Raw genomic sequence first — 288,358 nt, forward strand, 5'->3', positions numbered from 1 at the left:
TGAAGGGATAGAATATGACTGTAAAAATGAAAATTAAAACAGATTTTTAAAAAGGTTATTAATAAGATGTTGGTTAAAATAAGAAAGAGGAAAAATTCAAAAAAAATAGAAAAATAAAAAAGTAAAGAAAATTTAAAAAATATAACTTTGGAAGACTAAGGAATCATGGGGAAAAAGCCATGAAGTCTATGTGCTGTATTCCCCTAGCGCTGGAGTTTTTGCAGTTCTCACTGATGGGTAAACTTGGTCTTGGGTGGCTGTTCTTGCTGATCTGGGGGAGGGGCCTGTTGCAGTGATTCTCAAATGTCTTCGCCTGAGGCAGAATTGCACTGCCCTGCCAGGGGTCAGGCTGTGTAATCTGTTTGGGTTTGCTCTTGTTAGCTTTTATTCCCTGAGAGCTTTCCATACATCTTTGGAGGATGAGAATGAAAATGGCAGTCTCCCAATCTCCAACCCCAGAGGAGCCAAGATCTTGGTGGCTCCCCTCTTCAGTGAAAAGCAGCCCTCAGAGAAAAGCAGTCAATTACTCCTGTCTCCCTGGTCTCCAGCCATACTCTGTGCTCACCCAGTCTATGACTGAGCATTTTTATCTCTGGCACATGGCTCTGCTTGGGGTCTCCAAACCCAGCAGATTCCTGCACTGTGCTCCTATACTGCTCTTCCTGGTGGTCTCCCTGGGTCTGCCACTTGTGGGGACCCTGTTTGAAGAGTAGTGGCCCGACTGTGCCTGGGATTGTGGTTTATGACAACCATGAACTGAGAGTCCACTCCTTAGCTCCGTCTTTGCAGCCGGCTTCCCTGCTCTGCTACCTGGGAGCTCTGCTGCACTCAAGCACCCCTGGTCTTTCTGTGACCCCGAGAGCTTGGGACCACACTTGGAGACCCAGCAAGGATTCTACCCTTCACTTTAGCCACTGGAGTGATGTCCCTCAATGGAGAAGACTTCTAAAAGTTCTGATTTTGTGTTCCGCTGCTCTATCACTTGCCAATATATGGCTGACAGAGGCTCCCTCCCCTCTCGGTCTTTCTTCCTGTATATTGCCTTGGATTCACTTCTCCACACATACTACCTTCCAGAAAGTGGTTGCTTTTCTCTTCATAGAATTGCTGCTATTCTTTTCTTCTGTTTCCTGTTGAGTATGTAGGTGGTCAGAATGGTTTGATATCTAGCTAAATTCCTGGGACCAGATGAAATTTAGGTCTCCCACTCCTCTGCCATCTTGCTCCTTCCATGCTTTACACTTATCAAAAATGTGGACAAATCAGGATACAAATTGTTATTTTTTTTCAGCACTTTAACTTATTCACATTTAACCTAATGCACTTTCAAATGGAAAGATTTTTCACTCATGGTCTTTTCCCAGATTATTTCCATGGCACAAAATACAACCAATTCAGCACCTGAGAAAATGAGTTCCATTAATTACTCTCTTTTGATAGAAAATCAGTAGCTGGGAATAAAATGGGAATTCAAAACCATGTAGTTTTACTCAGTTAACAACAGTGAGCAAATCCTGGGTGAAAGACCACATTTAAGAAACTTAAACAGTTGACAAATAGAGCATGATCTGTTAAGGTATAAACTGCCCAGTTAGAGAGAAGTTTTGCCAGAGCTCTTTAGCCTGTGGTTATGTTTGAGCCATGCACAAAACGGGTAGTATTTCCGTGTTATATGAGTTGTTGTCATTATCAAGATGGAATTCAAACTTTCTGTTTAAACTATCCTTAAATCCAACTTCCTTCAGTGACAGGGTTTTGCCATCTTTTTGCTAATTAAAAAAATCCCATTACAAATTCCATTTAGTGAGAAAATAAGAATATGTCTGCTGAAAACTAATGTAAAAATATTTTAGTTATTGTGGTACCAAAAATTACCCTATTGCTAATAGCTATGGAATCAAGGGAAAATCTGTTTTGCCTTGATGCACTAGAGTAAACAATGATTATATATGTGTGTATATTTTTATATATAAAATATTATATATTTGTGTAAGTCTCTTTTATTAGAAGAGAAACTCCATAAAGCTGGGCACTTTGCCTATTTTGTTTACTTCTGAATCTTCTGAGTATAAAACTGTACCTGAAATACTGGGTGAATAAATGAATGGATGGCATTATGCACTTATATCCCTTTTTTTAGCTGACAAACAAAAATGTTGCTACATCAAGCCACAGGGGTATTATAAAAATTAAATAAGGATTTTTGCTAAAAAATTGTATATTCAGACTTCAAAAAGAGTAAAAGTGAAGATATGTGAAAGGTAAGCAACTCAATAATACTTTAGTTGACCCCAAATCTAAAGAGGGGTTTGAGAAGAGGATTTCCTTAAACCATTCTCAAATTCAAGCCCAAGTATTTTACAGGTGAAATTGTTCTTTCCCTACTCTTATGAATGGGGTATTTTCTTAGGAATGGAGGTGGTCATCTTGCCAGCAGCTAATAGATGATGCTGTTCCCATCAGATGGTAGTGTTGAGATTGCCAAAACTGTCTTCTAATCTGAAACATTTTCCCTGCAAGTCCAAAAAATCTTCACCTGGGGCACAGAAAGGATGGCTGAGGAAGGGAATCACCATTTATTGAGGACCAACCACATGTTCAGCTTTACTAAGGGTCTCATTTGTTTCCTATCTTAGCTTTATAATAATAGTTTATATTCATTGAGTACTTACTCTGTGTTAGGTACTTTACTTGGATTAACTCAGTAATTCCTTACACCAACTCAAGGAGGTAAGTATTTTGTCACCTCCAGTTGACAGTAGAGGACATTCAGGCACAGAGAAGTTATATACGCTTAGTCACACAATTTGTAAGTGGTGGAGCCAGTATTCAAATCCAGGTGGTGTGGAATCCAGTGTCCATTTTTAAAAACTGCCTCCCTAGAGGAAAATTATTACCTTTATTATTACAGAGGAGCTACAGCTTTATAAATGAAGTGAGTTCCCAAGGTCATATTAACAGAGCTGTCTGACTCCAAAGCTGAGGGCACTTTACTTTTCCTTGTATTGTTTTTGCTTCAATCTCACCTCAGTAAAAATAATAAGTCTAGCATCTCACATTTATTGAATACTTACTGTATGGCAGGCACTATCTTCAGTGTTTCACATGGACTATCTCATTGAATCTTCATAATAACACTTTAGATGGTGCTTTTATTAGCCCCCTTTTACAGCAAAAGTTGAGAGGGTCAAGTAATTTATAAAGGTGACATAGTAAGTTGATGGAATCAGGATTTAAAACCTGGTTTATTTGCCTGAAGAGATGAAGTTTTTAACCACTCTGCCTGCATAGAAAGATTGTTTCTCTCTTCCAATAGGGCCTATCCATCTTATTCTTGCTAAAGTCATGAGACAGAGCTAAGACTACTCTTGCTCTTTGTCTTGCTTGGTCTGCCAGGCCTGAAAGGGAAGGATATGATGAAAAATTCCCTCCCAAAATTCAAATGGTGTGAATATTGTACCCTTTGGGCTCAGGCATGAACTACATGCTTACCATCAATTCAGACTTTGTCAAGAAGAATGAGACTGAAAAATAAGCAAAAGTTATTTTTAACACCTTTATTGAGAAATCATATATCATACAGCTCACCCATTTAAAGTATACAGTTCAGTGGTTTATGGTGCAATTACAGAGTTGGGCAACCATGATTACAATCTAATTTTAGAATATGTTTATCACTCCAAAATGAAACCCCATGTCCATTAGCAACCACTGCTCATTCTCCCCAACTCTCAAGCCCTTGGCAAGCATTAATCTGCTTTCTGTTTTTATAGATTTGCTTATTCTAAGCTTTACCTATCAATGGAATCAACAATATGTGGTCTTTTGTGATTTATTTCACTCAGCATAATGTTTTCAGGATTCATCCATGTTGCAGCATGTATCAGTACTTCATCCCTTTTTATGACTTAATAATAATCTGTTGTATGGCTAAGTTTATCCATTCTTCATTGATGGACATTTAGGTTGTTTTCACTTTTCGGCTATTATAAGTAATGACTCTTTGAACATTTGTGTACATGTGGGTTTTTTTTCATGCTATGCTTTATCTTTTTTAAGTTTTTATTATAATTCCAGTTAGTTAACATACAGTGTTATATTAGTCTCCGGTGTACAATACAGTGATTCAACACTTCAGTACAATATCCAGTGCTCATCCCAGCAAGCACATTCCTTAATTCCCATCACCTATTTTACCCAACACCCACCCACTTCCCCTCTCGTAATCCTTGTTTGTTCTCTATAGTTAAGAGTCTGTTTTTTGGTTTCCCCTCCCTCTCTCTTCTCCCACCATTTGCTCATTTGTTTTGTTTCTGAAATTCCACATATGAATGAAATCACATGGCATTTGTCTTTCTCTGACATATTCACTTAGCATTATACTCTCTGGTTCTAGCTATGTCATTGCAAATGGCAAAATTTCATTCTTTTTATGGAAGAGTAATATTCCATTGTATATAGTAAGCACCACTTTACCCATTCATCAATCAAGGGACACCTGGGACATTTCCATATCTTGACTATTGTAAATAATACTGCTATAAACATCAGGGGGCATGTATACCTTTGAATTAATGTTTTTGTATTCTTTGGGTAAATACCTAGTAGTGTAATTGCCAGATGGTAGGGTAGTTCTATTTTTAACTTTTTGAGGAACCGCCATATGATTTTCCACAGTGGCTGCACCAGTTTTTCTTCCCACCAACAGTGCAAGAGGGTTCCCCTTTCTCCACATCCTTGCCAGCACCTGTTGTTTCTTGCGTTGTTGATTTTAGCCATTCTGACAGGGGTGAGGTGATGTCTCATTGTAGCTTTGATTTGTATTTCCCTGATGATCAGTGACATAGAACATCTTTTCATGTGTCTGTTGGCCATCAGTATGTCTTCTTTGGAGAAATGTCTATTCATGCCTTCTGTCCATTTTTTAATTGGATTATTTGTTTTTTGGGTGTTGAGTTCTATCAAGTCCTTATACATTTTGGATATTAACCCTTTATCAGATATGTCATGTGCAAATATCTTCTCTCATTCCGTAGGTTGCCTTTTAGTTTTTTTATTGTTTCCTTTGCTGTGCAGAAGCTTTTCATTTTGACGTAGTCCCAATAGTTTACTTTTGCTTTTGTTTCCCTTGTTTGAGGAGATATATCTAAAAAAAAGTTGCTATGGCTGGTATCAAAGAGGTTACTGCCTGTGTTGAATGCCTGTTTTTCAACGTGACCACACCATTTTACATTTCACTAGCAATGTATGAGTGTTTCAATTTCTCTGTATTCTCACCAACACTTTTTATTATCTTTTTGATCATTACCCATCATAATGTATGAAGTGGTATCTCACTGTTGTTTTTTATTTCTTTAATGTTGAGCATCTTCGCCTGTGCTTATTGTCCATTGCATATATTCTTTGGAGAAATGTCTATTCTGATCCTTTGCCTATTTTTTACTTATTTTTATTTTTGAGTTGTACCAGTTCTTTATATATTATGGATAAAAGACTAATATTAAATATGTGATATGTGAATAGTCTTCTGATTATGAAGATTATTTTTTCACTTTCTTGGTGATATTGTTTGCAGCACAGAAATTTTTAACTTTGATAGACTCTAATTTATTCATATTTTCTTTTGGCACTTGTGCTTTTGGAGTTCTGAATAATCTTGCTTAACACAATTTCAAGATGATTTACTCCTATGCTTTCTTTTAAGCATTTTGTAAGCTTTTTTGTAAATGTAATTCTTACATTTAGGTTTATAGTCCTTTTTTAGCTAATTTTTGTGTGTGGTGTAGGGAAGGAGTTCAACTTCATTTTTTTCTGTGTAGATACCCATTTGTCCCCACATTATTAGTTGAAAAACTATTCTTTCTTTATTTTTTATTGTCTTAGCACCTTTCCTGAAAATGAACAGATCCTAAATATGAGGGCCTCTTTCTTTTTTTCTTCCCAATATTTTATTTATTTATTTGACAGAGAGAGAAAGAGCACAAGCAGGGGGAACAGCAGGTAGAGGGTGATGCAGGCTCCCTGCCAAGCAAGGAGCCTGATATGGGACTCAGTCCTGGGACCCTGGGATCACGACCTGAGCTAAAGACAGACACTTAAACACCTGAGACACCCAGGTGCCCCTGAGGTCTTATTTCTGTACTTTAAATAGTAATCTGTTTATTTACATGTCTGTCTGTATGTGTACCACACTGTCTTGATTACTGTAGCTTTGTAATAAGTTTCAAAATTGAGAAGTGTGAACTGTCCATCTTTTTTCTTTTTAAAGACTGTTATGACTATTTTGAGTTCCTTGCAATATCATATGAATTTTAAGTTTAACTTTTCAATTTCTGCAGAAAAGACAGCCAGTATTCTTATAAAGATTGGGTTGAATGTGTAGATCAATTTGGGGAATACTGTCATCTAACTACTAGATTTAGATTTTAGTCTAAATAATCTTTTAGATTTTATTTAATTTCCTTCAACTTTTTGTAGTTTCAGTATAAAATTCTTAAATTTCTTTTGTTAAATGTATTCCTAAGTGTTCTGTTCTTATTGATGCTATTGTAAATGGAATTGTTTTCTTAATTTTGTTTCCAGATAGTTGATTATTAGTATGTAGAGATACAAATGATTTTATGTATCAACCTTATATCAGGCAGTCTTGTTGAACTCATTCAGGCAGGTAGTTGTGAGCAATATGAGAAGATCAGTAATATGCCTGGGATTACAAAAGAAAGAATTAGATAAATCAGGACTAGAATAATAGGTTACTATGTACTGAGCATGTTTATGATAGGTTAATGCTTCTCAAACTTTAATATGCATATAAATTTTCTGGGAATCTAGTTAAAATGCAGACTGTTGTTAGTGGGTTTGGGGTAGAGCCAGGATCCTGCCTTTCTAACAACTTCTCAGTAGATAGCTGGTAGCTTTCATTTATTAAGCCACAACTGTGCAAGATATATATTACTATTCCCATTTTATACACAAGAAAATAAACTCTAAAATTGAGCATATAATCTAGGTTCACAGAGTAAGTGGCAAAACCAGGACTTGCAAAGTCTTCATGTTAATGCCAAAGCTGGACACTTTCTCCTCTATCACACTGGCTATCTGGAATAGGAAGAGATCATTTGGGATAAAAATGATGTATATACTGAGGGAAAGAGTTCAGGGTCAGAGGTGCTGCCTGGAGTGCATCTGGGTCTAAACCTTGAGGTTATCTTGGAGAGTGGATCAAGTGAGAACCGTGCTCTTTGGGTTGCTGAGAGGCAAAGTGTGAGACTGGACTATAAGGTAGAGGATGATGCTAATAGAACACATAGCTGTGTTCTAGCAAGTGCCCCACTTCTCTGTTGAGGCTAGACTCTAGAACTGGACTCTGTACTGCTGAGGTCTACCTTAAGATTATACCTATTGTTGACTCTTCCTGAATTCTAAATTATTTTACTGGGGTTAATGAATACTATAGCATCAGTGCTATCCCTCAGGGACCAGGGTAACAGTAGGGATGTGGGTAAGGCTCTGGTCAGATGGTTACATATGAAGGATTATAGATAGGTAACCAAATTCCTTTCCAATATTTTTCAGTAGAATATTAGAGAATTACCATGACTTCAGTCAAAACACTTGAGATAATCTTATTTTTTTTTTTTGTCCTTAGCACCCTTTATTGAAGTATAACCCTTGATGACAATCTGGCAGGCATATCAATGTCAGCCAAGAAAGAAGTGGTGGAGGACACAATCGCAGAAACAATTAGATTCAGAAAAATAATAGCTTCACATGGCATAGATGACCCCCAACAGCTGTACAACAAACACTGGTTCTTTATCTATAGAAATTACCCCCTGACCCACCCCCCTCTAAAGATCTACTAATCTCCAAAGACTATAATACACAGTTACAGAACTGTTATTGGCATAGACAACTCCTTTGGCAAAGACAGTGGGAGTCACCAAGCTCCAGACATGAGGAAGTGGCCATAAATGTGCTCAGCTTCCTCCATCTGGGACTTGCTGCTGTGGGCAGAGCAGCACCTTCAGGGAGACTGGGGTTCAGGTTGTGGTTCTAGTGCCCCCAGGGAAGCTTTATGACACAGGAGGTTAAATGGAAAACAGAGCCTGAACCTGGACTTGAAAAAGACTTTTTCATCTTTCATTCTCTTAGCTCCTCTGCATCCAGTCTCTTCCTTTCTGGGGTTTTGTTTTTAGTGTGTCTGTCTCTCTTGGGTTCCCCTTGAGCATTTACCACTAAGCCCTGGCTGAGCCTGTAGCTGGTGGGACTCAAGAAGACTCCACTACCCAGAGCCCGGGGTTGGGGTAGGGGAGTAAGAAGGGACAAGTGATAGTAACCTTTGCACGGATTCCTCTCTATCACCCTATTACCCACTGGGGCCTGTATGAGTATTTGAAGAGAGAGGACAGAAGTCAGGACCAATAACTCTCTTTGGGGAAATCTTCTCGCCCACCTTCCACACTGCTATCCGCCTCAGACCTTGCCAGAGGGCTGAGCCCAGGAAATGAGAACGGGGGAGAGACACTGCATCTCAAATAATACTGGCAGCTCTGAAGCACCATCATTCACATCTGTAGCTTGGGGCATTAGTTCCTGTTTTGTAGCTGACTTTTGTCTGCCAAGCTTCACTGCTCAGTATAGTTTTGGGGTTATTTTATTAAGTGCTTTAGAAACTGTCCTTCTGGTGAAAATGAGCATCCTTTTGTTCTGATTCCAACTCTAATCTCAGGTGGGAGGAGGGACAAAAATAATAGTCAATAGTACTTCCAGAGTGATAAATTTAATATACAAGCAATCTAATGCTGACTAGGAAAACCCAGAATGTGGTCTTTGTGTCCAGGTACTCTTTTCCCTAGGCCTGTGTTCCCAAGAAGTTGTTTTAGGCCCCCCCAAAATCTTAGAATGATGGATTATGTTGGCCTCACCCCCCACCCCCATACAGGACATCTCAATTTACTCCTTATTTATCCTAGAGCCTATTTAAGGGAAAAAGAAGATGACAACAGCAGCCTCTATTCATAGCACTCCCCCACCTTCCTCAGCCTTGGCTTGGGTAAGCCTAGCCCTTTACAAGCCATCAGCCTTCCTGAATAGAGTAGCCTCCTCCACTTGAGGGGAGAATGGCAGGTTGACATTTTAACAGTGGTTCTGATAGCAGCAGTTCACTAAAAGCAAACCCAAGGACCCCCTCAGGACACACAGCTGGCCAAGATTCTTCCATTGTTTCCAAATACAATGAAGAGGAAACGGAAGCTAGAGAGCAGTATTTGTAGCAGCAGCAAAGTTCTTTGGCAAATTCTTTGGCTGAATGAGGCATCCCTGCTGCTACAGTTCACTTCCAAGGACCCCAGGGAACTCAGCAGTAACTAGAAGAGATGTCAGGGCTTACTGGGCAGGGCTGTGCAATATGAACCAGGGGCTCCAGTGAGCGAGGAACAGAGAATGGAGCTGGATCATAGGCTAGAGTTTGGTCAGAGCTCCTTTCCTGCTGTCGCCCACCTGAGGGATTTTCCAATTTTCTAGGACAGGGCCTTGGCAACAATAGCAGCGTTCATTGTTTGTGTGCCTAAGATCCTGGCTGGGTTGTAAGTGCTCTGGGTAGCGGCGGAGGGGTGGGGTTGTGGGTTGGGGGGTGTTGGTGAAGGGGTGGCCCTGACAGGAGCTTCTAGCTACCATGAATTTCAGTTCCCTGGGTCAGGCCATAGGCTGGAAAAAGCAAATGTGAGATGGAAGATCTCTTCCTGAGCTCTCTGCTACCCAATTTCTTAGATGGGAGGTGGTAGAGAAATGGGTAAACCTTTAAAACTTAAACCTGTTGGGGAATGCTAAGCTTATGATTATCCTGATGTCAAGGAAAGTATAGGGCCAGGCCAGAGTAAGCTGAGTTCAAGGTGAAAACTCCTTTCATAGACCCTTGTAAACTTCAGGGGAAGAATTCAAGACTTTGGCTCTCACGGGGTTGGCAGGGGCGAAGAATTTGAGGCTTTGGCTTTTGCTCATCTAACCTTGGTGAAATTCAGGCTGATCTACAGAAAACACCTTCTTTCTGGGACTACTTTTCCCTCTCCAATTCCCCTCTTCTCACCTTCTTAGTTAAAAACAAAAAAAGAAAAAATCAAAACATAAAAATAAATAAAATCGAAAGGTCATTTAAAATACAACAAAGAACCCCTTACCCCAATAATGAAATGTGTATCCAGAAGTCAGCTTTAGTGGAACTCTTAATGGTCCATAGTGTGAAGACCTAGGGTAGGCACCTATAACCCCCAGCAATGAAAGGCAGGAAGGGACAGCATGTGGTAGGCCAAAAATCTCAGGACAGGAGGAAGGCCACACTAGCCAGGGCTGAGAGTAGGCCTCCTTCCCCCTCAATCAGCTGCTGGGAAAGGTGGGGATGGAGCTAATTCGTGTAAGCCTAGCTTCTGCAGGGGCACCTAGGGATTCCCAGTCTTTGCTTACATTCTGTTTCGTGTAATTTCTTCTTCTGTGCTTCCCACTGTAAAGCTTACATGAGGCCCTTAAATTGCTAGTGAGTGATACCTTCAAGACATTCATATCTTTGTGGGAAATGGCTGGGCAACGAACCTTGGGCAGGATGGAGCTACACAGGAAGATTCTCTCTGAGCCTCGAGAGGCCGATTGTGGTGTGGATGGGTGGTGAGCGCATGATGTCTTTGGAGCCCTGGTACCAAGAAGAATGAAGACATTTTTTGGTTCTGTGTACAGTGAGTGCTTGTCTATGCAAACCGTGGGAAGGAGAGTGTGGTTGTATAATCACACCTTGCTGCAGGCACCTCCTGCTTCTTGCTTCTCCCTAGGGCAGACGTTTGGGGCCTCCTCAGGGACTCCTAGCTGGTTGGGGGCATTGCTAGGTGAGGGGCAGTGACAGATGTCCAAGGTAGTGGCTAGAGAACAAACTGCTAACTGCTATCTACTTGCTAACAAACTGCTAACAAAGGTTGAAAGCACTTCCCATTGTGCCTGGGCAGGGACGGCATGTCAGTCTGCTGGTGGATTAGAAATTGTTGGGCCCCAGGAGTAGGCTCTCCCTGAGACATTTGAGCTGCTCTTCCCCAAGCTTGATCTTCTCCTCCAGCTCTCGCTGTTCAATGATGAGAGCAGATTTCATCTTCACAAAGTGCTGGTAGTCTTGGAGCTGGTCCTGAGGCAGGTAGCGGGAGACCATGCCAAACACCAGCTTCTCCCGGCGGTCCACATGCTCCTTCAGCTCCTTGGCATCTGCCAACTGCCCTGTCAGCTGCTGCTTCTTCTCTATCAGCACCAACTGAGGAATCAGATAGACCAGTTAAGAGCCATCCCAGTTCCCAGCCGGCTGCCTAACCCATGGCTCCACCAGGAACGCTGCTGCCAACAGCTCCCCACTCTGTGCTAACTGTTCATCCCTAGACTTCCTGCCATGAAGTCCACCTTCATGCAAAAGCCCTTCTTTCCTAGAGCAGGGGGGAGGATGAACACAACAGTGATTCTGGACAGGGCGATGTGCATTCACCCCTTTCCATCCCTAAACGGTCTTTCATCCATGGACCACCACCGGGGTTTGGGTGGGGGAAGGCTCTGACAAAGCCAGCTCACGTCCCTTCCATCTGGAGAACAAAGATCACTGTGATGGTGCTTTCAAAATGGTGTGTGTCTCTGTGCTGGTGTACAGGTGTGAGTGTACATATCTGTGTGTGTACGCATGTGTATATGTGCCTCTTACTGTGGATTCCAATTTGTATCCCAAACCACTTCTGTGTGGAAAGGTAATGCATTTTTGGGTCAGGGATATATGCAGAGTGGCCCAACGTGTGAAACTGATAGACTCCCAATCTCAGCTACTTGGTGAGACCTTGTCCTCCAACTCAGAGAGAAAATGAGGTGAACTTGCTGCTGCTGCTGCTACTACTACTATTACCACCACCAATACCACCACAACTATTCCTACTACTACTCTTACTACTACCATCAGTACCAATACTACTATTACTACTGTTATTACCACTAACGCCAATACCACCACCACTACCACCACCACTATTACTACCACTATCAATATCGATACCACTACTACTACTACTATTACTACTACTACTATTACTGGCAGGTAGCACTCATTCAGCTTTTACCCTGTTCCAGGTCCTGTTTTAAGTAATAATATGGATTATGTTATTTATTTATTTAAGATTTTATTTATTTGAGAGAGGGAGATCACTGAGGGAGAGTGAGAGGGAGAAGCAGACTCCCCACAGAGCAGGGAGCCCAATGCAGGACTCAATCCCAGGACCCTGGGATCATGACCTGAGTCGAAGGCAGACTCTTAAATGATTGAGCCACCCACATACTCTGGATTATCTAATTTAATTTTTAGAACCCCATGAGGTATAGGTAGTGTGTTTTTGAAGAGACTGAGACAAAATACAGTTAAGTTGCCCACAGTCACACAGTTAATTGTTGGTAGAGCCAGAATTTCCAGGCACTTAAAAGCCAGTACCCATACTATGCTTTATTGTCTCCCAGATAAACCAAACTTGAAAGATGGACCCCCGAGAAGGAACAGATAGCATTTCCCCCATCTAACCCCCCAGAGACCCCAACTCTACCTTCTCCTGGTTGGCCTCTGAATCGATGCTGTTGAGAGCATTCTCCACCCGGGCCAGTCGTCCAGAGAGGGACAGTAACAGGTTGACCACTTTGTCCAGGTCCCCGATAAACAAACGGTATTTTTCAAACTCATTGGATTTACAGACCACTTTTAGGTTGGCTTCCACCTCCTCCCCAAGGGCAGAATTGGCACCGATGTCCTCTAGCAGTCCTCGCTGGGCCTCCCGCAGGACAGAAAGCTTTCTGCTGATGCTCTCAATAAGCTGTATCTAGGAGAAATCAATAGGAGAAGGCAAAGGATGAGAATGGGGACTCACAGAAACTGATCTGTGCCTGTAACCTCTGTTTTGGGATCCCTGAAAGAGATGGTAGACTCTACGCGTCCTCAGAAACAAAGGAAACCCAAGCAAGTCATGAGCAATTCCATTTTTCTGGACAGGCGTCCTCTATCCCACCTATTTCTTCAGATCTCATAGGCATCAGTCACCACCAAATTTCTTGGCATCAGATAAGTGGTACCCATGGGCTAATTCTCATTTGCCAGATGCAACTTAAAAAATACTTGCTGAGACCACTTAATAAATAGGATTTGGAATGCTTGTGAGAGCACCGGTTGGAAAAGCATTTGTCATCAAGGGTTTTTCCTTTGGCTTCATTGATTCTCCCTCAATCCACTCAAGTACCTCTTCTGTGCATGGCACTGTGCTGGCTCTTCATCCCCTCTCCGTTTGGCTTTTGAGGCCTTTTGGATAAGATTGTGGGTTCTGAAGTCCCCATAAGTAGGTCTGACTTCTAGTTCTGCCCCCTTCCTGGCTGTGGGACCTTTGGCAAATTTCTTCATGGACTTTTGCACTCTTGATTGGCAGAATGGGCAAAATTGCAGTACCCACCTCATTGAATGAGATAATAGTACAACAGGCTTAGCAGGGACTAAGGGTTTAATACAGGCTCGCTGCTATTGCTATCATTCAGCCTGGCCCCACCCTACCATTCCAATCTCAAGATTCAAGCTTTCAGGATTTACCCCTCATTCCATCTGCATTTATAACACTCATCCACGCATTCCTGATTTGCTTTATGCAGTTCTACCTGCTCTCCATCTCTTCCTTCACTTTAGCTAATCCCCATCTTTCTTCAGAGCCCAGCTTTGCTCCCACCCTCCCTGCAGGAAGCTTTTGCTTCCATAGCCCTTCCTTTCAATGATCTCTTTTTCTGAACTCTTCTGTCTTTTAGAAATAGAACATTAGAGTATAATTTGAAGTTGTTCATTCCCTGTTTCACGTGGGTGCATCTGATCCCTCTCCTACTGATGATAAGTTTCTTTTTTTTTAAAAGATTTTATTTATTCATTTGAGAGAGAGGAAGAGCATGCATGCGTGCACGACAGCACAAGCACGGGTAGCAGCAGGCAGAGGGAGAGAGAGAAGCTGGGCTTGATCCCATGACCCTGGGATCATGACCCGAGCCGAAGGCAGACCCTTAAACCGACTGAGCCACCCAGGCGCCCTGATGATAAGTTTCTTAAGAGAAGCACTTCCTGTGTCTTCTGATCTGTCTTGCCTCTGGATGTAACCAGTTCTGGAACTCCACTCACAGGAAGGTAGTGTAGTAGAGCAGCCATTTGGAGTCAGAGACGCCTGGATTCCAATTCCACCCCCTCAAAAGTGTGTGACCTTGGGCCAGATACCCAATCTTCTGGAGTCCTCTGTTTCCTCAGCTGTAAACTGGAGAAGCTTCTCCTCTCCTCCCCCTCCCCACCACCATTGAGGGTTAAGTGAGATCATAGATGCTTCGTATTTTGCCTGGCACCGTAAGTGCTCAATACCTGTTTAGTATTGCTGCTGCTGCTGCTGCTGTTGTTGTTATTATTATTATTATTATTAATCACGCACTCTGAGCTAGTAGATGCTTGTCTAGTGCACAGTCCTAACAAGAACTGAGCTGCCCGAGGTTGCTCAAAGTCTCTGCTCAGCATTGCACTATGGTTAAGGGCATGGATGCTAGAGCCAAACTACTTGGGTTTGAACCCCAGTTGTGCCACAAAGCACCAGTGTAAACTTGAGCAAATCACTCAACCTTTCTGTGCTTCAATTTCCCCATCTAAAAAATAGGATAACAATAGTACTTCCCTCATAGTACTGTTCTGAGAATGAAACGAGTTAATACAGGTTACACACTTAGAACAGTATTTTGTATCTTGAGCTCATGACTTGAGCTGAAATCAACAGCTAAATGCTTGACTGACTGAGCCACCCACACACCCTGCTTCAGGGTTTATTTTATTATTACTCACACCCAGGCACTGTGGGACCACAGGCTTGTTGTTTTCTAGCATGTGTTCCTTTCTAGTAGTTTATTTAGAAATGTCCAAGGAGAAATGTCCAGGAAATGTCCCAAGACAGTCTGCTCTGGGTCCAGGGCCTGGTATCTATTTCAGAACCGGCCAGAAGTCAGGAGATCACCATAATCTTAAGACTGAAGCGTCATAGGTTTACATGTAAGGAAAATTCTAAAACCCACTGGGAATTAGGAATCAATGCTACAAATGACACGGCACCATTAATTAGATGCCAAGAGGGTCCCAGTTATATATCTCCCCTTTGCTTTCCCAAACAAAACTCAATGCCAGGGACAAGGGAGGGGTGGGGGCCAAACGATTAACTTGGAAAATCACCTACCCACCGTAGCTCTTGGGTTCCATCGTTCCATAGATCTGGAAGGATGCAAACGAAGACAACCCTTTGTTCTTGGCACCTACCTTTGCAACCTGAACTTCACTCCTGGGGAAAGTGTACTGGATAGAGCTGAGGAGTCATCACAGATCTAACTAGAGCAGGAGTTGCTTTTCTTCTTCACCTGTCTTCCTCAGACAAAAGCTGTCCTAGCTTCCCCACAATCACTTCAAATCACTACCTGCTATTCCGTGCTTTGCCATTTCTGGTCATTTTTCTCTTTTCCTGGTCAGACTCTTATTAGCTTTGCTCCTAATAAAAAGGTCCCGAGTAAGCTGGGAGCAGCCTTGCCACGCTCAGGGAACATAGAAGCCAAGGAGGCAGGCATCTGGATCAATACAACTCTGATACCACCATGCTTCCAATTCTTTCCCTGACATTTTGCTTCAGATTTGAAAGTGGTGGGGGGTCTCCTGCAAATGGCCTTGAGCTTTCCTACAGGTCATGTCCTGAATGAGAAGCATGGGCAGAGGAGCAATTTACACTGAGTTCAGATGTTCACAAACTGGTAAATTAGGCCTTTGGGGTTACCATGGAAACCCTATTTGCTTACGAAATAGAATGGGTAAGTGCAGGGAGGACAAAGTGATTCCAGGAATTTGATTAGAAAACTAGCCTAGTGATGCTTACAGGAAGAACAGGGAGGCTTTGGAGCAAAAACATCATTTCTATCACTTGTTCTACTATTTTTGAGAGATTATGGATCATTCTTGCAAATAAATACTAACATTTTCCAGCCTCTATTTTCTTTTCTTTCTTTCTTTCTTTTTTTTTTTTTTGGCTTAGTCAGTCTATTCCCTCTCCCAGAAAGTGATACAGAGAATACAATCAATGCCTGCTATTGGTTTGAGCTTGCTGGCAAAAACTGATGTGCCATGGGCAGCAAGTTACTTACAAGGCTGGCTAATCTCAGAGGGACTGCGCGGTAAAGTAGAAAGTGTGACAGTCTTGACTTCAAGTCCTGGATCTACCAGTCTATAACCCTGGGCAACCTAATCTTCTTAACTGGAAAAAAAGAGGATCACTGTCTAGTTGTTTTAGGGATTTGAGAGACACAGTGGACGATGATGATGATGATGATGACTTCTATTGTTATCATTACTCTTATTGGCTGGATCAAAAAGAGACTGGAGGTGCATTTGTGAGGAACCCAAAGAGGCTAATTTGATGTCCATACTAAATGGGGACAACTTGGTACGGGGATGTACCAAGTTGTTCTGGAGAGTGTAGAGGGCAGGTCAACCTCCAATCACACAAATTAAATGCTAAAAATCTAAGACATATTAGAAAACTTCACCTTTTTTTGAGCCAGTTCATGGTCAACTTCTTCCTCTCCCAGGCCAATCTCTGCCATTTCGGGTTGGTCTTTCAACTTGTTCAACAGTTCTGCCTTGGCCACAGAAATATTGTAATAGGCTGAGTAAGAGGTAGGCATCCCTGGGGCCCCCAGAGGTGGTGAGAATTGCTGAAATTCTTGCCTGTGGAAACAAAGAATGACCATATGAACACCTCTGTTGAGAGTCTCCTAAACTTTCTGCTTCTTAATTTCCCCATTTGTGAAAACAGGACCCTGCTTCACCAAGGAGCTATGGAATAAGGAAATGATGGACCAGGAATCACTGTTGAAAGGTCAGTGGGCCACATGAAGATTACCCAAAAGCCAAGGCAAGGCCAACTTTGAGAACTTAGAAGGCTATTTCTATGCCCCTGACTTCAACAGGTAGGGGAAATTCTTTAGGGATGATTTGGTTTGGTCAGCGCCCCACTAAGATCCAGAAAGACCAGGAGGCTCCAAAGTTCTGAGCTTCTGATTTTCCATGATTCCCTTCAGTTCATGGTCCCAGCATATAAATCCCCCAGGGAGGGAGGAGGTGGCAGGGATATATCTGAGACCTTAGCTATTCATCCTCCAAGACTGTTGGCTTCCCTCCTGCCCAGCCTGCATTGCTGCTCACTCCAGCTCTATATAGTCTACTTGCTTACAAAGGCACCCCATGGCTTTCCTGGACACTCTCATAATTTATTCTTTCCTGGTGGTGCCACCCCTGATTGACGTGGCCCCTCCGCTGCAGATCACCCACAGCAAAGAGGTCACCCGTGACTTCAGCAGTGGTCACCATGCTGGAGGCCGGGGTTAACACCCCTGCCAGGGACTGGTCACAGCCTACCACATGTCTCATGAACTCTTCTGAGACTGCCTGTGAGGCAGGCCTTCAGCCTGGGAAGGGATAGCATCTCTCCACTTCGGGCATATCCCCAATGGCCCCAGCCTCCTCCATGGTTGCAGAATGAAATGGGGAAAAATTGTAACCCGTGGCACCCAGGGGCTTGACAAGTGTAGCGGCAGACCCTGTCGTCTTGGGTTCACTGAAGCCTGTGGGGCTGAGGTGCTGCTTCTCAGAGCCCCAGCCCGTGAAAGAGAACTGCTCCTCAGGGAAGAAGTAGCTCTGGCTCCACGCTGGCTTGGGTTTGGACTCTTCTGCCATCGAGGCTCCTGGTCTGGTGTGAGGAAGGAAATAAAGAGAAATGCTTTAATGTCAGGTTTTAGTGACAGAAGGGCAAATAATTCTACCCATGGCTTATGCAACAGGGAGGCCCACCCCCACTATATTCTTGGAGCCTACCAGCCACCCCAACCCTCCACCTGTCTGTCTCACTGACCCTTTGCTAACCTCTAGCTATTTGAAAGGAAAAATAGGAGACACTCATTAGTCATTTTTGCAGCTACTTGCAGCTCTTAGATAAAGGTCAAAAATAATGGTTAAAAGGCTCCACAGCTATTTACTGATTCATGCTATGCTGCCTCCTAATTCATCACACAAAAGAAACTTGGGCATGCCAATATTCCTCATCCAAGGTATTCATTTTACCTGTGGGTTTTTAAGATAATAACACTAATAAGCGAACAACACTAGCTAATATTCAGACATGGCTTACTATGTCTTAGAAGCTGTCCTATGATGTGTTTTTCTGTATGTGAGGTGTGTGTGTGTGTACATAGAGATTAAAAATGTAATGCTCATGACAACCATTTTACAGATAAGGAACATGAGGCACTGAGAAAGTGGAAGAGGAAAAGTGACTTCCTCAAGTCACCAAATAGTAAATGACAGACCCAAGATTTAGACCGAGGCGACCTAACTCCACTATGTCACTATGCTATCCTGCCAAAGTGACAACTTGACATCATATAACACCTTGCATGTAAGGAATTTTCTGGCTGGATTAGATCTTTGTTAGCAGACAAGAGAGAACATTTTGGAAGAAATATGAATATATGAACTTAGGGAATTCTTATCTATAAGAAAAAATATTTAGGGCATGTGTGAGAGAGTTCAGAGTCAGAAAATGCTGAGAGAAAGTACAGAATTAACGGGAGAAAAGGGATGTGGCTGCATGTCACTTATATTTCAATAAAACTGGAAATATTTTTTAAGGGATATGCTAATTATAGACTCAGATCTCAGCAGACACAGCCCTGTACCATGTCACAGTGTATCATATTAGGCATTATGTCTTAGTGCTCCTGTCCTCATAATCTCCACGGATAAGGCAGGAGTTACAGGAAATCTAAGAAACATAATCTGCATTTGATAAGGAACACTGAAGCAAAAATCAGATTCCTTCTGCAGAGCACTGAGAGGAAATGCATAGAGCTTAGAAAGTAAACTACACCTGTACTCAAACCAGAGTTAGGAGACTTAACACTTGAAAATTCCACTAACCTGCTTTCATATGTATCCCAGCATTTTGTAACTGAATAGTATGTGGGTTATGGAGATGCTCTGGTTTGACTTGGCTGAAATTAGCATGTCTTTTTTTTTTTTTTTGCATTTTAGATTAAAAATTTGATACATCTACCTATCCCTAAGACTTACCCCTTAAAAAATCTTAAGGCAACTTCCTTCTGGTTAGAACCCTATGCTCTCCCAGGGTCTGGAATATGATCTGGAGGAGCCCAGAGATCCTGGAAGGATGTAATGGGCACAGTGAGCCACACGACCTGGGTTCTGACACCCTGTGATCTTTAGTTCCCCTGTGCCACACTTTTCTCACCTACAAGATGTAGGACACTAATGGTATCTATTTCATAGGCTGGTTGTGAAGATTAAGTCCATCAACACACAAAAGTGCTTAGAACAATGCTTGGCACATAGGAAGTAGGCAAAAAAAAAATATTATAACAAGACAGGAAACAACGTGTGTTGGAGAGGATGTGGAGAAAGGGGAACCCTCTTCCCACTGTTGGTGGGAATGCAAGTTGGTGCAGCCACTTTGGAGAACAGTGTGGGGATTCCTCAAGAAATTAAAAATAGAGCTTCCCTATGACCCTGCAATTGCACTGCTGGGTATTTACCCCAAAGATACAGATGTAGTGAAAAGAAGAGCCATCTGTACCCCAATGTTTATAGCAGCAATGGCCACAGTCGCCAAACTGTGGAAAGAACAAAGATGCCCTTCACCGGACGAATGGATAAGGAAGATGTGGTCCATATACACGATGGAGTATTATGCCTCCATCAGAAAGGATGAATACCCAACTTTTGTAGCAACATGGACGGGACTGGAAGAGATTATGCTGAGCGAAATAAGTCAAGCAGAGAGAGTCAATTATCATATGGTTTTGCTTATTCGTGGAGCATAAGAAATAACATGGAGGACATGGGGAGATGGAGAGGAGAAGGGAGTTGAGGGAAATTGGAGGGGGAGATGAACCATGACAGACTATGGACTCTGAAAAACAACCTGAGAGTTCTGAAGGGGTGGGGGAGTGGGAAGTTGGGCCAGCCTGGTGGTGGGTATTATGGAGGGCACGTATTGCATGGAGCACTGGGTGTGGTGCATAAACAATGAATTCTAGTACACTGAAAAGTAATTTAAAAAATAAAAAATTTAAAAAAATATTAGCTTTGTTGGGAATAATGCTGTTCCTTAAATCCACACCATTCAAAGAGGCATCTATAATTGACTCTCTGCAACCACAGCTAGCTAGGGCTGTGTGCAAACAGATGTTTCCCCTTGCATCCTACAGTCATTAAACAAAATAAATCTCTGGAACGGATTACAAGATCTCTAGTAATAGCAGTTTCCTTCTCTCTGGCCAAGGCACCAAGGTGAATGGAGGTACATAAAAGGAGGAAGGAGTAGGAGGCTGAAAGGGGCAAGTCTGGGGCCTGTAACTATGACCGCTGGGACCCTCTGCCCTACAGGGGCCCAAAGGGCCTTGTAAAGGCCTGGCTGGTTGGAAGAACAGGATCTTTCTGAGAGAGGCTGTCTAGGAGGGCAAACGAAGCATAGGTTTTAGAGCGCGCAGGTCTAGCTTTGGGATCGGAGTCTTTAAGTCCCTTATTTTCCTCAGCTGTAATTTCTTCATCTGTCAAATGGGAATCATCTGTCAAACGGCCCACAAGGCTATTGGGGGTTAAAGGAAATCATGGGTATAAAACGACTAGCGGTGTGTGGCCCACAGCAAATGCTTAATACCCATTCAGCTATTTGTTTATCTGTTCTGTCTTCTTAAATGTTAAGTGTCTACTCTCTGCTAGGTCACCTTCCCTTCTCCCTGCCGGGACAGAAAGTGACCACAGTCACTTTCCACAAAGCATGTTCTCATCACAGTAAGAACATTCTCCAGCTAGACGAACAACTCGAGAAGCAGCCATGAGGGCTCCAATGAGAGATTCTCATGGTGTCTAGGAGCTAGCTGGGCCCTGTTGCGCTGTGCTTATTGACCTGGTGCTGGAAAACTCAACTAGGTCCAGATTGCCCAGTAAAGGAGCTGTGGGTGGGTAAAAGACATGAAAACAAGGTACTTCAAATAGCAACAGTGTCTCAGGCTGCTTCCATCTGTAAGGGGATTTAAAGAAAGCACTTATAGTATAGATGCCTGCCCCCAGCCACTCCCCCAGCAGAGTGTGGGCTGAGCTCTCCGCAGGACACCCGGCAATGCTGAAGCCAGAGCTCTTCTGCTTTGGAGCTAAGAGGACAACCACCAGGCACTGTATGCCATGCTGATGAGCACAGGCACGGGGAAGCAAAGAGACACCAGCATCCCCGTGGCCAGACTACCCTCCTGCTTTGGCCTCCCTGCCCACCCCATCAACTGCTGCCTATGGCCCATCGAAGCAAATGCAAAGAGGCAGGGTAACAGGGCTGGGGGCATTGGAGAAAGTGGAAGAGGCAGCAAAGAGTGACCTTAACTATTGTAAGGAATGGACAGGGCATAAAGCACCCAGCCCCAGGAACAACTGGGGGAGGAGTTTCAAAGCCCAGACAGGTCCTGGAGCAGAGGCTGGTCAGGCTGTGAGCAGGCCTCTCCTTCTAAAGAGTGAGCAAAAGAAAAGGTAGGAAAGAGCCTGACCCAGGCTTTGGGGAAATGCCAGGAGGCAACAACGGTTTAATGTGTTCTGGCTCAGGGGCCTGACACTGATGCATATCTTAAAGGCAAACTGAGAAATAAGATAGTATTTGGACAGTGATACTTAAGAACCTCAACAACTACCATTTACCAAGCACCTACTATGAGCTACACACAGGGTTCTCTACTTTACAGAGCTTGTCTTCATCTTAATAACAGCCATGTGGAATGGGTATCATCATGCCTGTTTTCCTGGTGAGAAAAATGTGAGGCTGGGAACAGTTTAATTACTCGGTTAAGCCAATGTCACACAGGTGGTAAACGGTGCAGGTGAAGTTCAAACTCACGCTGCAGCCGTGTTGGGGACCTGTCTTTCATAAGCACTTACTTGAGGGAGTTGGCGATTTCCTTCTCTGATGTCCTCCAAACCCCACCCGTACTGTAACAGCAAGGGGGCTGAGCCTTCTCAGGTTGAGATCCCAAGTGGCCCTTCACTGGAGGCAGGAGATCGCTGGGGTGGAGACCAGAGGACTCTTGCTCTGCTGGGTGGCTCTCTGAGCTCTGCCTCGAAGCCTCCGAGTGGCCAAAGCCCAGGGGTTGGGGCTGCTCCAGGACCTCTTCAGGATGGAGGGCACCGCTACCAGTGGTTTCTGAACTGAAATACTGGGGGGGCAGCTCCTCCTCCTCCCCTTCCTCCTCTCCCCCTTCCTCCTCTTCCTCCTCTTCTCCCTCTTCTTCCTCCTCTTCCTCCTCCTCTTGTTGCTGCTTCTGCTGCTGCTGCTGCTGCTGCTGCTGGGTTGCCCGGAAAAGCCTGTATTTCTCCCAGTTGGGAGGAGGAGGGCGAGGAGGAGGAAAGGCCTTCTTTCGGGCTCCCAGAGGATCCCGCTTGGTCTCATCAACTTTGGTAAAGAGCTCCCTCCTATGCTGCCCCCAGGCCGCAGAGCTCTGCTGCTCCAAGCTGATGTGACTCTCTGAGAAGGCACGACTCCGCAGCGGGCGGGGCATGGAGGCCATGGAGCTCCCCTCCTCATAAGCAGAAGTTTCCTCTGTTTCTTTCGAGGAGTGCTTGAAGTCTCCGAGAAGGTCAAGGGAGGAGATCGCTCTGTAGCTTGACAAGTCCAGTGCTGGGTTCCCAAGGCAAGGATGGAACGGTGTTGCCCAAGACAAGCTAGCCTTGGAATGAGCCATTTCCCTGCAAAACAGTAAGATGGAAGGTGTGTAAAACAAGCAAGGTGCAGACGGCCCCATGCTGTGTATAACATCATTTCTGCAAACTTCAAGATGGCCATAAAACAATGCAAATATACATAGTAAATGCAATCATAAGAGTAGTAATACTAGCACTCAGTATTAATAGCTAACACTTAATCAAGTATGTACTAAATGCCAGGCACTATTTTAAGTGCTTTCTGTGTCCTAGTTAATATTCACAAATGACCCCAGGAGCTAGCTATTATTAGCATCTCAATTTTATAGCCAGGAAAACTGAGGCATGGACAGGTTAAGTAACTTGCTCCGGGTCATAAAACTGGTAAGTGGTAGAGCTAGGATTTGAACCTGGACAGTCTAGCTCTAAAGACTGGATACACACAGTACCCCATGCTGTAGCACTCCAATTGAATGTGCTGTGTACTGGAACTTACAAGTCTGGTTATCCTGTTATATTGTTTTTGTTTGCTTTGGTTTTAATCATGAAAAAATGTTAAATATTTAGAAACATACAGAGATTGCTATAATAAATATTCATGTTCCCACCTACTGCCCAGGATTAGCACATTTTAATACTCTGCCATCTATACTTAATGATTTTTTTAAAAACAAATACATAATACCCTTTGTTTTCACTCCCCACTTCTATTCACCTGCTGCCTCTCCAGATGCACGCTGTATCGTGAATTTTACATGCTTTCTGTCCATGTTTTTATACTTGTACCAAAAAATATCAAGTAGGCAATTCACAAATATCTACAATTTGGGGTTTAAAATAGCTCCTTCTAATGCAATTCTAGTCAGAATTCTCAACAGGAATTTTTAACTATAGCTTTTTTTTTTATTAACTTGAAACTTAAAGTAAGATATAATATTGAGAAGTATTTTGCTACAGAAGAAATGGGAGTAAGGGATTAGGCATATTATAAAGCAATTATAATTAAAACAGTGTGTTACTGATTAATAGAACAGAACGAAAACTCCAGAAACACATCGATCTATAAAAACATCGTATTTAATTCACCTTCTATAAGAAGGAGATAAAGAATGATTCTTTAAGAAAATTTTTTTGGAGGGGTGCTTGTGTGGCTCAGTCGGTTGAGCATCTACCTTCTAGTCAGGTCATGATCTCAGAGTCTGAGGATCGAACCCTGTGTCGAACTCCCTGCTCAGTGGAGAGCCTGCTTCTCCCTCTGCCTGCTGTTCCCCCTGCTTGTGCTCTCTCTCTCACTCTTGCTCTATCTTAAATAAATAAATAAAATCTCTAAAAGAAATACTGTCTTAAAAATTTTTTTTTGAGGTAACTGCGGAACAGCAATATTTGGAGCTGCACCCTCTATTATGTACCAAAATAAATTCCAGATTCAGGAGTTAAGGGTGTGTGTGTGTGTGTGTGTGTGTATTTTAATGTATGTGTTATATGTGTATATATGTACATATATTCTATGTATATAAGAAAGTATAAACAGATTAAAAAGACTGTCACTTGTGAGGCAAAATAAGATTCTCATCTTATAAGCAATTGAAAAAAATGTCCAAAGAAAGAAGTCCAGGCTGATTTAAATAAGTATAAAATATGCATAAAAAGTCAAGCTTCTGTATAATAAAGAGTGACCAAAGTCAAAGGACAGCTCTTTAGTCTCAGAGTATAAAGAGTTAAGCCTCTAAACCAGAAGATCTGGTTTCCTGCTGTAGTCTGTGAGCAATCAGCATCATGCTAAGTACTGCGTAGTGACAGGAAATTCCAGAAGTTCAATCAAATCATCAGACAGAATACCCATTCAATAGTCATATTGAAGACTGAGAATATTCCCTTAAAAAATAATCATAACATAATGGTAGCCAAGCTCAGAGAGAATGAAGAACCAAATCTCCTTCAGTGAACTCATCTCCAGTCCCCATTGTGGCTAGCTCATCACTCACATGGATCAGAAATTCACCTTCACACGTCCATCCACTATCCCTTCTTATTTGGGATTTTGCCCACCTATAGTTCCTTAAGAGTTTAAGTTCCTCCTTGTGTGCAAAGTGTTCCACCTGGCATTTTCTCCGGCAGGAAACAAACAAACAAGATGGTGAGTAGAGAGTAAAAGGTTGACAAATGCTATCAGGCAGAGGACTTTTCTGACCTCCTTCTCTAAAATAGAGATGGCTTATCCTTCTTTCTTTTGTGTTCTATCCTTTTTCCTTTGTGTTCTTTCTCAGAACACACATCCCCACTTAACATTATATCGCATACCTACTTTTACCTGTTTATTTTGTGCTCCACTCTCTAACTAAAAGGTAAGCCCCATGAAGGCAGGGATCTTATGTGTCTCATTTATTTAGTACCTAGTGCCTGGCACACAGTAGGCATTTAATAAATTTTGTTTAATAAATGAATTAATGAATAGAAATATCATATGATCCATAAATTCCATTGGGTACTTACCCAAAGAAAACAAAGACACTACTTTGAAAACATATCTGCACCTCCATGTTCACTGCAGCTTTATTTAAAATAGCCAAGATATGGAAGCAACCCAAGTGTTGTCAACAGATGAATGGATAAAGAAGATGAATGGATAAAAAAAAGGTATACACACACACACACACACACACACACACACACACGGATATTACTCATCGATAAAAGAGGATGAGATCTTGTCATTTGCAACAATACAGATGGACCTAGAGGGTATTATGCTAAGTGAAATAAGTCAGATAGAGAAAGATAAATACCATATAATCTCACTCATATGTGGAATCTAAAAAACAAAATGAACAAATAAATAAAAAGCAGGAACGGACTCATAACTGCAGAAAACAGTCTGATGGTAGCCAGACAGGTACACGTTGGGGGAGAGGGGATGGGTGAAATGGGTGAAGGGGAGTGGGAGATACAGGGCTCCAGTTACACTTGTGAGCACAGCATAATGTATAGACTTCTCAAATCACTATGCTGTATACCTGAAGCTGATGTAACTTTGTGTATCAAGTGTACTTCCATAAAATAAATGGATTCATCCCAAAAATGAAAAAAACCCCAACAACCATGATATTCATATCATAACAGAGTAGAATTATTTTTTTTAAGATTTTATTTGTCGAAGAGAGAGAGCACAGGTGGGGTGGAGGGAGAGGATCCCCACTGAGCAAGAAGCTGGATGTGGGATTTGATCCCAGGACCCCAAGATTGTGACCTGAGCTGAAGGCAGACACTTAACCCACTGAGCCACCTACAAAGTAGAATTAAAGGCAAAAATCAAATAATAAGATAAAGAGGGGCACTATAAATTAGTGGTTAGAACACATGATTAAGACCTAGCTACCCGGGGCGCCTGGGTGGCTCAGTGGATTAAGCCGCTGCCTTTGGCTCAGGTCATGATCTCAGGGTCCTGGGATCGAGCCCCACATCGGGCTCTCTGCTCCGCAGGGAGCCTGCTTCCTCCTCTCTCTCTGCCTGCCTCTCTGCCTACTTGTGATCTCTCTCTCTGTCAAATAAATAAATAAAATCTTAAAAAAAAAAAAAAAGATTTAAAAAAAGACCTAGCTACCCTAAATCTTTATGTGTCAAACAACAGCATCAAAATTCATAAAGCAAAGCCATAGGAAATGCAAAGGTAGAAAAAGGGAGCAATGAACTATGAGGCTGTTTCAGCTGATGACAGATCTGACAGTCAAAACTAAGATAATGGAGGGCACCTGGGTGGCTCAGTGGGTTAAAGCCTCTGCCTTCAGCTCAGGTCATGATCCCAGGGTCCTGGGATTGAGCCCCGCATGGGCTTTCTGCTCTGCGGAAAGCCTGCTTCCCCCCTCTCTCTGCCTGCCTGTGATCTCTGACTGTCAAATAAATAAATAAAATCTTTAAAAAAAAACCTAAGATAATGGGAACACTTAAATTTCTCTATTCTCAAGGGTCCATTGAACTGTTTGTTCTTAAACTGACTCTGTATTAAGCCAAAAATGAAAGAAATACAAATAATGGTACCTAATAACGACATAACAACACAAGAAATTCATAACAAAAATGAAAGACAAAAGCTTCTAGCACATAGAAAAAAAAAGGGAAGAAAATAGCCCCCAATATCGTCAAAGAAGGGATCTGGTCTGAAACTGAAGAATACCTAAAAAATGACACTGGGTGTGGTGCATAAACAATGAATTCTGTTATGCTGAAAAGAAATTAAAAAAAAAATAACAATGAGATATCAGAAGCTAGAAAATTTGACTGAATAAAAGGAGTGGTCACAGGAAAATCTATAGCCTTCAATGCTTACATTAATACATAAGAACAAATTAAGATCAATGAATTAAGCATTGAACAAAAGATGTCAAGTAAAGAGCCACAAAAATAGACCTAAGCAAAGCAGAAAGAAAACTAATGGCAGAAATTAATACACTGGAAAACAAATGATAGAATTAATAATTAAAGCCAAAAGCTACTACTTCAAAAGAAAATATAAACAATAAAAAAGATAAACCACTTGCTAATCTAATTAAAAACCCAAATGCACAAGATTAGAAATAGAGAAATAACCACAGTTGCAGAGTAAATGAAAAGAGTAAAAGAATACTTTGCTCTACTCTATTCTATGAAAACAAGTTAGAAAGCTTAGGATATTTTTCTAGGAAAATAAAAGTTACCAAAACCGATTACAGAGGAATGGAAATATTTAAATGCACCTGTTATCATAGGAAACAATGTTGATAAATTTGACAAAAAAAGATAGCACACTCACATGATCTTGTGTTAATTCTACCAACCATCAAGGAACAGACAACCTCAATGCTATTTACACTTCCTAGGCTCTGGAATCTATTGAGGGAAAAGAAAAGAATCCTGCATAATGTCGATACCAAAACCCAACAACTAGAATATACATAAAGACAAACGAGAAACCAGTCTCATCTAAGAATACTATTGCAAAAATGTCACCATTTTTTGTATTTAAAACTATAAATATTAGGAAATTAGTACATATAAGGGATTTATTAATAAACTACCAACATATACTGAAAGTGCATGCTCTAAATTCTTTCTGAAGATGGTACATGATCCAAAAAAGTTGGAAAACACTGGTCTGGGACAGTTGTTTCTAATCAAAATGGCTCTTGAGTGAAATTACCCAGAGTGGTTGTTGAAAATGCAAATTGGTGAGCACACCCCCCCCCCAGAAATTGGGATTTAGTACCTCTGTGGTGATGTCTGGGAATCTGCATTTTTAACAACTGCCCCCAAGGGATTCTAATACAAGTGGTTCTGGGACCATACTATGGAAACAAGGGTCCAGGGTGAAAATGATGGGAGGACTATGGTTTGGGATGGAGTTTGGGGGACAGAGTTCTTTGTTCCAGTTAGGTTTGCTTCCCATCTATATAGCCTGTTTTCCACCCATCACCACACAGCTTCCCACCTTCTTTCCCTGCCTCTCTCCCCCTTCTCTGCCTTCATCTCCAGTCTAGCTGCATTATGAAATGCAGGTGGTGACAGCAAGGTCTCCAAAAGGCCCCCACTAGGCTGATGTCCTGCAACTGGGGTGACAAGAGTACTCAAATTTACCACCCGATCCTCTTCCCTCGCCAGAGCACAGGAAAGGCAAGGCAAGATAGTAGAGTGGAAAGAACCCAGGGTCAGAAAGACTTGGGTCTGCATTCAAGTAAAAATGTAAAATTGGGCTCCATAACCCAAAAGCTGCATGACCTTGCAGGCAGCATTTAATTTATCTCAGTTTCAGGAAAATATTTATCTTACAACACCGTTGTGAGTATTACCTGTATAAAAAGGACCTAGCAGCAATGCTAGGTACATGGAAAGATGATTAATAATGTCAGATGACAGGGGCACCTGGGTGGCTCAGTGGATTAAAGCCTCTGCCTTCAGCTCAGGTCATGATCCCAGGGTTCTGGGATGGAGCCCCGCATCGGGCTCTCTGCTCAGCGGGGAGCCTGCTTCCTCCTTTCTGTCTCTGCCTGCCTCTCTGCCTGCTCGTGATCTCTGTCTGTCAAATAAATAAATAAAAATCTTAAAAAAAAAATGTCAGATGACAGAACTATGTTTCTTGTTAGAACAGAGTCCCTTACTCAGAGCCACTGTATATGGTTGTGCCAGCTGTGCAGTGTACAACATTCACTGCTGTATGCTTCGGCCTTGCTCCTTGTTCTCACCAAAGGAGTTGGACTGTACTGTACCCTAGTTAATATTCAGCTCTGCTCAACACCCAAGAAACCAGGAGATCTCGGGTCTCAGCTCAGCCACATGGGTACCTAACTAGGAGGCCCAAGCTCACCAAGGATTTTAACTCTGGGCTCATTTACTCACTCTGCTCATCTCTTAAAAAGGGACAGATAATTAAAAACAAAAACAAAAACCATGTTGAAGTTTCAGAGCAGTGTGAAAATCAAAAGGATTCGATATTCTAAGTTGTCTTGTTCAGGTATTAACCACTTATGTCAGCCTTACAGGATTTATCTATATAGGTGGACAACTCCAGAATCAGTTGGAAGAAACAAACATGCCCTTCTAGATATTTGATGTCCTAATTCATGGCACTGTAATCTTACCTGGGGGCATTGGGCTCTGACAAGGCAACCTGGAAATTGCTATTCTCTGCAACACTCCTAATTTTATTTTAGTTTTTATGATTTTTAAAAAAATATTTTTTATTTATTTATCTGACAGATAGAACACAAGTAGGCAGAGAGGCAGGAAGAGAGAGAGAAAGAAGCAGGCTCCCCACTGAGCAGAGAGCCCCATGCGAGGCTCGATCCCAGGACCCTGGGATCACGACCCGAGCCGAAGGCAGAGGCTTTAACCCACTGAGCCACCCAGGCGCCCAGTTTTTATGATTTTTTTAAGAGACATTCTTTTTTTTTTTTTTAGATTTTATTTATTTGACAGAGAGAAAGAGCATGAGCAGGGGGAGAGGCAGTCAGAGGGAGAAGAAGCTGGCTCCCTGCTGAGCAAGGAGTTTGATGTGGAGTTCGATCCCAGGACCCTGGGATCATGACCTGAGCCCAAGGCAGACTGAGCCCCCTATCAATCCCAATTTTAAAGTACTACCCCTCCCCACTTACATGGCCTGTGTAGGGCCAGCCTGAGCCTTGCAGAATCACTTGTATCAGGGGAGAAGTGGGCATGAATCCGCAAAGAGAAAGGAGAACCTTCAATGGGATTAGCTGGGTCAGTGTGTGTACAAGTCCTTCCACGCAGCAATTAAATATTCTACTGTGTAAGGTGGTCAGATCAAAGGGGGAGCAAAACTGACATAGTCCCTTCCTTGAAGTACTACAGCTGAAGGAACCTGAGGAATGGAAGGCTTCCACTGAAGTGTGTCAGGCTCAAACGAAGGTTACTGGCTTCCTAACAGTCCTATTTTCCAAGGGCTCAAGCTGTCTATATGCACAGAAATCTACAACTCTACTTTGGGACCAAGTGGAGTGGGTGGAGTAAAGGATAAGGAGTTTCATGAAGGGAAATGAGCTATGGTTTCTTACTCCCTAGTGTGTATTAGGCACTGCTTTATGCACTTTCATGTATGTATTTCTATTAATCTTCACATCAACCAATCAAAGTTGGTGCCATCATTGCCAGTGGACATGTAAGAATCCTGAAACTTAAAAGGGGTAATTCAGGGGTGCCTGGGTGGCTCAGTCGCTAAAGTGTCTGCTTTCAGTTCAGGTCATGACTCTGGAGTCCTGGGAATCCAGCCCCATGTCATTGGGCTCCCTGCTGAGCGGGAAGTCTGCTTCTCTCTCCCTCTGCTCCTCCCCACCGCTTGCACTCTCTCTCTCTCTCTCAAATAAATAAATAACATCTTTTAGAAAGGCGGGTGTGGTAAATCATTTTCCCAGCTAGTAAGAAGCCCTTGTATCTAGGCTGGAACTTGCCTTATCTGACCCCAATGGGCAATCCCACTAGAGCAAGGCTCCTAGGGTGGGGCAAAAGGTACTCACACTGCAGTCGTCCCCAGGTGTCCATGGAGACATTAACTCTTTGCATGGAAGCATGAAAGCTAAGTGTAAGAAAGGGCTTTGTTGACACCAGTAAGAAGACTACATCTCAAAAACAAAAGCAAATTGCCTGCCAAGTTCTGGGCTGTTCTTCTCTTTTCCTCTTGGCACAGGTTACATTTTCTTCTGATGAATAGATTTTCCCCTTTTGTTAAAATATATATATATTTTTGGCCTAATAGTGATTGAAAATGAAAACTAATATTTGCAGAGAATGAAAAAAAAAATCTTCTCCTGCCTCTTCCTCCACTCTTCTGAAGTTTTCTTGTTTAGAAATTTTACTTTTAAACTCACCACAATAGCTTAGTATTCCAGGATCTCAGCAGCAAGGGTGCACATGCCCAGCCCCTCTCCCCTTTCCCTTTTCTCGGCAGCCAAAAGATAAGACTGCTCCAAGAGAAACAGCCACTCCCAGGTTATTGCTGAAGGAAATATTTGCAAGATCCAGGAAGTGAGACACAAGGAGGCTTACACTGGGAGGGGACAAGGGCCCAGAAGGATTGTTGTTGCCACCCTTCCCTGCCTCTGGGTCTATAGAACTTCAAGTAAGGAACAATTAGTCTGGCAATGAAAAATTCAAGTGGCAAGATTTTCCCCAGCAGGCTGGTGCCAAGTATCCTTTGAAGAGATCAGAGAAATCCTTGCTTTATTGGGGCTGTCCTGGGTAAAGCCTTGCTTCCCCTCTCCAATGGCCCCAACTTGGAATTTCCAAGAAGCTCTTCCCATTACTCCTCTGGATTTTACATAGTGTCATGGACATGGCAGTAAGGGATGGTATCAATCAGTCTTATGTTTACTGAGAGTCCATCAGGCACAGGGCTGGACATTTGACAGACCTGCTTTGATTTGACTCTTGAGACAATCTTCTGGAGTGGGTATTCTCTCAGCCATATTAGAAATGAGGCTCAGGGAGGTTAAACAACTGGAGAACACAAAGGGAATAGTGGCAGAAGTCCAGCTAAGGTCCATCTGACTCCAACGCCCACACTTTTGCCCGCATAACATGCTGCCTCTTCAGTGTTTGAATACCCTTCTCAAGAGACTTAATACAAGACATTTTAGGAGTAAATAACACACTGTCGGGGGACCTGGAGGGTCTGACACAGGAATAATTCAGCTGAGGATTGGGCTGGCCAAGCTTATTAAGGCTCTACTTGCTGCTATTCAGAGGTAATGAAACCTGGGCATGCATCAGAACCATATGGAGGGCTTATTAAAACATAGGTTGCTGAGTCCTGTCCTCAGAATTTCTGATTTAGTAGGTCTGGGACAGGGTTGAGAATTTTTATTTCTAACAATTTCCCAGATGATGATGGTACTGCTCGTCCAGGATCACACTTTGGGCTCTACTGCTCTAATCAGTCGTTACCTACCAGGTTCCCAACTCATCGGGGTATCTTAAGAGGTATAAAGCCATTGAAAAAATTCTCAAAACAAAAGTCATTTAATTAACTATATACATACCATCCATGTGACAACTGGGATGAAGATTTACAAAATAAAATTATGGGAATACTGGAGTTCCAAAAAGTTCTGGGAATCCTGAGGTTATTCAAGGAATTTTGGTGCCCCACCATGGTTAAGCAATGGGCGGGTCAGAGAAAGAGAGAACGTGTTGTCTTTTTGAGTCTTCATGTATACCAGATATTAATGTACTGACTTTCAAAGACCTAGCATACAATGGGAAAGACTTAATACCAAAGTTATAAAGAACATGATTCTGTCTCAGATGGTTTAAATGACATTCTTGTTGCTCAATTATCGTTGTAGAGTAGTTCTCCTGGCCGCATGTATTTAACATTTAAGCTTTTAAACCTTTGAGAGTAACCCTAAAGATCCACGAAGTGTAGTAACTGGTCGTTTTGCAAGGGGTATGTATTTGACTTCCAAAGCATCACAATACTGGTTGATAGGACAAGGCGCCCAGCAAAGGAGGAAGCCTCGTCAACTGCTTGGCACTGCCTGCCATCTCTCAACATGGTTTGACGGGTCTCTAGTTGCTGACAAGGTACACAGATGCAGTCACCATGGCAGAGAGAAAATATGCTTCTTTATGAATAATGGCACCAAAGCACCAACTATCCACAAGCTAGTGTTGGTGATCGAAGTGATGGAACCGTCTTAAGAAAGTGATGATTCGGGGCGCCTGGGTGGCTCAGTGGGTTAAAGCCTCTGCCTTCGGCTCAGGTCATGATCCCAGGGTCCTGGGATCGAGCCCCACATCTGGCTCTCTGCTCCTCGGAGAGCCTGCTTCCTCCTCTCTCTGTCTGCCTCCCTGCCTACCTGTGATTTGTCTCTCTCTCTGTCAAATAAATAAATAAAATCTTAAAAAAAAAAAGAAAGTGATGATTCTGAACTAGATAATACAGTGTTTATTGGTGGGGGTGGGGAGGTGCTATGTTGCAGTGGTAGCGACAGATTTGGAAATCTGAAAAGGTCTAGTGCTGTACACCCCTAGGAATGTCAAAGTTCTCACAGACTTAAATATGTAGATGTGCTGGTTGATTGAGAGTTCTAGCAAATAAATTCTAGTTAACAGTGAAATTAAGCATGCCTGGTAAGTAACACTGCCTTACCAGTATGTAAATTTTTCCAAAGCCCTTGATCTCTAACTTCCTGGGCCTAAATAAAACCAATCAATCCTCTTCCCTAGATTTTCCTTTTTTTTATTATCAATTCCAGCAACTTGACATGTGCCTCCAAACACCTTGTGTATTCAACTCCAGCTATTTACAGCTTACTAGCTGCCTTTCTGAGTTTTCTTTGTATATGGCTACTATCAGCTTCAACATTCAACATGTGATTTAGGATTTAGCCTTTCTGGGGTTAATATTATTACAAATACTCGTTTCTGTGCAAGACCCAATATTTTAATACCTGTCATTGTTAATAGCTGTATTCGTTTCCATCATGATGATCTATCTATTTGATGGGTAAATCTTTTCCATGCTCATAAATAGCACTACTAAGAACATCTTTAAACAAATCACTTTTTTTCCTTTTTTAGGTTATTTCCTTCGGGGTCTTCTGGGTCAAAGGGTGTGAACAGTTTTATAACTCCTGTCACATATTTCTAGGTTGTCCTCCAAGAAAACTGAGCCAATTTTATGCTGCACCCAGGAATGGTTTCCTCACAGCCTTGTCAAGATAGGGTTTTATAATTTGTTGATCATTTCCATTAATTGTCGATAGTTTAAAAAGCAGGTCATGATACGTGGGAGTTGTTTCTGCTTACATTTCTTTAATTGCCAGTGAGACTGTACTTTTCCATGCAGTGATTTTACCACCTTGAGTTTCTCACCTGTAAATTGCCTGCTCAGTTTCCTTGCCTTTTTTGAAGCCAAATCTGAAAGCTGACCTTCTATATCTATATCCATTCTTTATATTTTTTGGACAGTCTACTGTTATCAGTGATGCTGACCCCAGACATTTGCCTCATTCTGTTGTTCAGCTTTTTATTATATTTTGTTGTGCAAAGGTTTTCCTCCCAACTTTTATATATTTAAAACCATCCATCTTGTCTCTGATGATATATTCCATTTAACAGACACAAATTTATCTTCTATTTGTAGCTGGAACAAATCTGCTATTCCACTGTCTGCTTTCTGGAATTTACTACAGAGTATTCAATGTGCTATGCATTTAAGTTAATTATTCTCCATATTGATACCTAAGATTCCAACATTTATTAAAGAAAGAATGATTGTTTTCCCCAGTTCAGGGATGTTTCCAGGGTACTCCATATTCTTAGAATAGCTTAAATCTATTCCTAGAATCTCTCTCTTTTTTTTAAAATCACTGTTTGCCTTTTTTCAACCCCCTATCATATGGTTTTGATAATTGTCACTTATGACAGGATTTAAATCTGATAGGGTAAGTCTACCACCATTGCCTTTTTAAACAAATGTATTATTTGGTATTCTTGCCCACTTATTCTTCCAGATAAATTTCACTAGGATTTTTACAAGTTCTATAAAGCATCCCACCATGGCTCTAATCGGTAGTACATCACATCTATACATTAACTTAGGGAGTACTGTAATCATTGCTATATTTAGTCTCTCCAAATTGAAGCAGAGTAGAGCTATGCATTTATTCAGGTCTTTATTTCTCCCATTAGAGTTTTATAATTTTCCTGGAATAAGTTTTGTGAGCCCAGGATTACATTAATACCTAAGTATTTAAATTCACTTTGTCACACTTTTGAAAAATCCTTCCATGCCTCAGAAGACTGCATTCTTCTTGGGTGGCAAAGCCTTCCTGAAAAGTGTACTCTTCCTAATACAATGAAATTCAATTCTGAATTATCCATTTTCTTTCACTCAATCAGCAAATAAGAAATGTGTAGTGGATATTCCACACTCTGCTCATGGTGTGTTTGATAAAAGGAAACAAGAAAGCCCCAGGCAGAGAACTGAAAAACCTGGGTAGTAGTCTAGTTTTGTCACATACTTGCTTTATAATCCCAGAAGCAAAGGGCTCTGGAATCCAGCGCCTCTTGGACCTTGGGCAAATGACTTTCATCTATCTGTAAGTTCCCTCTTTTATAAAATTGGGTCAATAAATGGTTAACTGTTTTGTGAGGTCATGATAAATCATAAATAATTCATCTGAAATGCTTATAGCAGTGCCTGACACATAATAAACACTTCATAAATGTTAGGTATTATACCTTTCGTTGTTGTTGTTAATAATAGTACAGCACTGCCTCTCCTGAGTCTCATCTTCCTTATCAGTGAAATGGGAAAAATAAAGCTCAATTGCATAGGGTTGTTGTGAGGATTAACTGTAGCCATGTATATAAAAGTGCTCTATGCATTCTAAAGCTCTGTGCCAAGTAGAGAAATGGATGGGATCACAGGAAGCAATCAGAGGTACAGAAAACCAAAAGAGATAATCTAGAAAATACTTCCTTTCGGCTTTTAAATACATCACTTATGCATATAGATTTTCCTCCTGGCAGATCTACTCACCACTTTTTTCCCCTCCTGCTAATATTATAATGCATTTGCATTCTCTGCACACAAACCAAATAACAGTGGAGGAGACAACCAAGAGTGTAACTACCTGGAATTAACATTCATTGCAGGCTTCCAGGCAAAAAGGGTGGCTCAAGAATATACATTTGATTCTCCCACCTACACCCATCATTCCAACTGTGACAGAAATGACATAAGAAATGTTAAAAATGTGGGGGAGGATTGGAGGGGAAGGTGAGCAGAAACTCGTCAAGATTTCTCCTCTTAGGGACACCTGGGTGGCTCGGGGGGGTTAAGCCTCAGCCTTCAGCTCAGGTCATGATCTCAGTGTCCTGGGATTGAGTCCCACATCGGGCGCTGTACTCAGTGGGTGGCCTGCTTCCCCCTCTCTGCCTCTCTGTTCACTTCTGATCTCTCTCTCTCTCTCCATCAAATAAATAAAACCTTAAAAAAAAGATTTCTCCTCTTAAGTGTAATCTCTGCCCTTGACCTTTTCATCTTCCCTGAGGTCAAAAAACTGTCATCCATCTTAAGCATCAATGCTCTTTCTTTCCATTGACCTCTCTTTTTTGTTTTTAAGTTTAAACTGGTTTCCCGAATCCTGACCAAACCTGCACTTAAACCCGTGGTTCTCAAAATTAGCTTGCGTCAGAACCACTTGGAGGGCTTGTTGAAAACACAGATTGCAAGCCCCATCCCAGGTTTCTGATTCAGTAGGTCTGAGTGGGGCCTGAGGATTTGCATCCCTAGCAAGTTCAGAGGTGATACTGAGGTTGCAGGTCCTGGGACCACATTTGGAGAACCATCAACTTAAACATTACTGCTCCCTCTAAATACCACTCCATTTCTCTCCCTCTCGCCAGCCAATTTCTTCTTTTAAGATATTTTTAAATGTTCAACTATGTTTTTAAACTTCTTCTTTTAAAATATTTTTCTAATGACACAGTAACACTAACACATAATCATTGTATTAAAATTAATGAAAGGAGGAATCCCTGGGTGGCTCAGTTGGTTAAGTGTCTGCCTTCGGCTCAGGTCATGAACCCAGGATCCTCAATCCAAGCCCCACATTGGGTTCCCCGCTCAGTGGGGAGCCTGCTTCTCCCTCTCCTTCTGCTGCTTCCCCTGCTTGTGCTCTCTCCCTCCCCCAACTCTCTCTCTCTCAAATAAATAAATAAATCTTAAAAAATAAAATTAAAGAAAGGAAACTGAAACCTTCCTATGTTGCTTGTGGAAATGTGAAATTGTACAGCCACTTGGAGAAACAGGCTGTTCCTCAGAAAGCTAATGGAATTTCCGTATGTCCCCCAAATTCCACCTTTTAAGTATATACCCGAGAGAACTGAAAACATGTCCACACAGAAACTGTACACAAATGGTCAAAAAAACATTATTCACAATAGTTAAAAAGTGAACACAACCCAAATGTCTGCCAATAGATGGATGGATAAATAGAAAGTGGTATATCCATACAGTAGAATATTATTTGGCAAAGAAAAGACATGAAGTACTGATACACGCTACAACACAATGGACCACTAAAGCATGAGAAGTGAAAGAGGCCAGACACAGAAGCCTTCATATTGTCTCATTCCACTTGTAGGAAATGTACCGAATAGGCAAATCCACAGGAACCAAAATATGGTTGGGTTGCTTGAGGTTGTGGGTGGGAATGGGGAGTGACTGCAAACGGGCACAAGGGATCTTTTTAGGGAGATGGATAGGTCTTAAAATTGGATTATGGTGATGATTGCACAGCGCTGTAAATTTACCAAAACTCATTGAATTCCACACTTAAAACAGGTGGATTCATGATGTGTAAAGCTCTGTATATTTCTTTTCTAGGAATCCCCCTTACGGACCATCATGCTATCTACTTTCCAGGCCCACCACTTTACTACACTTGTTTTCCTGAGGGTCACTTGCAATTCTAAATTGTCAAAGCCAATAGCGGCGGTCTTCTCCTTATCCTCTGTCGTGGTGTACTGGCCACATTGGCTGCTTGCCCCTTCATTTTCCTTTGCTAGGTTTTCTTCCTCATCCTACCCCCTGACTGGATGATTGACAAATCTCCTCCAAAGAATCCACTTGTCTTCCTCACTAACTTCAAATTCAGCATGTCCCAACTCAAATTTATCATCTGAACCAAGCTAGCTCCTCTTTCTCACCTGCCCAAGCTCTATCAATAACTTTCTCTGTGTCATCTGGAGCTCAGAATTATTTTTGACTTATTTCCTTTCTGTCCCAAATTCCAGTCACCAGTTCTCTGTACCTTTCCCTCAGAAGGTGTCACTTACTTGTAAGCAAATCATTTGAACAGAGAATTCACGTGAGAAGCAATGCAAATATTAAATAAACACATGAAAACATTTCAAACTAGAATAATCAAAGGAAGCCAGTGAAAATTATCCTAGGTGCCATTTATACCTATTGCATTAGAAATATTTTCCACAGATGGAAAGATTTTGGGGAAACTAGTATCCTTATATATTGTTAACGTCAGTGTAAAATGGCTCCTGGGAAAACAGTGTGGTGAAATCTATCACGAACAAGAAGAATGCTCATATTGTTTCAACTAGTAATCCTAACTCTGGATAATTGTTTTTAATGAGATAATTCAAAATGAGAAAAAGATTATAACTTCTCAAAATTTTTCTGCGGCATTACTTTATAATAGCAAGAAATTGGAAACAACCTAATTATCCAACAATTTGAGAATGATTAAGTAAATTACAGCACATTAAGCTGGTGAAATATGCAGCCATTAAAACTTATAACTATTGAACAAGACTGTATATCAACATGAAAAATTGTTTACCAAGTGATGCTTAGTGGTTGGAAAAAAAAGAAGCAGGACACACAATCACATCTACATAGTTATTATAACGCTGCCAGAAAAAGTCTCTATACCTATAGATAAAAGCTGGTTAGGGAAATGAAAACAATCAGGGTATTAGGATGGTAGGACTAAGGCTACTTTTTCTTCTGTCTTTAATTTCCTGTAATATAGTTCTCATAATAAACATTTTCTCCCCAAAATATCACACGTATTTATCTAGCTCTTCTGCTTTGTTCCTGTTGTACCTCTACCTTCCCAAGCCAGAGCCATACTCATTCATGCCTGGATCACTGACCCTAGCTGTTCTTCTTCAACCTACCTAGGCTGCAAAGGTAGCCCAGCTGCCTCAAGTGCCACATTTATCACATCACTTACCTGATAATAACCTTCAATAGCTTCTGTATTTGTGATACTATATAGCTTTTGAGGCCTATGTATCCTTGTCCAAACATCACTATTCACTCCTTTTCTCTGCTGTTGCTCCTGCTGCTGCTCCCCCTTCTTCATCTGTATTGTCACAACTACAATTTACTGAAGGTTTACTGCACTGGGTTTTATTCCAAATGCTTTATGCATATTTGTCATTTAATTCTAGCACAATCAGAGGAGGTAGGTACTTTAACCCCATTTTACAAATAAGGAAACTGGGGTGCCTAGGTTGCTCAGTCAGTTAAGCATCTGTCTTCAGCTCAGGTCATGATCCCGGGGTCCTGGGATTGAGTCCCGTATCAGGCCCCTTGCTCGGTGGAGAGCCTTCTTCTCCCTCTCCCTCTGCCTGCCACTCCCCTGCTTGTGCTCTCTCTCTTGTTATCTCTCTATATCAAATAAATAAATAAAAATTAAAAAAAAATAAGGAAGCTGATGGGGCAGAGACAGAGCACATATGTGTGAGAGACAGGGAGAGGAAAGCCACTTGCCAGGTTCGTACAGCTAGAGAAAATATAAGAATCTGGATTTGAACCCAGGCAGACTAATTCCAAGGCGAGAACTCTTAAGTTTATTTCTTCAACATACTCTGCTTAGCCCCTCTGGGTCTTTCCTCCTGTAGGTCCCAGTCTTCAGTTTTCTTACCCTCCAAAAAACTTAGAGAACCATTTATCATATATTGGCCCCATACCACGTGCTGGATGCTTCTTGTTTGAACCATGTATTTGACATTTTTCGTCTTATGGCAACTCATCTGAGTTAAGCAAGAGCTGGGTTTCAATCCTGGTTTGTCCCTTTAGTAGCTGTGAGACCTTCACTAAATTACTATAACTTCTCTGAACCTCATGTCCTTTATCTGAGTCAGTGGTTCTCAGGGTGTGACCCCAGGACCAGCAGCGTCAGCATCACCTGGTGAGCTTGTTAGAAATGTAATTTTTTTTTGGCTCCTTTCACAGTTTGGCCATGTGGACACTGCTGCTATGAACATTGGGGTGCATGTGCCCCCTTTTTTTCACTACAACAACAGTATTACTCAGCCATCAGAAAGGATGAATACCCACCATTTACATCAACATGGATGGAACTGGAGGGACTATGCTAAGTGAAATAAGTCAAGCAGAGAAAGGCAGTTATCATATGGTTTCATTCATATGTGGAACATAAGGAATAGCATGGAGGACATTAGGAGATGGAAGTGAAAAATGAAAGGGGCGATATCAGAAGGGGAGAGGAACCATGAGAGACTATGGACTCCAGGAATCAAACTGAGGGTTTTAGAGGGGAGGGGGTTGGGGGGATGGGTGAGCCTGGTGGTGAGTATTAAGGAGGGCATGTACTGCATGGAGCACTGGGTGTTATATGCAAACAATGAATCATGGAGCAGTACCTCCAAAACTAATGATGTACTGTATGGTGACTAAGATAACATAGTAAAATTAAAAAATGAAAATGAAAATGAAAAATGAAAAAAAAAAAGCAAATTTTGAGCTTCACTCCATACCTACTGGCAGGGGTTGGGGGGGGGGTTAGGGGTGGAATCTACCTGTCTGTGTTTTAACAAGCCCTCCAGGTGTTTGCAAAGCACATTCAAGTTTGAAAACCACTGCTGTAGTTAGAATAATACCAACCTGACAGAGTTTGGGGGGCATATAAAACATAACATAATATGTATAACTTAGCTGGCAACACATAAGTCGTTTTGTAAGTGGTAATTTATTATTACTGCTACTTAACTTTGTGTGGGTTAGTCTTCCTTTGCTCAAGCTGTGGGTGGACAGGCATTGTGCTTCCTGATGCTCTTTCTCTAACATTCTCCCTGCTTGCCTAGAAAAAGGCAGTACATACACTAGATTTGGAATAAAGTCCTCTTCCTTCACTGGCTGATTGGTAAGAGAACCAGTCTGGAGAGACACTGTAGGTTAGTCTAGTGTCTCTATAAGTGGACTACCTGGGTCTAGTCAACTCACCAGACCTGTGGAACTTCAAGCAAATGAGTTTAACTGTGTATGCTTCAGTCTCTTCTCTCCGTCAAACAGAGAGTCTAATAATAACTATTCCTTAGGGTTATGATGATAAATACAGTTGACTTTTGAACAACGGGGGGCGGGGCAGGGACACCACCCCTCCTCTCCCATGCAGTTGAAAATCCTTGTGTAAATTTTGACTTGGCAAAAACTTAACCTTTAATAGCCTACTTTGGATTGGAAGCCTTACTGATAACATGGTTAATTAGCCCATATTTTGTATGCTCTAGGTATTATATGCTATATTCTTATGATAACGTAAGCTAGGGAAAAGAAGATGTTATTAAGAAAATCATAACAAAAATATATTCATAGTACTGTATTGTATTTGTTGAAAAAAAAAAACCCACGATAAAGGGCTTCATGCGATTCAAACCTGTGTCATTCAAGGGTCAGCTATAAATATTTGTGAATTGCTTTGAGTGGTGCCTAGAATACAGTACTGTGCTCAAGAAATGCTAGTTAGCATTATTATTTTTGTGTCATTTCACCCATTCAATGGTGGAGGAAGCTCTTTCTTCAGTTGGTAAGCCAATGACAAATACCTCTTGAGCAAAGTCTCTGGGTCAGGCACTATGTTAGGCACAGAGGAGAAGTCTGGGGAGAAGTCTACAGCCAAGACCAGGTCTCCTCTCTCGAAGGTTTTTCAGTCTAATATGGGAAACTCAGCAGACGTACCAGACTGAAATGATCTCTCCAAGGACATGTTACAAGTCCGATCAGATCAGGGGATCTGATCAGTCATAGAGTCTCATAATATCCCCGCACAGGCCTCAGACTTCTGAGACATGATGCTGAGGGATCCCTTTGAAAAGTTTCCTTAGGGATCCTACTTGATGTAGTTTTAAGGGGAAAAGCATAAACTTTGGGGCCAGACAAACCTGGGTCCCAATCCTGGCTCCATTGCTAACTAGATGTGGGACCTCAGCTAAGTTACATAATCTCTCTGGACCTCATCTATGAAATAGGTAATAAAATGAACTGTTGTGGAGAATTAATGAGACTGTGAGTTAAAAAGGGTCCAGCCCAGTGACTGACACATTATTTGTAAAAGTTGGGTTCTTCCCCTTTTTTTATTGCCAACCAGAAAACTGATAGGTTTCTCAGTCTTTGGAGTCAACAGAGAGCCCAAATTATTCCTGAATATCCCACCAAATCACAGGGGATAATGTAGACCCCCTCAGAAAGAACCCTGGGCTCTTCAGGGGTCAAGAGACCCACATACTAGTCCTCTCCCTTAGTGCCCCCACATAGGCATGGCTAAGGGCCTTCTTCCCTATTCCCCCTTCATTTCTAGAGTTTCACTTAAAGAATCAATATTATTTAGGGGTGTCTTGAATAATTTGGCCTGGAGAAGAACTGGCTAAAAGAATATATTAAGGAGTTTCACAAAAAAGAGGGTCCTGCCAGGCTGATGGAGAGCAGCCCAGAGAAAGTAACTGTCCACTCCTTATAGCCATCTATGGCAGGCAGGCTCATCTCTGGGGAACATGAGTTTCAGGTGCCAGGTTCCCCACATTACAGGAGCAGACTCTACTCTGGGCATTTTTTTTTCTCTTAAAGGCCTTGCCCAAGAAACCCTTTTCCTTCTAGTCTAAGCCATATGTGCCATTTGCAAAAATGTCCCTACCTTCTTCCAGGAATTTTAATCTATTGTTAGCACTATCTGACCCTGGACTTTCAGGAGCAGATTTTAATTAAGTTCCCAGAAAGTACTAGAAAAAGATGATAGCTGAGCCCAAGAAACAATTGCCTTCCACAACTGAGGCAAAGGCACAGTGGTAGCAGGATAGTCTTACCTCCTCTCTGTTCTCTCCAATTGCTTAATGGCTGCTGGGAAGGTGGGCATCATTTACACCTTCTTATCTATATTTCAGCATGATCTACTCCCACACATCCTTGTGTCTGGGCAGGCCTGCCGCAGGCCTCTGAGCTGGTGGGCCCAGTGTCCTACAATAATGCCTGACTCCTCCATGTTCCAAAGTGTCCTACTGGTCTGTAGCCCAGCTGCCTGGGGAGCAGGCTAGATTACATCTATGGTACCAAGTTCTTGGTATGGACACCAGGCTAGGTTCCTCAAAGGAAAATAAGCAAACACAAGATCTTAGCAATTTCTATAGACGCCTCGGAGACACCAATTCGCCCCAACTCCCTGAGTGATCACTTACCTCCCTAACTGGCTGATCTTCCTGTTTCCTGTTATTGGTTTCCATTTGTCCCCAGGAAATTCCTGCAAGGCAAAATTCTGATAAGTGAGGGAGCTCTGGGCAGACAGGTATCCAGATGGCCTCAAAATATGAAGAGGGCAGGAGCCCGTCCCTGGCCATGCCCCACCCCCCACTGGTTTCTTCTACTCTGGCACAGGGGCTAGAGAAACATGTACCTGGGGGGCTGCCTTTCTTGTAAGGAGGCCTGGTGAAGTGCTGGGGGCATGCAGAGACTAAAGAGAGCACTCGGGGACCTGGACCGTGTGCTCTAGAAACTCTGCGTTTCCCTCTCTTTCTCCACTCCCCTCCCAAACCACCTTATAAACCAGTTTAGCACGTTTTCTGTTTGTTCTGGCCCTTGTGAAGGAGGTCTTTTTGTTTGTTCTGCCGGGTGAACCTGCTCACTCCTCTTGCGTCTTCTAACATAGAAAGCATTTTCTTGGAAGCCCTGGCCCTTGAGGGAGGCTTTGAGGCCCAAGGCTCCTGCTGCAACCTTCTCCCAGGGTGAGGCAGATGGAGAGGACACGCGTACCCCTGTATTGCATGGGCCCTTCCTCCCCCTCCTCCTCCTGCCAGCACCGCTGGCAGGGGCCTAGGCGGGTTCATCTCTAGGGAGCATAATCGTCATGTGCCACATTCTCCACATTATGGGGGTACACGCTCTACCCTGGGCATTCTATCCTTAAGGGCTTTGCCAAAGCAATCCTTTACCCTGTAGCCAAGCTACAGGTGCCATTTGTAAAAAAAAAAAAAAAAAAAAAAAAGTCCTTTCCTTCCTACTCTAGCTCCAAACCTGATGCAAATTTGCCTCTGACATTCTCCCCAATTTTGCATTCAGCATCCCTCTATCTAGCAACTCAGAGCTTAGCTCATCAGGAATGCACAATTCTTCCTAAACCTCACTGATCTTCCAAATTCCCTCTTTTTCCAATGCTATTACTGGTCCAGTTCGAGGTTGTATTACCTTTGCCCCAGTAAAACAATAACAAAAATGAAAATTTACTCCCTTTTTGGGGTAAGATATTTGGTGTCAGTCGTACTGGCTGAGACGCTTATTAGCTGTGTTATATGAGGGAAGTTATGTCACTTCTCTGAACCTCAGCTTCCTATCTGGCAAAGACTATGCTATCAAGCTTTGCCAGCTTCCCAGGAGTGAGAACAAAGTGGGATGTGCACAGAGGATGCCTAACAGCACTCAGCATGTAGGAGGCTGTAGATGTTAGAAGCCATGGAAAAGATGAGGTTTACAGCTTTCCCAAGACCAGAGTGGTCCCTGCCTGTACCTGTCATGTTAGAGCAGCTCTGACAACTTGTTAGACTTCAGGCTCTGCCTCGATGCCCTTCTGAGATGTCCCTGCCCTCAAAGATACTATTACTCATTCAGTCACAGTGGGAGCCAGGATTTCCTGTCCATGCCCTGTGGAAAATGCTCAGTAAATAGCAGTGGCCAAACCAAACAAAGTCCTGTCCCAATTCACAGCCTCCTTCTCAGCTCCTCAACATATCACCTTCCTTTTTTTCCCTTGAGCCACTTAGGTTGCCATAAATTGCCTGCCCTCTTTGAACCAACAAGTGAGTTATCCCCATGGCTTGTTGCAGATGGGGATGGCCTGCCACCCCCTTAGGAAGCCGTATGGCCTGAAGGCATCCCGCCATGCTGGAGAAGGCCTGGGCTTTTTCCATCAGCTTATGGAGAGGCAGTATAGCCCAACGAGGAGCTTGGTTTCTGAAGCTAGAGGACATGGATTCAAATCCCACACCTGCCCTTCACTAGCTGGGTGGCGTTAGGCCAAGTACCCAGCTGCTCTTTAGCAGACTTCCCCCAGCTATTTCACAGACAGATCATCATAATAACAGGACCTATTTCCTGACTGCTTTGAGGACTAACTTAGTACCTGGTGCACTGTGGCTACTCAAATGTTAGTTACTCTGATGCTGTCCAAGTTTGGGCTTTGCCACTTGCTAGATGGGTGACCTTTCTGAGCCTCAGCTTCCCTGGCTATAAAGTGGGGATTCTATTATACCTTATCTCATACAACTGGTCATTTGAACTGGGGTGTCCTATCCCATACTGTCAGTTTTCCCTCTCTCTGGTGTTTGTATGTATGTGTGGTCAGGTGGCAGGGGTAGAAATGGGCAGGAAGTGGCTCCATGCATCTGAAAGCCTAGTGTCTAAGCAGACCTGCTGAGCTGGTCCAACAGGCACTGGGAGCCCAACGTGTCCCCCCTCCTTCAGAGTACAAAATGAGAGGCATGGTATGGGCACACCTGCTGCTGCCAACCACTGTAACCTGCAGATTTCACCTCCTTCCCTTATGGAGTTACTAGCTCTGGGCTGCCACTCCCGCAAGCCATCATCTCCTCTCTTCCAGCTTCAGCCCCCTTTCTCCACTGTCTACCTGCAGGACCTTATTTCAGCAAGCATTTCAAACTAAGCGAAAAGCTCCCTTGGTTTTAGGAGAAAATAGCTCACACTTCAAAGATGTGTGACTACTATCCAGTAGTCACTGTTCTAAGGGTTTTACACGTTTCATCATTTAATCCTCATAACCAACTTATGAAGTAGGTATTGTTAGCTCTGTGCGTGTGTGTGTGGTTTTTTTTTTTTTCCAGATGGCAAGCTGGGGGATTTGAACACAGGCAGTCTGATTCCCGCATCAGTGCCCTTTAGCCATTATTTTATATTTCCTCTCCTCTTTGCTTCAACATTTCATTATAAATGTTTTTAGGCATACAAAAAAGTTGAACAAATTTATACAATTACCCATAAATCTACCACTTAGATTTAACAATTAATACTAAACTAAACTAAACTAAATTAAACTTAACTTAAACTTAAACTAAACTAAATTAATACTAAACTAAACTAAAACTGCCTCATCCCACCCCTATTCACTCCTCTATGCATCCACCAATCCATCTTACCTTCTTGATGTATTTTAAAGAAACTGACAACTTTATCTCTGAAAATATGAAAACATGAAGGAATAGAAAGATTTCTTGACGAATTAGCAATGCTCACTCAAGAAGAGACAGGTGACCGAAATGAACTCTATCTAGTAAAGAAATGGAATTTGTAGTTTAAAATCTTTCCACAAAGAAAACTCCAGGTCCTGATGGCTTTGATGATACATCCTATTAAACACTTAAGGGAGAAATAATACCAATTGTATGCAAACTCTTCTTGAAGATGGAAGAGGAGGGGCCACCTCCCAACGTATTTGGTAAGGCTGGCATATTGACATGAAAACCAGACTAGGACAATATAAGAAAACTCCAGACTAAAATCTCTGATTAACATAAACACAAAAATCCTTAACAAAATATTTGCAAATCAAATCTAGTAACATATAAAAAGGATACTATGTCATGACCAAGTAGGATTTAATCTGGCAAGGCTATCTGGTTCTTATTTCAAAAATCAATCAATTATCAGTCACCATATCAGTTGAGTAAAACAGAAAACTATAGGACCATTTTAGTAGATATAGACAAAGTTTTTTTTTAAAGATTTTATTTATTTATTTGACAGAGAGAGAGAGAGATCACAAGTAGGCAGAGAGGCAGGCAGAGAGAGAGAGGGAAGCAGGCTCCCTGCTGAGCAGAGAGCCCGATGCAGGGCTCAATCCCAGGACCTGAGCCGAAGGCAGAGGCTTTAACCCACTGAGCCACCCAGGCACCCTAGACGAAGTGTTTTAAAAAAAAATGCAGGATCTACTCCTGATAAAGGTTCTCAGCAAACTAGATATGAAAAGGAACTTCCTCAACCTGCCAAAGGGCATCTACGAAAAATGTATAGCTCACATCAAACTTAATAGAGCAAGATTAGGAACAAAGCAACACTAGCCACACTTACCACTTCTATGAAACAGTGTATTGGATGTCCTAGATGTTGCAGTAAGGCCCCCCTCCCCTAGAAAAGGCATACACAATGGAAATGAAGGTAAAAACCAGTTTCATTTGCAGGTGACATGATTGTCTATGTAGAAAATCTTTTAAAACCTACCACAAAGCTACCAGAACTAATAAGTGAGTTTGCAAGGTTGCAGGGTACAAGGCCAACATACAGAATTAAATTGTATTTCCATATAGTATTAACAGTGAATTTGAACTTGCTTTTAAGAAAACAATACTATTTACAATAGCATCAAAAATATGAAATCCTAAGGATAAATAACAAAATATGTGCAACATTTGTATGCTGAACACTGTAAGTTGTGTACATCAATATAGCTCAAAAATGTCAGCATACGTGTCATTAAGTAAAGTTTGCTATTTGTTTATAATGTTTTTAGGCAAAATTTACCTACAGTGAAATGCACAAGAATGCATACACCTGTGTAACTCAAATGCTTACCAAAATACAGAACGTAATCACCATGTGACAAAGTTCCCTCAGGCCTTTTCCCACTCAGTCTCTGTGGCACCTTCCGTAGGCAGCCACTGTTTTGAACTTGTTTCCCACCGAAGAGTTGTTCTAGAATGTTACATAAAAGGAATAGTATATGCTCTTTTGGTAAGGCTTCTTTCACCCCTAAGGTTCCTTTTTTCAAAGAACTTGTCTATAGAAATTTCATACACTGAGTCATTCGTAAGTGTCTGCCTATGCAATAGCAGTTCGACACAGGGAAGCCACAGGGCAGGAATATGGTAGGGAGTCAGCAAGGACGTAGGGGATCCTCTCAGAAATACCCTGGGGGATGGTGGTGGCCTGTGTTGGGGTGGTAGGCTGTAACCAGGGTATAGCAACAACTAGTCTAGCCCTGGGTCTCTGACAAAGATAGGCTGGAGAAGGGTATAAGATTTATTCTTTAGGAAACCAGACCGATCAAATCTCTAAAAGCAGAACCCGGGGGACATGTGCAAAGTTTGCAGCTCCAAGGAGTTTGTAAGCAGGAAATGGAAGGGACTAAGTGCTATTTTCTATCAGGCACTGGGCCTGTTTTGATCCTTACAACTGATCTATGAGGCAGCCATTATGTCTCCCCTCTTTAGAGAAGAGGTAATAAGACTTTTCTCAGGATTGGCCATTTTGTGAGGCAAAAATTCCCCTTTATGCCCTTTCAAAATCATGCGATTGCAAGTTTGGGTGGTTGCACAACTTGCTCAAGGTCATTCAGATACCCATTTTTACAGTCTGGATATAAATCCCGGTTCTGTCCATTTTGTAAAGAAAAAAAAATTATTTTCACCTAACTCTCAAGATGGGTTCACTGCAGCTGTGGTGGCTGAGTGGCTCACCCAGGGTTATGAAGCCACCCTCTGGCAAAGCCAGGGTCTGTACGGTTTCCAGGGATGGTAAGTGTGGTATTTTCCAAAGCTCTCCCTCGCTTTCTCCTCACCAAGAGAGTAAGGAAGTAAACCCATCCAAGAACCAAGGCCTCACCTGCACTGTGGGCTTCCTGGGTTTCCAGGTGGTGCCAGGCACCAGGCTGCTGTCCTCAGGGCCACCGTGCTGGGGGTTATGATAGCACGCTGCGCACCGGATGCACTGGTGGTGGTGGCATCGACAGCTGTAGCAGTTGGGCATCATGTTTCTCTTCCTCAGAGCGGGACAGAGCTCTCCAGGACAATAAATGCAAGGGTCATGGACTACGGCTCCCTGGATGCCGCAGGAGTAAGAGCAGGTCCTGCGGTACTCAAAATCACTGCAGTGCAGTGGCTTGCAGCACATGGATTGTTCTAGACCTTTGCTTGCAAAACATTCGGAGTAGGTGGGAGTTTCTGACTGAAGGGGTGACAGGGAATGATACGATTGGTCTGGAGCACGATATGGTTGGTCTGCGGAATGGTAGGACTGGTCCATCGGATGGCGCCTCAGTTCCCTGTAGCTGGAGCTCGTTGGCTGGAAGTTTTGGTCTATGGGTTTTGGTCTCTGGGTGAAAGTCTTACTGCTGTGAGTGGTTAAACCTGGCAAATGAGATGCAGAGAAGGATTTGCTGCTCTCTTCAAAGAACTTTCTTCTGTCTGCAAAGGGCAAGAGGATGGCTTCCTCCCCAGCTTGGGTAGCAGAAGCCTTCAATTCCTTGCTGTCACCTGGGTTAGGAGGGCCTTCCATGGCTACTGCCACATGTGGCTGCAGGTTGTGCTCGGGGGACCACCGCCAGTGACCTCCACGGACTCTGCGGTGAACACTTGTTTTCTCAGAGTCTGACAAGGAGGGCTCAGATGCTTTCCACCAGGTGTTCAGGCCCACAGAGGGCTGGCCAGGCCTCTGGGCAGGACTTATTTGTCCCTCCAAGCCTGTTGATTCATGGCTCTCCGGGGCTTGGCTGAGGCACTCTGAAGATTGAGCCCTGAGGATCATGCTCTTGTTGAAGAGCTTATCTCTGGGGCTAGGTGGTTTTTTACATGAGGACAGAAGAGATGAGTTAGAGGCAGGAAGTGGAATACTTTCTAGCGGCTCTTCGGTCTCCTCTACAGGCTCCTTAGTGTCACACAACTGCGACAGGGGGTTCTTGCTTTTCTGGAGCTGGGCCTTCCTCCTCTGGATTTCATTACGCAGATTGGTAGCAAAACGCTCACTCTTCCGCCGGTTTTGGATCGAGCGGCCCCGGGGTCCTCCATTCCGTCTACCACCCACCCGGCCACACTCCCTGGGTACACTGTCCCCTTCTTCAGTGGCCTCTGTGCTACCAGCTCCTTTAGTGGTTGAAGAACAGTCCCTGGCTTGTTGAACAAGGGAGCCAGAGGCAGAGGGCTGCTGGCTGGCTAGGTCAATGCCTGTTCGGCACGCTCTGTTTGGGTCCTGGAAACCTTTCTCTGGAGGGTGTCCATCAGCCTCTCTGTGTGGCGAACTGCTTGGGCTCTGTTGCCCTGAACCCAAGGGCCTATCATCCAGTTGCCTAGCCTTTCTTTCTTTGCTGGGCTGGTCCTGGGCTCCTCCTGGAGGGGGACATGGACTTATCTTCCCTGTGTGGCTGCTATGCAAAGGTGACAGAGTCCACTCATGGCCATCTTGCCCAGCTGGGAGCTCTGTGCCCTTGCTGCCCCTGGCATCAAGGTGCACATGCTGTAAGTGGGATGCCAGCAGCTGTTCTGGGGCACTGTGGCGATGCCCGGTGAGTCCTGTGAGGTGTGGAAGGCTGCCAAAAGAAGTCTTAGCTAGCTCTGCCGAAGCTTTGTTGAGCGGACTGGAATCTATGCTGGAAGCTTTATCATACACTTTTGGGAATCCGACAGCTTTGGCTGAGGCCTCCGTCAGTAGATGCTCAGAGTCCTGCTGGCTGGATTCAGGAACTTGGCTGAGCTCACAGTTCTGCTGGCCCTCATTTGCCACTTGGTCTTGTCCACTGAGGCAGCAGAACCTACTCGGGTTCCTTAGGGATAGCACGGTGTCTAAGCTCACTTTCTCCTTCTGCTGCGAGGAGTCCCCAGGCTCAGATGCCCTGCGCTGCTCTCCATTAAGGAGCTGGGCTCTGGAGGCCTGTAGACTATCTTGCCTCACTGGAGGCTGTGGCGGGCCTCTGGAAGCCTTGGCAGGCCCTGAGTGGTGGGTCTCCTGCGGGTAGGATGACAGCTGGGAGCTGGGAGTCAGGGGGCCCCCGGTGGTACGCCGGCTACCTCCTGAGGTCTCGGCCATGCTGGGCCGGCCATTAGGGGCTTTTGTTGGCCCCGGGCCTTGCGTGAGGCAATCTGCAGAGCCCGGCTCCTCTGGCCTGAGGGAAAGGGCGCAGTCAGAGGCATTCGAGCTGGCCGAGAAGGAGCTATAAGCTGAGTCGCGCTGGTTGGGGTACATGTTCTGATCTATGGGCAAGAGGTGGCCCTCGTAGGTAGCTTGGCCTGGTTGCTCCAGGCTCTCCATGCTGCCGATGGAGCTACTTTTCTCAGTGCTGCAGTGGCGGGAGAGTGGGCACCACTGCACACACACGTCACTGCAAGACACAGGGCACACTAGTTAGTCAGGCAAATGACCAGATCCCCTTCCCACCTTGGCCAGCCCTGCCAGGGGAAAAGGCAGAACAACCCAGAGGCACCAGGCCACAAATAAGAAGATCAGGCCACAAAGGAAGGAAGGGAAACAGCGAAAGATATGGACACGGGAGCACCACAGAGATGTGGTAAAAATGGGAGACAAGACAACATAAGGGAGCAAGAGAGGGCAAGATCCCGAAGACTGAAAGTGTAAGAACTCCACTGGGGCTTATGTTCCGTTTCCCTGCCGCCAGTGAGTCTAGAATTGCTTTTGGCCTGTCACTCTCCTTAGGGAGTCAGCATGTGGCTCTCTGCCAGGACAGACAATCATAGAATATTAGTATCAGAGGGTGGGCTCTAAAGGGTTGATTCAATTTCAGCCAGCCCATTTTGTAAATCAGTGGCTGCTGAGTTTGTGTGCATGTCAGGAAGCACAGGGAGGGCTTGTCCAAACACAGGTTCCTAGGCCCCATCCCCCACAGTGCTACAACTGGGTGCATCCTGTGAATTTGTCCTTCTAACAAGTTCCCAGGTGAGGCTGGTACTCTTTGCTGGTCCAGAGACCATACTACTGAGAACCGCTGGAGTGAAGCAAGCCCTTGCAAAAGGAAGTGATTCCGAGGAGGTGAGTTTTCTCATGACCACCTAGCTGTGGCTCATGACCCAGACAGGGCCAGAATTTCGGCAACCGCCTGTTCTCTGCTCGATACTAATAAGTCTGACCATTTACCAAGGGCCTACATTGTGTCAGGCACTTTACAATGTCTCATATCAAAATGAAGGGGAGACATTATTATCCCCACCTTACAGTCAAGAAAATAAGCTTAGCGAGGTAAACTGACTGGCTCATAAAAGTGCTAAAGAGGCAGAGCTGGAATTTGAACCCAAGCCTCTGTGAGTCCAGTGTCTTAGCTCTTCTGCTATACCATTTGTTAAATGGGACGGATAAGGGGCGCCTGGGTGGCTCAGTCAGTTTAGCGTGTGCCTTTGGCCCAGGTCATGATCGCAGGGTCCTTAGATCAAGCCCTGTGTTGGGTTCCCTGCTCAGTGGGGAGTCTGCTTCTCCCTCTGCCCTTTTCCCTGCTCGTGATCTCTCTCTTTCTCTCTCTCTCAAATAAATAAAGTATTAAAAAATGGGACTAATAATAATGTCTGTATCAGAAGATTGCTTTGTGGGTGAAATCAGTTAATAAATGTAAAGCTCTTGTCACAGCCCGGGCACCTAGAAAAGGTTCAGTACATGGTAGCTGCTGTTCTTTTGCCTTTTGTTTTAACTGCTACTGTTATCAGTGCCCTCTGTGCCACTGGTGTTGACATGAGATTTCCCACCTACCCATCCCTTCCTCATCCCCACAGCAAAGCCAAACCAGGGAGACCAAGGAAGGGACTGGGAGCAGACACAATCTTGAATTTTAAGTACCATTTCCCATAAACAAAGCCAAAGTGAGCCAAGTCATGCCAGTAACTCCCCATGACTAGAACCCCAGAGGTCACAGACTGTTCTCAGAAAGGCCACAGTTCAGAAAGCCAGAACTGAGCAGTGGCAGGGGCCCACAAGACCCTCAGATCAGCCTTCCTTAATCCTTGCTCCCTGCTCACCCCTAGCCACTCTGCTCACTTGACCTCTGGGCTAAGAATCCATCGATTCCTTGTTGGCAAGGGAACCTGCCACCCACCCTACCGCCTTTCCTGCTACAAATAACCACACCCCTACTCGAACAGGAGTCAAGCTCAGAATATGCTTCAGTGTATTCTTCCAGAACAAAACTGCCTCCACCTCTGCGTGGAGCCCTTGTCTTCTGATGCCAAATAAAGTCATTGACTGGGGGCAAACTCAGTGCATGGCTTCTCTGAGCCTCAACACCAGAAATTCCTCCTGAGAGGGAAGATCTTGCTGTGGAAGGGAAAGGTCAGCTTTGCTCACTCTGAGTTTTTGCAGAGAGTTCTCTGTCTCTTCTGGGCCGTTGTTTTCACAACAGGCAATACCAGGCCACTAAATTGAGAGATCCTCATGGCAAGTAGACCCTGTCATTCAGGGAGGTGCCCAGTCTGAAGGCTTTGGCTCTGTGACAGAGCTGATGAACTCTGGATGAGATCACCAGTGAGTCACTGTAGCTAGAGAAGAGGACCAGAACTGAGTGCCGGTTCCCTCCTGCATTAAGAGACTGGGGTGGGGGTGTGGGGGGGTGTGGAAGAATCAAGGGAAAATACAACAAAGGAGCAGCCACTGAAGTAGGATGAGAAGCAGGAGAGTGTGGTGTTTTCCAAGCCACATGAAGTAAGTATTTCAAGGAAATATTTTCTAGAAGGAAAGGGACCGTCCCAAAGTCAAAGAGATTTAGCAATAATGAGCCAAGGCCTAGAACCCAAGGACTACAGAATCCCACTCCATTTTCCATTATAGCGCTCTGGATTCTGCAACATCCAACAGGCACTAGAGCAGAAAAGGGGGCATGGCCAGGTTGTCTACCCTCCACCCCATCTTGAGGGGGAGGGTTCTAAACTCACCTCGTGTTGCAGCCGGAATGCCAGGACAAGCTGAAGGCTTCAGAAGGGAAATGCATGGTGGTGGCCGCTTCAGGGCATCCCTCCAGCAGCTTGGCCACATGCCATGAGTGCGGCCTACTGACAGGGGCGTTTCTCCTACAGCAAGAAAGGGACAGGAAGTCAGCTTAGGGAACCAGAGCTGAAATCACTTCCCATGCAGCTTCCGCCTCCACCCCCTCTTTCCCTTAAATGAAGTAGAACATCTTGCAAGGAACTGATATAGGAATCTTAGTGGCCCTCCTCAGCTCCCAGCATTCAAATTCCCTTCATCCTCAGGGCGAGGTGTAGCTATACAGAATGTTGGCTTCCCTGGGCTGTTTTGCTTGTGGGTGTATCCCAAGCACAAACAACGGGTGCCAGACACCACAGTAGATGCTCAGTAAGTGTCTGTGGAAGAAATGAGTATTGCTGCCCAGTAAACACTGAGCTACCCCAAGTCTTCTTGGGGACAAAATCAGTCTGTTCAGTCTTCCCATTTTTCTCTAAGAAAAGAAGAGGCAAGTGATTAGGAAGTTCAAACAAGTCAACAAGAGGCTGCAAATCCCCCCAGTTTTCACTTGTTCATTTGATAAGCATCTGTTGTATGTACCAACTGTGCACAGCTCTGGGGATACCAAGATGAATGAAACATGGTCTCTGCCCTTGAGAGCTTACAGATGAGTGAGAGTGAGAGAGCTAATACAAATAAAACCTGACGAAGGCCCTGAAAGAGAAGGATAAGATGGGGACAGAGGTGAAATGCCTGCATTTGTAGGCAAAGGGGGGGCAAGGAGCCCCAACTCCTGCCAGAGAATATAGCACAGAATGGTGAAGGTGGAGGGTGAGGGTGACAGAGGAGACTGGCCGCTCAGCCTGGCAAGGGTACCTAAAGGGAAACAGGTTTGAGGCCAAGGCCCTGGATGTAATCACAGGGTCTGTCTGGTGCTGGAGGCTGCTGCCATACTCTTGCACTGACCAGCTTAGACAAGACCCATTCCTCTCCTCTGGTATATTCCCCATGAAGAGATGTCACCTCTGCAAGTGGGGGCAGAATGACATGGGGGAAGAGCAGAGCACATGAGGGACATGGGTCATGCCAGAAGATTAGGAGAAGACTGATGAGGTGGAGGAGGGAGGGACAGAAAGCAAGGAAGCAAGCAAGAAAGAGAGATGTCAGAAGGACCAGGTGGATGATAGAGATAAGAGTGAGAGAGGATTGGGGCGCCTGGGTGTCTCACTTGGTTAAGAGTCTGCCTTTGGCTCAGGTCAAGATTCTAGGGTCCTGAGATCGAGTGCCACATTGGGCTCCCTGCTCAGCAGTGAATCTGTCTCTCCCTCTTCATCTGCCCTTCTGCCTGCTTGGGCTCTCTCTCTCGAATAAATAAATAAAAATCTCAAAAAAAAAAAAAAAGACTGAGCGAGGATACCAAGAAAAACAGATGACAGAAAGGAAGAAAACTGAGATTATAGAGAAATCTGAGATTATAGAGAAATACATAGTAAAGGGAAATGGGTGATAGAGAGAGAGATGAATGACAGAGTAAGAGAAAAGAATGACAAATAAGGAGATGAGAGAGGAGGAGAGAGAGCGGATAGCTTCTTTACTAATTTATGCAGCCATTTACTGTGGCTCCATACTAGACACCGAGGGTACAGAGTTGACTAGGATAAGGGGTCCTGCTTTGAACAATCTTGTTATCTAGTGAGATAAATCAGCTTTCTACCTCCCAGGAGTAATAGTGGATAGACATAAACTAGATTCCATCCTAGCTGGGAATGCCCCTCACCCCAGTGGAAACACAGAAAATCCCAGCAGTGCAAGGCTCTAGAGGCCCAAGGCCTAAAAAAGTAGTCCAGAGGAGAATGGCCTTGCTGGGGAAAACATGGGTTGAGTGGTAACAGGCCAGACACAGACAAGGAGGTGTGAGAGGAAGGGCAAGGGAAGCTGCTTGTCAAAGGTCAGGAACCAGAGCCACAGGTCAGCAGCACTGGCTAAGATTTATGGGCAGGAAAGCCAAGCGAGGTCCCCACTATTAACTATAGTGTTCTATTATGGGTTTCAGAGTACTCAGCATGGAGGCTAGAAGCACAAGACGACCTTGGCGGCGGAGGAGGTGGGGTGCCTGTTCCAGAGTCTCATGCACAAAGCCATGACACTAGAAATCTTTCTAGCTACTATTACCTGGTAGTCACTTATTAACAACTGTGTATAAAGCAGATCATGGAAGTACTATGAGCCATGTGTGTGTGGGTACTATGTACTATGCTTCTAGGCATCGAGGGAGGATACAGTAGAGAACAGGGTATCTTTCTTATTTGGGGCCCTTCTTCTACAACCAGGATTTCTGAAGTTTTTCTGAGTCCAGGGTTTAACATTTGGGTGGTTAGACTTGATACCACCTTCTCCCCAACCATCTAATCCCTCCCTGAGTTCTATTGAGTTTTCTTTTATATCTTTCTGGCTTCTCTCTCTCTCTCTCTCTCTCATTTTCACTGAGACTATTTCATATAATCACACTTCTCCTCCACAGAACCTGCCACCAACAACTTCTGGTCTAGTCCGGGCCCTTAACACTTTATATCCATAATAGTGTGTCAGTCTGCCAGCCAGTCTCCCCTTTTTCTACCTCCAGTCATTGCTTTTACTTTTTTAAGATTTTATTTATTTATTTGAGAGGGAGAAAGAGAGAAAGCATGAGTGAGGGTGGGGGGCAGAGGGAAGGGCGGCAGACTCCCAGCTGAGCAGGGAGCCCAATGTGGATCTCAATCTCAGGACCCCGGGATCATGACCTGAGCTGAAGGCAGACACTTAACCAACTGAGCCACCCAAGTGTCCCTCCAGTCATTGCTTTTAAGATTAAACTGTGTCAAACACCAATTGAACTGTGGCATTCACCTATTCAAGAATCTTTACTGGCTCCCTATTTCTTACCCTGTTCTACAACAAATAGAAACCGGATCTGACTTTCAAGGTCGTCTATAAGATAGCTTTACCCATCCAGCCCACTCTCCCATGGCTGTGCTCCAATCAAGGCCTGCAACCAATTTTGTGTCTTTGCTGTTGGTTTCCCAACAGAATCTAGCACAGGCTCTGGAGATGGAGCACCTTGGTTTGAATTCCAGCTCCGCCACTTAGGAGCTCTGTTGGTTACATAGGTGACTTCACTTCTCAAGAGCTCTAGTTTCTACTGCAGTTAAATGGGGATAAAATACCTAATTTGTGCAGTTGTATAGAATAAATGAGACAATGCATGCCAGTTGCTTAGAACACAGTCTGTTAAGCCCTCAACCAATTGTAGATGTTACTCTGTCTCCTTTTCCTAGGATCCCCCTCTCATTTTGTCAATCTGAGTCCCACCTGTTCTTCAAGGTGCTGCTCAAGTACTGTGTCCTCCTGGGTGCTTGTCCTTAGTAATTGAGGCCTCACAATTTAGCCAATAATAATATGATGCTTTTATATTGCTTATCATCATTTCATCCCACCAACTGTATTAGGTCAGTAAGCAAGAAGACAGACACAAGTAGAAAGATCTTTGTTCATATCCTAACTCTATCACTTCGGATGCATGATTCTACACAAGTCACTTAAGCCATTTGAGCTTCGATTTTCTTATCTGAGAGAAAGGGAAAAATAGTCCTTACCTGGCTAGGTTATTGTGAGGATTAAGGATAATATTCTCAAAGCCTCTGAGACACAGCCTGATGCATAACAAGCAGTCAACAAATAATACATAGTCTCTAACAAGGGTTATCAGCTCAGACTTGTCCTTCTCGATGGTTTAAGAGTACTCCCACTGGGTTTGTCTACCCAGTGTCAAGGTTCTGCTACACCACTCCCTTGCCACACTTTGAAACATAGCTTGCAAAGGTCCCTACTCTCTAGAGTTTCTCCAAGAGTAGGAAACAATCCAAAAGGAGACAGAAGCAAGGCAATAGGGACTTTGGGACCATGGGAAGAAAACCCCAAACAGAGGGAAGAAAAATCCTAGCAGAGGAACTACAGCTAGAGCTGGGGCCTTTTAGCGCTAGTTTGGGAAAGGAGAGGAAACTATCTACAGGGTCTGATACTTGGTGTAGTATTATTCCTAACATCCCTATACTTAGAGACAGTCCATTCTTACACTCCACTCCTAGCTGTGTGACCTTGGGCAAGTCACTTCCCTGAGTTGTAGATTCTTTATCTGTAAAATGAGGAAGATAACTATTCTTTACTCACGAGTTGTAGCCTGGATTAAATGTGATCACATGTGTGAAATCACTTGGCAGAGTGCTTGACATACCATGAACTTAAAAAAAAAAAAAAAAAAGAACAGGTACCATTTATTGAATACTTAAGCTATGTCAGGCACTAAGCACTTTATATCCATTAGTTGATTCTGTCCTCACTCCAACCTTATCAGTAAGAGCTACAATTATCCCCACTTTGCAGATGAAGAAACAGAGACACAGAAAGCTGAACTGCTTTGCCAGCTTCAGAAAACTGAAATTGCTTTGCCAGGAGGATGAGGCTTAGAACCTCCAGTCCTTTCTAGGATACCGCATGACACCTTCTCCCCAAAGAGGTCCTGTCTCAATGAGCTGGTATATCTGAGGCTCCTCTTGGCTCTTTCCACAAGAAGCAGTCAGAAAAGGAAAGTCCCAGTGGTCCCAGAGTTTAAACCATACCCCCTTTAGGCAGTGGGGAAGACGGATGAAGAGAAATAAGCAGAGAGGCAAGCAAATGCCAACCCCCAACCATGCAGCTCCAGGCCTAGGCATGGAAGGAATGACACCAGTGGCCTGCCCTTTCTCCCAAGCCTGGCTCAGACACTGTCATTAGTACATACCAGACCATTCATTGTCCCAAAGTTCCTTTCTTAGGAAACAAAGAAAGGGATATTGAAGAAAGAAAGCTGAAGAGGGAAGAGGGGCAGCAGCCATGACTACCCACAGTACCTACCATGGAAGTTGCCCCTTGTGGGGAGATGGATTAGGACAAAGCTGGGTATCCAATCAGCTCAGGTGCCCAAGGACCCCTCCAGCCGGACCCCAGGGCTCCTTCCTGCAGGCTGGATCTTCCCTTAGCTGGGACCCATCTGCCTTCCTTTTAAGACCTCCTGAGATGATGGGCCATCAGCCCCAGCTCCTGAGTGTGATCCAAGGGCCTTAGGCACAGTCAGGTCTCAGTTCCAAGAACAGAGAGGAGTAGCACTGAAGGCAAGGTATGGTCACCAACCGTTGGACCTAGATGTGGCCACAGCTGTAGGGACCGAAAGCCAGTGTCAGAAAGCGGGACTGAAGGAGTGAAGACGCTGCTCCAGAAACCAGCCAGCACCCTGGTGGCAAAGGGAAGGATGAAAGGCAGTTCCAGCAGCAGAAACAGCCCCCCTGTTCCCTACTCCAGCCTCCTCTGGGCCCTGGCCCACCCCCTTCCACAGCTCAGGGGGCCAATAAGGAAGCTGGGCCCCCAGCCACTGCTAGAACTCAGGAAAGGAGCAAGGAAATGATGTTTGGGAAAGATAAAGCGAGTGTCTAAAAAGAATTTTTAAAAATACACGTAAGTGAGAGAGAAAAATACCCCAGACACATACACTTAAAAGAATTCCTGTGCTTCCTGAACCAAGCTGACCCCACCCAGCCATCTCCGTAGGTCCGCTGGGCCCCAGAAAAGGGAAGCCCAGATCAGCCAGGGCTAGCAGCCTCCAGGTCCAGAAGAGCAAGTAGGAAGGACTACCGCTTATTTTACACAGCTGGGAGCAAGTGACCTAGAGATTTTCTAAGGGGAAGGTCCTGTTGAGATAGAAAGACGTACAAACCAGTCTGGGTCATATTTTACAGGGTCTGCACTTCCTATGGGCACCTGAGCCAATCCAGGGAAAACCTCATTTTTCGGCAGAGACTCCAACTCCAGAATAGTTGTGCTTGGAGTCAGCATCTCTGGCTCTGCTGTGAATTTGCTCTGACTTCTGGACAACTTACTCCTCCTCTCTGAGCTTCTGTTTCCTCTCTGCAAAATAAAATGTTGACTCCATTGAAGCAAACGACCCTTCCAGCTAAACAAGCTCTGATGTAATAGTCCTGGGCCCCAGGCTGGGGCTTCAGATGACGTCCTCACTGACACATGTGATAGCCAGAAACCAGAGCAGCTCCACGTGAGTTTCTTGTATATCTCAAGCCCCAAATCAGGCATCAGAGTTTAATTTCTCTCAGGGATTTAGAGTTGTGGGTTTCCCTTTGTAATATTCCTGATCCCCATTCCAGTTACCCTTGGCCTCTGGTCCGAAGTCCAGCAATTTCTGGCCCAAGAGGGCTTATATGGGTCCCCTCAGGACAAGAAGCATGCCCAGGCTATTCCTCTCTGGGGAAATCATTCCTGGAGGCCTCTTCCCCTCTCTTCCGTCTGTACCACCTGGGGAAGTCTGGGTTGACTTTTGTCTACTCCCCAAAAGGCTGGTGCCATCCAAGGAAGCCCATAGGCCACCCTTTGGTAGTTTGCACTGTATAGGGAAAGGCTGGGGATTTTATGGGCATATCAATCTGGCTTGGAGTCTCAGCTTCACCACTCACTCCTGGCTTGGCCTTGGGCATGTCACAGGGCTTCCATTTTCTTACCCACTGGCATTCAATAATTGGCACCTGCTGTTAAAGTTATCTTCTACCCCAAATGATAATGGGCTAAAGTACTGTCAATAGCAAGAAAAATAACTTTTTCAATCCAAACGAAGATGAAAGAGAAAGGACTAGTTAAAAGAAGGTCCAAAAATAATGGTTACCAGAGTGGAGATGGGTGAAATAGGAGGTCGGGATTCAGGAGTGCACTTGTTGGGATGAGCACCAGGAGTTATATGGAAGCATTGAATGGCTATGTAGTACACCTGCAACTGATTTAACACTGTATCTACACTGGAATTGAATTCAAAACTTAATAAAAAATTTTGAAAAAAGAAGGTTCAAAAGCCAAACCTAGTACTTGGGTACTCAGAATTTCTCAAACTTTAGTGGGCATACGAATAGCCTGGCCATCTTGTTAAAATGCAGATTCTGAGTCAGTAGGTCTAGAGTAGGCTCCAGATTTGATTTTCTCACAAGCTCTACGGTAATGCTGCTGCCAGTGGTGTGATCACCATTCTTCGACCATGCACAATACGGTACCATTAACGGTACACTACAGGATAACCCCTGGTCTGAAAAAGCAGCAGGATAAACAGTCTCTTCTCCTGTCATTACTCAGGCCTCAGTGCCAGGCCTCCCCAATCTTCTGGTCATCAAGTGCCTTCCTCCTTCCACTCAGCAACCCAGTACAAAACAGTGATTCCCTGATGAGGCCTGCTGATCCTCACTTCCTAATGAAATAAAGAAGAAGGAGCTTGATGGCAGTCTGGCCTTTTCAGTACCCAGGTGAGGTTGAGGAAATTATAACGAGAGGTGCAATCATGTTTGTGGGACTTCCTGAGGTAGGGGAGGTGGGGTGGGTGGATGAGCTAGGAGTGACCAGATGAGGTGAGAGGATGGGCAGGTAGGCACAGATAGCTTATACTTGAGGAATCCATAGGCAAAGGAAGATAAAAGAGGAACACAAGCCATTTGGCCAATTTGGGATTTGAGAAAGAAGTTGGGGGAGGGATTGGGGGTGAAAGGGGGATCCTCTCCTTTAGCAGGGCTGAGTTCCAGATTACATGACCAAGTATAACCTCCTACGTTTGGGGGAAGGTAAAGATGACTGCTTCCTTTTTTTTTTTTTTAAGACTTCATTTATTTCTGTGTCAGAGAGAGAGGGAGAGAGAGGGAGAAACAGAGAGAGGCAGAGGAAGAAGCAGACTCCCTGATGAGCAAGGAACCTGATGTGGGACTTGATCCCAGGACTCTGGGATCATGACCTGAGCTGAAGGCAGATGCTTAACCAATTGAGCCACCCAGGCATCCCAAGATGACTGCTTCTTTTCCATGCACTCAGAAAATAAGAACTTGGCATGGCTGCAAGAGGAGGATGGGCACATTCAGGTGAAAGTGGCAGATAAGCCAGAAGCTAGCTCCCAGAAGAGCCCTCTGATAAAAACTTCTGAGAGATGAGGAGATGGAGGCAGAAAAATTCTGGAATGAGTGCCCTAGTGGACTGTCACCCCAGTATCTTCTGACAACACTACCTGTCTCGGAGCCTGGCTCCCAGCAGACCTGTCAAGCAATATGTAGAGGCAAACAAAGAAAGAGAACAATGGCTCTGCCCAACCCAGGGCAAGAAGGAAAATATGGTCTGTGTTGCTAGGGATTGTGCTTAATCCAAGGTCTGGGCCATAACCTGTTGCAGGCTCTTTCCTCTTTTGAAAGTATTTAGATAAGGAGAAGTACAGAAGAGAGTCCTTGATTAGCTCTGTTTACTTTCTGTGGTTCTTCCAGCTTCCCCCTGAATATCACATTCCACCTGCCCCACACGAAGGAGGCCAAACCCATTCTGGCCAGCTCAGCAGGAAGGGAAGCCTGCACATGGACCGGCGGACAGAACAATGCACAGCTTGTTTATCTGACAAAATAGGGGAAAAGCTGCTTGATCGTCATGGAGGGATACAGAGCTATGAAGGCCCACTCACACCCCACTGTTAGTGGTGGGGGGTGGGGGCTTGCAGCCTGGTGATCCAGAGACCCTTTCTTATTACAGACCAAACCAACAGGAAACATGTATACGTGTGTGTGTATAATTTTAATGACAATTTTGACAACAGTGGCTTGTCAGTCTGGGGAAGTTATAATTTGGATCACCTGAAATGTGTGTATTTTATGTAGAAGGGGCTTTGGTTTTGTTCTGCCTCCCCACCTTCCCCCACCTCCTCCAACTTCCCCTCACTTCTCTGAATATTCAGGTCAAGTTCTTTCATATAAATCCACTGGATCCCCCTCTCCACCCTCCATGCTGGGATCCATCCATAGGTAAAAGGAAACCCAGGGTAGTGAATAAGAAAGGGGATGCTGTGGTGGAGAGACTCCCTCAAATGCTGTGGTGTGTGTCAGGGGGTGCCTTTTGGCTCTTCATGTAGACAGTGATACTTCATCCGATTTGACCTTCTGTTTTCATGTATCCATTTTTCACATTGAAATCTTTAAAACATGGGGACACCTCTTTTTCTAAAGGCTGGAAAGGGGCAAACTGTGAATGATACAGGACAGCCTTCCAAATAATGAGGGGCGAAAGAATGCTTAGTACTTTAGAAACATAGTACTTAAAATTCTCTTTCAGAGTGGGCTGGAGAGCATATTTTAGTTTTTCTATGTATAGTCTAATAAGACATACCCATCATAGACTGCTTATTGTCAGTGATCCTAAAGGCAAGGAGGTTAACAGTGCATATTACACAGCTTCTAAAAGCAAGGGAAGCAAGTCAAGAATCTGAATAATGAAAGTGAGTTTTTCTCACTTTCCTGTTACAAAAGCTAAGAGTGCCCCACCAGAGGCCTGAAGGAGACTTCTGGAGAGCACACAAAGAAAATGACAACAGGTTCATAGAGCACCATCTTCTGAGTCAGCTTCTGCTGTGATGCCCAATTTCCTAAACCGACACCCATAGTGATAAAGCAGGTAGAGGGTGTTTGTCCTTCAGCTCTGGTTTCTATTAGTAGTATTTATAGTATCCCGTGGGAAGGAGGTTATGGGAATAATACAATAGTTCCCTTATTCTCCCTTTAAGCCAAATATCTTCTTCCACTCAAACTCAGTATTAGAGATACCACTTTTCAGGGAGATGATGGAACCCACAGAGGTTTCCCCCAAAGTCAAGTCTCAAAGCCCTCAGAATTACTTCTGGCCACTCTTCAACTCACCCCCACTAGTAAGGACATGAAGTCTTAGGACGATAGCCAACAATAGTGCATACCCCAGTAGAACAAAGAACATCCACTTACTCTGCTTTGAGAAAACATGACAATGAGGAAGGGTCAATGTGCAGTGGACCTGGACCACAGTGAGCTAGGTGGACAGTAGTGGAAGATGAGGTTGCAAAAGTGCCAAGGCCAGGTCATTTTCAAAGGCCAAGTTAAGAAGCATACATTTAAATCTCAGCGAAGTGGGAACTGAGTGGACATTGTTAATGTCCAAATGATCAAAGTTTTATAAAGATCTCACCTGGCTGATGCACTTAGGTAGGACAAGAGTAGAAGACAGGGAACCAGTTAAAAAGGCTGTTGTAGGTAAGAGATCATGGTGGTTTTTTCTAGGGAGGAAGCAGTAGGGTAGAGAAAAGAAGCTTGATTAGAGATGTCTCAAAGAGGTAGAGCTGGCAGGATTTGTTGATGGATTGTGGAGAGTGAGGGAAAAGGAAGCCATGGCATTCAGGTCATCTGGCATCTGTACCTTCTTAGCACAGAATTCATTCCCGAAACTAAGTCATTAGTAGTGCTAAAAAAAAAAAAAAAAGTTGGCAGTCTTCATCATTCTTTATTCAAACATTGATGGAGCTTCCATCTACATTTAAGGTGCATGGAAGGGTACTGTGGGACATGCCAAAATGAAGACTCAGTTTAAACTGGAGGAGACTGGAGAAGTCGTGCCAAGTTTTGCATAAAGAAGAAGGGAGAGAGCAGGAATATGCTGAATGAAGAACTTACAGTTTCTATAAGGCACATGGGAAGTAAAATTAAAATGATGGTGAGAATATGGCAGCCCATAAGTGTTAGGGTAAAGCATTTACTTTATATAACCCAAGAGGCAAGAGAGAGGCTTTGGAGGCTCCAGGATAGGACAGCAACATGGTAAAAATCAGTGTGTGGGGAGGGTTATTCTGGTAGCCACGTGTAGGACAAATTATGGGGATAAATAGTGAAAGCATAGAGAAGTAAGCAAGCTGGCACCACACATACGATAAAAGGTAGAACTAGAGCAGGACAGTGGTTAAGGTGGGGCAGCGGAAGGGAAGGCTGGGAGGGAGGACATGAGAATCAGAATCAATAAGGTTGGACTACTAATTAAATATGAAGGAGAGAACGGGGTTAATGTGACCACGAAACACGTGGGAGAGCAGTGGTATCACTCATCTAAATACGGAAGTTGGAGCAGGAGCTGGCTTTGGGAGAAATGTTTGATTTTTTTTTTCTTAAAGATTTTTATTTATTCGACAGACAGAGATCACTAGTAGGCAGAGAGGCAGGCAGAGAGAGAAGAAGGGAAGCAGGCTCCCTGCTGAGCAGAGAGCCCGATGCAGGGCTCGATCCCAGGACCCTGAGATCATTACCTGAGCCAAAGGCAGAGGCTTTAAACCACTGAGCCACCCAGCTGCCCTGAAATGTTTGATTTTTGACAGGAGTTTGTTTCATAGGCTGTCAAATTATGTAGATAGGCATGCCCAGCAAGCAGCTTAATGTCTGGGCTGCAGTGCTAGAAAGAGATTAGGGCAGGCTATGGACATGCGGTCATTACCCCGAGAGGAGGCAGCTGATGCTGCTGCATTGGATGTAACTGCCCATGGTAAATGTGTGCAAAGAGGGTAGGTGACAGGTCTCTACAGAACAGCTAGAGTTCAGGTGAGAGAAGAGGAAAAGCTGATCAAAGAGACCCAACAATAAAATGTCATTTTCAATGATACTGGCAATATGTAGTTTTAAACTAAGTGTCTGTCAAGTGGCAGGACACAGGCATTCTTACGCATTGCTAGGTAGGAAGGGATATGGGTACACACTTGCTGGAGGGAAATGTAGTGTAGCAAGAGACATCAAAATGTTCCCACTGTGCTTGCTTCAGCCAACATACACAAAAATTGGAATGATATAGAGATTAGCATGGCCTCTGCAAAGGATGACATGCAAATTTATGAAGTACTCCATTTTTCTCCCCTGGAATTAGAGAACATTGCTGGTTGCATAACTTTGTGAATACACTGACAATCACTGAATGACACACTTGAAACTAATGAATTTTATGGTATGTGAATTACATCTGTTTTAAAAAATGTTCCTACCCTTTGATCCAGTCTTTCCACTCCTGGGATTCTATCCTAAGAGAACAATTAGAGACGCACACATTGATTTATGTACATGAAGTGTCATCTACTGCAGGGATATTTATGATGCTAAAAACAGGAATATTCTAAGTGTCTGACATTTAGGAAGAGTTAAGTGAAGTATCATACATCTACATGAAGGAAAAATAATCTGCCATTAAAAAACATGTTTCTCCAGACTACTTAATGATCCTGGAAAAGGCTCACAATATAATGGTAAGCCAAAGAAAAAGTATATAAACCTGTATGTAGTACCAGCCCAATTCAAAAAATATATATGCATGTACCTATATATTCATGTACAATCATACACATATTAAAAGACTGAAAACAAATACACTAATATATTCCCAGTAGACATTTATCTCTATGTGGTGGAATTAAGGGTCATTCTTAATATTTCTTACACCTTCACAAAATTGCAAAGTTGTCTCCACACATGCATTATAGCTGAATGAGAAAAGGTTTTCAAAGAAAAAAGACACCATTCTACATGGAGATATCATTTACCCTGACAGTTGTCAGATATAACTGTCTGATACATTTAAGTTAGGAATCTGCAATTATACCTGTCATTTCACTTAACGATTTCAAACATCTAGATTTCGCCCTCAGGTAAATCAGCCTAGAGCCCACCAGCTAGCAAAATGCTTCCCCAACAAATGCTTTGCTGCTTGGTAGTGTATTCCTCTGTTTATTCTACTACTAAAACAAAAACAAAAACAAAACCCAACCCTCCCCCAAAACCAAACCCCCCCAAACTAAAAAAATCCCCAAACCCCTGCATTTGACAGGTTTTTACCCCGATATTAACACTGGGAACTGTTCTTTGCTGTGAGAGGTGGCCAGGGCTGGAAGAATAAGGAACAAGTTGAAGGGAGACCAGGCAAAGGAAAGGGGTCAAGTCAAGGTCAGCATCATGGCTGTGCCCAGTGGGTTGAAAAATATTATTACTCAAGGTCTTCTTTTTTTTTAAAAAAAAAAGATTTTATTTATTTTTTCACGAGCGATGGAGAGAAAGAGCGAGGGAGGCAGAGGCAGAGGGAGAAGCAGGCTCCCTGTGAAGCAGGGAGCCCAATGTGGACTTGATCCCAGAACCCTGGGATCATGACCTGAACTAAAGGCAGATGCTTAACTGACTGAGCCACCCAGGAGGCCACTCAAGGCCTCCTTGGCTATAGTTTCTTCCCAGGTGCCTGATGAACTTGGTGGGACAAAATTTCATGGAGAGGGAACAAGGCACAGGAAAATCTGGTGTGGGGTGTGGCAGCAAGTACCATTTGTGAAGACAGCAAGTACCATTTGTGAAGACATCTAATTTCTAATATTTGTATACAGTTCACAAGGACCTTTCATACACACCATTCCATTTAATCCTTACAACCACCTTATAAACTCTACTGCAGGAAAGATGAAACTCAGGCTCAGAGGTGAAATAAATCACACAAGGCTTGAACCCGAGTTCTTCACTTTCAAATTCCTTTGCCTTTTCCCTAAACAGTGGTTCTCAAAGTTCTTCTATAGATCAGCATCAGCATCACTGAGAACTTATTTAGAAATGAAATTCTGGGGTCCGACTCCAGAACTTCTGGATCAGAAACTCTGGGAATAGGGCCCAGAAATCTGAATTTTAACAACCACTCCAAGTGATTCTACTGCACACCCACATTTGAGAGCCATCACTCCAAAGAATGCTACTATGCATTTTAAAACAGATTTTCTAAGGAGGGCATGTATTGCATGGAGCACTGGATGTTATACGTAAACAACGAATCTTAGAACACTACCTGAGGGCGAAATCTAGATGTTTGAAGTCGTTAAGTGAAATGACAGGTATAATTGCAGATTCCTAACTTAAATGTATCAGACAGTTATATCTGACAACTGTCAGGGTAAATGATAAAAACTAATGATGTATTGTATGGTGACTAACACAATTTAAAAAAAAAAAAACAGATTTCAAGCAGCTTCTTTTTATATACTGGCTGCTGGGAACCTGGGTGGCTCAGTCATTTAAGCATCTGCCGTCAGCTCAGGTCATGATTCCAGGGTCTGGGGACTGAGTTCCATATTGGGCTCCCAGCTCAGCAGGGAGTCTGCTTCTCCCTCTATCCTTCCCCACTCCTTGTGATCTCTCTTTCTCTCACTCAAATAAATAAATAAAATCTTTAAAAATAAATAAATAAATAAATAAAATACTGGCTGCTGGTGCTTTGACTTATGTGGGGTCTTGTCTTCCAAGGCAGCCTGGGAACCTTTCTTCAACTGTCAGTGGCTGTGTATATAGTCGAGGGGGCTGCCTGAATAGAATTTGGGCTCCAGGGGCAGGTGGGAACACATTACTTCATGGTGAGGAAGTTCTCAGAACCAAGAGGGCAATTCCCTGCTCACATCTTCTCTGTTTGGAGATATGAGCTGGTGAGCCACTGCTATATATCTACCTCCCTTTCTGAAATTTCTCTCCGTGAAGGCTTTCATATAGTTCCACAATGTCCTGCATGAGCCCCTGGGAAATTTCCTGATCTGATGTATTTACATTTATAAACCTCTAGTTGCTCAAGATTTTCATTTCTTTGGTTTTCATTTTTTTAATAGAGGCTTTTCCAAACAGCAATTTAGAAAAAATGCAAGAACTGAAATAAAATTATTTTCCTTCTGGGGAATATGAATTCCCCTACTCATGCCTCTCAACTTACTCCCTACCCAGTTTCCTCACTGCAGGTAATGGCTTGCTCTCTCTCTCTCATGCATGCATGCACTCCTGCACTCAATCATACACATTCCTTCCTCTTGGGATGGAGAATAAACAAATCAGTTATTTTTTTTTAAATTGGACTTGATTTAAATTGGATTTTGAATTTTGTCAAGGTAATGTTTGTAAAATTGAGACAAAACTCATACATAAATATAGATTTAATTCAAAAATACTAAAGCTAAAGACAGAATCACAGGATGAAAATTTTAAAGTATTCAAAATTCTAGCAGTGAACAGAATTTGTTCTTTGTCCCCAGCATCTTGAATAGTGCTTGCTTGGCTCTCAATAATTGAATGAGTGAATGAATGAATGAATAAATTCGATGCTAGTACCAATGTAAACAGGAAATATGAAAATACAAAAAAAATACATTTCCCTTCCTACCTAGGCACTAACATTGAAAAATGTTGGGAGTCCACAAGGATTATGAGTGCAGAGCATTCAGGCAAGAGGGCTTTGACACTGGAGATAGATCCTGTGGAACACTGAGAGACAACAGAACTTTAGGGCATCTTGACCTGCCTAGTACAGAATACATAATGTCTACTAACCTGCAGGCAAAAAATCTACATAAAAGAGGTCATGCTTGAGGTCTAACCTTGAAAGAAGGGTAGGGATTGACTGAGATGAAATGTACTCCTATAGAAGGAATAGCCTGTGAAAATCATGGAAATGGGAGTTAAAAATGGTGTCCTGAGAGTAGGATGTGAGAAGAGGGGTGGTGAGAGGTAAGGCTAGAGAAGCAGGCTGGGCCAGAACATGGAAGAACTAAGTCACCATGTTAATGAGTTTGGACGTTCCCACAGGCACTGGGTAGTAAGTGCAATATTTTAAGTATGACAGTGGCAGAACCAGATTTGCATTTTGGAAAGATGTTTCAGTTGACATTTTGTAGGGAGAAAAGAGGCAGGTGGACCACTTGGAAATAAAAGTTACATTCCAAGTGATCTCTGATTCAGGGACAGAGTGGAGAGGTATATTTGAAAATTATCTTGTCTGGGAGGTAGGACCAATAAATCTTGGTGTCTGATTGGACAGATGTGAGGAGTAAAGAAGAGGAGGGAGTCCAGAATATCTGCCAGATTTCTCACTTCAGCAAATGATTCAGCCTGTCACCAATACAAGCAGAAGAATAGGGAGGAAATCAATCCAATTTGGGACAAGTTGATTTTTAAGTATTTTTAATTTCTTTTCAGCGTAACAGTATTCATTGTTTTTGCACCACACCCAGTGCTCCATGCAATACGTGCCCTTTCTATTACCCACCACCTGTTCCCCCAACCTCCCACCCCCCGCCCCTTCAAAACCCTCAGGTTGTTTTTCAGAGTCCATAGTCTCTCATGGTTCATTTTTTAAAAGCAACACTTGCAGAAGGCAAACCATTCAAAGAGTACAAACAATACCAAAAAATGAGTCCCCCACACTCCTAGGGAAACCACTGTTAACATTTTCTTATTTATCCCCCAGTAGCAGTATGGTATAGCATTAAAAGCATAAGCTCTAGAACCAGACTGGATCTGAATTCATCACTACTAGCTGTATGGCCTCGAGCTAGTTATTTAACATCTCTGCCTCACTTACATCATCTGTAAAATGGAAATATAAAAATAGAACACCAAAAAAGCATACAAGAATACTGTTCAAAAACTTGATGTTTGTACTTAAACAGATAATTTCATATCTGTGTGTACTTTTTCACAATTTTTAAAGAATTGGATAGTATTACACCATGCAAATTTTTTCAGTTTATTTAATAACCTTTATCCAGTTAATGAATACTGAGGTTGTGTCTATTTTTTTTGTTATTACAAATAATGCTGCAGTGAATATCTCTGTAATCTTTACACACAGATGATTATATCTATTAGATAAAATGGAATTGTCGTTCACAGAATATGTGAATGTTTGTAATAAAGTCTCCTGAAATCCAAAGTGGTTATGGTAATTTGCACTTCCACCAACAATGTATTACAGCAATGCTTTTCAAACTTCAATGTGTAAACAAATCACCTGGGGATCTCATTAAAATGCAGGTTCTGATTTAGTAGTTCTGGGTTGGAACTGCATTTCTGACAATCTCTGGGTTGATACAGATACTGCTGGCCCAAGTATCACATTTTGAGTGCAAGGTATATAGCAAGGTGTAAGAGTGTGTTTCTCTGCATGCTTGACAAAAAATAACGAATACTGAATGCTCTGATTTTTGCCATTCTCCTAGGTTTATTCATAAGTTGTATCTTAAGGTATGAGTTGTTGCTTAAATAAATCTGTATTTCTTTAATTATGAGTTTTGGTGAGCATCTTTTCATTTGTTTTTATAGACCAACTTTTTTTTTCCTTAGTTGCCTGTTTAGGTAGGTCCTTTTTTCTCTTTTACAGTGATTTGTTGGTATTTTCCTTAGTAATTCTCAGTCTCAAGAGCTCTTTATATATAAAGGGAACAAACTACCATATCAGATGCAAAATCTCCTTCCCAGGCTTCTGTCTTTAGATTTTGTTTATACACTTATATTCTGCTGTACATTTTAACTTTGGTGTAGTTGAACTTAACAGTTTTCTCCTTGATGGCTTCCTTTGTGTCTTGTTTAGAAAGACCTTTAATATTTCATGATAAAATCATATATTAAAGATCATATACTAAACTATGTCTTTGGATCAATTTCTAGACCTAATTATGGTCCATTGATCTGGCACATGAATATGTGCCAGTTTCAATTAAGCTGTTTTATTTATTGTAGTTTTATAATGTGTTAGAAAGGGACTGGTCCCTTTATCCCTTATTACTCTTCTTTTTCAGACATTTCCTGACTAATATTACAGATTTATATTTCTATATGTACTTTAGAATCACCTTGGGCATGCTAATGTAATGTATGGTTGAATCCAGAATCTTGGAGTGTGGTCTTCCCTGGATACAAGGCATCTGGGAGTTATCAGCAGTACCTGAAGCCTCTCAAGAAAAGTTCATAGAATGAGAAAGAGGGTCTGAGACCAAACTTTAGATTAGTAGTTCTCAAAGTTCAATACTTAGACCAGCAGCACCAGCACTACCTGAGAACTCCTTGGCCACTGATTAGATCAGAAACTGTGGGGAGGAGGGAGCCAATATGTTCCGTAACAAATCCTCCAGAGAATTCTAGTGCACACTCAAGTTTGAGGACCACTGTTTTAGAGTATACCAGTAGTTAGGAGACAAATTAAGGAAAAAGAACTGAGAATAAACAGTAGGAAGAAAACTAGGAGAAAGAGATGTTTAATAATCAAAGAGAAGAAATTTCCAGAAAGAAGTATTCAACAGGGCTAGTATTTATTAAGCAACAACTACTTCTAAAGGGCTTTATACATATCATCTCACTTACTCATGTGACTCCATAAGGTTATAGAAATATTTGTACAGATCAGGAAATTGTGATTAAGTAACTTGCTAAAGGTTGGCCAGTTGGTAAATGGTTTGACACCAGTGTTATTATATGTCAGTGGCTACCTTCCTTCCTTTGTAGTATACTGCTGAAAAACTCTATGAAAATTGCTCATTGGAAAAGGAGAAGGAAGATGCTCCTTCCCTGTTTTTTCAACCTGGAGGACACTAATGAACCTTGGAACTATACAGAGAAGAGTATTGTGACAATGGAAGAAGCCAGACTGCCCGGGAAATGGGAAGGAAGAGAGGGAGACAAGGAACATAAGAATACTTTTCAAGAGCCTAAGGAGCTGGGCTGTGAAGGGAAAGAGAATCATTGTTAGAGGGGGATGAAGGTCAAGGGCAGATGATGTTTTTAGGAGAAAGTGACTACCTAAAGATACTTATGTGTAATTGAGACTAGTTTATTTTTTAAAAGATTTTATTTATTTATTTGACACAGAGAGAAAGAGAGCACAAGCGAGGGAAGTGGCAGGCAAAGGGAGAAGCAGACTCCCCACTAAGCAAGGAGTCCAAGGTGGGACTCCATCCCAGGACCCCAGGATCATGACCTAAACCAAAGACAAGACACTTAACTGACTGAGCCACCCAGGCATCCCTTGAGACTAGTTTAGATTAGGAATAGCATTCTATGGGTCTAGAGCAATCTTTGGTACTCATCCCCCCTAAGCACCACACCAGTTCTACCTATGCCCTCCAACTGCAGTTGAATCTCTACGTATCTTATCAGTCAACTCAAACTGAAGAGAAAACCAAAGAAAAGTCAAACAAACATTAATATCAAGCCTAACTCTTCCTACTTTAGCTTTTAAAAAACCTTATTTGTTTGCTTTACATCTTTAAAAGTTTGACTGGCTCAAACTTTGTAACTACCATTTACTTCTCCTTTCCTTTAGCCTCTGTACTGAATCAGTCACAAAGTTCTGGCTTTGATATATCTCTTCCATTAACTCTTCCAGTCTACTCTACATAAACAATCACACCACATGGCTACCTTACATTCAGTCCAACCCACACCAATTTCCCACGAACACCAATTTTATTCTTATTCACCTACTCACAATCCTGCAGCAGCTCCCCACTGCCTACTGGATAAAGTTTGCTTTTTCAGGACTTTCCATAGATTATTCAAATTTTCCTCTTACTGATTAAGTTGGATGGGCTTCCTTAATAGTCTCCAAACCTATGTTTCTCTCCATCTACTTTTTATGCCTTCCCGCATATCATTCAGGAATTCAGCCAACCCCCTCCTCTTTTTATTTCTTATTTTATTAAATTTTGTTTTATTTTTTTTTGCAGTGTTCCAAAATTCATTGTTTATGCACCACACCCAGTGCTCCGTGCAATACGTGCCCTCCTTAACACCCACCACCAGGCTCATCTAACCCCCACCCCCTCCCCTCCAAAACCCTCAGTTTGTTTCTCAGAGTCCACAGTCACTCCTGGTTTGTCTCCTCCTCTGATTTCCCCCTACTCACTTCTCCTCTCCATCTCCCAATGTCTTCCATGTTATTCCTTATGCTCTACAAATAAGTGAAACCGTATGATAATTGACTCTGCTTGACTTATTTCACTCAGCATAATCTCCTCCAGTCCCCTCCATCTTGATACAAAAGAAGGGCCATCTGTACCCCAATGTTCATAGAAGTAGTGGCCACAGTTGCCAAAATGTGGAAAGAACCAAGATGCCTTTCAATGGATGAATGGATAAAGAAGATATGGTCTATATATACAATGGAGTATTATGCCTCCATCAGAAAGGATGAATACCCTCCCTTTATTTTTAAATTTTTTTGCAAGATTTTGTGTTATTCTTCCAATTTTCAGAATCACTTGCTGCTGGTGTCACTCATTTTGACAATCATATATTTCCTTGCTCAACCATTTTACCTATGTATGTCTCATCTCCCTTCACTAGAGTTCAGATCTAGAGCATACTTCTGCTATGACTGCCCCCACATTGTTTAACATATTGCTATGTACATACTAAGCACTCACACTCAAAAATATTTATTAAATCAATGACATTGTATTACAGGAACTTGCTATTTAGAGATATTTGGTGAATTAATGTTTAGAAAATGCCAATTACTTTTTAATTTTCAAATGCCATATTAAAAACTGTACATTCAACTGGTGATATACCTAGTATCTCGTATTGTTCTAGGCATGTTCTCATGAGGTACCTATTTAATCTTTACCAGATCCCTGTCAGGTGCAAAGTACAGCCCTGAATCACCCGAAAGAACAAGACTATGAGATGGTTAGAGGCTTACCTAGTATTTCTACGATTTCCACTGACTACTGAGTTTATACTTAAAACCCCCAAAACCATTGCTCTATTCTTCATAACAGATTCCTTTCTTTCCATTTTTATTTTTAAAACAGGGTCCCACTTTTTTTTTACTTTTAATTAATTAATTATTTTTATATCACTATTATAATTTATTTATTTTTTTCAGCGAAACAGTATTCATTGTTTTTGCACAACACCCAGCGCTCCATGCAAAACGTGCCCTCCCTATTACCCACCACCTGTTCCCCCAACCTCCCACCCCTGACCCTTCAAAACCCTCAGGTTGTTTTTCAGAGTCCATAGTCTCTTACGGTTAGCCTCCCCTTCCAATTTTTTTTTTATAAACATATAATGTATTTTTATCCCCAGGGGTACAGGTCTGTGAATCGCCAGGTTTACACACTTCACAGCACTCACGATAGCACATACCCTCCCCAATGTCCATAACCCCCTCCCCCCCTCCCAACCCCACCTCCCCCCAGCAACCCCCAGTTTGTTTTGTGAGATTAAGAGTCATTTATGGTTTGTCTCCCTCCCAATCCTATCTTTTTTTTTTAATATTTTATTTATTTGACAGAGAGAAATCACAACTAGGCAGAGAGGCAGGCAGAGAGAGAGGAGGAAGCAGGCTCCCCACGGAGCAGAGAGCCCGATGTGGGGCTCGATCCCAGAACCCTGACACCATGACCCAAGCCGAAGGCAGAGGCTTTAACCCTCTGAGCCACCCAGGCACCCCTCCCAATCCCATCTTGTTTCATTTATTCTTCTCCTATCCCCCTAAGCCCCCACGTTGCTTCTCCATGTCCTCATATCAGGGAGATCATATGATAGTTGTCTTTCTCCGATTGACTTATTTCACTAAGCATGATAGCCTCTAGTTCCATCCACGTCATCGCAAATGGCAAGATTTCATTTCTTTTGATGGCTGCATAGTATTCCATTGTGTATATAACTAATTCCTATTCTCCTGAAACTGTTCCAAAAAATAGAAATGGAAGGAAAACTTCCAAACTCATTTTATGAGGCCAGCATCACCTTGATCCCAAAACCAGACAAGGATCCCACCAAAAAAGAGAACTACAGACCAATATCCTTGATGAACACAGATGCAAAAATTCTCGCCAAAATACTAGCCAATAGGATTCAACAGTACATTAAAAGGATTATTCACCACGATCAAGTGGGATTTATTCCAGGGCTGCAGGGTTGGTTCAACATCCGCAAATCAATCAATGTGATAGAACACATTAATAAAAGAAAGAACAAGAACCATATGATACTCTCAATAGATGCTGAAAAAGCATTTGACAAAGTACAGCATCCCTTCCTGATCAAAACTCTTCAAAGTGTAAGGATAGAAGGCACATACCTCAATATTATCAAAGCCATCTATGAAAAACCCACCGCAAATATCATTCTCAATGGAGAAAAACTGAAAGCTTTTCCGTTAAGGTCAGGAACACGGCAGGGATGTCCATTATCGCCACTGCTATTCAACATAGTACTAGAAGTCCTAGCCTCAGCAATCAGACAACAAAAGGAAATTAAAGGCATCCAAATCGGCAAAGAAGAAGTCAAACTATCACTCTTCGCAGATGATATGATACTATATGTGGAAAACCCAAAAGACTCCACTCCAAAACTGCTCCAGAACTTGTACAGGAATTCAGTAAAGTGTCAGGATATAAAATCAATGCACAGAAATCAGTTGCATTTCTGTACACCAACAACAAGACAGAAGAAAGAGAAATTAAGGAGTCAATCCCATTTACAATTGCACCCAAAACTATAAGATACCTAGGAATAAACCTAACCAAAGAGGCTAAGAATCTATACGCAGAAAATTATAAAGTACTCAAGAAAGAAATTGAGGAAGACACAAAGAAATGGAAAAATGTTCCATGCTCCTGGATTGGAAGAATAAATATTGTGAAAATGTCTATGCTACCTAAAGCAATCTACACATTTAATGCAATCCCTATCAAAATACCATCCATTTTTTTCAAAGAAATGGAACAAATAATCCTCAAATTTATATGGAACCAGAAAAGACCTCGAATTCCAAAGGAATATTGAAAAAGAAAGCTAAAGTTGGTGGCATCAACATCCTGGACTTCAAGCTCTATTATAAAGTTGTCATCATCAAGACAGTATGGTACTGGCACAAAAACAGACACATAGATTAATGGAACAGAATAGAAAACCCAGAAATGGATCCTCAACTATATGGTCAGCTAATCTTTGACAAAGCAGGAAAGAATGTCCAATGGAAAAAAGACAGCCTCTTCAACAAATGGTGTTGGGAAAATTGGACAGCCACATGCAGAAAAATGAAATTGGACCACTTCCTTACACCACACACGAAAATAGACTCAAAATGAACCCATGGTTCTTAATTATAAACATTATTCTTCTAGAGTCTTGGTGTAAGAAAAATTCTAATTAAGAAAATAGGTAAATAATGAGTATATTTATATCTTATATTTATATCTCAAGTTCAGTGTCTAATTACAGTTACTATGAATAATAAGAGAAAGTACCATTGTGTCTCTAAAGTAAATCTGTGCCATAATGCAAAGGGGGATGAGAAGCAGCAGGGTGCTCTATTAACATTCATAATTATGCATCTTATGTACCAAAAATGAATTGTTGTTTGACAGCAAGGGAAAATGACAATCATAAGAATTATGACAAAAACACATAAGGTTAATCAACACATAATTGACTCACAAATATGCACATTTTAGATGTTTTCTTTTATTGGTGTTTATGATTTATTATTTAGAAACACTGCAAACTAATCTACCAGAATATATTTCTCTATTTAAGATGCCTGAAAATGAAAACATGCACACATAAAGTGAATTAATTTTTTATGACACACAGTAGCTATATCACTTAAGGGAGATTTTGTTCCACAAACGCAATAACCTACACATAATGAGGTGTTGACTTCTTCAGTGATATTTAGTCTAAAACACACATATACACATACAAACACACATTTTGGGGGCAACTTAAACCTACTGGGAGAAAAACACTAGATTAAAAACTCTTTTCTCAGTATCTCCTAATGCATGCTTTATTAAACATAGCACATCCCAAAGAAACAGGAGGAATGCAGAACACAAATGACAATATTTTCCCAGTGACTGAGACTGACCCAGCTTCAGGTCAGAAAAGAAGATACCTTCACTCACCAGATAGCTATTGGATGACTTAATGTAAGAAGCCAACAATCATCAGTTCAGTTGCACAGACCCACACCTAGAAACTTAACTCTCACCCTAAGAGCTGATTAACTCACTTTATTCTTCCATTGAGACTAGCAAGCATCCCAGGTCAAGGCAAAGCTAAAAGCCCAGGTGACTAAGACTCAATTATCCTCTTAGACCAATTTACACTTGATTTTTCTCTGGGCTCTACTGGAATGCAAGGTTACAACTGAGGATACTACAGGATGAGAAAAGGGAGAAAGCATGCATGGCCTAAAGGTTTTTCAAGTAATACAAGGATATCTTGAAGATCTCATTTGAAATACTCAATTTAAAGCCTCTGAAGATATTACTGAGACAGAAGCAAAGAAAGTAGGTAGGCAGGAACCAACTGAGGTGTTTAGAGAGCAAACAATATGCAGTCAGACAGAACTCGTTATAAGATGGTAGATGTGCCAGTTTACCTCATTTCTTTGTATTTCAATCTCTTCATCTGGAATATGGGGATATATTCATGCCAATACCTTATAAGAGAGCTGTCATGATTAGATAAAATGATGTACTTGAGAGCTGCTAGCACTGCATCTGACCCATTGTAAGTGCTGAGATAGAGGGGCAGAACTGACAATTACAGATTGTCTATTACATCTGAAAGGAATCACAGTTCTGACTGAACCTCTTCAAATTTAGGTGCAAAGGTACTTTGGTGGAGCCTTTTCACCCGACTCCAAATTCCTAAGGAGAACTCAGTTCATTCCTTACTAGTATTAATATTTTCAAACCAACTATTGTGTAGAGGACTGATATAGCACTATCTCAGTAAACTATTGAACCATGGAAGTCCCAGTGAGTGGAATTCACCAAAACTCAGCAATGATGATACCGGGATAATAGGTGGGTTCTGGAGTCACACACAGAGACAGGATTTGAGTTTCAGCTCTGATGTTTATTAGCTATTTGGCTTTAGACAACTGGCACGTTCATTCTAAGCCTTGGTTTCTTCACATGATACGTACTTTGTAGAAATGTGGTGAGAATGTAAGATGTTTTCCCTATTATATTCTCATGATCACACAAGGTCTCAGGCCAAGGAAGCTATTCAGATCCTGGGATATAATACACAAGCAACACAGAGCAAATTTCCCTGTCCAGCTGTGGCAAACCAATGGCCACTGCAAGTGATTACCTTGATAAGAAATTGGGAGGGGAGAAGAAATTCTTTTCACTATGTCCTGAAAAGGACTTTCTAGCAATTCTTCCTCTTTTGGGGTGTTTATCATAATAGTGACCCTGAATCACATATAAGAGATCAGCCATACTCTCCACTCATCTTTAAACTTTCCTTTATTAAACACCTTGCTTCTCTGAAGAAGTACAGAGTAGGAAAGAATCACACACACACACACACACACACACACACACACACACAGAGGGAGAGAGAGAGGAGGAAGGATACCATAAGAGAAACGTTTCCTAATCTCATGTAAAACTCATGCACCAAAACTAGTTTTTAATTTTTATTCAAAATGTTCCATTCTGTTGGAAGGGCCACTTTAAGAAATCAATTCCTGAAGTGCAAAGAGGGACAACTTCAGGTAAGTAACGTCAACTGTGAGTAAATTTAAGTCAAACAAACTTTATGACTGGGAAAAGGAGAATGACAGGTGATGTTCTTCTCTTTCCCTTAGAGAGAAAACCAGCACCGTATAACTTCTCAAAGACTATTCAAAGGCATACATTAACTTTATACTTAACAAAATTGAAGGATATTCTGCACCCTCATTACAGGGGAAAAAAAAGGAAGAATATATCTTTGCATGAGCCAAAGACATAATCATTTTTAGCTGAACAAGGATGCTAGAATGGCCAACCAATGCTTTCCCTTTGATTAGTTGGAAAGCAATCAATGCACTCTTGCTAGATTGGAACTTTCACTCAAAATAGAAACTGGCCTGAAGTCCAGAAAGCTGGCAGTTCAGAGACAAATCCCCAGAAGGGATCCTGACACTTGCACTAAGATCCAGGTTTGGCATACTCATCAGGACCTAAGTTTAAGACTAGATCTTGAAGAAGCTGTTAAGAAATAAGAACTGGTAAAACATACTGACCATCTTTAGGATTCATATGTTTCTTTCATCAGCTAAAAGAAACACCTTTAGTGCTTAAGGTTTACTTAGTTTAGCTGTTTTTAATAAAGACAATAGATTTTTAAGAAGAATATTCTGGCAAGGCACAGTTTTAGGTTTACAGTAAAATTAGGAGGAAATTACAGAGATTTTCACATATATCCCCTGACCCCACACATACATAACCCCCCCATTATCTACATCCCCCACCAGAGTAGTACATTATTTACAATTGATGAACTTACATACATATACCATAATCAACTAAAGCCCACAGTTTACATTAGAGTTTGCTCTTGGTCTTGTACTTCCTATGGGTTTGGACAAATGTGTAATGCCATGTATCCACCATCAGAATATCATACAGAATAGCTTCTCTTCCCTAAAAATCCTCCGTGCTCTTCCTTTTCATCCCTCCCTCCCTACCCCCTAATGCCTGGCAACCATTGCTCTTTTCATTATCTCTATAGTTTTGCCTTTTCCAGAAAGTCATATAGTTGAAATCATTGAGTATGTAGACTTTTAAGATCAGCTTCTTTCATTTAGTAATATGCATTTACGGTTCATGGCTTGATAGCTCATTTCTATTTAATGCTGAATAATATTCCATTATCAGGATGCACTATGGTTTATTTACTCATTTACTTACTGAAGAACATCTTGGTTGCTTCCAAGTTTGGGAAAATACAAATAAAGCTGCTATAAACATCTCTGTGCATGTTTTTGTATGGAAACAAGTTTTCACCTCCTTTAGGTAAATACCAAGGAGTGCAATTGCTGGATCACATAGCAAGAGTATATTTAGTTATATAAGAAACCACCAAACTGTCTTGCAAAATGGCTGTACCGTTTTGAATTCCCACCAGCAATGTATGAGTTCCTGTTGCTCCACATCTTTGCCAGCATTTGGTATTGTCAGTGTTCCAGATTTTGGCTGTTTTAATAAGTGTGTAGTTATATCTCATTGTTTTAATTTGCATTTCCCTGATGACATGAAGTATCTTTTTTATTTTTAGTTTCTAGATCTTTTCTTTTAAAGATTTTATTTATTGATTCAACAGACAGAGATCACAAGTGGGCAGAAAGGCAGGCAGAGAGAGAGGGGGAAGCAGACTCCCTGCTGAGCAGAGAGCCTGATGCGGGGCTCGATCCCAGGACCGTGAGATCATGACCTGAGCCAAAGGCAGAGGCTTAACCCACTGAGCCACCCAGGCGCCCCTGAAGTATCTTTTCATATGCTTATTTGTCAACTGTATATTTTCTTTGGTGAGTTGTCTGTTCAGGTCTTTGGCTCATTTTTGTAATCCATTTTTTTATTGTTGTGCTTTAAGAATTCTTTGTTTATACAGTTTTAAATTCTTTATTTAAATTCAATTTAGTTAACATATACTATATTATTAGTTTCAGGGGCAGAATTGGTTACATATAACACCCAGTATATTTTGAATCACAGTCCTTTATCAGACATATCTTTCAGAAATATTTTCTTCTAGTCTATGTCTTGTCTTTTCATTGTTTTGACAATGTCTTTTACAGAGCAGAAATTTTTCATTTAAATTAAGTCTAGTTTATCAATAATTTCTTTCGTGGATCATGACTTTAGTCCTGTATCTAAAAAGTTACCACCATACCCAAGGTCATCTATGTTTACTCCTATGTTATCTTTTAGGAGTTATATAGTTTTACATTTTACATTTAGGTCTGCAATCCATTCTGAGTTAATTTTTATAAAAGTGTAAGTTTTGTGTTTAGATTCATTTTTTGCAAGACATTTGATTTTTAGTAAAGATATTGGGAGAGGGGGAGGGGGCTATGGACATTGGGGAGGGTATGTGCTATCATGAGTGCTGTGAAGTGTGTAAACCTGGCAATTCACAGACCTGTACCCCTGGGGATAAAAATACATTATATGTTTATTAAAAAAAAAAATTTGGAAGGGGAGGCGAACCATAAGAGACTATGGACTCTGAAAAACAACCTGAGGGTTTTGAAGGGTCAGGGGTGGGAGGTTGGGGGAACAGGTGGTGGGTAATGGGGAGGGCACGTTTTGCATGGAGCCCTGGGTGTTGTGCAAAAACAATGAATACTGTTACGCTGAAAAAAATAAATAAAATGGAAAAAAAAGATATTTGTTTAAGTTAAGCATTTAATTTTGAATTTATTAAATATATAAAGAGGTAAGGCTTATGAAACTCAAGATGAGGGATTATAACATAATTGAGACTTATGCTTCTGTGGAAATGAAGTAGATAAAACTTTTCCTTATTCCTCTCACTAAGTACAACTAAAAACCTTGGATATTACATGTAAAACAAACATAAGAAGACTCTCATATGGTTGCCTTTAATACCACTCATTAGGAGAAAATATCTGCAAAACACATGTATGACAAAGGACTAATATCTAGAATATAAAGAAGATTTAAAACTCAAGAGTGAAAAATGAACAATCCAATTAGAAGAGTCTTAATGTAGTAAGGAAGATTTCTATTACATTAAGAAGGTAGAATTGCTAAGGATACAGTGATAAGGTCCTCCCCTATTTTTTTTTTTTTTTTTTTTTTGCTTACATAGCACAGGTTTGGAGTTGAGAAGCAACAACCTTCAAACGCTAACGTACACAGACAAAATAAGTCCCAACGGAAGCTTGCTCTCTCTATCCTGAGAACCAGGAAAGGGGTGACCTAGCAAGACAGAAAAATTTTAGGCAATAACTGCTTCACTCCAGCCAAACACCATAGAAGAACTATGAACCCATCTCCATTCATGTCAACAAAGGCTGAGGGGAGAGCCTAGACTTCTACCCTGGCCAGGCTATAGTGAGGTCTTTTCTGACATCACCATGGCCAAGATGATGGCAAAATGGCTGAATATGGAGACAAGACTTTCATCCATGATGGGAGGTAACAAGACCTCCCCTATTAACAATGTCTATAGAGGCCATGTGGGGAGCATGGTCAAGTACCCCCACCTTGTGTTACAAAGAACCACTCCCTCTCCATACTGAGGTGTTGTCAGAGGAAGCCTATGGAGAGTCAGAACTTTCACCACTGCCCAGAAATAGAGGCACAGAGCATACAGCAAGGAGGCATCCTACCTCTCCCAGCAAGGGAAGTATAGGTGGTGACTGACAGGACAAAGGAGTCTACCTCCTCAGATACATGCCAAATAGGGAACCTGGACTTCTACCTCCATGTGGTGGTACTGAGGCAGTAACCCCTTTCTCCTGACAGAGTGGTGTTGGAGGAAGGTGGAAAATAGAAATTTTAAATATGATTCCAAGTTTCATAACATAATACTCAAAATTTCTATATTTCAATTGAAAATGATTTGTCATATTAAGAACAAGGAAGATCTCAAACTATAAGAAAAATAGATAATCAATGGAGACCAATATCAAGATGATAGAAATGTTAGATGACAAATGAGTCATCATAAAAAAACGTTTCAATGAGTAACAGCAGACATATATGAAAATGAAAAAATACAAATTCTAAGAAAAGAAATAGCAAGACTTGACAAAGAAATAGAAAATATAAAGAAGAATAAAATGGAATTTCAGAGCTTAAAAATGCAATATAAAAAACTTAAATGAATAATCTAAACAGAAAAATGGAAGGGACATAAGAATCAGTGAACTTAAAGGTAGAACAATAAAAATACCTATAGTTACCACTAAAACATCAATATGAAGAGATATACCTAAAAACTATAGATAAATAAAAATTGAACTCTAATCAATATTTAACTCACAGTAAGGCACACAAAAAAGAAAACAGAGAAATGAAACAAAAAAGTACACAGAGAAAACAAAATAAAATGTTAGATTTAAGTCCTACCATATCTATAATTACATTAAATATAAATGGTCTAGATACATCAATTGAAAGAGACTGGCAAAATGCATATAAAAACATATGACCCAACTATATACTGTGGAAAGAAATTCACCTCAAATAAAACAATAAAGGCAAGTTGAAAGTAAAAGGATGGGAAAACATACTATGTAAATACTAATCAAAACAAGGAAGGAATTGATATTTAATATCAGATAATGCTGGTTCCAGAATGAGGAAAATTACTGGAGAAAGAGAGCAACACTGCAAAAATGACAAAAGGGTCAATCCACCAAGATGACATAACAATCCTAAATTTTTAAGTATCAAGCAACAGAATTGCAAAATACATGAACAAAAACTGATAGAACTGGAAGAAGAAATACACAAGTCCACAATTATACTTGGAGACTTCAGCACTCCTCTCTTAACAGTTAATAGAATAACTAGACAGAAAACAAACACAGATATAGAAGAATTCAACATTACCATCAACCACAAGATCTAATCTACAATTACAGAATATCTTCCCAACTACAGTAAGATACATATTATTTTCAAGTTCTCATGGAACATATACCACGATAGACTGTATCCTGGTCCATAAAACAAACCTGAACAGATTTTAAAAGAAGTGAAATCATGCAAAGTATATTCTCTGAACAAAATGAAATCAAACCAGAATAATAGAAAACAAATGGAAACTAAACAACATAGTTCTAATTAATCTATGGATCAAAGAGGCACTCTAGAGAAATTACAAAATACATTAATTAAATGAAAATGAAAACACAACATATCAAAATCTGTGAGACAGAGCTAAAATGGTGCTGAGGAAAATTTATAGCACTAAGGGCTTCTATTTGAAAAGACGAAAAGGCTCAAATCAATAATCTAATTTCCTATGGCAAAAAGCAAGAAAAAAAAAGTATGAAAGAAACCCAAAGCAAGGGGCGCCTGGGTGGCTCAGTGGATTAAGCCGCTGCCTTCAGCTCAGGTCATGATCTCAGGGTCCTGGGATCGAGCCCCGCGTCGGGCTCTCTGCTCCGCAGGGAGCCTGCTTCCCTTCCTCTCTCTCTGCCTGCCTCTCTGCCTACTTGTGATCTCTCTCTCTGTCAAATGAATAAATAAAATCTTTAAAAAAAAAAAAAAAGAAAGAAACCCAAAGCAAGAAGGTAGCAGGATATGGTAAAAATAAAAGCAAAAATCATAAAATTGAAAAAAAAAAATAGAAAAAAAAAACAATGGGAAAAAAGCTGATTCTTAGAAAAAGCTAATAAAATTGAAAAACCTCTAGCAAGACAGACAAAGGAAAAAAGAGAGAAGGTATAAATTACCAATACCAGGAATGAAACAGGGGCTATCACTATAGAATTTTTGGATATTAAAAAGACAATAAAGGAATCTTCTGAATAATTTTATATACATAAATTTGACAATTTAGATGATTTGGACCTACTCCTTGAAAACTACAAACTACCACAGCTTACTCAATATAAAATAGATCATTTGAATACTCCTGAAATTATTAGGGAAATTTAATTCATAAATTGAAAATTATCACAAAAGAACCCCCAAGGCCAGGTGGTTTTGCTGGAGAAATCTACCAAATACTTAAAGAATTAGCACCCATTCTACACAATATCCTCCAGAAAATAAAAAAAGGAAGGAACACTTCTCAACTAATTGTATGAAGTTAGTGTTACTTTGATGTAGAAACCAGACAAAGAGAGTATAAACTACAGACCTCATGAATAATGATACTTTTAGTTTAAAAATCCTTAACAAAATATCAGAAAATAGAATTTGGCAATATATAAAAAGGGTTATATAATGTGGCCAAGTGGGGTTTACTCCTGTGATGTAAAGCTGGTTCTTTAAAAAATTAGTCAATGTAATATCATATCAATAGGCTAAAGAAGAAAACTCATACAATCATACAGTGATACAGAAAAAGAATTTAGTAAAATCCAATATCTGTCATGATAACAACTCTCAGCATACATGGAATAAAGGGGAATTCCATCAACTTGATAAAGAGCATCTACAAAAATCCTACTACTAACATCATACTTAATGAAAAACTGAATGTTTTTCCCCTAAGATCAGAAACAAGTAAATGGTATCTCCTCTCATGCTCTTATTCAACACAGCACTGGAATTTATAGCCAGCATTATAAATAAGTAAAAGCAATAAAAACCATTCAGATTGGAAAGGAAGATATAAAATTGTCCCTATTTGCAGATGACATATGTAGAAAATCCCAAGGAATCTAAAAACAAAAATAAACAAAAGAAACTCCAGGAGCTCATAAATTCAGCAAACTTGAAGCATACAAGATCAAGACACAAAAAGCAATCACATTTCTATACACTAACAATGAACATATGGAAACACATTTTTAAAAATAACATTTACAACTGTTACAAAGTAGATTAAGTACTTAGGTGTAAAACTTACAGAACATGTATTGGATGTGTATGCGGAAAACTACAAAACTGATGAAATAAATCAAAGATCTAAATAGAGAGACACACAGTGTTCACGGATTGGAAAACTCAACACAATAAAGATGTTATTTCTCCCCAAATTCATATTCAGATTTAATGCAATTCCTATTAAAATCTCATCAAGATTTTTTTGCATGTATTGACACAATTATTCTAGAAAGGTGGAGGAGGAGCTAGGAACAAAATAGAAAGTCCATAAATATCTGACCCAAACAGATATGCCCAATTTACTTCTGATAAAGTTGCAAAACCAATTCAATGGAGGAAAGATATCCTTTTCAACAAATGGTGCTGTAACAATTGGATAACTACTGGCCTAAAATTGAACCTCAATGAAGGTTTCATACACAAAAAAACTCAAAATGGATCATAGATCTATGTAAACATAAAACTACACATGTCTTAGAAAAAAAAATAGGAGAAAATCTTTAGATTCTAAGATTAGGCAATGAACTCTTAAGCTTGACTCCAGAACATGATCCATTAAAAGAAAGATTGAGGGGTGCCTGGGTGGCTCAGTGGTTAAAGCCGCTGCCTTCGGCTCAGGTCATGATCTCAGGGTCCTGGGATCGAGTCCCGCATCGGGCTCTCTGCTCAGCAGCAAGCCTGCTTCCCTCTCTCTCTGCCTGCCTCTCTGCCTACTTGTGATCTCTCTCTGTCAAATAAGTAAATAAAAAATCTTTTAAAAAAAAAAAAAGAAAGATTGATAAATTGGATTTAGGGTGTATCATTCATTCTTTATTAACTGTTACCACAGACTATTACATACTAGGTGCTGTAACTTTTAAGATGATTACAATGCTCTCCCACCCTTCAAAAAGTTCAAAGTTTAGCAGGAAAAAAAAAAGATACCTAAACTGATAGTTATGAAGAGATATGGTAAGTTCACAGAGGAGAGACCCATGAGCTATCATAGGGGAATGAAGAGTTGCTTGTAATATATAGTAAGACTCTATCATTGAGTAGGGGCTTACCAGGTAAAGGAGGAGAGGGAAACAATTCAAACGAACAAGCATAGAGATCAGTGGGTGTAAGGCAAAGAATTGTGAAAGGATACTCTGTGTTCAGGAAATGGTTAAGATGTTCAAGGAGGCTAAAAGTTCAAGGAGGCTAAAAGAAGACATATAGTGAAGTAGATTCAAAAGGATTTGCTAACTGCTTAGATAAAAATGAAATGGGTAGCTAAGATAAAGGAGGGATCAGGTGCTTCTACTTTAGGGAACTAGGACTACTCAATGAGATTGGGAACAAGAAAGAAAGGGGATTCTTATTTTTGGAATGGGGGTACATATCAAGACATGCTGAGGTTGAGAAGTTGTGTTTCTAGACAAAGATGTCCTTCGAACAACTGGAAATATGAGGTTGGTATTCAGAAAATAGTTCTGGGCTAGAGATTAATTGTGAGAGGCATCAGTATTCAGGTAGTTGAAGCCATGGCAATAAATTATATTGCATATTGAAAGGACAGACGGAGAAGCTGGGTGTGTGAGTACATGTAAAGGACAAAAAGAAATTGATGGAGCAAAGTCCAATGTTCTTTTTTTGACTGCTTGCCATTCAGCCTTCAGAAAAGTAGTTTAGATTCCCCTCAATGCATTAACATTTAGAGAACTCTGGCTTGAATAAAATAAAGGGATGAAAAGTTTGTAGGTTCATCCATTTCTCAACGATTGCTGCCAACACACTTCTCCTCTTCAGTCTCAGCATGGCACCTCTGAGGAGGTAAGGATCTGCTGAGGTCAGTAAAGAAAATTTCATAGCTTTCTTTGGTAAATTATCACTGACTACAAAAAGTGATTTGGAGGTCTCTAGAAGACCTCGCTAAAATACCCCCTGCTACAAATGATGGCATTTCTTTTTGTGCTGTTCTTAATGGGGGGGGGGCGGAGAAACAACAGACATCCTGAATGTGTTTAATACCACAGAATGTGTTTTTTGGTATGGACAACATGGGAAAGTAGATTTTTCAAAAAAATTAAAAATGAAGTGGTTGATAGGGAAGTCTTAGGGTTGACAGTGAAAAAGGGATGGATAGGGATGACCATGGGACTCAATTATGATACTGTAGAAAAGCAAATCTTTTTTTTTTTTTTTTTAGTATTTTATTTATTTGACAGAGAGAAATCACAACTAGGCAGAGAGAGAGGAGGAAGCAGGCTCCCTGCAGAGCAGAGAGCCCGATGCGGGGCTTGATCCCAGGACCCTGAGATCATGACCTGAGCCGAAGGCAGAGGCTTTAACCCACTGAGCCACCCAAGCGCCCCAGCAAATCTTTTTTTATAGAGAATTATTTCAGTACTTAAAAGCAGTTATTAAGTCATTATTTCCTGTCTTATAAAACAAATATATAAAGAATTCAACACACAGCTTATTTACTTTGCAAGACAAAAATCCTCCATGAACATTATATTTGTTGTGAAATAAATTAAGTTGGCATTTTTGTTTTTATTTTTTAAACTATCCAAGGCAAGTGGCTATTTCTAAGGGGCTGAAAACTTTCTTCTCTGATTGAATAATCTTGATTCTTTGGCAAAACCTTCACTTGGATGAATTTTCTATCCATTAATCATTTTATAACACTTCCTGGATTGCTCAGCAAACTCTCTGCACCCATCTTTAGCCGTTATGATAAGATCACTTCAACTCTCTGATCAAAAACTGTGTTTAAATATTGTTCAAAAAAGCCCTTGAAGAAAACATTTCAGAGAAAAATGTGTCAGACAGTGTTGCTAAAGGAGGTAAATTACCTTGGGATATTAATTAAGTCCAGTTATTGTGTTCAAATTAAACTGGTGTCTCCTAACTAGAGTTTAAAAAGCAGCAAAGCGAAAGGAAAAAAAGAAATACAAAAAGAGAAAAATAGAAACTATCTCCTGCTTAAAGAAAGAGAGAAATGAGATTTTTACTTCTTTAATGAATCTAATCTTTTCCCTGTAAATCCTGTCTGGTGTGGAAGGACAAAAAAAATGATAGAAGGACATCTGGAAGCAAGGATGTTGAAAAAGTAAATTTGGAGTTTCTCACTGGTTAGCTCCAATGGCTGAGGCTGGGGAAACAGCTTATCTGTAGCCAACATAGTGTGAATTACAGTTAATCTCTGAGAGAGGCAGACTGGGTGTTTTGGAAACTGAGTGAATCCCCAGGATGAGAACATGTTGCCAAAGAGCTTTTTTATTTTGTTTGCATTAAGATTTGGGGTGAGTTGATAAAAAGCCAAGTGAAAGTGTATCATACCTGGTAACGTCTTAGCTGTTCGTTGTTTTTTAAAAATTGCTCTAAAATTGGCCTGCGGTGTTAGTTACTGTTAACCTCAGCTGTTTTTAACATTAATAGGTATTGTTATTTTAAGAGAAAAGGCATAATTTTTCTCTTCTCCCAATGTTGTTAAACATAAACAGAAAGTCTGACTCGTCTGTAGAGATTAAGTCTAGAAAAATAAAAGGGAAAGACAGGTAAGTTGTTAAATTTCAAGTATCCTATCTATATTCTCTCATTTTATCCCCGAAGAACCTATGGAAAAGGTGAGAAAACTGACTCAGAGGTATTAAGGAACATGTTTAATCTGTCAGTCCACTGCTTGGATTTTATTGGTATTCTAAGTTTTCTTCCCAAGGTGTCATTCATTCATTAATCAGCTGTTTGTTCATCAAGTACTATATTCCAGGCTCTTGAGTCATGTCCTGAAATCAGTGGTGAACCACCCAAGGTCCTATCTTTAGGGAGCTTTACCTGTTTCTGAACAATCCTTCAACTTTCAGGTTAGTTTGAGTCTTCTCCAATCTGTTGGATTCCCAGTCCACATTCTGCCATCTGCCTAATCAATGGGCATTCTGAAATTTATATCCTTGTGGTCAATGTAAGTATGATTCACCCAACAGGAGGAAAACAAAATGCTCAACCAGACTTTTCTCTGAGACAATCAACCAAATTAGTGTAGGAAAAAGCTATTAGGTCATATCCAGTCCAACCCTTTGGGAACTGAGCAAAACTGCCCCTTGTGTAATGCCACATTATTTCTCAAACTACATTGTCCTGCCTAATTGTAAATAATTATAAATGACTCAGTGTCAGGGTTTCCACTATTTCCTCTCAAAGTTTAGCCCACACTTCAGTAATTTTCAGTGTCAGGATGGTTTCTCTGATAGTCAGCCTAAAAAGCCCTTTTCTTGATTTCATCTAATTATGTTCTCATCTACCCTAATTCCCAGTGTATGAAATCTTCATTTGTTGTTGTATTTATACCCTTCAAATATAGCTACATGGGTATCATACCCAATTCCCTCCCATCTCTAAGAGTCAGTTTGGGTGACTCAAGATAAATTTGGCAGAGGAAACTCTGCCGCCCCACTACAACATGAAGTCACCTCAGTATTTCCTTCTCTATGCAGAGAATGCCATCTACAGATTGTTCCCAACTTACAATAGTTCAACTTATGATTTTTTTGAATTTATGATGGTGTGAACACAATACATACTCTGTATACTTTGAATTTTGAGTTTTCATCTTTTCCTGGTTTAGCAGTATACAGTACAATACTCTTCATGATGCTGGGCAGTGACAGTGAACAGCAGTTCCCAGTCAGCCATGAAATTATGATGGTATTAAACCAATACACTTGCAACCATTCTGTACCCATACAACTATTTTGTTTTTTCCACTTTTAGTACAGTATTCAATAAATTGTAAGCTATTCAATACTTTATTGTAAAATGGGCTTTGTGTTAGAAAATTTTGCCCACCTGTAGGCTAATGCAAGTGTTCTGAGCATGTTTAAGGTAGGCTGGGCTAAACTTATGATGTCTGGTAGGTTAGGTTTATTAAATGCATTTTCAACTTAGAATATTTTCAACTGATGATGGGTTTATCAAGACATAGCTCCATCATAAGCTGAGGAAGGTCAGTAATTTCTTACAGTTCTGGGGTCAGATCATCCAGGTTTCTACCTATGCACTGGGCAGTGGTGTGAGTGTCCAGAGACCATAGATTACATTTGAACTCCCTTCTCTGTCATTTTCATTCTTTTATTCCTCTAGGGTACAGAAGAACCTCTTCAGCTATTTTTTTCTCCAACTATATGTTTTGAGTATAGAACAGATCCAATTTCTCAAAAGAACATCTTGTTGACTCTGAGTGCAGAATTCATTTATTTACTCATATACCCAACTTTTATTGAAAACTAGCAGTGTCATATCCTGGACAAGTCACTAGGTAAACCATGTGAATCTGACATATTCTTTCTCAAGGAATTTGCGTCTAATAAAGGAGACAAATAAATCCTTCTCTTCAACTTATACCCCACCTCCTTTACTAAAGATTATTGTGTTCATATGCAGTTCCTTACCTCCGATTTAACTTTCACTGAAAGTGTTTTAATGAAGCCTCTCTGCCAACATCAACCAACAACCTAATTAGCAAACTGAATAGCCTCTTTTCAATATTCATACAACTTGAATGCAGGAACATTTAACAGTATTGATCAATGTCCTGCTCCTTCTTGACATCTTGCCCCTGCCCTTGGTTTTCATGACACCACTCTCTCATATGGCCCCTCCTACATCTCTTACTGCCTTTTTTCCCCTCTTTTATACCCTCTTTTTCCTCTCACTCTCAGCTGATGGCTTCCCTTACATTTGGTTAAAAAAGATAAGCACTGAGAACACCCTCATCTTTCCATTGTACATCATAAACATACTTTGTCTTACCTCTTCTTAATATATATAAAATATCCTTTTTTAAAAAAAATCAAAGTTCAATCTCCCACATTTGCTTTAACCTCCCCAAGGAAAGTGCTGGTAAAATTATCCCTTCTTTTCTAAACCGTCAATTTCTCCTTCACTACTGGGTTATCCTATTAGAAGTCATATAATTAATATACATTATTTAAAAGAAAATATCCCTTTCTTGATCCCAATTACCTTCCAGCTAATACTCCACTTTTCTTTATCCATTCACAGCTAAATGCCTAAAAAGACTTACTATCTTCACTTCTTCACTTCCCATCCTTTCATGAAACAATCCATTCAGGCTTTTGTCTCCAACATTTTATTGTCAAGGTTACCAATGACCTCTATGTTGCTAAAATCAATAGTCAATTCTCAGAATTACTGTCTCATCAACATTTGACACTGTTGAATACCTTTTTCTTGAATCACTTGGGCTGTGGGACACCACTCTCTTTTCATTTTCCTCCTGCCACACTGGTTACTTCTCAGTTTATTTTTCTGGCTGCTCTTTATTTGCACCATCTCTAAATCCTGAGCTCAGTCCAAGAATTTCTCCTCTTAGCCATCTACATTAAACTCATTAGACATTTCATCTAGTCTCAAAGTTTTAATTCACAGAGGGTGACTCCAAAATTTATATACTTAATATTGAATTATTTTCTGAACTTTAGACTTAGATATAATTTGTTTTTTTATTTTTTATTACTATTTTTTTTGTAAGAGAGAGAGGCAGAGAGAGAGAGAGAGGTGGGGGGGGGCGGAGGGAGAGGGAGAAGGAGAATCTTAAGCAGGCTCCTTGCTGAGCACAGAGTCTGACATGGGGCTTGATGTCACAGCCCTGAGATCTGAGATCATGATCAGAGTCAAAATCGAGTCAAATGCTTAACTGACTGAGCCACTCAGCCTCCCCTCAGCTGTAATTTCTTACTAAACATTAGTGTGTAGCTGCCCAATGAATGTCTCAAACTTTACATGTACAAAAGCAAGCTATGTATTTCTTACTTCTTCCCAACACTCATTAAACTTGTTCCTCCTCCAGTCTTTCTCACCTCAGTAACTGGCCCCATCCAGTTATTCAGGCTGAAATCAAGGAACTTTTTATTCCTTGCCTACCCACTCCATACCATAACTCTTCCCAACTCACACCAAATCCATTAACAAGTCCTTCAAAACAAATCCCATATCCAAGTACTTTTCACTACCTCCACTACTAAAACCGAAGACCTAACCTATAACCACCTCTTGCTTGAATAATTGCAATTAGCTGTCTAACAAATTTCCCTACTTTTATCTATGCCCCCTATAGTCTATTTCCCATACAGCAACCAGGATGTTCATCTCAAAATCCAAAACGAATCATACCATTGTGCTGCTTAGAATACCTTCCCTCTGCAATTAGAATAAATTTGAACTTCTTACCAGAGCTTATAAGGTCCTATATGACTGTGTTCTTGACTACCTCTTCATATGCTTTTATGTTTCTTTTTGCTTACTACAGTCTAGTTTCAGGAGCTTTCTTTTTTTTTAAGATTTTATTTATTTATTTGACAGACGGAGATCACAATTAGGCAGAGAGGCAGGCAGAGAGAGAGAGGGAAGTAGGCTCCCTGCTGAGCAGAGAGCGTGATGTGGGGCTCGATCCCAGACCTTGGGATCATGACCTGAGCTGAAGGCAGAGGCTTTAACCCACTGAGCCACCCAGGCACCCAGTAGCTTTCTTTCTGATCCTTGAATATATCAGGTATTTTCCCATTTAATGGCCTTTATACTTTATTGTCTTCTGTCTGAAATGCTCTTCCTCTCAGATATTTATATGGCTACCTTTCTCTCATCATTTAATTCTTACTTCAAATATCCTCAGAGGGACCTTTAGCCAGTTCAGGGAAGGCCCCTCTGAAGGTCCCCACCATACCCATATTCAGCCATTTTATATACTCTTATACTGCTTTGTTTTTCTTCATAGCACCTATCACTAACTAATATTATATGTTTCCTTGTTTGTGATTATGTTCAACTTCCTCTATCTCCATTAGAATATCAGCTCCATGAGGCAAAGGACTGTTTTGTTCACTGCTATATCCTCAGTTCCTACAAAAGTAGCTAGCACTGACTATGGCCCTAGTAAATATTTGTAGAAGGAAGGAAGGGAGGGAGGAAGGAAGGAAGGAAGGAAGGTTTCTTCTCCCTGTGCTTAGCTTTTTTTTTTAATTTTTTTTTATTAGCTCTTAAATATATGCTCCCCAGGATCTTGTTTCTGTCCTCTTTCCTTCCTTCTATACTAACCTTTTTGGAAGATCCTCCCCAAACTCTGCTCCATGGTTGCAATTACCATCTATCCAAATAACTCCCAGTCTAATTATTTAGTTCTTGTTTCTTCCCTGTACCCAAGAATTACAGTTATAATTGCCTGTGGACATTTCTATTCAGAGGTCTTACAGACACTTAAAACTCTACATGTCTAAAATGAAACTCATTATTTTCCTTCCTTCTGATATAATATATATAAAATACTGAGTCAAATGCTCAGTACCTAGTAGGCACTCAGTAAGTGCTAGTCCATCTAGTCTATTAAGCAAAAAATTTTAGACTCATCTTTGACTCATACTTATTTCCTTTATTGAACCCAATACCCCCGGTATTCTCAGCTTTTAATCCTCACTACAGTAACACTGATTGCCCTTGCCTGGCACACATTCATTCAATTCAATTAGCTATTCAATGAGTTTTGAGCTTGTAACCCTGTTAGGCACAATGATGGCTATGCAAGAGATATAAGGATAAATAACACATGGACACTGACCAAAATTTGCAGGGGGAAACAGACGGATAACAGGCTGTTACAATAGCATAGTCAGGTCTAGATAGAAGAAATTGGATGATGTTGTTTAAGAGAGGAAAATTTAATGCAGTCCAAGTATGAAAGAGCTAAAGAAAAGTCTTTGAAGTGGTAAATTCTTGGTCAACTCTTGAGTGTTGAGTAAGAGCTAAATAAAGAAGAGGGAGCAATGGTCATTCCAGGAATAAGGAGTGGAATGTGAAAATACACAGATATATGAAAGATGATGTTACTGTTAGTGGGAAAGCAAGCTGGTGTAGCCGTTCTAGAAAACAGTATGGAGGTTTCTCAAAAAGTTAAAAATAGAACTACCCTATGGCCCAGCAATTGTGCTACTAGGTATTTATCCAAAAGATACAAAAATAACTATTTGAAGGGGCATACACATCCCAATGTTCAATACAGCAAGGTTCACAATAGCCAAAATAAGGAAAGAGCCCAGATTTCCATGAATGGATAAAGAAGATGTGATATGTATATGTGTATGTATATACATATATATATACATACACATACATACATATAATTATATATAATATTCCTATGTATACATAAGAATATTATTCAGCCATCAAAAAGAATGAAATCTTGCCATTTGAATGTGGATGGACCTAGAGGATATTAGGCTAAACGAAATAAGTCAGAGGAAAACAAATAGCATATGATTTCACTCATATTTGGAATTTAAGAAACAAATAGATGAACATAAGGGAAGGGCAGGAAAAACAAAATAAGATAAAAACAGAGGGCGGCAAACCATAAGAGACTCTATAGTCATATGGTTTCACTTATTTGTGGAGCATAACAAAGAACATGGAAGACATGGGGAGATGGAGAGGAGAAGGGAGTTGAGGGAAATTGGAGGGGGAAATGAACCATGAGAGACTATAGACTCTGAAAAACAACCTGAGGGTTTTGAAGGGGTGGGGGGGTGGGAGGTTGGGGCAACCAGGTGGTGGGTATTGGGGAGGGCACGTATTGCATGGAGCAGTGGGTGTGGTACAAAAACAATGAATACTGTTATGCTGAAAAGAAATAAAAAAATAATAAAAAAATTTAAAAAAAATAGATCAATTAAAAAAAAGAGAAGAAACTGAGGGTTGCTGGAGGTGGATGGGAGAATGGGGAAATTGGGTGAGGCAACTGATGAATCACTAAATTCTACCTCTGATAATACAGTGTTTGTTACCTAAATTGAATTTAAATTTTAAAAAAATTAAAAAAAACAAACAAACATGATGTTATAGTTAGGAAAGTACATGGAGTTGAATATGGCTATAGTGTACAGTGGGAGCTTGTGTGGTGATAAATAAGAATTATATTCTAAAGGGCCTTTTGTTCAACCAAATTAAAGAGTTTGGATTTTTACCCTGAACACAATAGGGAAACTTGAAGGTTTTGGTGAGTAAGGGTTTCATGACCAGATTTACATTTAAAAAAAGGATTCCAGGGGTGCTTGGGTGGCTCAGTGGGTTAAGCCTCTGCCTTCGGCTTAGGTCATGGTCTCAGGGTACTGGGATTGAGCCCCGCATCAGGCTCTCTGCTCAGTGGGGAGCCTGCTTTCCCCTCTTTCTCTCTCTGCCTGCCTCTATGCCTACTTGTGATCTCTGTCTGTCAAATAAATAAATCTTTAAAAAAATTCTTAAAAGCCTCTGCCTTTAGCTCAGGTCATGATCCCAGGGTCCTAGGATCGAGCCCCGCATCAGGCTCTCTGCTCAGCAGGGAGACTGCTTCCCCCTCTATCTCTACCTGCCTCTCTGCCTGCTTGTGATCTCTGCCTGTCAAATAAATAAACAAAATCTTTTAAAAAAATAAAAAAAATTTAAAAAGGATTCTGTTTGCAGAGTGGAGAAAAAATTCAAGAAGCAGGGAACATGGTAAGATTGGAGGTAGATAAACTAGTTGGGAGGCTACTCTAGTGAACAAACAAGAGAGAAGAAATTTGAGAAATGCTCAGTAGGTAAAATTTGCTAAGACTTGATGAATAGAAATAGAAGTGAGTAGTTTAAAAATCTGAGTTCATTGTGAACTATTTAATTATACAGAGGTACCCAGGAGAAGAATAAGGTGTTGGAGGTAGAGGTTAATGAATTTAATATGTATGTGTGGAGATCGTGAGATAACTATAGGGGCATTTAAATGGGGGAAGTTCAGACAGAAGTGGGATATATGGGGAAATAGTGTGGGATGACATGAGATTTAGAAATCTTACTTGCTAAATAAAATCATGATAATAAAATTACTCAGACTGTGTAGTGTGAAAAGAGTAGAGAACATTCTGCTGAACTTTGGGTACATCTAATCAAGAGATAAACTCTTTTAATAGATAACACCTCGGGTTTCAAAAAGATAAGGATAAAAATAAGTCATTTAGACCCATCTATACAGGGTCTTCAATGTTGGAATGAAGTTTTTGGACTTAATTCTAGAAGCAATTGGGGACTTTTTTTTTAAATAAAGGGAATAATATGACCCAGACTAAGTATAATCAAGATCTCGTGAAGTTTACCCAGAGCACAATTACTGCTGATTGAAATGAATACAGAGATGTGCTTTAAGGAGATTCATTTCGCAGAATTGCAGAGAATGGAGTGGAGGTCATCCAGACAAGAGGTAATGAGTCCCTGGCAGTAGCAGGAAGAAGGCAAAGGAGACAGATGAGATGGATAATAGAAACACTGCAGAAGGAGCTCAGAATTGTTTTGAAGACTGGGACAAAAGAGGAAATTGAAGAGGATTCTACATTTGTGAGCTTGACTTATAGGGATGGGAAATATACCATGGGAAGAAACAGAGATATCAGGGAGGGAGTTTGGTTGAGGGGTAATGCACAGTTTGGAATGAAAGTTTGCTGCTTAGGAAGATAAAGCTAGACAGAGCGATCTCGCATTCTCCTGTATAGAGGAGAGGTGAAACCCTTGGAAGTAGATCAAGTCATAAAGGAAGAGTTGGCAGAAGAAAAAAAATAAGGTAAAGGATAGAATCATGAATGTACTTTGGGGTATAAGAAGAAGAAATTTCCCTCAAATGCAGGAAGGCTTCCTAGAGGAGGTAGCAAATGTGAGACACCCCAGAAACAGAGGAAAGAATCCTTGACTGGTAAACAGAAGCTGCTGGTCTAGTCCTACCTCTATCACTTCCAAGCTGTGTGGGCTTAGAAAAGTCCATTTTTGTCCTGGCCCTTCCACCTATAAAGTGGGGTCTCTGAGTACAACGATTATAGAGACCCCTTAGTTCTGACATTAAATTTTCTTTTGCAACTTGACTTCAATGTATGGCCAGTCTTTGGTTTGGCAGAGAGTGATGGAAAACTTTCCAAATCAAGGAAAACATAGAAAAGGCAAAGAGGCACATTTAAGAAATGAGAAGTAAACTAATTTGGAACTAGTTGTTTTTCACACCTTGAGATATTCGACCTAACAATTATTCTGACTGCAATTACTAAGGTGCTAGATGATTGATAATAATACCTAATCTATGTTGTTGAAAGTGCTAGCCATTAAAAGGAAATTTGTGTAATTAAGTTTTAGCCAGAATTGTACTCCCTGCTAAAATGAGTACTGAAGAGTAAGTATTACCTTTTATTTATTCAGGAAAATGAAAAGAAAAGTTACCAAATGCCTACTTTTAATTTTGGGTACTTTTATATATTGGACTAAAAAGCAATTTCCATGAGGGCAAGATCTTCTTTTTTTAAATCTATTGTATTAACTGCTGTATCACCAATACCTGGAATAATGCTTAACACATAGTTGGAACTCAAATATTCTTTTTATGACTTAAAAAAATATATAAAATCTTACTTAATTCTTACAACAAACTTACAAAAGAGGCATTAGTATTCTCATTATAAAGTTGGGAAATTCTGCCTAGATGGAAAAGAATGTCTAAAGGAGGTTCTATAAACTCAAAGTCTCATAGCTAGTAGGGTAGTACTAGGTCAAATAAAATACACTATAAGCTTTATATGGGCAGGGAATAGGTCAGTCTTATTCTCCATGGTATTCCCAGCAGCCAGTTAATTCAGTTATATACTTTACAGTAGCACTCAACAAATATCTTTTAATGGGAAGAAGCAAGTAAGCAAGCAAGCAAGCACATACTGATGTGAACACAACTATCACTCATTTTGCCTATACAAACCACACTGTCACCTGAGTTCAAAAGAAAAGTACAGCATAGGGAATATAGTCAATAATATTGTAATAACATTGTATGGTGGCAGGTGGTAACTACATTTATTGTAATGATAAGCACATTCTATACGTGATAATGTACAGAAGTGTTAATTCACTGTGTTGTACACACCAAACTACCACTGTATGTCAACTACATTTCAATAAAGAAAACAATACTACAATCTCAAAAATTCACCAGTCTTCCTTGTGTGTTTGTTGGTTTAAACATTCTGTGATTTTTTATTCTTTCTCACTTATAGATTGTGATGGTTTTCTTTCAGTCTTTTTAGCCTTTATATACAGTCTCAAGGTCTTCTTTTTGGAGGATGTTTATACCAGGAGCCGCAAACTTTTTCTGTAAAGGGCCAGATAGTAAATATTTTAATGTTTGAGGGCCATATTGTCTGTGTTGCAACAACTCAACCTTGTTACAGTGGTATAAAAGCAGAAACAGACAACATGTAGAAGGATGAGCATGCCTGTGTTTCCATAAAACTTTATTTACAAAAACAGATAGAAGGCTGGATCTTGCTTTAGAATATTACTTTGATTCCTCCATCTCTTGCTTTTCCAGGACTTCTCTAAAACTTCAACTAAATCACACACACACACACACACACACACACACACACTAAGGACTATGTCTCTCTCACGATGAACACAGAAATTAATTTTTATAGAACATAAAACTATGTCAACTATGAAACTCCTCCTATCCCTGAAATATACATATATTTTTAAATTTTTAATTCAATTTTTTATTTCAGTATTATTTTTAATTTTAATATGATTTTGAATTTATAATAATTTCCCTTGTACCACACATTTTTATTTGTACACACTGAGAAGTGATCATCACAATAACTCTAGTTACCATTTATCACCATACAAATTTACAAAAGTTTTTTCTTCTTGTGATGAGAACATTTAAGATTTATTATCTTAGCAACTTTCAAATGTGCAACACAATATTATTGACTGTGGTCACCATGCAAAGCATTATATCCTCATGACTTAGTGATTTTATAACTAGAATATTGTACCTCTTGACCCTCTTTCCTTATTTTGCCCAACCCCCAGGCACCACAATTTTGTACTCTGTGCCTATGAGTTGTTGTTTATTCATTTATTTTGTTTTTTAGATTCCACATATAAGTAAAATCATAGGGTATTTGTCTTTCTCTGTCTAACGTATTTAACTTGCAAAATACCCTCAGGGTCTCTCCATGTTGTTGCAGATGGCAAGATTTCATTATTTTTTATGGATGAGTAGTATTCTATTATATATACATGTTATATATGTATATAAGCATGCTATATATATAAAACATCTTCTTTTCCATTCATTCATTGATGGACACTTAAGTTGTTTCTGTATGTTGACTATTATAAATAATGCTGCAATAAGCAAAGGGGTGAATGTATATTTTCAAATTAGTGGTTTTGTTTTCCTTAGGTAAGTACCCAGAAGTGGAGTTCCTGAAACATACGGTATTAAAATTTATATTTTAAATTTTTGGAGAAACCTCTATGCTGTTTTCCATAGTGGCTATACCAATTTACATTTGCATGGAGCACTGGGTGTTGTGCAAAAAGAATGAATACTGTTACGCTGAAAAAATTAATAAAAAGGGAAAAAAAAAAAGTGAACTAGAGTTCCTTTTCTCCACATCCTCACCAACACTTGTTATTTCTTGCCTCTTGATAATAGTCATTCTAACAGGTGTGAGGTGATATCTGTTTGTGACTTTCATTTGTATTTTCCTTTGACAGAGAGAGAGATCACAAGTAGGCAGAGAGGCAGGCAGAGAGAGAGGAGGAAGCAGTCTCCCTGCAGAGCAGAGAGCCCGATGCGGGGCTCGATCCCAGGACCCTGAGATCATGACCTGAGCCGAAGGCAGCGGCTTAATCCACTGAGCCACCCAGGCGCCCCCATTTGTATTTTCCTAATGATTAGTGACGTTGAGCAAATTTTCATGTGCCTTTCAGCCATCTGTATGTCTTCTTTGGAATAATGTCTATTCAGATCCTCAGTCCATTTTTTAAAAATCAGAATCTTTTTTTGCTATTTAGTTATATGAGTTATTTGTATGTGTTAGATATAAATCCCTTATCAGATATATAACTGGCAAACATTTTCTCCCACTCGGTAAGTTACCTTTTCATTTTGTTGGTGGTTTCCTTTGCTGTGCAAAATATTTTTAGTTTGATGTTATCCCACTTATTTATATTTGCTTTTGTTGCCTTTGCTTTTGGATTTAGACATAAAAGATCAAGGCAAAGACTGATGTCAAAGAGATTACCCCCTATATTTTCTTCTAGGACTTTTATGGTTTACATTTGAGTCTTTAATCCATTTTGAGTTAATTTTTGCATATGGTGCAAGATAGTAGTCTAGTTTCATTCTTTTGCGTGTGGATGTCCAATTTTCCCAGCATCATTTATTAAAGAGACTGTCTTTTCCCCATTGTATATTCTTGGCTCCTTCGTCAAAAGTTGATTTACCATTTTTATGTGGGTTTATTTCTGGGCTCTCTGTTCTGTTCTATTGATCCATGTCTCTGTTTCTATGGTAGGACCATACTGTTTTGATTACTATAGCTTTGTAATATATATATTTTTAATTTTTTTTATTTGTTTATTTTCAGCATAACAGTGTTCATTGTTTTTGCACCACACTCAGTGCTCCATGCAGTACGTGCCCTCCCTATTACCCACCACCTGGTTCCTCAACCTCCCACCCCCCCGCCCCTTCAAAACCCTCTGGTTGTTTTTCTGTAATATATTTTTAAATTGAGGCCTGTGATGCCTTCAGCTATGTTCTTGTTTCTCACTATTGTTTTGGCTATTCAGGGTCTTTTGTTTTTCCATGAACTTTTAGAATTGTTTTTTTTTTCTATTTATGGGAAAAATCATTGGGATTTTGATAGGATTATACTGCATTTATATATTTCCTTGGGTAAATGGACATCTTAACAATGTTAATTATTCCAATCTACAAGCATGGAATTTCTTTCCATTCATTTGGGTCTTCTTAGATTTCGTTCATCAATGTATTATCATTTTTAGTGTATAGTTCTTTCACCTCCTAGGTAAACTTTATTCCTAGGTATTTTTTTCTTCCTGGTGCAATTGTAAATGAGATGTTTTCTTTCTTCTTCTGATAGTTCAATGTCAGTGTATAGAAATGCAACCACTTTTTTAAAAAGATTTTTATTTATTTATTTGACAGACAGAGATCACAAGTAGACAGAGAAGCAGGCAGACAGAAAGGGGGAAGCAGGCTCCCTGCTGAGCAAAGAGCCCAATGTGGGGCTTGATCCCAGGACCCTGGGATCATGACCTGAGCTGAAGGCAGAGGCTTTAACTCACTGAGTCACCCAGCAACCAATTTTTTATATGTTGGTTTTGTACCCTATAACTTTACTGAATTCATTTATTAGTTACAACAGTTTTTTGGTGATGTCTTTAGGGCTTTCTATACATTATTTTATGTTTTCCATAAATAGTGGCAGTTTCACTTTTTCCTTCCCAATTTAGATGCCTTTTATTTCCTTTTCTTGCCATATTGTTCTAGTTAAGACTTCCAAAACAGGCATGTCTCATTTTGTCATCCTTTGCTTTATTATGCTCCATGGATATTGTTTTTTTTTTTGTTTTTTTTTTTTTACAAATTGAAGGTTTATGGTAACTCTGTGTTAAGCTGGATTATTGGTGTCATTTTTCCAATAATACTTGCTCACTTCATGTTTCTGGGTCACAATTTTGTAATTCTTACAATATTTCAAACATTTTCATTATTATTATATTTATTATAGTAATTGTGATCAATGATCTTTAATGTTACTATTATAATTGTTTTGAGATACCATGAACTGTGCCCATATAAGAGGCAAACTTAATCAGTAAATGTGTGTTCTGATTGCTTCATCAACCAGCTATTCCCCACTCTTCTTCTCGTTGGAACTCCCTATTCCTTGACACACAACTATATTGAAATTAGGTCAATTAATAACCATACAATGACTTCTAAGTGTTCAAATGAAAGGAAGAATCATATGTCTCTCACTTTAAATCAAAAGCTAGAAATAGTTAAGCTTAATGAGAAAGCCATATCAAAAGCTGAGATAGGTCAAAATTTAGACCAAGTTTTGAATGCCAAGGAAGTTCTTATAGGAAGTTAAAAATGTTATTCCAGTGAACACACAAATGATAAGAAAGCAAAAGTCTTATTGTTAATATGGAGAAAGTTTTAGTGGTCTAGATAGAAGACCAAACCAGCCACAACATGCTCTCAAGACAAAGTCTAATCTAGAACAAGACCCTGACTCTCTTCAGTTCTATAAAGGCTGATAAAGTTGAGGAAGCTGAAGAAGAAAAGTTTGAAGCTAACAGAGGTTGGTTCATGAGGTTTAAGTAAAGAAGCCTTGAACATTAAAGTTCAAGGTCAAGAAGCAAGTGCTGGTGTAGAAGCTACACCAAACTATCCAGATCTAGCGAATTAATGAAAGTGGCCACAATAAAAAACATATTTTCGATGTAGATGTAAAGGTCTTATTTGGGAAGAAGATGCCATCTAAGCTTGAAGAGGAGTTAAGATGGCAGAGTAGCAGAGGAGCCCTGAGCTTGTCTCATTTCTCAAACATAGCTAGATCAACATCTAATCACCTTGAACAACTGGGAAATTGATCTGAGGACTGAGAAAACTATCTGCACAATTAGAGGAAGAGAACATGGTGGATATGAGGTTTGGAGATGCAAATTAGTAGAGAGAAAAGCCATGGTGCCACCAGGGGAAGGGAGCCCTTTCCACAGAGAAGTTAGGGAGAGAAAGAGAGAATGGGAGAGAGAGCAGTGCATATGGTTTTCAGAAGACACTGTAGTGTGGGATCCCCTGGGTCACACTGGGAGAGAATACTCCTCTTCCTGGGGTACATTTGGAAGAGGGTATTTTGCCTTTCCAAGGACACAAGGTCTGCTGGGCGCAATTGAGTGGAGAATCAACAGCAGGGGACAGAGTGCAGATAACCTGGTTGCAGCTTTTTGCTGTGCTTCATCATAGACTCCAGGCACCTACAAAGGCATGCAACTGCTTTTCTGGGACATAATAGTACAGCGAGTAGTGCTGTAAGGCTCTCCTCCAGGAAAGGGGAATGGGTAAATGCCTTGCTGGGTCCTTTAAAATTTGGAGTTTTGATTCCAAACTACCAGCCAGAGATAAAACACAGGAGAACTGTGGTGCCAGGTGTGCCAACAGCCTGTGCATAGAGAGGTTAAGGGCAGTGATGTGATGAAAGCCCAGGACATAGGAAGAGAGAAAGTTCAATTTTCTGAGAGATCCTCCAGAACAGCAGCAGCTGAGAATTCCCCTCCTTGGGGATGAGAGAGTGGGGTAATGCCATTTTCTACCACCACTACCACCACCACCCCACACTCCCATCCACATACCAACAGAGAGAAACTGAGCACCTCTAGTGGAAGTTGGAGTCACTTTCACCAAATCCAGGCCCCCTGCACCAGTCAGGGGCATCTTTACCATGACAGGACTGACTGTGAGCCAGTGCAATGGGCCTCTCCCTCAGAAGGCCAACACAGGTCCCCAGCATGTATTAACTCTATTGATCATAGAGTGTTCCAAAGCATCAGCTTCAGTTCTGGTGGAAATAGAACCAGGCTCTTTTAATTTTTTTTTTATTTTTATATTTTTAAAATTATTTTTTATTTTATTTTATTTTATTGTTGTGAAGGGAGAGGAAGAGAGATAATATTAATCTTAAGCAGTCTCCATACATAGCATGGAGCCTGACATGGGGCTTGTTCTCACAACCCTGAGATCATAACCTAAGCCAAAATCAAGAGTCAGATGCTTAATTGACTGAACCATCCAGGTACCCCTTTTGTTTTATATATGTGTGTATATATATCTATATATAGATATAGATATAGATATCTGAATCAGGCATATAGTTTTTTGTTGGTTTGTTGGTTTATTTGTTTCCTTTTCTCATTTTTTGGATTAGATTTCTTTCCTTCTTTTCTCTTTCTTTTTCTTTGGAATCAGGCTTTTACTTTTTTGTTTGTCAGTTTATTTGCTTTTTTTGCTCTTTTTCCTTTTTTCATTTCTTGGATCAGACATTTTTTTAATCTGGCTTATCTTAAAAAAATGAATTAAATCACATCTAGTTAAAGGTCCAAGCACCCCACTGCAAGCAAGGAAGAGCTCTGCAGAGGACTGACCTGTGGGAAAAAACAGCCAGAACACAACAGCAGAGTGCACACAGCATATACCAGAAACACTACCTGATGTGCCAGGCCCTGGACAGTTTACGGCCCTTTCTTAATATAGTACTACTCTCAGGAGCAGGAAACATAATAAGCTTTTATAATACACAAAAGACAGAAATGTAGACATAATGACAAGCTGGAGGAATTCTCCCCAAAAAAAAGCTCAAGAAGAAATTGCAGCCAGGGATTTGCTCAAAACAGATAAACAATATATCTGAACAACAGTTTAGAACAACATTCATAAGAATATAAGCTGGGCTTGAAAGAACCATAAAGAACACCAGAGAAACCCAGGCTACAGAGATAAAAGACCCCAAAACTAATCAGACCAAAATAAAAAATGTTGTAACTCAGATGTAAAACCTGTTGGACATAATCACAATGAGGAAGGAAGAAGCAGAGGATCAAATAAATGATACAGAAGATAAAATTATGGAAAATAATGAAGCTGAAAAGAAGAGGGAAAGAAAATGATTAGATCATGAATATAGACTTAGGGAACTCAGCAGTTTCACAAAGTGCAATAATATCCATATCACAGGAGTCCCAGAAGAAGAGATGGAAAAAGGGGTAGAAGGTTTATTTGAACAAATTATAGCTGAGAACTTCTCTAATCTGGGGAAGGAAACAGGCATTCAAGTCTAAGAGACACAGGGAACTCCCCTCAAAATCAACAGAAACAGGTCAACACCAAGACACATCACAGTGAAACTTGCAAAATACAAAGTCAGGAGAGAATTCTGAAAGCAGCTACAGACAAAATATCCTTAACCTACAAGGGTAGACACTTATGATTAGCAGCAGACCTGTCCATACAACCTTATCAGGCCAAAAAGCTGTGGCATGACATATTCAACATGCTAAACAGGAAAAATATGCATCCAAGAATACTTTATCCATCTACTCTGTCATTCAGAGTAGAAGAGGAGATAAAGTTTCCAAGACAAGCAAAAACTAAAGGAGCTCGTGAAAACTGAACCATATCTGTAAGAAATATTAAGGAGGACACTAGAGCAGGAAGAGCCCCCCAAAGCAACAGACTAGAAAGAAACAGAAGCAATCCATAGGAACAGCAACTTTACAGGTAATACAATGGCACTAAATTCATATCTACAAATAATTACTCTGAATGTAAATGGACTCAATGTTCCAGTCAGAAGACATAGGGTATCAGAATGAATTAAAAAACAAACAAGAACCATTGATATGCTACTTACAAGAGAATCATTTTAGACCCAAACATACATCCAGATTGAAAGTGAGGGGATGAAGAAACATCTAACATATTAACTGACATCAAAAGATAGCTGGAGTAGCCATACTTATATCAGGCAAACTGATTTTAAACCAAAAACTGTAATAAGAGTTGAAGATAGACACTATATCATAATAAAGGGGTCTATCCAACAAGAAGATCTAGTGATTGTAAATATTTATGTTCCCAGCTTGGGAGCAGCCAAATATATAAACCAATTAAAAACACTCTTAAAGAAACTCATTGATATTCATCTAATAATAGTAGGGGACTATAATACCCTGCTCATAGCAATGGATAGATCTTCAAAGCAGAAGCTCAACAAAGAAAGAAGAGCTTTGAATGACATACTGGACCAGAAAGACTTAACAGATCTATTCAGAGTATTTTATTCTAAAGCAGCAGAATATACATTTTTTTGAGTACATATGGAAAACTCACCAGAATAGATCACATACTGGGTCACAAATCAGCCCTCAAAGTACAAAAAGATTGAGATCATACCATGCATATTTTCAGACCACAAGGCTATGAAACCTGAAGTCAACCACAAGGTAAAATTTGGAAAGACCACAAATATAAGAAGGTAAAAGAACATCCTACTAAAGAATGAATGGGTTAACCAGGAGATTAAAGAAGAAATTTAAAAAATACATGGAAGGAAATGAAAATGAAAGCACAACAGTCTAAAACTTTTGGGATGCAGCAAAGGTGGTTATAAGAGGGAAGTATATAGCAATACAGGCTTTTCTCAAGAAACAAGAAAAGTCTCAAAAATACAAACTAACCATACACCTAAAGGAGTGGAAAAAAAAACATTAAATAAGGCATAAAGCCAGAAAAGAAGGGAAATAATAAAGATTAGAGCAGAAATAAATGACAGAAAAATTTTAAAAACCCAGTAGAACATATCAATGAAATTAGGAGCTCGTTCTTCAAAAGAATTAACAAAATTGATAAATGCCTCGCCCGACTTATCAAAAAGAAAAAGGACCCAAATAAATATAAATCATGAATGAAGGAGAAGAGTTCACAACCAATACCAAGGAAATACATTTATAAGAGAATATTATGAGCAATCTTGCGCCCACAAATTCATCAATCTGGAAGAAACTGGTAAATTCCTAGAAACATGTAAACTACCAAAACTGAAATAGGAAGAAAGAGAGAGTGTGAACAGACCCATAAGCAACAAGGATATTGCAGCAATAATCAAAAGTCCCCCAAGAAACAAGAATTCAGGAGAATTACAGACCAATATTCCAGATAACATGGTTGCAAAAATTCTCAACAAGATACTAGCTAATTGTACCCAACAGTACTTTAAAAAGATTTTTCATCACGATCAAGTGGGATTTATTCCTGGGCTGCAAGTGTGGTTCAATATCCACAAATCAACCAATGTGATACACCACATTAATAGAAAAAGGATAAGAACCATATAATCCTCTGAATGGCTGTAGAAAAAGCATATGACAAAATACAGCATCCTTTCTTTATAAAGACCCTCAAGAAGAAAGGGATAGAAGGAACATACCTCAACATCATAAAGGCCACATATAAAAGACATATAGCAAATTATCATCCTCAATGGGGAAAACTGAAAGCATTTCCCCTAATTTAGGAACACAACAGTAATGTCCACTTTCACCACTATTGTTCACCATAGTACTGGAAGTCCTAGCCTCAGCAATCAGACAACAAAAAGAAATAAAAGGCATCCAAATCGGCAAGGAAGAAGTCAAACTTTCACTCTTTGTAGACAACATTTCTATGTAGAAAACCTGAAAAAGTCCACCAAAAAATTGCTGGAACTGATACATGAATTCAGCAAAGTCACAGGATATAAAATCAATGTATAGAAATCTGTTGCATTTCCATACACTAATAATGAAGCACCAGAAAGAGAAATCAAGGTATCAATCCCATTTCCTCCCAAAAAAGATGCATAGGAATAAACCTAACAAAAGAGGTAAAAGATCTGTATGCTGAAAAATATAGAACACTTATGAAAGAAATAGAAGACACAAAAAATTGGAACAACATTCCATGCTCATAGATTAGAAGAACAAACATTGTTCAAATGTCTATACTAACCAAAGCACATTCAAAGCAATCCCTATCAAAATACCACCAACATTTTTCACAGAGCTAGAAAAAACAATCTTAAAATTTGTATGGAACTAGAAAAGACTTCAAATAGCCAAAGTAATGTTGAAAAAGAAAAGCAAAGTGGGAGACATCACAATTCCAGATTCCAACTTTTATTAACAAAGCTGTAGTAATCAAGATAGTATGGTATTGGCACAAAAATAGACACATAGATCAATGGAACAGAATAGAGAACCCAGAAATAGACCTACAACTGTACGATCAACTAATCTTAAACAAAACAGGAAAGAATATCCAATGGAAAACATTTTTTTCAACAAATAATGTTGGGAAAACTGGACAGTAATGTGCACAAAAATGAAACTGGACTGCTTTCTTACACCATACACAAAAGTAAATTCAAATTGGGTGAAAGAACTAAATGTGAGACAGGAAACCATCAAAATCCTAGAGGAGAAAACAGGCAACAAACTCTTTGTCCGTGGCTGCAGCAACTTCTTACTAGACACATCTCTGGAAAATAAATAATCCAGTTAAGAACTGAGCAGAAAACATGAATAGACACTTTTGCAAAGAAGACGTCCAAATGGTTAACAGACACATGAAAAGATGCTCAACGTCACTCACCATCGGGGAAATACCAATTAAAATACCAATTAAAACCATAATGAGATAGCACCTCATAGCTCAGAATAACTAAAATTAACAACTCAGAAAACAACAGATGCTGGTGAGGATGCATAGAAAGGGGAGAACTCTTGCATGGCTGGTGGGAATGCAAACTTGTGCAGCTACTCTGGAAAACAGTATGGAGTTTACTCCAAAAGTTAAAAATTGAATTACCCTATGACCCAGCAATTGCACTACTAGTATTTATCCAAAGTATACATAACTGCTGATTTGAAGGGGCATATGCACCCCGATGTTTATAGCAGTAGTAACAACAATAACCAAATTATGGAAAGAAACCAAATGTCCATCAATGGATGAATGGATAAGAAGATGTGGTGTATATATAAAAGGGAATATTACTCAGCCATCAAAAATGAAATTTTGCCATTTGCAGTGACGTAGATGGAACTAGTATATTAGGTTAAATGAAATGTCAGTCAGAGAAAGACAAACACCATATGATTTCACTCATATGTGGAAATTAAGAAACAAAACATATGAACATAGGTGAAGGAATAGAAAAATAAAATAAGATAAAAACAGAAAGGGAAGCAAACCATAAGAGACTCTTAGTTATAGAGAACAAAGTAGGGGCTGCTGGAGGAGAGAAGGGTGGAAGGATATGCTAAATGAGTGGTGGCCATTAAGGAGGGCACTTGTTGGGATGAACACTGAGTGTTATATGTAAGTGATGAACTACTAAATTTTATTCCTGAAACCAATACTTCACTGTATGTTAACTAGCTTGAATTTAAACAACAACAAAAAGAAAGATGACATCTAGGACTTTCATGGCTAGATAGATGTCACTGTCTGGCTTCACAGGTTCAAAGGACAGGCTAACTCTCTTGTTAGGCATTGCTGGTGACTTTATGTTAAAGTCAATGTTCATTTACCTTTCTGAAAATCATAGGGCCCCGAAGAATTATGTTATATCTAGGCTGCCTGTGATCTGTAAATGGAAAAATAAAGCCTAGATGACAGTACATCTGTTTACAATAGGACTTAATGACTATTTTAAGCCCACTGTTAAGATGAGATGAGAAAAAAGAAGAAAAGATTCCTTTTAAAAATATTACTGCTTATTGACAATGCACCTGGTCACCGAAGAGCTCTGATAAATATGTATGATAAGATTGTTATCTTCATGCTTGCTCACACAATATCCATTTTATAGCCCATGAATTAAGGAGTGATTTCAACTTTCAAGTTTTATTATTTAAGAGATACATTTTGTAAGACTGTAGCTGTCATAGATAGTGATTCCTCTAATGGACCTGGGCAAATAAATTGAAAGCTCTCTGGAAAATATTTACCATTTTAGATATTATTAAGGACATTCATGATTGTTGGGAAGAGGACAGAATGTCAACATGAACAGAAGTTTGGAAGAAGTTGATTCCAACCCTCACGTGGAGGAAGTAACAGCAGACGTGGTACAAATAACAAAAGAGCTAGAATTTGAAGTGGAGCTTGGAGATGTTGAGTGAATTAGTATAATCTCATGATAAAACTTGAATGGATAAGGATTTGCTTTTTATGGATGAACAAATAAAGTGGTTTCTTGAGATAAAATCTACTCCTGGTGAAGATACTATGAAGACTGTTGAAAAGACAAAAAATGTTTAGAATATTACATAAATCTAATTGATATAGCAGCAGCAGTTTGAGAGGACTGGTTCCAATTTTGAAAGAAATTTTGTGCATAAAATGTTATCAAACCCATCTTGTGCTACAAATAGATCATTTCTGAGAAGAAGAGTCAATAGATATGGTATACTTCACCGTTATTTTATTTTAAAAAACTGTCACAGCCACCCCAGCCTTCAGCAACCATCACCCTAATCAGTCAGCAGGCATCAACATTGAGGCAAGACTCTACCAGCAAAAATATTTCAAATCATTGAAAGCTCAGATGATAATTAGCATTTTTAGCAATAATGTATTTTTAATTAAGGTATGTACATCATTTTAAATATAATGCTGTTGTACACTCCAAATAGACTATAGTGTAGTATAAACATAATTTTTATATGCACTGGAAAACCCCCCAAAATTCATTTGACTTGACTTATTTGCATTGTTGTAGTGTCCTCAAAACCACAATATTTCTGAGGGATACCTGTATTATGTTGAATAAAATTGTCAAGAGTGGCCATCCTTGTCTTGATCCTTTCAGCTCTTCACCATTAAGCATGATGTTAGCTGTGGGCTTCTAGTATATAGCTTTCATTATGTTGAGGTATGTTCCCTTTAAACCCACTTTGTTGAGAGTTTTTATTATAAATGGATGTCAGATCTTATCAAATGCTTTTTCTGCATCTACTAAGATGATCATATAATTTTTACCCTTCACTTTGTTAACGTGGTTTATTACATTGATTGATTTTCAGATTTGCTGAACTATCCTTGCATCCCTAGAATAAATCCCACTTGATCATGGTGTATGATCATTTTAATGCATTGTTGAATTTGGTTTGCTAATATTTTGTTGTGAATTGAGGCACTGATCTTTATCAGGAATATTAGCCTGTAATTTTTATGTGTGTGTGTGCTATCCTTGTCTGGTTTGGGTATCAGGGTAATGTTGCCTCATAAAATGAGTTTGAATGCATTCCCTCCTTTTAAAATTTTTGGAAGAGTCTGAGTAAGATAGGTATTAAATGTTCTTTAAATGTTTGGTATGATTCACCACTGAAGCCATCTGGTCCTGGAGTTTGTTTGTTGAGAGGTTTTTAATAACTGTTTCAATCTCCTTAACCAGTCTCTTCAGATTTTGTATTTCTTCATGATTCAATCTTGGTAGATTGTGTTTCTGGGGACTTACCCGTTTCTTCTAGTTTGTTCAATTTGTTGATGTCTAATTGTTCATTGTAGTCTCTTATGAACCTCTGTATTTCTGTGGTATAAATTGTAACTTAACCCTTTTTATTTCTGATTTTATTTATGTGAGTCCTCTTATTTTTCTTAGTCTAGCTAAAGGTTTGTCAATTTTGTCTTTTCAAAGAATGAACTCTGTTTCATTTATCTTCCTTAGTGTATTTTTAGTCTTTATTTCCCCTCTGATCTTTATTATTCCCTTCCTTCTCCTAAATTTAGCTTTTATTTGTTCTTCTTTTTTCTAGTTGCTTTAGGTGTAATGTTAGATTATCTGAGATTTTTCTTGTTTCTTGAGGTAGGCCTATATCTCTATGAATTTCCCTTACAACTGTTTTTGTTTTATCCCATAGATTTTTCTATGTTGCATTTCCATTTCATTTGTCTCAAGGTTTTTTTTTTTAATTTCTCCTTTGATTCTCTCATTGACCCATTGGTTGTTCAATAACACATTAATACACATATGCTTATGATTTTTCCAGTTTTCTTCTTGTAGTTGATTTCTGGTTTCATACCATTGTTATTAGAAGAGATGCTTGATAGGATTTCGATCTTAAATTTATTGAGACTTTTTTTAAAAAGGTTTGTTTATTTATTTTAGAGAGAGAACACACAAATGGGGGAGGGGCAGAGGGAAAGAGAGAATCTAAAGCAGCCTCCCCCCGCCCCAGCCCAGAGCCTGACGTGGGTTTTAAACTTACAACCCGAAGATCATGACCTGAGCCAAAATCAAGAATTGGACACTTAACTGACTGAGCCACCCAGGCACCCCAGACTTGTCTTGTTTAATGATTTTAGTTATTTATTTATTTTGAGAGAGAGAGAGTACAAGTGTGCAAGCTAGGGGGGAGGTGGGAAGGGGAGAGGTAGAGAGAGAATCTCGAGCAAGTATATTTATCTTTATCAATGAGATTTTTACTTGCATCCATTTTCTTGTTAATAATTATTAGTATCCTCTTTTTCAGCTTAAAGAAGTCCCTTTAACCTTTCTTATAAGGCCAGTTTAGTTTAATGTAGAGTTTAATGTAGGCCAGTAGAGTTTAATGAACTCCCTTAGCTTTTACTTGTCTGGAAAACTCTTTACCTCTCCTTCAATTCTCTATGATAAACTTACTGGATAGAATATTGACGACTGGAAGTTTTGTTGTTTATTTATTTATTTTTTTCCTTTCAGCACTTTGAATATATCATGCCACTGTCTTCTGGTCTGCAAATTTTCTGCTGAAATATCTGTTGATGGTCTTATGGGGGTTCCGTTGTGTGTTAAAGTTTTGTTTTTTTTTCTTGCTGCTTTTAAGATTCTCTAACTTTTGAAATTTTCCTTATAATGTGTCTTGGTGTGGATATTTTTGAGGTCATTTTATTTGAAACTCTCTGGGCTCTCTGTATCTGGATGTTTACTTCCTTCTCTGAGTTGGGGTCTTCAGCCATTATTTGTTCAAATAAGTTTTCTGCCCTTTTCTCTCTTCTCCTTCCAGAACTCCTATAATGCAAATGTTATTCTGCTTGATGTTGCCCTGTAAGTCCTTTAAACAGTCTTCAGTTTCTAAAATTCTTTTTCCTTTCACTGTTCTGTCTGGGAGAGTTCCACTGCCCTGTTTTCCAGATCACTGATACATTCTTCTGCTCCATCTAGTCTGCCATTTAACTCCTCTAGCATACTTTTCAATTCAGTTATTGTATTCTTCAGCTCTTTTCATATATTTTCTATCTCTTTGTTGAAGTTCTCCTTGTATGCATCCATTCTCCTCCCAAGTTTGGTGAACATTTTTATGACCATTACTTTAAGTTCTTTATCAAGTAAATTACTTATCTCTGTTTTATTAAGGTTTCTTTTTGAGGTTTTATCTTATTCTTTTATTGGGAACATATTTCCTATTTCTTAATTTGTTCAACTCTCTGTTTATTTCTATGTATTAGGTAAGAAAGCTACATCTCTCAGCCTTAGAAGAGCGGCCAGTATAGATGATGAACCTTATCATTTAACTTTGCCCTTGGTTTTGGTTGTCTCTGGAATATTTGTGATTATCTAAGTAGCCTGATTTATTTGTTATAGTTCCCAGATGTTGAGTATACCAAGACCTGTTATCTCAATCATCACCTAGTTTTGGGCTGATTGGAGGCTAGCCCCTCAGGCAGCAGGTTTTAAACTATGCAAATATATACAGTCACGTGGGACTGTGGTCATAATCCCTGCTGGCCTCCTGTCCCAGCACTGTGGAGGTCTTCCCTAGGTAACAGATGCAAAAATCAAGGCTCTGAACAAGGTATAAGTGCCTTTCTGGAGGGTACCAGCAAACTGGTACTGCCAAGCTTAGCCTGACAAGAACTATGTCTCTGATTGCTTCAATCCTGTCGGGCAAAGCTCCTGCATAAGATCCAGGAGATCAAGTAGTATCTCCTGTGTGGACTACAAGTGCCCACAGTTTAGCAAGGCAGAGCAAGATTGCAGGGCCAGTCCATGCTCACTGGCTTTAGTGGAACAGTGGGAAATCACAGAGCTGGATCATGCCCACTGGCTTTTGTGAGGCAGCATATCCCTGGTATATTAATACATGACAGAATACTTACAGTTTTATTGAGTTTTAACAGTTTTAACCCCTTCTTTGTCCACTCTCATGCAAAGTCTCTTCACTTTTGAAATACAATTTAATTGTAGATGGCCTGTGTATAATGGCAACATAGTGAAGTCAACTAGGGAAGCTGGCAGATAGCCAAAATATGGTAGTTCCTTTTCATATTCATGTTGGTCTAAGATCTGTACATCAGGTTTACAGGATAAAAATTAATTTTTTTTTCTGATCAGTGTGCTTAGAGTTGATCCATTACTGAAAAACATTGTCACAAATGAGCATACTGATAAAAGACTGAATGTAATCTCATCTGCTAATCTAGGTAACCTGGAGTAATGTAACTACCAAGTGGACCAGTTACTCATATTCTCTACTTTCCTGTATCAGATGTATAAATAAAAAATTCTGACTCTTTCCAATAGGCCAAACACCTAGTAGGTGCTAGGGATATCATGATGAACACAAAGCAGCCCCTTCCCTAATGTTTCTGGTCTAAGAGCTGGAAAAATAACTCTTGGGATTTTCAGGGCATACAGTTTCTGTCAGAACTATTAAATTATACTGTTGTGTAAACTATAAGATACCTAGGAATAAACCTAACCAAAGAGGCTAAGAATCTATACACAGAAAACTATAAAGTACTCATGAAAGAAATTGAGGAAGACACAAAGAAATGGAAAAATGTTCCATGCTCCTGGATTGGAAGAATAAATATTGTGAAAATGTCTATGCTACCTAAAGCAATCTACACATTTAATGCAATCCCTATCAAAATCCCATCCTTTTTTTTTTTGAAATGGAACAAATAATCCTAAAATTTATATGGAACCAGAAAAGACCTCGAATAGCCAAAGGAATATTGAAAAAGAAAGCCAAAGTTGGTGGCATCACAATTCCGGACTTCAAGCTCTATTACAAAGCTGTCATCATCAAGACAGCATGGTACTGGCACAAAAACAGACACATAGATCAGTGGAACAGAATAGAGAGCCCAGAAATAGACCCTCAACTCTATGGTCAACTAATCTTCGACAAAGCAAGAAAGAATGTCCAATGGAAAAGACAGCCTCTTCAATAAATGGTGCTGGGAAAATGGGACAGCCACATGCAGAAAAATGAAATTGGACCATTTCCTTACACCACACACAAAAATAGACTCAAAATGGATGAAGGACCTCAATTTGAGAAAGGAATCCAACAAAATCCTTGAGGAGGGGGCGCCTGGTGGCTCAGTGGGTTAAAGCCTCTGCCTTCGGCTCAGGTCATGATCCCAGGGTCCTGGAATCGAGCCCCACATTGGGCTCTTTGCTCAGCAGGGAGCCTGCTTCCCCCTCTCTCTCTGCCTGCCTCTCTGCCTACTTGTGATTGCTGTCTGTCAAATAAATAAAATCTTAAAAAAAAATTCTTGAGGAGAACACAGGCAGCAACCTCTTCGACCTCAGCCGCAGCAACATCTTCTTAGGAACATCGCCAAAGGCAAGGGATGCAAGGGCAAAAATGAACTATTGGGATTTCATCAAGATCAAAAGCTTTTGCACAGCAAAGGAAACAGTTAACAAAACCAAAAGACAACTGACAGGATGGGATAAGATATTTGCAAACGACATATCAGATAAAGGGCTAGTGTCTAAAATCTATAAGGAATTTAGCAAATTCAACACCCAAAGAACAAACAATCCAATCAAGAAATGGGCAGAAGACATGAACAGACATTTCTGCAAAGGAGACATCCAGATGGCCAACAGACACATGAAAAAGTGCTCCACATCACTCGGCATCAGGGAAATACAGATCAAAACTACAATGAGATATCACCTCACACCAGTCAGAATGGCTAAAATTAACAAGTCAGGAAATGACAGATGCTGGCAAGGATGCGGAGAAAGGGGAACCCTCCTCCACTGTTGGTGGGAATGCAAGCTGGTGCAACCACTCTGGAAAACAGCATGGAGGTTCCTCAAAATGTTGAAAATAGAGCTACCCTACGACCCAGCAATTGCACTACTGGGTATTTACCCTAAAGATACAAACGTAGTGATCCGAAGGGGCACATGCACCCGAATGTTTATAGCATCAATGTCTACAATAGCCAAACTATGGAAAGAACCTAGATGTCCATCAACAGATGAATGGATAAAGAAGATGTGGTATATATACACAATGGAATACTATGCAGCCATCAAAAGAAATGAAATCTTGCCATTTGCGACAACGTGGATGGAACTAGAGGGTATCATGCTTAGTGAAATAAGTCAATCGGAGAAAGACAACTATCATATGATCTCCCTGATACGAGGACGTGGAGATGCATCATGGGGGACTAGGGGGGGTAGGAGAAGAATAAATGAAACAAGATGGGATTGGGAGGGAGACAAACCATAAGTGACTCTTAATCTTACAAAACAAGCTGAGGGTTGCTGGGGGGAGGTGGGGTTGGGAGACGGGGAGTGGGGTTATGGACATTGGGGAGGGTATGTGCTATGGTGAGTGCTGTGAAGTGTGTAAACCTGGCGATTCACAGACCTGTACCCCTGGGGATAAAAAATATATTATATGTTTATAAAAAAATTAAAAATTAAAAAAATTATACTGTTGTGTGAAAGCAGCCACAGACAGTACATAAATAGGCATAATGTTTTTCCAATAGAACTTTATGGACACTGAAATTTGACTTTCATATAATTTTCACATGTCATGAAATACTATTTTTCTTTTGCTTTTTCCCTTCCCAACCACTCAAAATATATATTTTTAAAAACATACATAGCTTGCAGCCCATTCAAAAACCAGTGGTGGGCTAGATTTAGCCCATGAGCTAAAGTTTTCCTGCCCCTGTCTAGTCTAATGCAGAAGATAAATACAGAAACAAATTATTTCTATACAGTGTGATAAAAGCTAGAGTTCTGTGGTTCTGTGGGAACCAGAGGAAGGCCATCTAACTTAACCCAAGGCATCAAAGAAAGTATCTTTATAAACATCAATCCCAGAGCTGAGTCTTAAAGAATGTTAATATGAAGGCATTAACTAAGCAAAGAAAGGGAAAACTATGCTCCAAGTAGAGAGCATAGAATGAACAGTCACAGAACTGATAAACAGCATGAAATTCTTGGGCAATGCTATTATTCTAGCACAAAATATAAGGAATGCCAGATGAAGTTATAGGTAAGGGTAGGGATGAAACTATAATATGTCTTATTTACCATGCCTCTGGGCAATGAAGGCCACTGACAAGTTTTTAGCAGGGGAGTGATATAATTGAATTTGTATCTTAGATTTATCTCTGTGGCAACACTTTGGCAGATAGATCTGAGAGAGCGGAAAGGCTACTGAAATAGCCCAGGGGCGAGATGATGAGGGCCTGAACCAGGCAAAAGCAGTGGAAATGGAGAGAAGAGGATAAATTCTAGAAGTGTCTAAAAGGTAAAATTAACATGGCTTAACAAGGAGAGCAAGAAGTAAAAAATGACTCAGGTTTCTCACTTGAATGGCTAGATGGATGAAAGTACCACCCAGAGCTACTGGAAAGTGAGAGAGTTTTATAAGCTAGATAATGAATTCAGATTTATATACATTGCTTGCATTTACTGTGGAGTTTTCCTGTGGAGGTTTTTACCAGGCCACTGTACATATGACTTTTGGGGACAGATTAGAACTAGAGATAAAGTTAGCACAGATGTGGTAATTAAAACTATGAATGAGTGTACAGTACACAGAGTAAGGAGAGTCAGAGGCCATGGTGATTAAAGGAGACTGAAAGAATAGGAGAAAATATTTAAGGCCTTGATGATATTAAACAGTAGCTGTAAACAGAATGGAGTATGAGAAAGTTAAAAGAAGAAGAGATTGCCGTAAGAGAGGTGAATTTAGTCATTCACAATGGATTCCTGAAAATTAATCTGTAATGCCTCGAGGAGCAGTCTGTCGGATATTGGTATCAGAATGATGCTAGTTTCAAAATCAGTGTGAATAATTCTGCAGGATTTTCAATTCTATAACAATGTGGATATTCCTAGAAAATTTGAAGGAACTCACTGATAAGAAAAACATCTGGCCCTAAAGTATTTTTGGAAGTTCTCTTTGATAATTGTTTTCAATGTTTCTATGGTTACAGGCCCATTTTGTTTTAAACTTCTTACTAATGCACGGTGTTTAACATTTTATTAGATATTTCAAATCTGCTGAGGTTTTCAAATTTATTAAGGTACAATTATAGTAGTTTCCCATAATTTAAAAAAGTTCTTTATATTTGTTGTTCTATTCCATTTATCATTTAAATTTTACTTTTAATTTATCTTTGTTTTCTTAATTAAATTTGCTAGAGGCTTATCTACTTAATTTATCTCCCTATAAAAACAACATACCCCTTGGCTTCATATTATATTGGATTCTTAATCATGTAATTTCATTCTTCATTTTTAATAATGAAATATTTAAGCTTATGAATTTACTTCTGAATATTGCTCTCAAAGTTTTGAGAAATTGTGATCTCATTTTTCTTATTTTTTATTAGTCTGCCAGTGTTTCTTTTGGTTAATACTTGCATATAAATGTGTTTTGAAATATTAAAGCAGTGGAAGACTTTTGTTCAAATTTGTTTTGAATTTGTAGAAGTTTTACATTATCATCAGAGAACAGGGCAAGCCTGATTTCTACTTCTAACAGTATGCAAAGATTTTCTTTGTGGCATACCATAGGATCATTTAAAAAATGTTCTCTGAATATTTGAAAGAGGGTGTATTCACTGTCAATCAAATATAATTTTTGTTATTAATTAAATCTGATGAATTGTGTTTTTTAAGTGTTTTAAGTACTTATTTTCTTGGTCTACTTTATCTGTCATATTTAAATTGTATAAGCCTTCCATACAGACATTTCTATAGTTGTTCTTCTTTGTATTACAGTCTTTTCTTCAAATATTTGCATGTAAAAAATGTTTCATAAATATAATATCCTTAAAATAATTTGTATGTTCTATCAATATAAAATAAATCTTGTGGATCAACAAGACGGTATGGTTATCGTTCGTATTTCATTTTGTTTCCAAATAGATAAGTAACATGACCAGATGCCTTATCTAGAGAATGGATTGATCAGAAGGAGGTGAGACGAGAAGATGAAAATCCAGCGAAAAGACTCTTACAATAGTCCAGGTAAGAAATAATGAGCGATTGGATGAAGACAAAGGCTGCAGAGAGGTGTATACCAAGTAGAATGACTAAGACTTGGAATTATTTAGATTGAAGAGGGTTGGGGCAAGTGAGAAGAGTTGAGAGTTAACACCTAGATTTCTGACTTGGTTGACCATGATCTAAAAGGCAATATAGGAGAAAGAGCTGGCGTGGCTTTTCAGACTAGGCCATTTTCTAAAGTTCTTCTTTCTCATTATATTCATCCCAAAGGACTGGAGTCCAGACCTAAACCTCAGTGCTGAAACCAAAGTCTACCTTAGTATAAAACATTAGACCAGGTGGTGGGTAATAGGGAGGGCACGTACTGCATGGAGCACTGGGTGTCATGCCAAAACAATGAACACTGTTATGCTGTAAATAAACAAACAAACAAACAAAAACACTAGGCCGAATATTAAATTTCAGGGGATCGCATTTCATTTATGTGCCAAGAGCTCCTTCATAAATTTGAGGAACCATTTGGACTAAGAAAGAGGCAATAAATGCCTGATAATACCATTCCTGGGGTAATCCATACACGAAGGCTAACTTTTCCACAAGAGGGCAGCATCACCTAATAAATTATGTCATTGAGGGCCTCCGCCAATAGGCGTGGGGGCGGGGGGGGGGGGGGGGGGGTTGAAAGGGTAGACAGGGAGCCATAGGACCTGCCACACCATGAAAACCAAAGGGCCCTACTATCTCCAAAGCCATAATTACAGCTACTCCTAAGTGACTGGTAAGGGCATTTGTTGCTACAGCAGGAACAAGGAGAGAACATGGTGCTCACCAAGGGAGGATGAGTAGGTGACAGCCTGATGATACTCATTCTTATGACTGGCTCAGAAGCCACCAGAGATGGTGTCTACATTCCCTCCAAGTGCTGCTTTCTCTGTATAACCGGTATCTCCCAGGGACCTTTATTTCATGTTGAGAGCTTTGTCACCCCTAATGGTTTCTCTGCAAATCTGGTGCTGTGATGATTAGGCTGCAAAGTACACTACAGTTCTAATGTTCTCCTTGTTTAATAATGTTTGGTTATTCCAATTGTGCTTCTCTTATACCCCAGGGAAAGGAATAGGAATGAAATTCCTTGAGACCTCATAAGTGAAAGGCATTTTAGATACATTGCCTCATTTAATCGTCCTAACAATGCCATTGTATAGGAATAGAACTAGGCAGTGCCATAAATGGATCTATCTGAATCTAAAGCAAAAACTACCAAGCTACCTCTCCAAGAAGCCTTATTTAAAACCAAAATTACGACTGATTCAAGATTGAGTCAGTGGCAATGTATCTATTGTATAAGGAATTACTTAACATGTTACTTCCTATTCAGGTTCATGAGCAGTGATGGCTTAATCTTGGGTGCCAGCAGGTAATCCAATAAATTAATGGGGTCCTATGTAACCTCACCCTTACTAACTTAAAACTCTTTCCCCCTTATATGCTCTCAAGATAAATCATTTGGATATAGAGCATGAGAATGGCAGAAGAATTAAAGATGGCTTCTGTGTTTTTGGTTTGGTTGACTGAATGCATGATGGTCCCAGGCACTGAAATGAGGAGCTTGGGAGAAAAAGCTGACATGTTAGGTTTTGAGCATATTGTGCTTGAAATGGTTCTGAATCTAAGTATAAATGTCCAGTGGGAAGTTGACTATAGGAGACTGGGGCTCAAGAGATATAGTCATAGATACATGTAAATGATAATTGAAATTCTGGAACTGAATGAGGTTTTCCATGGTATATTAATGAAATTAGAAAGAGTGGAACTAGGGAAAACACCAACAAATAGGGGAATATCAGAGAAAGAGCAGGTAGTAAAGGAACATGGTTTTAAAAAATGAACAGAGAGGTAGGAAAGTAACAAGAAAATGGGGTATCTTGGAAGCAAGAAAGTAGAGTTTCACAAAGGAGAACATAATCCAGAGCAACAATGTCAAATGACATATACTAGTTACACATGATAAAGACTGAAAACAATCCATTGACTTCAACAATTAAGAAGTAATAGTAGCTTTTTTGCAAACGATATAACAGATAAAGGGCTAGTGTCCAAAATCTATAAGGAACTTAGCAAACTCAACATCCAAAGAACAAACAATCCAATCAAGAAATGGGCAGAGGACATGAACAGACATTTCTTCAAAGAAGACATCCAGATTGCCCACAGACACATGAAAAAGTGCTCCACTTCACTCAGCATCAGGGAAATACAAATCAAAACCACAATGAGATATCACCTCACACCAGTCAGAATGGCTAAAATTAACAAGTCAGGAAATGACAGATGCTGGCAAGGATGCGGAGAAAGGGAACCCTCCTCCACTGTTGGTGGGAATGCAAGCTGGTGCAACCACTCTGGAAAACAGCATGGAGGTTCCTCAAAATGTTGAAAATAGAGCTACCCTACGACCCAGCAATTGCACTACTGGGTATTTACCCTAAAGATACAAACGTAGTGATCCGAAGGGACACATGCACCCGAATGTTTATAGTATCAATGTCTACAATAGCCAAACTATGGAAAGAACCTAGATGTCCATCAACAGATGAATGGATAAAGAAGATGTGGTATATATACACAATGGAATACTATGCAGCCATCAAAAGAAATGAAATCTTGCCATTTGCGACGACGTGGATGGAACTAGAGGGTATCATGCTTAGTGAAATAAGTCAATCGGAGAAAGACAACTATCATATGATCTCCCTGATATGAGGACATGGAGATGCAACATGGGGGGTTAGTGAGATAGGAGAAGAATAAATGAAAGAAGATGGGATTGGAAGGGAGAGGGAGACAAACCATAAGTGACTCTTAATCTCACAAAACAAACTGAGGGTTGCTAGGGGGAGGGGGGGTTGGGAGAGGAGGAGTGGGGTTATGGACATTGGGGAGGGTATGTGCTATGGTGAGTGCTGTGAAGTGTGTAAACCTGGCGATTCACAGACCTGTACCCCTGGGGATAAAAATACATTATATGTTTATAAAAAAATAAGAAATAAATAAAAAATTTTAAAAAAAGAAATGGAAAACATTAAAAAAAAGAAGTTATAGTAGCTTTTGACAGAATAGTTTCAGTGGGGTTCTGAAGGTCAAATTCACTGTAGTGGGTGGAAAGCTAAATTGAGGATGAAGACAGTGATTATAGACTCTGCTTTTGAGAGACTGAGTATGAACAAAAGGAGAAAGATGGGGCAGTAGCCAGGGGGGAGGGAAGTAGGATTATGGGAAGATGCTTTAAAAATATTTTTTCTAGTAAAAATTAATTAAGATGGTGAAGTATAGGATAAAGGAAACAAATAGAAGGGAGACGTATGAGCTCCAGTAACACAGAGCAAAGATACAGCAGCAAAATGGAAGAAGCCATATGGAAAGCTCACCAATAAGCAAATGTGTAATGGCAACAGAGCAACTGTGCCCAAATATGTCCTTACCTTCCTTCTGCTTTGGCCACTCCACTTATCTGGAATGCCTTTCTCCTCCTGATGGCTTATTTGTCCAATTCCACCCACCCTTTAGCTCAAATTCCACTTCCTCTATGAACTCTTACCATACCAATCTCTTCTGATGTACTCTCTCTTTCTCTTGAATTCTAATAGCAATTTCTGTCCAAACAATCCATTGAACAAGCCTTCAGCCTGTGAAATCCCCTATATATTTTTTTTTTCAAAAAGGTATTGCTAATTTGTCACACATGTGTCTTTTCTCCCCCATTTGGCTGTATTCTCCTCGAGGGCAGGGTTTCTATCTTAGAGTTTGCCAGTTTCCAGAATGCCTACTATCTTGTGGTTGATTTAAATAAAAACTTGAAAAAAATAAATCTGTGGTGGAACAGAGGCAGCCTGTTATGAAGGAGACAGAAAAACACCAGGTTAGGTATGCCCTTGGTATATATGGAATCATTTACTTCTCTCGGTAGCAAATAAGGAGACTGAGTCTTGCAGACATAAAAGAAATTTAACCAGGGTGCAGAGGTACTATGTAGCAGTGTCAGGATTTGAACCAAGAACATTTTCTCTTATGCCATTCTGCTTCAGTTGTCTGCAAAATTCTGTTCATGTGAGATACCTCTTTCTTTGATGATGTTTAGATAGAGACACACCTCTATTGAGGTTTTAGTACCAACCAAGCACTTTCAGTGGCCACTATTCCTTATAGCAGCAAATCTCCCTGTACCTTACCTCCTGACAATCAGCTTGAGGATCCGAAAGGAGCCTTTGATGAGGATGAGGGCTTCCTGGCGGGAACCATACAGTGGAGTGCCATTGATATTCACCAGCTCATCACCAGTCCTCATCTTCTGGGACAAGGCTGCCTTGCCCCCATCTTCAATCTGTGTTGCAGAGAACAAAACAGAAAGCAGGTGGTGAGATGACTCCTTACCCCAAATTCTACTTCCTGGTTCCTCCCAACGTCAGAGACGTAAGTAGTACTGGGGGACGGCTCCAGGAGGCTCCAGGAAACAGCTAAGAAGCTGATCACAGGCTTTTACCTTGGCAAACTCTTAAGGCACAGTATTTACCTTGGGCAAACTCTTAAGGAAGGAAGCAATACCCAAATAATGGAATCTCTGCTCTGGAGGAATCCACATCCATCTGGGGAGACAAGAACTTCTAAATGAGAATGATGTTTGGAAGGAACATGACAGTGTCAGCTGAAGTAGCAGTGTGGCATAGCAAACTGTGAACACAAATTAGAACCAGAAGAGCTAAGCTCCAGCAAAATGACCTTTAGCAAGTCCTTTCCCATCTTTGGGCAGCCTTCGAAGCCTGGTAAAGTTGAGTTTGAATCTTGGTTCTAGTACTTCCTAGCTGAGTGACCTGGAGCAAGTTACCTAACATTTTTGTGTCTCAGTTACCTGATGGGGAAGAGTACGTACCTCACAGGGTTGTCAGCATAGGGAATATCTAAGAACATTTAAGTCCTCAATTAATGTAAGCTCTGATGATTATAGCAAGGGAGGGGACTCTGAAGACCTTGAGCATCCAGCTCAATATTCTGTAAGTGGAACTGCAAATTCAAAAGATACAAAGGATGTACAACAATGTAACTGATCACATATCTATGTCTCTTCAACAAGTGCCTAGTACAGTGCTTCTAGGATATGGAACACAGAGGGCATTCACTAAAATCTGGAAACATAGGTGTTCACAGTACCATCACAGCCTACAGAATTTCCACTGACGAGGGAAATCTTGGCAAGAAGGTAGTCAAGCTGGAGGGCATAGAAAGCAAAGGCAGAAATAATAGCAGAAATAAAAGCAAAGCAGAATGTCCCCCATGGGTCCTTGATTATGGCTACTTTTTTTTTAAGATTTTATTTATTTGACAGAGAGATCACAAGCAGGCAGAGAGGCAGGCAGAGAGAGAGGAGGAAGCAGGCTCCCTGCCAAGCAGAGAGCCTGATGCGGGACTCGATCCCAGGACCCTGTGATCATGACCTGAGCCGAAGGCAGAGGCTTAACCCACTGAGCCACCCAGGTGCCCCAATTATAGCTACTTTTATATATAACATTCATTTTACCACAAAGGTGAGTTCTACCTAATAGGACATCAACTCCATCCGTGGTGGCAGGAGTCATCTTATTAATCTCATCTCATTTCATCTCATCTCATCTCATCTCCATTAATCATTCCTCAAATTTTTAGTGAATTTCTAGTATGCACAGGACAGCATGCTAAAAGCTAGAGATAAAGAAATGAACAAAGCATGCATAGCTCTCAGCCTCAAGGTTAGGTTACTGTCTGAAGTTCATATGTCCACAGAGATGGTTATATTTAAAAAAAGGTCCACCCCACTGATGGAATCAGGAAGAGATGTTTGTTTTTCACCTAGGGGCAAGGAAAGTGAGGATTATTAAACCATAGAGTCTTTAGGGAAAGATAGATTCTAAGTGAGGCAACCAAAGGCTGGTCTTTGCTGTGCGTGTTTTAATATTTCTACTCTTCTTCTAATCTTTTTCTCAGTCTATCATAGAATCCCTCCAATCTATCCCTCACCATGAAAGTTAGAATATTGCTGAGCTTTAGGTTGGCTAGTTTGTATGCAATTTGGCAGTTAAGACCTCCTGAGTGCAGAGAAAAATGTTAATTCAGGATTTTAAAAATCCCATCAAATAAATTGAAATTCTAAGTTAAATCACAGACTATTATTAAATTTATTGCTGCTAACCCAACAGTTTTTTTTAATTAACCTTTGTCTGACAAATCATAGGTTAGCCAAGTGACATTGAATATATATACCTTTGTTCCAGTACCTGGGCCACCACTCAAGATAAAACAAGCCAATATTGGTAAATTGAGAAAAACTCTCAGCAAATAAATTAAGATCACATTCTAATTTCCATTGTCATTATCATTATTACTTCACAGTCACTGCTGCCTGCTGCCAAAAAAAAAAAAAAGGCAAAGTGCTGTACTTGAATTTCAGAAGTTCTATTTGAATGACTCATTGCTTTGGCATCCACAAAGGGCCCTCAGCATCAGGCAGGACTTTCAACAGGGATCAGCCATCTAAAAGGGCTTCCTTAGACTAACAAAGAGCCACAAATAGGATCCCAACTAATGAATGCTAATAGATTTTTCCTGTTGATGTACATTAGTCTTAATTCACTCTACCCATTTTTTATTCATACAACTCAATTATCCATATTACTGTTACCAACAGCAAGTCTCCCTTTGAATATGTGTTGATATTAGGTACCATCTCAAGTTAATTAAGCACTTTGTTACATCGACTTGATCTCTGTTTATTCTAGGCCAGAAAATGAAAGAGGGGAACGTTTTTAAAAAAAATGATTATTGCTGCCGCAAAAGCTTAAGCATTTTGCATTCCGAACTGCCATCTGGGCTGTCATGGAGTCCTTGCAGGGACTCTTTCCTGGACTACAGCCTCAGGCTGACTATGAATGCCACTTTTCTTTCTTTCTTCCTTTTTTAAAAAGATTTTATTTATTTACTGAGAGAGAGAGAGAGAGTGAGCGCGCACATGTGCACGGGGAAGGGCAGAGGTGGAGGGAGACTCTCCAACAGACTCCAGGCCGATATGGAGTTGGATACTGGGAGTCTGATCCCACAACCATGAGATCATGACATGAGCCAAAACCAAGAGTCAGACGCTTAACTGACTGAGCCACCCAGGTACCCCACGTGCCCCTTTTCTGTTTCCTGCCCCCTCTCAGTCATTAGCAGCCTCCTCTTCAGGACAGATGTGTTGAGTGTAATAAAACCATTTTAGCACAAGTACAAGAATTTGCAGACAACAAAGAAGTAAATTATGGGCACCTGGCACAGTCCCAGAGTCCAGATGGGTCCAGATCAGGAAATGAAACTCCATTTGATTGAAGGTCCCTTGGACTATACTCCAAACTAGTCCTTTCCCAGACCCAGGGCATTTACTGAGCTATGCAACTGATTCCTTCTTCCTTCTCCTGACTTTTTAATGTTTTTAAAAATTATCGTTCACTAGTCTTTCCAGCACTCCACCTCTAGATTCCAGCATGTCTTCATTTATTGTTTCGTTTCCTGATTGCCAGTTCTCCAGGTCAGTGGCTCAACCACACATTTGTTTATATAGAAGATAAAGCAGCTGCTCACTTTCCTATCAAGGCAAAGGAATGGAAAGGAAAGGAAGGAAGAAAGGAAGGGAAGGAGAGAGGGAGGGAGGGAGGGAAGAAGATGTATGTATTCTTTTATAAAATGTTTTCTTTCCCCTTTCCACTGCCCCATGTACAAGTCTGGCTGAGGCCCAGGAAAGGTTTCAGTCAACAAACTTGTTGAGAATAACATGCCCCGCTTGACGGGCTGTGTATCGTCATTTGATGCTGTCCATTCAGAAAGGCTGATCAACTTCCCAGCTCTTCCTGAATCAGACCTTTAGGGTGGCTTTCTTGTTTCATTTCAAGTGTTGTGAATTCTCAGATTGTACCCAGACACACTGGAATGTCAGTATAAACACACATCCCAAAGCCCAATGTAAACAATGGTTAACTTATGTGTCATTTTATTTTATCCAAGTGATTGCTGAGCTAAGCAGTGAGTGGCCCAAGTAATTGAAAACGGATTGCATAAAGGTCATATAATCAAAAGCCAGGTGGTGTCTGGAAAATTGGGAAGAGCTGATTGACCTTGGGTAAGTCCCTTTCCCTTCTTGTGGCTTCTTTTACCCTTACTGGTTAAAGGCAGGGGGTCAGACTAGATGATCTCTGAGGTCCTTGGAGCTCTGACATTCAGTGACCTGTGAACAGTTAACAAAATCATGCATTATCCTTCTGCTGACACAGGTAATCCTGGCTTTTTGCCCCATTATACTTTGTCTTCACCCATTTTTCACTCATTGAAAACTGACTAATTAACATCCATCTCTCATTTCCCTGTGGTCTTTATCCACTGTTTTGGAGTGGTCTGTCAAGCCTGGAACACTTAAAAAAGCACAGTTGGGACACGGAGAGAAAGAGATTCCTGAAGCCCCATTTTGTGCTAATGAGCTAGCAATTTGGAAATTTTTGATGGATATCCAGTGAAGCATGAAGTACTCTGATAGCTGTCAACAAAGTGACAAGCGGGCCCCTTGAGAGTAAAGGCAAAGAAAAATGGACTTAACAACACTTACTGGCTTTTTAGTAGTAGCTTTTATTTAGTCCAATATTAGCAGATACTTGCTTGGGGCTTTTGAATAAACTTGGAAGATATGAGAGAGTGAGGGAAAGAAAAGTTAAATAAGGTTTAGCCTGAAAAAAATGTAGTCAGCAGGAGAAACAGCATCTGCAGCAATAACCAACAGGTATCGAAAGCTTATTATAATAGTGTAAGAGCCGCATTAAAAATCAATGGCATGATTGTGAATACCTCAGCTTGCTACAAGACATTTATTGGAAAAACAGGCATTGACTGAAACGTTCCTGGCCAGTTCTAAGAGCCTCTGGCCAAATTACCAGCCCAAACGCCTACCTTGACCAGCTTGTCTATAGACTAAGAAGGCAAACAACAGCGTTAATTGTTTAAATTGATTTATTTTTTTTTTTGCAAATAGATAGACAAGGCCCACCTGGAATAGTAGTTGTATTGCTTAGAAAACAGAACATCCTCTGAATGCCTTCTTAACACCCTTTAAAAGATTTTCAAGTTTTGGGGCACCTGGGTGGCTCAGTGGGTTAAGCCTTGCCTTCGGCTCAGGTCATGATCTCAGCGTCCTGGGATCCAGCCCTGCATCGGGCTCTCTGCTCAGCGGGGAGCCTGCTTCCCCCCTCTCTCTGCCTGCTTGTGATCTTTCACTTTCTCTCTGTCAAATAAATAAATAAAATCTAAAAAAAAATATTTTCAAGTTTTTAGTAACATTCTAGATACCTCTTCAGCAATTCAGTCTTTCTGGGGAATTAAATGAGAGAACATGCAGAGAGGGAGATAAACTGGATTTAAGAAGTCTTGAAGGGGTGGGGGGTGGGAGGTTGGGGGAACAAGGTGGTGGGTATTAGGGAGGACACGTGTTGCATGGAGCACTGGGTGTTGTGCAAAAACAATGAATACTGTTACGCTGAAAAGAAATAAAAAAAAATAAAATTAAAAAAAAAGTCTAACTATGAGGAAGGAGGATCACCAAATAGTAGATAAAGTCTCTGCTTATTCTGAAACTTAGTTTGAAGTCTTCAGCAGACCACAGGTTGGGGACTGTCAGTTTCTGACCTGCCCTCTCTCCCATACTAGTATGCCTTAGAATCTGATGCTAGAAGAGATTAATCAGAGTGCCCTGGACAGGGAAGACCGAGGCTTTGAAATTTCTACAGTCTCTTCACCATGGCCCTGAACAGCCTGATGCCAGGCTGCAGACACACTGCCTGCCCTAACTTCTCTGTCTGAGCAACTCTCTCCCTTCAAAATCCCTCTCAAGTTTCCTAAGTCATCTAGATTAGAAAAATAAGAAACTCTGCTATTCCTCATCTTCCTTACATTACCCAAAGCAAATCAGAAAACAAAACCTGACTCTTAAACAAGACTCCAAAAACAACTGCCAGTTAAAAAGATGTAAGTGGGCCTGGTTCTATGTGGTAATCCCTGTATGTAGATAGTTTGAGGAGGTGGACACCAAGGGAAGAGATACTCTTTCCTCTACCAGCTAAGAAACAGATGCCCTGATCCTACATAGGGCTGCCCTAGAGTGTCAAGTTCTGTGGATCAGGCCCATGGTTTCCCCTGATCTTGGACCAGTGGAACTATATTATGCTCCAAAGCATCACCTATCCCTACAGGCAGCGCCTTCCTCCTTAATCACCTATCCCTATAGAAAGCTGCTTAATCACCATGTAATTAACTAATCCTCACAACAAAGGTCCTCTAAGCACCAAATCATTAAATTTCCCTATGGATTAGCCCAAGTCAAATGCTAAGCATCTTTGCCAAAAACTCAGTCCAGAGTCAAGCTCAGTTCTAGGAATCTAGTGATGAGGAAAGGAGTAGAGTCAAAAGCACTGTATCTTACATCAGCAACCGAAAGCAAGTTAGCATCAGTGACTCCTACCAAGTCAGATAATCCTGTTGTCTTCTTAAATCAGGTAACAGGAAAAAACATCACTATGCAAGAGTAAGCTCAGGCTTACTGTGGTCTTATTCACACTTTCTCAACTCTAGCCATTTATTTACACTGAAGTCTTTTGCTGATATTAATATTATCAGTGTTCATCAAAAATGTCAGCTTTTGGTGGTTTAGAACAATGGTCTCCAGCCCTGTCCAGCAAGGGCTGCACAGACACTTGGCTATGCACAAGATGATCCACTGGAAGGGGAGATATTTGAACTTCTGTTTATATTTACATTTATCTAAAATAATTTAAAAGTCAAGCATTATTAATATTTAATATTGGTAGTAGTAAATTATAACATTCAGAAATAAAATTATGTGTACTGGGGACACATACTCAAAACAGTTTTGCTGGTGTAAATTTTTTTTTCCCATTTTATTTATTTTTTTCAGCATAACAGTATTCATTGTTTTTGCACAACACCCAGTGCTCCATGCAAAACGTGCCCTCCCTATTACCCACCACCTGTTCCCCCAACCTCCCACCCCTGACCCTTCAAAACCCTCAGGTTGTTTTTCAGAGTCCATAGTCTCTTATGGTTTGCCTCCCCTCCCCAGTGTCCATAGCCCCCTCCCCCTCTCCCAATCCCACCTCCCCCCAGCAACCCCCAGTTTGTTTTGTGAGATTAATAGTCATTTATGGTTTGTCTCCCTCCCAATCCCATCTTGTTTCATTTATTCTTCTCCTATCCTCCTAACCCCCCATGTTGCTTCTCCATGTCCTCATATCAGGGAGATCATATGATAGTTGTCTTTCTCTGATTGACTTATTTCACTAAACATGATACGCTCTAGTTCCATCCACGTCGCCGCAAATGGCAAGATTTCATTTCTTTTGATGGCTGCATAGTATTCTATTGTGTATATATACCACCTCTTCTTAATCCATTCATCTGTTGATGGACATCTAGGTTCTTTCCATAGTTTGGCTATTGTAGACATTGCTGCTATAAACATTCGGGTACACGTGCCCCTTCGGATCACTACGTCTGTATCTTTAGGGTAAATACCCAGTAGTGCAATTGCTGGGTCATAGGGTAGTTCTATTTTCAACATTTTGAGGAACCTCCATGCTGGTGTAAATTTTTACTAAAACATTTATCCAAATCATAGACTTAAATGGGAGGGCTAAAATAATAAAAAAAAAAAAAACCTTTGAGGAAAACATGAGAATATCTTTGTGACCTTGATGTGGGCACAGATTTCTTTTTAAAAATTTTTTAATTTTTTATTTAAATTCAATTAATTAATATATAATGTATTATTAGTTTCAGAAGTAGAGGTCAGTGATTCATCAGTCTTATAACTGGTGTTAACCAGTACCCATTACATTATGTGCCCTCCTTAATGTTCAGTTACCCCATCCTCCGACCCCCTCCCCTCCAGCAACCCTCAGTTTGTTTCCTATGATTAAGAGTCTCTTACAATTTGTCTCCCTAATTTTGTCTTGTTTTATTTTTTCTTCTCTTCCCCTATGATCCTCTGTTTTGTTTCTTAAATTCCACACACAAGTGAGATCGTATGATAATTGTCTTTTTGTGAGTGACTTATTTCACATAGCATAATACCCTCCAGTTCCAACCACATTGCTGCAAATGGCAAGATTTCAGTTTTTGATGGCTGAGTAGTATTCCATTGTGCGTGCATGCATGTGTGTGTGTGTGTATAGACACACACGTTTTATATATATGTGTCTATACACACACACACATACACACACACACACACACACACACTATATTACCACATAGAACAAGGCATATATATATATATGCCACATCTTCTTTATCCATTCATCTGTCAATGGACATCTGGGCTCTTTCCATAGTTTGGCTATTTGGCTATTGTGGACATTGCTGCTATAAACACTGGGGTGAAGTTGCCCCTTCAGATCACTACATTTTATCTTTGGGGTAAATACCTAGTAGTGCAATTGTTGAGTTATAGGGTAGCTCTATTTTCAACTTCTTGAGGAACCTCCACGCTGTTTTCCAGAGTGGCTATATCAGCTTGCATTCCCTCCAATGGTGTAAGAGGTGTCCCCTTTCTGTGTATCCTTGCCAACTTCTGTCATTTCCTAACTTGTTAATTTTAGCCATTCTGACCAGTGTGAGGTGGTATCTCATTGTGTGGTCAAAGATTTCTCGGACAGAATGCAAAAAAGCAATAACCATAAAGGAAAGAGTGCTATATTGGAGTTCATCGAAATAAAGAATATATTATATTCATCAAATGTCACTGGAAGTGAAAAGGCAAGTCACAGACTAGGAAAAAAATATTCATTATACATATATCTGACAAAGGATTGTATCGAGAATATGAAAAGAACTATAAATCAATAAGAAAAACACAACCAGTTAACAATTAGCAAAAGACTTGAACAGGCACTTCACTACAGATAGCCAAATGCCCAGTAGACACATGAAAAGGTGCGCAATATAATTTTTCATCAGAAAAATGGAATTTAAAATCACAATAAAATATCAGTACACATCCACTAGAATACCTAAAAAGACTGAAAATACCATGTTACTGGCAGGATAACATTTGAACTCTACATTGCTGGTGGGAGCATGAAATTGTACAGCTACTGCAGAACTCTGCATAGCCTCTGTCAAACCCAGAAATTCCATATTTAGGAGAAAGAAGTGTAGTTGTCCACAAGAAGATGTGATAGGATATTTTCTGGATTTATTTTTTACATTGTTTCTATATTTATATTCTTATTTTTTTATTTTTAGCTTTCTTCATTATAGGCAAAAAAAAAAAAAATAGGAACAACCCCAATGTCCATCAAAACAACAGATTACAAGAGTCTGGGAAGATGGTGGAGTAGGAAGACCCCAGGCTGATCTCATCTCACATTTACAACAAGATATCATATGCAACCAAGTCAATAATCAGGAGAGTGAGCTAAAGACTAGCAGAACAAACTCCACAGCGTCTGAAAAATTAGGAAGGTCAGAAAGGCAGAGGAGGCTGTCTGCAGGAAGGAAGGAGCTGTGTGAAAGAAGGAGAGAAATGGGCACCTGCACCAGGGAGCTCACATGGGGAAGACTAATCCCCATAACATTTGGCTTTAAAAACCAGAGGGGCTGAATTCTGTGATTTTGCAAAACCAGGGGAACTTGGAGCCTGGCGCTTTAATGGTCAACTGACTCAGCACTGGGCTAGCCAGGAGGCCAATGATACCTGGGTTGGCAACCTAAAGACACAGCAGCCTATGTGGAAATGCAACAGAAAAACAGCAGTTTACAAAAGTGTTGGGGGCAAATGGGAGACAGATCTCTTTCTTTTGATTTTAGGGCATGTTGGGGAACTTGTTGAAAATGGGTAAGTTGGCAGGTGGGATTTTCTTCCTTCACTCTCCAGCCTAAACACAGAGCCAGATGTAGGAGGGAGGGCTGCACAGACACTTGTAGCCTGGGCTCGTGGCAATTTTTTAAAAAGCTGTGCACATGCCACACCCAGCTGCTGGGTATACAGTGGCCACAGCATGCCCTGCCAAGCCCTTGCACCATGCCCAGTCACGTGCCCGCAGTCACCATCACATATCGCACCCACCTTCAGCCTCCAGGCACAACAGTACTTCAGGTGATCTGGCATAGGACTAGAGGACCAACACAAATTTTACTAACAAGTCTGCCCCACTCCCGAGTGCCCTGGACCGCATGCTCCCCCCACCAAGAGCTGGCCTGCCTGGATCCCACTAACACCAAGGAGAGCAAGCAAAGCCCACAATAGGCAGAGAGTTAGTGCAAAAGATTGCACTGAAATGAAAAGTGACTCAGACACAAGAGCAGGGTGTAAACAACATACATAAGATATTCTCCTGAAGTGCCAGGTTCTGGTGGACAAGGGACACTGCAATGCATGGCACTCCAGGACTCTTCTTCATAAAGTCACCACTTTCAAAAGCAGGAGAGTGGGCTGATGTTCTTAACACAGAGAAAGAGACATAGAGAGGCAGACAAAATGAGAAGACAGAAAAATTTATCCCAAATGAAAGAAGAGAAAATGGCAACAGCCAGAGATCTGCGCAAAACAAATATAATTAACATGTCTGTCTGATAGAGACCTTAAAACAACAATCATAAGGATACTCAGTGCACTTGAGAAGGGAGTGGAAGATGTGAGAGAAACCCTTAACACAGAAATAAGGAATAATATAGCAGAGATAAAGGGCTCAAAAAACAAAATGAGAAACAGACTTGATAGAATGAATAGCAAGATGGAAGAAGCAGAGGAAGGAATTAGTGACCTAGAATATAGTAATGGGAAAGAAATCAAGTTGAATAAAAGTAAGAAAAAAAGAACTATACAAAATAAGAATAGACTCAGGGAACTCAATGACTCTATCAAACATAATAGCATCCATATTATAGGAAGAGGGAGGAGGAGGGGGAGGAGGAGGAGGGGGGAGGAGGAGGAGGAGGAGGAGGAGGAGGAGGAGGAGGAGGAGGAGGAGGAGGAGGACGACGACGAAAGAAGAAAGAAGAAAAAGAAGAAGAAGAAGAAAGAAGAAAGAAGAAGAAGAAGAAAGAAGAAAGAAGAAAGAAGAAGAAGAAGAAGAGAAGAAGAGAAGAAGATGAAGAAGAAGAAGAAGAAGAAGAAGAAGAAGAAGAAGAAGAAGAAGAAAAAGAAGAAAGGGAAGAAGAGAAGGCAGCAGAAAATTTATTTGAAGAAATAATAGCTGAAAACTTCTGTAATGTGGGGAAGGAAACTGATATCCAGATCCAGGAGGCACAGAAAACTCCCTTCAAAATCATCTAAGCAGAGGATCAACAAGAAAACAAGGCTTTGAATGATACATGGGAACAGATGAACTTAACAGATATATTCAGAACAGTTCATCCTAAAGCAGCAGAATACACATTCTTTTTAAGTGTACATGCAATATTCTCCAGAAAAGATCACATATTAGCCCATAATTCAGCCTCAACAAATTCAAGAAGACTGAAGTCATACCATGTACCTTTTCTGACCACAATGCTATAAAACTAGAAGTCAACCACAAGAAAAAAATCTGGAAAGACCACAAATACATGGAGGTTGAATAACATGCTACAAAACAATGACTGGGTCAACCAGGAAATTAGAAAAATAAAAAAGTACATAGAAAATAATGAAAATGAAAACACACAGTCTAAAACCTCTGGGATAAAGCAAAAGCAGTTCTAAAATGGAAGTTTACAGCAATACAGGATTATCTCAAGAAGCAAGAAAAATCTCATACAATAACCTAAACTTACACTTAAAGATCTAGAAAAAGAACAACAAACAAAACCTAAAACCAGCAGAATGTAGGAAATAGCAAAGATTAGAGCAGCAATAAATGGTACAGAATCTAAAAGAACCTCAATAGAGCAGATCAATGAAGCCAGGGGCTGATTCTTTGAAAAAAATTGATAAACCCTTGTCCAGACTTACCAAGAAATAAAGAGAAAGACTCAGATAGATAAAATCACAAATGAGAAAGGAGAAATAACAACCAACACCATGGAAATATAGTTAATCATAAGAGAATGTTATGATAAACGTATGCCAACAAATTGGACAACCTAGAGAAAATTTATAAGTACCAAGAAACATATAAACTACCAAAATGAATCAGGAAGAAATAGAAAATTTGAACAGACTGATAACCAGCAAAGAAATTAAATCAGTAATCAAAAATCTCCCAAAAAACAGAAATCCTGGACCAGATGGTAAATATTACCAAACATTTAAAGAAGACTTAATACCTATTCTTCTCAAACTATTCCGAAAAATAGAAAAGGAAAGGTAAACTTCCAAATTCATTCTATGAGATCAAGCAGTACCCTGCTACCAACACTAGATAAAGACACCACTACCAAAGAAAACTACAGGTCAATATCCCTGATAAATACAGATGCAAAAAATCCCAATAAAATAATAGCAAACCAAATTAAATAATATACTACAAAAATCACTCATCAAAATCAAGTGGGTTTTGTTTCTCGGTTGCAAGTGTGGTTCAATATTCACAAATCGCTCAACATGATAAATCACACTAAAAAGAGAAAGGATGAAGACTCCATATAATTATTTCAATAGATATAGAAAAAGCATTTGATGAAGTACAACATCCATTCATGATAAAAACCCTCAAAAAAGTAGGTTTAGAGGGAACATATCTCAATATAATAAAGGTCATATATGAAAACCCCACAGCTAACATTATCCTCAATGGGGAAATACTGAGAGCTTTTCCCTTAATGTCAGGAATAAGGCAAGGATGTCCACTCTAACTACTTTTATTCAACATAGTTCTGGAAGTCCTAGCCACAGCAATCAGACCACAAAAAGAAATAAAAGGAATCCAAATTGGTAAAATTATAGAAACCCCAAAAGATTCCACCAAAAAACTGCTAGAACTGATAAATTAATTCAGTAAAGTAACAGGATATAAAATGAATATATAGAAATCTGTTGTATTTCTAAACACTACTAGTAAATAAGTAGATAGACAAATTAAGAAAGCAATCCCATTGACAACTGTGCTAAAAATAATAAGACACCTAGGAATAAACCTAACCAAAGAAGTGAAACTCTGAAAACTATAAAACACTAATGAAAGAAATTGAAGAAGACACAAAGAAATGGAAAGACATTCCATGTTCACGAACTGGAAAAACAAATATTGTTCAGATGTCTATACTACTGAAAGCAATCTACACATTAAATGTAATCCCAATCAAAATACTATCAGCATTTTTCATGGAACTAGAACAAACAATCTTAAAATTTGTGTGGAACCACAAAGAACCTGAAAAGTCAAAAAACCTTGAAAAAGAAAAGCAAACTTGGAGGCATCACAATTCCAGACTCCAAGTTACATTACAAAGCTGTATTAATCAAAACAGTGTGGTATTGGCACAAAAACAGACACATAGATCAATGGAACAAAATAGAGAGCCCAGAAAAGAACCCACAACTACATGGCCAATTAATCTCCAACAAAGCAGGAAATAATATCCAGTAGGAAAAACAGTCTTTTCCACAAATGGTCTTAGGAAAACTGGACAGCAACATGCAAAAGAATGAAACTGAACCCTTTTCTTACACCATCCACAAAAATAAATTCAAAATTAATTAAAGACCTTCATGTGAGACCTGAAAACATAAAAATCCTAAAGGAGAACAGAGGCAGTAACTTCTTTCACATCGGCCCCAGCAACTTCTTTTTAGATAGGTCTCCTGAGGCAAGGGAAACAAAAGCAAAAATAAATTATTGGGACTCATCAATATAAAAAGCTTCTTCACAGTGAAGGAAACAATCAACAAAACTAAAAGACAACCTAGAGAATGGGAGCAGATATTTGCAAATGACATATATGATAAAGGGTTAGTATCCAACATATACAAAGTACTTATGAAACTCGACACCCAAAAAACAAATAATCCAATTGTAAAATAGGCAGAAGAAATGAACAGACATTTTTCCAAAGAAGACATACATATGACTAACAGAAACATGTAAAGTTGTTCTTTGTCACTTATCATAAGGGAAATAGAAATCAAAACTACAATGAGATATCACTTTACACATGTCATAATAGCTAAAATCAATAATGCAAGAAACAACGGGTGTTGGCAAGGATGTGGCGAGAAAAGAATATTCATGCATTGTTGGTTGGAATGCAAACTGGTGCAGCCACTCTGGAAAGCAGTGTGTAGTTTCCTGAAAACATTAAAATTAGAACTACCTTATGCTTCAGCAATTGCACTACTGGGCATTTACCCAAAGACTACAAGAACTCTAATTCAGAGGGATATGTGCACTCCTACATTTACAGCCATATTATTAATAATAGCCAAGAAATGGAGGTAGCTCCTGTGTCCATTGATGGATGAATGGATAAAGAAGATGTGAGATATATATATATATATATTACTCAGCCATGAACAAGAATGAAATCTTGCCACTTGCAATGACATGGTTGGAGCTAGAGAGTATAATGCTACATGAAGTAAATCAGTCAAAGACAAATGCCATGTGATTTCACTCATACGTGGAATTTAAGAAACAAAACAAATGAGAAAAGGGAAAAACAGAAGTGATAGAGAGACAAGTCAAGAAACAGACTCTTAATTATAGAAAATAAACTGATGTTACCTGAGGAGAGTAGGGTGAGGTGATGGGTGAAGTAGGTGGTGGGGATTAAGGACACACCTGTATTGATGAACCCAAGGTGATGTATGGGACTGTTGAATCACTATATTGTACACCTGAAACTAATATAACACTGTATGTTAATTAACTGGAATGAAAATAAAAACTTAAAAAAACCCACACATATACAGAATGGCACACTACACAGCAATTAAGAAGAACGAAGTATTCATATATGCAGGAGATTGGATGAATCTTAAAACTATTATGCTGGGTGAAAGAGAGAAGACTATAGTACATACTGTGTGATTCCATTTTACATGTAGGTCGAGAACAGATAAAGCTAATCTATGTCAATAAAACTCAACATATTGGTGCTCTCTGGAGTGGGTGTACTAAATGTGAAGGCACATGAGTGTTATTGTCAGCGGTGCTGGAAATGTTTTACATATTGATCTCAGTGCTGATTACCTGAAACTACACGTATCTAAAAATTCATTGAGATTTGTGCATTTTACTGCATGTGTGTGTGTGTATGTGTGTGTGTGCACGTGTGTATGTTAGTCCTTAACATAAGACTTTCAAAGATAAGAACCACTAGATTACAGATTATATTTCTGAGGTACAGACAAACAACCAGGCACTGTTTTCACATACTCATAGCTTTAATCAAAGCAGAGCATTTCACTTCAAAGGGTAATCCTTCACAGTAGGGCTATAATTTATGAATGTCCCCATCGTTCCTCTCTGCTTTGAGACACTGTTCATCAAGTGAATGATTTTGGTAGGAAATGAAAATGAAGACAAAGATTTCACTCTTTTTATCTGCCAACTGGTTGAGGTGAAGAGTTTTTTTTTTTAAATCACCAACTAATTTCTATCTTGACATATCATAAAAAAGGAATCCATATCTTATCTAATCTTTGAGCCATTTACTTCTGCTCTGCCTGTGTATCTCTGATATGCCTCTTGCTTGTGCTCCTCAGAGTTCCTAATACCCACTCTGAGAAGCAGAACTTCTGATCAGGCCACGGCCACACCAGGTATTTCTTCTTCTGGCATCAATCATTACTGCCTCCTATTGGATTGCCTATGCTTCTTGGCTGTCTACTAAACTATGAATTCCAGTGGCACAAGTGAGCAAAGAACCTTGCAAAGCTGGTGTAGTTGAGAGTTTAGGGAGGACTGGGTGCAAGAAAGTAGAGGAAAGGGTATGGTAGTACCTTAAAGATTTTGTTCCTGACTTCTGGAAGCAGTTGCCAGTGATGGGATTTGCTGTATACAACCATGATATAAGCTTCCTTGTATAGGGTTAAAACAGTCTAAGACAAACCAGAAAGCTCATAGGATGCCCCCCAGCATTAAGACAGCATGGCATGCAAATCTAGTGTGTGAGCTTACATGGCTGGAAAGACCAAGAGTCTTTTTCATACCACCTAATATAAAACTGCTGGAAATAGGATATATGACCTTATTGGCATTTATGAACTGTGCATGAATGCATGTAAGAAATGCCCCAATTAAGAGAAAAATGGGCATTTAACTCCACCAGATTACTAGAGAGAGATGGAAATAATTCTACTTGGATTAACATAATCTTTATTTCTCCAGCATCAACCACTGTTGATGTTAAAACTATTCAAGCTGATCCAAAGCATCTTTTTCACTTTACAGCTGGAAATGAATAAGTTAGATACAGCCTTTCAGCCCAAGAGGATATGATTAACTATTCCGAATCTGAACCATCCCAAAGCCAGGTTCACTCAATAACTCATTGCTGGTTCCCTGAAGCCATTTATTTATAACCCATTATGCAAAAAGCCAAAGACAGTTTCTAAAGAGTGCACATATCCAACATTAGTCATTTCTGACTGGAAAAAGACCAAAGGACTAACACCCTTCAGGAATGGGACAAAAGGCTGCCTCTGGAAAATACTCAGCCTGCTCTACTGTCTGGAAACCCCTTGTCCAGCTTACCCGCGTGCCCTCTACCAGATGTGGATAAAGGGAAAAGGAACTTGCTTTCTATTTTTCACTGCCCCTGCATTCTGCTCCCAGACATTGTTTGCCTCTGCCCAGGCCTCCTTTCTCCAGCAGTGATTTTAATCTTTGGTCTTTGCTTAGCCCTCTGAACAGTGTTAGATGAAGAAGGGGGAAAGGGGGCATTTAATTTCCTCCCATGCTTCTGCATAACTGCTATTAAAGCAACCTATTCCCACAGAAAGAATCTACCAAGGTATATATGTATGTTGCAAAGGCAATAGCAATAATATGCTTTACTGACCCTAGGACAGTTCCAATTTTAAATTAAACTGGCACACTTGCTGCTGCTTTCACATAGTGCTGCAAATCTGGGAACAAATAAGTCATCACACTGTTCTGTTCCAAGCTACTGTCCTGTTCACATGGTGACTGAGAAGTGACACATACCTATCTCTTTGCCGCTCAGCAAGATGTGTCAAATAACACAGAGCGAAATCATGTTTCCACTGTTGGAAAAAAAAAAAAAAGGGAGAGAAAATACATTCAATTGCTTGTGTGTTCGTGTTGGGTAGAGACTTTCCCATCAGAGTGTGTTTCCCTTTGCCACGGCAGGATTAGTTGGAGAAGCAAATGAAGCAGGAAATGGTGGGTATTTGGGTTCAAGATCTGGGAAATCAATAAGGGTAGAGCGGTATAGAAGCCTTTCTTCTGGTAGCAGGCTTGCTTTTCAGGTTGAGTCTGGATGAAAAGAAAGAACCTGAGTTTTAAATTATTATTTGAGTACATCTGACATCCACTGTTACATTAGTTTTGGGTGTACAACATGGTGTATTTGACAACTCTGTATGGTGTGCTGTGCTCACAATGTAGCTACCATCTGTCACCATACAATGCTATTAAAATAGCACTATGTTCCCTATGCTGTGCCTTTTATTCCTGTCACTTATTCATTCCATAGCTAAAAGACTATACCTCCCATTCCCCTTCACCCTTTTTGCCCAACCCCCCACCCCCTCCTCTCTGGCAGATCTTTGGCTCCTGTCCCTGCTCATTCCCACTTCCTAATCTTAAACACAAGGATAGAGCCCTGCACCTTCTCCTGTAATGGTTGACACCTTCTGACAGCAGACTCCACAAACCTTGGCACTGAGAACTTTCCTCATAGCCAAGGTCATTCTGGTGCCTTCCCTCCTCCCTCCAGACTTCCTGCCTCTCTCCCTAACTGCCTCTCCTGTGTACACACTCTCTTCCATCTACACTTCTTTCTCCCCCAGGCATCTGAGCTTGTTTTGTCTGTCTTAGCCTCTCCTCCACCCCCCATCAGTGCCTCTTCCTGGGTTTCTTATGGGCAAACCTCAAGCACCCCTATCATTAACATCTGGCACTTATGTTCACTAATTAAATCAGGCAAGGAGACCAAGGAATGATTCTTACAACGTAAATAGCAGAAGATTAGAAGCACTACACAATTTGGCCATGTCTGTCTTTTTGGCCTCATTTCCTACACACTGCAGTCATACTGAACTTTCTGTTCTTCAGAGAGGTCAAACCCATCCTCATCTAGGACTTTTGCCCTTGCTGTTCTCTCTGCTGAGAACATTTTTTGTCTAGGTCCTTATGTAGCTCCTTTCATCATGCAAGTGTCCGCTCAAATGCTACCTTCTCAGAGACACTTTCCCTGAGATAAAGTAGACTCCTCTCTTTCCCCAACCCTGATCCCCATCATTCTCCACCACATTATTTTATTTTCTTCATCAAAGTTATCATTTTGTATTATCACATTTGTTTCTGTATATATTTACTTTGTGTCAGGATGCTTACATTATAGTAGTAAAGACAATCACACTATCTTTTTAAAATACTCTTCTTTTAAAATTATTTTTATTAACATATAATGTATTATTTGCCCCAGGGGTACAGGTCTGTGAATCAACAGGCTTACACACTTCACAGCACTCACCATATCTTTTTATAGCTCTGTTGCTGATACCTTAGAAAACAAATGTCTGTATTGAACACATAGTAGTTGTTCAAGAAATATTTGTTAAAAGGAGAATTAAAAGACTTTTAGGCTATCATCCTACTCATTTGCTGGATGCTGGACAAGGAACATTTTCACTTCACTGATCATACAGCTTTGGTTCATGGATGGTATGTGACTCGCCCAAGATAAAAAATGTATTAGGTTTAAGATACTTTCTTCTGTGTGGATGTGACAAAACATTTTTGTTTTCCATGGGTATACTGCTACTTATGAACCTTAAGTAGCAATGCAGAGTTCTGGTTAAAGAGGCACTTTTTTTTTAAGAGAGAGATTGAGAGAGAGAGATAGAGAGCGCGTGCATGAGAGTACAAGCGAGCTGGGTGGGAGGAGAGGGAGAGGGAGAGAGAGAATTTTTTTTTTTAAAGATTTTATTTATTTATTTGACAGAGAGAGGTAACAAGTAGGCAGAGAGGCAGGCAGAGAGAGAGGGGGAAGCAGGCTCCCCACTAAGCAGAGACACCGATGCGGGGCTCGATCCCAGGACCCTGAGATCATGACCTGAGCTGAAGGCAGAGGCTTAACCCACTGAGCCACCGAGGCACCCCGAGAGAATCTTAAGCAAAATCCACACCTAGCACAGAGCCTGACACAGGGCTTGATCTCACGACCATGAGATCACGACCTGAGCCGAAATCGAAAGTCTGACGCTTAATCAACTGAGCCACTCAGGCACCCCAAGTCTCCAAGCTTTTTAAAAAGCATTATTATTGTTGGCTCAGAATATTCCAAATTAATTCTGCTTTGTGCTAACTATCTCCTGTTTGTGGTGAATGCCCAGAGGTGATTGTTAGACTCTTAATGCAGTGGGAGGAATGAAGCTTTTAAGTAAACTTAAGTGCATGGTAACAATACGTTGTATCCATCCATATATGATTCTCCTTCCTTTTAACATTCTCAGCAGGACACGTTAATTTAAAACACACACACAAGCCCTCACAAACAGACCATGAACACTGGGAGATTTAACTGCTCCCAGCATCTGGGAATTCAAAGTAACATCTACTCCACCTTCCTGTGTACAGACATTACAACAGGCCCTTTCAGTCCATCATTCCCAAAAATTTTAAGAGCAAATCCAGACGATGGGTTTAAACCAGATTCTAATTTGATTTAGTGCTTAACCAATTCCCTCAGACCCCTAAAAAGGTGTATGGCAGCAGGGGGTGTGGGGGCGCTCAACAGCATCTGAATGAGAGTTTGCCCTAACCCTACTTCATGTGACTATATTCCTTAAAGGCCATTTGTTCAGCGTAGTTCAGTGTTTATCCCTTTGCAAGGCTTTTCATATAAACAAATTCACAAGTCAGGAAAGAAAAAACTCTTTGTCAAGGCATGTTTTCAGATTTGGGGCTTGGAAAATACGGCCACCATGATATGATGAAAAAAGTGTACGTAAATGTAGAGTATGCATTTGGCACTAATGGACAATAAGTGATAGGGAAGTTTTGTCAGGTTTGATTCAGATTACGTGTGGCTGCTGTGAATTGTATGGAATTACACAGAGTTTAATGGTTCTCTGGCAATTTGCCTTGGCTCAGTACCAAGGCAGCTAATGCTTCAATCAAACTGCTTTCCCAGCCCCCACCCCAATTTCTGTTCCTGTCCATGTCTTGAGTGTATCTGTGATGAAGCCTTCAATGACATCCTCACACAAATGCCAACTTTTTTTTTTCTTCTTCTCTGTCACTTTCTCTTCCTTCTTTATGGCTGGGTACATTAACTGCTCCTGTAGCTTTGCTGAGACAAGCTGCCTGGCTAGACTTTGTGAAGAGCTTTTACGGTTTGATTAAAAAGGAGGAGCCAACAGTAAGAAGATGAGGACAAGACAAATAGGAGTTGGCCCTATCCCTTTCCTCTGCAGTGCCATTAGCTAGATCTATTTCACCCCGATTGGACTGGCTCTTAGACCCACCCAGCTGCATGACGTAAGATAGCAGCTCTCCCACGCCATGCAAACGGTTCAGGAATACATCCCACCAAAGGCAGGTAACCCACCTAACGAAGAGAATCCCATCGCATGGCAAGTGACCTCCTGTCTTTAGGAACCCAAATGGCGCCAAGCCTGGGATTCTGCCACAGATAGCTGGCATCCCTTTCACAGAGTTGGTACAGTGGACAAAGGCCAAGTGCACAAACAAAAGTCAGACAAGTCCTCGGCAAACTTGCAAAACTGGCATGTACAACTCCAAGGTGCAATCATCCTGTAGATGGCAAACATTCTGGGTCCAGTTCCTCTCATGGATCCCTGGTCACCCCTGTACCCCGCCCTCTAAATTTCACCAGGAGCTTCAGCCCTGGCACCTCCTGCTTTTCAGCTAAGGTGATTCCTAGCCTCTGTGTCCAGCTGATTCTAAAGTCATATTTACCAGCCTTACTAAGAAGAAAGCTCATTTTAAAGAGACTAGCTGCCATAGAACCAGCAGGAGGGAAGGGCAGAAACCACAGGATTCCTGCTCTGCACTGATTGCCACTAACTCATTTCAGCTGCTAAGGGGAGGCCCTGTTGGGGGAGCCAGGAGAGGAAATGGGTTCCATGTACAGTCCACTTTAAATTGTTCACAATTGTGTGCTCAAAAATAGTCTCTACTAAACATCTAGCACGTCCATTAGCACAAGTCATAAAGCTTTAGGCTTTGCTGCACTGTTGGCCCAAACTGCCTAAGTTGCTTCCCTATGGCAAAGATCATTAAATGGTTGGCAAGTCAGATACACGCAGGAAGGAAAAAGGAGCTCCAAGGATGGTTAAACCTGGGCCCAGGAAGGATGGTTTAATAGGACTTTTATGCACATAAAGAACATAGAGGGTAAGGACCAGCTGTTCTTAATTTTGATTGAAAGCAGAGCAAGAGGGAAAGAAACTGAAATTGCAATGTGAGAGACTGATGTTAGCAAGAAGGAAGAACTTCCTGCCAGAGAAGGTAGGTAAATACAAGACTGAGTGGCTGGTCAGTAATGGTTGTGGAATTTCCTTCTTTGGAGTGGCTCTTCTGTCTGGACTATTTCTGTGTGGTCCTTCCAGAGCATGAGAGTGGGGGTAGGGAGGGGGAGGAAGAAAGAAAGGCAGCCAGAGGTCCAATTCAGTCCTTCCCATCACTCAGACTCTCGTATTTGTAATGTTCAAGGAGCTATAGCTGGCATCACTAAGGCTTTAGAAAAAAAAAAGGAGAAAAGGAACAGGCAGCTTGTTGCTCATCTCAAATGTTTAGATTTACCCCAACTCTCTAGTGCTCTCCAAGAGCCAAGCTTTTGCCCTGGTCCCCATAATCTCAAGAAAGAAAGTGAAGACTTGTGTTTGGCTCCCTAGGGCCATGCATATGGGAACAATATTTTCTGAATCCAAATGCAGGACATGGTCTGACAATTCTATTTATGGGGACAAGAGGACAGAATATGTGAAATTAGAGCTGTCCCAGGAAATATGGGACGTATGGTCTCCATAGCTACATATTATCTCTTTCTAAGGGTCCTGACACAGGAGGGAGTTAATTAAAACTGTGTCATGTGGTTTGGGGCCTGGGTTCTTTCCTTGTCTGTGGCAAGATCAGTTAGAACTATGAGAAAACCAGGGTCATAACAAACCCAGCACAAATTCTTGCTGTGCAGGCTGGAGAAAAAGGTAGTGTATTTACCCTCCCTAGTATTCCCCAACTCTAACACTTAGCAGCAACAGGCACATGTTACACAGGGGGTAACTATTCTCACTCACTCAACTATAAATAATGCCATAAGGTTATAGAGGGGAAGCAATGTGGTCTTGGGCAAGGGATCCTATTCATTCATTCATTTGTTCATTTGTTCAAGCAGTGGTTCTCAAAAGTGTGGTCCCTAAACCAGCAACATCTCCAGGGAGCTTGTTAGAAATGCAAATTTCCAGGACCCACTCTAGGTCTAATGAGTCACAAACTCTGGGGGTGTGCCCCAGCGATCTGTATTTTAATCCACTGGGGTGGTTGTGATAAATCTTATTTTTAAAAAATATTTACTTATTTATTTATTTGAGAGAGAGAGAGAGAGAGAGAAAGACAGAGATAGTAAGAGAGAGCATAAATGGGGAGGAGAGGAAGAAGCAGACTGACTCCATGCTGAGCAGGGAGACCGATGTGGGGCTCCATCTCAGGACCCTGGGATCATGACCTGAGCCGAAGACAGACATTTAAATGACTGAGTCACCCAGGCGCCCTGTGATAAACTTTAAATTGTGAAAATCCCTAGATAAGAAGTCCAAGTGGCAATGCTAACACTGCGAACCAGCAGCGGTACCATTAACCAAAGGACCAAGGCCTCAGGCATTTTTGGTAGGCCCATCAGTATCTCTGCCAATTCAACCTATAATGCCTCTCACATTACCCAAATCATGGAATAGCCAAATTCTTACTACATATCAAATTACTCGAAACCTGGGTTTCCAGAGGGTAACATAGCTTATCTGGTCCAATATGGCTTTTTTTTTTAAGATTTTATTTATTTATTTGACAGAGAGAAATCACAAGCAGGCAGAGAGGCAAGCAGAGAGAGAGGAAGGGAAGCAGGCTCCCCGCTGAGCAGAGAACCCGATGTGGGGCTCGATCCCAGGACCCTGAGATCATGACCTGAGCCGAAGGCAGAGGCTTAACCCACTGAGCCACCCAGGCGCCCCCCAATATGGCTTTTTCAAATAGGCCACAGGCCCTTTGGGTTATCCATATCCTACTCAAGCACACACACACACTCCTTTGAATGTTCTATGTATATTTTAGCTCTTAGCCCCAATCTGGGTTTCAATGAACTGACTGGAGCTCACTTTGAGGACCAAGCTGGAAACATTTTATGTTTAGCAGCAATATTTTTATTTTTAGGCAAACATAGATGAAAGAGTCCCTGCTGAAAAGAGTAGCCATTAATGCTAGCATCTATTCATTTACTGATATTAAATTACAATAAAATAAAACAAATTCATGGTTTCACCTCAGTTTAAACTGATAAAGTTAATTGTTGTAATCAACAGTCAACCCTTCACAAATGTTTGCTTGAAAGGAGAAGAAATGCTTCCAGGTGAAATTTATCAAAGTGAAGAGCCCTAAGGACCAGATCTTGTTAAGTGCTACCTGGTTCTCCCCCCACCCTCCCCAGAGCATCAGTCTATGAAGGAAAAGCTATCTCAACACAGCTTCCCAGTTAGAATCATTGACATCTAGCTGCCAAAAGAGCTGCTGGTTAAATTAGGGAAGTGGCACAACGTTTAAGAACAACATACATGAGAGAAATTTCTGGGTTGATGGTCATGTTCTATATATTGATAAGGGTTTTGGATATGCTGGTGTGGGGTGTGTCAGAATTCACCCTAAGAAATACACTGAAGATCTGTAAAATTCGTTGTATGTACATTTTACCTCAAAAGGAAAGAATCATAAAACACAGTAGTGGTATGCATGCTGGGATATTTATAGGGACCTGTATTGATGTCAGTTTGCTTTGAAATATAACAGAAAACAATAGGGATTTATGGATAGAGAGAGGGAATCAGTAAAGGAATAGATAATGTGATAAAGCAAATATAGTAAAATGTTAATAGTAGCATCTAAACGCTGGGTATATGAGTGTTTAATGTAAAATTCTTTAAATGTTCCTGTATGTTTGAAAACTTTTGTTACAAAATATCAGAAAGACAAACAGAAAAGAAAAATGCTACTAGATTTAACTGTCTGAAATATCTCTCATTAATTTATTCATTCCATAGACAATATACACGAACTGAGACTCTTATGTGCTAGGTACTAGTTCAAATCCTGACTCTGCCATTTAGTGGTATTAACCTTGGACATGTCACTCCACCACTCTGAAACTTGCTTCCTTATCTGTTAAATGGGGAGAATAATAATACCTTCTTCAGAGTGCTGAATTGTTGGAATTACCTTTAAATTGCTGAGCTCTTAATGAGAGCTATATTGAGGAGGGAGCTCTCAATGAAGTGTGTCTTATTCCTCACTCCCTTGGAAATCCTTTCATGGTAACTTCAGCTTAATTGCTGAGCACTTTTTTTCTTGGAAATTATTTGCAGCTTGGACCAAGACCTTAGATTATGGTGTTTGTTTAGGACTCAAATATTTTTAACTGATTTGCCTGACATTCAACCATGTTTTGGTTTGTAAACTCCCTTTTGCAAACAAATAAACAAAAAAGCTGGAAAGCAACTTTTTCTTTTGAAGGGAGTATAAAGCAAAATTTAAGAAAAAAATAGTGAAGTTGGAATGTGGTCTAAGGTAGTTCTGCCACACCCATTTGAACCTGTGGTCAAAATGCCTGATAGTTAGCTCACTTGCTCATCATCTCCCACAGCTCTGGCATCTTTTGCAGTTCCTGGATGAGTCCCAAAAGAAAAGGAGCCCTACCATTTTGGAGAATATGCACACCCCTTGTTGGTTTCCATTTATTCTCTGGGAGGATTCTCTCAGCACTCTTCCAATTAATGCAGATCACATCATTCACTAATTGGTATGCAAGAGGGGAAACATTCCATTTTTCAAGGCCAGGGCCATGCAAGTGGTTGCCTCTGGCCTTTTTAAGTCCCCTAGCTGGTTTGGGGCAACAGGGAGGATGGCTGCGTCCCCCAGGAAAACACTGTCAAACTTTGGACCCGGGGATGCAACCTGAGAACAGGCAGGTGGTTGGATACCTCTGGAGGTAATAAAGCCCAGAGTCTGCCAAAGAGCAGAAATTTGGGCCTGAGAAGCTGTCCAGGAGGGTGCTTTATGAGTCTGCTGAACAGCAGTGCTCTTCACAGCCCAGAAAACTATGCACCAAAAGTGCAGCAGTTCACAATATACATGAGCTGTGACTCTACTGTGTGCTAGGCACTAGTTCAAATTCTAGTTATACCACGTAGTAACAGTATGACTTTGGGCAAAGCACTGTCACTGGGACTCAACATCTAACCCTGAGGTTTGGTTCAAGGGTCAGATCCTACAGACATGATGTACCCCATCATCACAGCGCCACCAGCAGGGATTACATGGTTCAGGGAACTGATGAGGTCAATGAAAACAGCACTTGAAGAAACTACAAGGTTGCTTTATATTTGAAGTATATTTTGTTGTTTTAAAAATGCACACAAACCCTTTATAAATATAGTTTTAAAGTATGTTCAGATGGCAGGGTATGATGGGGGGGCTGTAATTTTTAATTGTAGGATATGTGAAACTCCATGGTCCTAAGTAATCTTTTTTTAAAAAAAGATTTTATTTATTTATTTGACAGACAAGAGATCACAAGTAGGCAGAGAGGCAGGCAGAGAGAGAGGGGGAAGCAGGCTCCCCACTGAGCAAGGGGCCTGATGTGGGGGCTCAATCTCAGGACCCTGAAATCATGACCTGACCTGAAGGCAGAGGCTTAACCCACTGAGCCAGCCAGGTGCCCCATGGTCCTAAGTAATCTTTTCTGCAAAAGTGATAAACATGCCCAACCAGTTATCAGGAGCTTAGTCTTCTGCAGTTGCCAGAGGATGTGCTAAGGAAGATCATGAAGGCCCTAGAAGATACTGTTCTGCTAGTGAGGGTCAATGTTCAGGGACCATTTGAGACCTAATTATGCATGGAGATGCTCAGATTTCAGACTGTAGATGTGGACTGGAAGCTCTGGGGAGTGTGTGTGGGTTAACCACAACATATGGAGAGGAAGGAGAAAAGAATTCATCACCCCATTGTTTACTCATTGTTTTTTACAGACTCTACTCCATCATTTTTTTCTAAAGTACAAGGTGAGAAGGTTGTTTGGAGGTCCTGCTATCCATGTATCTATGGCATATGGTACACTTCTTATCTTCTTATTGCTTTATAAGTTCCTGATACTACCCCGTCCCTTCCTAATATAGCCTGGATAGGTCAGTAACTCCTGTGTACTCCCAAAGTACTCTGTACACACCTCTACTGTTCCATGCACTTACCACATTGTATTGAAGCTGTGTGTTCACAGGCCTGTCTCCTGCTCTCCTGGTGGCTCCCTGAGGGCAGAGACTAGGTCTTTTCTCATATCTGTATCTCTAGCACTTATGGGTGCATACTAGATGTTTGTTGAACTGTTTAGTGGAACTTGAGGTTATTTTTAAATTTTAATTCCAGTTAGTTTACAGTGTTATATTAGTTTTAGGTGTACAAGACAGTGATCCAACAATTCCATACATCACTGAGTGCTTATCACAAGTGCCTTCCTCAATCCCCATCACCTAGCTCACCCATCCCCCTCACCCACCTCCCCTCTGGTAACCATGAATGTGTTCTCTATAGTTAAGAGTCCATTTCTTGGTTTGTCCCTCTCTTTCCCCCCTCCCTTTGTTCATTTGTTTTGTTTCTTAAATTCTATGTATGAGTGAAATCATATGGTATTTGTATTTCTTTGACTGACTTATTTCACTTAGCATTTTACTCTCCGGCTCCATCTACATCATTCCAAATGGAAAGATTTCATTCTTTTTAATGACTGAGTAATATTCTTATATATATATATAGAGAGAGATAGATATAGATATAGATAGATATATATTAGGAAGGAAGGAATAGATATAGATATAGATAGGATAGATATATAGATATATATTAATAAGGAAGATTGATATTATATTGATATTATATATCTATATATAATATTGATAGAATATATCTAGATATATTCTAGATAGATAGAATATATATATCATATCGATAGAATATATCTAGATATATTCTAGATAGATAGAATAGATATATTCTATCTAGAATATCTAGAATATATCTAGATATATATTCTATCAATATTATATATAGATATATAATATCAATCTTCCTTATCCATTCATCCATCAATGGATACTTGAGCTGCTTCCATATGTTGGCTGTTGTAAATAACGCTACTATAAACACAGGGGTATGTATGCATCCCTTTGGTTTGGTGTTTTTGTATTTTGGGTGTAAATGTCAATAGTACGCTTGCTGGATCATAGGGTAGTTCTGTTTTTAACTTTTTGAGGAACCTTCATACTGTTTTCCAGAGTGCCTGCCCCAGTTTGTATTCCCACCCATATGTAAGCGGAGGAACTTGAGGTCATTAACTAGGTTTGATTTTAACCTTGTAATCTAAGTGCCTTGCATACAGTAGGTGTTCCATGTACATCTACTATCATCATCAGGATGATAGTAATTTTAAAAGGTCTCAAGGGTATATGGTACTTTATACGGCTTACCAAATGCTTTCTCATCGAGTCATATGATCCCCACTGCAAGCCTGTTAGGAAACAAGTCAGATACTATAACGATTGTCATTTGACACATGAGGGAACTGGCTCAAAGCAGTTAATTGAGTTGTATAAGGCCACACTGTTATTAAGAACTCAGTGGGTTCTATGAATCTACCCTATTGTTCTTCAGTGCTCATGTTTCTCTATTATCTATAGAGACAGAACTGGGCATATTTGACACCAATGTGGTTTCCTGGACTTACTAGTTATTAGATTCTTCTCCCTCCTGCTAGATGAGAACAAGGTAACTATTTGTCCTGGTATCTGCTGACAGTTATGAGCAGCTGAATCTACCAACCTCTGCCTGGACTGCCTTTCATGTGAGACAATTTCCATTTAGAGTCAGACTTTCATTTACTTGCAGCCTAAGTCATGCCTGATGTATGAGGCCTGCTTCCCAAGGAAGACTGAGTTCTTTGAAGCCAGAGCTTAGCCATTCTTCCAGTCTGGCCTTCTTGACAGAACTCACAACTTGGCTGGCTATCGTTGACTCTTCTCATGGGGATAGGAAAGATGGAAAGGTTGTCAGAGAGGTTCCTGAAACAAAAGTTAGCTTGTTGCTCAAGGGACCACCAGTTATGAGGCAGAAGCTGGCAACCGAATCTAGAGAGATGTAACATATATTCCCCACCCCAGCTCCACAAGCCAGTGTCTCTCCCGGCAGTGCTGGAGAAGAAGGGGCAAGAACATCTACATTACTTCCAACAGATAGATAGTTCTCATGTCCCCTTAGAGAGACACTAAGCCAACATCTCCCCAGAAGTCAGCTGTCTACAATTACTCACATTAGGGCAACAGTTTTCACTCCCAAATCCCAAAGGGTTTTATAGCACTGTGGGTAAGGAAAAGTTCCAGAGACATGACTTTATGTCTCTGTTCTATTAAGCATTCATTGTGTGGTTGAGACACACTCTTGAAATATTTCTATCTCCCCAGTAATATAATGGAAATAGTACTTTCTCTCTTTATTAAGGATACTAGAAATGTGACTGGCATTCATGGGGTATGTATGAAGACCAGAAAAGTGTCTTGAACCAGCTTCAGGTCTGGACCCTAGAATAGTTTATTAGATTACAAACAGAATGGTCCCATCTACTAGTATTCTCTGTGTTAAGAAACAAACATTGAGATTTTTGTTCACTTATATGTGAACTTATATGGTCCTGAGCTGGGCTTTGGGACTACATTGATAAGGGAGCCACAGTACCTGCTCTCAAGGAGTTTCCAGTATAGTGAGAGAGACAGGTGTATAAATTCAGACATGAAATATGAGAATTTCAGTGTTCTTGACATCTGTAGGGAGAACTTGTTAAAGATGAGACCAGAGTGGTGATCTGGGATGAGATGAACAATGAATGCAGAGCTAATCCTCAAAATATCTATAAAACCCAAACTGCAGGAGCACTGACCAAGCAGAATGGATGCAGGTCAACCCATGGAATAGTGTCCTCCAGGTTCCCTGCTGTGCTGGGCACTATTGCTTTAGTTTCTGGGTCCTGAGGAGATCAAAAAAGGTCTAGAAGTGGGGAACAGGGGCAGCAGAAGGGGTCTTGAAGGGACTCAGAGGAGCAGCTGGTATCAAAGTATTCTGCAATTTTAACAAGATGCATGGCTGCTTCAATGTCATGTGAATGAGCATGAATATTACCCTTGGCGTCCAGGAGCTCAGGAATCCCATGTGTGTTGGAAGGAACACATTAGCAGCAGTGTGGTAGATGGACTGGATGGAAATAGCATGAAGTCAGGGAAATAAGTAGAAAGGCTTTGCAGTACACCAAGGAAGATAGATAATAGGGCTTAATGCAGTGGCAACAGGGCATGTCATTTCTATAAGAGGCCCAAAGATGCTTACACAAATCCCCATCTCTACTTATCACCTTTGTTCTAATACTCCTCTAGTCTTCTCGTTGTCACTATCCTAGCCCCATGCAACCTTACACACACACACACACACACAGGTGTGTACTTTGTGTGACTGATCCTATTTTAAGTATGCACGCTGAACTAGTGGCTGGCAGGCTATAATTATGGCAGGCAAGAGTCCTGCCAAGAAAAATTCATTCAAATACTGAGGTCATCCTATTTCCAGCTGCAGGAGAGTGGCTACAGTATAAACACCTGCCTTCAGAATAACAACCTATGTTGTGGATAGTCCTCCTTACTTTTCCAAGCAGTCACACAATTATCTCATTTGCTTTCTTAACAATGGTCCTAGGAGGTGGGTAAGATTGGTATTATTTAGTTACAATGTATAGCTGGGGAAACTGAGGTTCAGAGAGAAGGACTTGCCCAACGTCATTCTCAATTAGTCAGTGGCAGCACTAGAACTAAGATGCTTTCTGCCTCTTAGTCTCATGTTCCTCTCAAACTAACATATGTTCTCCTTCAGAATAATTCCAGATCATTCTTATTTCCACCTCCTGCACATGAATACTCATTCAATCCATTCTTTTAAAAGAAGGTTTTAGTTTTAAATGATCTCTACACCTGATGTGGGACTCGAACTCACAACCCTGAGATCAAGAGTTGCATATCCACCAACTGAGCCAGCCAAGCACCCCTCATTCAATCCATTCTAATGGACATTTCTAAGAAAATACTGCAGATGACTCCAATCCTATCCTTCAAAGCCTTGCTCTGGTCTCAGCATCCCCTCCAGGAAATTTGCCTTGGGACTCCAGTTCAGTTACCTCAACCACTTCCCCTTTTATATTTAGTCTGTATTATTGCCTTAGTGCTTTCTTTATTCTCTCCTATTGTGTTCTGATTACTCCATCTGTGACTTCTGCTTCCCTGGCTTCTTTTCTTCTTTCTGCCTAGCACAACACTTGGCACACAAGGGAACAGTCAGCAAAGTGTTGTTAATGGGCGACTTGATCCAATAAAGCCTTACTCTGGCATCAGAATGCCTGAAATTCCCAGCTCACAAGAAAGCACTCTCAATGCGTGTGTGTGTTTGTGTGTGTGTGTCCATGTACAACTCATCCAGTGACCCTGAGGGTAACTGAATCAATGCTGTCAAAGTGCAGCATCAGCACATAGTTATTTTACATTCCAGTAGGAACTGAAGCAAGGAAACTTTTCCCCTTAATTTTTAAGAAATAAATACTGCTCTGGTTCCAAATAGTGTATTTTTGACATCTTGTATACATTTCTGAAATAGAGTCCAGATGAGAAACCAGCTCATGTGCATGTCCATCCCAATCTGAGAATGGTAGATTCCTACTCACGGATATTTTCATTTCTGAAATCCCAACTGCAGGAAAAAAAGGACTAGGGAGCCTGTTGTAGGAAAGATCGAGGCCAACATGAGAGTGACTTACTAGACAATCTCTCTGAGGCTTGGGGGAAAGACTAGGGCATGAGGAAGAGAAGAAAGAGGTGCTAAAATTTCATCCCACCTCCCTCCTACCTGCCCATACAGATTTCTAAGGAATATGAATGGGAAGGCAGCTGATAGCTGGTCCCAGTAAGGCAGGATACTTGCAGAAGACCCTTTAGACATAGAAGTGGCCAAAGGCAGGGGAAGACCAAGAACACAAATAGATAAAGCAGGTCCCAGAGACCACCACCCGCTGGATTGCTAGGTGAGAAAAGCCTCCTTAGAGTCCCAACTAGGGATAAAGGAATCATTTTTCTATTTCTTTTACAATATGCAACATGACCTAAGTACCTAACATGTACCAGGCACTGTGCTTGGCACTTATCAACGTGACCTCTTTTGCCCTGTTGCAAATCATATTGCCATTTTACAAATGAGGAAACTGAAGCTCAGAGAAATATTAAATCATTTACCCATTATTACATAGTATGGCTGACTCCCTAATCTGGGCTCTTTCCATTGTACCACTCTGCCTTTTGGAGGTATGTTCATAGAGCTCTGGCAATAAGAAGTCAGCAGCCTAAGTCATGAAAACCCTCCCCAGCAAGCCTAAGGTTTCAAAGAAGCACTTGCTCTTAAATGATATGTGGGACATATCTTAACAGAGAAAAAGAGGAAACATTATTCATTACTGGCTGGAGGAATAGCAGATCCAAAGGGGCTGATGCAGACAAGAAAAAAGCAGTTCAGTGTTATGGTAAATAATTTGGGGAGGTTACCTTAGGATGAAGACAGGTGATGGAACATGAGGCCAGTTTATATGGGGTCTCATATATCATATTAAGAATTGTGGGTTTTGCCTGAAGAAGATGAGAGACTAGATGGGAGCAGAGATCGGATCTCTGGTTTGGAAAGAGCACTGTGGCAGGCACATGGGCAGACAGTTCGGGAAAGGCACTCCTGGCTGCAGGGAGACCGAGTTGGACAAGTATGGCAATAGTGGAGGCCAGGGTCAGGGTGGTGAAGCAAATGGAGGCCCAGCTCAGGAAATGTTGCCTCCAGAGCAGTCATGGCTAGTCACCCTCAGTTTAACTTCAAAGCTGAGATTCCAGGCCTCACCACATCTACCCCCACAGCCCTTAAACACTGCCTGTGTTGCTCTGGCCTCAAGGCTAGTAACAAGTCTTGCTTTGTCCTTTGGGGTCCCCCCATTTGTCTCCATCTTCTAAGCTAGCGGCTTTGCAGCTCCCCTGGGCCTAGCCTAGTCCAGCTGGCTGGGGAGGGGGGAGAGAAGTCAGGTAGGCCCCAAGCAGAAAGGACCCTGATTACCACATGCTTCACATTCCCCACATTGCATGGCAATTCAAAGCCAAATCCTATAGGATTGTTTTCTTAAAGATTGGGATGGGTTTGGGGCTTCTTCTCTTTCTTTTTCTTCTTCCTCTTCTTTTTTCCCCCCTTATTAAGTGTCTTTCTGGACTGCAGCTATTTCCTCTGTCCTTGAGTTAAGTAATAGCAGAGGGGGAGAGAAAATGAAGGTTTGCAGCAATGCAGAAAAGATGTTTCTATAACAGGCCAGAGAAGGATGGGAAATCCAGGGTGGGGGCCCACAGCAGTGTTCCAGGAAGGCCAGGAAATGTGGCTGTTGGGTGGGCAGGGCTACAGCTAGGGCAAGTGTATAGAAGTCAGGCAAAAGCCTACTTAAATGAAGTGGCCCCTGACACCCTGGCCAGCTCCAGCCCTTGGCTCTACTGCAATCAGCACTCAGATTGACTTTCTCTGGTCATCAGCAGGGGCCATAGTGTCAGCACAACCCTAAGGTATGGGCTTTCCCCAGTGATTGAGGAAATTAAAGGCCTGAAATATACCAAAAGCACTTCACAGGTAAAGGCAGCCAACAATGCATTCCTGGGAAGCCCAGACTCCCAATGAACAGGAAGGTCTTACAACCACCCCCCCCCAGGGTTCCCTCATTATATATCTGTACAATTCTGGAATAGAGCCCAAATGAGAAACCTGGTCATGTGTATGTCTATCCCAGTCTGAGAACAGGAGATTCCTATTCACAGTTTCAGTTTTGAAATTCCAATTATAGAAAAAAGACTAGGGGAGCAGGTCTATTTCCTATCTTGCTCCCTTTCCATCATTTCCTATGTATATATACATATAGGTACATACATAAAAGTCTTGTGCCAATGTGTACCATTTAGGGGAACATTTATAATCTTTTAATTAGCAGCTTTATTGAAATATAATTTACACACCATACAATTATACCATAAAATTCATCAACGTTAAGTACAATTCCATGGTTTTTGGTGCATTTATAGAATTGTGCAGCCATCACATCTAATTTTAGAACATCCATCACTCTCCTAAAACTTTGAGCTCATATACCGTCTGTGTTCCCACTCCCAGCCCTATGCAACCACTAATCACTTTCTGTTGGTATAGATTTGCCTTTCTTATAAATGGAATCATAAAACATATGGTCCTTTATGTCTGGTTTCTTTCCCTTGGCATAATGTTTTCAAGGCTTATCCATGTTGTGGCATGTATCAGCACTTAAATTTGCTTTATGGGCAAATAGTTCACCATTTTATGGATATATCATCTTGTGTTTATCCATTCACTAGCTGATGGATATTTGGGACATTTCTGCATTTGGGCTATTAGGAATCATACTGCTATGAACATTCATGTACAAGTTTTGTGTGGACGGTGCTTTCATTTCTTTTTGGGTATATATCTAACAGTAGAATTGCTGGATCATATGGTAATAAACCATAGATGTAGGGGTTTATTGCTGGACTCTCAATTCTACTGCATTTATCTATAGGTGCCTTTCCTTGTGCCAATACTACATTGTCTTGATTATTGTGGCTTTGTATTAAATTTGAATTTAAGAGGAGTGAGTCTTTCAACTTTGTTCTTTTTCAAGATTGTTTTGGTTAAAAAAAGTACATGTCATTTAGTATGGATTTCAGAATTAACATTAAAGGCATATGAATGAATGAAATGAATTTTTTCATATCTATCTATCCATCATCTATCAATCATCTATTTAAAGTAAGTTATACACCCAGTGTGGGGCTTGAACTCACAACCTTGAGATCAAGAGTCACATGCTCTACTGACCAAGCCAGCCAGGTGCCCACATTCGTTGATATTTGAATGCTAAATCAGCCTTGCATTCCTGTTTATTTATATATTAAAACATAATTTTTATATGTTGCAAACCCAAGAGTTTAGTATCATAACGATTGCTTTGTAACCCATTGTCTTTTGAAGAATCTAAGACAAAGAAGGAGAAAATATATGCAATGATTTCTGTATTAAGATTCTTATTACCATTTCCATTATTTTTCATTTCTTCCTGTGCATGAAGTTAGTCTCATTTCCTTGCTCTAATCTAACTTCTTTCCCTTTTTCTGCCTTGTGCTATTGTTGTCATACTATAGATATGTTATTGCTTTTTAAAAATATTTTAATTTTTAGAGAAACTTTAGGATCACAGCAAAATTGATAGAAAATTATAACTTCTCATATATTCCTTGCCTGCACATTCATAGCCTCCCCATTATTTGCATCCCCCCAGAGTGGTACATTTGTTACAACTGATGAAACCACACTGATATATCACAATCACCCAAAGTCCATAGTATACATTAGGGTTCAATCTTAGTGTTGAGTTCTATGAGTTGGACAAATGTATAATGGCATTTATCCATCATTATATCACAAAGAATATTTTCACTGTCCCCAAATCCTCTATGCTCTGATTACTCATCCCAACCTCACTCACCCCAAGCCCCTGGCAACCACAGATCTTTTTACTATGTCCGTAGTTTTGCCTTTCATATAGTTGGACTCATATAGCATGTAGCCTTTTCAGATTGGCTACTTTCACTTATTAATACGTGTTTAAGTTTCCTCCATGTCTTTTCATGGATGGATAGCTCCTTTCTTTTTAGTGCTGAATGATAATCCATTATCTGGATATACCACAGTTTATTTATCCATTGACCTACTGAAGGACATCTTGGTTGCTTCCAAGTTTTGGTGATTATGAGCAAGGCTACTATAAAGATCTATATTCATGTCTTTATGTGGACATAAGTTTTCAGCACCCTTGGGTAGATACCAATGAGTGCAACTGCTGGATCATATGGTTAAGAGTATATTTACTTTTGTAAGGAAATGCCAAACTATGTTGCAAAATATCTGTACCATTTTGCATTCCCACAAACAATAAATAAGAGTTCCTGTTGCTCCACATCCTTGACAACATTTGGTGTTGTTAGTGTTCTGGATTTGGATCATTCTAATAGGTGTGCTGTGGTATCTCATTGTTGTTTTACTTTGCATTTCTCTGATGACATATGATGTAGAGCATCTTGTCATAAGTTTGTCATCTGTATATCTTCTTTGGTGAGATGTCAAGATCCCTGGCCCATTTTTAAGCTGAGTTGTTTTCTTATTGTTGAGTTTTAAGATTCTTTGTGTATTTTGGATAACACTCCATTATCAGATATATCCTTACAAGTATTTTCTCCTAGTCTGTGGCTTGTCTTCTCATTGTCTTGATATATCTCACAGAGCAGAAGTTTTTAACTTTAAAGGAGTCCAGCTTATCAACTATTTCTTTCAGGAATCATACCTTTGGTGGTATATCTAAAAATTCACTGCCTTACCCAAAGTCATCTAGGTTTTCTCCTATGTTATTTCTCGGAAGTTTTATAGCTTTACATCTTACGTTTAGGTTTATGATGTATTTTGAGTCAATTTTTGCAGAATTTAAATTCTGTTTAAGGTCTAGATTCATTTTATTATTATTATTATTATTATTATTTTGCATGTGGCCATCCAGTTGTTCCAACACCATTTGTTGAAAAGATTATCTTTTTTCCATTGTATTGTCTTTACTCTAGTTTCAAAGATCTATTTCTAGGCTCTCCATTTCTGTTTCATTGATCTATTTGATAGAGAATGAGATAGAGAGACACAGAGAGGAGGGTCAGAGGGAGAAGCAGACTCCCTACCAAGCAGGGACCCCCATGCAGGACTTGATCCCAGAACTCCAGGATCATGACCTCAGTCAAAGGCTGTTGCTTAATCCACTGGTGCAACCAGGCTCCCTGTTTCATTGATCTAATTGTCCACTCTTTTGCCCTTACTACACTGTTTTGATTAGTAGCTTTATAGTAAGCTTAAAGTTAGATTGTGTCAGACCTCCCAACTTTGTTCTTCCTCAACATTGTGTTGGCTATTTCAGGGTCTTTGGCCTCTTCACATAATCTTTCAAATTAGTTTGTCAATATCCACAGAATAACTTCCTGGGATTTTGATTAGGATTGCTCTAAATCTATAAATTAGATAGGAACAAATTGACATCTTCACAATATTGAATTTTTCTATGAACATGGAATATCTATCCATTTATTTAACTCTTCTTTGATTTCTTTCATTGGAGGTTTTGCAGTTTTCCTCATATGGCTCTTATACATATTTTGTTTTGATTTATACCTAAGTATTTCATTTTAGGAGGTGCTAACATAAGTGATATTGTGTTTTTAATTTCAAGTCCCATTTGTTAATTGCTGGTATTCAGTAAAGTAATTGACTTTTCTATATTCACATTGTATCCTACAACTTTGCTATAATCATTTATTAGTTATAGTTTTGTCAATTCTTTCAAATTTTCTACATAGATCATATCCTTTGCTGACAAAGATGTTTTTTCTTTCTCCCACCCCAAAATGTATACTTTCATTGTCTTAAGGCATCACCGAGGACTTCCAGTGAAATTTTGAAAAGAAGTGGTGAGAGGGAACATCCTTGCATTGTTCCTGATCTCAGTGGAAAAGTTTTCACCATTAAATATGTTGTTAGTACTATTGCTTTTTAAATAAACTTTTATTTTAGAAACAGTTTTAGATTTATAGACAAATTGAAATCAGAGTACAGAGATTTCCCATATACTCCCACACAATGTCTCCTATTATTAACATATTACATTAATATGACACAATTAACCAATATTGATGCATTATTTTTAAGTAAAGTCCATATTATTCAGATTTCTCTAGTTTTTGTTTTTGTTTTTGTTTTTTTTTAAAGATTTTATTTATTTATTTGACAGAGAGAGAGATCACAAGTAAGCAGAGAGGCAGGCAGAGAGAGAGGAGGAAGAAGCAGGCTCCCCGCGGAGCAGAGAGCCCGATGTGGGGCTCGATCCCAGGACCCTGAGATCATGACCTGAGCCGAAGGCAGTGGCTCAATCCACTGAGCCACCCAGGCGCCCCCAGATTTCTCTAGTTTTTACTGAATGTCCTTTTTCTGCCCCAAGATGCCATCCAGGATATGACATTACATTTAACTGGTACACCTCTTTAAGCTCTTCTTTCCTTTGACTCCTTTCCCTGTTTTTGATGACCTTGACAGTTCTGAGGAGTACTTTTTAGTCATTTTGTAGAATGTCCCTTTGTGGGTATTTGTCTAATGTTTTTCTCATGATTAGACAAGGGTTATAGGTTTTTGAGGGAAAAATCAAGAAGTGAAATTCCCTTTCATCACATCATATCAGGGGACATACTGTCAACATGACTTATCACTGTTGATGTTAACCTTCATCACCTGGCTAAGGTAGTGTGTGTCAGCTTTCCTCACTATAAATTATTAATTTTTTCCCCTTTCCAAACTGTATTTTCTCAAAGAAGCCACTATGCACAGATCTTACTTAAAGAGTGGGAAATTTTATTCCATGTACCTGAAGGAAGAGTAGCAACATAAATTATTTGGAATTCTTCAGCATGAAAGAATTGTCTATGCTCCCTGTTTATATGTTTATCTCAATCATTTATTTCGACCAGTATAAACTCATGGATATTCATTTTATACCTAGGGATACAGTTCATTACTACTTAATTATTACTGTTTTATGCTTAAGTTATTCTAGCTTTGGCCACTGGGACCTCTTTCAGTTGACTGCAGTATCCCTTTGACATATCTCCTTCATTGTGAGTGGGGTTTTTTGTTTGTTTGGTTTTTGTTTTTGTTTTTAGCCAGCGCTTCCTTACTTTCTGGAACTACAAGATTTTCCAGGCTCATCTTACATTTTTTTTTGCCAGGTTCTAGGATCGGCCATTTCTCCAAGGATTCTCCAGTTCCTTTTATTGGAGAATAGTATAAGATCTGGGTGATAGGTGTGTACATCACTGTTTCAGTATGCTATTGTTTTTAAAAATCAGCTAAGAGGGAAAAGGAATATGTAATTATACTGCCTTTTATAGTTATTATTACTTTAGCAGGGCTTTTTTTTTTATGGATTCAAATTACTGCCCAATGTTGGTTGCTTTTAGCCTGAAGGATTTCTTTTAGTTTTTCTTAAAAAGCAAGTCTGCAATATACAAATTCTCCCTGTCTTGGTTAACGAGTAACATCTTTATTTCTCCTACATTTCCAAAAGTTATTTTTTCCAGAGATAGCATTATTGGTTAATTTTTATCAATTTGAATATGTCATCTCCCAGTCTCAGGATATCCATGGTTTCTGATGACATGTCAGTTTTCCTTTTTCTTTCTTTTTTAAAGATAAGGCTTATTTATTGTAAAAACAATTTTCAAACTTACTGGGGTTGCTTTTTATGATGGGTCATTTTTTTCTTGCTGCTTATAAGAATTTCCCTTTGGCTTTACATTCAACATTTTGACTATATCTCTAGGTGTAGATCTGTTTAGTTTATCCTACTTGGAGCTCACTGAACTTCTTGGATGTTTAGATAAATATATTTTATAATAATTGGGGCCGTTTAAGCCATCATTTCTATGAATAATGTTTCTGTCTCTTTCTCTGCTCTTCTTCTGATATTTCCGTTACACATATGTTGGTCAGCTTAATTGTGTTCCATGTGTGTCTGTTTATTTTTCTTCACTTTTTTTACTTTCTCTTCTTTAGAATGTATACTTCCTATTGATTTGTCTTCCAGTTCAGTAATTCTATCTTCTACCATATCAAGTATATCGTTGACCCTCTCTTCTTAATTTTTCATTTAGGTTATTATACTTTTCAAATCTAGAATTTCCATGTGTTTTTTTAAATATGTTCTATCTTTTAATTTGATATTCTTTATCATTGTCATAATTTTCTTTAAATCATAAAACATTATTTTCTTTAGTTCTTTGAATATCTTTATAATAACTGCTTATAAATCCTTATCTGACAAGTACAACACCTGGGCTCCCTCAAAAATAATTTCTATTGCTTGATTTATTTCTTTTCCATGGTCACACTTTCCTGTTCTTTGTCTTTTTAAGTTTTTTTTTAAATTATTTGTTTGACAAGGCTCATCATTGTTGCAAACTAGATATTTTAAATATACTGTAGAATCTCTGGATTCTGTTTACCCACCCAGATGTCCTGTTGCTGTTTGTTCTGCTTCATTTCTTTAAGGACTTTCCTGGACTAATTCTTTCTGAAGTCTAGTTTCTCTGCAGTGCAGTCTCTGACATCATGCTCATTTTCCCCCTAGTTTTATTTTTAAGTTTGACTTTCTATGAATCACCTCTGGTTCAGTATAGTTAGTGTTTATCCTGTGATTAAACAGGGGTTTTTCTTAAGCTCCTAGATCTAGTAAGGTTTCTACCCTTTCCCAGTATATCTTTGTATGGCTTGGGGAATGCCTTCACAGCTCCAGGAGTTTTTGATTCTACCCTGCATTTAAACAGTTTAGCAGTTCACAAATAACATTTTTAATGCATGTGTATAGTCTCCCCAATCTACTAGGGATGAATTTGATCTTAGCAGGGCTCCTCTTGATGGTTTCTTTCCCTAGGTCTCTCAGAAATATCTTGCTGATCTGCTCTTTTCTGTCTGCTATTAATAACTAATTACTTTTATGATTTTCACTACAATGATCTCTATGGTTTTCAACAACAACTTTAGGCATGAGTTCCTTCATACTCTACTCTATTAAAAAAATGTATAGGCTGTGCCACTATCCTGGAGCTAGATGGGGAGAGGGTGATATGGCAGCTTGCTTCTTCTGGAGTGGCACCACTGTCCTCTGAACCCTTGAAATCCTTATCTGACAATTACATCTGGGCCCTGGCCCTGGGAGAGAGAAATTGGGAGCCCCCAGTCTTCTCTAAATACCACTCACCTTTCTAGGATATAGACTTCATCTTAGGAGTAGGAGCTTCACAAAGGATGGGAGCCTTCAATCTGCTTGGCCACACCTACCCAGAATAAATCTACAACATAAACTAGAGGGTGGAATAAGAGTCACCAGCAGTCGTCCCATCTTGAAGTGTAACTATAGCCCTACAACCTGGAGCTAGTAAAAAGGAGAACCTTTGTTGTTTTGGGGTTTTATGGGGGGGGTTGCACCCACCTGAAATAAATCTGCAGTATAAAGCTAGGTGAGGAGTAGAAGCAAGTCATGGCTTAAATGACACTGATGCCAATTGTTCTTAGCAAGATTCCATAAATTTTCTTGAATGAGTGAGTTTCAATTTGTTGCATGCTCTTAAGCCAATTTCCAGATATTTTAAATGGTGGTTTTTGATAACTTTCTTATGGTTATTTAATTGATGAGAGGGTCTGGTAAGCTCCTCTCACAACCATTCCAGAAATTGGTCACAATTATCTATCTTAATTCAACACATATTTAACAAGCACCTACTGTGTATCAGGTGTTGTGTGCACTGGGTTTAAGTAATACCTTTATTAAAGTACTGTTGGCATGCAGTAAACTGCATATATTTAAAGTGTACAATTTGATGAGCTTTGACACATGTATGTACCAATACCATAATCAAGGTAGTGTACATATACATTAACCGCCAAAGCTTATTTCTGCCTTTTGTACTGCCACCTATCTTTCCCTCTCTCACTTCCTCAGGCAACCATTGATCATCTGTCTATCACGACAGGTTAGCTTTTGTGCCTATTTTTCATTTACAAAGATAGTTGGTGATAAAGTTTATCCTTCACTAAGGAAACCATCAGTCAGATTGCTCTTTTCTTGTGAACAGAGTATTTTAGGGATTTTCTTTTTGTTTCTAGGTCAAGATTCCTCAACAGGAAACAAATATTCCAGCCACCTCCTTCCCCTCAAAAGAGAGCCTTGGTGACTAGCTCACCAGATTCATGAATATATATTTATTGATATCTTAAAAAAGCAGCAGCATTTCACTCTTGTTTGCATTGGTAAGTCCAAGCTTTTGCCCATAAAAAATTGTGGGCCAGAGCATAAGAGGTACCTGAACTCCCCAGGGTTCTAATCTCACTCTCTTTGTCCATATACCACCAAGAGTTATTAAGCAATCTAGAGTATATCCTTTGCCCTTCAGGAAAATGATTGTAAACTTCTATCAGAATCTGAAGGACCCATAGTGATTCTGTTTCTACATAAACCCAGGAATTAAATCCGCAAATCATGGACATGATATTACTTCTTTCACTCCCCAGTGGGTAAATGATACTGTAGCTCCAAGTGCTTAGCTGATATTAACTGAAATTAACTATAAGACCATGATTTATTGCTTGCCTACCATGTGCCAAGCACTGTGTTAAGTAGTACAGGATTGTTAACCTCATTTATAGGGATTGTTTCCCATTTTACATAAAAGAAAGCTGAGGTAACGTGAGGTCAGGGGACTTGTCTTAGATCATACAACTAGGGAACGGCAGAAATGACATCCAAACTTAGATCTAACACCAAGATTATCCTCTGTTAATTCTACTGTAATGTCTGATTGCCAAGCTTCAGGACTTCCCTCCACATCCCAAAATCCTCTCATAGAAGAGAATTCCAGTAACATGGCCTTTTATCAGTGAGGCACTGAGTTCCATTTGGTCTCTGTATTTTTATTGATTTTATGCAAACCTTCATCATCCTTTCAGAGGATTAAAAACATCAATTCTAATAAATTTTCCTCCTCAGAAAAAGAAAAGAAAAGAAAAAGACCACACCAGACCACAGGAATCCTATCTAGAAAACCTGTGAACAAATTCAGATTCAGGCTGTGATTTTGACTGTTTTTTCATGACAGTGAACAACACATACTGGATTATATCCCAAGCATCCATGATTAGCACCCTGAGATCTTATGATACTAAAAAGTTCTTAACAATAACTATCCATGGGATATGAACACTAACTCAGCTGTGCTGTCAGAAATTGGCAAAGATACTTACCGCAATATATTTACAAGGTCTACTTTACAAAATTGGAGCCAGTCTGCCAGTTTGTGTAATATCTCACGAAAGATTGCCATTCTCTAAAGGGCTAAAAAGAGATTAATTGGAACAGAGCTGCTTGACTAAATCCAGAAATTCGAGTTCAAAGCAGTTACTGATTCTTCCAGTAGAGGGGAGTGGTGGGCAAGGCAAGGATGGAAGAAAGTGAAGAAAGGGACATTAAATTCTGTTACACACCTACTAAGTGCTCAGGCCCAGGGTTTAATGCCTTATAGACAGTATCTAATGAATCCTGACAATGATCCTATGAAGAAAGGATATGTATCACTATTTTAGTCTCAAAGAGGTTAAATGAATTGAACACAGATCTGGTACCCTCTAATTCAACCACACCATGCTGTTTCATGAGAAGTACTTTTTCCAGAGTCACAAAACTGAGAACATATACTGATGAACTAAAAGAACAAGTTCACCCAAGACATAGTAGGTCCCACATATGATGGGATACTAAATATATGGACTGGCTGAAACAATGGGAAGCATTTAACAAGGATAACATGTAACACATTATAAACTTTGATGCCAGTGACAAGATGGAAATTCTCTAGAAGAAGTGGTTCAAAGGACTGGAAAACTGACATATGGGAAACTGTTAAGGGACCTGAAGAAGATTAGACCAAGGTGCCTGGCACTAGGAAGGTGCTCATAAGTTTAAACAAAAACAAAAACAAAAAAACAGAAGAGCTACCCTGAATATAAAAAATGCCATTAAGAATCCAAAGGGCAGTTGGCTACTAAGAAGGTACAGGCTATTTTGTATGGATGGCTCCAAAGGCTAGGCTTTGGACCAGTTGGAGGCAGATTTTAGTTCCTTAAAAGCAATAATCTTCTAAAATACAGAAAAAGTTCTCTAGAAGGCAGCAACTCAAAGCTGGCATAAGTCTTTGTGAAATTAGGTTATGAAGATAACCTCCAGGAACCCTTTCAGCTCTAGGATGTTCAGATTTTGAGCTGGTCAGGATTCCTAGAATGGCTCTTTGACCCTTGTCAAGTCAAGGCCTTAACGTTTCCCCAGAAGGAACTAGTTGGTTCACAACCCTTAGGAGTCAAAGCATTCAGACTCTTAGAAGAACTCTACTAAGAGAACTTGTCCATGGATCTCCTTAAAAATTAATTACAGGAGAAATTCCAAGACTGCCTCACAAGAGGGAACCAGTGATGTTCCCTTGGAATCTGGGCATCGGACCAATTCACTTTAGCTTACAAATGTGTATTTTTCTCATAGAAACAAAAAAAGGTTAAAATTTTAATCATTTCAATAAACAAGAGGGCCCCAAAATACATATACAAGGATATGATACCAAATCAAGCCTAATGATGATGGAATCTAGAAACCTGTAACCCCAGCTGAGTCTAAATAAATAATCCAATTACTTATTTAGAATTTACCTGGTTCAGCCTGCTCTATGCCAGTCTCTGTTCTGGCTAATGGAGGTAATAGGGATAAGATATAATTTCCACCTCTGAAAGGGTCACAGCCTAACAGAAATGTGTCCTCATAGGTAATTTACTCCCTCGCATGAGCAATGCTAGAATTTATACAATTTATAGAATCTATACAAAAGGCTGTGGGACCACAGAAAGGGTAAGGTGGGAATGAGGGAAAGATATATAACTGATATATCATTTGAGCAGGACCTTGAAGAAGGTTAAAGAATGGATCTTGAGGAATGGACATTCTAACAAAGGGCACAACATACGCAAAGACAAAAAATGGGAAAGATCTTGCCTCTCTGCCTACTTGTAATCTCTATCTGTCAAATAAATAAATCTTTAAAAAAAAAGAATATTTAAAGTGCTTGGCATATCTCTGTAAATGAAAGTTACCTTCTTCTTCCCTCTCTACTATCCCTACATCTGGTAAGGTAATACAGAATGCTCAGTTAATCTTGACTAAACACAGAGGATAAACATTTTATTTCATGCTTCTTGTGCCCAATATTACAAGGATTCCTTGTCCTGATCTCCCTCCAGCTTTAAACCCAGGTTTAGTTACTGTTGGCCGCACATGGTTCTTCAAGAAGCAAACTAAACCCTTTGGGAAATGTGGTTTATAAGCACTTCCTATTCTGATAGAGCAGACAGGGTAAGTCTTACACCTAAATCCTAAGGAATGTGCCTTTTTTCTTCTATTTTGATGTGCTGGCTTAGAGCCACATCTTCTCCCTGGGGAAAGCAGACAACAATCTGTGATTGTGTCTGTTTTAGGGCAGCAAGATGGCCACCTGTCTTACTTTTCAGGTGATTAACCCCATTAGCCAGAGTGCCTTTACAAGCAGTCTGAGAAAATGCCTAATGTAGCTTAAGGGCTGCTGCAAAGAATCCCTCCTAAAAGGTACTGCTTTCCCATCACTCCTTCCCTTTCTACACCAAAGGTTAAAAAAAAAAAAGAAACCTGCTGGGGACCTGGGTGCCTCAATGGCCTGAGCATCTGACTCTATTCTGGATCAGGTCTTGATCTCATGGTTGTGAGTTCCAGTCCTGTACTGGCCTCTATGCTGGGCAGGGAGCTTACTTAAAGGAGAAAAAAAAAAAAAAAGAAAAAAAAAGAAATTTGCCTTCTCCAAGGGTCCTCTTTAAAAACCCATTTCTAAATCTCTAATCAAGGAAGGCTTAAGACAACTCTAACAGTCTGTTATATGAGAAAATAGACTTAAAACACTGTCTTTCAAAGAAGAACCCAATTTCAGTTTTGAATCCTCCTTTGTGATAGACAGCTCCTGCAGCTACAGGGAGAGTCTGTCACTGGAAATTGTCGGGTAAGCTCAGGGTCCCAATTCAGGCTCCATTAACTTCTTTCTCCTTAGAGGACACAAACTAGGAAGAATTTTTCTTCCCTTGCTTATTTCTAGATATTACTTTTGGGGCTGTGAACACATCTATCTATCCATTACTTAGAAAGTTGAGCCATGATAGCACACACATAGCCCCACACACAGTCATACACCCTCAAAGAGTCACTGTGTGACTTCTTACCCTCACACATACAGTTATACACCCCTACAGAGAATAGAAGAAAGCCAGGGAGCCTCTGGGGGATGGAATGTCCTAGGAGAAGAGATTCAGCAATGGAAGGGTAGAGAGAAAAAAGAGAGAATTCTCAGGCCAGTAGTTAGTTCTTTGTTGGTCTTTTCCCTTGATCACTCGAAAGACTTGAGGGACAGGTACCTTTCCTTTGATGACCCTGAAGTCCCTACCTTAAATCGCTTCCTGCCTCTCAGTTCATGGCCACCTTGCAAATGTCTGTGACTTCCCTGCCTTGGAAAATGTTTGCAGAATCAAAATGATGTTCTGATTTAAGAGAATTACTTTCCCAGAAGCAGTGGAAGAGACCTTGAAGGCACTTAAAAGTTTTAAGGCACTTAAAAGATAGTTAAGGTTATATGGGGTTTTAACCTCCTGATTTGCAGCCCATGTAGGTAATAATTGAAAGAACAGATTTCTGCTAAACAAATTATCAAACACATTTCAGTTGATGTGCCTTTCCTCATCACTTCACAGAAAGGTCTTAATACATTTCATATCCATGAGAGCAAGGCCTAGCACTAAGCTGTCCCGTACAGTAGCTACCCACTAGCCATGTGTGACTATTGAGCACTTAAGTTGCTAGTCCAAATTGAGATGTGTTTGTAAGTTCCCTATATACACCAGATTTCAAAGACTTAATATGAAAGAAAAGAGGTAAAGTATCACATTTATAATTGTTTAAATGATTACATGTTGAAAAAATGTTAACATTTTTGATATAATGAGTTAAATAAATTATTAAAATTTATCTCACCTGTTTTTTACCTTTTTAATACGATTACTTGAACATTTACAATGGCATATATGTAGCTCTCATCATATTTCTTTTGGATAGCACTAGCCTAGCACCTTTCCTGCCACATAGTTGACATTCTACAAATGTTTGTTGAAGGTACAAAAGAATAACAACAATAATTAAAGGATAAGAACCTTAACAGAGGTATCAAGAATGACTGGTTCAGCCCTGGGTTTAACCTGATCCCTTTCCACCTCTTTCTGGGTCTCCAAGCCAAAGATGGGGAATCTGTGCTTTTAGACTCCTTATATGACACTTGAAAGCCCCTTTTACTAGCATTAAGTATATTTGGCATGTTTGAAAGAACATTCTTGAAAGGAAAGGCTGTATTCCTGTGGCCTTGACTCACCTGACAGAAGGGAAGCATTTGGGGGGGGGGGGTAGCATTTCAAGTACTGAAAGCAAAAAGAAAACTTTTTTTTTGGTAATTGGGTATAATAAAGTTTATAAAACCATTGCTTGAGATTTCATTCATCTTCTGGGACTAAATAAGACACTCTCACCCCAGAGAACTTGCTGGAGCATTAGAGAAGAAGAAGGATGGTTATTTAATGACCCTTGGTAGCTCCAAATCACCAGGACAGCACTGACCTCTCAAACGGACAGTTCTAGGTTTTGCTTGAGGCCCAAAAGGAATGTGCTGCTTCAACAGCTCTTCCACATCCCCAGGAATGTCCGGAATTCCTAGCCATTCAATTCAGTCCTCCTTAGACTCAAATCAACTAAAGAGTCTAGAAGTTCTCTGCCCAACATCATGCATTGGTCTTCACTGCTTTCCTTGCCTATTGCTCACAGAGAGATTACCTCAACATCCTCTAGCAAGCCCAGTGTACTATCAGTGATGTACTTAATAACAAATACTCAGAAGGTGAACAATATCCAGAGCACTGCCCTAGGAAATATCATGGTTCAATGAAAGTAGCATCAGATTTGACATCCCAACAATCAGGACTGAAATCCTAGCTATCTTCCATAGGGGTTTATGAAAAAGACTATTTAAAGAGCATGGTGCCTAGCACAGAGTTCTTACTATAAAAGCATTTGTTGTCTTCTTCCCAAAGTCCTTCCAACCAAGTTGTATCTCAGGGATAGTATGAAAGCTATTCTGAGGGGGATTAGGACTAAACAATTGCCTCTTAGTAAAGGGTTCAAACTGGCTAGCTTCCCAACTCTGCATTCAGAAATATCACATTAGTAACTTGAAACTGGCTATGGTGGGAGTATAGCCACTATGGAAATCACACATACTAAAAATCAGGTTTTATTTATATAATCTTCCATGAAGAGCAAGGGCCTGCATGCCCGTGCCTTAAACCCAAAGACACAAAGACAACTCAGGGACAAAGAGAAGGCAATTATACATTTGTCACTTTTTTTTTTCATTTTATTTATTTTTTCAGCGTAACAGTATTCATTCTTTTTGCACAACACCCAGTGCTCCATGCAAAACGTGCCCTCCCCATTACCCACCACCTGTTCCCCCAACCTCCCACCCCTGACCCTTCAAAACCATTTGTCACTTTTTTTAGACTTATTATTTGAGAGGGAGAGAGTGCACAGGGAGGGGTGGGGGAGAGGGAGAGAGAGAGAATCTCAAGCAGATTCCCAATGAGTGCACAGACCAATGTGGGGCTTGATCCCAAGACCCTGAGGTCATGACTTGAGCCAAAATCAAGAATCAGACGCTTCACTGACTGAGCCAACCAGGAACCTCTTTTGTCACTTTTAAATAGAGACCTATTAGTTGAGCAAAAATTACCATGAAATATAGCTATTGTACTGACTTCTATACAGAATATTTTATGTGACACAGTAAAAATTCTTATTGCTCCCCAAGTGTAAGGATCAGCAACATAAGCTACCAAAAGTACCACTATGGGGTCAAGTACACAGCAGGTGCTCAGTAAATGTCTGTCAAATGCACAAACCCAAGAGAAAATATTTGCCACATTTACCAAAGAGATAGAACCAGTAGTCTGAGAAAAACACTCAGGATTTGGAAATGAAATACATCTCGGAGAAAAAGGCTTTAGGAAAGAAGTGAGAGCACAAACCAGAATGCTAGGGGACAAAAAAGTTTTTGAAGGGTAAATAGGTTCAAGGCAAGTGAAAAGATGGAGCACAAAATCCAAAGGAAGAGGTCTATGGTAGGATACAGAAAGAATACATGGGGGAAATTAACAAATAGAACAAGGTCCTGAAAAGGTAACAGGAGTTTGAGAGTTATACTTTATCTGGGAATAGACATTATAATTTAATTTGTTTTCGTGATCTTATTCTTTATTTTTTTAATTTTTAAGAAGATTTTATTTATTTATTTGACAGAGAGAGACACAGTGAGAGAGGGACCACAGCAGGAGTAGTGGGGAGGGAGAAGCAGGCTTCCCACCGAGCAGGGAGCCCGATGAGGGACTCGATCCCAGAATCCTGGGATCATGATCTGACCAGAAGGCAGATGCTTAACAACTGAGCCACCCAGGCGCACCGATCTTATTCTTTGTAAAACCTTCCAAATTATTATCTCAACCCACTGCATTTTAACAGCTTTGTTGGTATGTAATTTACATATTACAAATTTACCCATTTAAAATGTACAATTTAATGAATGTTAGCATATTCACAGAGTTGTGCACCACTCCAATCTAATTTTAGAACATGTCTATCACCCTAAAAAGTCCTTATGGCATTTACAGTCGGTCTCCATTCCCATACCTAGCCCCAGGCAACCGCCATTCACTTTGTCTCTATAGACGTGCTTAAAAAAAAATACATTTCATAAAAACAGAATCATCCAGCGTGTGGCCTTTTGTCTGGTTTCTTTCATTCAGCATAATGTGTTGGATGTTTATTCTCATAGTAACATATAATGGTGCTTCATTTCTTTCCATCGCTGAACAACATTCCATTGTGTAGATACACCACATTTTATTTATCTATTCATCATCAGATGGGCATTTGGGATGTTTCTGTTTGGGGACTAGTACGAATAATGATGTATGGTCATTCGTGTACAAGTAAAGATGCTATGATCATTCGTGTACAAGTTTATGATCATTTGGGAGCTAGTATGAATAATGATATTATGATCATTCATGTACAAGGATATATTTTCATTTCTCTTGGGTGGATAGATACGTAGAAGTGGAACTGTTAAGTCACATGGTAATTCCAGATTTAACATCTTGTGGAACTGCCAAACTATTTTCCAAAAATTGCATCATTTGTACCCCCAGTATACGAACGTATTCCAATTTCTCCACATCCTCACCAATACTTGTTACTGTCTTTTTAAAAAATTAATATAGCCATTCTAGTGAGTGAAAAATGTTATCTCATTTTGGTTTTGATTTTCATTGTCCTAATGACTGATGATGTTGAATATCCACATGCTTATTAAGCTATTTGTATATATTCTTTAGAAAAATATTTGTTCAAATTCTTATCCTATTTTTTAATGGGCAATTCTTCTTTTTAGTATTGGTTGGGAGAGATCTTTATATATTCTGAATCCAAATACTTTATAAGATAAATGATTTATAGGTATATTCTCCCAGAGTTGGGGTGACATTTCACTTTCAGGGTAGTATCTTTTAAAGTAAAAAATTTAATTCTGATTAAATCCAGTTTATCATTTCTTTATCACTTGGGCTTTTGGTATCATGTCTAAAAACCTTTGTGTAACCTAAGATCATGAAATTTTACTCCTATGTTTTCTTCAAAGAGTTTTATAGTTTAAGCTCTTATACTTAGGCCTATTACACATTTTGAATTAATTTCTTGTGTATGGTATGTCAAGGACCAAATTTATTATTTTTGCATGTGATATCCTATTAGCTAAACACTATTTGGCTAAACACCAATCTTAGTTAATCCTATTGACTAACCCCTATTATTGAAACCCAATTTCTTTCCCTTTGAACTTTCTTGGTAGTTTGGTCAAAAATCAATTGATCATAAATGTAAAGGCTTATTTCTGGCATCTCGGCTGGTCTCCACTTATCTATATGTTTACCATTATGCCAGTACAATGTTGAAAAAAAAAACTGGTCTATCCTTGTCTTGTTCCCATCTTAAAGAAAAAAAATCAGTATTTCCCTGTTAAATATGATGTTACCTGTAGTTATTAACAGATTCCCTTTATTAGCTTGAAGAGTTACTTTCTTTTCCAAATTTGTTAAGGTTTTTTTTTTTAAATTACAAATGGGTGTTGGATTTTGTCAAATGCTTTTCCTGCATCTATTGAGTTGATCGTGCTCTTTTTGTACTTTATTCTACTAACACAATGTTCACATTGATTTTTTTTTATTTATTTATTTATTTATTTATTTGACAGCGAGAGAGAGAGATCACAGGTAGGCAGAGAGGCAGGCAGAGAGAGAGGGAAGCAGGCTCCCCGCCGAGCAGAGAGCCCGATGTGGGACTCGATCCCAGGACCCTGAGATCATGACCCGAGCCGAAGGCAGCGGCTTAACCCACTGAGCCACCCAGGCACCCCTGATTTTTTATGCTAATTCAGCCTTGTATTTCTAGGGTGATTCCCACTTGATCATGATGTGTAATCCTTTTAATGCAGTTAGATTCAGTTTGCAAATATCTTGTCCCGTAGATTTTTACATCTACGTTCATAAAGAATATTGGTCTCTATTTTCTTTTCTTGTGGTAACTTTGGCTTTGGTATCAATGCAAAACTTGTAGAATACACTGAAATTTGTTCCCTCCTCTATTTTCCAGAAGAGTTCACGAAGGATTGGTACTCTTTTTTAAGTAGAGCTGGTAAAATTGACTGGTAGAATTCACCAGTGAAGCTCTCTAGATTGAGGCTTTTCTTTTTGAAAAGATTTTTAAATACTAATCTGATCTCTTTATTTGTTAAGAATCCTTTCAAATTTTCTATTTCTTCTAAGTTATCTAATTTGTTGGCATGCAGCTGTTCATAGTTTTCCCTTCTGATTTTTAGTTTTAGTCAGTTCTTTTCTGTAAGTTCAATAGTGATATTGCCTGTAGTGATATTCCCTCGACAGTTTTGATATAAGTAATGTAGGTCTTCTTTTTCTCAATCAGTATATTTAAGGTTTTGTCAATTGTTACTTTGGGCTGAATTGTGTCCACCCACAATTCATTCATTGGAGCTTTAATTCCCAGTACTTCACAATGTGACTGAATTTATAGGTAAGGTCTTTAAAGAGGTGATTAAGTTAAAATAATGCCATTAGAGTGAACTGGTGAGTGAGCTAATCCAATCTGACTGGTGTCCTTATAAGAGTAGGAAATTTGAACACAAAAAGAGACACGAGATACATACGATACATACATGTGCACCAAGGAAAGACCATGTGAGGACATAGTAAGAAGAAGGCCATCTGAAAGCCAGAGAGAAGTCTCAGCGAAAACCAAACCTGTCAACACCTTGATCTTTGATTCCTAGCCTTCAGAAATGTGACATAATAAATTTCTGTTGTTTATGCCACCTAGTGTATGGTATTTCATTATGACAGCCCTAGCAAACTAAAATACCATTTTTAAAAATATTTTCAAAGAACCAACTATTGGTCTTGTTGATTCTCCATGTCATTTTCCTGTTTTCTATTTCACTTTATTTCCACCCTAATCTTTATTGTTTCTTTCCTTCTGCTTTCTTTGTATTTACTTTGCTCTTAATTTCCTAACTTCTAAAGGTGGAAGGTTAGGTTATTGATTTTTAGCTTTTTCTTCTTTTTAATATAGGTATTTATAACTGTAAATTTCCATCTAAGTATGATTTTAGTCACATCCCATAAGTTTTGATATGCTATTTTCATTTTTATTCATTTCATTGTCTTATCTAATTTCCTCTGATTTATTCTATGACCTGTTGGTTATATAAAAGTGTGCTGTTTAATTTACCCATATTTTTTAATTTCCCAGAATTTCATCTGTTGTTGGTTTTTAAATTGTGGTCTGTGAATGTACTTTGTATTATTCCTATTAAGTGTTTTGAGACTTTTAAGTGTTTTATGGCCTAGCATATGATCTACCTTCTGGAAATGTTCCATATGCACTTGAGAAGAATGTACATTCTGCTCTTGTGTGGAGTGGCCTGCAAATGTCTGTTAGGTCTAGTTGGTTTGCATAGTTATTCAAGTCCTATATTTATTGATTTCTAAGTATTTCATGCATTATTGAAAGTAAGATTTGGAAGTCCCCAACTATTATTGACTGGGGGCTATTTTTCTATTTCTGTCTTCAATTCTGTTTTTGCTTCATGTATTTTTGGGCCCTGTCATTAAGTGCCTTTGTCTTTTATAATTGTTATATCTTCCTGATGAATTGACCCTTTAATCATTATAAAATATCCCTTTTTATCTTTCATCACTTTTTTGTTTAATATGTACTTTGTCTGATATTTAGTATAGCAACTCCTGCTGTCTTCTTTTTTTTCTCCTATCATCTGATTGCAGCTTACATGGTTTATATTTTTTCATCATTTTACTCATAACCTATCTGGATTTTTAATATGGGCAGCATACAGTTAGATTTAAGTTTTGTTTTTTTAAATCCAGTCTGTGAACTTCTGCCTTTTCATTGGATTTAGTTCATTCACATCTCAGGACCCTGTGATCATGACCAGGGCCAAAATCAAGAGTTGGATGCTCAACTGACTGAACCACCCATGCATCCCAGAAATTACATTATTTTATAGTTACTACATAATTACCTATATCAGCACTGTTTTTTTCATCTAAATTTGAATTGCTGTGTGGTGACATTTCCTTTCTGCCTGAAGAACGTCCTTTAATATTTTTTGTAAGGCAAGTCTGTTATCAATGAATTATCTTCATCTTTGTTTATCAGAGAATGTCAAATAAAATTTTACCTACATTTTTTTCCATTTTATTTCTTTTCAGTGTTCCAAAATTCATTGTTTGAAGAAAGTTTTGTTGGATATAGGATTCTTATTTCATTTTTTTGCCCCTTAAGCATTTTGAATGTCATCCCTCTACCTCTGGTCTCCATTTTTTTTTTCTGATGAGAAGTCAGCTATTAATCTTATTAGGATTCACCAGTGAGTCATTTTTTCTCTTGCTGCTCCTATTATTTTCCCTCTGGCTTTCAACATTTTAACTGATATGCCTACACGTAGCTCTTGAAGGTTTTTGTAGGTATAGATTAATGTTTTTCATCATGTTTTGGAAGTTCTCACCCATTATATCTTTTTTCCTGCTCCACTGACTTCTTCTGGCACTTTCATCATGTATATGTTGGTGTACTTAATGATGTCCATCCCAAAGGTTTGGGGGGGTTCCGTTCATTTTCTTCATTTTTTTCTTCTGTTCTTCAAAGTGTATAATCTCTAATTACTTATCATCAAATTCACTGACTCCTTCTTTTTCCAGCCTAATTCTGGTGCTGAGCCCTTCTAGAGAATTTTTCATAAGTTATTATACTTTTAAACTCCAGAATTTTCATTTCATTTCTCCTTAAATATAATTTCTATCCATTCCCGGATCGTCTCTCTTTGATGACTCACTGTTACATCTTCCTTTCATCATTTTTTAAAATTGGCTCTTTTAGTTCTTTAAAAATATTTATAATAGCTATTTTGAAGTGTTTGTCTGCTAAGTGTATCATGTGCCCCCCCAAAAGTAGTCTCTATTGCCTGCTTTTTTCCTATACAATGGTCACATTATTTCTTTGCATCTGTTGTAATTTTTTGTTGAAAACTGGAAATTTTAGATAATATTTTGTAGTGGCTCTAGACTCTGATTTGTTCTACTACCACCATGGACCTTGTTGTCTGGTGGCCTGCCTGAATTAAGTTTCCGAAGACCAATTCCTCTGCCTTTTACCTATGATGTTACTACTCAGTTTTTCTGTCAACTATGTCAGAGTGGCTCCTAGGTTAGTATAACAATAATACTCAGCTAGTGATTGGTCAGAGATTCTGCTTATGCCGCTTCAGTTGGGAAAGCCTCGAAACTTGATGCTGAATCTCTGTGTGGCTTGGGGAATGCTTTGAAGTGAGCTCTATGTTCAAGCAGTGACTAGTAGCTCTGAAATGCCCACTCTGGTTTCTTTTGAGTGAATGCTGTGTAGTATACATTCACAGCCTTCCTGATCTCCAGGTATAAGTATGATCTTAACAGGGCTCTTTTTATCTCTCTCTCTCTCTCTGATTCTGTTAAGCTTCTGACTGGTCTACCATTTCATTTGTTGCTCCTAGTTTCATGGAACTATACATCTTCTACGAGTTGCTCAACATCAAGATCTCTACTGTTTTTGACAACGCCTTCAGGAATGAGTTCCTCTGTGCTCTGTTCCAAATAAGGTCAGCTCCCTCATCAAAGATGCTGAGCTGCCAATCCTCCCATCTTGCCTAACCTCCTAAGCAGAATCTCTTTACTACTTCACTGCAATGAGGGTGTGGCGGTGGCCTGAATTTCCCTGCATGATACCTTCACTCTATAAGCAAGAACTAGAAGGTGAGAATGGTAGCCCCCATCTTCTTGGTAGGTCTCTCTTGGTATGTAACTTCTATTCTACAAACAGGACCTGGGGGAGACTGGTAGCCTGGTGTCTTCCAACTTGTTTCTTCTGGAGTAGAACCTCTCACCCAACACATGGGAACTGGAAGGGAACCCCAGTATTCTTGTCCATGTCAGCCTAGCCCAAAATAAAGTACAACCTGAAACTGAGAGTGTGGAAAGAGAGATGCTGATAGACTGTTCCCTCTCCACACCCCCTGGGGTAAAACCACAGCACTGTAACTGGGAAAGAGAGATGCTGATAGACTGTTCCCTCTCCACACCCCCTGGGGTAAAACCACAGCACTGTAACTGGGAGCTAGAGGTAAAGAGAGCTCCGTGTTCCTAGCTATACCTGCCCAGAGTAAAGCATCCATAGAATGGGGCCAGGCAGAAGTAACAACCAGACTCCCACTGTTCTTACTGAGACTTAGTAGATTTCTTTGAATAAATGCTTTACAATATACTGAATTCCCCTAGGTCAATTTCCAGAGGCTTTAACTGGTTATTTTTGGTAATTATCACCAGCTAAGTAGTTATTTCACTGGGAAGAGGGTCTGTCAAGCTCCTCACACAGCATCTCTGGAAGTCCTGCTCTCAAACTATTAATTTTTAAAAACCTCTGATTAAGATTTTCTTGGCCTCTGGGAGACAATCCATTTTAAAATTTGCAGATGGCATGTGTCCACTTACCAATGTTTTAATTTCTACACTGTAGTCTTCATGCCCACAACAAGAAGAAAACATTTCACAAATTCACTAAGTATATGTTCATGTGAACAAGCCACATTAAAATTAATTTTGTGTCTCATGCCTCCTGGCCCTTCATTTTTACAGAAGGTGGGGATGAGCTGTTTTCCCATATCTGAATCTTCTTGATAGCTGGATTTTAATTCTTCAACAACTAGAATCATTTTAGCTATTGTGACGTATTCACATGAAAATGCCTCCTAAATAACTTGGGCAAAAGGCAGACACTACCAGAAACTACTACTGAAACAGAATGAAAAATTGCAGAAAAAGAACTAGCTGTAATATATGAAAGATATCACAAACCCTGTCAATTATAGAGAGGAATCAAACATACTGGTAGACATTATAAAGGGTAAACTTGATACTGCCTAGGAGCCCAAATATAAAAAATGGTACACACAGTGACCTCACTCACATTTCAGAAAATAGTCTGGCAAACAGATAGCAACCTTCCAGATGAAATGGACTAACCTAGAAAAACACTCTGATTATGGCACTCTCATATTCCTAAACCTTCTCCATACCAAACAGAGGAAGAATCAATACCTCCTCTTGACATTTAATATCCACCCAAAACTGTCCCCACCTTTCCTTTCCTGTCTCTAACTTTTAACTTTCTCCAAAGAAATCCATTTCCCTTTGTATTACCTCCTTCTGGTGTATTTCCTTTAGCAGCCCCTGCTCTTGCTAGTCTGAGAGCTTCCTGAGGTCAGGATTCGGTCTTGTTATTCTTTATCCTCAGCACACAGGGCAAGGCAGAGTAGATATTCAGTAGGTGTTTCTTCTTTTCTTTTCTTTTTTCTTTCTTTCTTTCTTCTTCTTCTTCTTCTTTTTGAATGCATGAAATCCTACTATCTGAGCCTTTCTTAAATGTTAACTATCTTGAGGGCCTTTCCTTATCTCAGGTAGAATCTCTCACACTTTTGAATTCTTACAGCTTCTTCCCCTTTTTTAAAAGATTTTATATATATTTGAGAGAGAGCGAGGAAGTATGTGTGTGCAAGCGGTGAGGAGAAGCAGCAGGAAAGAGAAGGAGAAAGAGAATCTTAAGCAGACTCCACGTTGAGTGCAGAGCCTGATAGAGGACTTAATCCCATGACCCTGAGGTCATGACCTGAGCCAAAATCAAGGGTCAGGCGCTTAACCAAGTGAGCCACCCTTCTTGCTTTTAAACTCGGTAACAATACCTATCATAGTCTTCCTTGTACTTTGTTTTGTTTTTTTAAGCTTTTATTTATTTATTTGTCAGAGAGAGAGAGAGCAAGTGAGCACAGGCAGACAGAGTGGCAGGCAGAGGCAGAGGGAGAAGCAGGCTCCCCGCTGAGCAAGGAGCCAGATGTGGGACTCGATCCCAGGATGCTGCGATCATGACCTGAGCCGAAGGCAGCTGCTTAACCAATTAAGCCACCCAGGCATCCCTGTACTTTGTTATAATTATTTAAATATCTTCTTTATTACTACCACTGCCACCCTTCCCATCCTCAGGGAAAGAGGGAAAGCAAGAAACAGACACAGGATCATACACTTGGAGAGCATGGGCTTTGCCTCATTAAAAAAAAAAACAACTTTCTTGTGGTACTTAGCACAATGTTTAGCACATAGAAGGAGTTCAAGAAATATTTTGCCAAATTGAATTGCTAAAACATTTGGATATCAGTGTGGAGACTGTACTTTAGATTCATACCTCATACCATACACTCCAATAAATTCCAGATGGGTCCAAGAATTAAACACAAAAAAAGAAAAAACACCCTGGGGGAGTGGACAGGACAGAATCACATATTTGTCCCAGCTGTGGAGGAGTGGTAAATTTCTGAATATTGAAAAATGAAAGAAACATCACAGACAGGATAGATGGATCTGAATACATAAATGTGAAAAAGAACAATTTTGCATAGTGAAATGTAATAAAGCACACATAAAAATGAAAGCAATAAAATCAGAAAAATATGTGACAAATACAGAGGACAAAGTTGGACTATCCAAAGGATAAGGAATGGATAAAAATATAAAAGTTCAATGGATTTTACTTGATAAGTGCTCAAAATAAGTGAAGAAGGAAATGGAGAACAAATTAGGACATTAAGAAATGTAAAGCCTCGTCAAATAAAAACTAAAACAAATGACTAGTATACTTACATACCCATTAAACTAGCAAAATATTAGAAATGACAACATTTAGTGCTGCAGGACTGTGAGAAAAATAGATGTACTTACACAGTTTAATCTTCTGGGAGTACAATCTGGCAACATATAACAACAGCTATAAATCAGCTCATACATTTTGACCTGGTTATCATACTTTTGGTAAAATACAAGAAAGCAATAACCCTAAACAGAATAAAGGCAATTTGTACAGAAACCATTCACCACATCACTTTTTATAAGAGTGAAAATTTTTAAATAACTTAAATCTCCACTAGTAACAGGATGGCTAAGCAAAATCTGGCATAACAATACTACAGAAAACCACAATCTTTTATTTTTGTGTGGAAGGCTATCTACGTATTCCATCCTGCCAGGTCTTTCTTTTTGTGGTTTCTCCATCTCAGGTGTATAGTATACAACTGTCACTGTGCCTATTTCTAGGGTAAACTACCTCTTTGAAATCCATGCAACTTGCCACTCCCAATTCTAATTTACTGCTTGTATTCTGCTATAACTGAAGGAATATAGGTTTCCTGTTATCTCAAAGTAGGCTATTCCTTTGAAACCTTCCATAAGCCAAAATGGTGTAAAGGAAAGAACCACTTACTATTAATTTATAGTTGAGTCTTGAATAACATGGGCTTGAACTGCATGGGTCCCCTTATAGGCAGATTTTTTTTCAATAAATATAGCATAATACTGTAAATATATTTTCTCTTCCTTATGATTTTAACATTTCCTTTCCTCTAGCTTACTTTATTGTAAGAATACAATACAGAATACATGTAACATGAAAAATACGTGTTGATTATTTTTGTTACCAGTTAGGCTTCCACTCAACAGTGGGCTGTTAAGAAGTTTTCAGGCAGTCCAAGTTATACACATATTTTTAACTGCATGGGGATTGGCGCCCCAACCCCCACATTGTTCAAGGGGCAGATGTATTTGGAAAACTTTTTTAGTGTTCCTAGACCCAAAATGTAACCTCTCTTAGGCTTTTCTGATACCTTAGGACATGTTTTGCGAATGGATGCACAAAGCAAGTCGAGATAAAGCACAGATGCTCAGAGACACAGTTCAACACTATGAAGCTGATGCTGAAATGCTGAGTGTATGTAGTTCCTGGGAGAGGAGCTTAGTTGGGCCACTGTTGCTGCCTCTGTAATAACTTGCTGCAAAACAAACAGTGAACACTATTTTCACTTTTCACCTTTTTGGTAAAAGCAAAAATCCTCTTCAGATTTCTTTTGACTAGTGAAAATGGGTATTAACATAGATCTTTCATAAAACCATGGTGGCATAGTGTGAGCTTTTGAAAAGTGAGGGAATGCTTACAACAGGCTCCCATTATATTAAGGACCAGTGGATCTCTTTAAAGTCAAGCAAGGAGGGCCTCTTCTCCATACCATGGGCTTTGTGGCAGTGGTTTCAAAATCTTAAAGCCCTAGTTTTTAAACTTATTCCTGGGATCCAGGATGTGTTCTGAGTTTCTGAATAAGTGAAGCATTACTGAAAATGATTTTGCCTTAATTACAGGCCCTTAGTAAAACTACAATCCATGAACACTTTTTTTTTGAACAAAGCTCTTCTAGATCAAACTAGAAGTATTTTCATATGAAAACACCTCTCATCTGCAAAGATAGCCTTAAACTTTGTAGATTAAAAGTCTTCACCTGTCAGAATGGCTAACATCAAAAACACAAGAAACAAGAAGTGTTGGAGAGAATGTGCAGAAAAAAGAACCGTCATGCACTGTGGGTGGGAATGCAAACTGGTGCAGCCACTGTGGAAGACAGTATGGAGGTTCCTCAAAAGGTTAAAAACAGAACCACCCTGTGAGCCAGTAATTGCACTACTGGGTATTTACACATAGGATACAAAAACACTAATTCAAAGGGATACATGCACCCCTGTGTTTACTGCAGCATTATTTACTATAGCCAATGTATTAAAGCAGACCCCATGTCCACTGATAGATGAATGGATAAAGAGGATGTTTATATATATATTTATATTTTCCATTGTTCATATATATGTATATATATATATATGTGCAATGGACTATTATTCATCTATAAAAAGAAGAAGTGTTGTCATTTGCATCGACATGGTTGGAGCTAGATAGTATAATGCTAAGCAAAATAAGTTAGAGAAAGAAAAATACCATATGATTTCATACATATGTGGAATTTAAGAAACAAAACAAATGAGGAAAGGAGAAAATAGAGAGAAAAAGACAAACCAAGAAACTGGCTCTTAACTATAAAGAACAAACTGCTGGTTATCAGAGGGGAAGGGGACAAGGGAGATGGGTGAAACAGGTGATAGGGATTAAGGAGTACACTTGTCATGATGATTAATAGGTGATGTATGGAAGTGCTGAATCACTATATTGTATACCTGAAACTAACATAATGCTATGTTAACTATACTGGAATGACAATAAAAAGTAAGTCTTAAGAATATATATGGTCATGTTATGACTAAAGAGAAACTTGGGGACTAGTAATAGCAAATTCGATCATTAGAGTCATGCGTATATGCCCAATATCAACTAAAATACATTTATTTAAGCTTAGGTTTCTTTGGTTTATTACAGCTTACTACTACCTTGAAATAACAGAAGTGAATTTCACAAATATGTAAAACATAGGGGTGCTTGTCAAGCACCTAATCTCAAATATTTCTCATCAAGGACCCAATCTCAAACTTATTTCTTTTAAATGTCACTACTCTGTAAGCTACAGGTTTTACTTAATTGGCTAAAAGGCTACATGATTAGCCTTCAAATCTGAAATCAAGGCATGGCCCAAATACAGACCCTAACATGAACATATTAGAGCCTTTTTGTGAAAGACATGGATGCCAGCTTTATCAAAGAAGTCAGTAGACACATTAAAAGCAATCCTACATAAACAGAAATAAGAATACTTTTGAGTGGGAAAAGGGAATGCTGGCAATGTTAAAAGAGAATGACTTCTTCATTTTGAGCAGCACAACCAATAAAACAAGACGCTTAGAAGAAATTCAAGGTATGAAAACCTGGCCATGATGATATGAAGATTTAAAAAAGTGAAGTATTTCCCACCGTGGGTCTGTTCCCTGGGTGGGACTAGGGATGTTAATTCTGTTTGTATAATGTTGGAAACAATAATCCTAATAGTTCTGAGAGGAATCCCTGAATGGGAGCCATTCTTTGATCTCAGTCATTCTGCAGATTGCTTTATTTCTGTGAAAACAGGGTTAGTGAATCTATAAATCTTTTTCTCTACCTAGGAACATGAACTGCTTAGTACTTTGGTCAGCTGCAAATACTGTGTACACTCTTAATTCAGCTTTAATGGTGTCCAAAGAGTCCCATATGTTGAGCATCTGAAATAAAAACTGTAATTCAGGTTGATGGACAGGAAAAGAAGGAAGAGCTCAAAGAACTGCAATCTCAAAGCCCACTTTCAGAATCCAAATCTACTGATGTCTATCACCGACACTCTGATGCACATTTAGGTGACTTACGTTGGCAGGTTGATAGATTTCATTACCAAAGTTTGATTTCTTGAACTCTTAGGACACTGGAAGAGAGTATGTGGACAGCAATCATAATGATAGCAGGCCAGGAAGGTGAGACCTGCAGGAGATATTGGCTGAGCCATTTCCTAAGTGTATCAGAAGGGAATGATTTCAATTATCACCATACAATGAGCCAAATGATCTGTCTTACCCAGGCCTCACTATGCTCCCCCCTTCCCAGACAAAGAGGAAGGAAGGAAAGACGAGAGAGAGAGAGAGAGGGAAAGAAGGGAGGCACAGGGAGGAACATTATAATGAAGTCAAAACGAGGATTAACAATTGTAAGAAATAAAGGTTACTTTTGCATAACATAAAAATATAAAAGGTCAGTGTTCAGGAAATGTTAACACACTAGCTCAGTTACTCTCAGTTCATAGGCCTGAGTCATTAGGCTGAAGCCGGCCCAGGGAATAGCACCATAGCTTTGTCGCTTGCACTTTTATGAGGCATATCTGTGCTGGTGGCAGCTAGCAGACTGGCAGGGCTGCAAACTGGCATGCCCTCAGATCATAAACTAATTATGGCACAATTATTCACTTGTTCTAGCCATTCTGCCAATTACTTCATGAGTGCAGAGGGCGGGACCCTTGTCTAAGGCCAGCTCTGGAAACAAGACCTCCTGGGCTTAAGCCTTCCTTCCTAGGGAGTTCTGTGGGACTCTGCAGGGCCATCAATAGACAGTCTCACTGAGCCTAGTAGTCTATCCTTCTGCCTTAATAGTCCATTCACTGTTTGTTAGGCATCTGTGTTGTATGAGACCCCAAGAGGAAATGCAAAAATATGAAAGAATGTACCTTCAAAGAGCTTAGAGTCTAGAGAGTGTGGGGAACATCAGAAGCATTCAAAACCTTCATTGTCTTAAGCCTACCTGCCCATCTCAAACCCCACATTTTCCTGAACAGAAGAGGTCTTTGGAAACTAGACCCTCCACTTGTCATTTGGGTCCACTCCATATACTCTAGGGGAAAAATAAGATAGTTTCTTCCAGAATCAGTGTAATCTTCCAACATTTCCCCAACAATGGGGAATAAGCTTCTCTGTTCTCTAGCCCTGCAATTCAGTCAAGGGCTCACCAAGGTCTGCTCACCTAAAGAAGGCCAGTAACTCCCGTCCAGCAAAATACCTCTCTTGCATACCCATAAATGCATGTGAACACATGAAAGGGTATTATACAGGTCCACTTACTGAGTCCGAAGAGAAAGTAAACAGATTAGGGAGAGGTGGTGAAAGTTCACAGCTCAGTGAGCTGGAGACCTGGGGAGAAAGGAAGAGGATGGAGTCCAAAGTGCCCACAGGATCAGCTTTTTCAAAAGAGCAGCATCCACAGAGCCAGCAGGGACAAGCGATTAGCTGGGATCAGAGAGCATGGATTTCCAAAAAGAACTCAGGAAACAGTTTGAGAATCAATAGGCCCCATCAGTATGCCAGTGATTTAATAGCACTATAGTCAAGGCCCCAGAATAAATCATTTCCATGCTCATTACTGCTCATGGAAAACATCAACCCAAATCAGACTTAGACATACAAAGAACCCAAGCTCTCTGAAAGGTATCATGGAAAACATTCCTACCAGGAGCACCCTTTATAAGATGGAGCCTGGCCAAGCAAATAGGTATCTGCTCCTCTCCATGGTCACATATTCTCCTGCTGACTTTCACCCCGGTACAGGCCCCCACAGTCTGTATGCATTCCCACACCTGGCCCCACCTTCTAACAGGGGCCAAGAGCATCATTCCTGGACGAGTGCCTAGCCTTTGAAGTCAGAGAGAATTCAGGCTGTTGGATGAGGAGATCCAGATTCAAGACTTCTCAACACACACTTCCCCCTACTCAACAATGCTTATAATAAAGTTACACTCAAGAGGTACTCTGGCTGCTTAGAAAAACAGGATGCCACAGGAGTGGGTGGGTAAGTTGGGCTCTCTAGGCTGGTCTGAGCTCTGTGGAATGTCAGGCTCTCTGAACAGTTGAAGGTGTGACCAACGTACCCTTAGGCTGGGTACTGACATACCAGTTTTGCCATAGAAAAGTATTTCTTCTCAACACCTGCCCCCCAAACACTCACACATATACACAAAGTAGCTAGGCCCTCAGGCTTGGTTCTCAAGAGTATAGCAGAACAACTCAGGGCAGAAGCAGCGTCGGAGAACTTACGCTTCTCTAATCAAGTGTTTTCCTAGAATTTGAGGCTGGCTAAGAATAGGTCTTAACATATGGCTGGAAGCAGACATTTTTAAAAGCAATGGTTTCACTTCAAGATGACAAGAGCCCTTCTTCATTTTGCCAGTTTGGGGAGGGAGTGAAGACATGGCTCCTTTAGAATAGACAGCAACTACCCACTTATGGGTGCATGTTGATACAGGTATATTTCATGTTCATATAGGTATATTTCATGGGGAGAAATCAAGCCTTCTCCCTTCTCCTAGTCCTTAAGTCGGCCATGCCTCTAACAATTAACAACCATAGTGCAATAACTCATACTTACACAGCACTTGACAGTGGCAAATCTTCTTCCCATTCAATAAAGGTTAATTCAGTGTGTGCTGTAATTAATGAATGGCATGGTTTTGAAGTGTATTCCCTCAAGGTGCCTGGGAGGCTCAGTGAAGCGACTGACTCTTGGTTTCAGCTCAGGCTCTGATCTCAGGGTCATGAGATCAAGCCCTGCATCAGACTCTGTGCTTAGCACAGAGGGACTCTCTCTCCTTCTCAATCTGTCTCTTCCTCCTGCTCTCTCTCTAAAAAACAAATCTTTAAAAAAGTTAAAAAATAAAGTATAATTCCCTTTGACCTAGTAATTCTTTTATAAATAGTTCTTAATAAAATTAGACAAGTGTGTGAAGATGTATGTATATAAATGGCTACTGTAGCACTGTTTATAATAGCAAATCTTTAGAAGCAAGTTAAATTAATATGGTACTAGTTAAAATATTTATAGTATTCATATAGTCATAAAGTGTGATGCTATGAGGACATTAAAATGGTTATATAGATCTGAGAAGATTTTTACCTTGTATTGCTAGGTATAAAATAGTGGACTATGAAACAATACATATCACAGGACCGCATTTTTTTTAATTTATTTTTATGAGCGTGAGTGAGTACGAATGGGGGGAGGGGGCAGAAGGCACAGCAGATCCCCACTGAGCAGGGAGTCCGATGCAGGACTCGAACCCAGGACACTGGGCTCATGACCTGAGCCAAAGGCAGACGCTTAACCAACTGAGCCACCCAGGCACCCTCATACGACCTCATTTTTAATATGTGTGTATAAACATGGGAAAATAAAGTGTGAGATATGCATGCATCTAATTATTAATGCTGGTTATCTCTAGGTAGTAGGCATGCAGGAAGTTATCATTTCCTTCTCTAAACTTTTAGGTATTGTCTAAGTTGATATTAAAACAGCAAACAGTATTGCTTTTGAGGACATGAAAAGCAATAAAACTATGTTCATTTTGAAAAGAAAAGGAGATATGGTATGTAACAACAACAGTAACTAACATTTATTGAGCAATTATTATATACCATGGCTTTAAGCACACTTATCATATTTTAGCCCTCATAACAACACCGAGAGGTATTCAATATTGTCCCCCATCTTACAGATGAGAGGAGACTGAGGCTCAGAGAGTTTAAGGGACTTCCCAAAGACACATAGCCAGGAGTGACAAAACTAGGGTTTGAACTAAGGTTTTTCTTGACTAAATCTCATGCTCTTATTTGCTGCCCTATCACCTTCCTTCTCAAGGGCCATTCTCCCTCGAAGTGCTCAATGTACCAAAGCCAGCTGTTATACTTCTGAGTACTTATGCCAGAGAGACTCCATTGAGAGTACAACCGTTTCCAACTCAGAGCAAAATTTCAAAGGATATGCAGAACCGTCAAAACCTAATACCAAAAGCCCAGGGCAAACAGCAACAGCCCAAACTGGAGCTTGGTCCCTAAAATTTCACAAAGGAGAAGAGTCCTTGTTCGATGACAGCCCTTGCTGCCTCCATCCATGTATTCCTTCACAGAGTACCTATCATTTGCCAGGAACTGTTAGGATACAATGATGAGTAAGGCAGACTCCGAGACTTCAGAATTACTTGAGGACAAATTCCAGGTTGAAATGCGACCAGTGACCAAGGGGCCACAGCAGGAAACTTGGAAAGACAGGAAGCAGGTGGCCAAATCCTTCTTTACTACACTTTAAAAGAATAGTATGTATATGGATTCAATTACCCAAAACCAGCAAGTGTTATTGAGCAATGATTACGTACCAGGTCCTCTGTTAGGTGTTGTCAAATTTCTTATTAGCAGTTCTATTATTACTACTAGAAAAATAGCAGCTAACATTTTATTAAGTCCCTACTGGTAAGTGGCAGGAACTGGGCTAAGTGCTTTATTTATAATATAAACTTTCACAGCCATGATTCTATTAACTTGGATTAAGGCAGAAGTTTATATGAAAACAAAATGTAATGAATCCAACAAACAAAGCTTCTAGAATTCTCCACAGATCTTTTATTCATCACTAGAAATGTGTTGGTCGTCTTAGAGTGGTTTGAATATCCAGAAAACTGAACAAAACACTTCCCATTTATTGCTTTCTTATTTTTAATTTTGGCTGGACACAACACACATTTATTATCTCTCAGTTTCTGTGGGTCAAGAATCCAGACATGGCTTAGCTGGAATCTTTACAAGGCTGTAATCAAGGTTTTAGTCAGGGCTGGAGTCTCATCTCACACTCAACTGGAGAAGGAGCTGCTTCCAAGCTCACAGGACTGTTGACATTTTTACTTACTCATGTTAAGAAACTAACATCTGACTTGGGGAGAAGTAAAAGGAGATATACTGGTAGCAGCCAAAGTCTCTTCAAGGTGCAAGAAATGAGGAGAATGCCCTAGTCCAGGCTAGGAGAGGCAATGGAGGATGTGGTATTGCAAGAGCCAGGCAGAAATTCCAGTCAGAGAATAAAGGCACAATAAAGCAATTCGCACTTAACCACGGACCCAATACAATCATATTGGCTTTATTATTTAAAGCTTCTTACAATAGCCCTGAGACCTAAATATGATGGTCATTTAACAAAGGAGGGAATGGAGACACAGGGAATTTTTTCACAGAAATTGCTTGGGGGAACCTGGCTAGGAGAGAAAACTTCCAGGCTTTGAACCCAGATGTCCACAGCTCCACAACTTGTAGTCTCAACTCAGACTGCTGCTGACCAGGGCCAGCCCCATACAGCTAAAGGACCAAGCCCGCAAGATCAGTGATGGGAGGAGGGAGAGGCAGCAGCAACTTTCCCTTGGAAGCCTAGTATCAGGGGAAAAAAGCTTCTTTTCTGAAGTAGGGCCAATAAAAATTGAATTCCTAGGCTTCTTTAAAGTCCTACCTATTCTGTTGTTTCTAAACAGAACTATAAATAACATATGTGTGTCTGTGTATGTAACCATGTGTGTAACACATGGTTATCTTTAGAAACAGAATAGGGTAGGGGTATAGAAAGATATATATATATAGACACATACATATGTATTTAATTACATATGTATATTTTCACATTTTATTTAAATAATGTTCAATAATATTAATAATAATAATAATAGGTAGTACTTATTACCTAGTAATAAGCATTACTGTGTGCCAGGCACAGGATTAAGCACTTAGTGGCTTAGATCATTTCTTTGCATCAGAAAATCTACATGTAAGTATTGTCATTGATTCACAGGTGAAAAATTGGGCTCAAAGAGATACAGTAACTTGCCTGAAGTCACACAAGAAATGAAGGACAGAATTTCAGTTCATCTCTGCCTCTGAATTCATACTGCATTGCCTTTCTACTTCTTTTCCATAGATACCACAGAAAATATAGATCGGCAAAAAGAGGAGGGTGTAACATATCCTCCTTCTCTACAGACTTTTAAGCTACATAAGCTGCCATTTTGATTCACTCGGTTCATTAATTATCCCACGTGTGTCTGGCCTCTCTTCGCAAAGAGCTGATAAGGCCCTTGCAGGCAGGAAGTTGGCCTTCTCTTTTGTCTCCCCACCGTCTTACCCCAACTTCCATCCAGAGCTCAATGGATAGTTATACCTGTTGCTGATGAACCAGCATGAGGAGACCCAAGATCAAGGATGATAACAGAATGCTGCAGAATTTTCCAAAACATGACTTCCTGAACCTGGGGGCCCGGCAAGAGTTCAGTATGTAATCTAAGACAATTAGAGATACTTGGGTAACATCCTCAAACCCCAGACCAACCTCATCTTTTATCAAGCATTCAATCAACAAGTTATAAATTTGTAAGCAGATTTCTAAAAGAGCTGATACATCTTTAGGTAAATTATCAGATGCCCGGACAAAGATGTATGTACAAATATGCTTTCTACAATGTTATTTACAATAGCAAAAACCTGAAAACCTAAATGGCCAGTTACATGAAAGTAGTAAATTAAATTGTCATGCATCCATATGGGGGCTATTATTACACAGTAATTTAAAATGAACTTTTCAAAACATTTCTAATGACAAAGACAAAGAAACATAATAAGTGAAAGAATCTGAGGGAAGGATACAGACAATATGGCCATGTAGTAGGATTGCAAATATGTATTACTTGCATAATCAAAATATATTACTCTGTTAATGAGAAAAAAATCAATTTCTAAAAACAAGATAATTGCAACCCTTTTCACAGTGTCTTTTCTCTTGCAATTAGCTTTGCCTTTTCTCAGACATGGTTTAAGCTGCTGCCACATTATCTCAGTTTCATTTGTAAAGTGGGGGTGAAAGTAACTACTAATCTCCCAACATTTCTGTGTTGATAAAATGAGTTAATGGATGTGGAAGTGATTTTTTTTCAAACATTAGACTACTATTAACTTCTGAGCTATTATTGAGGAGATCCTAAGTGTGCTGAATTTTTGGTGATATGCAGAAACCAATCTCTTTCGGAGCAAGGCCTTCCTGTCCATTTGCACTGGCATAATCACACTCCAGGCATTTACCACATCATTGCCTGAATTTCCACACCAGTCTCAGAGCTGGACCTCCTCCAGTCTCTGCCCTGCTCTGCCCACTCTCCACAAGGCAATAGGAATCACCTTTCTGAACATATTAATCCTTTCCTCAGGCTCCCACAGAGATTCCCAAGTACTCTTCACCTACTACAGTTGTCTTTAAACCAATTCTTCTAGGCCATTCTCCAACTATCATCCCAATCCCCATACAGCCAGTCAGTTTTAAAGTCTTCAATATGTCTTTGGTTAACTAGCAAGCACTGTATTACTTGGTAGACCTTCAAAGGGCCATACTCTTCTACTCAAAGAGTGGTCTCTCGACCAGAATCATCAGCCTTCTCTGGGATTTTGTTAGACAGGGAGAACCTCTGGCTCCAGCCAGACCTATTTAATTAAAGTCTGTATTGACTAAAGATATCAAGAGTATTCCCAGGTGATTTGTATCCACAGTAATGTTTGAGAAACACTGGTCTCGATGGCGTTAAATCTATCAAGGTAAATCAAATTGCTGACAACTGTAACTGACAGATTTATTTGCTTTTTCTAAGCTGTTCTGATGCCTCTCTAATTTCTTTGTCCATCTCCACCCCTAGATGACAAGATCATTAAAAAGTAGTAACTTACATTTTTCTCTTCCTTTGCCTCAACTTCTACCATCCAGAAGTCCCCCAGTAAGTGTTCATCAACTAAAAATAGTTTTAAAAGCCATATTTTAAAGTCACCATGATCAAATTTATTTCATGTAACAGAGGGGTTAAGAATATGGACAGCCTGTAATTACAAACCAGGATTTGCTACTTCCCAGCTGAGTAACCTTGGCCACTTTTCTTAACCTCTATGTACCTCAAATTCCTCATCTGTGAAACGGAGATACCAATAGATATTTAAAAGGTTTTTGCAGAGCACCTGGGTGGCTCAGTAGGTTGAGCATCTGACTTGATTTCAGCTCAAGTCATGATCTCAGGGTTTTGAGATTGAGCCCCGCCTTGGGCTCCATGCTGAGCATGGAGCCTACTTAAGATTCTCTCTCTGCACTCATTGGACAGTAGTGCAACCCCAAGAAAAGGAGAGCTGTGAATTGTGTAAGACTGATGAATCACAGACCTGTACCCCTGAAGCAAATAATACATTATATGTTAGTAAAATAAAAAATTCTCTGCCTCCCCCACCTCTCTCCTCTCTGAAAAATTAAATAAAGTAAAAGGTTTTCACAAGAATTAAATGAGCAACGTGATAAGAAGCTTTAAACAGCAGCATCTGGCACAATTACCCCTATATAAATTTTAGGTATTATATATTTTTTCTTAGAAGATCATCATGGTAACTATTTCAAAATTTAGGCCTTTAATAATCATGACTAGTGAATTATTTCCCTGAGGGACTGCGTGCTGGGAATTTAACAGCCATAGTCTTACTGACTTCTCACAAGACTTCAGTGAGATTGATGGTAGTCTTACTTTAGAGAAGGCAAAGCTTGCACAGCTACATTTGAACTCAGGTCCAAAGGATTTCACAGCCCATGTTCTCCAGTGTTTATAAGCAGGAGGCTTTATAGGCAATAGAGAAAAGAAACAGTTGATGGTTTAAAAAAAACAATACAGAATGAGGTTAAAGTTGGTGGATTGACTCTTTTGGTTACCCTGATTTTGGAAAAGGAGGATCTAGCTTTGTAAGAGTTCATAAGCTCACTGATCCAAACAATTAGTGTTGTAGATATTGTATTCAATGACCTAAACATAAAGCAGAGTTTTGTGGAGGATAAACCAAAGGTAATAATCTGGACCTCTGGGATGTTTCCTTCGGTATTCCAGGCCAAGAAATGGGTAATGGCAACTTCTCTGCACACCCAGCTACCTCTGGTACAGACATTTCTATGCTGGAATCAGGGAGTCTGGAACACACAGGAAGAAGCGAGTATATATACTCCACAATATACTTCCAGCACTACTCTCCTGGACATTGCTACCCCTGGTTCTTCTTTCTTGCTCTAGGGATTCCCCCAGTCACCATCATCATCACCACTGACAACACCACCCATTAAAGCAAACCACACACTGCTCTTAAGAGATGTCACAGGGAGGGGCGCCTGGGGGACTTAGTCAGTTAAACACCTGCCTTAGGCTCAGGTCAGGATCCCAGGGTCCTGGGACAGAGCCTCACATCATTGGGCTCCCTGCTCAGCAGGGAATCTGCTTCTCCCTCTCCTGTGCCCCCCACCAGCTCCTGCTTTTTGTCTCTCATTCAAATAAAGAAATAAAATCTTTAAATAAAAAGAGAGAGATGCCCCAGGGAGATAATGTCTGGGATTGGGGGCAGAGCTAGGAAAGGAATATAATGTTCCCTCGCTGCTGAGAAGACTGAAAAGGAGATGAGGTGAGTGTGGTCTTTGGGAATCTTCCAAACTCATAGCAAGCAGTAGTAGCAATACCCTGTGAAGAGAAAAGGCCCTGGAGCCAGAGGCATAACTCTGGGGCTCCCAGTATGGTGTCCGGCACATGGGGGAGGACCTCTTCGCATGGCTGTTAAATAATAAATCCCTTGGATAAGAAAGTATACAAAAGAGTCCTGAGGCAGCCCCATGTATAGCAAGGGCAGGAAAAGACACTGAATTCTCTGTACACGGAGATGAGAGACTATTTGGCCATCTAAATGAATAAGACAATTTTAAAAAGCCAACCAGAAAGTAGGCAGAGACCCAGAATCAATCATATGGTATACCAAACAAAGGGTAAGACAGGAAGAAGAAACAACGATTGAATTGCTGCAGTTGAAAATGAGTCGGTGACGGCAGTGATAAGATCCAATTGGAAAACTTAAAGGTAAAGAGTCAGAAAAACAAACAAAATTGAGTTCTCTCTGTACAGGACATTATGAAAGAGCTATTAATGAAATCACATAACATCTAAGCACTGCATAAGATCCCCACGCTGAGGGAACAAATGGGAACCTGGGCTCTACTTACCAAGCCTTGTGCCTCTCTGCAGGGCTGGATGCACCTGAAGAAAGGAGAGTCTCTTTGTAAATGGCATAAAGCACCATCTGGGCTAGCGGAAGCTCAGAAGTCTGTGTCCGTGGGGGCTTTCTTATTGATAAATATCATGATTATACAGACATATTAATATGTTAACTCCAAATAGATCCAGCAATTTCACTCCAACTCTCTGATGTCTTTAAAAACATAAAGCCAACAAATGAGCATAGAGGGGGAAAAAGAGAGAGGCAAACCAAGAAACAGACTCCTAACCACAGAGAACAAATTGCTGGTTACCAGAGGGAAGGGGGTGGAGGTGGAGTGGGGGTGGGGAGGAATGGGCAAAACAGGTGATGGGGATTAGGAGTGCACTTGTCATGATGAGCACGGGGTGTGTATGGAGGTGTTGAATCACTATATTGTGCACCCGAAATTAATATCACACTGTGTTAAGTAAGTGAAATTTAGGTAAAACTTTAAAAAATAAAAATCAACAAAATCATAAAGCTGGATAAGAGTTTTACTTAATTGCCTGAAAAGCAAAAGTCCTAACACGGTTAAGATTCACATAGGTAGTTAAAATTATTTTTTAATCTAAAAGGAAACCACCACCATCACAACTTAAAAATATTTTGTCATGCCCCCTATTGTACTCTAAGAAGGAAAAGAAAGGTTGGGATCAGAATTTTGAAGACTGAAAGTGGTCCTTAATGTTCTTAGTGTCTTCACTTTACAGATGGTGGAAATGAGACCCAGAGAATGATAGCAAATTATCTAAATTAACAGAGCCTGGAAGGAATAATCTCAACTGTACACTGTAGGGAATCTTGTTTTACATGACCTAAAAATCTGCTGAGGGTGGGGTGGGACGGGATAAAGTTTCCTGAAGTCCTGGACCATGCATGTTCTCCGGTTCCAGTTCTCTACTTGAGATTAATTGAATAAACCTCTCAAATAGTCACTTTGCCAAACCAAGCAGCCCTCAAACAAATAAACAAACAAATGGGCCGAGAAGGAAATAACCTAGATTTCAAAAATGGAAGCCTTACACATAACAGCTGGCAAACCATGTTTAGTGAATGCATATGTAGTTTGGGGGAAAGTGAGGAGACAGACAGGGGCTTACCTGTGTAGGTGAAAAGCACTGGGGGCAATTTAAATAGCCAGGCTACTTGGATTCCCCTTGTCTCCACACAGTAAAGTCACAAATCAAATCAAACTTATGCCTGGACACACTCCTCTTTCCCTCATTTCCATGCCCACCCTACCCCCTCCAGCTATCTAGTTAATTTGAAATGACCTGGGTACATTCTCTACTCTGGCATAAGAGTTATCAAACTATACCAAGTTAAGCTGCAAAAATGTCCTTCATTTTACATCTTTAGATTCTAAATCAGACCAAGATTATAAGAGAAGGCAAACTTGAAAGGACAGTTTGGTATAGGCGTCTTATCTTCATTTTTCCAAACCAAAATCCTTATCTTGCTCCACCCCTGGCCGTTTAAATAGAGCTGAAGCCCCCTGCAGGTTGGGGGTAAGGAGGGAATACTGGCAGGCACCTCTATAAATACACATATATTTCCAGTGAGTGCTCTTGGTTAGAAGAGCAGAGATGGGAGTGCAATGGGGGGTGGGGAGTTTGGACACTCTCAGGAAGGCTTTTGTCTGGCACTGGCTACACAGACTTGCATCCCAGGAGACCAAGAGACCTCCCAGCTACTCCAGATACAGACTCAACAAGGACAAGATAATTTTTTTTCTTTAGTATCGGGTTCAGCCTCAAGAATGTGCATGCCAAGCTATCATCTCTGAACAAGGAAAGGGAACTGGAAATCACTGTAGACTGTCTCCTAAAGACACCAGTTTAGTTTGCAGGTTTTTTTGTTGTTGTTTATTTACAGCATAACAGTGTTCATTGTTTTGGCATCACACCCAGTAGTTTGCAGTTTTAGTGAAAATAATGATTGATACAGGTCTGTCAGGAGCAGAATAAAAAAGAAGATGCTCCCTTCCCTCACTCCCTCACCTCACCCTGTCCCCAATTCATTTTTCTTTGTTTGCCTTCACATGGAATACTGTGTGCAGGTCTGGTCACTACATCTCAGGGACAATAACATCAAGCTAGAGTAGGTCCAGAAAAAGGCTTAACAATGGTAAATTTACAACAAATAAAATGAGGTCTTATTCATACATCATACAATTCAAACTTCATACAATTAATATACCGATAAAACACATCACTCCTCAAAGTTTAGAACAGCTGACAATATAAATGTGGGTTTTTTTTTAGGTTTGGATAAATTCATTGATGACAGATATTAAAAAGGAAATTAATATTTGGAGGGTGTCCCTTACTATGGATATTGACTTTGTGAAATAGGAGGAGGACCCAGAAGATGAGCACTTAGGGGCCATACAAACTATCAAGTCCTATGCTAGTAACGTTATTTACATTACCTTACTGAGTCCTCACAATAACCCTATGAGCAGGTACTCTTGTGATCCCCTAATCTATTAGTGATGAGGAAATGCAGGTTTAAGAGAAGTTACATAACACATCTGAACCTACACACTGCTGGTTAAAACCAGGTTTGGATACGAATTGGAAAGGAAGTGAAGTCATCTTTATTCATAGACTGTATGATCAGCTAGGTGAAAAATTCTAAGGAATCTACATAGAAGCTACTAGAACTGCTAAGTGAGATTAGTATGGTTGCAAGACCCAAAAACCAATAGACATGAATCAATCATATTTTATATGCTGCGATCAACAATCAGAAAGTGAAATTTTAAAATATAAACCACTTATGAAAGCATCAAAAATATGAAATGCTTAGGGATAAAGTTGACCAGAGATGACTAAGAAGCTGTAGAGTGAAGTACAAAACATGGCTGAGATAAACTAAAGAAGATCTAAATAAATAGAGATATATACCTTCTTCCTAGATAAGAAGAGTCAGTACTGTTAAGGTGTTAACGCTCCCCAAATTGATCTACAGACACAGCATAACCTCAATCAAAATCCCAGCAGGCTTTTTAAATAGAAATTGACAAGTTGATTCTAGACTTTATATGAAAATTCAGACAACTAAGAATAGCCAAAATGCTTTAGAAAAAGAACAAAGTTGGAGGCCTTACCCTACTTGATCTCAAGACATTATAAAGATACAGTAATCACAACAATGAACTTTTGGCATAATGATAAACATATAGGTCAATGATACATAACAGAGTGTTCAAAAATAGACCCATGTGTATAGGGTCAATTGAATTTTGACAAAGGTGTCAAAGCAATTAAATGAAACAGGATAGTCTTTTCAACAAATAGTGCTGTGACAATTGAATGTTCATATGTAAAACAGACAAATAAGAAAAAAAAAATAAAGGTAAACAAATAAACAAAAAAACCCTTGGCCCTTACCTCACACAACATACAAAAATTGACCCAAAATGGATCCTAGACCCAAATGCAAGGGTTAAAACTATATAACTTCCAGAAGAATAAATAGGAGAAAAATCATAGGCAAAGATTTCTTTAAAAGGACCCCAAAAGATGAAACTATAAAATCAAAGAAATCATTACATTGGGTTTCATAAAAATTAAAAGCCTTTACTTTTCAAAAGAGATTGCTAAGAAATGGAAAGACAAGCCTAGACTGGGAGAAAATATTTGCAAATCACATATCCAACAAGGGACTTGTATCTAGAATATACAAAGAACTCTTATACCTCATATATATATATATATATATATATATACATATATATGACATATACATATATATGACATATACATATATATGACATATACATATATATAATATTAAAAGATAAAAACAAACAAAAATGGACAAAATATTTAAGTATACACTTCTCTAAAGTAGATAATATGTATGGCAAATAAGCACATGAAAAGGTACTCTACATCACTAGTCATCAGAAAAATATAAACTGAATAGCACAAAAATTACCAATACAGACCTACTAGAATGGCTGAAATTTTTAAAGAACTGACCATACTAAGTATTGGTGAGGATGGGGAGGAAAGAAATCTGTTATACTGCTGGTGTAAGATATTTACAACCACTTAGAAAATAATTTGGCAGCTTTTAAAAATGATCAAGATATACCTACCATAGGACCCAGTCATTTTACTTATAGATTTAACCAAGAAAAATGAAAGTGTATGTTCACACACAGACTTATTGTGAATGTTTATAGCAGTTTTATTCATAATAGCCAAAACCGTTCATAATAACCAGAAACAATCCAAATGTTAAACAATAACTGAATAGATAAGCAAACTTGGTACATCCATGCAATGGAATATCACTCAGCAATAAAAAGGAAAAACTGTTGGTACATGAAGAACATGAACAAATGTAAAAATATATATGTTGAATGAAAGATACAATGATACTATATTGTTTTATATATAATATCATGTTATTCTGTTGATACAAAATTCTAGAAAATGCAAGCTAATCTATAGCAATAGAAAAGCAGATATATCAGTGGTTTACCTGGGGATTGTAGGGGTGAATTATAAAAAGGTACAAAGAAGCTTTTGGGAGTGATGGATATGTTTATTATCTTTATTGTGATGATGGTTTCACAGGCATCATCAAAAATCATCAATTGCATTTGCAGCTATATGTGTATAATTTGTATATAATTTATTATATACATCAATTATACTTTAGTAAAGCTATAAAATATCAAATTAATTCAACTTTGCCTCAACACCATAGTGAATATGCCTGTAAAACAGGGCTGATTTCCCAAGCAAATAAAAATCAGTATTCCATTGTGTATATATACCACATCTTCTTGATCCATTCATCTGTTGATGGACATCTAGGTTCTTTCCATAGTCTGGCTATTGTAGAATACTATGCAGCCATCAAAAGAAATGAAATCTTGCCATTTGCGACGACGTGGATGGAACTAGAGCGTATCATGCTTAGTGAAATAAGTCAATCGGAGAAAGACAACTATCATATGATCTCCCTGATATGAGGACATGGAGAAGCAACATGGGGGGGTAGGGGGATAGGAGAAGAATAAATGAAACAAGATGGGATTGGGAGGGAGACAAACCATAAATGACTCTTAATCTCACAAAACAAACTGGGGGTTGCTGGGGGGAGGTGGGATTGGGAGAGGGGGAGCGGGCTATGGACATTGGGGAGGGGAGGCGAACCATAAGAGACTATGGACTCTGAAAAACAACCTGAGGGTTTTGAAGGGTCAGGGGTGGGAGGTTGGGGGAACAGGTGGTGGGTGATGGGGAGGGCACGTTTTGCATGGAGCACTGGGTGTTGTGCAAAAAGAATGAATACTGTTACGCTGAAAAAAAAAAATCAGTATTCCTATTTTGTAGTCAAACTTTACACCATATGCACAGTTCATTCTCAAAAAAGAGACTAAATAATGACTCCCAGACCCTTCTAATCCAAAAGATTGTTAGTAAAAACAATAAGGGGTCATGAAGGCTACACACTAATGTATATTGCAGTAACTGGTATCCCCCTCCTGTAGAACAGATTTCAGGTGTTAGCTGAAAGAAAAAAGAGGGGCTATTAACTCTGCCTTTATGAGATGATGAAATTAAGGCAGGGCTACCTGGCAATAAGATTTTCAATAGTTAAAAACTAGCCTACTAGGCTTGGTTTTTTAAAATTCATTTAAGAAGACATAACCCTTATTCAAGAACATAGAAGAAGAAAAAAATAGGACGTGTGGTTCCCATATGGTTCAGTAATAATCACAAACAGTCTATAACTCCCTTAGAGTCTGATGAAATATATGAAGGGAGAAAAAAGGGGGCCCAGTGAAAGGTGTATGGGATGGAGGGGGGGTTGACAAAGATATTATGGGGCCAGAGAGAGATCAAGAGCACATTTTTACTCCACAAAACCAACTTAGAGACCCTTAGGTAGGTGGCTTATACTCATGTAAAATACCAGCCAATCCCTCAATAGATTTTTTTAAAGTACCCACTAGTGATTTATAGTTAATGCTTAGTGAACTGGAACACTGCAACTGGAACTACTTAAATTTTTCTGACTTCTGAAATGTAATTAAATTGGTACACACAGGGAATTAGCAACAGTATCATGATCCTTTGGAGAACAATGTGTTACCCATTGAATTAGTCTGTCTGGGTAGTAAATCATGTTCTTGTCTAACATGCTAAGATAAGCATATCTCACTCAACCAGAGAGCTTGGAAACTTCAGATGGAAATCATTTACAAAATACAAATGGGAAACCACAGTCACTACCAAAAGAAGGAGGAAATAGAGGAGAGAAAGGAGAGAAAAAGGAAGGGGGAAAATTTCTGTAGGATGTAGCATTTTAAAAGGTCTTTCTTAGCACAGAAGACTAGGAACACTTCTACTCCAAAAGAACCACCCCCAACCACCCAAGCACCACCACCACCACTTGTCTTTCTGTCTCTCTCTCTCTCTCTCTTTCTCTCTTTCTCTCTCTCACACACACACAAACACACACACACACACACATTCACAATCTCTAGGTCAAGTGGTGAGGTATTTATCCATCTGTCTATGTAAGTAAGCAAAATTCATATTCATAAAAGCTATAAATATAAAGGGCAAGGGAGAGGGAAAATGAGAAGTAATAAGCATTAAGCTAAAAGCTTTTCCTCTAAGATCAGGAACATGATGAGGAAGCCTACTCTTGAGAATTTTATTCAACATACCACTGGAACACCTAGCCAGAGTTAGTGGACAAGAAAAAGAAATATAAGGCATCCAAATTGGAAATGAAGTAAAATTGTCTCTTGCAGATGACATGATCATATATATATATATGATCATATATATATATATGATATATCATATATATATATCATATATATATGATATATATATCATATATGATATATATATATCATATATGATATATATATCATATATATGTATATATGATATATATCATATATATATATGATCATATATACACGACCATATATGGTCATATATGAAATCATATGTATATGTGGAGAGAGAGCTATCACAGATATAATATGTGATATATATACCACACAGATTTTATACACACACACACACACACACACACACACACAGAAGAATATTATTAAGCCATAAAAAGAAGGAAATCTTGCCATTTGTGACAACATGGATGACCCTGGAGGACATTATGTTAAATGAAATAAACCAGACACAGAAAGACAAATATTGCGTGGTATTAATTATATGTGGAATCTAAAAAAATAAAAAAAAGGAAAGAAAGTTGAATTCATAAAAACAAAGAATAGAATGATGGTCATTGATGGAGCAGGGAAAATGGGGAGATGGTGGTCAAAGGTTCAAAATTTTCAGTCACACGATGACTAAATTCTGAGGAGCTAATATAGAGCATAGTGACTATAGTTAATAATACTATATTATACATTTGAAATTTGCCAAGTAGATCTTAAGGTTTCTCACCAGAAAAGTATACATATGTCAAATCAACATACTGTACAAGGTAAATATGTACAATATTACTTGTCAATCATATCTCAATAAAGCTGGGGGAAAGCATCTTAGCATAGAAGATGAGGAATCTTTCCATTCGCAAAGAACCACCTAGATCCAAACATCCAATCACCCCCCCAACCACTACCACCAACTTCCCCCACCCTCACACACACCCTCAGACACACACACAAATTCACAATCTTTAAATTAAATGGTGAAATATCTATACATCCATCCATCCATTGATATAAGAAAACAAAATTTATACCAGTTTTTAGAGAGCATAGCAATACATGCTAAGGGCAAGAGAAAGGGAAGATGAGAAGTAATAAATACTAAGGCAGTCAGACTGGGAATAGAGGCTCTAATAAAACTTCTCCTTCATTTTTGTGTTGTTTCTCATTCAGCTCCTGGGTGGCTCAGTGGGTTAAGCCGCTGCCTTCGGCTCAGGTCATGATCTTAGGGTCCTGGGATCGAGTCCCGCATCGGGCTCTCTGCTCAGCGGGGAGCCTGTTTCCCTCTCTCTCTCTCTGCCTGCCTCTCTATCTACTTGTGATCTCTCTCTGTCAAATAAATAAATAAAATCTTTAAAAAAATATATTTATACATGCATAAATATTATTTATTATAAATATAATTACACTTAATATATAACTATTCATAATTATAATATATAATATAAAAAGTATACAATGCTTATATAATATACACACTATATAAATTATATTGAATGGATAGCAATGGTTGAACTGTTTGGTTTTTGTCCCTGTCAACTGATGGTACCCAAACACACAAGGGCAAACCACAGGGCAATGGTAGAAATGAATTTTAGAGCCTAGGAGAGAAGATAGATTCAGAAAGAAAAGATTCATGCAAACTCAAAATATGAAAAGAAATCTACTTTGTGAGAGGTCTAAAAACAAGTTCACAGTAGTCATTAGAAAGAACATGACAAGCTCTAGAGGAGAGGTGGAGAAAGCTGTCAGGATTCTGTAAAGTAAGGGGAAAAAATGGAAGGACAGAAGACAGGGTAGCAAGGAAGCAGAAAGAAGTACAATCTGTGATGGGCCTCAATGAATAGGCAGGATTTAGTCAGGTAGATAGGACTACAAGGTGTTAAGGGAAGATGATAAAGCTAGGAAATAAGTTGTCACATTTGGGGCTGATAGTATATGGCAGGGATCATGGACATAGGCTCTTGAGACATCTTTTCTGGATTAAAATCCTAGCACTACCCTGTACTAGCTATAAGACTCCGGGTAAATCATTTGGATTTCCATATGCCTCATTTTCTTCCTTTGTAAAATGGGGAAGAACAATAGAAACTTATATGGTTCCTGTGTGGACTAAATAAGGGAATACCAATGCCCACAATAGCCAAACTATGGAAAGAGCCTAGATGTCCATCAATAGATTAATGGATAAAGAAGATGTAATACACACACACACACACACACACACACACACGAATACTATGCAGCCATCAAAAAGATGAAATAGTGCTATTGGCAACAACATGGATGGAACTAGAGGGTATTATACTAAGCGAAGTAAGTCTATCAGGGAAAGACAATTATCATATGATCTCTCCGATATGAAGAATTTGAGAGGCAGGGAGGGGGTTCATGGGTGAAAGGGAGGGAAAAATGAAACAAGATGAAGCTAGAGAGGGTGACAAACCATAAGAGACTCTTAATCTCAGAAAACAAACTAAGGGTTGCTGGGGGGTGGGTGGGAGGGATAGAGAGGCTAGCTAATGGACGTTGGGGAGGGTATGTGCTATGATGAGTGCTGTGAATTGTGTAAGACTGATGATTCACAGACCTGTACCCCTGAAACAAGTAATATATTATATGTTAATAAAAAATAAATAAATTTTAAAAATAAGGGAATACCATATAAAATGCCTTAGAACAGTGTCTGACAGCCAGTAAGTGCTCAATAAATGTTAGACATTTTTCATTTGGACAACATACAAAGGAAATATCCAGGATTTAAGGCTGGAAGAGAAGGCAGGAGCCATATTAGGAACTTGAGGGTCTGGTACTTAAATCGACATGAAGGACGTTTTGAATAACAGAGTGTGACAAAGGCAGACAAATTGGTGTTAGTTTCTGGCAGATTTATAACAACTCTAGCTACCTGGCAAGGCAAAGGGCTGGCTTGTGAGAGAGTTACTACCATCGAAGGAAGGGTCCAAGCACAGCTTGGTCAACCAAATTCAAGGGTGTCATAAATGGCAATCAGGCAGTAGGTCAATGTTGACCAAACTTAACGGCCTCTGAGATTCCTTTCCCACTATAAGTTGATTTAGGAGAAAGGAACTAGGAAAGACTTGTGCAAGGCACTACTAGGAGCATGGAGCCATAGCAACTATTCAAATAAGGGAGGGCAGTGCAGAGGTGGCAATGGCAGGAGGTGGGAAAACACTGTTTAGGAAGATTGCTGGTCTAGAATGTCAGAGCTGGAAAGGACTGCAGAAATCAACTAGTTGGTCCAGCTTCTTCATTGTACAGACAGGGAAACTGAAATTCTCAGAGTGGGGAAATGACTTATAGGGTAAATTTAAAAAGGGTTAGCCTGGAGGCAGGGAAGCTAGCCAGGAATCCAAAATTACAGAAATAAAGTAATATGAGATTCGAGAAGGGTGGAAGTAGCAGGAATTGAAAGGAAGAGGGTGGATACGAGAGCTATTCTGAAGAAACACTACAGGGGTGGTAATTGATTGGATATAGGGGATGAATAAGCAGTGACTCCAAGATTTCAATGCTAGTTTAGTGGGAGGCAGAAGGCTAAGAACAGAGCCTGTTTGGCAGAGGGAAGATAACAAGTTCCATTTTAGATATATTGGGGTTTGAGATTTAAACGTAAGGAACAATAATTCAAGTAGACACTGTCCCTCAGACAGTTGAAGAGCTTAGAGCTCTGATGGAAAGGTTTAAGGCAATAGATTCAGTAGTGATGATATCTCATCAGTGCTCTTTTTTGAGGGAAACAGAAGAGAGAGGCAGAGAGAGGGAGAGGGAGACTGGAGAAAGGCAAAGAGAGCAAGCAGGGGGCTGTCCTCTGAGCCTTGAGTGATACCCACAAGATGGGGATGGGAGAGGCAGTTGAGTCACAAAGAAAAACAGAGAAACAGTGAGAGAGGGTAGAGAAACAAGAGAGTTCAGCGCCACAGAAGACATGCTGGTCACAGGGCTTGGAGAACACCAGAATGGTACCTTGGAAAAAATGCCAATGACTAGCAATACGAAAGATTGGTTAAATAAATCAACAATATCACTGTTAAAAAATGCAGCAGCCTTGTACATATTGACAGAGAAAGATCTCCAGTACATGTAAGCAAAAAAAAAAGTGACGAGCAGAAGATTGGTTTTTTTTTTGTTTTTTTTTTAAAGATTTATTTATTTGACAGAGAGAAATCACAAGAGAGGCAGGCAGAGAGAGAGGAAGGGAAGCAGGCTCTCCGCTGAGCAGAGAGCCCGATGTGGGACTCGATCCCAGGACCCCGAGATCATGACCTGAGCTGAAGGCAGCAGCTTAACCCACTGAGCCACCCAGGCGCCCCAGAAGATTGTTTTAATATGTGCCAAAATCAAGATAAAGAATCCATACCAGTTTTTTTGTGTGTATTAGAGATACTCTGTAAAGATGCATTTAAAAAATAATCTAAGCGCAGTAGAGGGTGGTGAATCCTGGGCCTATGAAGGACAATGAAGAGCAGGACACTATTTCTCCACCTTTTCACACTAACTGGCTTTTGAATCATAGGACTAGGCTATCTATTTAACATACAATGTGAAATATAGAACGACTGTGTAAAGAAGACAAGGAGGATGACAACAATGAAAAGGCCAGTAAATGTGGCCCTCGTGAAGACCTCAGTGGAAGCCAGATTGGAGAGGATCAAGGAATACACAGCCTGTGAGGAAACAGAAACACTGAGTGTACGTGTATACAAGCATATGCCACACACTTCTATATATAATGCACGAGTTAACCTTGGGAAGGTAAATAAGGAGTTGGTAACAGTGGTTGCCCCCAGGGGAGAGAAATTAGGGATTAAGAAACACTTGCCCACCTACGTAGTTTTAATTTTTGTTCCATGAACATTTATCACCTATCCCCCAAAATAACAATTTAAACAAATAAACTGTGTTAGGAAGAGGGAAGGAAGGAAAGGGAGGGAGGGAGGAAGGGAGGGAGGAAAGAAGGAAGGAAAGAAAGAAGAAAGGCCTGCCACTCCTCACTTCACAAAATTTAGTGACAATGAGGGCAGGTTAAGACAGATAGGTTTTGTAGGGGCCAAGAGGATCAAGTTGGGTTTTTTGTTTATCACTTTCCCCCATCCCAGTGTAAGAGTCAACAGGGACATTGGGAAGAACAAGCACTCTAAAATGTGATAAACCAGGGTTGCCTGGGTGGCTCAGTCGGTTTAGCATCTGCCTTCAGCTCAGGTCATGATCCCAGGGTCCTGGGATTGAGCCCCACAGGGGTCCTTGCTCAGCAGAGAGCCTGCTTCACCCTCTTCTGCTGCTCTCCCTGCTTGTGCTCTCTCTGTCAAATAAATAAAATCTTCAAAAAATAATAAAATGGATAAACTGAATTTTGAATACCAGCTCTACCACCTATTGGTCCCATGAATTTTAGAAAGTTATTGAACCCTCAGCCTCGATTTCTGCATCTTAGAATAGGGACGCTATTAAGTACAGCTCATACATTAAATTATGTAATCCTGAGTCTAATCCAACGTGAGGGTTAGGGGCACTGAACCCCTGTACAATCAAAAATCTATGTATAACTTTTGATACCCTCAAAACTACTAACAGCCTACTGTTGACTGGAAGCCTTCCAATAACATAAACAGAAAATGAACATATATTTTGTATATTATGTATATTATATATTGCATCCTTACAATAAAGTAAGCTAGAGAAAAGAATATGCCATTAAGAAAATCATAAGTAAGAGAAAAATACATTTACAATACTGTATATATATTTATTGGAAAAAAATCCTCATATAAGTGGTCCCACACAGTTCAAGCCCATTTTGTTCAAGGGTCAGCTGTATTTAACAAGCTTCCTAGGAAAGCTTGGGAATGAGTGGGATTTTCTCTAACGCTCTGGCACAAAGAAAGAACATGGTCACTGGAACAGCCAATACTGGTATAAAAAAGAGAACATGAGAGTTGCCTGGGTGGTTCAGTCAGTTGAATGTCTGACTCTTGATTTTAGCTTAGGTCATCATCTCAGGGTGGTGAGATCAAACCCCGTGTTGGGCTCTGTGCTCAGCACCGAGTCTGCTTGAGGTTCTCTCTCTCCCTCTCCTTCTGCCCCTCCCTCCCTGTGCTCTCTGCTCTCTCTGCTCTCTCTCTCTCTCTCTCAAAAGTAATAAGTAATTCTTTAAAAGAAAAAAGAAAGAAACATGGGGCACAAAAAGAGGATTTTGAAACAAAATTCCAAAGTATAATGAGACAAGCTTGGGATCTGGGGTCATGTAGAACTGGCTTCAAATCACAGCTCTACCATTTACTAGCTCTGTTACTTTGAGAATGTTTTTTGGCCCTTCAGAGACTCTTTTTTTTTTTTTTTTTTTTTTGGTCTCCTGTAAAATAGGAATACTATCACATTAGTGATGAAAAGATTGGAGATTATGCATCTAAAACTCCCAGAACATAATTGGCACTTAGTTATGGTGACTTTGATAGTCCCCAGTCCAGAGTTGAGTCTCCCAAGCACACAAAAACAGCAATGCCAATTTCCTCCTGTGCACTTCCATTCCCTTGTCCCTTCGAACCAGCACTCAAAAAAAATAAAACACTTCAGTTATCCCTTTGATTTTTCAAGCACCTATGAGGTCCTCCAAAGAATTCCCTCCTGCCCTTTGAACTTTTAATTCATTCTCAAATGATTTACTGGCTGCCTGGCCTCCAAATGACCATACTAGCAGTCATGTCCTTCCTCTCTGAAGTTCTGTCCCCTTGATAACAACAGTGCCCCTGATGGGGTTTACTATTCCCACACTCTAGGAGCATGCTTCCAAAACAAAACTTTCAGCTTTGGAGGGATCTTAACGGAAAGAGCAGTAAGGAGCGAGCTAACATTCTCTGCTTCTTCCACCAATGCCTGTAAAGGCTGAATCATTGCCTCTAAGACTTTCTCAGACTGTGTGCATTCCCTTCAGGCTTATTACGTTCCTGATAAGGATAAACACTTCCTGGGGTCCCCTTGAGCACTGTTCCTCAAGTTGGTTCCAGTGATTCAAACTCTGCAGCAGTAGTCTGGGCCAGAATGAACTAAGAGAAGGCCCCATAGTGTGTATTTTAAACTGTCACAGTATGGCCACTATGAGTTTCAGTCTGTTCCCTTTAGTGCCCTGACATGACCTAATTGACTTCCACAGAGACAGTTAGCCACCAATTAGATTAGACCCCATTAGGAAGGAGAACAGAGATGGTTCTTCTGGGCCCTTTTCAGCATTCTCAGCTTTGAATAAAATAGTGAGAAAAGGAATGTCATGGTCAAATAATGAGGACACTTAAGGCACTGGGTATGAATACCAGACGATGACTCACATCCAAGGCCAGTCAGACAGAACACGTTAGGGCTTGCTTAAGCGAAAGTGGAAACACACACACACACACACACACACACACACACACACACACACACACACACAGAGTATGTTTACATAAAGCTACGTCCTTTGGGATGAAGCAGTGAAACATTTGAGACAGACAGAAGACTCACACTCTGCTTTCCCCAAACACATAGCAACAGGAGGGGTGGCTGCTGTTCTCAGAGTTTCAAAACAACACTTCCCAACAGCAAGGGGAATGCTGTGATCATCAGTCAGCAGGCCTCTCTCACATGCAAGCCTCAGGAACATAGCTCACACACAAGACCTGCAGCAGCAAGAAATCCAACTGTTGCAAACCAAACTCTAAGCAGCTCAGAGACCAGCTGGTAACCACCCCCAACCACCACTGCCATCAGCATCCCTCACATCCAGTGCTGCATCAGGGATCTCTCTCAACTCCCACCTGCACTACCATTTCTTTCTGTGCATTCCTTTTATCCCTAACTCACATACAATATGTGTGTGTCATTCAAGGCTCACCCTGTTTACTAGTTGTCACCGAAGTCATCTCCTCTTTTGAATTTGGAATTGGAAGGGGAAAGGTGAAAATTACCAGTTATTGAATACAAAATTCTTGCTTGACTCTTTCAGTGAAACCATTATGGAAAGACTATTTTGTGCTCTGTGCTGAGGATGATGATGAAGATACAGAAGATATAACCTCTGTCCTCTAGAAGATTTTGGTCCAGCAAGCCAGACACAGGGCAGCCAGAGTACCCATAGATTTCTACTGGAAAATCAGAACTCCAGGATTCCAAAGAGGGAGAGATGACTTCCACCAGGAGCAGACTGAGATGATGCCCTTGCAGCTGAGAGCTAGGGCTTGAAGGTTAAGCCCAACTGGAAGGGGCAGAAATGAGGAGAGAAAAGCCAAGGCACTCAAGAAACATCAGGATGGGGAATTTGGAAGCCAGAGTTTCCCCAGTGTGTCTGAGGGGACAGAGAGGAAACTATCCTGCCTGAAAACCTGGGTCCCAGAAGGAATGCTACAAGTAAGACTAGAGCCAGATGGAGAATGGTCCATACACAAAGCTAAAGCAGTTCGGGCTATATTTTACAGGTAGCAGGGAACCATTAAATAACTTTAAGTGGGGGAGGGGAATGATCAAAGGGAGGGAAACCACTAGGGATGCCACTACAGTAGTACAGTTGTTCCAGAAGGAGGCTTCTTCCTGCCCATCCCAGCTCTTGCAAGATCCTCCTTCAAAGCTGCCCTCTGTCTGAGCACACTATTTCAGAGCTCATTACTATGCATCTCTTTCAAGCTGGGTGAGATATGAATAACATTTCTTATTCTGAATGAGATTCTTAATATTGTACTGAAGTTGGGTCAGGGATTGGAGTAGAAGTAAAAAGTCGAAGCTTCATTCATCCAGATCTTCCAGTTCAGAAGAAAGGGACTATGATACATCATTTCCATTCCTGTAATAGCATTGGGTGGCTTGGCCCCTGGGGTCATTGGTCTCTTGTAAGATCCCAAGAGCAAAGTGGGGGCAGGGAGAGAGGGAGAGGGAGACACAGAAAGAGGCAGGAGAGAACTGCCAACATAGGGCAAAACCTGATTGTCAAGTGCTTTTCTGGGGCCTGTTCCAGATCACTGTCACTTATAGGCTTAGACTAGAGCTCAGCCCTAAATTAGGACTCCAGCCTAGAAGCCGGGATGGGAGGTGGAAGGGCCCCACCTGGGTCTTAGCAGTGGGAATTAACTCTCCCTGATCCTTAATTCTTTTGGCTTTTATTACTGGCTGGAAGGGGAGAGGGATGTAACCTGAACCCTAATGCAGCTGAGAAGGGCTAAGAGCCAAAAAAACCCTTCTTAAGCAGATACAATATGTGCAGGGCCTGGGCAGGTTTCAGAACACTGCACATTTCTCCAGCCAAAGGCACAGGAAAATATGAAAATTACATATTTAACCCTTTACATCCAGAAGGGAAGAGTATCATCTTCCTACTAGAACTCACACCGCAGAAAGAAGTTAGCAAGCTGGCTCTTGTAAAAGCCAGAGGACTCAGATAGCCTTTTTCAGAAAAATACCCCCAGCAGCTAGATACTCAAGTCAACTTCAAATATAAATTATAAGCTATTTCACCTAGACAGAAGAGTTAGGTAAAGGAACCCAGGTGCCCATTGGCCCTTAGCAGGAAGTGAGTTCCTTCTACAAGGAGGGAGGGATTGAACAGACCAGGTTCTGCAGCACAGGCATCTTTACAACATTCAGGCTTTTAGTTCTTCACCATGCAGAAAAGTGGGTAACACTACACAAAAGTAGTGGATCTAGAAAGAACATCTCTGAAGGATGGGGGCAGAAGACAGATGGGTAGTCCCATCTGCACACAAAATTAACCTTTCCTGATAACTTCATTAAAGTATAACATGGCATCAGGGCTAAGGTTTGGGTCAGATAGTCACTGCAAATTTGCAGAAGTCTCTTAATAATAAAGTGGCATTTTCCAGCCAGATTTACAGTAAATGAGTTTTTGAAGCCAACACTCCATTTCCTCCTTATTTTTAAAAAGATTTTATTTATTTATTTGTCAGAGAGAGACAGAGAGAGAGAGCCAGCAAACACAAAGCAGAGGGAGAAGCAGACTCCCTGCAGAGCAGGGATTCTGATGAGGGACTCAATCTGAGGACCCTGGGATCATGACCTGAGGCAAAGGCAGACCCTTAACCAACTGAGCCACTCAGGTATCCCTGTCTTCCTTATTTTAACATAAGAATCAGGATGAAATATGGTAAGGATGCCACTGAAGGCAGTCTAATCATACTTGCAAGCTTAACAATGCTTTTTCAAAGGTCACATTTAAAGATCAATACACTGCAGAGATATTAAGAATGATAATATTCATAGGTTAATAATACTACTCTATGCAGAATATAAAACTGCTAACAACAAAAATGCAATCCAGACTTGAAACTCCAGCGGTTTGAGGTTTGCTTTACTCTGCCTCCATACTCTGTTTTTCATATAGAGAAAACAATCCTTAAACATCTTGGCGAAAGTCAACTGATGTTTTTTTTTTTTTTTTTTTGAAAATGCAGCAGGAATCTGTTCACAGGATTGTTTGAAACCATTTCTTTTTTTTTTTTAATCTTTTTTTTTTTAAGATTTTATTTATTTATTTGACAGACAGAGATCACAAGTAGGCAGAGAGACAGGCAGAGAGATAGAGGAAGGGAAGCAGGCTCTCCATTGAGCAGAGAGCCCGATGCGGGGCTCGATCCCAGGACTCTGGGATCATGACCTGAGCCGAAGGCAGAGGCTTTAACCCACTGAGCCACCCAGGTGCCCCTCAACTGATGTTTTTTAACTGCCTCAAACCTTTTAATATTTCAAGCTTCATGTCTGAAGTTTGGCGTTTTGACAGTTTCATCTATTTTTTGTCTGTTTGATTTGTGGACATTCCCATCACTTGAAAGTCCAAAGTTAGACAGAAGGAACTTCGGCCAGTAACACCTCAGGTGACCAGGCATCCCGCAGATTGGAGGAGATAAGACAAAGCCATGACCAGAAAAGCCCATTAAAGAACAATGCAGGCCTGTTCCAATGTCTGTTGGAGCATGGGCTTGTCTGGCAATTAACTAATTTCCAGAACAATCAGCAGTTTGGCAAATTGTCTATGTTAACCATCACGTTCCTAAAATAATGATTTGCTGTTTCAAATGATCAGGGTCCTTAAATAAACAAATCCTTTTTTTTTTTCTCCAAACAGTCCATGGAACTTCTTAACTGGCCAGGCCTACAGATGCCTGAGTCTCAGAAGACCCAAAACGGAATGAAAACTGATTGGCCTTCCTAATCCCCATCACCACTTTGAAACTTCTAGCTTAGTTATACTGGATTCATCTCTGACCCCCACCTCTCTTTCATTTCTTCAGATCCAAGTGGTGTGTATTACCACAAACTTCTGGCAACTTGCTAGTGTATAACAACAGCATATTATTAAGAAGGCTGATGGCCTTGAAATGCCCCTCCCTATCTTTCAGTTTTGGTTTCTTCAAGTGAGTGCTTGGGTGGCTGGTCCTCTGCCAGGTGCTTTACCTTTATGACATTAACACTGATCCTCCAAAAACAAAAACAAAAAATCTATTCTATAACCCAGTTTTCTGGGTTCTTCAGAAGAGTTGGCTGAAGTCCATTCATCTTTACATTCCACCAATCTGCAACAGTCAAGCAGATCCCCATTGACTCATTTATCTCACCACACAAATAGTATGACACTGGGCAAGTTAACTAACCTGACTATGCCTCATTTTTTTCATCTCTAGAATGTACTGATAAGAGTTCCTAAGTGTTAAATTGGAAAGCCACTGTCTGGCCCGGGGTATGCACCACGAAAGTATTTGTTAGAAAACAAATAAAAATGACCTTTATGGAGCTCTGTGCTGGTTTCATAGGCTACAGGAAGACTAGTCTAGTTCCTAGAACAAACACTCAATAAATTTAATGAATGAGTGAACAGGCGAATAAATGACCAAACACACACCCTGTTCTTGCGTAGCTCACGCCGTTAGTTCACCGTGGGGTGAGAAAACTGACCTCAGTCTCCTTTGTCTTTAGGACATGCAGCAGTGTCTTTAGCACACTAACTGGGATGAATGACTTTCTTTCTTTCTAACCTACCTAAACTCTATCTCTCAACGCCTAGCCCCAATTCTTCTTCCTTCTTCCATAAAGCTCCCTGACCACATTAGCTCCCAGTGAAATCTCTTTCCACTGAATAAATGTTGTTCTTAGATCCTATCCCATTCACCACTTAAAGGTTTTTGTTTCCTGAGCTTGCAATAGTGGTTCTCCTCAACAAAACTGTCACTTCCAGGAACAGGTCTTCTGTGGTGGCTATCTCTTGTATTATCTAGTTTAGAGTTAGGCGCTTTACAAAGTACTCAACAAATATGTGTTGATTGGTTGGCTGATTGATTGATTGATTGATTGGAGGCTTAGCTGAGAGCTCTTAGGTAGGAGCCAAACAAGGTTTAGCATAGACTTTCAAATTGTTGGCTGTTTAGACATTAGCCAGAAATCAGGTCTGGTATTCCAACTTCTGGCAGCAGAAGACATCCCATTAAAGGTGTCCTGCCACTTTGCATCTTCCCAAAGATTCCACAGCTGCATACAATTCTTTTTTCAAGTTCAAAATTCTCTTAAGAGAGTTTTTGTTTAATAAGAGACACCTGTGGAATGCTTTTTCTTTCTTAAATCACATACACGTCTATTGTTTATATGAGATAAAGGATAAAATCCATCTCCCTCCCTCTTGGAAAGAAAAAGTGTGTGTACTATCATTTTCATTTTGCAAAAGAGGAAATTGAGACACAGGGGGAAATGACTCACCCAAGAACACAGCAACTGAAAGACGAAGCGAATGCTGAACTCCAGGCCTTCTGAATACAAGACCATACCCTTACCCTAATTTGAGATTTAAAACAAAACAAAACAGAATCCTTCCTTTCAGACTGATCCCCGAGGGGCATGTACTGGTAATGTTGGTTTTGGCACAAAATTATATTTCTCTCATTTCTTTCTACCCCCTTTCTCTCTACCTCTCTCCTCCACTCCCGCTCCTTTTTCTCTTTCTTTTCTATTTAATTTCTCTATTTCATTTCTTTCCCCAACACCCAGCCTCATATTCTTATCCAGTTCTTTTTTTTCTTTCTCTTTCATTCATTCATCTATGTAAACATGATATTATGGAAAGAATCCGGGATTTGGAGTCAGACAGATATAAATTTCAATGCCAGCTTTTCCACTTCTGGTATGTCTTAGACTCTATTATTCCACTTCTCCGAGCCCCAGTCCCCTCATCTGCACAGTGGAGACATCAGTATCTACCTCAAAGAGTTACTGCAGAAATTAAATGGGAAAACATGTAAAACACCTAGAAGCAGCAGGATTTGTGACACAGCGCATCTGTAACCTCTCCCAGTACATCATGTCCAGGCCTCGACTCCCCTTTGGGTTCAAGAGGTTGCGGAGATCCTACCAAACTACAGGGCCTTCACCCAGTGAGGCACATGCATGCCAGGGCCTCGCCTGGTCCACTTTGCAGGCTGTTGTCTTGATACTCCGTGATTGCAAACTCAAACTCACGCAGAGCTCCAAACTCTCAGTCAAGCCCTCCAAAGAACGTGAGAATCAAGACCTTGTTACTCACCCCTGAGGCTCCAACATGTCATCACTCACCCTCTCAGTCAGAGAAGATGCCATCAAATGCTGCCTACCTGCAGTAGTTTTCACGGGAGCTTTTACTTAACATCAAACACAAGCAAAAAGAAATGGAAAACAGCAAGGCAGCTCAACAAAGACAAGGCTTTAGCTTGTCATCTTCTCATAAGCAAAGATGGGGCTGCAGCCATGAGATTCTAACCCCTTTCCAGAATAACTAGTTGAACCAGCTTTACTCCCAGGTCTACCTTGTATCACCCCAACCCCCAAACCCAAAAGAAAAAAAAAATCCATTTCTGATGGACCGTGAAAGGCAGTATAGGAGAACCATTCAAAACTTCCCTGCCAGAGGCTCAGGAAGAGAGCTGAGCATACGGCTGGGATTCTGCTGAGTGGCATGAGGGTGGGGGCCAGAAGACGCCACAAAGGGTCTGTCCATCACTGGGCTTAACCCTTGATCTTGTCAAATGAGTCCCACTTCTCACATTCCTCACAGATGTAACATTAAAAGACTTGAGTGAAAGTTAACAGACCATGCCTCATGCCATCCCTAAGAACACACCAGGAAACAGCCACTTCTGGGAAGATAGGAAGTAGTAGTATGGAGAAACGCCGTGCACTGTAAAGATTGCCTGCTGTCGGTTGCCAGGCACACTTCCATAGCCCAGAACAGGCAAGGATCCTGGAGCCCTTCACAACCCTTCAACAAAGCAGAGGCTTGCCTCACAGAGAGTCTGAGAAGAAACAGGAGGGTACAGAGAGGTGAAAGAGCATAGCACAATTACTCTGCAAGTGGATGAAAAACTATCAGGAAGGCAGCAAAGGGCCCGTCCTCTTTTGCAACAGGATAGAGACACAGGGTGAGAATCTATCCCTCTGATCCAGCTATCAATTTGCTAAGAGTCTTCGAACTTTATCAACCTTAACTCTATGAGCTTCTCTTACCCCCATTCTCCCCCCACTGGAAGCATGGCTGCGCCAAGAGGGAAAAAGTTGGTGCAGCAGACTAGAAGGGCCCTCTGTGACCAAAGAAGAAAAAAGGTTGGGTTTTGGAGAGAGGGCAGAGCAGCCAATGAATGAACAAAGAGCCAATGGCACTTGAATGGGCCAGTCCAAAATGTAGGCCTCAAGCAACTGGTGCTGATGGGTGGGGGCTGGGAAGCAAAGACTGGACAGGAAAGAAGGGCAGCCTGGATGCCCAGAAAATGTGTCTGCTGCTACTAGGCAGTGCTCATTCTGTGACCCAGTACAGTCATAGACTTGTGCTGAATGAGGAGGGAGTGGAGGTGAAGTCAAAGGGGAGGGGCTGGTCACTTTGAGAAACCAAGTCATCTTGATCTTTGCAAGTTTGGTGCCCAACCAGGATGGCTATGCGCCCAAGTAAACATGCCAGTGTGATGTGAGGAAGAACGGATCATCCCTTGCAAAACTAATGCCTAAGACAATCTTTCCACTTGGCCTGTTTACACTGGATGTGGCAAAGGGGTGTAAAGAGACAAAACTCTACCCCATCCCAGTCACTGGAACACAATCTTTAGTCAGGAAAAGGAAAGATCTTAACTTATTCATTAGTGACTTAATTGAAGTCTGTCTGAGAATTTTTCAGGAGAGCACCAGGAGACAAAAATACTGGCTGCATGGAAATTGAGTGAAAGTGATCTAGGTATCAACATAAGCAATTGCTGTTTGCAAGGTAACCGATAAGCCTGGGGCTCAATTTTGGAGAAAAATTGAACCATATATACACTGTGCACACACACCGCATCTCAGCATCAGGAATAGGAACACACTGATAGGAGTAGAAACCCTAAACCCACCCAGGTCTGTGTAACAGAGATTGTGGAGCACTTGTCCCTAACTTATGAATAAGTTGTTCTCCAAGAACCCTTTTTGTGAATAAACAGCTTGGAGCTTTGGATAGTTTCCTATAGGCAGAATATTGGAATAGAGTTTAAACCTCATTATTATGGAAGGATGATAGGCCTTCCATAGAAGAGACAGTGGAAGGCTAGGAAACATGTCTTTCTGACACAGTGTTTGTGATAGTGGCTAAATTCACAGCAGTTCTGGAGAGGCCAATTTAAAGATTTTATTTATTTATTTGTCAGAGGACAGAGAGAGAGAGAGAGAAGCAAGGGGAGTGGCAGGCAGAGGGAGAAGCAGGCTCCCCACTGAGCAAGGACCCTGGGATCATGACCTGAGCTGAAGGCAGATGCTTAACCGACTGAGCCACCCAGGTGCCCCTGGAGAGGCTTATTTAATCCATGGGGTATGACTGATGAAATTACATTGATAATACAGTCCCAGATTAGGGCTTTAGGAGCAAGAAAAAAATATTTGCCCAACTTAGGTGACAAAATGGTAGATGTGAGGGGCCTGCAGAGACAAGGCTGTGGGTGCAAGGCTTCCAGCTGAAGTGACTCTTATGGGTATTCCAGGTATAGACAGAAGACCTCGGAACCCAGGGATGCCAGCAACAGCACGAGTTTTGCACTCCATGCCAGTGGTGACATACAGGGAGATGAATATCTGTCAAGGGGTTCGGACACAGACCGCTGTATCTAGATTCCTCCATAAGGGCTCTGTAAGTGGGAGACTATGTCACACAGTCAGCATCTTCAATCTTGGAGACACCAATTTTTCTCAGAAGGAGAAAATTCAGGGCAGAGAGGTTACTCCTACACATCCCAAGCCAAAAGCTGAAAAAAATAAAATAAATCTGATCTTCTAAAGTTCTGATTTTGACACACTTCATTAAACTCTACTTCTTCTATGATACAACTTCCTTCTCTGTAACTTTTTATATAAACATGTATGTTCCTTGAGGTCAGAGCTTGTATCTTCTCTCATCTTGCTTAGAACACTTCTCTCAACACTAGTCTGGGCTAGGCATGGGGCTGGGGCAACTCAAAAGAAACAATAAGAGATGAAATATGTCCCTCCCAAATCTATTACATGGCTGTCTCAGATGTCTAGGTAGAGGTCTTTGGCAGGTAAGGTTTAGCAGCAACAAAGTACTTCCACTAAAACGTTCTGCTTGACACAGGGTCTTTGTATGGCATGGATATACCAGAAAGAGCCAAAGTGATCTTCAGCTGTATTTTCTTTTCTTTTTTTTTAAGGATCCCACTCGACCTTGGTCAGACTCTTCTAACTTACTGTATTCAGCTGCGGGCTCCATAACTCAAGAGGAACAGGGACAGGCTGGAGTGCATCCAGAGTGGGAGGAGGAAACGGGAGAGAAGGCTGGATCTCAGATGCCAGTAAGAAATAGCTGAAATTTCTAGGGCTCTTCAGCCTAAAAAAGTGAGACAAGCGGACATAGTCTGTGTCTTTGGACCCGAGACAAAGAGAAAGCATTCTTGTTTTGTGTGGTCCCAGAAGGTAGGGCTAGGACCCCTGGATAGAAGTTAGAGAGATGATGATTGCCACTCAACATATGAAAAATTGTCTACAGTCAACTGGCTAAGAAGAGGGTGAACTCCCCACATGAGCACAAGACAACAAACTCAGAGCTATTAGACTGGAGGCTAATGGTCTGGTTAAGATTAAGACCTGAGGACCCCCAAAAGGCCCTCTTGACTCTGAGAATCTGTGATTCTAGGCCTCCTTCAAGAATAGCATTGGATTAGCAGCCCTGAGTCAAATCTGTCCTTCGGTGCTTGATGGGGGTGGGAAAATGATTCACTTTCCTCAGATGGGTTAGCATCTTTTCCACCCTGGTTATGAAGAAGCCTAACTATAAAAACTGTGATGGTCCCTCTAGATAAACCACTCCACAGACTCCAGCCTCAAGCCCGAGTCTCTCTTTTTCTTAAAAAATAAATTCCTGGGAGGGGGTTGGGGAGAGCAAAAGGGGAAATCATTTTTTAAAAAATTTTCAAGGGACAACGCTCAAGTGTCTTCCAGCTGGAGTTGAATTATTTTCTTTGTCTGAGGTTTTGGAATGGGAAAATCCTCTAACAGCCTTGGCCTTTTTCACTTTAGGGAACACATGTGTGGATCTCAATAGGGTACCAGGTGTATTATGATAGCCCGGCAGGCCCCAAAATAGTGTGTACCCAAAGCTCAGCCAAGGGTTACCAGACATACCACCTGTCCTTCTTGCTCTACCTCCCTCCAAACTTCTTTTTATCTTCCTGGAGGGATTCCTCCTCCAGGTCTCCAAATGCCTTCTACTCTCTGGGACAGTTGGGGTAATGAGACCCTAGACACCTTTGCTGATTCTAGAGGCAGATGAGGGGTGCACTAATATAAGTACCTATCATGTTGGACTAAGCTCCCAAGAAGCACACCCCATGAAGTTCCCTTTGTGAACGTCAAGCTCTGGTCTGGGGTGGGCCTAGCCTGTAACACAACTATGAAGGCTTCATAGGAACTACTGGTTCTCATATACCATTACCTCTGCAGCCAGCAAGAACTCTAACTCGCAAATTTACTGCCAGCCACAAGACAGCCTCAATCTGACTTAACCCACGTCCTCTTGAAATCTCAACTGCCTCTTTGTGTGCTTCTTCTAGAAATAAGGTCATAGTGGAGATGGGGAGGGGGGTGGGAGGGAACTGAAAACAATGTAAAGAGCGTGTCCTGCCATCTTCCTAGGCTAAAGATGGCAAACAGTATGAGAGTTTTCCCAATTCATTCTCACGCCATCTTTAATAATAAAGATGGGACAGGTATGCCCACACCGATTTAGCAAATAGGCATTTGGGTCTAGAGAGGGTAAAATGATATAGCAACAGCAATGCACAGCAAGTGGAGGAGGTGAAGTTTCCTTCTCCTCCAAGCTACTCTCCCATCCCACTCTACTTTGTTCTGGGGCAGTCCGGAACAAAGCCCCCACTTGCTTCACTGTGCCTGAGGGAGAATGCCGCCCAAAAATGGGCCAGGAATAAGGCAAATATGTAGGATAAGCCTGTCTTCTCCTCCCCAGTTTTTCTCCTTCTCCTGGATCCCCACTGATCTCCACCCCCATTTTTCCCCCACCCTCAGCCAACCTCAGACACATTTCCAAGGACTCACAATGAGTATAGAAACTTCATGCTATGGTCGGTAACTCTCTCTGTCTCTGTCCGTCTGTCCATCTGTCTGTCTGTCTCTCTCTCTCTCTCTCTCTCTCTCACACACACACACACACACACACACACACACACACATCACAGGAGGATACAATTTGAATCTCTGAATCCTCTGAGAAGCTCTATTTGATGCAGAATCATTGCTGCCAGAACCTTGGAAAAGTCACCCATCCCTATAGAATATCTTTTCCAGTACAGGGAGCCAACTTCATGGATGACTGTCTACACTGTAGAGGGGGACCCCTAGGTAACAAACCAGATAAATATGATTAGAAGAGAATCTCCACTTTATCCAAACAGGATTCCTGGGCCAATGAGGTAGTATAAGATGCTAATCTAAGGAATTAATAATACCAAGTTCATGGGCCCAAGTCCCTTGAGGGTTATGTTTCTTTGGAAACATCACAATGTACAGGGAAATCATAAGCCATCCCTTAACACTTGGGATAATCAATAGCAGGTTTATTTTTTAAAAACATTTACTCTTTCTTTCTCACTCAATTGTCAGAAGACTACACCAGTCTCCTAAAACTTGGATTTTTTCCTACATTCAAGGAACTCACAGGAGCCAGTAGGACTCAACCATTTCCTAACCTGATCATTTCCTGGTCCAAAGATTCTCCCATGACAAATACGAGGTATCCTTTTACATTCTCTGTGATCTTTCCCCACTAATCACCCTTTCTCAAATCCATCCACTCCTGAGATGTCTCCACAAGCTATCTCTAAGCATGTACTCCACACCAGACTCCAACTGTTTTTTTCCATGACACCAAAGGAGGTCCTCCAGCACTTCCCACCATGATTCTTGCACCTTACCTCCTTCTCTGCCTGACCTGAGATCCTCACAGTGATTTGGAAGCACTAAAATAGTCCTCTCCTCCTCCCTGACTTCAGCAAGGAATGTCTGCAATCCAGTTCCTCACCTACTGTGGAACCACAGGCTGGTGTGGAAAGAGTCACCGTGAGAGCTGTCAAGACTAGATACACCCCTGAACGGTACTGCCCCATGGTCCTTCACAAACTGCAGTACTACCAGAAGAATCAAGAAACTCTCCAAGTGGTAGAAAATATGATAGACTTGGAGCCTACCCCGATTCACTGTATGGCAGACCTAGACAAGCCACTCAGTGCATCACGGCCTCAGTTTTTCCATCCATTTCTCCACAACCTTTCCTGACTGTCTCCCAGGGTGACTGGAAGACGCTAATGAAATAAGGGATATGGAAACACTGTATAAATAGTAACACTGTATGCAAATGGAACAAAGCCTCATCTTCATTCCACAACCCTTCTGAGAAGAAAAGGGCCAGAGCTAGCATCAAAGATTGCCAGCTGGGCTGTCATAGTCTTATTTAAAGACCACCCACTTGAACCTCGTAATAGACATGAGGACACCTAAGCCCACGGAGGGCAAGTGATGCACTCAGGATCCCAAAGCTAATGAGTGGCGGAGCAGGGGCTAGAACCCAAGGTTCCAATCTGCCAATACAATTCTCTTTCTATGGCCTTCCATCCCATCTGCATGTGTGTGCAGACTGATGTTATTTTCGAGAAGAAAACTGTATTGTTCTGAAGCAAGAGGAAACAAAACTAAGTCAGAAAAACAAAAAAGGGACTAATGAACTATGCCACACAGTGTCTTGGCAAGAAAAAAATACAAGCAATCACTGCACTTAAAAAAAAATACTATGGCTCCTTTACACAATGTTGGGGTTAACTAGGTTATATACAACTGGCTTTTACTGCAAGGTGCCAGGCTGTTTGGGAGGAATAGGATAAATGATTTTACCCCCTGCATACCTAAATGTGTGTAATAATGAGTTTTCATATAATAGGGGTCAACTGTATGTTCAGCAGAAAAGGAATCATTAAAAGGCACCCTGCCTCTCAACACACGACTCACTTCCTCAACAGCTTGGCCAAGGAAACCCTCATCTACCCTCAAATAATCCCCCAGCCAGACCACAAATTGCTGGCTGCCCCATACTTAGTAACACCCCCTGCTATGCTCAGCTCGGGCTCACAAAACAATCCAGGGCCTAGCAGTAAGCACTCTCTGGGGTGCTTCTCAGGATGGTTCAGCCCTGGGCAGAGGTGAAAAATGACCTCTCCAAGATAGGCTGTTCAGGCAGACTGGAAATTCTGTGGGTGGTGTAAGAAAAAGAAAGGGAGGAACTGCCAGACTATGGACGAGTGCATAGCCCATTCTGACCTTGGTGGAAAGAGGGAAGAGAGGAGACTGATTAGAAGAAATTCCTGAAGGTCAGGATTCTCGCCTCCCCAAAACGGTTGTTTGAGAGTGTTGCTGTTTTCTTTGGTTTTTCAAAAAAAAAAAAAAAAAAGCTTATTAACTCCCTCCAGAGAATATTGGAGGGAGAGTGCCTTAAGAGGGGACGTGACAATGGGTGACAAAGGCATCTCGGGGTGCTTCCAAGTACATGACCACTGTGGGGAAGGGAGAGCCGGATGAAGATAGGGGCTGGTTATTGGTGTTTCGGGAGGCCAAAGACCCCAGGTTTCCCCGACAGCTCCTTAAACTTTTCCCTCAGGTACGTGAGATTGCTCAAGCTGACTGGTACACCCCGTGGCAGTACCCCAGAGTTCCTAAGAGTGTGGGCCCCAAGGCCTGAAGGACCTCTCCACTACAAGTTAACTACTAAGTCCAGTACAAGGGGAGATGGCAGCACAGGTTACTGAGGCGTGTGGTAGGGCACTGGCCACCCCCTGCTGAGATGTGACCTCCCTTACAAAGCCCAAAAAATAGTGACATTTGTTCCCTGCTGAGAAGCCACATATTTCTATCTCCAGCCCAAACCCACATCTACAACCTCAACTGCAATCTGAGTGGGTTGGAAGGGGAAGAGTTTTTCAGATTTGAGCATTTAAGAGAAACAAAAACAAAACACACACACAAAAAACGGGATGAAGTTCGTCAAGTTCCTTCCCTTGGCAATCTGGCGTCTCAAGGTGAATGGCCCTACAAATCTCTCTTCCCGGTAACAGCCCCCGCGGCCCCCACAGCCCCTCACCCCTACCGGGGATGGCTCCTTCGCGGGGAGGTGTGTGTGTGGGGGGGGGGGGTTCTGGAGCACTCAGGAGAGCTCCTCTCCCCTGTCCTCCGCTGCAACTTGGCTTCCAGCAGATCACAACCTCCTAAAACAAACAAACCCTGGCGGCGGCGGCGGCGGCTCCAGCACAGCTGCGCTCCATGGCGCAAAAGTTTCCTCCACACTTCTCAACGTGCAGGAAATCTCGCCGGCACTGAGGCAGGACTCCGGAGGGAGGGAAAGGCCGAGCCGAACCGGCAGGAGCAACGTCCGGCTGCTGAATGGATGTGCGCGCGTCCGGCCGTGGGAAGTGAGGCTGACGAAAGCCACCAGTGCCTCATCTCCGTTCCCACACCAGACCCTCGCCCTGCAACCTGCCCCGGCGGGACGACCCGCTGGTTGGCGGAGGGGCCAACGCTGCTAAGAGAGCTGCCTAGTGGCGCTGCCCGTCCCCCAGGGGCGCGGGAACTTCCAAGGAGAAACCCCCACCAGCCACCACTTCCTCCAGCTCAAACTGAGGGGAGCAACCGCCCCGACGAGGGGGAGCAAAAAACTGCCCCCAGAGCCTCCCGAGTGTGTGCGCGCAGGGCTCTTAGCCCCGGGCCAGCAATGCTCCCATCTCGTGCTCCCGCCACCCGTCAGGGGTGTCTGCGCCCGGGCTGGCGGCAAGACCCCTCTGTTCCGCTAATGCTCCACAGGAGGGCTTTCACTCCCAGCCCCACCAAGTTTCGAAATTGATTTGAGGGCCGCGTCCGCGGCAGCCTGCGCACCCGCTAGTCCATTCAAAGTTGGGCACCGCTGGGACAGAGGCGCCAGTTCTTACCTTAGACACCGTGAGCGGTTCGCAGTGTTCCAGACCCCCCTTAAGGGTGAAGCCCCAGGGCGCCCCCCCTTGCAGCTGCACAGGGACGTACTGGAAGGACCCAGGCCGGTTCTCCATCCTCGGCTTGACTCAGGCGCCGCGGGGCTCCTTTTCCGCGGGGGCTACGCTGCCTCCGCCCCCAGCAGCTCCACCACCATCGCCCTCCAGCGCTACGCCACCCCGCACCGCCCTGCTCCGCCTACTCTGCCGGCTGGAGACGCTCGGGCAGCGGGCGAGCGCGAGGAGGAAATGACACGGAGCTGGAGAAAGGGGGAGAGAGGGAGGGGTGAAAGGAGAAGGAAAAAAAAGAAAAGAAAAGAAAGAAGGAGAGGCGGAGGGATAGCGCGTAATGGACAAGAAAACGGAGCAATGGGGAGGGGCAGTCAGTGGGACCTCGCCTATAGGATCGCTGGGGAGCGGGCGCGAGGCAAGGCCTCACATCAATTGTTACATTGTTTCATTCAAGCTGCTCCCCCCACTTTGGTCCTCCTCCTTAGGGCCGGGTTCTCCGCCCCTCCAGCCAGCCGAGGAGGGAGGTGAAAGTCGTTAGTGTGGATAGCCCGCGTGGCCGAGTGGGCTGAAACGCTGGCTTCCCTATTAGCGCGTTCATGTTTCTCTGACTGCCTTTTTCTTCTGAAGGTCCCCAAACCGGGTCCTGGGAGGGTTATAAGGCTGCTAATTTGTGGACTTTGCCTAGAGGGATGGAAAGTGGAGTAAGCAGGCCAGCGAACACAGTGGGGCTGTGTGTGTAGACTGCTCAGTGTGTATGCACTAGGTGTGTGGGGTCATTATGAAACATTGCCCCGGAGCATAGTTTAAATAAAGAAGCACTTTGAGGATGCCCCCTGCCTGGGCTTAGCCGCACCCTGGCTCAGAGCTGGCGTCTGTGGGTAGCACTGTGCTTGTGTATGTCCCAATCTGGAGTTCCTGGCACGGCCTTGCACTTGCCCCACTGAGATGACCAAGCCAGGAATCAGCAAACTGCTAGCAGACTAGTAGTATTGTTTCCACTCCTAAACAAACCTACAGGAAAGAGCATCCATTGATAAGCTGGCCAATTAACAGTGTTTTGCCTTTTGGAAGAATCAGCTTTTAGACAGGATCCAGAACATTTCTGCTCATCTGTTCATGCTCCAGGCTGTAGTTTTTGAGCTGGGCGTTAGAACAGACCAAACACGCACACACGCACACATGCACACACACACACATGCACACACACACACACACACACACACACACACCCCGACAGTAATAGTCTCAAAAAGTGAATCTGTTATTAAATCTTATGCTGATTTCTCAGTCTTGACCCAGACAAGTTCCCTACTCTCCCTGAGGTATTGTCTCTAGAGCCACGTGCAGGCATTACGTTTTTCAAAGGGCCTCACTCTAGCAGGGAAAGTTTTGACAACTCAGTTGTGACTCAAGGGGCTCTTCCACTGCCTCTTGCCTGTTCGGTCTCTTGCCCTCTTCCTGTAGAGTTTGTTCCTCATCACCAAAGGACACACTGTGGCTCCCTGCCTTCTACAGTCAGCTTTCTGTGAACAAGGTTTCCACTCTTTACTAGTCTTCCCTCACCTGTCAGACTCTTCCCCTTGCCTGCTGTGTACCCTGGCAAGCCAATGAAACTTCTTGCATAGGCCCCCCCCCCAATCTTTTCTTCTCAGCCTTCTAAACTGTCTGCATGATATGTTTGCTGACCTGACTTTTCTTCAATAAAACTGCAATTTGGGTGTTTATAGGCTCCCTTTTTAAAGTCCTTAGAGATGATTCACAGAGGAAACTGCCTTCAATCTTTTAGGCTTCTAGCCTACAAAAACCATTTCGATCATGGTCACTCTTTTGCATTTCCCTTCCTAGAAAGCAGAAAACTTGAGATAATGGCATCTCAATTTCTTTACTCTTAGTTTTGTGTCAAACTATGACATTCATTTACTCGATCCCATCTTGAAACTGAATTGAAACTGATTTTTTTCTCTTTTTGTGATAAGACTCTAATCTTCATGATTATTGCTTGGTGGAACTCAGCATGTTTCAGTCTTAACATATTGAAATCTGCAAAGCTCAGTTCACAGAATAGGTAGTCATCACTCAAGGTCTACTAGAATTATGTGTCTAGACTAGAGGAAGAAGTTTGGAAGCAGGAGACACATATATGAGTCCTGGCCTTGTCACTAACTAGAAGGGTGACCTTGGGCAAATCACTGAACTATTTTTAGTCTCATTTTCTTCATTTGTAAACTTCAGCTAGTAAACCCTGACCTATCCACCTCCCGGGTCTGTTGAAGGCTAAAATGAAATAATACATATGAAAACACTATGTTTTCTTGCACTCTTCATTTTATCCTTTTTTATTATTACTGCAGAAGAACATAAATTACCTAGCCCCTGGTGCATAGAGCACATAAATAGACATTTTGAACATCAAATGGCTAGATAATGTTGGCTTCTTTACTGATAAAATCTCTGCTAGTAGTAGGGATCTTATTCTTCCTTCCAGTTAGTGGGAGCATGATTATGTGGTAGAAAGGGTACTGGGTAGAATTTGAGATGCATAGTTTCTAAGCTGGTTCTGCTGTTAAATTGCTGTGTGATATTAAAAAGATCACACCCCATCTCTGTAAATTGAAGGGATTGAGCTACTTGATTTCTTAAGTTTCTCTACAGTTGGCAAATTCTGTGACTACGTCCCAGCAAAGGGTTAAAAAGAGCATATGTGCAAACAAAGACTTGATGGTGGAGATGAACCAAGTGAAAATAAGTCTATGGAGAAGAATCCAGGGATGTTTTTCTGTGTGTGGGCGTGTGTGCGCACATGGTGTGTCCAACCAACAGATAATGAAGGCACTCTAACGTATGTTAAATTGCCTGTGTTAAAAAAGGTGAAAAGTCCAGTAGGCAGGCAAAAATAGGAAACTGCGTTATAAGAGAAGGGTGGTGATTGATAATACACATTTGGATTATAGTTGAAGCCATTTGGAGTGGATAATCAGGGGTAGCACAGTGATAAGAAAAGGGGGATTTAGATGGAATCTTGGATTATGCTAATATTTAAAAGTCAAGAAGGATCACAAAGGATCTAAAAAGGAGCAGACAGAAGAGGTGGGCAAAAGGCCAATCAGCAGAAACAGGGAGAGAAATTAAAAACAAGTTATTTACTTCCCCCTTACTAAAAAAAGTCCTCACAAGTTTTTTCTTCATTAGAAATCTATTGACCAGTTTATCTTTTTGGAAGGAAGAAGACTAAAATAGCAGCCCTTCCCTGAACTTTTTTTTTTTTTAACTTCCTTAGCTCTCCGTCTTTTGTAAACTCAAATTTGAATACAATTTCCCTCATAAGAAGTGCCTCTAAATCCTTACTGAACTAAGGATTCTTTTGAGCTTCTAGTGAAATCTATGCATTCCCTCCCTTAGAGAGCTACACATCATCATGCAATGTTATATTCAGTTTGGGCTGAGACTTATAGACCATAGCTTCAGAATCCTTGCTCTAATAAAATACAATTTTTTTATTGTGGTAAAAAAAAAAAAACACATAACATGAAATCTACCCTCTTAACAAATTTTATTTATTTATTTATTTTCTCTTAACAAATTTGTTAAGTGTTGCTAAGTAAACTGCACAATGTTGTACAGTGAATCGCTAGAACATTTTCATCTTGCATGACTGAAACTTTATACCCACTGATCAGCAACACCCATTTCCACCTCTCCCCAGCCCCTGGCAACCACCGTTCTGCTTTCTTTTTCTTTTCTTTTCTTTTCTTTTTTTTTTTTTTTTTTGACTTTGACAAACTGTTTATTTTCCGTCAACCTTATTTCCATTTTGTTTGCCTTTGTGGAAGAGCAGCTTAAGACCACTCAGTGGTTGTTCCCACCCATTCAGTGGCCCGAGCAGTGGGGGCTGCAAACCAGTCTTCAGTGGCCGGCTGGGCACTCCAGTCTTCAGAGGGAACTGCTGAATAGGCACAGAGGGCACCTGCACGCCTTCGGACCAGTCTGCAACTTCAGGCTGAGTAGCCGTGAACTCAGGGGCTGAAGCCGTCCATTCACCCTGGAGTTCTTCCTTGGTCACAGCCTTTTCAGCAGGGGCCCGCTCTTCCTTTTCAATCTCTTCAGGATCTCTGTAGAAGTAGAGATCAGGCATGACCTCCCACCGGTGTTCACGGGAAATTTGCAGGACATCAAGTGCTCCAGACATTGTGAAAGTTTCCCGTTAAGTTATGATGGGAACACAAAACAACGCTGTATGGAACCTTCCCTAGGTAGCACGGAAAGCGCATTCTACTTTCTACTTCTATGAACTGACTACTTTAAATACCTCATATAAATGGAATCTTGTAGTATTTGTCCTTTTGTAGCTAGCTTATTTCACTTAGCCTAATGTTCTCAAGGTTCCTCCATATTGTAGCTTATGACAATATCTCCTTTCCTTTAAAAGGCTGAATACTATTCTGTTGTATGTACATACCACATTTTCTTTAGGCATTTATCAGTCAGTGGGCATTTAAGTTGTTTCCACCTTTTGGCTATTGTGACTAATGATTCAGTGAACACAGTAGTGCAAATATCTCAACATCCTCTCTTAAATGCTTTTGAATAACTACCCACATGTGGGATTGCTGGCTCATTTGGTAGTTCTGTTATTAATTTTTCAAGAAACTTCATTACTGTTTTCCATAGTGACTACCCATTTTTACATTCTCACCAGCAGTACACAAAGATTACAACTTCGTCACTTCTTTACAAACACTTGTTGATACAGACTTCTTTTTTTAATAGTGTCCATTGTAACAGGTGTGATGTGATATGCATTTCATTTCCCTGATGATTAGTGATATTGAACTTCTTTTCATATACTTGTTAGATATTTGTATGTGTTCTTTGGATAACTATTCAAATCCTTTGCCCATTTTTTAGTCGTTATTTTTTTTAATTTTTTTATTTTCTCTTGAGTTACAGAAGTTCTTTATATATTTGTGATATCAAGCCCTTATAAGATATATGCATTGCAAATATTTTCTTTCATTCTGTAGGATGCTTATCATTTTGTTCTTTTTATTTATTTTGCAGTGCAGAAGCTTTTTATTTGATGTAGTCTCAATTGTTTACTTTCGCTTTCCTTGTCTATGTTTTTGGTGTCATATCCAAGAAATCATTACCAAGACCAATGTCATGAAGATTTTCCCCATGTTTTCTTCTAGGAATGTTTTGGTTTCAAGTCATACATTTAAGTCTTTCATCCATTTTGAGGTCATTTTTGTGGGTGGTATAAGATAGGGGTCCAAGTTTCATTCTTTTGCATGTGGATATCCAATTTTCTCAATAGCATTTATTAAAGAGACTATCTTTTCCCCATTGTGTATTCTTGGTGCCCTTGTTAAAGATTAGTTGACCACATATGCTTGGATTTATTTTCTGGGGTTTCTATTCTATTCCGTTGATTTATGTGTCTGTTTTTATGCCAGTATAATACTGTTTTGATTACTATAGCTTTGTAATACAGTTTGAAATTACAAAATGTAATGCCTCCAGCTTTGCCCTTCTTTCTCAAGATTGTATGAGCTATTCAAGGTATTTTGTAGTTCCATACAAATTTTAGGGCTGTTTTTTTTCTCTTTCTGTGAAAAACATCATTGGAATTTTGATAGAGATTGCATTGAATCTATAGATTGGGTTATATAGACATAACATGTATTTATTGAAAGAGCTCACATATATTATTGAAATAATGTTTCAACAGAAAATGTAACAATATTCAGTCAGTGAGTTTAATTTGCCCTAAATTGGGAGAACAACTGCTAAACGCTAGGCATTCTACAAGGCACTTTCCATACAGTATTGGCAATGATTACAAAGACCCTGCAAAGTAGGTATTTTTAACTGTTTTCCAAATCGAGTGAGTTTCCAGCTAAGCCAGTAAGTGATAAAACCAGGACTACAAGGCAAGGAGGCCAGAGAAGCATCCTGTGATAAGCTGATTAATCATGTCTCTGTTGTATTTTCCTCTTTTGCAAGGGAGGCAAGTGATTGAAGTTCTCTATTCTGCTCTCTTCATGTTTCTACTTGGGAGTACTTCAGCTGGAATAACTCATTTGGTCTGTTTCTTCACCCCTGGGGGAGTTAGAAATTCTGTCTAGCCAAGTGAGAAGAGTATGAGGAAGTTTATTATTATTGCCTTTATATTCCCTGTCCACCATTCCAGCTTTTAACAGTAAAAAACAGATATTTTTCATCTCTGCCTCTCTGTTTCCTGTGTTTCTGTTTGTTCTGAACTTGTTCTGAGTAGATGAAATAGGTGTTACTTCTACGTAGTTTGTGTGTCCTCTGTCCACGTATATATTCCATATTGTCTCTTGAATATCTATATGGGCCTATTTCTGTCTTTTTAAAGAATTTATTTATTTATTTATTTATTTAGATGGAGCACAAGCAGGGGGAAGGGCAGAAGTAGAGGGACAAGTAGGCTCCCCACTGAGTGAGGTTCCCTGCTGACATGAGGCTCAATCCCAGGAACCTAAGATCATGACCTGAGGTGAAATCAGATGCTTAACCAATTAAGCCACACACGCACCCCTATATGGACCTATTAACACAGCACTGATTGAATAGGAATCTCTCTGTGTGCACATCTGTCTCCAAAGAAGACATCCAACTGGTCAACAGACAGATAAAAAGTCATTCAACATCACTCATCATCAGAGAAATGCAAATCAAAACCACAGTGAAATAACACCTCACACATGTCAGATTGGCAAAAATAAAACTCAAGAAACAAGTGTTGGCAAGGTTGTTGAGACAAAGGAACTCTCCTCATAGTTGGTGGGAATGCAAACTGGTGCAGCCACTGTGGAAAACAGTACGGAGTTTTCTCAAGAAGTTAAAAATAGAACTACCATATGTTCCAGTAATTCTACTACTGGGTTTTAACTAAAAAAATATATGCACTCCTATGTTTATTGCAGCATTACTTACAACAGCCAAATTACGGAAGCAGTCCTAGTGATGTCCACTGATAGATGAGTGGATAAAGAAGATGTGATGCATAGACACACACAGACTGGAATATTACATTACTCAGCCATAAAAAGAATGAAATCTTGCCATTTGTAACAACATGGATGGAGCTAAAGAGTATAATGTTAAATGAAATAAGTCAGAGAAAGATAACTACCACATGATTTCACTCATATGTGGAATTTAAGGGGGAAAAATGAACAAAAGAAAAAAAAAGAGAGAGAGAAACCAAGAAACAGACTGTTAACTCTAGAGAACAAACAGATGGTTACCAGAGGGGAGGTGGGTGAGGGGGATGGGTAAAATAGGTGATGGGCATTAAGGAGTGCACTGGTCGAAGCACTATCTTGTACATCTGAAACTAACATAACATTGTATGTTAACTAAATGGAATTAAAATAAGAAAAATAAAATAAAATAAAACAAGATGGGAAAAAAATTTTTTTAAAGGAAGTATGTGTGGGTATTAGGCCCAAGCTTTGTATGATCCTGAAGGGAGTTTGACCCGAGGGTCTTCAGGAAAGAGAGGGAGAGAGAATGAAGAACGCTGCTTGAATTTGGCTTTGAGGCCATCTTTCCATAGTTATCACAATGATTGTTGCCCTTCTCCCCTGAAGCAGGTTCTACCTGGAAAAGCTGCTATAATCCCATTTCTTTACCTTTTCTTCCATCTGGAGCCACAGACTTCCCTCTTCCTGTATGTATACTGGAAGTCACCATTTAAGAAACCATTTCTGTTCTGGCTCACGATTGTTTACAGATTATTTACTGACTAGGGAAGTTCTCATTTGTCATAGGCAAATTATCACATTAGCGAAATCTAACCTGTGTTTTGTAATTGTTACCTAATGTTTCATGGCATGTACTCAATCAGTTTTTATCAAGTCATCTTCTTTATTTCACCACAGCTTTGGGAAGAATAAGGTAAGAGAATAAAAGTCATCATTTTATAGGTGAAACCAAAGACAAAATAGATTCTTTGCTTTACTAATCTAATCATTCATCCATGTTTCCCTGGAAAATCAAATGTTGGTGGGCCCAGAATATTCCTGGACCAGGTGACCCACAGGCAAAAGGGGACCCAGAGCATTTTTTTAATGAAACAGATTTTGTCATAAATAATATCAAGAGTTGTCCATTTTTCATCTCATCAATTACATCTGCTAGACTATTCTTGGATTTCTATGGCTCCTCTCCCTTTCTTTCTCCATCTATCCCCACCCTGTGCAACAATTACCCTGGCTTTTCTGAATGTTTCTCACAGAGGAGAGATCTGGGGCAATGATAATTTTCAGTGGAGAGGGAAACAAAGTCTAATGTTTCAGGTATTATTCATATACAGATTACATGAAAACAACAGCAAGCTCCTCCCTCCAGTTTAGCTATATATCTAAGGGTATGTTGTGGGAGTACAACAAAGGACAATTTTAAGTAGACTATCTTACTAAAGAGTCTGATTCCTGCAGAATTTTGCCTAGGGCTAGGGAAAGACTTTATGGCTAAGGCCTGCTTCTTTTGTGTTAAAGCCACTATAACATTCATATACAAAATGTTATAGCTGGAAACTATTTTAGTTAAATAAATCCTTCTAAGTACATGATACTAAAGAAATATGGGATTTTAGTTTCTCCTTGGATAACTTTATAAAGATTCCTCCTTATTGCCAAGGTATCCCACTTGGATCATGCTATGCTTTTATCCACTAAGAAAAAAAATATCGGTTGTCTCATGGAATCTCAGAATCCTGACTTGGTCTTTTGTTTGAGAATATAGAGTAGAACCTCTTCATCCTCAAGCTGACAAATCTGGACAGCTTGTGTGTGTGTGTGTGTGTGTGTGTGTAAAACAGGCTGCCATCTGTGGTAGTTGGTGCTCTCTGGGAAGACTTGTTGGAGCAGGAGTTGGTTTGTTTGTGTTCTAAGTTCACATTAATGTCAGCCTAATTGGAAAACCTCAATTTGCCATTGGCAAAATCACTCATGTGGTACAGGTTCAGCTGGGCTGTAATGAATGTTTGCCATTGCTCTAGAGGAGTTTCAGCTAGGGACTGATTCTTTCATATCAAAAATGTGAAAATCAGGGGCGCCTGGGTGGCTCAGTGGGTTAAGCCTCTGCCTTCGGCTCAGGTGGTGATCTCAGGGTCTCAGGGTCCTGGGATCGAGCCCCGCATCAGGCTCTCTGCTCAGCAGGGAGCCTGCTTCCTCCTCTCTCTCTGCCTTCCTCTCTGTCTACTTATGATCTCTCTGTCAAATAAATAAATAAAATCTTTTAAAAAATGTGAAAATTGGGTGAACTACTGAGACCTAATAGGTGGGCTTGAATGTGGCCCTTTCTTGGGACCCAACTTGGACAGGGGCCACTCCTTGCTTTGAGTTGTGGGTTAGCCAATCTGTCCTACTTCTCAAATGCTGTTTTCTTGTGAGCCACATTGCTCCTTGGTCATTAATAAAATAATATTTTTCGTACATATTAAGCTCTTACCTCACTCCTCCATCTGTGGAAGGAAAAAAATCATATGCCAGCCTTTTTGCTTTCAGAAAGTTTCCAACATTTTGCTCTCCTGTAGAGGCAGAGGCAGTACATCAATTCAGTGTGCATTTGAGCAAAACAAAGGTCTCACTACACTTTTGATTAAGCTCTGGAGAAGTACACAGCAGACACTGAAAATACAGATTTAGATATGTTTATTTTCTTTCTTTAATACTTTATTTTTACTTCAGACTAAGTAGCAACGAGCCCCATCTATGTAATATTAGCTAAAGAAGAAACCATCTTGCTTTGGCTTGAATCTAAAATGACCTAGCCCAAAGAGGAAAGAACCACATTTGTCCAGGAGTATCAGATGGGCTTTTAAAAGGATTCATTTCAGCTTTGCGCAGTGGCAGTATCGTAGCCAATGAGGTTTATCCGAGGCGCGATTATTGCTAATTAAAAGGATTCATTTCTCCAGCTATTTTGTTTGGGGGAGATAGTTTCAGGTAGGCGTACATGTGCCTAGATGTGTACACACACAACCCTCCACTCATATAGATACATGAACAAAGCCACACAAAAGAACCAATGTTCAAATTTGGGAATGCCCAGCTCCTTTCTCTGAGGGTCTGGCAGCTCAGATTGCTGAAGAAAGAGTATTCTGGAACAACTCTTAGGAACCTGACAGTTACTTGATGTTCTAATGCATAGGGCACTTAGAGTGTTTTGTCTTTCACTGGTTTAGATTAAACTCCGGAAACCTAGGCATCAAACTTAACTCCCTCTTTCTTCTCACATCACTGACATCCACTCAGTCACAAAGACCTGTCATTTCTAGTCCTAAAATAGCTCTCAAATCCATCCACTCTCTCCATGTTTACTGCCACTCCACCATCATCTCACACCTAGACCACTAGAGCAGCTTCCTAGCTGTGCTCTCTGGTGCCTGCAGTTCTGCCCAGATGCTTCCAATTCATTCTCTGCTTTGCAGCACTTTGCAGCCAGGGCACTCTTTCTAAAGCCCAAACTCAATGTCACTCCTCTAATTTAATTTTTGTCAATAGTTTACTGAATAAAATCTAAGTCCCTTGACTAAGATCCTTATATGGCTCCGGCCTACATAGCTGGCTCTCTTCTCCAATGCCACCCCAACCCTGTCCCAACCTCCCTGCCAACACACACTTGCATCTCTAGAGATACCAAATCGTGGACAGTTATTCCAAGTGAAACCTATTCTCTTGTACTTCTACGCGTTTCCACAAACTTTTCTTCCTACCTGGGAGACCCTCCATTTCATCCTTGTCCATTTGGCAAATCCCTGCTCTTTATTCAAGTCAGTTCAAAAGTTTTACTTATAGAAGAAATGTTCCTTGATACCCCAAGCTATTATTTCTTGATGTTCCCACAGACCCCTTTACATCACACCATTGTGGCCCTGATCATATGTGATCATAATTATCTCCTCTCCTGGGCTAGATGTTCCTTGAGGGCATAAACCATGTCTGATTCTTCAATTTTCTCCCCAGTGTTTAGCATGGGGCATGGACAAAGTTGATATTCAGTCATCACTGACATGTGACCCTGGGCCTGAAGGACCAAAGGCATTTTTGGTCCTAGGAGAATGAATTTTCTGGTTGGTCCCTTGATATCTCTCCTTTTTAATTGAGGCATAACTGACTTGTAACATTGTATTAGTTTCAGGTGTACAATATAATGATTGACTCTTTATATCAGTGAGAAATGATTACCACAATAAATCTAGTTACCATCCACCACCATACATAGTTACAGAATTTTTTTTCTTATAATAAGAACTTTAAGGATTTTATTCTTAGTATATATGTAATACAGTATTATCGGCTATAGTCACCATGCTGTACTTTACATCCTCATGACTTATTTATTTTATAACTAGAGATTTGTACCTTTGATTTCTTTTTTTTTTAAAAATTTTATTTATTTATTTGACAGAGAGAGATCACAAGTAGACAGAGAGGCAGGCAGAGAGAGAGAGAGGGAAGCAGGCTCGCTGCTGAGCAGAGAGCCCGATGCGGGACTCGATCCCAGGACCTTGAGATCATGACCTGAGCCGAAGGCAGCGGCTTAATCCACTGAGCCACCCAGGCGCCCCTGTACCTTTGATTTCTTCGACCCATTTCATTCAACCCACCTCATCTCTTCTCTGGAAAACACCTGGATATATATTTCAGTCATGGAATGGATGATAAGGATTGCCTTCCCTAGAGTAGCCAGCAAATAGGACACCACGAAGAGGCTCCTTGAGTGATTTATAACCAAAAGGAACACTGAGATTGACCAAATTCCAAGCCCAGAAAGCTTTACATTGATGCTGTTTATTAGTACATGTTACTGAAGAACTAATAACAAGAAGAGGAAAAAATGTAAAATGTGGCTGCACTATAGAAAAGGAATATATGGAATACCAATTTCCATCTTCTTTTTTAAAAAAGATTTAATTTATTTATTTGACAGAGAGATCACAAGTAGGCAGAAAGGCAGGCAGAGAGAAAGAGGGCGAAGCAGGCTCCCCGCGGAGCAGAGATCCTGATGCGGGGCTTGATCTCAGGACCCTGGGATCATGACCTGAGCTGAAGACAGAGGCTTAACCCACTGAGCCACCCAGGCGCCCCACAATTGCCATCTTCTTAACATAGCATTTCAGATGTGCCAAAACTGACCCCTGTCCTGCTCTCCAACTTTGCTTCTCCCCCTCTCTTACTCTACCCTCTGGCCATACCAAACCCTATCTCCACGACCCTCATTTTATGGTATATCCCACCTCCTCCATAATTTTACTCATACCATCTCTCTACCTAGCTTACATTTGCCTTTGCTTTAGGCAACTTCTACCAACACCTTAAGACTTAGCTGAGGACTTACTTCTTCCAGGAAGCCTTTCTCAACTAATCAACATGCACTTACACAACACACACACACACACACACACACAAACACACACACACACATCTAGATATATGTCTGTATAAATCAGGACTCTTGCTTGCAAGTAACAAAAATACAACACAAATAAACTTAAGCCAAAACAAGGTTATTGATACTAATTGAAAAGCACAGCAGTCATTTTAGGAATAGCTAGATCAGGTGCTCAAATAATGTCATCAGCAATCTGTTTCTGTCTCTTAGTTCTGATCTTCTTTATGTTGACTCGGTTCTCCAGTAGGCTTTCCCTACACAGTGGCCAAGATAGCCGTAAAGAGCTACAGATTTGCATTTTGCCACTTAGCAACTCTAGTGGAAACACAGACCCACCTTCTCAATAGTCCCAGCAAAACCTAGAGAGTTAAATCCATTCATGAATGAGTAACAATGAACAGAGAAGGAGAATTTTCCAGTTAGCCAGGTGTATTAGTGTTCCCCAGAGAAACAGAGAGGTGAGAAGTCCTATGCTCTATCCGCTGCCTGCAAGCTGGAGAATCAGGAAACTGGTGGTATAATTCAGTCTAAGCCAGAAGGTCTGAGAACCAGGAACACTGATGTCAAAAGACAGGAGTAAATAGTGATAGCCCAGCTCAAGTCAAAAGCAAATTTGCCCTTCCTCTGCCTTTTTGTTTTATTCAAACCCTCAACAGGTTGGTTGAAAACCACAGGCACTGGTGAGGGTGATTTTTTAATTCAGTCTATTGATAAAAATGCTAATCTCTTCCAGAGACACCCTCAGAGACACACCCAGATACAATGTTTTACCAGATATTTGGACATCAAGTTGACATGTAAAATGTGTGATGTACCCATCTAGGTGGGATAAGATCTGTTACCAGAAGAAGACACTTGGGGCAGCAAAAGCACTATATGTTCACACTTCGTTTTCCTCATGTGTTCTTCCATGTTTCTCTCCCTTTCAATGCTTCTGGTCAGATAGTATCATTTGTATTTGTTAATATATATCTCTTCCTCTAGACTATGAGTTCTCATGTCTATCTCTGTATTGCTAAAGATTGCATGGGGGCTTGGTTTCTAGGAAGTATTCTCAATCAATGAAGGATAAATGAATGGCCTTGCTGTGCATTTTGAAAAGATGATTAAATTACATGGAGCTATACTGAAGGCTAATCCAGGCAAATAGTTTAATTTGATAATTAGACAAATTAATAGCATAAGTCTAATTTATTTGATTAAATGTACAATTATTACTGGGTTGTGGTAAAGAGGCATAGTGAACAGTTCATTCACCATTCCAAAATTATATAATAAATGCTTTTCTAAGGCACTGTGCTAGAGGCTAAGATTAGCCTCTCCCTATTAATTAGCCCTTTAACATTAATGAGAGTCAGTAGTGTGTAGTGATTGTATGTGTGGGCTCTAGGGCCCTGGATTAAATAAAACCCTACTGCTTGCATTTACTAGTTAAGTGCCCTTAGCTAGTTAGTTAACTATTGTGCCTAGTTTCTTCTTCTATCAAATAGGAATAGAACCTACCATAGAGGGTTATTGTGAAGATTAAATGTAGAAATGAATGTAAAGAGTTGATAAGAGTACCTAGAACATTTTTAAGTGCTTAATAAGTGTTAGTTCATAATTAGGTATTAAGAGAATCTTCTCTCCACCTAAATATTGCTTTACTCATTATGCTTGATCTGAGGTAAGACTCTAGGTTAGGGATTTAAAATTGAGCCTAAATACAACTTCTGGACTTCAAGAAAGCTAAATAGGAAGCTTCTCTCAGCCCTGGCAGAATTATATTTGGACATAGAAAAGAGGACATTGGCTTTCTTAGTGTGAAATTACCATTTCCCAGTGAGGCACTAGTCCAAGCTTAATGGATATAGAGAAGGAAGAAGTGGTCTTTTCTGTTGGGGAAAAGGTGGTGTTCCACCAGGTGGTTCCTGTTTCCACAAGGGCTAGGAGATAAGTCTTAAATCCCAACATTGCCATTGTATGTGGCTCACTAGGAGAAATCAGAGTATAAGCAAACAGTTGGGGTGGCTCAACAGGGTTTGCTAGCAACATATACAAGTTCTAAGTGGGCTCTTTGATTTAATGAAGAGAGAATGTTTTGTGGCCAGCAAACCTGGGTTAAAAATCCAAGTTCTCCTCTTTATTGACTATGGCATGTTGGGAAATAATAATGATCACATCTCAGATCTTTGAGTGCTCACTATGTGTCAGTAACTATGCAAAGCACCTTGTATATATTGTTTCCTTCAATCCTTGCAAACAACCTTATAGGGTAGATTCTTCTATTACTATCTTCTTCTTTTTGACTATTTTGGAAATACTTATTTTTAATTAAAAGAATAATAGAAGGGGCGCCTGGGTGGCTCAGTGGGTTAAAGCCTCTGCCTTCAGCTCAGGTCATGATCTCAGGGTCCTGGGATCGAGCCCCACATCGGGCTCTCTGCTCAGCAGGGAGCCTGCTTTCTCCTCTCTCTCTCTGCCGGCCTCTCTGCCTACTTGTGATCTCTCTCTCTGTCAAATAAATAAATAAAAATAAAAAATATAAAGAATAATAGAAAATCCTTGTAAAAGAAATATAAACTATACAGAAATCTTTATATCCTCACCCAACCCCACCCCAAAGTAAATGTGAAAACTTTTTGTTCTATATCATTTCCAGACCTGTTTCTATGAATACACAAACATATATAGATATCTATCTTGAGAAAAAAAGAAACAGTCCATAAATACTCTTCTATAATTTGCTTTTTTGATTTTGTGATATATCATGGACATCTTCTCATGTCAGTACATTTGGATCTATCTTATACTTTTTAATGGGTATGGAGTATTCCATTATTGGGCTGTACAATAATTTAATAACTATGCCAATATTGATGGACATTTAGGTTTCAAATTATTTATACTGCAAACTATGCTGGAACACTTTTAAACTTACATTTTAGGATAATTTTATGCATATTGCTTTAAGATAGGATAAATTTATAAAGATATAATAATGCTGGGTCACAAATATACACACTTAATATTTTGATCAAGGTCATCAAATTGCTTTCCAAAAGTCCATCATTCTTTTTATGTTTTAGAGTAACATTTAGTTAAAATATAGTGAATTGCTGAAGAGCTATTTAAATATGACAACTTTCCTATGTTGTTCAGGATAGCTACCTAGTTTTCCAGTGGACCTTAATTATTAATAAAGTAACATTAATATCACCTTGATTAAGCTTTCAAAGGAATGAATGGAGAAGCAAAGTTTTGAATTTTTAAGGTTATTTTATATTTATTTTTAATGATTCAACAATTCTTTACATTACTCATAGTTCATCATGATAAGGATACTATTAATCCCCTTTATATATTTTACCTGTTCCCCCTACCGATCTGCCCTCTGGTAACCAGTACTACTTCTTGATTTTAATTAATCTGACTACAAATTAGTTTCTTTATGAGGGAGGTACCACCGGGTTAATTACAGAATAAAGGAAACTCTGGTGCCAATGGTCTTTTCAGTTCATCCTCAAACTGTGATTCTGTCTTCTATGTCCTGATTACATGTGCCACGTACCAGGTCTCCCAACGCTGCTGATGTTTTTCCCCACTCTCCGTTTTATCTTCCCAACTGGACCTGCCAGGCTGGCCATATTTCCACTTATCATCTCATTATGGATAAATGGATCTGAAATGAACTGAAAAGCCAGCCTGTTGGGAGACCTTCATGTACACGAATACTCCTAAAGAGATTTTATTTTATTTTTTGTTATTGTAAGCACTATTTTTATTGAGGTTCAATTGACATACAATATTATATTAGTTTCAGATGTACAACATTGTGATTTGACATTCATATACATTGTGAAATGATCATTGCAATAAATCTAGTTATTATCTGTCAACATAAAAAGTTAAGACAATATTATTGAGTGTATTCCCCATGTTGTACATTACATCCCGATGATATTTATTTTGTAACTGGAAGTTTGTATTTCTTTTTTTTTTTTTAAGATTTTATTTATGTGACAGACAGAGATCACAAGTAGGCAGAGAGACAGGCAGAGACAGAGGGGGAAGCAGGCTCCCTGCTGAGCAGAGAGCCCAATGTGGGGCTCGATCCCAGGACCCTGAGACCGTGACCTGAGCTGAAGGCAGAGGCTTTAACCCACTGAGCCACCCAGGCGCCCTGGAAGTTTGTATTTCTTGATTCCTTTCATTCAATCCCCCTCCTCTCTGGCAACCACCAACCTGTTCTCTGTATTTGTGAGTCTGGATTTTGTTTTGTTTTGTTTGTTTCATTTTCTGGATTTCATGTATAAGTGAAATCACATGGTATTTGTCTTTCTTTGTCTGACATTTCACTTAGCATAATGCTGTCAAGGTGCATCCATGTTGTTGCAAATGACAACAACTATTCTTTTTTTTGGAGGTGTAGTATTCCATTGTGTGTGTGTGTGTGTGTGTGTGTGTGTGTGTGTGTATAAAATATATCTTTATTGTGTGTGTGTGTGTATATATATATATAATTTCTTTAATCATTTATCCACTGATGGACACTGAGGTTGCTTCCATATCTTGGCTATTATAAATAATGGCACAATGAGCACAGGGGAGCATATATCTTTCAAATTAGTGTTTTCCTTTTCTTCAGATAAATATTAAGTAGTAGAGTCAATGGATCATATGGTCGTTCTATTTTTTTCATTTTTTAGATTGAAGTATAATTGACATACAATGTTATATTAGTTTCAGGTGTATAGCATTTGATTTGACAATTCTATACACTATTTTTAAAGATTTTGTTTATTTGAGAGAGAGTGCACACACAAGTTGGGGGGAAGGGGAGAGGGAGAGGGAGAATCAGACTCCCCACTGAGCAGGGATTCCCCAGTGTGGGGCTCAATCTCAGGACCCTGGAATTATGACCTGAGCTGAAGAAAGATGTTTAACTGACTGAGCCACCCAGGCACTCCTATAAATTATTTTTAATTTTTTGAAGAACTTCCACACTTTTATCTATTTTATTTATAAATATAAATATATTCACCAATTTACATTCCCACAAACAGTGTGCATGAGGATTCCTTTTTCTCCACATCCTCACCCAACATTTGTTATTTCTTGTGTTTTTATTTTAGCTATTCTGCAGGTGTAAAGTGATACCTCATTGTGGTTTTAACCTACATTTCTCTGATGATGAGTGATGCTGAGCATCTTTTCATGGACTTGTTGGCCATCTGTTCCTCTTCTTTGGAAAAATGTCTATTCAGGTCCTCTGCTCACTTTTTAATCAAATAGTTTTTAATTTTTTCTATTGTTATTGAGTTACATGAGATCTTTATATATTTTGTATATTAAGTCCTGAAAGGGATTTTAAACTGTGGCCGGTAATTTTGTTCCTTATTTGTAACTTTTATTTTACTGCCATCTTCACACAATCTTGAGTATGTATCTAATCATAGAAACAATAAAGATTAAGACTAAATTTAAAACATGGAAAGAAAAATAGCAACTAAAAAAATTTGTCTGCACTGGGTGTGGTGCAAAAACAATGAATACTGTTATGCTGAAAAGAAATAAAAAAAATAAATTTGTCTGCTAGTGATAAGCTTGCACTCTTACAACTGCAATGCAAATAGGTCTGATACAGGATCTTGGGATCATGACCTGAGCTGAAGGCAGAGGCTTTAAACCACTGAGCCACCCAGGCACCCCCCAAGTAGACTTTTTTTTTTTTAAAGATTTTATTTATTTATTTGACAGGCAGAGATCACAAGTAGGAAGAGAGGCAGACAGAGAGAGAGAGAGAGGAGGAAACAGGCTCCCTGCCAGGCAGAGAACCCGATGCAGGGCTCGATTCCAGGACCCTGGGATCATGACCTGAGCCGAAGGCAGAGGCTTTAACCCACTGAGCCATCCAGGTGCCCTGATCCCAAGTAGACTTTTACCTGGAGAGAAATACCTGTTAAAATTCCTTCTAAGCAAGCAGTATGTATCTTGGTGATCTGACGGTCAAGGGGAGCCTGAGATGGTGACTCAGCAGGAAAACATGAGCAGAATAAAGATGAAGTTTTTTTCAAAACCATGAAGAAACCAGAAAGTAAACAGAATGATTAGTGCAGATTGTACAAATTCATGGGGCAGTTCTCAAAGGAGTATGCTAAGAGGTCAGAAACAAGTCAGATAGAAAACCTTAAAAGCAAACTTAGGGGAGTTGAGTAGAAGTGGGGGGTGTGATATGAGCTGAGATAAAAGGATAATAATAATAGCTAATCTATACTTAGAATTTACAGTGTTAGGGACTGTGCTAAGCAATTCATGTGCATTAGATTATTTTTATCTTCTTTATCATCTTATGCGATAAATTTTTATTATTACCTCCCTGTTATAGTCTGGACCCAGTTATGCCTGAATAAAAACTTAAGTATACCAAACCTCAAAAAAGTATCCTCTGCAAGTAAGCCATTTTTAAATTTTCATCTCTACAGTTCCATTCTATCCTTTCATTGTATTTGCTTTTATTTTTGTACATATAAGTCTTTCTTTCATTGCAATTTTCAGATGTAGTTTCTTCTAACAAACAGACCAAAATACACTCAGGAGAGAGTGTATTGCTCTGTTCTGTTCACCTGTCTGTTTCTATCGCTTCCTTTTTTTATTGTTGATGTTGTTTTTTTCTTTTCTTTTTTGTTTTTTTCTTGTCTTTTAATTTCCATTTTTAGAGTTATATTCTGCCCTTTCATTGCATTTAATTTTATTTTTATACATATATAAGTTTTTCTTTCTTTACCATTTTGGGATCTAGTTCTCTAAAATACAGACCAAAATATACACAGAATCCAGTGTATTGCTCTATTCTGCTCACCTGTTTGATTATATTCTCTTCTTTGTTTTTCCTGGTTTCAGGTCTCTTCTGATTTGCTTAAGGTATATTTCTCTGGTGTCATTGTTGCCATTTAGTATTTTGTTCTCATATTCATATATTCTTTTCTGGACAGAAAAGACAGAACTCACCTCAAAAAAGAATAAGAGGCAGTACTGATTGCCATGGACCTAATCAGTATGGACATAAGTAAGATGTCAGAACCAGAGTTCAGTATAACGATTGTAAAGGTACTAACTGCACTTGAAAAAAGCATAGAAGATGCTAGAGAATCCTTTTCTGGAGAAATAAAAGAACTAAAATCTAACCAAGTCAAACTCAAAAAGGTGACTAATGAGATGAAATAAAAAAATGGAGGCCCTATCTGCTAAGATAAATGAGGCAGACGAGAGAATTAGTGATATAGAGGACCAAATGATAGAGAATAAAAAACCTGAGAAAAAGAGAGATAAACAACTACTGGATCATGAGGGGAGATTTTGAGAAATAAGTGATACCATAAAGTCGAACAATATTAGAATAATTGGGATCCCAGAAGAAGTGAATGTAAATGGGCTAAATGCTCCATTCAAAAGACAGACAGTATCAGATTGGATAAAAAGCAAGACACATTGATACACTGTCTGCAAGAGATTCATTTTAGACCCAAAGACACCTCCAGACTTAAAGTGTCCCTCCTCATCACTTTTTACAGCCTTTGGTTTAAAATCCAATTTGCCTGTTACAATAATTGCCACCCCAGCTTTCTTTTGATGTCCATTAACATGGTAAATGGGTCTCTACCCCTCACTTTAAGTCTAGAGGTGTCTTTGAGTCTAAAATGAATCTCTTGCAGACAGCATATCAGTGTGTCTTGCTTTTTATCCAATCTGATACCGTGTGTCTTTTGATTGGAGCATTTATCCCATTTACATTCATTAAAGTCAACAAGGAAATTAAAGAAGAGTTTAAAAAATTCATGGAAATGAATGAAAATACAACTGTTCAAAATCTATAGGATGCAGCAAAGGTGGTCCTAAGAGGGAAGTATATAGCAATACAAGCCTTTCTTGAGAAACAAAAAAGTTCTCAAATAAACAACTTAACCCTACACCTAAAGAGGCTGGAGAAAGAACAAAAAATAAAGCCTAAACCCATGAGGAGAAGAGAAATAATAAAGATTAGAGCAGAAATCAATGACATGGAAACCAAAAGAACAGTAGAAAGGAGCAACAAAACTAGGAGTTAGTTCTTTGAAATAATTAATAAGGTTGATAAAACCATGGCCATACTTACCAAAAAGAAAAGAGAAAGGACCTAAATAAATAAAATCCTGAATAAAAGAGGAGAGATCACAACCAACATTGAAAAAATAAAAACATATTATAAGCAGCAATGTGCCAACAAATTAGGCAATCTGGAAGAAATAGATGCATTCCTAGAGACTTATAAACTACCAAACTGAACCAGGAAGAAATAGAAAAACTGAACAGACCCATAACCAGCAAGGAAATTGAAACAGTCATCAAAAATCTCCCAACATACAAGAGCCCATGACCAGATGGCTTCCCAGGGGGATTCTACCAAACATTTAAAGAAGAACTAATATCTATTCTTCTAAAGCTGTTTCAAAAAATCGAAATGAAAGGAAAACTTCCAAACTCTTTCTATGAGGCCAGCATTACCTTGATTGCAAAACCAAAGACCCCACCAAAACAGAGAATTACAGGCCAATATCCCTGAGGAACACAGATGCACAAATTCTCACCAAAATACTAGCCAGCAGGATCCAACGGTACATTAAAAGGATTATTCACCACGACCAAGTGGGATATATTCCTGGACTGCAAGGGTGGTTCAACATCCACAAATCAACCAATGTGGTACACTACATACTCATAAATAAAAGAATGACAAGAACCATATGATCCTCTAATTAGATGCAGAAAAAGCATTTGACAAAGTACAGCATCCTTTCTTGATTAAAACTCTTCACAGTGTAGGGATAGAGGGAACATACCTCAATATCATAAAAGTCATATATGAAAAGTGAACAGTGAATATCATTCTCAATGGGGAAAATCTGAGAACTTTTCCCCTAAGGTCTGTAACATTGCCAGAAAACAAAAGGCCTCCAAATCAGCAAAGAAGTCAAACTCTCACTCTTTGCAGATGACATGATACTCAATGTGAAAAATCCAAAAGACTCCACCCCACAATTGCTAGAACTCATACACAAGAATTCAACAGAGTGACAGGATATAAAAGCAATGCACAAAAAAATCAGTTGCATTTCTATACATTAACAATGAGACAGTAGAAAGAGACATTAAGGGGTCGATCCCATTTACAATTGCACCCCAAGCCATAAGATAACTAGGAGTAAATCTAACCAAAGAGGCAAAAGATCTGTACTCAAAAAAATATAAAACACTTATGAGAGAAACTGAGGAAGACACAAAGAAATGTAAAAACATTCCATGTTTACAGATTGGAAGAAAAAGTATTGTTAAAATGTCTATGCTACCTAGAGCAATCTACATATTTAATGTAATACCTATCAAAATACCATCAACTTTTTTTTTCACAGAGCTAGAACAAATAATCCTAAAATTTTTATGGAACCAAGAAAGACCCCAAATAGCCAAAGGAATGTTGAAAAAGAAAACCAAAACTGGGGGCATCACAATTCCAGACCTCAAGCTCTATTACAAAACTATAGTCATTGCAAACAATGAATTTTGGAACACAGAAATTTAAAAAAAAAAAAAACAGAAAAACAAAGCTGCAGTCATCAAGACAGTATGTAACTGGCACAAAAACAGACACATAGGTCAATGGAACAAAATAGACAACCCAGAAATGGACCTCAACTCTATGGTCAACTAATCTTCGACAAAGCAGGAAAGAATATCCAATGGAAAAAGGACAGTCTTTTCAACAAATAGTGTTGAGAAAATCGGACAGCCACATGTAGAACAATGAAATTGGACCATTTCCTTACACCATACAGAAAGATAAACTTAGCATGGATGAAAGACCTAAATGTTGTACAGGAATCCACCAAAATCCTAGAGAAGAGCACAGGCAGCAGCCTCTTCAACCTCGACCATAACAACTTCTCCCTAGAAACATCTCTAAAGGCAAGGGAAACAAAGGCAAAAATGAAATATTGGGACTTCATCAAGATAAAAACCTTTTGCACAGCAAAGGAAATAGTCAACAAAACCAAAAGACAACTGACAGAATGGGAGAGGATACTTGCAAATTACATAACAAAGGACTAGTATCCAAAATCTATAAAAAATGTATTAAACTCAACACTCAAAGAACAAATAATCCAATCAAGAAATGGGCAGAAAACATGAACAGACATTTCTCCAAAGAAGACACCCAAATGACCAATAGACACAGCATAACTCGGCATCAGGGAAATACAAATCAAAACCACAGTGAGATACTACCTCACACCAGTCAGAATGGCTAAAATTAACAAGTCAGAAAATTACAGATGTTTGTGAGGGTGTGGAGAAAGGGGACCCTTCCTACACTGTTGGTGGCAATGCAATGCAGCCACTCTGGAAGACAGTTATGGAGATTCCTCAAAAAGTTGAAAATAGACCTATGCTATGACCCAGCAATTATACTACTAGGAATTTACCCCAAATATACAAATGTAGTGATCTGAAGGGGCACCTGCATCCCACTGTTTATAGTATCAACGTCCACAACAGCCAAACTATGGAAAGAGCCCAGATGTCCATCGACAGAAGAATTGATAAAGAAGATAAAGAAATAGATACACACACACACACACACAGAGAGAGAGAGAGAGAGAGAGAGAGAGAGAAATATTACACAGCCACAAAAAATGAAATCTTGCTATTCATAAAAACATGAATGGAAATAGAGGGTATTATGCTAAGCAAAATAACTCAGAGAAAGAATATTATCATATGATCTCACTGATAAGGGGGTTTTAAGAAACAAAACAGGATTATAGGACAAGAGAGGGAAAAATAAAACAAGATGAAACCAGAGAGGAAGACAAACCATAAGAGACTGCAATCATAGGAAACAAATTGAAGGTTGCTGGAGGGGAAGAGAGTTAGCAGGGTAGGGTAACTGGGTGATTGACATTTAGGAGAGCATGGGATGTAATGAACACTGGGTATTATATAAGGCTGATGAATCACTGACCTGTACCTCTGAAACCAATAATATGTTACATGTTAATTAATTTAAGTAAAATATATTAAAAAATAGGAATCCATGAGCTAATAGTAATAACAGATATATAAATAAAGGAGGAGAAGGGAGAGCTTGTGTTTATTGTAGAATACTGAGGACTGACTGGTATATGTGGAGAATGTACTAGAGTTGGAAAAATCATCATTTTGCAATTATCATGGTAAAGATTGGTTCAGGCAGGGATCTATGGATACTAAATCTACGGACATTTTTAATGAGAAGCAGGTTATTTACAGGCTTTTAGTGTGTCTTTCCACAGATTTCAAGAGATAAAATAGTAACTGTACAGTGAAAGTATTGGGAAACATCTTAACTGGGTGATTAAAATTGATATGACCAATGAAGGGGCAGATGAATATTATCTGCCTTCATATGTGATTCCCTAAGAAGGACATAGTATCATCTCTGTGGTGTTCTAGCCTGGAATATATATATCCTGAATGTCCATGAGGGAAAAATCAGACAAATACAGGGAGAGACATTATACTTTTTTTAAAGCATAAAATGGAGAAGAGAAGACTGTATTCTTCAAAAATGCCAAAGTCATAAAATACCCAAAAAATGCCGTGGAAATGTTCTAGATCAAAAGAGAATAAAAATACATATCAGCTAAATTCAATACCTGATCCTGGACTGGATTCTCTACTGGCAGAAACAAACAACCATGCTAAAAAGGATTGTCAATTGCCATAATTGGGATATGGAATGTTCCATATATAAAATATGGAAAGTAGAGGATATTGAAGTATCATATCAATGTCAAATTTAATTATGTTGATAACTGTACTGTGGATATGTAAGAGAATACTGAAGTATTTATGAGGAAAGGGACCATGATATATGCATATTCTCAAATGGTTCAGGAAAGTCAGTTATGATATATGTACAGTTGAGATTTGAACAACACAGGGCTAGGAGCATCAACCTCCAACCCCCTGCACAGTCAAAAGTCCAAGTACAACTTTTGACTCCTCCAAAGCTTAATTACTAAGAGTCTACAGTTGACTGGAAGTCTCACCAATAACATAGTCAATTAACCCCTATTTTATATGTTATACATATTACATAATGAATTCCTTTATTACAATAAAGTAAGCTAGTGAGAAGAAAATGCTATTAATAGTAAGGAAGAGAAAATACATTTATAGTACTGTACTGTATTTACCTTAAAAAAAAATCCATGTGTAAGTGGACCCATGTAGTTCAAACCCAGGTTGTTCAAAGGTCAACTGTATAGATAATTAAACAGATGGTAGATAGACAGACATATACATACATACATACATATAGATAGAATGAACGAGTAAGCAAATGATAGAGCAAATGGTAAAAACAGCAATAGATGAATCTGAGTAAAGGGTAAATGAGTATTCTTTGTACTGTTCTTATTCTTACAACTTTTCTATAATTTCAAAAATATATCCAAATAAAACATTTTTTTTTTAATATAACATAAGGAATAACACAGAAGACATTGGGAGATGGAGAGGAGAAGTGAGTTGGGGGAAATTGGAGGTGGAGACAAACCATGAGAGACTGTGGACTCTGAGAAACAAACTTGAGGGTTTTGGAGGGGAGGAGGATGGGGGGTTGGGTGAGCCTGGTAGTGAATGTTAAGGAGAGCATGTATTGCATGGAGCACTGGGTGTAGTGCATAAACAATGAATTTTGGAGCACTGAAAAAAAATAAAATTAAATAAAATTAAAATATAACTTATGATCCATCCCATCCTTAGAAGCCTTCCTTGCTTAATTTTGTGGAGGTTCTCAGAGCTTCAGAATAGTGAAGGATGTCACCTGTGGATTTGCATGTTTTGGCAAATGTGAACTCATCCAAATTCTTTGTGGGAGATCTTCCAAGAGGAGAATAATTTCTCAACAAATATTTACTGTGTGCCAAACACTGTGTTACATACATGCTGGGATGTATAAAAGGTGATAAAAGGTGACTAAAGCAAGCTTCTTGCCCTCAAAAAGTTCATGAGTAGACATGTAAAGTATGTGCCAAATGCTATAATTATGGAAACGCACAGGTTCTAGGAGAACCCAGAAGAGACATATCTTATTCAGCCAGGAGTGGGGATAAGAGGTAGCAAAGGAATGTAGAGAGGTCAGGGAACATTTCCCAGGGAAGATTCTTGAATTAAGCCTTAAAGCAGTTAGCCTGATGGACAATAAGAAGTGGTGGGGGAGGATATTCTTGGCAGACAGAAAGAAATAAAAGAGATAAGATAATAGTAAGAACACAGACTCTGGAACCAGACTTCATAATCTCAAATCTCAAATCAGCCACTTATTAATTGCATGACCTTGTGTAAGTTCATTACCCTCTCCCTGTATCAGTTTCCTCATCTGTTACATGGGAATGATGACATTATCTACCACATAGGTTAGTTACTGATGATTAAATTGTAAGAGATCGTACGTTTAGGCTAGCTATGACCTGACACATAATTGGTGTCAAATAAATATGAGCTCAGTTCATATACCTTTCAGGAAATTAAAAGTTTCTGTCAATAGAATACAGGGTTTATGTCAAGGGATGTAGGGAGAAAGGAGAGAGGATGTGATGCCAAACTAAGGAATTCATACTTTAACCTAAATGTAATGGGAAGTTATTGAGAAGTTTTAATGACTTGATTTCGTTTGTTTTAGAAAGGTCTTTCTGGCTTGGAGAACAAAGCAGGGTAAGAATAGAGGTGAGAAAACCAATGAAGAGTTCATTGCATCAGTTCAGATGAGAGGAGATTAGAATCTGGGATAGGGTAGTGAGGCAGAGTGTTATTGAGGAGGGAACATATTCAAGAGTCATCATGGGAGTAGAAGTTGAGGTTAACTCCCAGATGCCTGAATTGAACACAAGAATGGATAAAGGCTCCAGCCTCTGAGATAAGGAATGGAGAAAGAGCAAGATTTAGGTGGTAGGGGATGGAAATGATGAGTTGAGTTTTCACCATGGTGAGTTTGAAGAGCCTGTAGGACATTCAAGTGGAGATGTCTAATAAAAGATAGGATGTAAGGATGCCTGGGTGACTAGGTTAGTTAAGCTTCTGACTCTTGGTTTTTGTTCAGGTCATGATTTCAGGGTTGTGAGATTGAGCACCACATGGGGCTCTGCATTCATCAGGGAGTCTGTTTCCACTTTCCCTCTGTCCTGCCCCAAAGAAATAGACAGAAATCTTTAAAATAATTTAAAGAGATTTAAAATAATTTAAAAAGATTTTTAAAAAAACATAGGATGTACAAGGTTGGGATTTGCTATTACTTAAGACTCACAAAGCAAATTCTACCATTTTATACCTGTGTGACCTTCAACTGTCTGTATGTCTTTGCTGAGCCAACATTTCCTCGTATAAGATGATTGTAATAGTTAAAATGCCCTAGTATAAATGAATATCACTCAGTAAGGTATAAAGTATGTTACTAATGCCAGGTATTTTTCTTCTGGGGAGGGCTGACACAAAAATCTTACTTTTAGATCATCTCTTGATAAACTTCAGGAAACTCTTCCCCTCTGAGGCAATAAAAAGAGTTTCAAGAATACATAGGAACAACACTGCCTGTCCTAAATTCTCTCTTCCTAATTTATCTAGACTAAAAATAGGTAAGAAACTCGAAAGTAAGTCTTCAACGGGCTGGAGGGAGCTGAAGCTTAAGCTTGGACTAGAGAAACCAAAATTTGAGGTAGGATTTAAAAATTCTAGAGGTATGTCATCTGTATTGAGATCTGGGCAATTTCTGACACAATGGTTAAATTTCAGACCTGACTAGAGGTAGCCTTGCAAGACCTTTTGCAAAGTGCTTGGTTCTCATCTCCCCCTCCTTTTTTAATTTAATTGTTTTTTTAAGATTTTATTTATTTATTTGACAGACAGAGATCTCAAGTAGGCAGAGAGGCAGGCAGAGAGAGAGGAGGAAGCAGGCTCCCCGCTGAGCAGAGAGCCCGATGCGGGGACTTGACCCCAGGACCCTGGGATCATGACCTGAGCCGAAGGCAGAGGATTTAACCCACTGGGCCACACAGGTGCCCCTTTAATTTAATTGTTTCAAGTGTTCCAAAATTCACTGCTTATGCACCTCACCCAGTGCTCCATGCAACATGTGCCCCTCCTTAATACCCACCACCAGGCTCACCCATCCTCCTAACCCTCTCCCCTCCAAAACCCTCAGTTTGTTTCTCATAGTCCACAGTCTCTCATGGTTTTTCTTCCCCTCCGATTCCTCCAGTTCACTTCTCCTCTCCATCTCCCAATGTCCTCTGTGTTATTCCTTATGCTCCACAAGTAAGTGAAACTGTATGATAATTGACTCTCTCTGCTTATTTCACTCAGCATAATCTCTTCCAGTCTCGTCCATGTTGATACAAAAGTTGGGTATTCATCCTTTCTGAGGGAGGCATAATACTCCATTGTGTATATGGACCATATCTTCTTTATCCATTCATCTGTTGAAGGGCATCTTGGCTCTTTCCACAGTTTGGCGACTGTGGCCATTGCTGCTGAACATTGGGATAGAGATGGACCTTCTTTTCACTACATCTGTATCTTTGGGGTAAATACCCAGTAGTGCAATTGCAGGGTCATAGTGTGGCTCTATTTTTAATTTCTTTTTTTTTTCTATTTTTAATTTCTTAAGGAATCTCCACACTGTTTTCCAAAGTGGCTGCACCAACTTGCATTCCCACCAACAGTGGAAGAGGGTTCCCCTTTCTCCACATCCTCTCCAACACATGTAGTTTCCTGTCTTGTTATATATTTTTTTGCCTACTTCCTATGTGCCAAGCATTGTTCTAAGCACTTTTGTGTGTTGATGGACTTGATCTTCACAACCAGCCTATGAAATAGAGACCATTAGTGTCCTATATCTCGTAGGTGAGAAAAGTGTGGCACAGGGGAACTAAAGATCACAGGGTGTCAGAACCCAGGTCATATAGCAGGCACCCTAATTATCTGTATCACAAACTTTTCTCTGCAAATCCTTAGGGGCTTGTCTGCAAAAATTGTGCCATTGTTTTAATGGCCTTGACTCATAACTTTCCTCTGGAAATCCTCACAAGCCCCCAGATTCTTTTAGAACAGCAGATATAAAATTAGCTATTCAAGTTGCAAAACTGACTTTATTTGTAGAAAGTGGGAGTATATAGTCTTTCCTGGGGAGAGAGTATATTGTCTTTCTATTTAGTTTAAATTGTCAGAGATTCACTTATTAACTGGTATTTTATTGGGCTTATATTTTTGTTGCATCCTTAGACTTTGGGACCCTGATCTCTGAATCAATCATCTTTGAATCTATGGGCTCAACAAATTCATGATTTCCTCAAAATCACTGCCATTCTCTATGTGGGTGATAAGGAGTCTCAATTTCCTCACCTGTAAACAGAAACATTAATACTAATCTTACAGGGTTGTTGTGAGAACTAAATGAGATTATACATTGAAACTGCCTACCCTCCTCATTCATTAAAAATATATTTACTAAGAATCTTCTATGTGCCAGACACTGCTATATGCGTTGAGGATACAACAATGAAAAAGACAAATATTTCTACCTGTATGGAGTTGATACTACAGTGAGGGAACAATAAAACAATTTAAAAACTAAAAAAAGAGAAACAACAAAAGAAATAAAATATATAATATGACAGGTGGTGATAAGAGCTATGGAGAAAAATAAGACAGGATGGGCACTAGAAAGTACCAGGGTTGGAGATCACAACACAATAAATGCTTCATAAATGGTAGTTATTTCTGTTAGGTGTCTCTGGTTTCTATACTTCAAGCATATTACTTTGTTACAGAATTCAAATGCTTGCAACAGTTCAAAGGCATATATGAAAACCAAATTATGGATTAGGGATGCACTAGGTTTTGGGGGTATAATGGTGAATAGGGCATAATCCATAGCCACAAGGATCATTTCAATATTTATAGTAAGTGGTCAGACATAAGGTGAGCAGGGCAGAGGGTAGACAAGACTTAGTACAGTTCATGGTCAGAAAAGCCTTTCTGGAGGTACTGATGCCTAACCTGAGACTCAAAGTCTCAGAGGAAAGGAGTTGAAAAGGGTGAAGTGGGCAGAAGGAAAAGTCATGAGGCCATGGACTAGTGGGGTGAATTAAGAAGGAACTATATGAAGTTCAGTGGGTATAGAGTGGCAGGAGAGGAAGCCAGGGAAGTAGGCATGATTAAGGAGGACATAGAGAGTCAGGTCATAAATATCACTCAGAGGACAACTGAGGAAGACAATGGAACAACTGGAAGTTTGGGGTAGGGAAATTACATGGTCAGATTTGCATTTTTTGAAGGATTACTTTGTACAAAAGAGAAAGTAAAAGAAAAGAGATCATGCTGGCTGCAGTTTGTAGGACTGATTATAACGAAGTCAAACCTAGATGCAGGAATCCAGATAGGACAATACTAGAAAAGTCCATGTAGGAGAGGAGATGAAAGCATAGATTGTAGGAAGCAGAGAGGAAAATATGGATTTAAAAGTATTTAGGAAGTAAAAACAAACACACAAAACAAAACAAAGTATTTAAGAAGTAAAACTGGAAGGCCTTAATGGCTAATTCAGTAAAGAATGAAAACTCAAGAGTGGCCTCCAAGTTTCTGTCTTGGGTTAATGGTAGTGCTATAATGAGAAGTATAGAACAAAGAATGGATTCCCTGGAAAAAGATCATGAATTAAATTTTGGACACTCTAAAGCTTTTAACAAAACAAACAAAACAAAAAAAGGAAGAAGAAGAAAAAAACCCAAACCAACAAAAAAGAGAATATGATCAGACAGGTGAATAGGACATAGCCATACACTGGATTATGGGTGTATTTTGGTCTGTTAGAAGAAACTGCATCTCAAAATTGTAAGGAAAGAAAACATATATATATATACACAAAGATAAGATTAAATACAATGAAGGGATAAAATGTAACTGTGAAAATGAAAATGAAAAAAGATTGAAAATGAGTGTTGATAAAATAAGAAATTGACAGGACCCCCGGGTGGCTCAGTGGGTTAAGCTTCTGCCTTCAGAGCAGGTCATGATCTCAGGGTCCTGGGATCGAGCCCCACATCAGGATCTCTGCTCAGCAGGCAGCCTGATTTCCCCTCTCTGCCTGCCTCTCTGCCTGCTTATGATATCTCTCTCTCTGTCAAATAAATAAAATATTTTAAAAAGATAAGAAATTGGCTGAAGAAAGAAAGAAAAATTAAAAAAAATCTCGGGTCTCTGGCCTGAGCCAAAAGCTCAGGGCCCCATTCCTCAGTGAGCCCTCAGAAGCAGTCAATCACCCCTGTCTCCCTGGTCTCAGCTGCACTCCATGCTCACCAAGCCTGTGACCTAGCATTTCTAGTTCAGGCACATGACCCCTTTTGAGTCCCCAAACCTTGCAGACTCCTGAGATGCTTTCCCACACCACTCCTCCCAGGGGAGGAAGGGGCAAGTGTCTCATGTTTCTTGCTTTTGGGCCCCTGCTAGGAGAGCAGTTGCCTGCCTGTAGTGTATTGCAACCCTGAGATGAGAACCCACTCCTGGGTTCACTCTTTGCAGCCAGCTTCCCTGCTCCAATGCCTGGGACCTCTGTCATACTGAAGCACCCCCAGTCTTCCTGTGACCCCAAGGATCCTGAGATCACACTGTCCCAGCTAGGGTTCTGCTCCTGCTTAGCCATCTGTGTGATGTCCCTTACCAGAGCAGACTTTTAAAAGTTCTGATTTTGTGCTTCACTGCTATATCACTTGCTGGTAGCCGGCTTATGGAGACTCCCTCTCCCCGAGTTTTATCTTCCCACATATCACCTTGTCATATTCATTCACCATTCCCATATGTCACCTATATCATATTCACTTCTCCACACCTCATACCTTGCAGAAAGTGGTTGCTTTTCTTCTTCTTTTTTTTTGTTCTATAAGATTTTATTTTTATTTATTTGATACAGAGCTAGAGAAAGAGAGAAAGCACGCACAAACAGGGAGAGTGACAGGCAGAGGGAGAGGGAGAAAAGACACCCTGCTGAGCTGGGAGCCCGACATGGGGTTCAATCCCAGGATCCTGGGATCATGACCTGAACTGAAGGCAGAAGATTAACCAACTGAGTCAGCCAAACACCCTAGTGACTGCTTCTATTTATAGTGTTGCAGCTATTCTTTTCTTAGATCTCTGGTTGAGTTCACAGGTGTTCAGAATGATTTGATAGTTATCTAGCTAAATTCCTGGAATCAGATGAAATTATAGTCTCCTATTCCTCCATCTTGGACTTCGAAGCCCTCATGGATTCCTATTTTTCATCAATGGTTCATAATTCATTACTGTCCTTAATTATATAGGTGCTTAAATTGTTCTATATTTGGACAATGGGAACCCCCTTGATCTAGTTCCTGAGTTCCTGTGATACATTCTATCATTTTTTTTAGCATTTCCTTACATTCTAGAATAATAAGATGTTTCAGGCTCATCTTGTACTTATATTCTTCTATCTGTATAATCGTCCATTTCCCCCAAAGAGCTCTGACTTCTTTTAGTGGGAAATGATATTAGAGATGAAGTTTGGGGCACTAGATTGAGTTGAATGAAAGAACCATGGAAGCTGGCCAGATGGACAAGGGCTTTCATAACCATGAGGAAAAGAGGATAACAGGGGTTAGAAAATGTTCTCAAGGGTATGTTAGGCTACCATGACAAACATTGTAGGTTGCTCACATGACAGCCCCATATGCTCACCCTTTATGTTAAAGATAAAATTAGAGTTGTTCTTTGCCTGACCCTGGGAGATGAATCTTTATTGGTTTCAGGTAATCATGGCAGTACCATTCTCATTTGCCTAGTGAGGCCAATTGGTGAGTATGTGACCAATTCTGGTTAATGAGACTTTAGGGAAAATCTGTTATGGTATTTCTGAAAAAGATCACACATTCTGATAAAAAGCTGCAGGCCTGGGGAGGAAAACAGCCTCTTTGTCCCATTCCTCTTTTTTGCTGCCTAGAATGTCATTGTTTGAGGATGTGATGTTTAGTGCAGTAGCAGTCATTAGTTCAATAAATATTTATGGAGTGCATTCTATGTTCCAGGCAATGTTCTAGGTATTGGGGATACAAGAGTAAACAAAACAGATTCAAGTCTCTGCCTTCATGGAATTTACATTCTAATGTGGGAGAGAGGAAACAAAGTATATCATATGCCAGATGGTGATAAATGATAGGAAAAAAATGAAGTAGAGAAAGAAGAGAGGGAATGCCAGAGGTGAGTTTGTAATTTTTAGTGAGGTTATCAGGGACAGTCCAATTTAAAAAGAGCTATTTGAGAAAAATGGCATGCTTCATGAATTCAATTATTTTTATACAAGAGCAATGGTAATTTTCTCTATTTTGTTTCAGTTTTAAGGAATATGTGCTGTTGAAGAAAAGAGAGACACTACTAGACACCTAGGATGATAGAGTGTAAAGATGTAGAGAGCTTGGTCTTTGATGACATCATTGAACTGTTGAATTAAGCAACTTTGGAGCTGACTTGCTTCCATACTTCTTATTATTTGAGATCGTGAAATCTCTTTATTGTCTAAGTGACAATTAATGAGACATCTGTAGTCACAGCCTAAAGCACTGTAACCGATACAGTGGTCATTAAGTAAGTTTGCTTGACTGGCTCAGAAAGAAGATAAAGGGCAAGTTTTGTGATTTCAGGTGTGCAAGATTTGGAAGATGGCAGTACTAGAGTTGTAAAAAAATCATCATTTTGCAACCATCATGGTTAAGATTTATTCAGACAAAGATTAATGGACACAAATCTGGGGGACATTTTAATGAGGAAAATGTTATAAATTGGTTAGAAGGTCAATGTTAAAGACTGAATGTTACCAGGATGGGACTTACCAATCTGAAAAGTTGAAGATGACCATAAGAACATAAAATTGGGAAGAATAATGGTACTAGAAGAAGGAAAATTATTTGGGAGGCGGGGAAATCACATTAAGCAAGAAAGAACAGCCTTTGGCATAAAAGTCCTGGGTTGCAGCTCTAGTTCTTTTTTTTTTTTTAAATATTTATTTATTTATTTATTTGACAGAGAGAGATCACAAGTAGATAGAGAGGCAGGCAGAGAGAGAGAGAGGGAAGCAGGCCCCTGCTGAGCAGAGAGCCTGATGCGGGACCCAATCCCAGGACCCTGAGATCATGACCCGAGCCGAAGGCAGCGGCTTAACCCACTGAGCCACCCAGGTGCCCCTGCAGCTCTAGTTCTAATGGCTGTTGACTGGGGGGACTTTGATGAGTGGCTTCACCTCTGAGCTTCAGTCCGCTTGTATATAAAATGTGGGTGATGAAGCCTGCCTGAAGGTAAATGTTGGAGGATTAAATACAGTAATTTATATGAAAGTTTCCTGGCATATATCACGTTTTTAATAAGTATTAGGGCTTGGTAAACCATATCAGTATAGCATAGTGGATATACATGTGGGCTTTGAAGTTGGTCTGCCTCAGTTCAAAACTGTGTTCAGCCACTTCCCAGCCGGGTGGCTTGGACAAGTTAAAGAATCCCTGGGTTTCAGTTTCTTCAACATTAAATAGTGATCATAGCGATGTCTGCCTTAGTAGTTACATTAACTTAGATTCTACACCTAAATGTGAGACCTGAAACCATAAAACAGAAATAGAAAACGTGGATAGTAATTTCTTTGACATCAGCTATAGAAACATTTTTCTAGATGTCTCCTCAGGAAAGGGAAACTAAACCAAAATTAAACTATTGGGTCTACACCAAGATAAAAAGATTTTACACACCAAAGGAAACCATCAACAAAAGAAAAAGGCAGCCTACTGTCTGGAAGAAGATATACACAAATGATAGATCCAACAAGAGATTAATATCCCAAATATATAAAGAACTTATGTAACTCAACACCAAAACAAAAACAAAAACAAGAACAAAACAACAAATAGCCCAATTATAAAATGAACAGAAAACCTGAATAGACATTTTTCCAAAGAGGACATGCAGATGGCCAACAGACACATGAAAAGACACTCAACATCACTAATCATCAGGGAAATGCAAATTAAAACCACAATGAGATATCACTTTATACCTGAAAAGCAGATGAACTCAGAAACACAAGGCATAACATGTGCTGGTGACGATGTGGAGAAAAAGGAACACTTATGCATTGTTGGTGGGAATGCAAGCTGGTGCAGCTACTATGGAAAATAGTATGGCGATTCCTCAAAAAAATTAAAAATAGAATTACCATATAATCCAGTAATCCCACTACTGAACATTTATCCAAAAAACCATTAATTTGAAAATAAATAAACATCCTTATGTTATTTGCAATAACCAAGATGGGGAAGCAACCTAAGTGTCCATCCACAGATGAATAAATAATGAAGATGTGAAATATATATACAATGAGATATTATTCAGTCATAAAAAGAATGAGATCTTGCCATTTGCAACAACATGGATGGACCTAGAAGGTATAGTGCTAAGAGAAATAAGTCAGTCAGAAAAGTAAAAATACCACATGATTTCAAATATATGTGGAATTTAAGAAACAAACAAACAGTGGGAGGGGGAAGACAAACAAACAAAAAAACCAGACCATTAAATACAGAGAACAAAATGGTGGTTGCCAGAAGGTGGGTCAGTGGAGCAATAAGTGAAACAGATAAAGGGGATTAAGACTGCACTTATCTTGATAAGTACTGAGAAGTGTATAGAATTGTTGAATTGTATACCTGAAACTAATATAACACTGTATTTTTGTAATACTTGGATAAAATATATTTCTTTTAATTTTAAAATAAATAAATACTTCCAGTACTATGTTGAATAAAAATGACTGGACACCCTTGTCTTGTTCCTGACCTTAGGGGAAAAGCTCTCGGTTTGCAAGTGACATATCCAATAAAGAGTTAGTGTTCACAATAAGCAAAGAAATTAATAAAACTCAACACCCAGAAAACAAATAATCCAATTAAAAATGGGCAGAAGATATGAGCAGACATTTCTCCAAAGAAGACATCCAGATGGCCAACAGACACATGAAAAGATGCTCATCATCACTTATCATCAGGGAAATGCAAACCAAAAGTATAATGGGATATCACCTCACACCTGTCAGAATGGCTAAAATCAACATCACAAGAAACGACGTGTGTTGGCAAGGATGAGAAGAAGGAGGAACCTTCTCGCACTGTGGGTGGGAATGCAAACTGGTGCAAACTCCACTCTGGAAAACAATATAGAATTTCCTCAGAAGTTAAAAATAGAAATACCCTAAGATCCAGTAATCACCCTTTGAGTGTTTACCCAGAGAATACAGGAACACTAATTCAAAGGAGCACATTTGCTCCTATGTTTATAGTAGCATTGTTTATGATAGCTAAAATATGGAAGCAGCTCAAGCAGCCATCCATTGATTAATAGATAAAGAAAAGTGGTATATAAATGGAATACTATGCACCCATCAAAAATGAAATCTTGCCATCTGCAATGACGTGGATGTTAAGCAAAATAAGTCAGTCAGAGAAAGACAATTATCATATGATCTCTCTGATATGAGGAATTTGAGAGGCAGGGTGGGGGGTTGTGGGGGGAAGGGAGGGAAAAATGAAATAAGATGGGACTGGGGAGGGAGAAAAACCATAAGAGACTCTTAATCTCAGGAAAAAAGCTGAGGGATGATGGGGTGGGAGGGAGTGATAAGGTTAGCAGGGTTATTAGACATTGGGAAGGGTATGTGCTATGGTGAGTGCTGTGAATTGTGTAAGACTGATGATTCACAGAGCTATACCCCTGAAGCAAATAATACATTATATACTAATAAAAAATAAAAAGAAAAGTGGCATATACACAATGGAATATTATTCAACCATAAAAAGAATGAAATCTTCCCATTTGCATTGACATGGATAGAGCCAGAGTATAATGCTAAGTGAAATAAGTCAGTCAGAGAAAGAGAAACACCATATGATTTCACTCATATGTGGAATTTAAGAAAAAAACTAAATGAGCAAAGGAATGAGAGAGAGAGATCAAGAAATAGACTCTTGGGGCACCTGGGTGGCTCAGTCATTAAGTGTCTGCCTGAGGCTCAGGTCAGGATCCCAGAGTCCTGGCATCGAGAAGCCTGCTTCTTCCTCTCCCACTTCCCCTGCCTGTGTTCCCTCTTTTGTTGTCTCTCTCTCTCTCTCTCTCTCTCTGTCAAATAAATAAATAAAATCTTTTTTAAAAAAAAAAGATTAGAGGGGCGCCTGGGTGTCTCAGTGAGTTAAAGCCTCTGCCTTCGGCTCAGGTCATGATCCCAGGGTCCTGGGATCGAACCCCGCATCGGGCTCTCTGCTTGGCAGGGAGCCTTCTTTGCCCCCCACCCCCCCTCTCTCTGTCTTCCTCTCTGCGTATTTGTGATCTCTGTCTCTCAAATAAATAAGTAAAATCTATAAAAAAGAAAAAAAATTAAAAAAATAAAAAAGATTAGAAAAAAAGAAATAGACTCTTAATAATAGAGAACAAACTGACGGTTACCAGAGGGAAGGTGGGTGGGGGTGATATAGGTGATGGGGATTAAGGAGGGCACTTGTGATGAGCACTGGGTGTTGTATGGAAGTGTTGAATCAATATATTGTACACCTAAAACTAATATAACACTGTATGTTAACTAATTGAAATTAAAATTAAAAAAGAAAGAAATTAAGTAAGATAAATTAGACTACATGTAAAGTGCTTCGAATAGTGTCAGGTTGAGTAAGTGCTCAGAAAATGTTAACTGGTATTATTAAATGTGACAGATATTTCAAGGAGGATTACTGCTTTATGAAAAAAGGTGTAATCTACTGTACTAAGAACTGTCAGAGGAACAATAACAGTAATTAACAAATCCCAACTTATGTATTTTTAAAAAATCTTTTCTGTCCTTCATCAGGAACTCTTAGAATATATTATTAATCTTTATGACACTAAATCCACTTTGTTACAAAAAGTTTTGAGTGTCTACCTGAGGTTATGATGTTGAGAATTAGAACCAGCCCTTCACTGATTCTTCTTCCTGATCTAAAATTCTCTGTTTTTCTTCTTTACATACAGAGCACTAAAATTCTTCCAAATCCGGCTTCTCACCATTTAAGTGCTTTACCACAGGTCTCATTTCCCCTCTCTCAAACAAAAAAACTTGAGATTTAATTAAGGATAATATTAAAAAATATGTAACCATCTTTTGTCTCAGCAGGAAGTGGGTCTGGAATATTCCTTGAATGCCGGACATTTACCCGTAGTTGCTGGATCATAAGGAGGTGTGGCAGGAGTCTTGCGGAGAGGGAGTTTGGAGTGGCCAGGACCAAAGCTGTACTTGAGAGGCTTTGGGGAAGTGGCTATTTACAAACCAGTACAAAGGTATGTTAATATTTTAACTGCAGAATTGTAATCACAGTGCATACCAGCTGTATATCAGTCCTGGGCTTAGAAGAGGTCTTAGCCAGCTACTTGGTGTTTACCCCTACACTGCCATAGAGAATTCTTTTTTTTTTTTTTTTTTTTTTAAGATTTTATTTATTTATTTGACAGACAGAGATCACAAGTAGGCAGAGAAGGAGGCAGAGAGAGGAGGGGAAGCAGGCTCCCTGCTGAGCAGAGAGCCCGATGCGGGGCTCGATCCCAGGACCCTGAGATCATGACCTGAGCCGAAGGCAGAGGCCTAACCCACTGAGCCACCCAGGCACCCCTCAATGATCCAATTTTAACAAAGAACATAAATGTATGAAGAGAAAGACCGTATGTCTCTCGTGTTGGACCTCAGAGTTCCAGACTGCCATAGAGAATTCTTAAATTCCTTGAGATCTTCCTGTCAGCTGTAATTAGGCCTAGAGCCAATACTATAGCATTGCAAAGAGGTGATTTAAATAAGGCTCTAAAATCTTCCACCATCAACCTTGAAAATGTGTACTGATAACACCAGCAATATTGGAGTCTTGACCAAATTGCCAATCAGGTGATACCTGTCTTGTTGGTTTTGTCCTGAGTCACGTTCTTCCGTTGCTACTGTATTTATACTTAAAACCAAGATCGGGCTTAGTGGAAAAAGGAATACAACTTACTAGCATGGTGGCATTAAGCTAGAGGCTCTTCAACTATATTTTTCAAGTGGTATGTACCCTGTAGTTTGAGAATGGCCAAGGAGTAAGGTGAATCCTCTCAGCTGCTCACATTTCTCAAGTGTTGGCTGCCAAGGGCAGACAGTGCCGAGTCCCCCCTGTTCTTCCACTTTAAAGGTTACACTTTAGATTCAAGGAGCTTGGCAGGGAACCCAGTGTGAACTTGGGATCTTGACTACTGCAGGAGAAACAGCCCATGTGTCCTTGGGAATCAGAGGTTCCAGTCTCCCATCCTGAAGGTTCCCCTTTGTCACCCAGGAAACAGGTGGGGCTAAAGTTCAGCTGCCCAGGGTGCCTGGAGTCCACCTGTCCTGCTTCACTAGCCGTTCTCCATCCAGGCTCTCACCAGACTCAGGCTAGAAAAGCTTTCAGATCATCTGCTCCCACCTTCTCTAGCTGGTGCAAGATTCCCCTCCTCAGCCTTCCTGCCAAGGGCTCCTCACCCAACCTCCCAGTGAACTGGGAGAGACGTGGAAGCTCTTCTGCCTCAGCAGGCTCAAGATTCCGCTTGGCAATGTGTTCTTCCTGCTGGTGAGCCAGACCTGCTCCTCTGTAACTTCCTCCTGCACACCCACGTTCTGCCCTCAGGACAACCAGCCAGACAAAACTCCTCCTTATTCTTGGGAATGTCCTGCACATATTTGAACACAGCTATCTCTGCAATTCTGGCTAGAAGCCTAGGCAGGCTTCTCTTTCCTAAGATACCCTCATTTATTTCAGTCACTCTTCACCAATGCCAAAGGAGACCATACACACACACACACACCCGCACCCACACACACATGTGTGCGTGTGTATGTATGTATATAGTTTCTACTTGTTTTTTTTTATATTTATTTTTATTTGTTTATTTACAGCATAACAGTGTTCATTGTTTTGGCATCACACCCAGTGCTCCATGCAGTACGTGCCCTCCCTATTACCCACCACCTGGTTCCTCAACCTCCCACCTCCCCCCCCCACCCCCCTGCCGCCCCTTCATAACCCTCTGGTTGTTTTTCAGAGTCCATAGTCTCTCATGGTTCATCTCCCCTTCCAGTTTCCCTCAACTCCCTCTCCTCTCCATCTCCCCATGTCCTCCATGTTATTTGTTATGCTCCACAAATAAGTGAGACCATATGATACTTGACTCTCTCTGCTTGACTTATTTCGCTCAGCATAATTTCTTCCAGTCCCGTCCATGTTGCTACAAAAGTTGGGTATTCGTCCTTTCTGATGGAGGCATAATACTCCATTGTGTATATGGACCACATCTTCCTTATCCATTCATCCGTTGAAGGGCATCTTGGTTCTTTCCACAGTTTGGCGACCGTAGCCATTGCTGCAATAAACATTGGGGTACAAATGGCCCTTCTTTTCACTACATCTGTATCTTTGGGGTAAATACCGAGCAGTGCAATTGCAGGGTCATAGGGAAGCTCTATTTTTAATTTCTTCAGGAATCTCCACACTGTTCTCCAAAGTGGCTGCACTGACTTGCATTCCCACCAACAGTGTAAGAGGGTTCCCCTTTCTCCACATCCTCTCCAACACACGTTGTTTCCTGTCTTGCTAATTTTGGCCATTCTAACTGGTGTTAGGTGGTATCTCAATGTTGTTTTAATTTGAATCTCCCTGATGGCTAGTGATAATGAACATTTTTTCATGTGTCTGATAGCCATTTGTATGTCTTCATTGGAGAAGTGTCTGTTCATATCTTCTGCCCATTTTTTGATATGATTATCTGTTTTGTGTGTGTTGAGTTTGAGAAGTTCTTTATCGATCCTGGATATCAACCTTTTGTCTGTACTGTCATTTGCAAATATCTTCTCCCATTCCGTGGGTTGCCTCTTTGTTTTGTTGACTGTTTCCTTTGCTGTGCAGAAGCTTTTGATCTTGATGAAGTCCCAAAAGTTCATTTTTGCTTTTGTTTCCTTGGCCTTTGGAGACATATCTTGAAAGAAGTTGCTGTGGCTGATATCGAAGAGGTTACTGCCTATGTTCTCCTCTAGGATTCTGATAGATTCCTGTCTCACGTTGAGGTCTTTTATCCATTTCGAGTTTATCTTTGTGTACGGTGTAAGAGAATGGTCGAGTTTCATTCTTCTACATATCGCTGTCCAGTTTTCCCAGCACCATTTATTGAAGAGGCTGTCTTTTTTCCATTGTATATTTTTTCCTGTTTTGTCGAAGATTATTTGACCATAGAGTTGAGGGTCCATATCTGGGCTCTCCACTCTGTTCCACTGGTCTATGTGTCTGTTTTTATGCCAGTACCACGCTGTCTTGGTGATCACAGCTTTATAGTAAAGCTTGAAATCGGGTAACGTGATGCCGCCAGTTTGGTTTTTGTTTTTCAACATTTCCTTAGCAATTCGGGGTCTCTTCTGGCTCCATACAAATTTTAGGATTATTTGCTCCAGCTCCTTGAAAAATATCGGTGGAATTTTGATCGGAATGGCATTAAAAGTATAGATTGCTCTAGGCAGTATAGACATTTTAACAATGTTTATTCTTCCAATCCAAGAGCATGGAACAGTCTTCCATCTTTTTGTGTCTTCTTCAATTTCTTTCATGAGTGTTCTGTAGTTCCTCGAGTACAGGTCCTTTACTTCTTTGGTTAGGTTTATGCCCAGGTACCTTATGGTTCTTGGTGCTATAGTAAATGGAATCGATTCTCTAATTTCCCTTTCTGTTTTTTCATTGTTGGTGTATAAGAAAGCCACTGATTTCTGTACATTGACTTTGTATCCTGCCACGTTACTGAATTGCTGTATGAGTTCTAGTAGTTTGGGGGTGGAGTCTTTGGGGTTTTCCATATAAAGAATCATGTCATCTGCGAAGAGAGAGAGTTTGACTTCTTCCTTGCCAATTTGGATACCTTTTATTTCTCTTTGTTGTCTGATTGCCGTTGCTAGAACTTCTAATACTATGTTGAACAAGAGTGGTGAGAGTGGGCATCCTTGTCGTGTTCCTGATCTCAACAGGAAGGCTGCAAGCTTTTTCCCATTGAAGATGATATTTGCTGTGGGTCTTTCATAGATAGATTTTATGAAGTTCAGGAATGTTCCCTCTATCCCTATACTTTGAAGCGTTTTCATCAGGAACGGATGCTGGATTTTGTCAAATGCTTTTTCTGCATCAATTGAGAGGACCATGTGGTTCTTCTGTCTTCTCTTATTGATGTGTTCTATCACACTGATTGATTTGTGAATGTTGAACCAACCTTGCAACCCAGGGATGAATCCCACCTGGTCATGGTGGATAATCTTTTTAATGTGCTGCTGGATCCTGTTTGCTAGGATCTTGTTGAGAATGTTTGCATCCATATTCATCAGTGATATTGGTCTGAAATTCTCCTTTTTGGTAGGGTCTTTGCCTGGTTTGGGGATCAGGGTAATGCTGGCTTCATAAAAAGAGTCTGGAAGTTTTCCTTCTGCTTCAATTTTTTGGAACAGCTTCAGGAGAATTGGTGTTATTTCTTCTTTGAAAGTTTGGTAGAATTCCCCAGGGAATCCGTCAGGTCCTGGGCTCTTGTTTTTTGGGAGGTTTTTGATCACTGCTTCAATCTCATTACTAGATATCGGTCTATTCAGGTTGTCAATTTCTTCCTGGTTCAATTTTGGGAGTTTGTAGCTTTCCAGGAATGCATCCATTTCATCTAGGTTGCTTAGCTTATTGGCATATAACTGTTGGTAAGAATTTCTGATGATTGTTTCTATTTCCTTGGTGTTCGTTGTGATCTCTCCCTTTTCATTCATCATTTTATTAATTTGGGCTTTCTCTCTTTTCTTTTGGATTAGTGTGGCCAATGGTTTATCGATCTTATTGATTCTTTCAAAAAACCAGCTTCTAGTTTCATTGATACGTTCTACTGTATCTCTTGTTTCTACCTCATTGATCTCTGCTCTAATCTTGATTATTTCCCTTCTTGCATGTGGAGTTGGTTTGATTTGTTGTTGATTCTCCAGTTCTTTAAGGTGTAGAGACAGCTGGTGTATTCTGGATTTTTCAATGTTTTTGAGGGAGGCTTGGATGGCTATGTATTTCCCCCTTAGAACTGCCTTTGCTGTATCCCATAGGTTTTGGATCGAGGTGTCTTCATTCTCATTGGTTTCCATGAATTGTTTAAGTTCATCTTTGATCTCCTGGTTGATCCAAGCATTCTTAAGCAAGGTGGTCTTTAGCTTCCAGGTGTTTGAGTTCCTTCTGAACTTTTCCTTGTGATTGAGCTCCAGTTTCAAAGCATTGTGATCCGAGAATATGCAGGGAATAATGTCAGTCTTTTGGTATCAGTTGAGTCCTGCTTTGTGACCCAGTATGTGGTCTATTCTGGAGAAGGTTCCATGTGCACTTGAGAAGAATGAATATTCTGTTGTTTTAGGGTGGAATGTTCTGTATACGTCGATGAGGTCCATCTGGTCCAATGTTTCATTCAATGCTTTTATTTCTTTATTAATTTTCTGCTTCGATGATCTGTCTATTTCTGAGAGAGGCGTATTAAGATCTCCTACTATTATTGTATTCGTATCAATATGACTCTTTATCTTGATTAATAGTTTTCTTATGTAATTGGGTGCTCCCATATTGGGGGCATAGATATTTACAATTGTTAGATCGTCTTGGCAGATAGTCCCTTTAAGAATTATGTAGTGTCCTTCTGTATCTCTGACTACAGTCTTTAGTTTAAAATCTAATTTATCTGATATGAGAATCGCTACTCTGGCCTTCTTTTGAGGCCCATTGGCATGAAAGATGCTTCTCCATCCCTTCACTTTCAGTCTGGATGTATCCTTAGGTTCAAAATGGGTCTCTTGTAGACAACATATGGATGGGTCCTGTCGTTTTATCCAATCTGCAACCCTGTGTCATTTTATGGGTGCATTTAGGCCATTCACATTGAGAGTGATTATTGAGAGATAGGTTTTTATTGACATCGTGTTGCCTTTGAAGTCTTTCTGTCTATAAATTGTTTCTGTATTTCTGTTCAATGATATTCTTAGGATTTTTCCTCTCTTATAGGACCCCCCTTAATATTTCCTGCAGTGTCGGCTTGGTGGTTGCATAGTCTTTTAAGCCTTGCCGGTCTTGGAAACTCTTTATCTACTTGTTTTTTATTTCAATTCTCTCTCTCTCACCCAGAGCCCAGTTAAGATCAAGTCCTTTCCCTGAGTCTGCCACTCTAAAAGCTAGAAGTGGCAATTCAAACTGTAAAGGTTTTTGTTTGTTTGTTTGTTTGTTTGCTTTTTAATGCTTATCTTAGTGCCTGAGTGAGGCAGCTAATTAACCAGCTTGGGCAACTTGGATGTGATTTACACTTGTGAAATTTTGGCCAAATCACTGTGCCTCTCTAAGTCTCAGTTTCCCCATATGTATAATGGTTTTCTTTCTGGTACTGGAATATTTTACATTCTATGCCAGAGCTTGTAGAACATAATGACAGAATTAAACCTTGCTAATCATGATTTTTTTCTAGAAATCTCAATGTGATATTAATAGGTAAGGCTGTGCATATACCACAAGGAATGCAGTAATTGGTTCATCCTTGCTAACACTTAGCTAACAAGATGTTGTTTGTGTCATGTTATGTCATTTGTTGTCATTATATTTATTCTTAATTTTGCACTTTTCATGGTTATCCTTTTTTGCATTTTAACTCTAATTCCCAAAAAAGTATTAATGGCTCAAATTGGTTTGTTCAAGTACAAAAGAAATGGTGAAAAATCATAGCAAATCAAGGTAACATTAAAAACGTAGTGAACTTGACTTTAGAATAAATATAGAAGTGAAGATATATGCATTAGGACAAGTAAATCTGGAAAATATGATGATTTAATGCAGCAGATAAAATGTCTTTTAATTTACAATGCTACTGTCTCATGATTAGAAGGATTATTATGTGGTTTAAAAATTTTTTTAAATATATATAAATATTAGAATTTATTTATTTGACAGAGAGAGATCACAACTAGGCAGAGAGGCAGGCAGAGAGAGAGGAGGAAGCAGGCTCCCTGCTGAGCAGAGAGCCTGATGTGGGACTCGATCCCAGCACCCTGGGATCATGACCTGAGCCGAAGGCAGACCCTTAACCCACTAAGCCAACCAGGTGCTCATATGTGGCTTTTGTTTTTAAAAGATTTTATTTATTTATTTATTTGACGGAGATCACAAGTAGGCAGAGAGGCCTGCAGAGAGAGAGGAGGAAGCAGGCTCCCTGCTGAGCAGAGAGCCCAATGCGAGGCTTGATCCCAGGATCCTGGGATCATGAACTGAGCTGAAGGCAGAGGCTTTAACCCACTTAGTCACCCAGGAGCCCCCCATATGTGGCTTTTAAAAAATTTATTTATTTATTTGACAGAGAATGATGCAGTGAGAGAGGTAACACAAGCAGGGGGAGTGGGAGAGGGAGAAGCAGGCTTCCCGCTGAGCAGGGAGCCTGATGTGGGGCTCGATCCCAGGACCCTGGGATCATGACCTGAGCTGAAGGCAGCCACTTAATGACTGAGCCACTTAGGTGGCCCAATATGTGGCTTTTTTATGACCAAAAATATTTTCTGCTAATGTAGCAGCAGGAATTAGTAAAGAGTAATTAAAATGATGAATACTTGAACACTGACTTTTATTGTGTGGATATCATAGCCTGTTATACGAAACTTTATCCAATGATGCTACCATAGCTTTCATGTCATTTTAATGGAAAACACAGCTCCGCCCCCCTCCCCAGAAACCAGTCAGGTGTGTTCAGAAAAAGCAGAAAATAATGTTTTCCAATACTAAATCGATGAGTATTATTACTAATAACAGATAGGAAACCCAAAGCACAATGGCATTAACAAAATTGCATGTATTCTAACATATGCACCACTTCTGACACTATTTCTAAAAACTTATAATGCTAACCACAAAGTTTATGGTGACTGTTATATTCAAAAAACTTTATAATGAATATTGGGCACTATTCCTTTATCCCTATCATATGTTCATTGTATCATTGGATTGCACAGTGAAAGAACAAATTCTAATATGTGAACATGCTGTGGGATATTTTCATTGGCATTACTGATAAATATATTCAAGAAAACTGCTAGTGACATTCTGTTTCATTTATCACTGAGAAACAAGACTTCAAGAGATGATAATTCATTTACTTAAAGATCAGTTTCTGATGTGTGATAAATACTGAAAAAAATAAGGCTAAAATTAGTGTTAATAAAGCAGAAGCTATGCATGCATCAAGAAAGGATGCTGCAACCACATGAATGAAAGAAGCTGTACCTGAATGTCAAGATGTATTAAAAGGAACATTAATGGTCAAAAATCTGCCTCTTTATTTTGATTCAGTGTTGAAGAGTTAAGATTGGGAGTATGATAACATATCTTCCATCAAGTGTTCATCTTTTCATGATGTTAAAGAAATGGGCAGTAAGTACAAGCCTATTTTTTCATACTGGTTTATGAAGCCTCTCAACAGGAAATATATTTTCCCAAGTCTTTTGAGGGATGAAGTATAAAGCATCTCTTCATGACTGTGGTAACAGCAAAGACTGTTTGAATTATTTCAACTGAATTGTTCAAGTGGTATATCTCAGCAGTGTATTTCATATTTTGAAAAGGCTGAACATATCAATTCAGGGCGTAAATATTACCATTTTATGATATCAGGATTTCTTTATATGATTTAAATGTGATACAAATGGTTCAGTCACTGAGTTTGATGTAGTGATTTTCTTCACTCATCAGAGAAAAACATCTGGCATATTTTAAAACTACATCCAAATGCTGTAATGAAATGTGAAAAAATACCTTTCAGAACTGAAAGCAACCAAAGAAAGGATTTGATCCATTTGCTAGTATCTTCCAAGTTGAAATAGTCACACTTTCAGCTTGCAAGTGTGAAATGCTTATCATCTTCATCCATCATGTCTGATGGATGAAGTTTAATGTAGTTTTTAGTGAGAAATAATTTCATGATTTTAGGTTAATATTTTATCTAATATGAAATTCAAAACTATCTGCCAGAACCACCAAATACTTGCTGTCATTCCCAACAAATTTAATTTGTGAATCAGATTTTTTTCTTTTAGTAAAAATAGAAGTGTGAAAAGAAACCAAAGGGATATCAGACCTGACCTACAAATCCAGCATTATTTAGCTAGATATAAGTGTCTTGGTGAAATATTGCAAATAAATTATTGTTGGTCTCACTATAATGAAATGATTATTATTGATTTTTAAAATCTGGTTTCCCTGTTTTAGTTAAAGTTTGTAATGGATATGTGTGTGTGTGTGTGTGTGTGTGTGTATAAAACACTAACCTATATGAATTGGAAGCTGGGAAAAATTTTCCAACCTAAACATCTCTCCTATGCATGAATTTCTATCATCAGAGTTTTCATCAAGTGAAAAATCCCATTAAGTGTCTATCAGTTATCAATGCCTATGGTAGATGAATATACTAGATCTTTTCCATGTAATTGATAGATGAGAACAAATTTTGATAGATAAAAATGTGGGGTGGGGAAGACAGACCCTGAGAATAGAATTAGAACCATCATCTAAGAAGCTGTTAAAAAATACTGATACTTAGACAATCGATTGGGGGAAAAAAGCCTCCCCACATAATTCCATCATTCAATGAGGGTTAAGAACCCCTGGTTTATAGACCTCTGGCCAATTTTTTAAAATTGGTTGTTGTGGAGGAGGGAGCTGATCCTGGGCTCCTGAGAAGGCTGTAAAGGGGAGGGGCACTGGGCAACAGAGAAGGGAGGATGCTGGAAAAAGAAGATGGCACTAATAAAAGAGAATAGGAAAAGACTCCACTCCAAATCTGCTAGAACTTGTACAGGAATTCAGTAAGGTGTCAGGATATAAAATCAATGCACAGAAATCAGTTGCATTTCTGTACACCAACAACAAGACAGAAGAAAGAAAATTAAGGAGTCAAAACCATTTACAATTGAACCCAAAACCATTAAGATACCTAGGAATAAACGTAACCAAAGAGGCAAAGAATCTGTACTCAGAAAACTATAAAGGACTCAGGAAAGAAATTGAGGAAGACACAAAGAAATGGAAAAATGTCCCATGCTCATGGATTGGAAGAACAAATATTGTGAAAATGTTGAGGCTACCTAAAGCAATCTACACATTTAAGGAAATCCCTATCAAAATCCCATATATTTTTTTCAAAGAAATGGAACAAATAATCCTAAAATTTGTATGGAATCGGAAAAGACCTCGAATAGCCAGAGGAATACTGAAAAAGAAAGCCAAAGTTGGTGGCATCACAATTCCGGACTTCAAGCTCTATTACAAAGCTGTCATCATCAAGACAGCATGGTACTGGCACAAAAACATACACATAGATCAAAGGAAGAGAATAGAGAGCCCAGAAATAGACCCTCAACTCTATGGTCAACTAATCTTTGACAAAGTAGGAAAGAATGTCCAATGGAAAAAAGACAGCCTCTTCAATAAATGGTGCTGGGAAAATTGGACAGCCACATGCAGAAAAATGAAATTGGACCATTTCCTTACACCACACACGAAAATAGACTCAAAATGGATGAAGGACCTCAATGTGAGAAGGGAATCCATCCAAATCCTTGAGGAGAACACAGGCAGCAACCTCTTCGACCTCAGCTGCAGCAACTTCTTACTAGGAACATCACCAAAGGCAAGGGAAGCAAGGGCAAAAATGAACTACTGGGACTTCATCAAGATCAAAAGCTTTTGCACAGCAAAGGAAACAGTCAACAAAACCAAAGATAACGGATAGAATGGGAGAAGATATTTGCAAACGACTTATCAGATAAAAGGCTAGTGTCCAAAATCTGTAAAGAACTTAGCAAACTCAACACCCAAAGAACAAATAATCCAATCAAGAAATGGGCAGAGGACATGAACAGACATTTCCACTAAGAAGACATCCAGATGGCCAACAGACACATGAAAAAGTGCTCCACATCACTCAGCATCAGGGAATACAAATCAAAACCACAGTGATATCCCAGCTCACACCAGTCAGAATGGCTAAAATTAGCATGTCAGGAAATGAGAGATGCTGGCGAGTATGTGGAGAAAGGGGAACCCTCCTACACTTTTGGTGGGAATGCAAGCTGGTGTAGCCACTCTGGAAAATAGCATGGAGGTTCCTCAAAAGTTGAAAATAGAGCTACCCTATGAACCAGCAATCGCAATGCTGGATATTTCCCCTAAAGATACAAATGTAGGGGAGGAGTCAAGATGGCGAAGTAGCAGGCTGAGACTACATCAGGTAGCAAGAGATCAGCTAGATCGCTTATCTAAACATTGCAAACACCTACAAATCCAATGGGAGATCAAAGAGAAGAAGAGCAGCAATTCTAGAAACAGAAAATCAACCACTTTCTGAAAGGTAGAACTGGCAGAGAAGTGAATCCAAAGCGACAGAAAGATAGACCATGGGGGGAGGGGCCAGCTCCCGGCAAGCGGCAGAGCAATGGAGCACAAAATCTGGACTTTTAAAAGTCTGTTCCACTGAGGGACATTTCTCCAGAGGCTAAACCGGGGTGAAGCCCACGTGGGGTCAGCGTGGCTCCAGGTCCCGCAGGGTCACAGAAGGATCGGGGGTGTTGGAGTGTCTCAGAGCTTGCCAGTATTAGAACAGGGAAGCCGGCTACAGAGACAGAGCCGAGGAGTGAGCTTTCAGCTTGGGGTTACCTTGAACCGGTCGCAGTCTGGATGAGCTCGGAGTACAGCTGGAGACTGGGGATATGGGAATGATTGGGTGCTGTTCTCTGGGGGCACACTGAGGAGTGGGGTCCCGGACTCTCAGCTCTTCCGGGCCAGAGACTGGGAGGCCGCCATTTTAATTCCTGTCCTCCGGAACTCTCCGGAAAGTGTTCAGGGAACAAAATCTCCTGAAAGCGAACCCAAGCAGATTACTTATTCCGGTAAGAGTGGTGCAATTCCGCCTCGGGGAAAGACACCTGAGAATCACTACAACAGGCCCCTCCCCAGAAGATCAACAAGAAATCCAGCCAGGACCAAGCTCACCTACCAAGGAGAGCAGGTTTAATACCAAGGACAGCAGCGGAATTCCAGAGGAAGAGAAAGCAAAGCACGGAAATCATGGCTTTCTGTCCATGATTCTTTAGTCTTGCAGTTAATTTAATTTTTTTTTAATTTTTTTCTTCTTCTGCTAATTTTTTTTAACTTTTACCCTCTTCTTTTTTAACGTTTTTAACTAGTTTATCTAATATATATAAAATATATATTTTTCTTTTTTATATTTTTTCTTTATTTGTTTTCTTTTTTTAATTTTCCCTTTTTTTCCCTGAACATCCTTTTATCCCCTTTCTCCCCTGCATGATTTGGGATCTCTTCTGATTTCATAAAAGCACATTTTCCTGGGGTCTTTGCCACCCTTTTATTATTTTAATTGCTCCTTCATATACTCTTATTTGGACAAAATGACAAGGTGGAAAAATTCACCACAAAAATAAAAGAAAAAGAGGTAGTACCGAAGCCTAGGGACCTAATCAATACAGACATTGGTAATATGTCAGATCTAGAGTTCAGAATGACGATTCTCAAGGTTCTAGTTGGGCTCAAAAAAAGGCATGGAAATATTAGAGAAACCCTCTCTGGAAATATAAAAGCCCTTTCTGGAGAAATAAAAGAACTAAAATCTAACCAAGTTGAAATCAAAAAAGCTATTAATGAGGTGCAATAAAAAATGGAGGCTCTCACTGCTAGGATCAATGAGGCAGAAGAAAGAATTAGTGATATAGAAGACCAAATGACAGAGAATAAAGAAGCTGAGCAAAAGAGAAACAAACAAATACTGGACCACAAGGGGAGAATTCGAGAGATAAGTGACACCATAAGACGAAACAACATTAGAATAATTGGGATTCCAGAAGAAGAAGAAAGAGAGAGGGGAGCAGAAGGTCTATTGGAGAGAATTATTGGAGAGAATTTCCCTAATATGGCAAAGGGAACAAGCATCAAAATCCAGAAGGTGCAGAGAACCCCCCTCAAAATCAATAAGAATAGGTCCATACCCTGTCACCTAATAGTAAAATTTACAACTATTAGTGACAAAGAGAAAATCCTGAAAGCAGCCCAAGAAAAGAAGTCTGTAACATACAATGGTAAAAATATTAGATTGGCAGCAGACTTATCCACAGAGACCTGGCAGGCCAGAAAGAGCTGGCATGATATATTCAGAGCACTAAGCAAGAAAAACACGCAGCCAAGAATGCTATATCCAGCTAGGCTATCATTGAAAATAGAAGGAGAGATAAAAAGCTTCCAGCACAAACAAAAACTGAAAGAATTTGCAAACACCAAACCAACTCTACAGGAAATATTGAAAGGGGTCCTCTAAGCAAAGAGAGACCCTAAGAGTAGTAGATCAGAAAGGAACAGAGACAATATACAGTAACAGTCACCTTACAGGCAATACAATGGTAATAAATTCATATCTCTTAATAGTTACCCTGAATGTTAATGGGCTAAATGCCCCAATCAAAGGCACAGGGTATCAGAATCGATAAAAAAACAAAACCCATCAGTATGTTGCCTACAAGAAACTCATTTTAGACGTGAAGACACCTCCAGATTTAAAGTGAGGGGGTGGAAAACAATTTACCGTGGGCATCAGAAGAAAGCTGGGGTGGCAATCTTTATATCACATCAATTAGACTTTAAGCCAAAGAATATAATAAGAGATGAGGAAGGACACTATATCATCCTCAAAGGGTCTGTCCAACAAGAAGATCTCACAATTTTAAATATCTATGCCCCTAATGTGGGAGCAGCCAACTATATAAACCAATTAATAACAAAATCAAAGAAACACATTGACAAGAATACAATAAAAGTAAGGGACTTTAACACTCCCCTCACTGAAATGGACAGATCATCCAAGCAAAAGATCAACAAGGAAATAAAGGCCTTAAATGACACACTGGAACAGATGGACATCACGGATATATTCTGAACATTTCATCCCAAATCAAGAGAATACACATTCTTCTCTAGTGCACATTGAACATTCTCAAGAATAGATCACATCCTGGGTCCTAAATCAGGTCTCAACTGGTATGAAAAGATTGGGATCATTACCCTGCATATTTTCAGACCACAATGCACTGAAGCTAGAAGTCAATCACAAGAGGAAATTTGGAAAGAATCCAAATACATGGAGACTAAACAGCATCCTTCTAAAGAATGAATGGATCAACCAGGAAATTAAAGAAGAATTGAAAAAGTTCATGGAAACAAATGATAATGAAAACACAATGGTTCAAAATCTGTGGGACACAGCTAAGTCAGTCCTGAAAGGAAAATATATAGTGGTACAAGCCTTTCTCAAGAAACAAGAAAGGTCTCAAGTACACAACCTAACCTTACACCTAAAGGAGCTGGAGAGAGAACAAGAAAGAAACCCTAAACCCAGCAGGAGAAGAGAAATCATAAAGATCAGAGCAGAAATCAATGAAATAGAAACAAAAAAAAAATAGAGCAAATCAATGAAACTAGGAGTTGGTTCTTTGAAAGAATTAATAAGATTGATAAATCGCTGGCCAGAGTTATCAAAAAGAAAAGAGAAAGGACCCAAATAAATAAAATCATGAATGAAAGAGGAGAGATCACAACTAACACCAAAGAAATACAGACAATTATAAGAACATACTATGACCAACTCTATGCCAACAAATGTGACAATCTGGAAGAAATGGATGCATGCTTAGAGACATATTAACTACCACAACTGAACCAGGAAGAAATAGAAAACATGAACAGGCCCATAACCAGTAAGGAGATTGAAACAGTCATCAAAAATCTCCAAACAAACAAAAGCCCAGGGCCAGATGGCTTCCCAAGGGAATTCTATCAAACATTTAAAGAAGAACTAATTCCTATTCTCCTGAAACTCTTCCAAAAAATAAAAACGGAAGAATGCTTCCAAACTCATTTTATGAGGCCAGCATCACCTTGATCCCAAAACCAGACAAGGATCCCACCAAAAAAGAGAAGTACAGACCAATATCCTTGATGAACACAGATGCAAAATTTCTCACCAAAATACTAGCCAATAGGATTCAACGGTACATTAAAAGGATTATTCACCATGACCAAGTGGGATTTATTCCAGGGCTGCAAGGTTGGTTCAACATCTGCAAATCAATCAATGTGATACAACACATTAATAAAAGAAAGAACAAGAACCATATGATACTCTCAATAGATGCTGAAAAAGCATTTGACAAAGTACAGCATCCCTTCCTGATCAAAACTCTTCAAAGCGTAGGGGTAGAGGGCACATACCTCAATATTATCAAAGCCATCTATGAAAACCCACCGCAAATATCATTCTCAATGGAGAAAAACTGAAAGCTTTTCCACTAAGGTCAGGAACATGGCAGGGATGTCCATTATCACCACTGCTATCCAACATAGTATTAGAAGTCCTAGCTTCAGAAATTAGACAACCAACGGAAATTAAAAGCATCCAAATCGGCAAAGAAGAAGTCAAACTATCACTCTTCGCAGACGATATGATACTATATGTGGAAAACCCAAAAGACTCCACTCCCAAACTGCTAGAACTTGTACAGGAATTCAGTAAAGTGTCAGGATATAAAATCAAGGCACAGAAATCAGTTGCATTTCTGTACAACAACAATAAGACAGAAGAAAGAGAAATTAAGGAGTCAATCCCATTTACAATTGTACCCAAAACTATAAGATACCTAGGGATAAACCTAACCAAAGACCCTAAGATCTATATGCAGAAAACTATAAAGTACTCATGAAAGAAATTGAGGAAGACACAAAGAAATGGAAAAATGTTCCATGCTCATGGATTGGAAGAATAAATATTGTGAAAATGTCTATGCTACCTAAAGCAATCAACACATTTAATGCAATCCCTACCAAAATCCCATCCATTTTTTCAAAGAAATGGGACAAATAATCCTAAAATTTATATGGAACCAGAAAAGACCTCGAATAGCCAAAGGAATATTGAAAAAGAAAGCCAAAGTTGGTGGCATCACAATTCCAGACTTCAAGCTCTATTACAAAGCTGTCATCATCAAGACAGCATAGTACTGGCACAAAAACATACACATAGATCAATGGAAGAGAACAGAGAGCCCAGAAATAGACCCTCAACTCTATGGTCAACTAATCTTTGACAAAGTAGGAAAGAATGTCCAATGGAAAAAAGACAGCCTCTTCAACACATGGTGCTGGGAAAATTGGACAGCCACATGCAGAAAAATGAAATTGGACCATTTCCTTACACCACACACGAAAATAGACTCAAAATGGATGAAGGACCTCAATGTGAGAAAGGAATCCTTCAAAATCCTTGAGGAGAACACAGGCAGCAACTTCTTCAACCTCAGCCACAGCAACATCTTCTTAGGAACATTGCCAAAGGCAAGGGATACAAGGGCAAAAATGAACTATTGGGATTTCATCGAGATCAAAAGTTTTTGCACAGCAAAGGAAACAGTTCAGAAAACCAAAAGACAACTGACAGAATGGGAGAAGATATTTGCAAACAAGTTATCAGATAAAGGGCTAGTGTCCAAAATCTATAAGGAACTTAGCAAAGTCAACACCCAAAAAACAAATAATCCAATCAAGAAATGGGCAGAAGATATGAACAGATATTCCTGCTAAGAAGACATCCAGATGGCCAACAGACACATGAAAAAGTGCTCCACATCACTCAGCATCAGGGAAATACAAATCAAAACCACAATGAGATATCACCTCACACCAGTCAGAATGGCTAAAATTAACAAGTCAGGAAATGAGAGATGCTGGCGAGGATGCGGAGAAAGGGGAACCCTCCTACACTGTTGGTGAAAATGCAAGCTGGTGCAACCACTCTGGAAAACAGCATGGAGGTTCCTCAAAATGTTGAAAATAGAACTACCCTATGACCCAGCAATTGCACTACTGGGTATTTACCCTAAAGATACAAATGTAGTGATCTGAAGGGGCACGTGCACCCGAATGTTTATAGCAGCAATGCCTACAATAGCCAAACTATGGAAAGAACCTAGATGTTCTTCAACAGATGAATGGATAAAGAAGAAGTGGTATATATACACAATGGAATACTACGCAGCCATCAAAAGAAATGAAATCTTGCCATTTGTGACGACGTGGATGGAACTAGAGGGTATCATGCTTAGTGAAATAAGTCAATTGGAGAAAGACAACTATCATATGATCTCCCTGATATGAGGACATGGAGAAGCAACATGGGGGGGTAGGGGGATAGGAGAAGAATAAATGAAACAAGATGGGATTGGGAGGGAGACATACCATAATTGACTCTTAATCTCACAAAACAAACTGAGTGTTGCGGGGGGGAGGAGGGGTTGGGAGAGGGCAGTGGGGTTATGGACATTGGGGAGGGTATGTGCTATGGTGAGCGCTGTGAATTTTGTAAACCTGGCGATTCACAGACCTGTACCCCTGGGGATAAAAATACATTATATGTTCATAAATAATAAAAAGTAAATAAAAAATTAAAAACAAAAGATACAAATGAAGTGATCGGAAGGGGCATGTGCACCAGAATGTTTATAGGAGCAATGTCCACAATAGCCAAACTATGGACAGAACCTAGATGTCCGTCAACAGATGAATGGATAAAGAAGAAGTGGTATACACTGAAAAAATAAATAAAAAATAAAATAAAATAAACAAATCTTTTTGTAAAAAAAAAAAAAAAAGAAGAAGTGATATATATACACATTGGAATACTATGCAGCCATCAAAAGAAATGAAATCCTGCCATTTGCGTCAACTTGGATGGTACTAGAGGGTATTATGCTTAGCGAAATAAGTCAATCAGAGAAAGACAACTATCATATGATCTCCCTGATATGAGGAAGTCAGGAAACAATGTGAGGGGTTGGGGGGGTAGGAAAAGAATAAATGAAACAAGATGGGATTGGGAGGGAGACAAACCACGATACTCTTAATCTCACAAAACAAACTGACGGTTTCCGGGGGGAGGGGGTAGGGAGAGGATGGTTGGGTTATGGACATTGGGGAGGGTATGTGCTATGGTGAGTGCTGTGAAATGTGTAAACCTGGTGATTCACAGACCTGTACCCCTGGGGCTAATAATACTTTATATCTTAATTTAAAAATTTTAAAAAAAAGAATAGGAAAGGCCTTGTAATATAAGTAGTTTAATTATCAGTTCACATTTTATTCAAATTAGTTAAGATGGAACACATATGGTCTCTTTCCATTTTCTGGAGCACTTTGTAAGCAGGGCCATTGTTAAGGGGTTTCTAGGAGGAACTAGCTAAGAGTCTTGGTACTAACCTTAGCAATGTATGTAAGCAACTCTTCTAGAAGCACTCCTGTGGAAGGGTGGAATGTAGAATGAATTCTAATAAGGAAGAAGGGGAAAATGACATACCAGAAAAAACTGCTCAGGCAAAATAGCTGTAAAACTGTATATCTGTGCTAAGCCTAGCAAGTGGAGCATTTGATCTTGCTCAAGGAAAGGAAGAAAGAAGAAATGCTAGGGGACAGAGATCACCACTAGTCTTTCTCCTGCCCCTTGCCTCCACTTAACATGTTTTTTCAGGCTGAGAGAGGGACAGACAAAATAGGAAGACAAGTTGACCTGACTGGTGAAATGAAGGCTGAAAAGACTTTTATGTTGAATAAGAGGTACAGGCCAAATTGCCTGGAAAAGTTTTCCATTCCAAAGTATCATAAGGAAAAGGAATTAAGAACAAGAGAAAGGGGAGCATCAGGGTGGCTCAGTTGGTTAAAAGGCTGTCTTTGGCTCAGGTCATGATCCCACGGTCCTGGGATCCAGGGTCTTGGGATCGAGCCCTGCATTGAGCTCCCTACCTTGGCGGGGAGCCTGCTTCTCCCTCTCCTGCTCCCCCTGCTTGTGCACTCTCTCTCCCTCTTTCTTTCTCTCCCTCAAATAAATAAATAAAATCTCTCAAAAAAAACAACAAGAGAAAGGGAGCACATATGTCTAATTTTATCTAATAATTTTGTTTAAAAACAGCCCTAAATCATGAGCTTTTAAAAGGAAATATTTATTTGAAGTTCTTTTAAGATTGGTCATATGTTTGATATAAGGTGGTGGGAGTGGGGTAGTTAATTGTGCTTTGAAATCTTAAGAACCTGAGTTCAAAATCCTATGGAAGACACATGCCTTTCTACTTATCCTTTGATAGTGTATATAGACCACCCTCTCTCCCAGACTACCCTCTCCAGGTGGAGAGACAGTTTTTAAAGCAGCATGGTATAGCAGAAAGCCTATGAGACATGGGCATCACACATGCCTGGCTTCAAACTCCAGGTCTACTATTGTGATCTTGGACAAGGAACTTTGCTTTTTATTGACTCACAATTTCCTCATTTGTAAAATGGGAAAATAACTGTTTCCATTTGTCAGGTTTTTTTGGAGGAGTACATGAAATGATTTATGTAGTATGTTATGCATGTAGTAGATGCACAAATAATTACAATACCAGGTTGAGCTGTATTGCCTCTTTTTTTAAAAAGATTGTATTTATTTATGTCAAAGAGAGAAAGCACAATCAAGGAGAGCGGCAGGCAGAGCAGAGAGAGGAGACAGAGCAGGTAGAGGGAGAAACAGTCTCCCTGCTGAGCAAGGAGTCCAATGTGGAACTCAATCCCAGGACCCTGAGATTATGACCTGAGCTGAAGGTAGACACCCAACCGACTGAGCCACCCAGGTGTCCCTGTATTGCCTCTTTGTTCTCAGTACTGAAAATGACCTGTGAAGGTGGAACCCAAGATTAAGGAAGACCAAAAATATTATGTTAAAATGGGAAACCACAAATATGTCCAATTCACTGCAGAGACAACTTGAGTTTGTAAAGGTGAAACTTTCTTGGCAGTCTATAATTGATACCACTCTTTTCTTGCATGCATAAAATCTGAATCAGTGTCTAGGCACTCCAAATACATTTTCCATATTTGAGTAAAAGGAGAGTCTTTATAGACTGAAAACTTTACAAAGAAGACCAAATTGTTGATAGACCAAATTTCTGAGAGCCCAAATTTCTCAGCATGGTTCTATAAGTATTACCTCAGTCTAGAGATATTCAGTGGATGGTCTCAACAGAATGAAGTGTTTTGCTCATAGGCTCAATGTCAATTATAAAGACAATTTTTGTGGCTGAATAATACTCATATAGATAGATAGATAGATTGATTGATAGATATAGATAGATAGATAGATCACATCTGCTCACATCTTCTTTATTATTCAGCCTAAAAATGAGTCAAACCTTGCCATTTGCAATGTGGATGGAGCTATAGAGTATAAGGCTAAGTGAAATAAGTCAGTCCAAGAAAGACAAATACCATATGATTTCACTCATGTGGAATTTAAGAAATAAAACAAACAAGCAAAGGAAAAAAATGAGACAGAGAGAGACAAAGCAAGAAAGCCTTTTAATTATAGAGAATAATCTAATAGTTACCAGAAGGGTTGTGGGTAGGAGTGAAGAGTGAAATGGGTGATAGAGATTAAGCAGTGCACTTATGATAAGCACCAGGTGTTGTATGGAAGTGTTGAATCACTATAGTGTATACCTGAAACTAATATAACACCATATGTCAACTAACTAGAATTTAAATAAAAAATAAAATAATCTTCAGCAAGAAGCAGATTTATGCAATTAATTGGAGATTTTCTGTTTTGAGCTATCCAGTATTTAAAACTACAAAGTGTAGGGGCACCTGGGTGGCTCAGTCAGTCAAACATCTGCTTTCAGTAAGGTCATGATCCCAGGGGCCTGGGATCCAGTCTCACATCAGGCTCCTTGCTCATTGGAGACCTTGCTTCTCCCTCTGCCTCTGCCTGCCACTACCCCTGCTTGTGTGTGCTAACTCTTGCTTTCCCTCTCTGATAAATAAATAAAATCTTAAATAAAATAAAGTTACCAAGTATAGTTTCTTCTCTGGGTACCCCAGGAAACCACAGTGTTTATTTACTGTCCTAGTGTCCAGCACTCATCCTTTTAGACCTAAAAGACTAGATCCTCTTGTTCACAGTTGGCCAACAATCCTCATCTCACTTTGGCCTGTCTCTGGCTATTCAGGTTTCTCTGAGTCCTAGTATAAGCAGCTCAGGGTTACCTACAGTGGTGTGCTACCGACTGGTAGCTGCCCATGAGAGCTGATAGTTAAATTTTCAAGAAGTTTTCAAGGAATTTGTTAAACACAACCATCATTAAAAATTAAATATATAAACCCACATTTAAATAAAGATAATAGATACTCATCACTTATTATTTTATTATATTTCGCTATTACCTGTGATTTTGATGTTAATTATATCTGTTGTATCTATGTAATGAAAATACTATATAATGGTGTGCTATAGAGCATTTTTTTTCTCAACTCTGCATTCAATGATACCACACTGATAGCTTGAAATTGGCCATGATAGGAGTATTTACAAGAAGGAAATTGGCAAATGTCACAAATTAAGATCTCCCCCCACCAAGAGAGCAAGTTATTCAATACTTACCAATGGTCATCGTCTCAAGTGGAATGCCAAGACCTCTCTCAGTATCTCTGAGGCCTAAAGAGTATTTCTTTGTACAAACTTGTAATTGCCTGTTACTCCTCACCACCCTCTTCTTATTCACATTCATTCATTCATTCATTTTCTCCCCTCTCCCCACCTTTTGTCTCTCTCTCCTTATTGGAAGCAAATACTGGATAAATCTCTCCCTTTTAAGTCCTTAAAGGCATGAGCTATAAACCCTTCTAAATGAAAAAAGGAAAAGACTCTTGTTTCCACTCTAACCAAGGAGATCTATGCTGGTACTTTTATGCATTCTCTTATTCATACACTCAGGAAGTTTTTATCAAACATGTACACTGTGCCAGGCGAGGTGCTGAGGATCCCGAGATAAAATAAGATGTGGCTCTGCCCTCAAAAGCCTCACACTCTAGAAGGGAGACAGACAAGTAAACATAAAAGAACCAGACAGTATGGTAACTGTTGAAACAGAGGTATGTATGAACTGTTTAAGGGAAGCTGGGGGAGTAAGCAAATAAAGTTTTCTAGAAGGAGTAGGGACTGGAGAAGTTTTCACAGAAGTAGCATTTGGATTGGATATTAAAGGATGAGTAGACATTCTTTTTTTAAAAAATTTAATTTAAATTCAATTTAGTTAACATATAGTGTATTATTAGTTTCAGTGGAAGAATTTAGTGATTCATCACTTACATAGAACACCCAGTGCGAGTTACATCAAGTGCCCTCCTTAATTCCCGTCACCCAATTACCCCATCCACCTCCCCTCCAGCAACCCTCAGTTTGTTTCCTAAGGTTAAGAATCTCTAATGGTTTGTCTCCCTCTCTGATTTCATCTTGTTTTATTTTTTCTCTGGCTGCAGCTGGTTCTTCTACATTCTGGTTTCTGCTAAGGGGCCTTCCCTCAAATTGTTAAAGCTTCTTCTGGAAGCCTCTACAATAAACAAGGCACCTGGGCCATAGGAATACTACTTCTTTCCTGTATTCTTGAAGTCCTAGGGATTGTAGGCAGGTTTCTACTATTTCTAATCTTTAGGTTGCCTCACTTTCTTCTGTTTGGTCTCTCAGCTCTCCTAATTTGCTACCCCTATCACATATCATCTATTAGACACTTAATGCAAGCTCTGCTTTCCTGACTAGATTCTAACTGATGGATTCCCTACTCCTTTTGCTAGGGTAAAACAAAAATCAACACAGGGAGCTACTGGGCTCAGAAGAACCCACATATCAAAGCTGCAAATAGAGCTATTTTACTCACATACCTGGACTTTAATCTTTGAATCACTAGTGCTGAGCAAGATTGGCAAAGGAAGCTGAAAAACCACAGCAGTGTATCAAGGGCAAAGAAGTAGCTATAAACTGTAACCAAACATTCACTAAGCTGTTGTTTTGTCCTAAACCTCCATGGGGGGTATTTAAAAAATGAGTTTTCCATTGACTTAGTTAATTATTATAGGCTTTTTCTTGTGACCTTGTCCCTTTTGTGGAAATAAATGCTTTGCTGTTGTTGTTTTAGAGTGGAATCATGCTGTGTCTCGGATCATAGCATGTGTGTGGGGTGTGGTATGTGGACTCTTAGGGGAACACGTGAGTGCAGGGGACCCGGTGTGCATGCCTTTAAGTCTGGTGACCAGTTTAGCATTTTTATCTCTAATCTTACATAGAAGGACCCTGACCCTGGACAGTCAAGTTGGAGATTTCTGCTATATCACCTGACTGGTCTTTTCCTCTACTCTTTCAAGTCCATTTCTGCAGATGATTAGTCATTACTTGTCAGGAGAACTTAGGGCCATCCAGGGGAGAGACACATGGGTTGGCAACAAGACAAAGCTAGAACTTTAGACTCCTTATAACCTCCACTAGTCACTCCCATCCCCAGAAAAATATACAGTCTAATTCAAAATAGTATGCAAATGTAGTTTCAAAACAAATTCCCTAGGTTGCCCTCACTATGATCATTTACAAACAGAACAATAATTCAAGCTTCTCCTTCACTGAAATTTAGGAAGCCTACACTGCCCCCACAGCATCAATTATTTGAGATTTACTTGAATTTCCTCCAGTCTCTGAATTTGGGTTGTATGATTTTTTGTATGGCTATTAGGAACAATAGTAACCCTGCTTCTGTAGAGTGGAATTAAGCCAAGATCAAGTCCTCGATCTCATGTGTCCAGTCATAGCTGGTCTGGTTTTACTCAGACCTTGATTCACCTAGATAAAACTCATTAGTATAAGGGCTGTAGAGCTAATGTTGAATGGCCATGACTGTCTGCCTTGTTTAGGAGCAGTAGGAAAGGGAGACTTGAGTACAACTCACCACTGGACTCCCATTCTGGATTTCTCAAAGAATTCTGACATAGAGATGCCAGAGAGTGTCACAGAGCCTCCAGTTTTGCCCCCAGGAAATTAAATCACAATTTGACAATAAATTGTCAATAAATTGTCAAATTTGAGTGTGCATCAGAATCACCTACAAGGCTTGTAGGAGCTCTGTGCTACCACAAAAGCATCAAAAAGCAGGGGGGAAAGTCAGAAACAACTTTGCCAGAACTGTGGAAAATAGTCAATGATTTATAGCAACCAACTGAATGCTTCATCAAGAAAAATGCAACTTCAAAATGGCAGGAAATCCTGTGGCACTTTAACTTGCTTTTCTCATATCTCCTTCCCAGAGCAGAAATAAACAGTTTTAGCCCATATTCCCAGTGTGGGATGCTGGTCCCTTGTTCCAGAGGAAGAGGAGACCTTATTTATACATTATTTGCTATGTCTATTCTAACCTGTCTGGGGCAACCTGAAGGACTGACACAAGATTCTCATTTCTGTTTCACCTAACTTGGAACTCAGGCTGGAAAAGCATCAGGCTTTGCTCGAAAACACTGCAAGCTGAACTAACAACCCACAGATGCCTGGGGCAAAACATTACTTTCAAAATATACAATAGTCTGGTCTAAAGCCTGGGAACTTAAGCTGGGAAGAGTTTCTTTGGGAAATTAGGACATTCAAAAGCACCACGCATACAGGAGAATTTAGAAGACCACATGCATGCCTAGGACAAGACATGCTAAGAAAATACTTGAAAGAACCCTAAGTTTTCACCTCAGGCTGATCTCTAGGCTCTGTGCAAGCTTGGCTAAGAGAAAATATGCACAGATTGAAAGAGGTGTTTGTTTGTTTTAAGCTTTGGGCATTTGAGAAAATGTGCAAAAATACTAGCTGAACACAAGCTAAGGAACAGGTACTTCAGTGAACACACAATATACCAAAACTTTTGGAATGCAGCAAAGGCAGTGCTCAGTGGGAAATGTATAGGTATAAATGCCTATATTTAAAAAAGAAGAGGGACACCTGGCTAGCTTAGTCAGTAGAGCATGTGGTTCTTGATTTTGGGGTGGTGAGTTCGAGCCCTACATTGGATGTAGAGATTATTTAAAAACAATACCTTTAAAAATAATAAAATAAATTTTAAAAAGAACTATTTTAAATGAATACCCCAGCCTTACACCTTGAGGAACTAGAAACAGAAGAGCAAACAAAGCACAAAACTAACAGAATGGAGGAACTAATAAAGACGGGAGTAGAGAAAAATAAAACAAATAACAGAAAAACAATAGAATCTACAAAACCAAAAGTTGGTTCTTTAAAAAGATCAACAAAAGTAACAAATCTTTGGTTTTAATAACAAATCATGTCAATGAAAAAAGAGAAATCACTAAAATAAAAACTGAAAGTGGGGATATTACTACCCAAATTACAGAAATTTAAAAGAATCATAAAAGAATACTATATATAATTATATGCCAGAATATTTGATACTCTAAATGAAATGAGAAATTCCTCAAAATACACAAACTATGTAAATTGACTTAAGAAGTGGAAAATCTCAACAGACCTATAAAAGGTAAAGAGATTGAATCAGTAATCGAAAACCTCCCAAGAAAGAAAAGTCCAGGAACAGATGGCTTCAATTGTGAATTCTAGCAAATATTTAAAGGAGAATAAACATCAATCTTTCTCAAAATTTTCATAAATAGAAGAGGAGGAAATACTTTCTAACTCATTCTATGAGGCCAGTATTACCCTGATACCAAAGTCAGAGAAGACATCACAAGAAAATAAAAGATAAATACCCCTTATGAATATAGAAACAAAATTCTCAGCAAATTTTAACAAACTAACTCCAACAGTATAGTGAAAGGATTATACACTATGACTAGGTCAGAATACAACAGTGGTTCAACATAAGAAAATCAATCAATGTAATATGCTACATAAATAGATGGAAGGAAAAATCCAAAAGACTATCTCCATTGATGCAGAAAAGGCATTTTCCAAAAATCCAACACCATTTCATGATAAAATGACTCAGAAAACCAGTGATAGAAGAAAACTTCCTCAACATGATTCAGAGCATTTATGAAAAACTCACAACAAATACCATACTCAATGGTGAAAAACTGAAAGCTTTCCCCTTCAGATCAGGGACAAGACAAGGATGTCCACTCTTACCACTGCTATCCAACATTGTACTGAAAGTTCTCATCAGAGAAATTAGATAAGAAAAAAACTAAAAGTCATCAAATTTAAAAGTCAAACTATCTCAACTTACAGATGACATGATCCTACACATACAGCATGCCAAAGAACCCACAAAAAAGCTACTAGAATAAAAGAATTCAGTAAGTTTTCTGGGTGCAACACAAGTGCAACACAAAAATAAGTTGTGTTTCTATATAACTGCAGTAAACATTTGAAAAAGAAATTAAGAAAGCAATCCCATTTACAATAACATCTAAAAGAATAAAATACTTAGGAGTGCATTTAACAAGGAAATGAAAGACTTGTACTCTGAAAACTACAAAACAT

At 40.0% G+C, this 288,358-nt stretch overlaps 1 protein-coding gene and 3 pseudogenes across 2 annotated transcripts; 2 read left to right on the top strand and 2 right to left on the bottom strand.

Annotated features, from left to right (window-relative positions):
- Positions 1-7,511: 7,511 nt before the first annotated feature.
- Positions 7,512-224,500, bottom strand: SHROOM4 (shroom family member 4). 2 transcript variants are annotated; one of them, XM_045996086.1, is made up of 10 exons: positions 224,231-224,500; positions 123,803-123,954; positions 53,795-53,929; positions 48,759-51,246; positions 43,334-43,395; positions 22,082-22,885; positions 17,685-17,834; positions 16,633-16,813; positions 12,603-12,872; positions 7,512-11,287 (listed from the first exon to the last, which is right to left on the bottom strand). In XM_045996086.1, the coding sequence occupies exons 1-10, from the start codon at positions 224,345-224,347 to the stop codon at positions 11,018-11,020; spliced, it is 4,629 nt and encodes a 1,542-aa protein (XP_045852042.1). In that variant the 5' UTR covers positions 224,348-224,500; the 3' UTR covers positions 7,512-11,017. The 2 variants fall into 2 exon arrangements, with proteins under 2 accessions (XP_045852042.1, XP_045852043.1); XM_045996087.1 differs by lacking the exons at positions 123,803-123,954; positions 224,231-224,500 and adding an exon at positions 58,752-59,127.
- LOC123935676 lies at positions 65,503-65,602 on the top strand (annotated as a pseudogene).
- A 3,506-nt stretch (positions 224,501-228,006) lies between the features above and the next one.
- On the bottom strand, positions 228,007-228,467 carry LOC123934621 (annotated as a pseudogene).
- A 5,683-nt stretch (positions 228,468-234,150) lies between these two features.
- On the top strand, positions 234,151-234,277 carry LOC123935748 (annotated as a pseudogene).
- Positions 234,278-288,358: the final 54,081 nt, after the last annotated feature.

This window comes from Meles meles, chromosome X (genome assembly GCF_922984935.1).
Source record: "Meles meles chromosome X, mMelMel3.1 paternal haplotype, whole genome shotgun sequence".
NCBI lineage: Eukaryota > Metazoa > Chordata > Mammalia > Carnivora > Mustelidae > Meles > Meles meles.

Bases quoted from the DNA above. Each gene is read 5' to 3' on its own strand.
- SHROOM4 (XM_045996086.1), bottom strand. From the start codon at position 224,347: ATGGAGAACCGGCCTGGGTCCTTCCAGTACGTCCCTGTGCAGCTGCAA. The intron at 53,930-123,802 runs GTAAGGTACAGG...TTCTTGCTGTAG, and splicing joins CTCAAGCTGATTGTCAGGAG to GAGAAACGCCCCTGTCAGTA. The intron at 51,247-53,794 runs GTGAGTTTAGAA...TGTGTCTTGCAG, and splicing joins CATTCCGGCTGCAACACGAG to TGACGTGTGTGTGCAGTGGT.